Below are 288,358 nucleotides of genomic sequence, written 5' to 3'. Positions count from 1 at the left end.
TGTAACATGCTCGGCGAATGCACTCGAGTGCTTCACGCATTATTTAAAGAGGTAGGTGATATATTTCTGCAGTGAGAATAATTAGGCTTATTTTTTCAAGAATGAAGACCGGTTTTGTTCTGCGTGAGACCAAAGTTCTTGGTTTCGGTTCTTGCGCTCGTTCCATACTAAGACGAAACAATCTTTCAATGGTAGTCTAGCTGAGATCATGCACTGCTGCCAATAGCCAGCTCAGGTATTTTTGTTGAGTTGGGCATGGGATCGGCAACCCCATTCCGTTGAAAATAACCCTGCTAGAAACGCTAGACAGAACAAACAAATTAAGCCATTTAAACTCTCACTCGGGAGTTGAAGGAAGAGTTATGAACGCGGAGATTCATCGAGTGTCACGAGGCTGATGCCTTTTCTCACAACCAGAGCATCAATTAGTTAATCAGCGAAACCATTTGGATCCAAGCTGGACAGCAGGAGTTTGGTGCGAGAGTGCTGCTGCTGTTCACCGTCCACATATTGAAAAGTGCTCCTCACATGAAGATAGGTACTCTAGTGCTGTTCAAAGGAGATGGGATAGGAGTCTCACGGGTCCAGTATCGTCAAAACATCCTTCAAAAGAAAGAAGGGAATCGCGGTGAATGTTACCCAATGTTATACAACCATCAATGATAACAACAACGACAATAAAGATCAGTTCTATGAGAGGCCGCAGTCAATCATAGCGAAGTGCCCAGGAAACAACCTGATCATCTTGACGGGAGACCTAATCGACAAAGTCGGAATGGACAACACCGGGTATGAAGATATTATGAGACGACCTAGACTGACTAGTAGAAATGAACGAGAATGGTAACAGATTTGTACATTTATGTGCATTCGACAAAGTGTCTATAAGCGGCACAGTATTTCCGCACACTTGTATACACAAAGCTACATAGGTCTCACCAGACTACACCACGGAAAACGAGATAGATCATATTTGTACATTTAGAAAATTCGGAAGGACAATAGAAAACGTAAGGACCTGAAGAGGAGTTGATATAGCTTCCGACAACCACATGGTTATGGCTAAGATAAAACTGAAGCTAAAGAAGCACTGAACAACCAGAGAAACAGAGGTACAAAGGTTCAATATAGCCTCCCTGCGATACTGATGGACTCAATAAACTCAAGATAACCCTCAAAAACTAGTTCCAAGCCTCACAGGATCTACCTTTAACTTGTCTAGTTGACCTTTTAATTTTCATATAAAAATGTTTTGACAACTATATATGTTACAGTAATTAAAAGTCATTAAAGGTCATAGAAGTGTGAAATAAATAAGGTGATACGATGATTATTTGTGAATAAAATAATGAAAATATAAAACATAAGTAAAGGGGAATGCAGTAGTAATAATAATAACAATAATAGAATAATAATATTAGTTAAGGCCAAGGTAACAATAACGATAAGACATACTTCTTTTGTACGTATAGTTCTGGTTCGAGCTCATAGATGATGAGAGCTTCGGCTATTTTTAAGAGTTATATACTGAGAAATCTAGATAGATTTGAACGAACCTTATAAACAGACTTTAAATCACACTGTGGATTCGTAGAATGATTACAGTCGATAAGTTGTTCAAGTATAGAACTCCTAAATGCTTTCCTTTCACCCTTATACATATGTGATCAGATTGTTCGAAATGTATTGCGCAAATATGTCACATAATTCTGATGAACTTCGTCTTCTCATTGTATTATCGAAATCCACGATAGCTCTTGATGACAGGTTCCAACCCTTACCAGATCTGCTGAAAGAAGAAACGACTATGGAGGACAACTGGAAAGTGATCAAAGAAGTATTGACTTCAAATTATCAGGAGGTACCGAGCCGCAAGAAGCATCATATTAAATAATGAATCTCCATGGAAACCCTGAAGAGTGTTCAAGAAAGACAGAACAAGAAGACTGTAATTGACAACAGCCGAACAAGACGAAGTATTGGACCAAAGATATGAGATTCGTGTGTCTTAGTAACGTTCTTTGTCCCTTTTGATGTTAGGTAACAAAACTGAAACGTAAAAGTGTACTTTAAAGCGTAGTCCCAGAGATTTAAAGATCATGTGGAAGCTCTTCATCATAACGCTTGTGAGAGCTTATTACATCTTTTAGACCTAACTGAAACTGATCTCACTAGCCATTTTATATGCTTCGTCCTTATCTATTAGTTGTCACTGTTTCGAGAGCGCTGAAGACATTTGTCTCATTAAAACCTTTATATTGTATATCAGTAGTTTTACTGTGTTTTTTGGATGTATCTGTTTTACTCAACTACTGAACTTGCTTGTTTATATCACTATTTTCGGACATTTTGCTTTCTTTTTTTGTCTTTGGTTTGGTATTTGGGAGTTTTTGCTCCGGGAACCTACAAAATTGAGGATTTGTTTTGTAATTGTTATAATTATTGTTAGAACGACATTTGGGTCGATTGTTTGTAAATTGCGAATAAACTTTGGTACCTAAATTGGAGTTTGGTTCTATTGTTAATTTGGGTTTGTAAATTGCAAATAGATCGATATACCATACTTCAATAACGGGGACGAGCAAAAACTTGGACTTAACAGTCATCTGTACGTTTTGTTGTAAATATACATTTTCTATGTACATCTATTTACCCGTTTGTATTTTTTACATTGCTGACGAAAATCAAGTCACACTTTATAATATTGAAATGTTTGTGATGCATTTCTATTTCCCGAATCTCTTACCATCTGCTACCCTAACAGATTTTTGAAATAAATACTATTGAAATGATATTTATTATTCAAATACATAAATACTGATTCGTGGGGTGGCCAAAATATGTATACTTAAAATAATCACAAAATAAGACAGCGAAAAGATGGAGAAGGGAATGTGATCATAACAAAAGAAACGAAGACTGAATCAAAATAGGTGGGTGGGAGTAAAAAATAATGAGGGAACCAACTTTATTTAGAAAAATACAACCAAAATGAATTCGTTTTGTTAGAGAAATTCCTCTCACTTATGTGAAAGCATAAACAAAAATAACAGTAAGACCACCACTGGCTTCTATTCTGAGTTTGTCTGATAAAGTCTCGATCCATTGGGTTGCATTATCTCTAGGATCCATAACAAGGAGATGTGCAGGACATACAGACACCATTACCCGTACAACTTTCTTCCATGCTAAATACTACGACACCAATTAACAAACTAACCACGCTTTTCTGAAATCCAACCAGCCCCAGCATCGGTAGATAGCTCGCGGAGTGGAATTATTCGGAACGACATTCGTCGAATATGTCCAGGCCTCCGAACTCGGTGTTGATGACACTAGTTAAATTGTCACCACAATACGTTAACATACGTCCATGAACTTCGGCATTACACAAATAGTGTTGCGGCTGAATGTCAACCACGGCGATGACTGAACATACTAAGTCGCTCTACATCCACAGCTAGGAGAGACCAAGTTGTGTAAGCTTAGAACAAAGGTGCTCCCATTTGGTGCCTAGTAAATCTAACTCTTTACAGCCTGATTAATATCAGAAAGACGCCCAAGGTGTCCCGAATTGCTACGGACACTCTGGATTTCTCTACATGTAAACTAGTTTCATTTGGTAAGCTACTATCGGCACCCACACAACAACCCAAATGCATAGACTTCTGGACTGCCTCTAGTTGCTGACTACCAAGGTTAGTTAGGAAGACAGGCATTTACCGAACTTATATAAGTACCTTGCACTTAGAGGATGCAAAGCACCTGGCAAACCTAAGAAAACTGACTGCCGACTAGTTAAGTGTGGATCGTACAGCTTGTATATCGCTTCGTAGTAATAAAATATCATTCCCATACTCAGTGTAGAATACTCTTGGGGTAACCTCAACACTGTTGTTATTTGCTTTAATCAAATTCGTTTAGAAAATTTCATACATACTTAGATCAAACCAGAAAAGAGTATTTGACACAACTGTACTTGATCCTCATAATCTACACAATTTTTTTTCCTCCTTAACCGTATATTCTTTTCCGTTTTGTGGGGTACAATTATGCACCCTTGGTTACGTACCTGGTTATAAAAGGCGGTCGTCATAGGCCCAAGGTCATACATTTAATCGGGTTTGACAATGAGTCCAACTTCTAGCAAGTTTACACTTTTACATATATGCATTATAAAAAGGTTTTTTTTGTTTTCATACCTTTTCGTACACAAGATGGCTACACTATGTCTATTTCCTTCCAGAATACCAATCCTTTCTGGAGGCCAATCACCTACGTAGAACCGAACAATTATCAATTATATTTATGTATTTCCATTTTGTATCTTATTATTTTTATGCAGGCAGTGGAGCAGTTCTTCAGGTTTGATTGGTTTTCACCATTACCTTTGAAGTAGATTCTTCTTTACTTTTTACTTGAGGGCGACTCAAGAGGCAGGTGAGTAAACACCTGATAGCCGGTCTGAGCATGGAAAAATCGTACCTCACCAACATGGTGTTGGGTAGCCCGCTCGCGGCACTTCCTCAGATATTCTTATTCCACATTCTCACACTCTTTCTCTTGAAAGCACGCAGCAAACCGTCAGCGATAGTTGTAGAAGAGATGACATGCTACAAAATAAGATGACAAGCTAGTAAATGAAGAGACATCCATGGACTATTGTTGACAGCTGACAGCGTTAGTCGTCACTGATTGTAAGTCAAATAGTGAGGGAGTTGATAATTTTCCCTTGGGATGAGAAATAGAACTAAGGTGTTTTCGATAGATAGGTTAATCGAACCGACGTTCCTATGGAAGTCGATTCTAGGGGGAAGCTAGTGTAACAGCTTAGGTTGGTTGGTTAAGAGTCGACCCCAAACAACCAAGCATATGCCAAAACAGTATTGTTCAAGTATTCATTCACTTCCTTATTTTTTATAAGCGTTAGTCATTTGTACAGATTTATCATCTTTACATTTCGATTCCGTAATGGATTTGTCAGTTAAACGATCTAACAACACGTATGGTGGTTCATGATCTAGATAAGCCGGCTTTAGCCTATCAATACTTACTGTGTCGATGTTTCCATGTTTTTCTGTCACGAAATATTTAGATTTTCTTGAGACGACTTTGAAAGGACCTTCAAATGGAGGACTGAGTGGTGCTTTTATTTTGTCACATCTTATCCAGACGTGCGTGCAATTGCTTAGGTCTTTAGGTACATATACGGCGCGCGATTGTTCGCGAGTATTAATTGGCTTAAGTTTGGACATATGCTTGGTTGTTTGGGGTCGGCTCTTAACCAACCAACCTAAGCTGTTACAGATTCACCACACATCTTGCTAACTGCCTTCAACACTCTCCGCAAAGTCTTTCCTCAAAAGCCCGGGAAAGAATATGGGGAACAGTTAAGAATAATAGGTAATATGCAAGAATTGACAAATTGTAAGAGTAAATGACGAGTAATCCCAAGAGCATGCAATCTCTTTATGTAGTAGGTCAGACAATAAAACAATAAAACGTGGGAAGACCAAGACAGATCAGAGGAAAAGGTGACACCAAGATAATTGACCTTCGACACTGAGTTTATCAAAGAGTCTCCGATGGTACAAACATTATTGGATCTCAAAATAGTGTTTAGATTCCGTTCATGTCTCATGCTAAAGTTAACCGCTTGACATTTAGACGGATTAAGTATGAGACCATTACCAACAGACTAACAATCAATACGAGACAAAAACTCATTCATTTCTATGGAATGTAAAGAGGAAGAGATAGGCATACATACAGTGAGATCGTCCGCATGTTTCACAAAAGTGTTTTCTGTAGAAGATGGCAGGTCATGCAGAAAAAAAAGAGAAAAGAAGAGGTGAAAGAACATCTCCTTGTGGTACACCTTCATGAGACAGTAGAGACTCTGAACACTTTCCTCCAAACACAGTGTACTGTTCCCTTCCAAAGAGGTAGGAACATAGCCAGTTGGTTATCCAGCTGTCAGTGTTGATGCTGATTAACTTGTTAATTAAACGTTGTCTTGGTATAGAATCAAAAGCTGAAGTATAGTCCAGAAAAGCACATCGAACATACTTCTGACCCTTTTCTAAGTTGAACACTATGTTGTGATGCAGAACAGCAACAGCATCTAAAGTGCTTCTTTTGCGTCTGTAAGCAAACTGATATGGATCAATATGGTTTTCTATCGCAGGCTGAAGTGGAAGTATTAATAATTTTTCCATTGTTTTGAGGAGGGGTGAAGTTATTGCAATAGGTCTAAATTTTACATTCTTATCACCAGATGCTTTCTTGGGTACAGGAATTATCTTCATCTTTCTCCACATTTTCGGTATGAGATTAGATGAGACGGATCTGTTAAAGATAGCTGTGAACGGATAACATAGGACGTCAGCACACTTTTTAAAAAGGATGTTTGGGATACCATCAGGTCCCAAACGTCGAGATGAATTAAGCGACTGGAGACATCTTCGTACATCAGTCTCAGTGAAAGTAGGAACACAGCTATTATTTAAACCCGTGGATAGAGGGAGCATCACATCAGATGACTGAAATTATAAAACAAATGGGTCATTGAAGCAATATATTGAATTTGTCAACAACAAGCATTGAAAAGCTTTACTACATAGGAGTAAAGGTCGACCCTAAAAATGCATATCTCGCCTTATCCTAAGGATATTCGTCTCCGGTGGTAAGGTTCCAATAATTACGGAGCTAACACGAAAATTACTCACAAAAAGATCGTGTGTGACCAACCTCAGACAGTCGTACCTTGAGCACTGCGGACACACTCTCAGGTCACTAAGAGTACCCCTAACCCAATTTCCTTTTCAGGCACCTTCAGAAGAACCCTTTCACGGTGTGGGCAACCGGGATTTGATAACTACCTTCATACCTCTGACAGCATTCAAGTTCACTGTATTCATAATCTCTATCATCAGACCTATTGGTTTTTGCTGATGACGTGAAACTTTGGAGAGAGATATGGAACCAAGAGTATAAACTTTCAATTCAGGAGGATCTGATTCCACTTCAAAGTTGGGGAGAGAAAAATGGACTTACCTATTACACTCCATAGTTTTAAGTAGTCCATCTGAGACATTTTGCAGACTACTGATACAACTTAGGCAACTCCTCCCCAGAAGTATCTCAAAATGAAAGAGTATAGAAGTGTTGGTACCCTGCGATTTGAGGTCTTACGCCAAATGCGACAGAAATGCCATTCGAGCAAACCTTACACTGGTAAAATTAGAGCGCATTTCTGGCCAGGTTGACGAAAGAAAGCTCCACATAACCTTCAACAGCTTTATTCATCCCCATTTAGAGTACGGAAACATGGTATTTCCTCCCTCACTTCACAAGGATAAGGACACTCTGGAAAGTATTCAAGGACGAGCCACGAAATCAGTCTTTGGACTCAAACTGAAGCTTTATGAAGAGCGCCTTCAATCACTAGACTTTTACCCATTAGAGTCTAGGCGTCTTAGAGCCGACCTTCTAATAGCTTCCAGCATCTTAAATACTCATGGATATCCTCTTAAACACTTACTTATGTTTAGTTCCGACACAAAACTTAGGGGTAACACTCAAAGACTGGAGATGCAACACAAGAGGACGGACCGTCGACACAACTTCTACTGATTAAAAGTAGCCAAATGCCGGAATTTTCTGTTTAAGCGACTTCATGGGAGTCCTTTAAGCGATAACTTGACATATTCTTAAGGACTAAGGATAGTATGTTACTATGATTTACCAATTTCTTTTTCATCTCTTATCGACAATGTACTTAGGTTCCTGCCTAGAGGTATTGGTGATCCATTGCTACTAGACATGGAAGCTCGTTAAGCGAAAGCTTATCCTATTCCGTTCAAAACCATTTGAAATATCTATTTAAAGAGCAGATACTAATCAGTTTATTCACTATTATTCGAAGGTACCCATTACTTTTTGTAGCTAAAATTGGGTTAAGATATCTTAGATGTGGATTTCAGGAAATACTCTGTTTACTGATTCCCCTTAACGAAGATTGAGAGTTGAAAGTGCTGGCGCCTGTTTGTGTCTTTGAATCTTCAGCGTGACAGTTTATCGTCTGTTAGGTAACAACGTGAGCGCATTATGTCAGACGTGTAAGTCTATGTAGCATCACACTGCTTTAATGTAGTTGATGTTTGTTTCTGTTCTTCGCGGGTAATCACCACAGTAAAACTTGCAAAGTAACATTCTGTTACATAAATCCTATAACAGTTTCTAATTAAGCGTTTCGAATTACCCCAGGAAAATAGTTAAGATACCTAACTACTATCGGATTTTCGAAGTGTTATAGGGTTACACTTTTTATTCAACCATAGGAATTCGAATCATCCCCTACAATCCCTTCCCGTAGTCTTGGGATTAGACTATAAGTGTTTGGGTAGCTGCGTTAGATTGCACTTGTGTCCTGTTACGTAATGGCTACCATTCATAAAAGCTGTCGTCCAAATTAAGGCGAACAGTTTCAGAGTAGTTAGGTGTCAAATTACTGTAAGACTTTCAGGAAGAAAATTATATTTGTCTTAGTGGTTGAATTTGAAGGCCATTTCATTGGAAGAGGTTGAACCAAATTGTCAGGCGACACGTTGGGTCCACATAAAGATTTTTTACAGAATTATTCCCCAGTGTGGTTCTACTAATATTTTCTAGGTCGTTTTTAAGTACAGGGTGATCAGTGACAAGCCTAATTAATAGTTAGTGATTGAAATCATTCCAAATAATATTTCTTCGTTAAATAAGAGGACATAAAATTGAGTTCGGAGAGGCTTGCTCAGGCTTATGTAATGACAACGGTGATCAATCTGACTTCTACGTTTCAGTCAAACAAGCCGTAATGTTGCCTGACACTTAAAACACCACTTGAGTTTCCCTATAAGTCAATTAGTTGTACCGTAATTCTCGTTAACGTCATTTGCCTCTCCAACCTTACAAGCTCTGAAGTCAGTTGTTCGTCCACTGCTATTTACCTAAATCTTAAGTCTTTCCAAAACGCCATTGTCTTCTGTGTTTTAGATTGTAATAGTCTTGGTAGTTTAAGTAGTTATATCAGATTCGACAGACAATAACTATCGACTTGTTTTTCAAAGTTATTGCATACTGACTCATCCGGTTTGTTGCCATCACCATAGACAGTTGTGACCTTTCTTGTGGTTAGTTCATTGTTTTATTACCGTGGTGTCATTCAGTGATGTATAGCTTGTTTTACTTCTGTATTGAAAGCATTATAAGACGGTGTGTGATCAGTACATTTTCAGTTGAAAACGGAATTTCACCTTATCTAATTAATCGTCACTACTTGTGATATTTTGATGTCTGCAAAAGTAATAATCGTTGGCTCTGTAAATAGATTTGCTACTTACACTAACTCCACATTTCTTGTTCGTATTTAGAAAGAAAACTGATGCTCAGTCAGCTACTCCCAAGAGACCTAAGAAGCCAGAAGGTCTCCGCTTGAAGGAAAAGATTAGACGACGGAAATTGATTACAGTGGCTCGCAAAAAGGTGGTACGTCGACAAACTTTTATGCGGTTAAAACGTCTCATGAAGCAGCGGGCGGAGAAATACATGCATGTAAGTTCTGTGTAACATAATGACTGTTTCAGGAGTACCGCAGAATGGCAAAGCGGGAAATCACGTTGCAGCGTAATGCTAAAAAAACGGGGGACTTTTATGTCCCAGCTGAACCAAAACTCGCATTTGTCGTGCGAATCCGGGGTATTAACGGTGTCCACCCACGCCCAAGAAAGACCATGCAGCTGTTTCGCCTTCGGCAAATCAACAACGGGATGTTTGTGCGATTAAATAAGGTAGTTCCTGCTTTTCGCTTATCATTATCGTACAGGCAACTCTTAACATGCTTCGAATAATTGATCCATACGTCGCTTGGGGTTACCCTAGTCTTAAAATTATTCGTCAACTCATTTATAAACGCGGATTTTGTAAGTACCATGGTACACGGCTCCCTTTAACAAATGAGCTAATTGAACACAAACTTGGACATCTTGGTTTAATATGCGTTGAGGACCTTGTACATGAAATATATACAGTTGGACCAAACTTCAAACATGCTGTTGCTCTTCTATGGACATTCAAGTTGAACAATCCTAGTGGTGGTTTTCGCAAGAAAGGAAAGCACTTTGTCGAAGGTGGTGATTTTGGCAACCGAGAAACCTACATAAATCGATTACTTAAAGCTATGATTTAAATAAATAAGTTGCGCTTGGTAATTTTCAAGATCTTTTTTTTCTTTCAACTCTTTATCAATACCGCTTAGGCTCCTTTTACACTACTTGAAAACCATTAATATTAACCTGTCAAATATTGCTAGCAACATTTTCTAGAGCATCAGTTATAACGGAAAGTCCAGCACAAATATGGGTCAGCCCGAGTTACTATATCGCATCGCAACGTCAAGATGAAATCAGCAAGGTATAAGAAGAACCGAGATAATAGTATTGAAGATGATACAACGTAACACCTACGATCAAAGCGTGCAACTTTAAATTACTATTATGAAATGCCACAATAATACAGTAATACGGAGGTCTATTTTGCAGTTCATTCTCTGTTCAGTTAATAGATATCTTAATCCATAGGTAGATTTTTAAAATTAGTGCATAGAATCTCTTAGATACCGTCCCAACATGGTTTCTGGGGTCGTCGATGCAATCGACTACGTCACTACTTGTCATTAGTCTGACGGTTGGCGCGTATCAACCTTAAGGTACAAGTTTACGTTCAGAAGGCAGAAAATACCTTCAACATTTTATTTACTTCGAAGAAGTGGCTTATATTAGGTCTCGAAACGTCAGAGATACAATTTTTCTACTTGGGATATAAAAATATATTTATTACTATCCTTAGCATTGTTACTCGGGTTGTCCATAATGATTGGGTTTTCTTCCATTGGGCCTAATTTAAGCGTCAAATGTGTCTCACTCAAGTTATGTGGGAATCGAAGGTACTCGGATTTCTGTCGAGCTGTTCCTTGAAGTGTTCTGCCCATCGCTCCAAACCCCTGTCATCGTCTTTTTCCAAGTACTTGTTTCTCCGAAAAGTATAAACAGATATGTCGATTGTAGTCGCTAGTTTTTCTATCTGCTTCATTTCCACTACTCCTTAAGGTGGCTCCACATACTTTTTGTCAGTTTCTTGGTGACCTTTTCGTGTTCAAAGCTTCACAGGATGAGTTTCTACCCATCTACTGTTGCTGGTGACATGTATCGGTCTTTCTTGCCCTTCTGGGTCAAGTCACTGGTTGGTGTTATGTCTCTCTTGATATCATCCCATGTTGTGTTGCTATGACTTGTTTCAATGGTCGACTAAATGCTTGTTTCTGAAGTATACTCTTGGATTCTTCATCGAGGAACCATAAGGGGTCATAATGCTGTGGTTATTTTAATTACAATATAACAGGCAAACATGTGTCTGTACTCATGAAAAGAGACCAAACATATGTACCAGAAAAAACGACAACCTGTCCAATCTCTTCAATGGTGTTTAGTGGTGATATCGTCTATTTGTGTCCATCATTGACTGAGCAGGTCGTGTCAGACGTTGATTCGCCTTGTGCTTATAATTGATACTTGCTGGAAAAGACGGTTGTCTAATCATGGTCGGAGCGGACAGTCGTCACAGAATCAATTCAGTGTCTCTCGTTTTGTTATAACCTACCTACTCAGACATTAACATCACCTGCTACAATCACTTTCCGACGGAGGTCAGAAACTTCCCCGTAAACTCATCTTTCTGGATATGAAGGATAAGTCTCACTGGTTCTCTATATTGACTAGATGAGGTCGAATGAATGGCCCCACTTAAACCCCGTTTTGGAGATGCAGCATTTGTCAATGGTACAAGGTTCACGAGTTCTAGTTAATAAAGCCTGTTATCCGATTTCACATAAGGTTAGGACGTTGGGGGATTTGGTATATAGTTTGAATTGCAGTCTTAGCGGAGCAAGAATGATAGTTCGTAAACCCAAATGAAGCGTGAGAAAAAAGTGTTTAGGATCGGAGCCAGCAGTAAAAATAAAACTTTATTGGGGAGCGAAGGAATTTAATTATGGATAAGTTTATATGGGTCGTCATTTATCGAATGTTGCTTATCCTCTTGGCTTTTGTATGTATTTCAAATGGTTAGCAACTATCCACCCTACATTTTTAAGTTGGCTGATATATTTGTTGATGACCAGCGAAGAATTTCTAGTTTCGCATTTGTAAAGAATGTCTACTTACATTGTAGAATCAAAGGTTTATCAACTGTTTTAGCAAGCACTCGCAACTTGGAAGATAAGGTAGTACAAAAAATACTGAAGGGAATTGAGTTCTCTGAAACACTGGATCAATGAGACTGAACGCGCAACCCTTACAATGCGGATTAACAGTATGAACTTCTGACGATGATGGTGGGAAGATGTCTTGGTATCCAATGGCAATACGGTTTCAACTTCCTAGTATGGTCCTATACATTATCTAGTAACCGTTGACTGTGTATATGTATACGCCTTGTTACCTATTTTAGTTGATAAAGTTTATCTACTTACAAACTTAACCAGTCAGTCACCTATTTTAGTTAGAAGCGTTAGTAGGTCACAATTCTATGAAGTTTAGGTATTCTTCCAACGACCAGATAATAGTCTGCTAAATAACGCTAGTTTAGTGGACAAAAAAATCGAAGAGAAAGTAATTCTTTAACAAAATCAAACAGCAAGGATATGTGCAACTTGGTGATAATCGATATTTTCATCGACTGAACATAAAGGAAACTCCATGTATCTTCTAAACAAACCTGTAACTTTTAATGTTTCTGGGTCTTTTATTCGTAGTCTGAAATTTAGGCATTATCACTTCAAAACCTTCCAAATCATGTTTGAAATCTGATATTAAGTTTGATATGGCTGGCTAATTGTTTTTGGGTCTGCGACTAGTTCCGAGTTCATTTACTTGTTTCTATGTGACAGTTAAATCCTTATCGACAAGTCACTGACATGACCTAGTTGTTGATTGATCTTATCTGCCATCACCACTCACAATAATTCAAATATGTGATTTTTTCGACTATGATTGAGAAATGTGAGTGCACACAGAGGTTCATATCAGTCTTGTAGAAATACTCTTCATTTCAAAAGTGTAATGTAGACATTTTCGAACATTAATTGCTAACTGATTGAATGTGGTTTGGTTAGCTCGTTTATTATCACACGATTGAGAAAAGTCGGTCGCTTACCCAAGATAGAAGTATTTTTGCCGACAACAGATGCACATCCACGAACTTTCAGAGCAATTTGCAAAATGTCATCGATAGTAAAACTGAAAAGTAATGCTGAAATCGGGTGACTGATTAGCTCATTCTTGATTGGAACATTGGAAAGATGGCTGTATACCACAATTCTGTCTGATGTGTTTGTGTGTAAAGCCTACACAATGAACTTAACAAACACTATTAGACTTGTGATCTACGAGCTGGGTGGATTGGTTGTGAACCTTTCATTGTTCTGAACAACATAATCGACACGTACTTCAAATAGAGTTATTAGGATCTCTCTAGCATTGACTAACGGCTTGTTCTGTTGACCTGGGATTTGATTGGTTGTTATCCGTAGCTGTACGGTCGTCTATTGTGTTTTTTCGGATGCTTTCTCTCCTGACCCGAATTGTAACTTTGCAGTTGTTAATCCGTTCTCTTATTTCTGATAAATTGGCTAATTTCGATGTCTAGTGCTTTATGCTTGGTTAGGGTCCCAGGCGACTGCTGACCTTCAATAGATGTGAGGGTGTTCCGCCATTCAGTGAACGCTGAGGATGTGATATATGAGAACTTGAGTCCCGAATAGCGACCAATTTTTCCCTTGAGAGTTGGTCCTTCAGAAGTCTAGAATAATAGACGTAGTACGATGACAACTGATATTTCGAAACCAATAAGAAGCAGGCTACTATACAGAAAACTGTTTTGTAAATTACATAATCTGAGATGAGGGCGACGACCGCTTCACTCTACAACCATGAAACACTCCTTTTCTTATACTTTTATAAGCAACCCGGATAAGCCTATGAAATAGGAGCAAAATATATAATGCAGTGATTTTGCCAAATTTGTTAGTTAGCGGATTTTAGACTTGATTTCATAAATTATATATACAAAAACTTTTACGTAGTAGGATCAAACATAAGAAAGTTTAATATAACAAGAGGATTCTTGTTTTTAACTAGAACTTCGTTAGGATTTACTTTAATGGAACAGTATTATCTACATGGATCTATGAAAAATATGAGAACAGGTGACAGCAGTTTATAAAACAAGGATAATGAAATGTTTTAGGGGCTCGGGATCTGACTCCATTTATAATCATATGAGTGATTGTTGCCAAAATATACATCCTGGCTATCCTTGTATATTTGATCGACTTAAATAGCGTTGGTGAATAACGGTAATAAATAAGCCAAATACGCGAATGAATTTTGTACACTCACTGATCTGGACAGGAAATAAGAGTGATGGAGCGAATAGAAGAGAGAGAAGCGAAATGACACGCAGTGGAGAAGGCTGGTAAGCCCAACTCCATTTAATCAAGGGTTAAGCAATATTTATAGTCACATAAAAATAAATTACAGATATGTGATGAATAGGATAAGAAGTGTACACACACACATGCGTTCATATAAAAACAATCAGGGTTAATAACTGAATAATTAACAAGGTGACTCAAGAAGAATAGATAAATTGACCTGTTCAGAAGCTAGAATAAGTTATACGGGCTAAACATAGGAACTGAATCTACACTGTGTTGTATAAATAATTATAATCCATAGAATTATATAACCAATAAAAAGTAAGATAACAAAATCTGTTAAAATACGTGGTAGGTTTCAATTTTGCAAAAACACTTTTCAAATAATATTTAAACTACTTTATTTCTATTTAAGTAACACATTTTCTGACGTTGAATTTTATTGCTTCTTCCTCACTAAATAGTTTCAAGTTACTTAATAGTTCTAATCAAAAGTCCATCGAGAATTGTGAGAATAATTTAGTTAAAATATTCTTATAATGAATCATACCACTTAAATTCACTGTTATTTGTATTCATGGAAGTGTAGGTGAATTCATAATTGAATGATTTATTCACAATACTATAATGCTGTAAATCTTTTATTTAATATTATCAATATAATGATCTTGATGCTTTCATTATTGTGGACAATATTCAAGGAATATATTCAATATAGATAATGATGCATTATCTAAACGAATTCATAATCACATATTGTTTTAAAAAGTAAAATGATCCACATAATTCCAAATCATTAATCGGATTAGAAATTTTGTGCCTGAATATAAACCTCATTCGATTGATAGAATAAACTAGACAAGTAGTGAATACGTGTTTATTGTGATCTGAGGACAGTAATAGTGGAGTGGGAGGTTACCTGTTCAAACACACAAAGCTTTTCAACATTCAATAAAAGAGAATGGAATATTTAATGCTTATAAGAAATAAGGAAGTGAATGAATATTTGAGCTCTATTGTTTTGACATCTACTTAGTTGTTTGAGGTCAACTCTTAACTAATAAACCTAAAATGTTACACGTCGTTTTCTTTCTTTCTTTCTTCCTTCCTTTCTTTCTTTCTTCCTTTCTTTCGTTCTTTCTTTCTTTCCTTCTCTCTCAATAGTTTGTTTTCAGCGCAAATAGATTTGACATGAATTGAGTTACAATTTTAGTTGAATGTTTACTTTACCGTGGATTCTTTACTAAGTAGATGAATAGAGCGTCTTTTTACCTTTGTTATCCTTGATTCATTTCTAGGGAAAAAGAACTCAGAAAATTGAGGCTTTTATACTAATTTCTAATTTGATTATGTATATGTACATATTTACATGTTTGAGTTTGCCAGAAGTTGGACTCCTCACTGAACTCAATCAAACATATGACATTGAGTCTATGGTGACAGCCTTTTATAACCGTGTTCGTTGTAACATTATCGAAAAACATTAAATGTGACATTACTAATGTTAGTCTGTTTTTTTTATTATTGCAGAGCAGCAAAGAGTGAATGTGATGGAAGAAGAGGAACAAGTCCTATGTAACCTGAACCTGAAGAACAATGGATAAAACTATTTTGTAATTATTTTTCATTTTTTGTACCGCAACCACGTCTTTCAATTTCCAAAAATATATATCTGTTTTGCTAGTACGTCACGTTCTTGCTCCAGAGGCATTTACCGGTCCTGACGGTTATGTTGTTGTTTCAGATCTCTCCTGCTTCCAAGTAAACGCTAATAATACGTGCTACATCGTAGCCGCGGTCTAACAACACATATGGTTGTTCATTTTCTAGATAAGCCGGTTTTAGCCTATCAATACTTATAGAGTCGATGTTTCCTTGTTTTCTTTATCACTAAATATTCAGATTTCTCGAGGTAACTTTGAAAGGACCTTTAAATGGAAGGCTAAGCGTTGAATTTATTTTTTCGCACCTTATCCAGACGTGCGTGCAATTTCTGAGATCCTTAGGTACATATGCAACTAGCGATTGTTCACGTGTATTAATTGGTTTGAGTTTGGACATGTGGTCCCCTAGCTGGTCTGCGCAATTTTCTAAATCACGCTTTTACTGTCACTATTAAACTCACTCGGAGTCGTCCCGAAAACTAGTTTCGTTGCTGAACACTGTGAGTCAATCTTGACGTCTGTTCGTATTCTCAACATAACTAATCTCAGGATTTCTGTCCACTGATTGGGGTTTGAGTGTGATATAAGTGTAGCCTTCAGTTGACGGTGGAATCGTTCTACCGTCTCATTAGCCTGAAGGTGATATGCAGCACAAGGTATTCTATTGGAGCCTAAAAGTTTAGCTAAATTGTTAAATAGTTCGATTTCGAGTTGTGCTCCTCTATTCGTCGTTATTGTTATAGGTGTACCAAAAATGGTCACCTAGTTCTGCATGAAAAACCTAACCGATGTTCCGGCTGTGATGTCCGTTATCGGTATGGCTATAGGGAATTTCGTGAGTCCATCTATACATGCAAAACCGTTGGAACGCGGTAAAGGGCCTACTTAGTCGATATGCACATGGGCAAAACGCTCAACTAGTTGTGAGAAAACGCAGATGGGTGAATTTGTTTGACGGTTCACTCTTGACTGTTGCCTTACCGAACACTCTAACCCGTTTGTGTACATCCTTTTGTGAAGTTGGCCATGTTTTGCATTGATTAGTTTAGTCGAATCTTTTGCGCCAGGATGAGACAAAGAGAGTTATTAAATGTTGATCTTCACATACCTTTGGGAACGAAAGGTGGAGGTATAACCAAGGTCGTGTCACAATAAATCAGAATACCATCAATAGGCGATAGTGACTACTTTAGTTTGAAACTACAAATTGTTTGTTGTAATGAGGCGTTGTAAATCTTGATACTCTACATGTTTGTTTCTCAATGTCTCGAAATTTACTGTAGACTATTGATTGACGTTCATTTATGGTCAAGATAATACATCTGCCGCCTGATTATCCTGATCTTTGACATATCAGATATCACTTGTGAACTGTGATTATATAGTGATCCGTAAAAACTATGAGGTGTGAGCCTTCTAACATGTGTCGGAAATACTTAATGTTTAGGTAGATTGCGAGAAGTTCTCGTCAGAAGGTAGGATAAATTGTCTCTGCTGCAGCGAGTCTTTTTGCCAAGAAAGCTATTAGTTTCCAGGAGTTTCTCAACCAGTTATTTAAGGGGACCACATACTGCTTTGTCCGAAGCAACCAACATCAAAGAAAATGGGGAAAGGGGATTCGGGTACATCAACGCAGATACCTGAGCCAGTTTATCCTCTTGCTTTTTAATCTTTTATACATATAAGGCTCAAGTGCGAAAATATACCTACCTGTGAGGTCTATGTTTGTTCATCTAGCATTCCTTAATATTACCTTCTTCATGTCGGATTCCATTTTGTATATCACACCATACTACTTTGTCATCTTCAGCAAATGGCTTCATTTTCAATCATAATCGATCCTATAGCATGTAATCGACTCACATTGTTGTATGGCACATCCAAGCGTTTACATGGACTTCTGAGTTCTAGTTTACTTATTATTTTGGTTGTATCTTCTTAACACTTTTGTGACACTTATTTCCAATTCACGTTTTTCTATCTGTAACGGTTTTATATTTTATGTTTTTGTTTCTCGTTTCCATGGTCGGTTGTCGGCGTGATTTTTCGAAAGCTGTAGCGGTAAATAAATCACTAAAATCAATAGCTCTGTAAGTCTTGTATGCTGACCACATTAATTTTCATGGACCCACCTAGCTGAAGGCTCTCGGTCGTGCATCCGCACCAGATCACAAGTGAGAACGCCTTGCTTAACTTCTCATGAAGCCGCCAGCCAGTTTACATCAGTCGCTTCCCCATATATTTATAACCTATCAGATATATCTTCGAACCTCCCCGCTTCTGACTTTTATTTCACTGGGTGGGCACGATTCAATTATAGAAGGTGTTATTGGACAAAGTGTTGTCAAACCAGAAATACCTGTGGTACCTTCATTGATGAGCCGACGTGATCTGGCACACCAACTTGTAAACCGAGTGTTTGTTTCTTTTTGGAACTTCATATATCATGGTTTTGTTTTAATTGTCATACATTTTGTTATTTTTCGTGGTTTTGAATATTTGTATCCTCTTTCATTCCTGTACTTCATATTTGCCATGAAAGAACAGACTCCTAAGTTCAAGACTATAACATCACTTCCATTTCAACTAATACCATTTTGGCCGACAAAATCGAAGCCTGGTTCTGCTACTCAGAGGCCGACTTCTACGAGCACGGCGTGACTCATAAACGTGCACTACTTCTCGTAGTGGCAAGAGCACTATCGCGCGATTTCAACTGGTACGTCACACCTAGTATGTTTGCTAGTGATATTTCGGGACCTTACGAATCTCCGAAACGGTCTATTCTGAGACGCGGAGATCTAACCGATCAACAAAGGTTAGATCAACTCTTTAATAACATCGACCTGCAACATGATTCTGCGGCAGACATTTTGTTTTGAATGAGAGAGGTAATTGGTCAAAGTACATTCGATGATGAGCTGTTCAGACAACATTTCTTGTCTAAATTTCCTCAACAGTTGCAAGCTGTGCTTGTCTCGTTTCAAAACAACAAGTTGTCTGCATCCGCTGACCGCATTCTAGAGATCACTAGATTTTCTAACGCTGAGGTTTTCTTAGTGAAAGTGACATACTGAAGTATGTCATACACTGACCCCTTGAAGGAGTTCTTTACGGAAACAATCTGTCTCTAGAACACGAGGAACAGAAAATCTCGACTGGTGCTGGTATCATGATCAGTACAGGAAATCTTGAAATTGCAGAGAACCCTGCAATTTTCCAAAATCCAAACAGACCGACATGAACAACGTTTCAGGAAACTTCCCAGCCTGCACACGTCAACGGCAACTGTAGCCGGCAAACACAGCCGTCTGTTATAGGTCACTGATGTGATTACGAAAGTTCGCTACCTCGTAGACACTGGCTCAGAAGTTAGCGTTCTTCCAGTGAACCCTAACTACCGACTTCAGGAACCGGTTTTCAACTTACAGGCGGCAAACGGCAAACCTAACGCCACATATGGTAAAAGGTACGTCTACCTTAACATGGGTCTACGCAAACCTATCCACTGGCTTTTCGTTGTTGCAGATACTTCTATGCCAATCATTGGTGTAGACCTGCTACAACACCATAATTTACTCATCGACACGCGCAAATGGATGTAAGTTGACAGAAACAATGATTTATCTGTTTGTATAAATTATTTTTCCGGTGTAGATTATCTCCAGTCACAGTAAGGTACATGATCGATCCCTACTACAAACAAATACTCAATAAGTACCCTGAGATAAACCAAACGCAACCGAAACTGCCGTGTGTAACCAGCTGTTGATTTGAATTTGGATTTCCTGTTATTTCTTGATGGCCTCAATAGAAGTGTGTGTGAATGTGACAAGATGACATGGGTTGATTGCTTTGTTTAGGACTGTTATTTTAACTGAATGATGGGAAGCCGGCGAACGTAATGTAGAAGATGCGATTGTAGTGAAATTATGAAAATAATGTCTGAACGATCTTATTGTTCTTCGCCACTAATTCACTGGTCATAACAAATACCGATGCGTTGTCGGGCATAGAGTTCTTAATGCCTCATTGTTAATAATTTTGTACACTTTATATGGACGCATATTGGATAGTGTGGTTTGATTATTAGACTGAATGTTCTAGTTGATAATTGATGGTAGATCTTTGTTTCACTATTTACTTCTGTTAAACGTTGTACACTTTAGATTTTTATACGTTCCAAACGCATTATAATTTCAGTGATTAACACACTGATTTGTGCTCTGGGTCGGGTTACTCGATAATCATGCTGTATTAAGTTTTCAGAATTTCTTTATGGGATTATGTTTCGGTGAAGCGGCAGTCATATTCTCGTTTGTAGAAGTTACTTCGGATTCACTATTCAGTTGCTGATCTTATTCACAGTAAAGCAAGTGGTTGACATAACTCTAAAACTCGTAAATACCAGATAATAATATCGATCAGGTTATATGCAATGAATGAAACGAAATACAAGTCACGATGCCAACAATCTCGTTGAAAAAGAGAAAGAAATTTAACTGTTCAGATGAAACTTATTCAAAATTCAACGTCCTAATATACGTTGTTAAGATACAGATGATGAGATAAAATGACAAGTAGAATGGTGGAAGAGCATGTGCCACACATCAGAATTCTCCATCGAACTCAATTCCGAAAAATCCGTTCCAGTTGTTCTCAGTTGCTATTCATTCTTTTGAAATGCGCGTCATTTTCGGCTGCCTAGTACTGGATAACATTCATTGTAATATCCTCCTACTTTGTTTTGAATGATCATTTAATGATTGTGGGTCCATGAGATTCTCATTCTATAAATGCTTTTCGTACTTCCTTGGACAGCATCAGAGCACCTCCTTGTGTGTGAGGTGCACTTTCTTCTTCGTGATCAAAGTACAGCAATGATCAAGTTGGAAATTAATCAATGAAAGCTATGACATGGTCGTGGATCAAAATATGTCATCGGATTGTTACAGTGACTTAATAATATTGATAGACTGTTTTTCATGCAATACACAAGGGATCCACTCATCTTTGGAATGTTATTACGGTTTCGTTTTGCGGAACAAATTATGAAAGCGGTAACACTTATTTAAAGTACAGAATAGAAGGAAGCCGATCCAAATCACGTTTTTATCAAAGATCACGTATGATGAGCGGCTAAAATATTTCTGTAGAGAAATATCAAACCTCTTATTGTTTCTATTCTTATTCTTATTCTTATTATTAATCAAATGAGTGAAAAGGAATGTTAATAATGATTGCAGGGTTAATTAAGTTAATTAACTCTAAAAATAGTATACAAATGAGCATGAAAGAGAACTGACAATATGAATAATATTTTAGACTGAGATCATGAATCGAATGATGTTAGACCACCATTGAAAACCTGAAAGCACTGGACGGCTGTTTCGTCCTATTTTGTGACTCTTCAGCAGTGCGCATTCACAATCTCACTCTCGGGATCTCAATCAAAAAGATAATAATCGTCACAACCTCCTGTTAACAATGTCAACAACAATGTTTTATTTCAGTATTAATCCTTGACGTACTGCAGACGAAAAGTATATCGTTCATGAATAGTTTATTAATTAATTCTGATAATTATTAGTATAGAGGTTGTGGAGATTATTAAGTTTTTGATTGAGATCATTTCGTGGATTGGTTGATGTTAGACACATCATTGGATGCCGGCTCAGTGGTTTAGTAGGTGAAACGTTCACGCGCGAGACTGAAGGCGGTGGGTTCGAATCCCGCGAGCGGGATCGACAATAGGACGAAACGGCCGTCTAGTACCTCGAGATTTCCAACGGTGGTCTAACATCAATCGCTTCATGATCTCAATCAATTAATTCTGATAATTATTAGTATAGAGGTTGTGGAGACTGACAGCCCATGTCCATAAATTCGTTTTACAATATAAAGGATAAATAACCTGTAGAAGACAATAAACAATACACACTTCAAATATGTCATCACTTTGCAATAGAATGATAATCATTAATATTATTGGAAGTGTGACCGGACAAACATCCACTTTCTACGATCATCACAGATGTCTAACATTATTCGACGGACCTAATAATCACTCCATCACTCAAGCTGACGAGAAGAATCGAGCATGTCAACAATTTGATCTAGGTGAGATAACCCAGAAGTAGATCAAACTCTCAATTTCTGCCAGCCGATAGCAGTCACAATCTGGTTCTGAAATCCGTACTCATCTTTACGCACTCATGGAGCAGTCCAAACCCCTAATACTTCACGTTGTGACGGTGGAGTTCCAATTTGTTCTAAATGTAGAACGTGACAAGAAGGTAATTGAAAAGAAAAGTGGTGCACGAACAGTGAATCAATTCGCCCTGAAGGCTGAACATCAACATAATATAAAAGAAGATCCTCGGTTTAGTGGTGGTCGACATGATGGGAAATATGCACATATAAAATTGATAAGTGCAAGAAGTGACGGGATCGATGTCCAATTTCTCAGTAATCGTTTTGTCATTTCGAATTTGAATCAAGGAATTTTGCAGCCCAATATATACTAATTTCATCTTCAATATTCTCACTGATCACTTTAAATACATGTGGAGTGGTTTTGTCACATATGAGAATGTTTCGTTTAAATTAAAATAATCACAACGACTTGGCATGGTGCACGGAATCAGACTAAAATAATACAATGGGTAACGCTCGACGTGCAGAATGTCGTCGCACTTTATTCCTTATGTAAACTCGAAACGTATGACACTAATTAGCTTGAAATCTTTACTATTTTTAGAGGGATAGAATTGCATGCTGACACACTGAAAATACGGAGATGCTAATGAATGTTGCACATCCAATTGTTTTATGCCGATATATTGGTACAGAGATCTTCACATTCATTGCCATTAACTGTACCGCGGAAATAGAAACGCATAATGATTAAGAAGTTTACTTGCACTATGAATGGATTGAGCGTACATCACGTTGAGCCTGAATGAATTTAATCTTGGGACATTTGTTTTCTTACATCAACATAAATTCATTTGTATGAGACTCTCACGCCATCATACTTTTTCAACGCCTTTGAGGATATTTCAGCCGGAAACTGAATAGGCGTATACGCAAGTTGACAGGGAATGTGTGGTCAGGATGGAGTGAAATTAAACGGTGAATGATGGTCTCATTCACATTGGTTTTGACCTTGGTGTAGTCTAGAAAATGTGGCATCGACCAATCGGATAAATTCTATCCTTACACTTGCCAATCACATACGTTTTAATTGTGACTAGAATGACACGTTATCATTGTATTTAAACAGGAATCAGGACGTAAACTGTGTAATTGATTTCAGAAAACTTGGTGAATTACAGTGAGCAAATATGTTTAGATCACAAGTAGCAGTTGTTTGGTTTCTCTTCTTTCTCCTGGTCTGCAATGCAGGTAAGTTTGAAACTTTCTAAATGTGCGTTTCCATCTTTACTTTCATTCATATGACGATGTACTTGACATAAATAATCACTCAGTAATAATGTCGTTAGTCACTATACGGTGATGAACCGTCTTAAATATTTTGATTGACCAGGAAGTCGCCCGTCATTAGTGTGCGTTGACGAGCACTCTTCATATTGTGAAAGATGTTAACACGCATTCGATCTCCATATAGAGCATTGGTTCTCCTACAATCACAATATAATTCACCGTTGAGTATCAATCAGTATGGAATCATACTAAGTTCTGCTTCCTTATGACTAATTCCGAACAACTCACGGGTAGTATAATAAGTCAAATGCCTTGATAGTCTACAGGCTCCAATAAAGCCTTGCCCAAGTCATTGATTGATAAATAAGAATTCATCGTTCGTGCACCGTAAGCATTTTGAAATTTGCTAACATGACGATATTAGAAAGCAATATTGTCCTGACAAAACTGCATGACATTTACCTGTATCACGTGATACAATGTGACTGCAGCATAAGTTGTAATACTTGCCTGTTTGTAATCCTTATCAAAGAACCATAAAGAAAGTATTCGTTCAACACTGTTCTGACTTACTATCAATACGAACGACTGAAGTTTTCAATAGATCTCCATTGGATGATATAAACAGTGGAAGAATGTCCTGATTGAACGCGTAGTGGAAAACTAGAATTTACTTCGTATTTCTCCTTAGTAGAAGTAATGACAGACTTTAAATCTAAACATTTAGTGAAAATTTGAAGTGAAGCTTTCACACAACCGTGATGCTCGAAAACAGATGGTTTCTCGAAAATGATAACTATGAATAATAAACGACGAAATCCTCTGCGAATCGATTATTTATGATTGTTTCTGTCCGTTATAATGAGATGTTTCAAATCCTTAGTTCGAATCATGTGCTGACCCTTGCTAGGCTAACAGTGATGACCAGAGAACACGCAAGAAGTGGTTAGTTCTAGTATGGAAACTCAAAGTAATGAACGACAACTGTTAAACGACAAATTGTACTCGTGAACAGTTCACCAGACTGTGTCGACACCCAGTTTTTCAAATCCTGTACCATAGCCAGTCTACACTGTTATCGCTACGTGGTTTTCAGTGTAACGTGAACAATCTATGTGTACTTCTTGCGCCGATAATAAACTCATGACGAGTTGACGGATGAACCTCCACATAGCGCTGTGAACATATTCGAGTGTCATCAGTCTCGTTGTAGATGAAGTTGTCAGCAGGAGAAATGAATAAATGGCACTCAATGGAAGCATACTGGACCGCACATCACATGAAATAGGATTTGATGTTGTCCAATGCATCATAGGTTTCACAGAAAAACAGACGAGACTCTGTGAATTGTGATAATCACTTGAACTCCTACTTCAATATAAAGGAGTTTGAAGTACAGTAGATCAACAGGATCACCGTAGACGTGTTTAGTCGATTGATCAAGCAAATGTCTATTGATGTGAATATGTGAGTGATGGTATTGCTTTCAAATGAAAGACGAGAATTAGTGATTCCAATAAATTTTGCTCACGATGTCATACGAAATCAAACAGCTCATATTATTCTGAATGATTCTTGATAAACATGCATCTAGTTCGTTCGGTGGTTGGAGTTCATTGTCAGTATTAGCTAAAATCGTTGTTCATGCTGATAGCCACTAGTCAGCAAAGTCTGTCTGAAATTTTGAAGGAAGTGTTGCATTACAGTGTGTTGGACCCCATGTAAAATAGCTCCACAATCTGTGACATCAACAGTGAGCTATTCTTCGACAGCTGGACTCTTGTCTATAGGCGAATTCCTTGTTGACTGAATACTGTTTAGTGGCTAATCCACTCAATGCTAAATGCCGTTAATACCATTATGTAACCGTGGTACTATTCACTACTCACTGACCAATCACTTGTTGTGTCTACTCGTCAGTAAACTGATGAAGCGTTTCTCAATTCATGTGAATGTCTCATCTTCATCATTTCCATTGTTTTTTGTTGACGTCACAGGAGATCAAGAAGTGGCAGCTCAGACTCTTGAGTTTTCAAGTAAAGGTAAGTTATTTGAACGGTAATATCATCTGATGAACTGCGTTTGCATCACGTTTCGTATAAAATGGTAATCGAAAGTCGTTCATTTTTGTGTATATTGAATGAAATATGCAGTACAATTTGGTTTGATGTTCAGACGCGACACATTTTGATAATTAGGAATATTTGAAATATAGCACGAACTAAGAATCCCAGAAATAACGCAATTGGATCAAGTAGTAGTATATAAGCACGAAGGAATGTACTGTATTTCGAATTCGAAATCAAACATTCAACAGTTACAAAGGAATCATTAGTTCATTCAAACACCACACACATATTCTTCTCTTACATCCGAACTACAACAAATATCGTCATGCGCTACGGTTTTCATGGTTTCAGTTTGGAAGAAATTGAAGTGACCATCCTAGTTTTGTATGGTTTGATTTATTGTTGATTATTGCTTTAGCTCATTCACTTAGTAACTCCTAATCAGTAATCGTATATTGGATCACCCTGTATAGACACGTTCAAAATGCTTCATGTACGATTTCCTGCGAGATAGTCGTGCTGCTGTTTTGAATGACTTTCGTGTTTGAATTGTGCCTGCATCTAATATGTTTGAATTCCGGTTTGTTTTAGATATCGTTGTAAATACACTCTCCGTCCGTGTTAAGGAGTGGGATGAAATAATTGAAAATAAGGGAGTAGCACAATCCCTAAAGCTTCTGGATAGATACTGTGCAAATGTAAGTCTAGAAGCTCTCACTCGAGTTCTAAAACACGAAGAGACGTGTATGACAACATTATTCGAGTCATTTTACCTCATATATATATATATATTGACCACATGAATCTCCTAGTGAACCTACTCATTGATCTAGTGGACACGCGGCAATGAATGCTAGATGATGTGTTGCAATTGGACGTGTACATTGATGTGAACATTTGTAAAAAATGAAATTTTGTTGCTAAAGGGTAAATGTTAGATATCACTATGATTCAGTGTTAGGTAATTGTAAGTCTGAGTAACCATTTTTATAATAAAGTAAATAGACATAAATTTTCAGATATGAATAATCATGTGAATATCAATAAAATTTACATTTCGAGTTAGAATGATCACTTTCACAAAAACTTCAACGAAATAATCTGACGGATAGTGTTTTCATGTGATTTCTTAAAGGTTGTGGATGTGGTGAAGGAATTGAAACCAAAGTTGAGTTCTGCTACTCTGTCATGTGATATCGATCACTCACAAAGGCCAAATGATATCCGTGTCGATACTGTTAAGGTTGAACTGGCAGTGTTATCGAGTGAAATGGAAAAAGTATTTTCATCGAAAACGTGGTTCCCATCGTTGAAGAATTCACTTGAATCGGGTAATGTGAATGTGAATAGCGCGTGGATAATTGGTGAGTGAATCACCAATGCATAACAATTTTCTAGTTGATATCCACACTTGATCAATATGTACGGTGTTCAGTTTAGATAACATAGCTTGCAGTTTTCATCATTAAGTAGTAAATATACTGTACTCCATTTCAGATATCGTTTCAGTGAGTGGTAAGTTCACAATAAATTCTGTAGTTTTGTGTATTGTAAAATCTGTTGAAGTCAGTGATACTGAGGAATATTGAACACAATAATCTGTCAATGTGGTGTAGGAATTTAGGAAGTGAATGTTGTGTAATGATTTGTAAATGTGAGTTGTCGAATGAGTGAAAGAGTCAGTTAGTTGTCATCAACCACAAAATAATATTTATTGTGAATTTTAGATCCGACAGCCGTTGGCCGTGGTAAGTTGTCCTATATATGAGGCTGTTGATTTGAATATGGATTTCCTGTTATTTCTTGATGGCCTCAATAGAAGTGTGTGTGAATGTGACAAGATGACATGGGTTGATTGCTTTGTTTGGGACTTTTGTGTGAACTGAATGACGGGTACCAGTCGAAAGTAATATCGGAGATGCAATCGTAGTGAAATTATACAGTTTACTGAATGTGTCCGGGAACGTTCGACTCGTTAAGGCCGTTTTAATTGATCGCCATAATTTGCTCAGTCACACGCTCCTGACTTTGAGATGCTTGAAAATATTCGACACACAAACACACTTGCATTAGATTCACACAGCGGAACCAAGTGATTGATAGGAAATAGTATTCAACTGATATGCTGTGTATCACTCCGCTGCATTTCAGTGATTTTCTCACCATAGACAAGGTCACGTGTTCTTCGGCACGTTGGTTTCGATCTGTTCAGCTCAACAGTGTCCAGATTGCTAATCGTGTTGAGAATTTGATCATAAACTTTGATAACCATTCCTGCACCAGTTTCACCTCCTCGTCACAACGAACGTCACAATGGTTTGGCCGAGTGTGAGATCATCAGTGAATTTAAATAGTCTCTGAACAATCTCACTGTTTTTATCACAGATTCCTCGGTCAACACGAAAATCGATATGTTGTTCAGCTCACAGTACCCACTGAATAGAGTGCTTTGACTAACAAATCGATTAATGAAATATTTTTTTGAGAGTGAATATTCGTTTTACAAACTATATTTAATGAAATTTGTACATTTTAGAATCCTATCTGTTCCAAAAAACCTATTCTACGAGTTTAGTAACTACTGATAAGTGCCGTGAGGTGAGTTTCTATCTGGTCATGCATTATAAAGTTTTCTTGAATCCATTGCATTTCGCGTCGATCGATCAAGTAGCAGTCGCGTGTTGATTTAAAGAGTTTACAGATTTCGGTTGATTGCATTAGTTTTGATATCTTCGTACCGTTAATCCCACAATTTCAACGAGAAGTCCGTCGATATTCGTTTCGATGACATTTGTTGATGAATATATTAATTTCTTGATATTCTGTAGACCTGAATGTCAACCATCAATGTTATGTGACTTTCGTGTCATTTGTTATCTGCTTTCATCAGAATTTATATAAAAACAACTTCATAGAATAATGAGATCAAGTTCCCACAAGGTTCTTATATGACACATACCGACGAGTACACAATACTTAATTGTTTAGAAAAGATATTGTTTCAGTAGATTACAGGATAAATATTTATGCCATAAAACACTGTCTCAATATTTTGATTTCAGCTGAAGATCATTATGTCGAATATATATACTGGATTCGGTGAAACAATGACGAACTGCTCCTTCGATGTGTTGACAGGAGATATAAGCACGACGATGGACTACCGAGAACTTATGAAGAAAGGGTATTGCTGTTCAGAGTATAATGTATATAGAAGAAATTACTGGTCTATTTATGAATTACTATATGAGGGTGAAAGCGGTGAGTAATTCTGCAAAACAGGTGAAGAATACAAAATTATTATCGAAAAATGTTTAAGGAAAGTGTACGCAAGTGTCGCTGAAAAATGTCGCGACAGATTAAAAAATAATGCAGACGAGAGCAAACACACAAGCACACACGCACATAAATGCACTCAAGCATTAGTACACAAGAACATAAGGCGATCAGTGAATGAAATTTCAGACATCAGTACCAGACTGTTTCATTGTCCCATTGAACTTACTCTGTCGGTTTGTTTCTTGATGCATTCCTGTTATTTAGGTGAGAATACGATCAAACCGCCCAAAATAACTCAACCCGAAATAACCATTGACAAGAAAAATACTACTCTCGGTAAGTTTGCTCAACTAACGGTTTCTCTCTCTCTCTCTGGTTTGCAAATTAAGGAGCTTGAGACATATCAACTTTTGTATTTATATGGTTAGTGAATGACTATTCAGTCATCGGTTTTATTCTGTTTCACTGTCTCACTGAACTTACTCTGTTGATTTGTTTCTCGATGTCTACTTGTCATCCAGTTGGGAATTGCCATTTTTGTATACTCATCGTATAAGTCGCAAACAAAGACGCCTATCACTCGACACTCGATAGTGAAACCACGTCGAGCTCAACGAAATTCAATTACACGGTTTAATAAAAATCAGGCACACGATTGACCAGCACATGCAGTCACCTTCACTTGTAGTGTGTATGACTTGTGCTACACATCGATAGAACATAAAATGATACAGAGCAGTGGTGAAATTCCATTGATCTCACATATTCTTGGTACTGGATATACTTCGACCACAGATACCATCAAGTTCCACACAACGAATTATATTGTCACTCGACAAGAACACGAATCTTCTCTTTTATGTTTACTAGTGAAAAAGTCAACCACAGTTCGTGATACGACCTTCATGACTATAAATACTTGTAGAAGTGCCGTTATTCAGGTGAATTTCTGTTGACCTTGAATCTGTCATTGCCTGTTTCCTCCTCTTGATTTCACCTCCTTTTGATCTGATTATTTATTCTATATTTGCTTATGATCTTTCTGATTGATTGGTTGACAGATCGGACCTAGTTCAATATGTTTGTCGACAGCTGATTCACCTGAGTGCTAAGCTTCTAAAAATTCTCTGGTGCTAATAGCAATCCTTCTATCCAAGATCTCAACATTTTTCTAGTCGAATGTGTGACCATAGTTGTCTAAATTCATTGATATAAGCGAGGATATATCATGGCGTCTGACCGCCAATCGATGTTCGTGTAGGTCAAGATGAAGATAGTATCCACTTTGTTCGATGTATCGGTCATTGCAGCTGGAACAACTTATTTTGCAGATGATGTTGGGTTTTACTTCTCTCACGGTTTCGTCCTTTTGTTTGCATAGAATTGATTGAAGTGACTTTGCTGGGTTGTGTGCAAACCAAATCCAAACAGCTTCGACAATCTCGTTGTGATTTACTGTGTGTAGTTCATATGTGTTAGGACGATTCGGTTGTTGGATTCTGTGCTTGATTTTGTTCCTGCCGACACATTTGGTTGCTAGTTTTGATGCAGTTGACCGGATAGCTGCTCTTTTGATGAGAATATTCTTCAGATATTTTCCTTCATCTGTCGCGCCACAAGTGTGTTGCAGTGCGTCCCCACCCTCTTGAATAAAGTTTGTGCGCAGTTGAATTTGTGAGTTCATGGGTTGTTTCTACTGTAATTGGTCTTGGTCGGCTTACGATTTGCTTGAATTTCCAGTTTCACTGAGTCAGTTCTGTTGATCAGAACATTCATGTGTGATCGTTTGTTGTTCGACCCCATTTTCATTATGGTGTGCATGCCATCAAATATGTTGTTGATCAGATTATATGTGTTTTACAACTCGTACTTTTCGACGATGACCAACTTGTCGTTCACATAATAAATCCAAAGCTTTGATTTGTTCGCTGGCAACATTGAGTTTATGCATCACTGCTAATTATGAGTGTACTTAATCTTACCTAGGAGTTGTATAGGACTTTTGATGAAGTGAATGGATGAAACCACTGTATGTTTCACTTCACGTCAAGTGTCGCTGAAAGATGTCGCGACAGATGAAAATAATGTAGACGAGTATAGGCACAAAAGCAAACACGCATACAAATGCACTCAGGCATTAGTACACAAGAACATAAGGCGACCAGTGAATGAAATTTCAGACATCAGTTCTAGACCATTTCATTACTCTGTCGGTTTATTTCTCGATGTCTTCCTGTAATTTAGATGGAAAAACGACCATACAGAGCGAAATATCTCAACCTGGAACAACGACTGATAAAGAAGAAACGTCTCTCGGTATGTTTGATTGACTGATGCTTTCTCTCTCTCCCTTTGATTTGCAAATTGAGGATCTTGAGACATGTCATTTTTTTTGTTCATGTAGTCAGTGAATGACTTTTCAGTCATCAGTTTTAGACTTTTTCATTGTCCCATTGAACTTACTCTGTCGGTTTATTTCTCGATGCCTTCCTGTCATTTAGGTGAGAAGTCGACCATACAGAGCGAAGTATCTCAACCTGAGAAAAAGATTGACAAGGAACAAACGTCTCTCGGTATGTTTGCACAATTGATGATTTCTATCTCTCCCTGATTAGTAAATCAACGGTCTTGAGACATGTCACTTTTGATCTTCATATGCTGGTGATCATTGTCTCCAGCAACATTTTTCCACAATTTTGTTTCACTTTTCTGATTCATTGTGCTTGTTCGTAACACCTGTTCTTTATGCTCCACTTAATCGTTCTACGATATTTTTTCACATTATATAGTCGTGATCTTAAACCGTTCAATTTCCTGCTCTCACCTACTTACAGTTTTCAACGAACTCCTGTATTCTGCTTGATCTCTTTCTTATAATAATCTCTCTATTTACAAATGCCTTCACTCTTCATTTGTACGAATTTGGCAATCAGAAATCTCCTTCATCCGTTCGTTCTATAAACTCATGACTTATCTTGTCTGATTTTAAATTTTTTCCTGCTTATCAAAATGTCACTGAGTTCCTAACATCTCTGTGCAAACTTTCCATCAATGTTTTTTAACACACTGCACTGTTTCATGTACCTGTCCTTCGATTCATCCGCTCTTTGTTGTCGAGTTTTACGATATCACAAAGTCGGTTTACATCATGGTGTAAATTACGTCTTGTTGAATTTTTTCATCAAAATTATTTCCAAGGTTTGCCGTCAATTATACGAATCTCTGAATTAGAAAACTTGAAACTGAACTATACAGGTAACATTAAAAATTGATCATACTGGAATAACTTCTTTGCATTTTATCACGAATATATTCGAGCACATTTTTCTACTTGCGATTTGTCAGTTGTCTGTATCATGATTAAGATTATGTGGATGTAGTGCACACATGTTGCACATATGCAACAACACTAATGTGATCTCAGCAAGACTATCAAAAACGGGATTATTCTTCTCAATGATATCATTTGTACAAATCCGAGGTATTAACGAACCTGACATTATCTGTTTCCTTATTTTGATTGTATCTCGCTTCGACCTAATTCTTGGTTCTATTTTCGCAGATGAATATTTCGATTGATTGAAAGTCTGTAATGATTTCGATGTGTTTGTTAATTGCTGATTTAGTTAGGTGTCAAGCTACGGAAAGATCCTATGGTGTACGTAGTATCCTTTCTATCAAGGATTTCAATATCTTTCCAGTCAAACGAGTATTCACAAATGTTCTTATGCAATGATCCAAACGAAGATTTATCATAACGTTTTACTGTTAATTGACGTTCATGAGGACAAACATCAAGGAGTCATCAACGTTGTTCTATATTGAGATTTTTGTCATTAGAACGGTCTATTTAGTAAATGACTTTTGGTTGTTTGCTACAGTCGTTTCGTACTGTGGTTTCCCAACGATTGCTAATAGTGTAATTGCTGGCACTTCAACTACATCTATCAGCTGTCATACGACGCAGTCGTTAATCCCTATTTCTACCGACCTGTTTGCCATGTTATTTGGGTATGCTTACATAAATGCTGAAGTATGTGATGATAATGTTGTTTGTAGAAACAATGGGAAAAGCGTGATCGAAACAAATCGACTAGTCAAATCAACTCCTGTAAGCTCCTTCAACGAGATGCAAACCACCTACTCCACCTCCAACTTTCTTTTTCCTAAAGTGATAATTTAATTGTACTGCGTATTTGTTTCAGTAGGGACAGGCAAACATAATGATAGCCGTCTATTTTAACTTTGTTTGAAGTTTATTTACGTCAATTTATCACTTCAATTTTTCTAACCACAATTCATTTGCAGTTCTCACTGATGAATATTACTTAATTGTCTTTCAAAATATAGGTCACTGTATCTATGCTTCGTTTCCATCTGGTAAGTTGTGAAATATGTCGCTCAATGCATAAACGTTACCATGGAATTCACATGTTGTACAATGATCACATGGGACTGATGACATTGCCCGTAATCATTTACCGTCATGTAACATTACTCACCATTACTCCTGATTATTCATGACTTTCAGTTTGTTATGGCAAATTATTGTGGTGCCCTATTGCACTGAAATTATCTACGTTATAAGCGAATCATTCATTACAACTTATATTACTGTGGATTCCACAAATATGATTCTCGGTGATTGTTTATCTAGATTGCGTAAATGTTAAGGATACCTGTCAGTATCTGTTGAAAATCGCTTTGCAATTTCAAAGTGGATGCAAGTGAATACGTAATGGATATCGTATTCTCCCTTTCCTCCCTTGATACTAGTAGCCCGATCAAACCGTGAGTCTCTGTGAAAGTATTGTGAGTGAGAAAAACAATCGGAACACAGAACACGACCTATTAGATTTGTATGAAACCGGAACAGCATAAACATAGCAAGCAGTAGAAATGCCTTATCCATGTGATAATGTCTACATCGTGGAACTAGACCACCAACCACAAATACTTTAGCATAACTTGTAAAAATAAAAGAAACCTTCGAATTGGAGTCAGGTTCACTCTCAAGTCGAGGTATACAGACTCTCTTAATTCACAACGACAAGACCATGTGGCGTCGGTTTTCAATATACAGATGGGATAACCTGTTTAGGACGTCAATGAAATAACTTTTCAAACAAATTCTGTTAACAATTTGCAATATTGGTGATTCGCTCTCAATAAACCATCCCCTTTACTGTTGATATTCTCTGAATCACCAAAAACAAACTGACAGTTTGTTATGCCGTTTTCAAGCTGGTCTCACCAACTCACTTTCACATCAAGTGCTGTCAAATCAAGTCGACAATATTGAGACTGTAAACAAAAGTGCTGTATACAGACGTCTGTTATCAATGTAATTCGAATATGTGACGACCGTTACAGGGTCTAACGCAGTTCCGTTCCTTAAGATCACGACTTATATTCATGAAACGCGAATCAATTTGTTGGCTAACGAAATCACGATTTCAACAGCCAATAGACTCATGCAAATATTTATCGGTTGAGGTGGCCTCATCAAACAACAGTACGGCAATAGGGAGTATGCATGTCAACAAAATTGTTACGGTTGTAGTTTCATTTTATGATTTTCACTGTTCACTTGGTTTACAAATTAACAGATCGGTCAGATGAAGAGTGACAAGTGAGTAGTGAATCGTTGTGTTATAGTTGGATCTTAACAAATATCTGTGTTTTTAAACTTATCAGTAGTTTCAAGTTTCGTTGAAAAGTGATGGTAGATAGACAGTTCATTTAAACATGACCATGTAGCATGGTAGTTACTGTTCATAAAATGCTTTCAATTTCGAGTCACAGATTGTGGTTGTTGGATGAATATGGTTCGATCAAAATGTTTTGTAACCATTTGTGAAAATGTGTTCAATTTGGATGTGATCAACATTCAGTTGTCAACATCAATGTTACCCGTGCAAATCGCTAATTGTTCCAGAATCGCTGTATACATGTGCCTTCATTATGTGCATATTCATTCAGATGATTATAGTGAAGCAGAATATTTGTTGTAGTGTTGCACAAATTGTGATAGGACACAATTGTTGTCCACCGATCAAACACAATTGACAAATTAACGTTGAACTAACCGTCATCTAATCCCTCGACTACAATACTCATTACCATTGATTAAATTTACACCCTCCTTTTTGTTATATCATTACACATTGCATGCTCGGTTATCAGTCTCATTCAAAAGCATATTACTACCAAGAATAATCAAAGCTTTCATACACTTTTCTTTTAGATGACCCAATCAAATCAAATTAAATAAACACTGTTTTAGTCTGTAGTAAACTTAACAATATTCTTGAATCACATTCTGTAATTTTAACACACAATACATGGAATATAGTAATTAAATTGTTGACTCTTGTTATCTACATTAGTTTTGAAAAGAAAACGCTGAGTATTTGTTTGCAGTGAATAATATGCATAATCACTATAACATTATAGCGAGCATACGTGAGTAGACAAACACGAATTGGCTTTTAGGATGTCTTGTTTGTGAAAATGATTTACTTCAAAGATATTCCACGTACAATGACTGAGTTTCGTTAGCTTGTTCACCGAAAATCATTAAGTCGGATGTATTCAGTGGTGGTTCACATGTGCAACGAAATGAGGAAGGTTAGTGAAAATTAGCCAATGGCACATCATCCAATAGGTGAACAACATGAATTTCCTACACTTATTCATTCATGTCATGTGTGTTTTAGGAAATATTCTCGGTTAAAATTCATTAAATACCAGTTTGTAATTTCTCGAATTGTGCTTCTCAAATACAGAATCTTTCTCAATTAGCGCAAAATGCTTTGTGGGTGATTGTTGGCCTGACTTTGCTCGTCATTATTTCCTTCAATTTGGATTACATTGTTTGCAATGCTTCTTAATAACCATGCCTGTTCACAAGCGATCATTCGTCTGTCCGTGATCTCGACGATCTTCCCCATTCACGGCGAAACTATCCGTTAACTGACTTGTGCGGACTATTCTGTATCTGATAGTCGATACAGTGAATAATCCCTAATGAATTACAGTGAATGACTGATTCCTCAAAATACACATGCTAAGTCGTGGTCAAGCTCGCTTCAGTTCTCTCTATTTATTCTCTATGCATGCATTGTAGGTTTTCCGTATTTTCTTATGCTACTTGGTGATATTCGGCATCCGATGCAGTTGGGATGATTTCCGTGCGTATGATGTGACGTATGTTGGTTTGTTGGATAAAGTTTTGGTGTGTTAACATCAACTAGAAACATTTAAAAAATGGCTATCAAGTCTGCTTTCATCAAAGCTAGTAACAGTCGTCTCCAGAATTCCTGCATTTTCCAGATCTCTGTTCAAACTTGAAAGTTTCCATTTTTGAGCTCTTTGAGTCTGTGTTTGGACTGATACTGTTACATAAGAAACTCCCCAAGATATAGCATGTTATCAGGAAATTATTTAATAAATGATAATTAAAAGCCTTACTTCAATACGGTCGATCGCAGTAACATTAATGCTTATTAGGTGAAGAGTAATTACGTAACTCATAGTCGGATTTTCTATTTAGGCGGTTCCGACCATCCAGTAGACCTACAAATTACGTTTAAACTCAGCCTCTATCAACGTACTGAAATCTCAACATAACTGAGTCAACATTACTTTCGGACGTCAAGCCAGAATCTGACACGCAAATGAGACGAAAATAGAATTGTTTTCTAAGACAAACGATAGGCCTAATCGCATGTTATTCTGCAGAAACAACATTGCCTAGTGTACAGTTTTCGATTGTGAGAGCGTGATAATCTGACACTTAGCAAATTTTTTAATCTAATAATATTTATCTGTTGCTGGCTCGATCATTCATCAGGTAACCATGGATATATGGAATTCATAAGGTTGGAAGAGCATTATGGGAGTTTGTGTTCTCTTTTTACAGTATGTGTTTTGATGAACCTTTCAGCTGGATATAACACAGACAGGTAAGTTTTAAAACACCTGCCTAGACAATCACGTGTTATTGCTCGAAAAGTGATGGAAATTTTAGTTTCTGATGCGAACAATGAATACAGTGGTGCTGAATGGACGTTTCCAAGCTTACAACATATTTTTGCGCCTCAAAATAATATTTTTGATGAAATCGTCTATGCCTTAGAACAACAAATTTCCAAATGCTGGTTTAGAACAATACAGAGTTCTCCGTTCACGAAGTGGAATCGGGTTGTAGTGTGGCGTCGAATCGCGGTTGACTGTGATCACCACTACAGGAAGACTACGTGCCAGTTAACCGATAAGATCCCTCGTAGGCCAAATATGAGAAGGCAGTTGGTGGCTGTAGTCGAGATGTGTTTGTTGGCGATCTCGTGGTATCGAAAGAATACCGAGATCGTTTCAGGTTATAAGTGGGGTTACTGAGCATAACCGAATTCATGCAAGGTCACAATCAACAGGAGAATGTATGTAATTTGGTACAGTTAAACAAACGAGTACGGTGAAACAATCCCAGGTACAATTGGTTATAATAAAAATTGTTTCCATTACACCAATCGCGTTCTCTTGATAAAAGTAAGTCACTACAGGGCAATTCTGCTTCAAAACGTTTTACGACCTTTAGGAAAAGGAGTTTTGCATTATGAGAGGAGTATGTGTGCTTAAACGCGAATCGAAACACAATCACTACTCGTAGTTCTGTTTTTAAACTGAGTTGGGAATGGTTGTCGAGGTTAGTTCACGCACGTGAGAACAGCTTGACTCTTATGCGTTAAGCTGATCAGGATAGAAGTTACGTATATTCGATTGATATGAGATAATCTCACCGAAATGATTGGTAGAAACGGTCAAAGAGAGGTTCATAATATTGCCAGAATCATCGAAATATGAGGCTATTTAAAGTGCATCATCTGAGAGAGCATCAGGAGTCAAACTTATCACCTATCATGCTAGGTCTTGAATTCTCAACGGAGATTCGAGTATCATCAATAGACAAAAAACAAGATGATTAGCAGAGCAACGTGATATATTAGCGCGATGCATTCCAAATGTTTGATCACACAAAAATCTGTTCGGAACATTACTATATAATAATAAAGGGTAAATTAGATAATGCTAGACAATCAAATTACAAAAATAAAACGGAATAATTTTAATAAGAAACAGTGTGTACAAGGAAAAAACAAACAAAGAAGTTCAAATACTACAGCATATTAAGAATCAAACACGTAAAATATGCTAAAGACGTAAAAACAAAACAGAAATGAATTCAGATGCTGTGATAAATGGAGTGTGAGACAGATATCAGCCCAAGAATATTGAACAAAGTCAGTCAGTCAGCTACAACGTAGGACCAGGCAAATGTATGCATCGGCCCAGGTTGCCATACCTCATTAGCACAGCAAGATGAACACCGGATTCATAGGAGTGGTTAGGTCAAAGGTGGTAATATATAGGAGAAAGATTGCAATAAGGATATAGTATAGGAAGAAAGAATTAGTTCGTAGAAAGAAAGATGTGAAGTGATCTTAATCTCTTAGTTTAAGAGAAGACAGGGAGTGTATACACCGACGCCATTGTGATCGATTCTGAGCCATGTCACCAAGAGTCTCCAACCATTGGTTACGATAGTCACGCGGACCCCAACCAAGTAGTCTGCATCTACCAACATGGCTCAGACTAGAAGTTAGTGACTTCAGGCACTGATGCCACGTTTTGGTTTGGCCAACCCTAACTTTCTTCCAACCATCCCCTACACCGGTTAGCATTGCACGTCGCGGTAATCGGTGTTCAGGCATACGTAACACGTGGCCCAACCATCTCAGTCGATGAAGATTCATAACCTCATCAACTGATTTACCATCATTCCCTAATACCCTGCGTCTAACCTCACTATTACTTACCCGGTGATCCCAGCAGATGCCAGCAATATTTCTAAGGCATCTGTGGTCAAATACTAGTAGCTTACGGGTGTCTTCTACTCTTAAGGGCCATGTTTCGCTGCCGTAAATTAAAACAGAACGAACAGCCGCGCAGTATACTCTCCCTTTTATTGATAGACGGATATCTCGCCTTCGCCATAGGTGACGTAAGTTGGCAAAAGCCAAACGAGCTTTACGAATCCATGCTGAGATTTCGTCAGACACCAACCCATTAGGGCTGATCAGACTTCCAAGATAAGTGAAGTTGTCAACGCGTTCGACTACTTCACTCCCTATCCTTAGTTCAGGTGTTGACGCAGACCAGTCCTGAAGCAACAACTTGCATTTAGAGGGAGAGAAGCGAATCCCAAACATTCTGACATTGTTGCTTAGTGCTACCAGAAGACTCTGCATTTTGTCAGCGTCTTCACCAAACAGGACTATGTCATCTGCATATTCTAAGTCGATAAGTGGACCTCCTGGAAGGAGATCAATACCCGAGAATTCAGTCGACGAGAGTGTTATTTCCATCAATAGGTCTATGATGAAGTTAAACAAAAATGGAGAAAGTGGACAGCCTTGACGGACACCACTTGAGGTTGCAAAAGTAGATGACAGTTCGCCATAAGCTCTGACTCGACTAGTAGTGTTCGAGTAAAGGGCCTTCACAAGGTTTATGTACTTCTGAGGTACGCCTTTCAATGACAGACACTGCCACAGAATCTCGCGGTCTACCGAGTCAAATGCTGCTTTTAAGTCAAGAAAGACCACCATCGTCGGACGCCGATAGGTATGCCTATGTTCTAGAACCTGACGAATGGTGAATATGTGGTCGATGCAGCCACGACCAGGTCTAAAGCCAGCTTGGTTCTCTCGTGTTTGTAGTTCACGAGTCTTAGTTAGGCGTTTGATAATTATCGAAGCTAGTATTTTAGATACTATGTTTGTTAAACTAATCCCTCTGTGGTTGTCACAGGATGATTTTGACCCTTTCTTATATATTGGGACGATAAGTGATTGCGACCAGTCAGATGGAATAACGTCTAATTCCCAGATCTTAGCTAAAATATTAGTCAACCTAATCGCTAAAATTGGACCACCATCCTTAAAGACTTCTGGAGCCAATCCATCTGGACCAGCTGCCCTTCCTCGTTTCAGATTAACTATAGCCTTTTGAACTTCAGCAAGAGTTGGGGGACCTACTTCAATGTTCCATTCACACTGTCTGGGAATGGAGGGTAGTTGTAGAGTAGCTGAAGGCCAGCTGAACTGTTCTATAAAATGTTCCGCCCATCGTTCTAAACGTCTGGACTGGGAGCAGATGAGAGTATCATCTTTTTCCGAAATAATCTCACTTACACTTGACTTATTAGTTCCAGTTTCTTTTATTAGTCTGTAAAGCTGTCTTGTGTTCCCTATAGTCGCCGCCTTTTCCATCTCTTTTGCTTTCGTTGCCCACCACTGCTCACGGTCGTTTCTTAGACTTTTTCTTAACCTAGATCTGATTTGTTGTCGCTCTTCATCATGTTCAGAACCTGATGAGACGAGTTTGCGAGAATCCATTAGTGTGACAGACCTTGAAGAAATCCACTGGTTCTTTGTAACCCTGTGGTTTAAGTCACTAATAGATGTCACTGCTGTTTCCACAGCTGCTTGTATATCTTTCCAAGCAACATCTGGGTCAACCTCGTTTTCAGAACTACCTAAGTGTGACCCCAGTTGTTCCTGGAACCTACTTTTGGTTTTCTCGTTACTCAACTCAGTTCTAACGGGTCTTTTTAATGTGGCTTTTTTGCGTCCAGTGAGGCGCAAACAGATGCGTGCCCGTATTAGGGCGTGGTCGGAGTCCAAGCAGGTACTCCAGAATGAGCGACAATCTTCTACCGACCCTCTTTAACGATGACTGATGGCAATATGGTCTATTTGAGTCCATCGTTGGTTTGGTGTAGGGGGTCGCCATGTTAGACGATGTCTCTCCTTATGCTTAAAATTTGTGTTTGCTAAAAATAAACGATTGTCTGAGCCTAGTTGCAGCAGACGATCATCATTATCTGTCCGCTGTGCCGGTATACTAAAATACCCACCTAAATGCCTTTCTGTTTGGTTTAAACTACCTATCTGAGCATTAAAGTCACCCCCTACGAGTACTATGTCTGAGCGTTTAGCTTTCTGAAGAAGTTCGGGCAGCTTTCTGTAAAATTCATCTTTCACATCATCTGAGCTGCAGTCAGTGGGAGCGTAGGCAGAAACGACGAAAAGGCAACAACGTGTGTCCCTATCTTTCCGAGTTCTTACGGAGCCGTTCAGCCGAACAGCACATAGACGACTGTTGACGGGGATCCACTCTAACAGTGCTTGTTCCGCCCTCATGCTTAGTGCTATCCCTACTCCTGCTAGTCCACGAGAACTGGCCATCGGGTCACCAGATACACGTAGGGTGTATCTCGTTGGCTCTCCGTTTCGCCGAGGTGAGGTCAAGTGAATGACCACACTGGAATCCTGTATGCGTGTTTCGGAGACACAGCATACATCAATGGTGCAAGATTCTAGGGTTTTAGCCAAGGAAGCCTGCTGACCGATTTGACATAGGGTGCGTACATTGAAGGCTCCAATGTGTAGTGTGGAGCGAGGTTTCAGTAGACCTGGGACAGTGTTTTGCGCACTAGAATCGTTGGCTACGGTGACACTTGAGGTGGAAGCCGAGAGAGGAAATATAGAGTTGAAAGTCGATGTAGGAGGAATAATAGGAATTGGAGAGGGAGGTTGATTATGAATACAGTGGTCTTGAGTGCTGTTAGAGGTATGAGGGTGGTTATCACTTCCCGGTTGCCCACACCGTGGAAGGGTTGTTCTGGAGGTACCGGAAAAGGAAATCAGATTAGAAGTGGTCTTAGTGACCTGAGAGCGTGACCGCAGTGCCCAAGGGACAACTGCTTGAGGCCGGCCGCACACGACCTTGTTATGGGTAATTTTTGTGTTAGCTCCGTACTTGTTGAGACCTTACCGCCGGAGACGGATATCCGTGAGATAAGGCGAGGTGTGCATTTTTAGGGTCGACCTTTTCTAACCCCACCCCTCCTTGTGGGAAGGCAGCATCGCTGTCATGCTGGTTGTCTAAAGGAAACACCTTTCTGCTGTCACACCTCTGTACAGCCAGCAGTACGACTTCGCCTTCGGACCTTGGGTTTGTTGCTTTTAGTCTTACCGCTCTTCAACCGACCTGTCTGACATGGTACGACCTTGAGGAACGGTTGTTCCAGCCAGTATAGCTCGGTTGCTTCATCACGATAGGCAAGCCCGACCACCACGTCAAGGTAGCAACAACGGTCGGGATATTGAACAAAACGTTGCACAAAATCATGGATTAATTGAAGTTGGACGTATACGACTTACGATGCATGGTCATTGGTTTAGAAATTGATTGATCGCAAGCAAGTTCGAGATTGCTGGATACCAGTGCTATGTACACGTTCGTGTAATCATACCACTCACAATAATATGCATATACAAATGTTAGATTTAAGTTAATTAGGCTCAATTATTTTCAGTCTCTTCCATTAGAATGTTTTCGTTAATTGACTGTAAACCATTATCAGGTTATCAATTGTCTACTGATATTCTTCCAATTGACCAATGAAAGCAACCGACATGATGAAACTAGTTACAAATGATTTATTTCTTTGAATAATCAGTATCAAATATGGATGTCTTCTACTCGAATTCATCACGTTCTTGAGGTACATTGTGTTTAAACACTGTTGATTGAAAGTAATGTGTTTATTTGTGATATAAAGTTCTGTTTGAATGATTAGTTCAAGTTGAAATAAAAACGGATTCCAACTTGATCTCGTCAACTAATTACAAACAACCACTAGCTAAGTAAACAGTCTGTAACTTGTAAGAGACATTTTGATAAAAGCTGTATCTCCATAGACAAATCAGTGTTGTAATACTAAGAAAACTCACTTGTTGAGGCTTTCAAGGTAGACGATATAGAATGCTTTTGCTGTGTATTCTATGACCAATAATTGAAGGGATCGAAATCTAGATAACTAATGTAACTGTTTGTGATCGGACAAATATTAAGCGGATATAATGAGTTACAGATGGTAACTCCAATTTAAGCTGTGTTGGATGTGGTGTTTGTATGAACTAACGAATCCTTTGTAGTTGAAGACTGTTTGATTTCGTATTCCAAATACAATATGTTCGTTAGTGCTCATCTAATACTTCTTGCTTACATTGCGTTACTTCTGGGATTCTTGGTTTGCACTATAATTCAAATACTCGTAATTATCGAAACTGGCATCGCGATGGAGTCTGTGATGGAACAGTTGGACATTCATTCAACTTATGAAACTTTTGAGGATTATTTGTAAAATTTCGGAATCTGGAGAATGACCAAGAAAGACGTTAAGGGTGATAAAATTTTGCCACATTTCATTACATTTTATCGGAAAAGGAGCCTACAGTTTATTAAGAACGTTGACATGTTCAGAAAACCCTGTCTCACTTCATCATGCAACGCTTAAGGAACTATTATTAAATCATGTAAAGTGTACCAGTTTTGAATGTCGTGAGGGAGAAAATGAGCAAAAAGGTAGTAGATCCATCCTTGAATTGAAAAGACAGGCTGCCAAGTGCAATTTTGGTGATCAACTTCATGTGCAGCTGAAGAATCGACTAATTGCAGGAATTAACATACCGGGTATGTAAAGAGAGCTGGTAAGAATGCCGAACTGTTCCATTCAAGACGCTAGAACTGCATGTACTAACTACGAAGCAGTGAATGAACTTGATATCCAGTCGATGAATATTTCAAATACTTTGCTCATTCGTCATGATGCAACACAATCTCAGGGTCGGACAAACTTGCGTTCGTTTAATAGTGATTCCAATTTTCGTGAAAATATGAAAGGTGATTCAACAAGTAATCGCAAAGCAAGTTTGGTAAATGTTTATCCTGTGGCAAATTTCATCCTCGTAATTCATGTGCATTTCGTAATGCAAAATGTTTTAAATGTGGTAAGATAGGATACATTCAGTCGTATACACAACTACTGTTCATTTTGCTTCAAGCAGCACTAAATCTTGTAATTCAGATCCCAATAGTTCGGCTGTTCCTAACGATCATTTATCTTTATCCACCATTTCGAACAGTAATCCTCATATTCAAAAGTGATTATATGCATCCCTCGGTTCATTTCATCCACTGAATTCACAATATTGGGGATTACTGGACACAGACTGCTCATACGATGATGCTGTGAATTGCTAATATAAGTTGATAATTCTTCATACCTGCCTTCTGAATGTTTAGTTAGCGAAACAGGACTGTCAATACTGGGTTTAAAAACAGAAACGGCTTAAAGTGGAGTTGTTTTTACTAGCTTTTAAAGAAAATTCTGGTGCTTTACTTAAAGATTTGATAGCTACGTGTGCTAAGTGCAGTGAATGTATGACAATTCAGCCTATAAAAGTACGGGGTGATGCAGTCTTTCTTAGAAGACGAATAATTCCTTGTGGTCTTCAACATACAGTACATTAGACATTGAATCGTTTGTTTTTAAACGGTATAATTGAACCAATTCAGTCTCCAGCATGGGGTAGTCTTATTGTTACGCCATTGAAGTCGGATGGCAAGACTCCTAGAATATGTGGTGACTATAGATTAACACTGATCTCCTGTTTGTTGAAGCAAACGTGCACGACAGTAGAGGTTGAAGATATTCTAAATCAACTTCATGGTCCTGAAGTGTTCTCGAAAGTTGACTTAAAATGTGCTTATCTTCAAATCCCTTTGGATCAATCTTCATCTATTTTGACGACAATCAACACTCCTTTTGGTCTGTTCAAACACAACTTCATTCCATTTGGTCTAAGTCGTTCTCCGGCCACATCTCAAGAGGTGATGAATAAGGTTGTCGGTGATTTTGAAGGTGTTGAAGTATATCGAGATGATCTCACTCTACTGGTTCTGATAAGGTAGTTCATGACCAGAGACGTTTTGCTCTATTGCGTCGTTCAATAGAGAAGAATATTACAATGAATCCAAATAGATGTTCAGTTTGCGCATCTAGTTTCTAATGTCATGGATGGCTAGTTGATGGTAATGGCTTTAGACCAGGTATAAAACGACTAGCTTCACTAACAAAAAAAGTAGACCAATTATCTGTGTTTCACGCAAACTTACTGTTACTGAACGGGGTTATTCACAAACCCAGCGAGTAGCATTAGCTGTGTTTTGGGCCGTTGAAAGACTTCATAAATAATTAATCGGAAAGAAATTCACTATTGTTACTGATTATGAAGCTTCAAAGTTTATTTATCATCCTGATTAATCATTAGCACGTTCCCCAGCTGCTATGGTTCAACGACGGAGTATTGCTTTGAATGCCTATGACCAGAGCTCAGCACAGAAGTGCCAAACAAATTCAACACCTTGACTACATTTCTCGACAATCATTACAAGATGGACCTGTTAAAACGTAATTACGTAACTCGTAGTCGGATTTTCTATTTAGGCGGTTCCGACCATCCAGTAGACCTACAAATTACGTTTAAACTCAGCCTCTATCAACGTACTGAAATCTCAACATAACTGAGTCAACATTACTTTCGGACGTCAAGTCAGAATCTGACACGCAAATGAGACGAAAATAGAATTGTTTTCTAAGACAAACGATAGGCCTAATCGCATGTTATTCTGCAGAAACAACATTGCCTAGTGTACAGTTTTCGATTGTGAGAGCGTGATAATCTGACACTTAGCAAATTTTTTAATCTAATAATATTTATCTGTTGCTGGCTCGATCATTCATCAGGTAACCATGGATATATGGAATTCATAAGGTTGGAAGAGCATTATGGGAGTTTGTGTTCTCTTTTTACAGTATGTGTTTTGATGAACCTTTCAGCTGGATATAACACAGACAGGTAAGTTTTAAAACACCTGCCTAGACAATCACGTGTTATTGCTCGAAAAGTGATGGAAATTTTAGTTTCTGATGCGAACAATGAATACAGTGGTGCTGAATGGACGTTTCCAAGCTTACAACATATTTTTGCGCCTCAAAATAATATTTTTGATGAAATCGTCTATGCAAGGTCACAATCAACAGGAGAATGTATGTAATTTGGTACAGTAAAACAAACGAGTACGGTGAAACAATCCCAGGTACAATTAGTTATAATAATAATTGTTTCCATTACGCCTATAGTGACTCACATTTATCACGAGAACACGATTTGTTTAATAAAAACAGATATGATTATAACCAACTGTACCAGTGTTTGTTTTAAGGTGCTTTTGTTTGACTGTGCTAATAAAAGCTATTTTCTGCTTGCATTCATATAAACACACTTCGGTTGTAACTTCGCGCGAATTCGGTTACGTTCTGTAACGAAGCTTCTATCCTGGCACGATCTCGGTATCCTTTCGATGCCTTGAGATTGCCAGCGAATATATCTCGATTTGGTCCATTAATTGCCTTCTGATATTTGGCTTCTCGAGGATTTTATGGATTTATTTGGTTACGTTCAACCTTCGCCTTCGGATTTACTTGACATGTGATTTTGGTAGCGGTGTTCATAGTCAATCTCGACTCGACGCCACGCTACACCCAAGTCGCGTACTCTTGATAAAAATAAGTTACTAAAAGATCATCACAAATAATGGGAAATCCAAATTCAATTCAACAGCCTCATATATAGGACAACTTACCACGGCCAACGGCTGTCGGATGTAAAATTCACAATAAATATTATTTTGCGGTTGATGACAACTGACTGACTCTTTCACTCATTCGACAACTCACATTTACAAATCATTACACAACATTCACTTCCTAAATTCCTACACCACATTGACAGATTATTGTGTTCAATATTCCTCAGTATCACTGACTTCAACAGATTTTACAATACACAAAACTACAGAATTTATTGTGAACTTACCACTCACTGAAACGATATCTGAAATGGAATACAGTATATTTACTACTTAGTGATGAAAACTGCAAGCTATGTTATCTCAACTGAACACCGTACATATTGATCAAGTGTGGATATCAACTAGAAAATTGTTATGCATTGGTGATTCACTCACCAATTATCCACGCGCTATTCACATTCACATTACCCGATTCAAGTGAATTCTTCAACGATGGGAACCACGTTTTCGATGAAAATACTTTTTCCATTTCACTCGATAACACTGCCAGTTCAACCTTAACAGTATCGACACGGACATCTTTTGGCCTTTGTGAGTGATCGATATCACATGACAGAGTAGCAGAACTCAATTTTGGTTCCGATTTCTTCACCACATCCACAACTCATTTGAAATCACGGAATGATCTAAGTGACCAAACCATTTCATTCACAGCACTATGCAGTTAAACGACGGTAGTCCAGTTCATGTTGTTTCAAATGTAACTGAAATTTATCAATTCTTATCGATATACCGTGAAATGATTGTGGGTAAATAGCGAATTTCATTCCCTTCGGTGACTATTGCACTACCTGTAATTATCGAGATACCAAAACTGGACTATCATTAGACAAGTATTTGGAAATATACCATGTGAAAACTAATTAAAATACTTTTAATTTAATAATTTTGTTGCGAGAGTGGCTCATGGGTGAGCTCAATGAAGCTCAAAGAAGCCCAGCTGAGGATCTTCCATCCGATCGTGTTTTGGAAGAATATTCCAAAATCTCTACATGTAGCTTCCGCACTGTACAAATGTTTAAACTACCTGTATGCGGATTGCATGACTATTATGATGATTTCGTTTTACTAAAAAGCCATAAATACCTGATAGATTTGTACCATACATGACACTGTTTGAAATAGAATTCCTTCTCACCAGCGTTTGAATGCTCAAGTCGTATGCAGTATATTAAGAATCCAAGCTCTACATATAACAGTTATCTTCCTCTCTACCTTCAGTCGGTGAATTCTTACGATACATGAATCACTTATATTTTCACAGAAGTCATCGAAAACTCCAAATGATTGACGAAGTGACCTGTCTTTAACTGTCTTATCCCAGCCCTCATTTGAACTTTCAGTATGCTCTCAACAATATTTGAAATTGCTGAGAATTAAAGAATGTGACATGCACATATGTTCCACTATAATAACTGATGAGATGATGAACAATGCAAGGCGACCAAATAAACAATCTCACTGTTTGCGAAGGGAAGTGTTCGTCGGTGAACAAAATCCAACAGTAAAAGTGTGTCATTAGTGTTGTTGGTAAATCGGATCAGCAAACCTGTTGATTTGCGACTGTTATAACAACTCTTTTCTGACTATGTGTTATTGATGGAGAAATACATCGTTTATCTTTCATGATACATGTTGAACGCGACCAAACAGTGTGACCTATCATTCTATAACTAAAGAAATACCAATGGAAATGTGCAGCAGAAAACAAATATGAAGTCATCCTAAATTCTCGTACACATATCTTTCTAAATTATCTCAAACGTAATGTTTAGAGAAAGGACATAACAGCATAATAATATTGTGGAGATAGACTTAATGCACCTATTTTGTAAATAGTTTTTGATATCTTTTGCATTTATCTTCCCAATTCTCACAATATGTACAATTATCATTAATCGATTGCACTTGTTGTTTAAGTATATGACTTTGGATACTCACATCCTTCCTGCCGTTTTTCAATCCAACATAGCATGACATAGTTAACTGCTCATAATTAAATACACTTTTATACATACGTTTCACGTTCTATCATGTTTGTGGATATAATAACGAAACGATCAATTCACTATCATTTATATTTATAGACTGTTGTAACATTCACATTACATTCTACGTTCGCATATACTACTGGAGCCATATCGTCTCATTGCAATTATTATTTACCTATAATTGTGGATTCTGGTACCAAAACCAACAAGACACGCGCCAACCTGCTGATTTAAGTAACATCCCTAAAGTTTTATTTGTGTTATTATCTTATGCGTTGTATATTGCTACATTAACTTTTGGACGTAATAACTTTATTGCTGTTTTTCGGTTAATATACTTTTTGGTCCACCATAATTATTTGGCAAGCCTCGTATTCATATTGCTTATCTTTTTTACCCAACACACTGGTTCATTTTTCATCTAATATCGGCTTCAACCAAATTTATTGATATGGATTCTCCTCCAGTAACCACTTCTAGTTCAGTGTCAAACCCTACTGAAAGCATTTTAAGCCCAGTTAATGCTATCGTTGAATTCAAACTCTCAACATACAGATCTAATAATCCAAGAATCTGGTTTGCCCAAATAGAAGCTTTATTCATGGCCAGAGGCATACGCTTACAAGCAACAAAGTACGCGCATGTTGTAGGTGTACTCCCCACTGAGATTGCTGCTGAGGTTGGGGACTTAATTGACCATGTGCCTCAGTCGGAATCATACGATAAGATAAAAGCAACGGTAATTCAACGCACTTCAGTCTCAGATGAAAAAAGACAAATCCTTAGTTTCTCAGGCAAATCGGTCGCCCTAGATGATTTATCCGACATGACGGACAAAATGATAGAAGTTTATCATGATAGCCTTCACGTAAACTCCGTGCAACCACCTGGAGCAGTGGATACCAGTTGCTCAGCCTCTTTCCAAAGGCAGTTAACACAACTAACGAGTCAACTAGCGTCAGTGCAGACGACAATAGCAACTGTTCAAGCTAGACACCAAAGATCCTCTTCTAGACGGAGATCTTTATCTCGGCAGCGTTCACGTTCTCCTAAACAAACCTCCAAAGTCTGCTGGCATCATAACAAATACAGCGCTAAAGCACGGCATTGTACACGACTATGCACAATTCCTTCAACTGATACGGTGAATCAGGGAAACGGCCCGGCCAGACAGTGATAGCGGCGCCTGTTTCTGGCCACTATCCAAGCCGTCTCTTTCACATCAGGGATCGAATTTCTGGCTCAGATTTTTCAGTCGATACCGGAGCCGAAATCAAAATCTTCCCACCACATCTCTCTCAACGATGGCACTCTGAGTGTTCTAAATTATCTCTCGTCGCGGCCAACAACACTGTCAATAAAACTTATGGAGAACAGTCATTGATCTCGAACCTCGGTCTCCGCAGAAGATTCACATGGGTGTTTATCGTAGCTCAAGTCAAACAACCCATTCTCGGGGCCGACTTCCTCAGTGCTTACAACCTACTAGTAGATATGGGCAACAAGAAATTAATTGACAGGAACACGAATTTACAGGTCATCGGCACAATCACCTCCAACTACGAAATTCATGGAGTTCGAATGATAAAACCTGTGAACAACATCTTCACCGACATTTTGTCGAAATTTGAGTGTATCACCAGGGTGGACGAATGCGCCACACACCATGTACAACATCACATTACTACCACAAGCCCTCCAATACGCGCCAGGCTATGAAGACCGCCGCCACATAAGCTAACAACTGCTCAGCGAGAATTCGAGCACATGATGCAACTAGGCATCATTAGACAGTCTAGAAGCCCATGGGGTTTCCAACTACACATGGTCCTCGAGAAGGATCAAGATTGGCGCCTCCGTGGAGACTACCGCCATTTAAACAACCTGATTACTCCGGATCAACACCCCATTACCCACTTACACGACTTCTCACTGTACCTACATGGAAAACGGATTTTTTTCGAAGTTAGATCTAGTTCAAGCATATTATCAAATACCGATGGCACCAGAGGCTATTAAAAAACAACCATAATCACATTTTTTGGTTTCTTTGAATTATTGAGGATGCCTTTCGGAATAGAAAACGCTGCTCAGACCTTCCAGAGATTCATGGACGAACTAACCAGAGGTTCGGATTTTGTATTTGTCTATGTCGACGATATTTTTATCGCTAGTTCTTCCACTGAAGAATATGTTCAACAGTTATACACACTGTTCGAACGTTTCAAAGGTTATGGTGTGGTAATCAATCCCTTGAAGTGTAAATTCGGCGTCTCAACTCTAGGATTCCTGGGACATCACATTGGTCTCCAAGGAATTAAAGCTCTTTAAGAAAAAGTCGAAGTTATAGTCAACTTTCTTAGCCCAAGTCGATAAAGGCATTACGCCGGTTCTTGAGGATGTGCAATCTTTTTATCGACGTTTTCTCTCTTCCTGCGCGGTTATTTTACAACCTTTGACATATTTACTGAAGATTGATAAAACCGTAGCTCAGACCAAAATGGAGAACACCTTTACGTTAGCGCCCGAGGCCAGAGAGGCTTTCGCTAAAGCGAAACTAATGATATCCAACGCTACTATGTTTCGGCAACTAAACAACGACCACACAACGCACCTCATCCTCTGCACTAACGCCTCCCAGAAAGCAGTAGGAGCAGTACTACAGCAGTGCGTGAACGATACGATTACTCCTATAGCGTTCTTTTCCAAACGATTATCGCCAACTCAAGGGCGTTCTAGCACCTTCAGACGTGAACTTCTGGCTATGTGTTTAGCTGTAAAACATTTCAACTTCCTGCTACAGGGTCGTGATTTCTCTATTATGACTGATCATACACCCCTTTGCTATTCCTTTAGCACGTTGTACAACAAGCATTCCCCATGGGAAGCCAGACAACTGGATTATATTTCTCAATTCACTACGTACATCCAGCTTATCAAAGGCTCCTCCAACATTGTCGCAGACGCTCTATCTAGAAAGGATATGAACATGATGGCACACAACCACAACATCAGCCTCGAAGCTTTAGCTAAACTACAAGTAGACGATGCAGATTTGAAGGCCTGCAAAGAGAAGTCTAACTTGAATCTTAAACCTGTACCCATTCCTTTCTCAGATGCATCTATCATTTGCGACACTTCAACGGGTAATAATCCCTCCTTTGTGCCACAAACTTGTCGACGAAACATATTTCAACAGCTACGTGGACTGTCGCATCCAGGCATCAGAGCTACCACGAAGCTTATCACAGAACGCTATGTTTGGCCAAAAATCAATTCGGATGTTAAACATTAGACCCGTGACTGCTTACCGTGCCAACGCAGCAAAATCCAAAAACACATTATCAGTCCGATCGTGGAATTCCCTATCCCCGACAAACGTTTTCAACATATTCATTTAGACTTAGTTGGGCCCCTGCCACCGTCGAATTCCTTCACTTACATTCTCAATGCGGTGAATAGGTTTGCAAAATGGGTTATAGCATGCCCTATCAAATACACTTCTGCTGAAACAGTGGTATCCGTTTTCCTTGACCGCTGGATATCGAACTATGGAGTACCTTCTATAATCACTTCATATAGTGGTCCCCAATTCCAATCCATTCTATTTCAGGAATTCACTAGACTTCTCAGGGTGAACCGCATCAAAACAACAGCTTATCACCCAGTAGCTAATGGCATGTCTGAAAGATCCCATCGCCAATTGAAAAGCTCACTGATGGCACAAGCTGACTCTTCAAAGTGGAGCGACGCTTTACCTCTCGTACATCTTGGGATTCGTTCCGAATTCACTGCCGCCGAATTAGTTTATGGCACAGCCTTAACGTTACCGGAACAACTGGTTAATGGTGAATCTACAACGTCAGGGTATCCTTCTCGTTTTGTAAGCCGCTTACTGCAAACGATGCAGAACATCAAAGCAATATCCCCGCGAGAAAATAACAATGGAGTTCAGCTTGATAAACATCTTGAAACGTGCAAAATTGTTTTTGTTCGAGTAGACGCTGTGAAAAAGCCACTGAAACCACCATATGAAGGTCCCTTTAAAGTAAGTAAACGCAGTCACAAACATTTCATTATCAACAGAAACGGAAACAAGGAGACGATTTCTATAGACAGAATAAAACCAGATTTCCACGAAATTTCACAAGACAAAGAAGAAAACACTGCGAATAAACAATCCCTCTCATCAATTACTGCGAAACAAGAGGAGGATGAAAAACTTAACACTACACCTTCTTGTTTAACACGTTCTGATAGATTTATAAACAAACCTAAACGTTATGTACATTTTGTAGACTAATAAAATCCAAAAACATTCAATTGATGCATATTACAAGGTTAAATTTACTCAATTTCCCAATAAAAACTATTTCCTTTATTTATAGGTTTATATAATTAATTACATTTCTTCACAATCGCTTGTTTTGTCAAATTTCATTTTTGTTTTTAATAATAAGAAAAATTGTCACAATAATAAACAGGTGAACTGTAGTTAATTATTCATTAACAGTACAGAAAAATAAACAATCCAACTTTTTTTTATTTTATGAGTTTATCAACCGTCTTGTACTGTATTCCTATTAGCTAACCATCCACTGACCATATTTTCATTTCCTTTTTGTTGTGATCGAGTATATCAATGTACATTAACACATTGTATATTTCTGCCATGTACTCCACTTTTGAATTGTTCTTTGTTTTAGTGTTTAACAACCTAGTGTTAACTCCGGACACTCTGGGGGGAGCTATGTGGAGATAGACTTAATGCACCTATTTTGTAAATAGTTTTTGATATCTTTTGCATTTATCTTCCCAATTCTCACAATATGTACAATTATCATTAATCGATTGCACTTGTTGTTTAAGTATATGACTTTGGATACTCACATCCTTCCTGCCGTTTTTCAATCCAACATAGCATGACATAGTTAACTGCTCATAATTAAATACACTTTTATACATACGTTTCACGTTCTATCATGTTTGTGGATATAATAACGAAACGATCAATTCACTATCATTTATATTTATAGACTGTTGTAACATTCACATTACATTCTACGTTCGCATATACTACTGGAGCCATATCGTCTCATTGCAATTATTATTTACCTATAATTGTGGATTCTGGTACCAAAACCAACAAGACACGCGCCAACCTGCTGATTTAAGTAACATCCCTAAAGTTTTATTTGTGTTATTATCTTATGCGTTGTATATTGCTACATTAACTTTTGGACGTAATAACTTTATTGCTGTTTTTCGGTTAATATACTTTTTGGTCCACCACAGTATGGTTGGTGCAAATATAATTAAGTGATGTAGAATCAAAGTGTCTGAAATTTACATACGTGCTAATCTATTTGTAATTTGTGCATAATTGTACGTAATTACCATAAAATTATGAAGTGACGCACTTAGAACTCTGTGCCCGGGATCACATCTGTATCTGTGATAACGTGTGAAGTTGTGGTAAGAAACAATAGGTTTGTTCAGACATTATTCACATCCAATACTCAGTCGATTCTCCGTAAAATTCAATGCGAATCATGCTACGACGAGGAGAGGAAACTAATGCAGGAAATATTGTCACAGCTTATGAAAAAATTCTCATGAGGAAATCTAACAAACAGACTGTTTGTTAAAGAGGATTGAATTCAATTACTTACTAACTTATGCCTGTTACCTGAAATGCATTATAGGCCGCTAACCAGCATTCTCCTACCCAATCTGTCCTGGACCTTCCTTTCTAGTCCTATCCAACTGTTGTTCATTCTTCGCATATCTGTCTCCATTTCTCGGCGTAATATGTTCTTCGGTCTTCCTCTTCTCCTTTGACCTTAAGGAATTTATATGACGGCTTGCCTTGTGACGCAGTTGGGTGCATTCCTCTATGTGTGCCCTATCCATTTCCAGCTCCTCTTCCTGATTTCCTGCCCCACTGGAGAGTACGCAACCTTGTCTGACACCGGTCTTTACATTGAACGAGTCTGTGAGATGTCCTCCATTCACGATTTTGCAGTTTAATGCATTATAAGAATCCCTTATGGTATTCACTATCTTCTCAAACACGCCGTAGTGCCGAAGAGGCCACCAGAGTGTTTTCCCCTCCATGCTATCAACCGCTTTCTTGTAGCCAATGGAGTTAATGTAGAGTGATGAATTACATTTAATTGATTGTTTCACAGTGATCCGTAGTGTTGCGATTCCGTCGGTACATAATTGATCCTTACGGAATCCAGCCTGTTGGTCTCGAAGTTGGGCGTCTACGGAGTCATTCATTCTGTTTTACAACACCCTGTTTAAGACTGTTCCTGGTATTGAGAGTAGATTGGTGCCTCTGTAGTTCTTACACATAATGAGATCGCCTTTCTTTGCCATCTTGGTCAGGTGTCCTTTTTCTCCAGTCTGTTCGTACTTGTTCTTCATCCCAAATCTTACTGAAGAGAATGTGAAGTATCTTTTCAGTTAATGCTACGTCTGTTTTCAGTGCATTTGCTGGAACGTTGTCTGGTCCCATACCGATCTCTTTAAATGTTGGTGAGCCAACATTGATTGGGAGGTCTGTAGGTGTTGCTTTGATGTTCGGTGGGTACAGTGGGGCCAGTCGATTCAAGAGTTCCTTGAAGTGCTCTACACACCTGTTTTGTTGTTCTTCAATGTTGGTGATTAATTTACCTTCCTTGCTTACCACTGGTCGTTCTGGTATGGTAATTTATGATAATTTCCAGCGAGCTTGTTTGTTGTATCATACAATTGTCTCATGTTTCCTTCTCTTGCAGCCTTTTCCACCGTCGTTGCTAGATCTTCCACATATTCATGTTGGTCGGTTCTGATGCTCTTCTTCATTTGCTTCTTTATTTCTGTGTATTCAGCTTGTGCTTTGGCTTTCTCTGCTCTTGTTCGACTGTTATTGATTAGTGCCTTCTCGTTCCTCTTTTCCTGAATCTTATCCAGTGTATCAACAGTGATCCATTCCTTGGAGGGTGCTTCTTGTGACTCAAAACCTCATGACATACTGAAAAAATTGTCTACTTGATCTCCTTCCAGTTGTTCTCCATGGTAGTTCCCTCTTCATTGAGTAGGTCGTCAAAGGTCTGGAATCTATTGCTGAAGGTTAATTTAAATTCGTCAAGTCTGTCGGTATTCCGAAGAAAAGCCGTATTAAACATTTGTGATGTTGTCCTCCCCGTTGTTCAGTGCTTCTTGAGTTTTGATTTCCTCTTGGCGAGCAGCAAATGATAATCTAAGGTTATATCGGCTCCTCTCTTGGTTCCTACATATTCTATCGTCCTTCTGAACCCTTTATTGATGAAGATATATTCGATCTGCTTCAGTGCATTGTGGTCCGGTGAAATACATGTGGCTTTGTTTATGCTGTAGCGTGGCGTCGAGTTGAGATTAACTATGAACACCGCTACCAAGAAACACGTGCCAAATAGATCAGAAGGCGTAAGAAGCTCGTTCCAAATGACTCCATAAAATCCCCGAGAAGCCAAATATCAGAAGGCAATTAATGGACCAAGTCGAGTTATATTTGCTGGCGATCTCGTGGCATCGAAAGGATACCGAGATCGTGCCAGGATACAACCTTGGTTACAGAAGGTAACCGAATTCGCGCGAAGTTACAATCGAAGTGTCAGTACAAGAATGGAAGCACAAAATAGCTGTCATTAGCACAGTCAAACAAAAGCACATTAAAACAAACACTGGTACAGTTGGTTATAATAATAATTGTTTTTATTAAACCAGTCGCGTTCTCGTGATAAATGTGAGTCACTACAATGCCTTTATGTAAGAATATTGTTGAAATTAGTTCGTCAATGGACAAAAGAGCTGATGTAGCGAGAATGATACAAAAAATTTTCACTACAAGTAAAATCAAAGTATTCGTTCAGTGAGTATATCTGTCAACAGAGTTTGATCAAAACTAAACTGAGGAACATGCAACAAAAATGTCAGATCATGCACAGTGAGATCTCATTTGTAAGTTAGGGACTTTAACAGTTAACTATGAGATAAGTATAATACACAAGTCGACTGATACAATTAAATTTGTATTAGGAAGGAGAAAGCAGTAAGCGAAAAACCCTGCAAGATCTAGGTTTCACATCAGTTAACCTTGACCAACATAGTGTGATAGCAATTTAGAGGAATCGGATACTTCTCTTACGAATACAAACCATTCCACATTTGTTTCACAGTCTGAGAAGTTACTCGAGACGCATTAGGGTAACTACTGTTGGACCGAGATGTTTATAATGATTCTTTATTGATTAGTGATCGATGTCTTGTTTAGTTACTCACTCCTTTCTTTTTCTTCTTGTGGTTGACTGACTTCTTTCCATTCTGTACTTTGAATAAAAGTGTTACCGCTTTCATAATTTGTTTCCCAAAATCAAACCACAATGAAATTCCAAGGATGAGTGGATCCCTTGTGTATTATATGAATGACTGTCTGTCAATGTTACCACGTCACTGTAACAATCCGATGACGTACTTTGATCCACGACCATGTCACGGCTTTCACTGAATAGTTACTGAACTGATCACTGCTTTCAACATCACTGGCACGAATTTATCATGACAGCTAATAACAACCTTTAAAGTGATGGTATTACTTCGTGGTCCTCTTCTAGGAAATCAGCTAGCTGTTGCTCTATCTACATTCGCAAAGCAAAGCAGAAGGATATTACAATGAATGTTATCTAGTACTAGGCAGCCGAAAATGAAGCACTTTTCAAAAGAATGAATAGCAACTGAGAACAACTGGAACGGATTTTTCGGGATTGAGTTAGATGGAGAATTCTGGTGTGCAGCACATTTTATTCCACAACGAGTAACAGGCGCAAGTAAGTAGGTGGGAATGACAATCCGAAATCAACTAGCGATGTGTCTTAACATTCACCCACATCTGGAAAGTCTGTTAGGTATCTGTGAACCAGAAATTCCGAAATTCAACCTAGAGTTTGATATTCTAATAACTTTTTATAACCCCATAATATTTTGGAGAATTGTCGTAGCAAGATGATATTTTGGATCCCATGTTTAAATCACGTTGTGTTTAATTAAATCACTGAATGTAAGAGGCCTATGATTACCTGACCCACCGAGGAAATTCACACTCACTAAATAATAACACGAGTGTTGGTAAACCATGTTTATTTCATGCTTCATATCACTGTTGAAGACAAGAACTTCAGAATTATATATAAAAACAAGGATTAATTGTCGATGTTTCAGTGAGGCCACGATTTGTGGTGGTATCCTATGATGATTGACCCGTTGTCACATAAGTATCTGGAGAGCAGAAACCCACCAACTAAACTTCGGAGCTATGATTGCAATCTCAAATCCGTAAAGATATAATGGGAAACAAAAACACGCCTTATTTATATGTGATGTGGCTTGACATGTAGGAGTTACTAATTTGTCTCTATATGTTATCACTCCCATTATCATCCGATACATTTTCTGTTGATCAGAGGACCAAATATCGCTCACCAACAACCATCATGCCAAGATGAATTAGTTGATAGTAAGAGCGATCAACTAATCACATGCTTTCATAGAGTCAAATATAGAACAAGGCGACAAACACCAAAAGTTTCCCATCATATACTTCTTTCTATCAGGAAGGCATTGATATTTTCTAAACTGCATCAAGAGCCTAGTCGCATACTGTACCAGGTAGACAAAATTTGTTAGATCTACGTCATCAGTATCAGAATTATTGTTAGTAATCGATAGATCAGAAAATTTCCGCTGAAGACAGTCCATTTTAAGAGAGAGAGAAAGAAAGAAAGAATAATGGCAAGGCAGAGTGGGAGAGATGTGTAACATCCTAAGTTCATTAGTCAAGAGTTGACCTCAAACAACTAAGTAGATGTCAAAACAATAGAGCTCAAATATTCATTCACTTCCTTATTTCTTATAAGCATTAAATATTCCATTCTCTTTTATTGAATGTTGAAAAGCTTTGTGTGTTTGAACAGGTAACCTCCCACTCCACTATTACTGTCCTCAGATCACAATAAACACGTATTCACTACTTGTCTAGTTTATTCTATCAATCGAATGAGGTTTATATTCAGGCACAAAATTTCTAATCCGATTAATGATTTGGAATTATGTGGATCATTTTACTTTTTAAAACAATATGTGATTATGAATTCGTTTAGATAATGCATCATTATCTATATTGAATATATTCCTTGAATATTGTCCACAATAATGAAAGCATCAAGATCATTATATTGATAATATTAAATAAAAGATTTACAGCATTATAGTATTGTGAATAAATCATTCAATTATGAATTCACCTACATTTCCATGAATACAAATAACAGTGAATTTAAGTGGTATGATTCATTATAAGAATATTTTAACTAAATTATTCTCACAATTCTCGATGGACTTTTGATTAGAACTATTAAGTAACTTGAAACTATTTAGTGAGGAAGAAGCAATAAAATTCAACGTCAGAAAATGTGTTACTTAAATAGAAATAAAGTAGTTTAAATATTATTTGAAAAGTGTTTTTGCAAAATTGAAACCTACCACGTATTTTAACAGATTTTGTTATCTTACTTTTTATTGGTTATATAATTCTATGGATTATAATTATTTATACAACACAGTGTAGATTCAGTTCCTATGTTTAGCCCGTATAACTTATTCTAGCTTCTGAACAGGTCAATTTATCTATTCTTCTTGAGTCACCTTGTTAATTATTCAGTTATTAACCCTGATTGTTTTTATATGAACGCATGTGTGTGTGTACACTTCTTATCCTATTCATCACATATCTGTAATTTATTTTTATGTGACTATAAATATTGCTTAACCCTTGATTAAATGGAGTTGGGCTTACCAGCCTTCTCCACTGCGTGTCATTTCGCTTCTCTCTCTTCTATTCGCTCCATCACTCTTATTTCCTGTCCAGATCAGTGAGTGTACAAAATTCATTCGCGTATTTGGCTTATTTATTACCGTTATTCACCAACGCTATTTAGGTCGATCAAATATACAAGGATAGCCAGGATGTATATTTTGGCAACAATCACTCATATGATTATAAATGGAGTCAGATCCCGAGCCCCTAAAACATTTCATTACCTTGTTTTATAAACTGCTGTCACCTGTTCTCATATTTTTCATAGATCCATGTAGATAATACTGTTCCATTAAAGTAAATCCTAACGAAGTTCTAGTTAAAAACAAGAATCCTCTTGTTATATTAAACTTTCTTATGTTTGATCCTACTACGTAAAAGTTTTTTGTATATATAATTTATGAAATCAAGTCTAAAATCCGCTAACTAACAAATTTGGCAAAATCACTGCATTATATATTTTGCTCCTATTTCATAGGCTTATCCGGGTTGCTTATAAAAGTATAAGAAAAGGAGTGTTTCATGGTTGTAGAGTGAAGCGGTCGTCGCCCTCATCTCAGATTATGTAATTTACAAAACAGTTTTCTGTATAGTAGCCTGCTTCTTATTGGTTTCGAAATATCAGTTGTCATCGTACTACGTCTATTATTCTAGACTTCTGAAGGACCAACTCTCAAGGGAAAAATTGGTCGCTATTCGGGACTCAAGTTCTCATATATCACATCCTCAGCGTTCACTGAATGGCGGAACACCCTCACATCTATTGAAGGTCAGCAGTCGCCTGGGACCCTAACCAAGCATAAAGCACTAGACATCGAAATTAGCCAATTTATCAGAAATAAGAGAACGGATTAACAACTGCAAAGTTACAATTCGGGTCAGGAGAGAAAGCATCCGAAAAAACACAATAGACGACCGTACAGCTAAGCAGAACAACCAATCAAACCCCAGGTCAACAGAACAAGCCGTTAGTCAATGGTAGAGAGATCCCAATAACTCTATTTGAAGTACGTGTCGATTATGTTGTTCAGAACAATGAAAGGTTCACAACCAATCCACCCAGCTCGTAGATCACAAGTCTAATAGTGTTTGTTAAGTTCATTGTGTAGGCTTTACACACAAACACATCAGACAGAATTGTGGTATACAGCCATCTTTCCAATGTTCCAATCAAGAATGAGCTAATCAGTCACCCGATTTCAGCATTACTTTTCAGTTTTACTATCGATGACATTTTGCAAATTGCTCTGAAAGTTCGTGGATGTGCATCTGTTGTCGGCAAAAATACTTCTATCTTGGGTAAGCGACCGACTTTTCTCAATCGTGTGATAATAAACGAGCTAACCAAACCACATTCAATCAGTTAGCAATTAATGTTCGAAAATGTCTACATTACACTTTTGAAATGAAGAGTATTTCTACAAGACTGATATGAACCTCTGTGTGCACTCACATTTCTCAATCATAGTCGAAAAAATCACATATTTGAATTATTGTGAGTGGTGATGGCAGATAAGATCAATCAACAACTAGGTCATGTCAGTGACTTGTCGATAAGGATTTAACTGTCACATAGAAACAAGTAAATGAACTCGGAACTAGTCGCAGACCCAAAAACAATTAGCCAGCCATATCAAACTTAATATCAGATTTCAAACATGATTTGGGAGGTTTTGAAGTGATAATGCCTAAATTTCAGACTACGAATAAAAGACCCAGAAACATTAAAAGTTACAGGTTTGTTTAGAAGATACATGGAGTTTCCTTTATGTTCAGTCGATGAAAATATCGATTATCACCAAGTTGCACATATCCTTGCTGTTTGATTTTGTTAAAGAATTACTTTCTCTTCGATTTTTTGTCCACTAGACTAGCGTTATTGTTATGACCTTGGATGTCTGACTTTTCGATCACACGATCTATCTACCAATCCGAATACGACTTATACGAATCTTCGCACTAGGCCAACCAATGACGTTCAACCGGTGTGGGCAGTTTAGCGTCCTTATTGGTCCTATGTCCTACGAGCCCTTCCACTTGAGTCCAGAACAAGATACCAGCTTCCGAATCAGAGCAGATCGTTTATTTCAGGCATACTTGGTTTATATATCAATCACACAGACCGCAACGTACCATAAAATAGGAAATAATATTTGTACACAAATAAGCCCAAAAAGTGGCTGTGAATGTGGGAGGCAGTAGTTAATAAACTGAACATAACTTAAGAACCGTAAATCGTACAATAATAAATTATAGGTCAAAATAAAGCTTATCATAAAAGGAATATAAATATACATAGTGTAATTGTTGAGTAGTTATACAATAAGAATGTTTATAGAATATTAGTCCATGAATAGTCCTCGGAAGTTACCTGTTATTTAATCTTCACCGGATATAACAGTTATTTAGCAGACTATTATCTGGTCGTTGGAAGAATACCTAAACTTCATAGAATTGTGACCTACTAACGCTTCTAACTAAAATAGGTGACTGACTGGTTAAGTTTGTAAGTAGATAAACTTTATCAACTAAAATAGGTAACAAGGCGTATACATATACACAGTCAACGGTTACTAGATAATGTATAGGACCATACTAGGAAGTTGAAACCGTATTGCCATTGGATACCAAGACATCTTCCCACCATCATCGTCAGAAGTTCATACTGTTAATCCGCATTGTAAGGGTTGCGCGTTCAGTCTCATTGATCCAGTGTTTCAGAGAACTCAATTCCCTTCAGTATTTTTTGTACTACCTTATCTTCCAAGTTGCGAGTGCTTGCTAAAACAGTTGATAAACCTTTGATTCTACAATGTAAGTAGACATTCTTTACAAATGCGAAACTAGAAATTCTTCGCTAGTCATCAACAAATATATCAGCCAACTTAAAAATGTAGGGTGGATAGTTGCTAACCATTTAAAATTAAGTTTGAAATACATACAAAAGCCAAGAGGATAAGCAACATTCGATAAATGACGACCCATATAAACTTATCCATAATTAAATTCCTTCGCTCCCCAATAAAGTTTTATTTTTACTGCTGGCTCCGATCCTAAACACTTTTTTCTCACGCTTCATTTGGGTTTACGAACTATCATTCTTGCTCCGCTAAGACTGCAATTCAAACTATATACCAAATCCCCCAACGTCCTAACCTTATGTGAAATCGGATAACAGGCTTTATTAACTGGAACTCGTGAACCTTGTACCATTGACAAATGCTGCATCTCCAAAACGGGGTTTAAGTGGGGCCATTCATTCGACCTCATCTAGTCAATATAGAGAACCAGTGAGACTTATCCTTCATATCCAGAAAGATGAGTTTACGGGGAAGTTTCTGACCTCCGTCGGAAAGTGATTGTAGCAGGTGATGTTAATGTCTGAGTAGGTAGGTTATATCAAAACGAGAGACACTGAATTGATTCTGTGACGACTGTCCGCTCCGGCCATGATTAGACAACCGTCTTTTCCAGCAAGTATCAATTATAAGCACAAGGCGAAGCAACGTCTGACACGACCTGCTCAGTCAATGATGGACACAAATAGACGATATCACCACTAAACACCATCGAAGAGATTGGACAGGTTGTCGTTTTTTCTGGTACATATGTTTGGTCTCTTTTCATGAGTACAGACACATGTTTGCCTGTTATATTGTAATTAAAATAACCACAGCATTATGACCCCTTATGGTTCCTCGATGAAGAATCCAAGAGTATACTTCAGAAACAAGCATTTAGTCGACCATTGAAACAAGTCATAGCAACACAACATGGGATGATATCAAGAGAGACATAACACCAACCAGTGACTTGACCCAGAAGGGCAAGAAAGACCGATACATGTCACCAGCAACGGTAGATGGGTAGAAACTCATCCTGTGAAGCTTTGAATACGAAAAGGTCACCAAGAAACTGACAAAAAGTATGTGGAGCCACCTTAAGGAGTAATGGAAATGAAGCAGATAGAAAAACTAGCGACTACAATCGACATATCTGTTTATACTTTTCGGAGAAACAAGTACTTGGAAAAAGACGATGACAGGGGTTTGGAGCGATGGGCAGAACACTTCAAGGAACAGCTCGACAGAAATCCGAGTACCTTCGATTCCCACATAACTTGAGTGAGACACATTTGACGCTTAAATTAGGCCCAATGGAAGAAAACCCAATCATTATGGACAACCCGAGTAACAATGCTAAGGATAGTAATAAATATATTTTTATATCCCAAGTAGAAAAATTGTATCTCTGACGTTTCGAGACCTAATATAAGCCACTTCTTCGAAGTAAATAAAATGTTGAAGGTATTTTCTGCCTTCTGAACGTAAACTTGTACCTTAAGGTTGATACGCGCCAACCGTCAGACTAATGACAAGTAGTGACGTAGTCGATTGCATCGACGACCCCAGAAACCATGTTGGGACGGTATCTAAGAGATTCTATGCACTAATTTTAAAAATCTACCTATGGATTAAGATATCTATTAACTGAACAGAGAATGAACTGCAAAATAGACCTCCGTATTACTGTATTATTGTGGCATTTCATAATAGTAATTTAAAGTTGCACGCTTTGATCGTAGGTGTTACGTTGTATCATCTTCAATACTATTATCTCGGTTCTTCTTATACCTTGCTGATTTCATCTTGACGTTGCGATGCGATATAGTAACTCGGGCTGACCCATATTTGTGCTGGACTTTCCGTTATAACTGAGGCTCTAGAAAATGTTGCTAGCAATATTTGACAGGTTAATATTAATGGTTTTCAAGTAGTGTAAAAGGAGCCTAAGCGGTATTGATAAAGAGTTGAAAGAGAAAAAGATCTTGAAAATTACCAAGCGCAACTTATTTATTTAAATCATAGCTTTAAGTAATCGATTTATGTAGGTTTCTCGGTTGCCAAAATCACCACCTTCGACAAAGTGCTTTCCTTTCTTGCGAAAACCACCACTAGGATTGTTCAACTTGAATGTCCATAGAAGAGCAACAGCATGTTTGAAGTTTGGTCCAACTGTATATATTTCATGTACAAGGTCCTCAACGCATATTAAACCAAGATGTCCAAGTTTGTGTTCAATTAGCTCATTTGTTAAAGGGAGCCGTGTACCATGGTACTTACAAAATCCGCGTTTATAAATGAGTTGACGAATAATTTTAAGACTAGGGTAACCCCAAGCGACGTATGGATCAATTATTCGAAGCATGTTAAGAGTTGCCTGTACGATAATGATAAGCGAAAAGCAGGAACTACCTTATTTAATCGCACAAACATCCCGTTGTTGATTTGCCGAAGGCGAAACAGCTGCATGGTCTTTCTTGGGCGTGGGTGGACACCGTTAGTACCCCGGATTCGCACGACAAATGCGAGTTTTGGTTCAGCTGGGACATAAAAGTCTCCCGTTTTTTTAGCATTACGCTGCAACGTGATTTCCCGCTTTGCCATTCTGCGGTACTCCTGAAACAGTCATTATGTTACACAGAACTTACATGCATGTATTTCTCCGCTCGCTGCTTTATGAGACGTTTTAACCGCATAAAAGTTTGTCGACGTACCACCTTTTTGCGAGCCACTGTAATCAATTTCCGTCGTCTAATCTTTTCCTTCAAGCGGAGACCTTCTGGCTTCTTAGGTCTCTTGGGAGTAGCTGACTGAGCATCAGTTTTCTTTCTAAATACGAACAAGAAATGTGGAGTTAGTGTAAGTAGCAAATCTATTTACAGAGCCAACGATTATTACTTTTGCAGACATCAAAATATCACAAGTAGTGACGATTAATTAGATAAGGTGAAATTCCGTTTTCAACTGAAAATGTACTGATCACACACCGTCTTATAATGCTTTCAATACAGAAGTAAAACAAGCTATACATCACTGAATGACACCACGGTAATAAAACAATGAACTAACCACAAGAAAGGTCACAACTGTCTATGGTGATGGCAACAAACCGGATGAGTCAGTATGCAATAACTTTGAAAAACAAGTCGATAGTTATTCTGTCGAATCTGATATAACTACTTAAACTACCAAGACTATTACAATCTAAAACACAGAAGACAATGGTGTTTTGGAAAGACTTAAGATTTAGGTAAATAGCAGTGGACGAACAACTGACTTCAGAGCTTGTAAGGTTGGAGAGGCAAATGACGTTAACGAGAATTACGGTACAACTAATTGACTTATAGGGAAACTCAAGTGGTGTTTTAAGTGTCAGGCAACATTACGGCTTGTTTGACTGAAACGTAGAAGTCAGATTGATCACCGTTGTCATTACATAAGCAAGTCTTTATCTGATGGCGATAGTTGACCGACTGCATCCATCATAAAAATAGTGGGATGATCGATGACGCTAAAGGACAAACACCATACTCACTGGAAAACTTAGTGATTATCATAACTCAAACGCGTAGTTGTTAATGTGATTATATTTCAATTGATAGATAACTGATTTCCAGTCTCATCGTAAACACCCATACGATTGTGGAGGCATAAATGACTAACTAATCTCAAGTATGAGACACATGCCTTCTAGATCCCATTGCTTGCCACAATCCAACTATACTAATCTCATTAATAATGACATAAATACTAGAAAATACAAAGTGTAAACCTATCTAACCGGTGAAAATTAAGGGCCAAACACCATAAGCAGAGACAAATTCACTTAAAAATGGTTAGTGAGCAATATATACATTCTTATTTCAGAAATTCGAAAATGAACTCATATGTGGCATTCATTAGGGTTTGGTTTTATCTAAAGCATTATTAGAAACTAAACACAGATGGTCGGTGTGAAGATACTTGAGCGTTCTCATGCACTATCATGATCATCACTGTAGAAAATTCATCGCAACTACCTCATTACATGCGTGAGTGTCGATTTTTACCAGTTGTGTTTTCCTGTTAAATGCCGAAAATGATGTATCGCTTCACCGACCAAATCGCACAATAATTAAAGCTAAGTAGTGGAAGCGGAAAATTTGATTGCTAGGAGAATCAAGAACTGATTCCGATTGTATGATAATTAGGGGTATTTGAATTATAGTACAAACGAACTGAGAATCCCACAAATAACGCGATTTAGTCAAGAAATATAAGATGAGCACTAACGTACATATTGTATTTGGAATTCGAAAGCAAACAGTCATCAAGTACAAAGCAATCGTAGTTTCATACAAATACCACATCCGTTACAGCATAAATTGTAGTCTAAGTGTCTGTGATCGATTGTTCGTCCCCTCCTTAAGTTCATCTTGTGTCTGTCCGACAGTGTATTAGATAATGACTCTGTATTATCTAGAATGTGCTCATTAGTTTTAGAACTAACAACCAAAATTGGAACAGACTCACTTGGTTCCTCGAATTGTATTTGACCAACATGTCGGTTGTGTGTACTTAACTCATTGATATCTAGAATTCGCGCCATAGATTTCTCGGCATTCTTCACCACAATCCCCGTGGTTGATCGAAGATCATTTCCACGATAATATGTAACTTCCACAGACTCCAAAAGCCTCATATTCGAACGAAGAATTCTTCCTTTTAATAGCTTTCATGGAGTCTCTTTTATAATAATTTATATTCTGAAAAATAATAATTACAGAATTCACGCCAGTTTACAGGCATGATCAATTTGATATAAATAGTAACATTAAATTTAGAGAACAAACGTGTGATAGAAGATAGTTTTAAGTATACTGGTTCAGTAATTGTTTCGGTAGTACATGTATTACAGCGATCCAATGCATCAGCCTAGAATTTTCAATATTTCTTAAATGGACAGCCTGTTGATTTATGAACGGTGTAATTAAGGTCAATTCGTGTGCCAGATCGAAATAATGATAATTATCTACAACTAGAGAAATTAAAACGAAAACAGAGAGCACGGAACAACAGAGCAAAATATATCAATCAGGTCTACCTAAATGCGTGTGCCATGTGACACAGTGATATACTGTTTGTGTTATTCAAATTAGTTAAAGTTGCTAGGGGCGGTGTTGACATATTGACAGCAAGTGGGTGGTTTTACTAAGGGAATTCACTAATAAAGATGGCTAAACATTTAAGGTTCCTAAAATATCACTTGTGGAATGAGATACACTTAAAGGCGCTAGACCATTCAATGCATTTTCAGAAGAACAGTACGCATCGATGCAGCGAGCAAATAATGGGAGTGATTTTATCGTGCGGATAGATTGTGGAAGGTTATTCCAGAGTCTAGAAAATTTACAGGTGAAGTAATTCATATAAAGAGATGATTTACAATGAGTTTGTTTCACTAGTGCCAATGAATTACGGATGTAATAATGAGAGGTTTCTGCATATTGAATCGCGTGATCGTATGTAGACGATAGTTTATGAAGTAGTTTGAAGAAAAAGATAAGACTTAGTTTGAGTCTCCTCCTCCATAAAGGGTCTAGCCCAAGTTTATTACATCTGGAATTATAAGTTAAGGTACAATCAGCTCCAAGAATACGAAGTGTAAATCGTCTCTGTACTGATTCCAGCCTTAATTTATCCTTTATGAACGCACTGCTAAGAATAAACGTGCAATATTCTAGAAGAGGTCGAGCACAAACTTTGTACATTAGAATACGTGACTCAATGTTGTAAAGATTTCGAGTTATGTAACCTATTAGACGTTGAGTCTTAGAGGTCTGTTTTAATATATGCTCTGTAAACGACAAGTCTTGGGAATATCTAAGTCCTAGGTCTACTACTGTATGTAACCTAGATAACACTTCACCATTTATGATAATGTCTAGGTTGAGTGATGTATTGCCGAAGCATATCCATCCACATTTAGCCGTATTAAGCTCCAGTTGCCATTTTAAGCACCACTGTGCCACCTTGTTAAGCTCCATGCTGATGCAATTTTGCATATTTTTCAGGTCATGTGGAGAAAATGAATATACTACTTTAAGATCATCTGCATATAGAAGGGGCTTACGGACACAAAAACTTTCACAAATATTATTGATAAACACTAAAAAGAGCAAAGGACAGAATGTTTAGCATTTCTATACTGCAGTAGAAATGCATCTCCTCCCCTCTCCAGTTCATTAAATGTCGAAGCAGCAATAGAACGAATAGCGGCTTTCAATGTGCTGGCAAAATTTCCTGCCCGACCACCAGAACAAGGGGTCCTGTGAGCAGTAAACATATGTTCGCACCCTATACCATTCAACCAGGTAGTGACAGCATCCTCAGCAAAATGAGAACCATTATTGGTCACTAACACCATGGGAAACCCTTCTCAACTAAACACCCTTCTTAATGCTTAGATTGTGAAGTCAGAATTTCGTGAAGTTATGTATACATCCGAAGTATCTACGAGTTTCCCCAATGAGTTCTGGAAGTCTCACTGGTAAAGGTTGCACTAACAAACAGTTTGAAGTATTAACAGGTCTATCTTGTAATGATTGTCGAGAAATGTAGTCAAGGTGTTGAATTTGTTTGGCACTTCTGTGCTGAGCTCTGGTCATAGGCATTCAAAGCAATACTCCGTCGTTGAACCATAGCAGCTGGGGAACGTGCTAATGATTAATCAGGATGATAAATAAACTTTGAAGCTTCATAATCAGTAACAATAGTGAATTTCTTTCCGATTAATTATTTATGAAGTCTTTCAACGGCCCAAAACACAGCTAATGCTACTCGCTGGGTTTGTGAATAACCCCGTTCAGTAACAGTAAGTTTGCGTGAAACACAGATAATTGGTCTACTTTTTTTGTTAGTGAAGCTAGTCGTTTTATACCTGGTCTAAAGCCATTACCATCAACTAGCCATCCATGACATTAGAAACTAGATGCGCAAACTGAACATCTATTTGGATTCATTGTAATATTCTTCTCTATTGAACGACGCAATAGAGCAAAACGTCTCTGGTCATGAACTACCTTATCAGAACCAGTAGAGTGAGATCATCTCGATATACTTCAACACCTTCAAAATCACCGACAACCTTATTCATCACCTCTTGAGATGTGGCCGGAGAACGACTTAGACCAAATGGAATAAAGTTGTGTTTGAACAGACCAAAAGGAGTGTTGATTGTCGTCAAAATAGATGAAGATTGATCCAAAGGGATTTGAAGATAAGCACATTTTAAGTCAACTTTCGAGAACACTTCAGGACCATGAAGTTGATTTAGAATATCTTCAACCTCTACTGTCGTGCACGTTTGCTTCAACAAACAGGAGATCAGTGTTAATCTATAGTCACCACATATTCTAGGAGTCTTGCCATCCGACTTCAATGGCGTAACAATAAGACTACCCCATGCTGGAGACTGAATTGGTTCAATTATACCGTTTAAAAACAAACGATTCAATGTCTAATGTACTGTATGTTGAAGACCACAAGGAATTATTCGTCTTCTAAGAAAGACTGCATCACCCCGTACTTTTATAGGCTGAATTGTCATACATTCACTGCACTTAGCACACGTAGCTATCAAATCTTTAAGTAAAGCACCAGAATTTTCTTTAAAAGCTAGTAAAAACAACTCCACTTTAAGCCGTTTCTGTTTTTTAAACCCAGTATTGACAGTCCTGTTTCGCTAACTAAACATTCAGAAGGCAGGTATGAAGAATTATCAACTTATATTAGCAATTCACAGCATCATCGTATGAGCAGTCTGTGTCCAGTAATCCCCAATATTGTGAATTCAGTGGATGAAATGAACCGAGGGATGCATATAATCACTTTTGAATATGAGGATTACTGTTCGAAATGGTGGATAAAGATAAATGATCGTTAGGAACAGCCGAACTATTGGGATCTGAATTACAAGATTTAGTGCTGCTTGAAGCAAAATGAACAGTAGTTGTGTATACGACTGAATGTATCCTATCTTACCACATTTAAAACATTTTGCATTACGAAATGCACATGAATTACGAGGATGAAATTTGCCACAGGATAAACATTTACCAAACTTGCTTTGCGATTACTTGTTGAATCACCTTTCATATTTTCACGAAAATTGGAATCACTATTAAACGAACGCAAGTTTGTCCGACCCTGAGATTGTGTTGCATCATGACGAATGAGCAAAGTATTTGAAATATTCATCGACTGGATATCAAGTTCATTCACTGCTTCGTAGTTAGTACATGCAGTTCTAGCGTCTTGAATGGAACAGTTCGGCATTCTTACCAGCTCTCTTTACATACCCGGTATGTTAATTCCTGCAATTAGTCGATTCTTCAGCTGCACATGAAGTTGATCACCAAAATTGCACTTGGCAGCCTGTCTTTTCAATTCAAGGATGGATCTACTACCTTTTTGCTCATTTTCTCCCTCACGACATTCAAAACTGGTACACTTTACATGATTTAATAGTAGTTCCTTAAGCGTTGCATGATGAAGTGAGACAGGGTTTTCTGAACATGTCAACGTTCTTAATAAACTGTAGGCTCCTTTTCCGATAAAATGTAATGAAATGTGGCAAAATTTTATCACCCTTAACGTCTTTCTTGGTCATTCTCCAGATTCCGAAATTTTACAAATAATCCTCAAAAGTTTCATAAGTTGAATGAATGTCCAACTGTTCCATCACAGACTCCATCGCGATGCCAGTTTCGATAATTACGAGTATTTGAATTATAGTGCAAACCAAGAATCCCAGAAGTAACGCAATGTAAGCAAGAAGTATTAGATGAGCACTAACGAACATATTGTATTTGGAATACGAAATCAAACAGTCTTCAACTACAAAGGATTCGTTAGTTCATACAAACACCACATCCAACACAGCTTAAATTGGAGTTACCATCTGTAACTCATTATATCCGCTTAATATTTGTCCGATCACAAACAGTTACATTAGTTATCTAGATTTCGATCCCTTCAATTATTGGTCATAGAATACACAGCAAAAGCATTCTATATCGTCTACCTTGAAAGCCTCAACAAGTGAGTTTTCTTAGTATTACAACACTGGTTTCTCTACGGAAATACAGCTTTTATCAAAATGTCTCTTACAAGTTACAGACTGTTTACTTAGCTAGTGGTTGTTTGTAATTAGTTGACGAGATCAAGTTGGAATCCGTTTTTATTTCAACTTGAACTAATCATTCAAACAGAACTTTATATCACAAATAAACACATTACTTTCAATCAACAGTGTTTAAACACAATGTACCTCAAGAACGTGATGAATTCGAGTAGAAGACATCCATATTTGATACTGATTATTCAAAGAAATAAATCATTTGTAACTAGTTTCATCATGTCGGTTGCTTTCATTGGTCAATTGGAAGAATATCAGTAGACAATTGATAACCTGATAATGGTTTACAGTTAATTAACGAAAACATTCTAATGGAAGAGACTGAAAATAATTGAGCTTAATTAACTTAAATCTAACATTTGTATATGCATATTATTGTGAGTGGTATGATTACACGAACGTGTACATAGCACTGGTATCCAGCAATCTCGAACTTGCTTGCGATCAATCAATTTCTAAACCAATGACCATGCATCGTAAGTCGTATACGTCCAACTTCAATTAATCCATGATTTTGTGCAACGTTTTTTTCAATATTCTTGGGCTGATATCTGTCTCACACTCCATTTATCACAGCATCTGAATTCATTTCTGTTTTGTTTTTACGTCTTTAGCATATTTTACGTGTTTGATTCTTAATATGCTGTAGTATTTGAACTTCTTTGTTTGTTTTTTCCTTGTACACACTGTTTCTTATTAAAATTATTCCGTTTTATTTTTGTAATTTGATTGTCTAGCATTATCTAATTTACCCTTTATTATTATATAGTAATGTTCCGAACAGATTTTTGAGTGATCAAACATTTGGAATGCATCGCGCTAATATATCACGTTGCTCTGCTAATCATCTTGTTTTTTGTCTATTGATGATACTCGAATCTCCGTTGAGAATTCAAGACCTAGCATGATAGGTGATAAGTTTGACTCCTGATGCTCTCTCAGATGATGCACTTTAAATAGCCTCATATTTCGATGATTCTGGCAATATTATGAACCTCTCTTTGACCGTTTCTACCAATCATTTCGGTGAGATTATCTCATATCAATCGAATATACGTAACTTCTATCCTGATCAGCTTAACGCATAAGAGTCAAGCTGTTCTCACGTGCGTGAACTAACCTCGACAACCATTCCCAACTCAGTTTAAAAACAGAACTACGAGTAGTGATTGTGTTTCGATTCGCGTTTAAGCACACATACTCCTCTCATAATGCAAAACTCCTTTTCCTAAAGGTCGTAAAACGTTTTGAAGCAGAATTACCCTGTAGTGACTTACTTTTATCAAGAGAACGCGATTGGTGTAATGGAAACAATCATTATTATAACCAATTGTACCTGAGATTGTTTCACCGCACTCGTTTGCTTAACTGTACCAAAATACATACATTCTCCTGTTGATTGTGACCTTGCATGAATTCGGTTATGCTCAGTAACCCCACTTATAACCTGAAACGATCTCGGTATTCTTTCGATACCACGAGATCGCCAACAAACACATCTCGACTACAGCCACCAACTGCCTTCTCATATTTGGCCTACGAGGGATCTTATCGGTTAACTGGCACGTAGTCTTCCTGTAGTGGTGATCACAGTCAACCGCGATTCGACGCCACACTACAACCCGATTCCACCTCGTGAACGGAGAACTCTGTATTGTTCTAAACCAGCATTTGGAAATTTGTTGTTCTAAGGCATAGACGATTTCATCAAAAATATTATTTTGAGGCACAAAAATATGTTGTAAGCTTGGAAACGTCCATTCAGCATCACTGTATTCATTGTTCGCATCAGAAACTAAAATTTCCATCACTTTTCGAGCAATAACACGTGATTGTCTAGGCAGGTGTTTTAAAACTTACCTGTCTGTGTTATATCCAGCTGAAAGGTTCATCAAAACACATACTGTAAAAAGAGAACACAAACTCCCATAATGCTCTTCCAACCTTATGAATTCCATATATCCATGGTTACCTGATGAATGATCGAGCCAGCAACAGATAAATATTATTAGATTAAAAAATTTGCTAAGTGTCAGATTATCACGCTCCCACAATCGAAAACTGTACACTAGGCAATGTTGTTTCTGCAGAATAACATGCGATTAGGCCTATCGTTTGTCTTAGAAAACAATTCTATTTTCGTCTCATTTGCGTGTCAGATTCTGACTTGACGTTCGAAAGTAATGTTGACTCAGTTATGTTGAGATTTCAGTACGTTGGTAGAGGCTGAGTTTAAACGTAATTTGTAGATCTACTGGATGGTCGGAATCGCCTAAATAGAAAATCCGACTATGAGTTACGTAATTACTCTTCACCTAATAAGCATTAATGTTACTGCGATCGACCGTATTGAAGTAAGGCTTTTAATTATCATTTATTAAATAATTTCCTGATAACATGCTATATCTTGGGGAGTTTCTTATGTAACAGTATCAGTCCAAACACAGACTCAAAGAGCTCAAAAATGGAAACTTTCAAGTTTGAACAGAGATCTGGAAAATGCAGGAATTCTGGAGACGACTGTTACTAGCTTTGATGAAAGCAGACTTGATAGCCATTTTTTAAATGTTTCTAGTTGATGTTAACACACCAAAACTTTATCCAACAAACCAACATACGTCACATCATACGCACGGAAATCATCCCAACTGCATCGGATGCCGAATATCACCAAGTAGCATAAGAAAATACGGAAAACCTACAATGCATGCATAGAGAATAAATAGAGAGAACTGAAGCGAGCTTGACCACGACTTAGCATGTGTATTTTGAGGAATCAGTCATTCACTGTAATTCATTAGGGATTATTCACTGTATCGACTATCAGATACAGAATAGTCCGCACAAGTCAGTTAACGGATAGTTTCGCCGTGAATGGGGAAGATCGTCGAGATCACGGACAGACGAATGATCGCTTGTGAACAGGCATGGTTATTAAGAAGCATTGCAAACAATGTAATCCAAATTGAAGGAAATAATGACGAGCAAAGTCAGGCCAACAATCACCCACAAAGCATTTTGCGCTAATTGAGAAAGATTCTGTATTTGAGAAGCACAATTCGAGAAATTACAAACTGGTATTTAATGAATTTTAACCGAGAATATTTCCTAAAACACACATGACATGAATGAATAAGTGTAGGAAATTCATGTTGTTCACCTATTGGATGATGTGCCATTGGCTAATTTTCACTAACCTTCCTCATTTCGTTGCACATGTGAACCACCACTGAATACATCCGACTTAATGATTTTCGGTGAACAAGCTAACGAAACTCAGTCATTGTACGTGGAATATCTTTGAAGTAAATCATTTTCACAAACAAGACATCCTAAAAGCCAATTCGTGTTTGTCTACTCACGTATGCTCGCTATAATGTTATAGTGATTATGCATATTATTCACTGCAAACAAATACTCAGCGTTTTCTTTTCAAAACTAATGTAGATAACAAGAGTCAACAATTTAATTACTATATTCCATGTATTGTGTGTTAAAATTACAGAATGTGATTCAAGAATATTGTTAAGTTTACTACAGACTAAAACAGTGTTTATTTAATTTGATTTGATTGGGTCATCTAAAAGAAAAGTGTATGAAAGCTTTGATTATTCTTGGTAGTAATATGCTTTTGAATGAGACTGATAACCGAGCATGCAATGTGTAATGATATAACAAAAAGGAGGGTGTAAATTTAATCAATGGTAATGAGTATTGTAGTCGAGGGATTAGATGACGGTTAGTTCAACGTTAATTTGTCAATTGTGTTTGATCGGTGGACAACAATTGTGTCCTATCACAATTTGTGCAACACTACAACAAATATTCTGCTTCACTATAATCATCTGAATGAATATGCACATAATGAAGGCACATGTATACAGCGATTCTGGAACAATTAGCGATTTGCACGGGTAACATTGATGTTGACAACTGAATGTTGATCACATCCAAATTGAACACATTTTCACAAATGGTTACAAAACATTTTGATCGAACCATATTCATCCAACAACCACAATCTGTGACTCGAAATTGAAAGCATTTTATGAACAGTAACTACCATGCTACATGGTCATGTTTAAATGAACTGTCTATCTACCATCACTTTTCAACGAAACTTGAAACTACTGATAAGTTTAAAAACACAGATATTTGTTAAGATCCAACTATAACACAACGATTCACTACTCACTTGTCACTCTTCATCTGACCGATCTGTTAATTTGTAAACCAAGTGAACAGTGAAAATCATAAAATGAAACTACAACCGTAACAATTTTGTTGACATGCATACTCCCTATTGCCGTACTGTTGTTTGATGAGGCCACCTCAACCGATAAATATTTGCATGAGTCTATTGGCTGTTGAAATCGTGATTTCGTTAGCCAACAAATTGATTCGCGTTTCATGAATATAAGTCGTGATCTTAAGGAACGGAACTGCGTTAGACCCTGTAACGGTCGTCACATATTCGAATTACATTGATAACAGACGTCTGTATACAGCACTTTTGTTTACAGTCTCAATATTGTCGACTTGATTTGACAGCACTTGATGTGAAAGTGAGTTGGTGAGACCAGCTTGAAAACGGCATAACAAACTGTCAGTTTGTTTTTGGTGATTCAGAGAATATCAACAGTAAAGGGGATGGTTTATTGAGAGCGAATCACCAATATTGCAAATTGTTAACAGAATTTGTTTGAAAAGTTATTTCATTGACGTCCTAAACAGGTTATCCCATCTGTATATTGAAAACCGACGCCACATGGTCTTGTCGTTGTGAATTAAGAGAGTCTGTATACCTCGACTTGAGAGTGAACCTGACTCCAATTCGAAGGTTTCTTTTATTTTTACAAGTTATGCTAAAGTATTTGTGGTTGGTGGTCTAGTTCCACGATGTAGACATTATCACATGGATAAGGCATTTCTACTGCTTGCTATGTTTATGCTGTTCCGGTTTCATACAAATCTAATAGGTCGTGTTCTGTGTTCCGATTGTTTTTCTCACTCACAATACTTTCACAGAGACTCACGGTTTGATCGGGCTACTAGTATCAAGGGAGGAAAGGGAGAATACGATATCCATTACGTATTCACTTGCATCCACTTTGAAATTGCAAAGCGATTTTCAACAGATACTGACAGGTATCCTTAACATTTACGCAATCTAGATAAACAATCACCGAGAATCATATTTGTGGAATCCACAGTAATATAAGTTGTAATGAATGATTCGCTTATAACGTAGATAATTTCAGTGCAATAGGGCACCACAATAATTTGCCATAACAAACTGAAAGTCATGAATAATCAGGAGTAATGGTGAGTAATGTTACATGACGGTAAATGATTACGGGCAATGTCATCAGTCCCATGTGATCATTGTACAACATGTGAATTCCATGGTAACGTTTATGCATTGAGCGACATATTTCACAACTTACCAGATGGAAACGAAGCATAGATACAGTGACCTATATTTTGAAAGACAATTAAGTAATATTCATCAGTGAGAACTGCAAATGAATTGTGGTTAGAAAAATTGAAGTGATAAATTGACGTAAATAAACTTCAAACAAAGTTAAAATAGACGGCTATCATTATGTTTGCCTGTCCCTACTGAAACAAATACGCAGTACAATTAAATTATCACTTTAGGAAAAAGAAAGTTGGAGGTGGAGTAGGTGGTTTGCATCTCGTTGAAGGAGCTTACAGGAGTTGATTTGACTAGTCGATTTGTTTCGATCACGCTTTTCCCATTGTTTCTACAAACAACATTATCATCACATACTTCAGCATTTATGTAAGCATACCCAAATAACATGGCAAACAGGTCGGTAGAAATAGGGATTAACGACTGCGTCGTATGACAGCTGATAGATGTAGTTGAAGTGCCAGCAATTACACTATTAGCAATCGTTGGGAAACCACAGTACGAAACGACTGTAGCAAACAACCAAAAGTCATTTACTAAATAGACCGTTCTAATGACAAAAATCTCAATATAGAACAACGTTGATGACTCCTTGATGTTTGTCCTCATGAACGTCAATTAACAGTAAAACGTTATGATAAATCTTCGTTTGGATCATTGCATAAGAACATTTGTGAATACTCGTTTGACTGGAAAGATATTGAAATCCTTGATAGAAAGGATACTACGTACACCATAGGATCTTTCCGTAGCTTGACACCTAACTAAATCAGCAATTAACAAACACATCGAAATCATTACAGACTTTCAATCAATCGAAATATTCATCTGCGAAAATAGAACCAAGAATTAGGTCGAAGCGAGATACAATCAAAATAAGGAAACAGATAATGTCAGGTTCGTTAATACCTCGGATTTGTACAAATGATATCATTGAGAAGAATAATCCCGTTTTTGATAGTCTTGCTGAGATCACATTAGTGTTGTTGCATATGTGCAACATGTGTGCACTACATCCACATAATCTTAATCATGATACAGACAACTGACAAATCGCAAGTAGAAAAATGTGCTCGAATATATTCGTGATAAAATGCAAAGAAGTTATTCCAGTATGATCAATTTTTAATGTTACCTGTATAGTTCACTTTCAAGTTTTCTAATTCAGAGATTCGTATGATTGACGGCAAACCTTGGAAATAATTTTGATGAAAAAACTGTAAGTAGGTGAGAGCAGGAAATTGAACGGTTTAAGATCACGACTATATAATGTGAAGAAATATCGTAGAACGATTAAGTGGAGCATAAAGAACAGGTGTTACGAACAAGCACAATGAATCAGAAAAGTGAAACAAAATTGTGGAAAAATGATGCTGGAGACAATGATCACCAGCATATGAAGATCAAAAGTGACCGTTGATTTACTAATCAGGGAGAGATAGAAATCATCAATTGTGCAAACATACCGAGAGACGTTTCTTCTTTATCAGTCGTTGTTCCAGGTTGAGATATTTCGCTCTGTATGGTCGTTTTTCCATCTAAATTACAGGAAGACATCGAGAAATAAACCGACAGAGTAATGAAATGGTCTAGAACAGATGTCTGAAATTTCATTCACTGGTCGCCTTATGTTCTTGTGTACTAATGCCTGAGTGCATTTGTATGCGTGTTTGCTTTTGTGCCTATACTCGTCTACATTATTTTCATCTGTCGCGACATCTTTCAGCGACACTTGACGTGAAGTGAAACATACAGTGGTTTCATCCATTCACTTCATCAAAAGTCCTATACAACTCCTAGGTAAGATTAAGTACACTCATAATTAGCAGTGATGCATAAACTCAATGTTGCCAGCGAACAAATCAAAGCTTTGGATTTATTATGTGAACGACAAGTTGGTCATCGTCGAAAAGTACGAGTTGTAAAACACATATAATCTGATCAACAACATATTTGATGGCATGCACACCATAATGAAAATGGGGTCGAACAACAAACGATCACACATGAATGTTCTGATCAACAGAACTGACTCAGTGAAACTGGAAATTCAAGTAAATCGTAAGCCGACCAAGACCAATTACAGTAGAAACAACCCATGAACTCACAAATTCAACTGCGCACAAACTTTATTCAAGAGGGTGGGGACGCACTGCAACACACTTGTGGCGCGACAGATGAAGGAAAATATCTGAAGAATATTCTCATCAAAAGAGCAGCTGTCCGGTCAACTGCATCAAAACTAGCAACCAAATGTGTCGGCAGAAACAAAATCAAGCACAGAATCCAACAACCGAATCGTCCTAACACATATGAACTACACACAGTAAATCACAACGAGGTTGTCGGAGCCGTTTGGATTTGGTTTGCACACAACCCAGCAAAGTCACTTCAATCAATTCTATGCAAACAAAAGGACGAAACCGTGAGAGAAGTAAAACCCAACATCATCTGCAAAATAAGTTGTTCCAGCTACAATGACCGATACATCGAACAAAGTGGATACTATCTTCATCTTGACCTACACGAACATCGATTGGCGGTCAGACGCCATGATATATCCTCGCTTATATCAATGAATTTAGACAACTATGGTCACACATTCGACTAGAAAAATGTTGAGATCTTGGATAGAGGGATTGCTATTAGCACCAGAGAATTTTTAGAAGCTTAGCACTCAGGTGAATCAGCTATCGACAAACACAGTGAACTAGGTCCGATCTGTCAACCAATCAATCAGAAAGATCATAAGCAAATATAGAATAAATAATCAGATCAAAAGGAGGTGAAATCAAGAGGAGGAAACAGGCAATGACAGATTCAAGGTCAACAGAAATTCACCTGAATAACAGCACTTCTACAAGTATTTATAGTCATGAAGGTCGTATCACGAACTGTGGTTGACTTTTTCACTAGTAAACATAAAAGAGAAGATTCGTGTTCTTGTCGAGTGACAATATAATTCGTTGTGTGGAACTTGATGGTATCTGTGGTCGAAGTATATCCAGTACCAAGAATATGTGAGATCAATGGAATTTCACCACTGCTCTGTATCATTTTATGTTCTATCGATGTGTAGCACAAGTCATACACACTACAAGTGAAGGTGACTGCATGTGCTGGTCAATCGTGTGCCTGATTTTTATTAAACCGTGTAATTGAATTTCGTTGAGCTCGACGTGGTTTCACTATCGAGTGTCGAGTGATAGGCATCTTCGTTTGCGACTTATACGATGAGTATACAAAAATGGCAATTCCCAACTGGATGACAAGTAGACATCGAGAAACAAATCAACAGAGTAAGTTCAGTGAGACAGTGAAACAGAATAAAACCGATGACTGAATAGTCATTCACTAACCATATAAATACAAAAGTTGATATGTCTCAAGCTCCTTAATTTGCAAACCAGAGAGAGAGAGAGAAACCGTTAGTTGAGCAAACTTACCGAAAGTAGTATTTTTCTTGTCAATGGTTATTTCGGGTTGAGTTATTTTGGGCGGTTTGATCGTATTCTCACCTAAATAACAGGAATGCATCAAGAAACAAACCGACAGAGTAAGTTCAATGGGACAATGAAACAGTCTGGTACTGATGTCTGAAATTTCATTCACTGATCGCCTTATGTTCTTGTGTACTAATGCTTGAGTGCATTTATGTGCGTGTGTGCTTGTGTGTTTGCTCTCGTCTGCATTATTTTTTAATCTGTCGCGACATTTTTCAGCGACACTTGCGTACACTTTCCTTAAACATTTTTCGATAATAATTTTGTATTCTTCACCTGTTTTGCAGAATTACTCACCGCTTTCACCCTCATATAGTAATTCATAAATAGACCAGTAAATTCTTCTATATACATTATGCTCTGAACAGCAATACCCTTTCTTCATAAGTTCTCGGTAGTCCATCGTCGTGCTTATATCTCCTGTCAACACATCGAAGGAGCAGTTCGTCATTGTTTCACCGAATCCAGTATATATATTCGACATAATGATCTTCAGCTGAAATCAAAATATTGAGACAGTGTTTTATGGCATAAATATTTATCCTGTAATCTACTGAAACAATATCTTTTCTAAACAATTAAGTATTGTGTACTCGTCGGTATGTGTCATATAAGAACCTTGTGGGAACTTGATCTCATTATTCTATGAAGTTGTTTTTATATAAATTCTGATGAAAGCAGATAACAAATGACACGAAAGTCACATAACATTGATGGTTGACATTCAGGTCTACAGAATATCAAGAAATTAATATATTCATCAACAAATGTCATCGAAACGAATATCGACGGACTTCTCGTTGAAATTGTGGGATTAACGGTACGAAGATATCAAAACTAATGCAATCAACCGAAATCTGTAAACTCTTTAAATCAACACGCGACTGCTACTTGATCGATCGACGCGAAATGCAATGGATTCAAGAAAACTTTATAATGCATGACCAGATAGAAACTCACCTCACGGCACTTATCAGTAGTTACTAAACTCGTAGAATAGGTTTTTTGGAACAGATAGGATTCTAAAATGTACAAATTTCATTAAATATAGTTTGTAAAACGAATATTCACTCTCAAAAAAATATTTCATTAATCGATTTGTTAGTCAAAGCACTCTATTCAGTGGGTACTGTGAGCTGAACAACATATCGATTTTCGTGTTGACCGAGGAATCTGTGATAAAAACAGTGAGATTGTTCAGAGACTATTTAAATTCACTGATGATCTCACACTCGGCCAAACCATTGTGACGTTCGTTGTGACGAGGAGGTGAAACTGGTGCAGGAATGGTTATCAAAGTTTATGATCAAATTCTCAACACGATTAGCAATCTGGACACTGTTGAGCTGAACAGATCGAAACCAACGTGCCGAAGAACACGTGACCTTGTCTATGGTGAGAAAATCACTGAAATGCAGCGGAGTGATACACAGCATATCAGTTGAATACTATTTCCTATCAATCACTTGGTTCCGCTGTGTGAATCTAATGCAAGTGTGTTTGTGTGTCGAATATTTTCAAGCATCTCAAAGTCAGGAGCGTGTGACTGAGCAAATTATGGCGATCAATTAAAACGGCCTTAACGAGTCGAACGTTCCCGGACACATTCAGTAAACTGTATAATTTCACTACGATTGCATCTCCGATATTACTTTCGACTGGTACCCGTCATTCAGTTCACACAAAAGTCCCAAACAAAGCAATCAACCCATGTCATCTTGTCACATTCACACACACTTCTATTGAGGCCATCAAGAAATAACAGGAAATCCATATTCAAATCAACAGCCTCATATATAGGACAACTTACCACGGCCAACGGCTGTCGGATCTAAAATTCACAATAAATATTATTTTGTGGTTGATGACAACTGACTGACTCTTTCACTCATTCGACAACTCACATTTACAAATCATTACACAACATTCACTTCCTAAATTCCTACACCACATTGACAGATTATTGTGTTCAATATTCCTCAGTATCACTGACTTCAACAGATTTTACAATACACAAAACTACAGAATTTATTGTGAACTTACCACTCACTGAAACGATATCTGAAATGGAGTACAGTATATTTACTACTTAATGATGAAAACTGCAAGCTATGTTATCTCAACTGAACACCGTACATATTGATCAAGTGTGGATATCAACTAGAAAATTGTTATGCATTGGTGATTCACTCACCAATTATCCACGCGCTATTCACATTCACATTACCCGATTCAAGTGAATTCTTCAACGATGGGAACCACGTTTTCGATGAAAATACTTCTTCCATTTCACTCGATAACACTGCCAGTTCAACCTTAACAGTGTCGACACGGATATCATTTGGCCTTTGTGAGTGATCGATATCACATGACAGAGTAGCAGAACTCAATTTTGGTTCCAATTCCTTCACCACATCCACAACCTTTAAGAAATCACATGAAAACACTATCCGTCAGATTATTTCGTTGAAGTTTTTGTGAAAGTGATCATTCCAACTCGAGTGAGAGCTTCTAGACTTACATTTGCACAATAACTATCCAAAAACTTTAGTGATACTCCTGCTGAACCTTTTTCAATTTTTTCATCCCACTCCTTAACACGGACAGATAGTGTATTTATAAAGATATCTAAAACAAACCGGAGTTCAAATATATTAGATGCAGGCACAATTCAAACACGAAAGTCATTCAAAATGTCAGCGCGGCTATTGTGGAGGGAATCATACGTCATTCAGAATAATTCGTCAGTGTCACTGTGTGATTTGCATTGTTAATGTACTGGTTAGTGGACGCTGAAAGTTTCGACTACTGTTTTTCCAACTGCCACCATGCTCACAATGGATTGATAGATTTTTCGTAAATCGTACATGAAGCATTTTGAACGTGTCTAGACAGGGTGATCCAATATACGATTACTGATTAGGAGTTACTAAGTGAATGAGCTAAAGCAATAATCAACAATAAATCAAACCATACAAAACTGGGATGGTCACTTCAATTTCTTCCAAACTGAAACCATGAAAACCGTAGCGCATGACGATATTTGTTGTAGTTCGGATGTAAGAGAAGAATATGTGTGTGGTGTTTGAATGAACTAATGATTCCTTTGTAACTGTTGAATGTTTGATTTCGAATTCGAAATACAGTACATTCCTTCGTGCTTATATACTACTACTTGATCCAATTTCGTTATTTCTGGGATTCTTAGTTCGTGCTATATTTCAAATATTCCTAATTATCAAAATGTGTCGCGTCTGAACATCAAACCAAATTGTACTGCATATTTCATTCAATATACACAAAAATGAACGACTTTCGATTACCATTTTATACGAAACGTGATGTAAACGCAGTTCATCAGATGATATTACCGTTCAAATAACTTACCTTTACTTGAAAACTCAAGAGTCTGAGCTGCCACTTCTTGATCTCCTGTGACGTCAACAAAAAACAATGGAAATGATGAAGATGAGACATTCACATGAATTGAGAAACGCTTCATCAGTTTACTGACGAGTAGACACAACAAGTGATTGGTCAGTGAGTAGTGAATAGTACCACGGTTACATAATGGTATTAACGGCATTTAGCATTGAGTGGATTAGCCACTAAACAGTATTCAGTCAACAAGGAATTCGCCTATAGACAAGAGTCCAGCTGTCGAAGAATAGCTCACTGTTGATGTCACAGATTGTGGAGCTATTTTACATGGGGTCCAACACACTGTAATGCAACACTTCCTTCAAAATTTCAGACAGACTTTGCTGACTAGTGGCTATCAGCATGAACAACGATTTTAGCTAATACTGACAATGAACTCCAACCACCGAACGAACTAGATGCATGTTTACCAAGAATCATTCAGAATAATATGAGCTGTTTGATTTCGTATGACATCGTGAGCAAAATTTATTGGAATCACTAATTCTCGTCTTTCATTTGAAAGCAATACCATCACTCACATATTCACATCAATAGACATTTGCTTGATCAATCGACTAAACACGTCTACGGTGATCCTGTTGATCTACTGTACTTCAAACTCCTTTATATTGAAGTAGGAGTTCAAGTGATTATCACAATTCACAGAGTCTCGTCTGTTTTTCTGTGAAACCTATGATGCATTGGACAACATCAAATCCTATTTCATGTGATGTGCGGTCCAGTATGCTTCCATTGAGTGCCATTTATTCATTTCTCCTGCTGACAACTTCATCTACAACGAGACTGATGACACTCGAATATGTTCACAGCGCTATGTGGAGGTTCATCCGTCAACTCGTCATGAGTTTATTATCGGCGCAAGAAGTACACATAGATTGTTCACGTTACACTGAAAACCACGTAGCGATAACAGTGTAGACTGGCTATGGTACAGGATTTGAAAACTGGGTGTCGACACAGTCTGGTGAACTGTTCACGAGTACAATTTGTCGTTTAACAGTTGTCGTTCATTACTTTGAGTTTCCATACTAGAACTAACCACTTCTTGCGTGTTCTCTGGTCATCACTGTTAGCCTAGCAAGGGTCAGCACATGATTCGAACTAAGGATTTGAAACATCTCATTATAACGGACAGAAACAATCATAAATAATCGATTCGCAGAGGATTTCGTCGTTTATTATTCATAGTTATCATTTTCGAGAAACCATCTGTTTTCGAGCATCACGGTTGTGTGAAAGCTTCACTTCAAATTTTCACTAAATGTTTAGATTTAAAGTCTGTCATTACTTCTACTAAGGAGAAATACGAAGTAAATTCTAGTTTTCCACTACGCGTTCAATCAGGACATTCTTCCACTGTTTATATCATCCAATGGAGATCTATTGAAAACTTCAGTCGTTCGTATTGATAGTAAGTCAGAACAGTGTTGAACGAATACTTTCTTTATGGTTCTTTGATAAGGATTACAAACAGGCAAGTATTACAACTTATGCTGCAGTCACATTGTATCACGTGATACAGGTAAATGTCATGCAGTTTTGTCAGGACAATATTGCTTTCTAATATCGTCATGTTAGCAAATTTCAAAATGCTTACGGTGCACGAACGATGAATTCTTATTTATCAATCAATGACTTGGGCAAGGCTTTATTGGAGCCTGTAGACTATCAAGGCATTTGACTTATTATACTACCCGTGAGTTGTTCGGAATTAGTCATAAGGAAGCAGAACTTAGTATGATTCCATACTGATTGATACTCAACGGTGAATTATATTGTGATTGTAGGAGAACCAATGCTCTATATGGAGATCGAATGCGTGTTAACATCTTTCACAATATGAAGAGTGCTCGTCAACGCACACTAATGACGGGCGACTTCCTGGTCAATCAAAATATTTAAGACGGTTCATCACCGTATAGTGACTAACGACATTATTACTGAGTGATTATTTATGTCAAGTACATCGTCATATGAATGAAAGTAAAGATGGAAACGCACATTTAGAAAGTTTCAAACTTACCTGCATTGCAGACCAGGAGAAAGAAGAGAAACCAAACAACTGCTACTTGTGATCTAAACATATTTGCTCACTGTAATTCACCAAGTTTTCTGAAATCAATTACACAGTTTACGTCCTGATTCCTGTTTAAATACAATGATAACGTGTCATTCTAGTCACAATTAAAACGTATGTGATTGGCAAGTGTAAGGATAGAATTTATCCGATTGGTCGATGCCACATTTTCTAGACTACACCAAGGTCAAAACCAATGTGAATGAGACCATCATTCACCGTTTAATTTCACTCCATCCTGACCACACATTCCCTGTCAACTTGCGTATACGCCTATTCAGTTTCCGGCTGAAATATCCTCAAAGGCGTTGAAAAAGTATGATGGCGTGAGAGTCTCATACAAATGAATTTATGTTGATGTAAGAAAACAAATGTTCCAAGATTAAATTCATTCAGGCTCAACGTGATGTACGCTCAGTCCATTCATAGTACAAGTAAACTTCTTAATCATTATGCGTTTCTATTTCCGCGGTACAGTTAATGGCAACGAATGTGAAGATCTCTGTACCAATATATCGGCATAAAACAATTGGATGTGCAACATTCATTAGCATCTCCGTATTCTCAATATGTCAGCATGCAATTCTCTCCCTCTAAAAATAGTAGAGATTTCAAGCTAACTAGTGTCATACGTTTCGAGTTTACATTAAGATTTCGTGCACCATGCCAAGTCGTTGTGATAAATGTAATAATAACGAAACATTCTCATATGTGACAAAACCACTCCACATGTATTTAAAGTGATCAGTGAGAATATTGAAGATGAAATTAGTATATATTGGGCCTTCGTGAGTGATCGATATCACATGACAGAGTAGCAGAACTCAATTTTGGTTCCGATTCCTTCACCACATCCACAACTCATTTGAAATCACAGAATGATCTAATCTAAGTGACCAAACCGTTTCATTCACAGTACTATGCAGTTAAACGACGAGAGTCCAGTTCATGTTGTTTCAAATGTAACTGAAATTTATCAATTCTTATCGATATACCGTGAAATGATTATGGGTAAATAGCGAATTTCATTCTCTTCGGTAACTATCGCACTACATGTAAATATCGAGATACCAAAACTCAAAGCTCAAAGAAGCTCAGCTGAGGATCTTCCATTCAATCATGTTTTGGAAGAATATTCCAAAATCTCTACATGTAGCTTCCGCATTGTACAAATGCTTAAACCACCTGTACGCGGATTGCATGACTATAATGATGATTTCGTTCTACTAAAAAGCCATAAATACCTGATAGATTTGTACCATACTTGACACTGTTTGAAATAGAATTCCTTCTCACCAGCGTTTGAATGCTCAAGTTGTATGCAGTATATTAAGAATCCAAGCTCTACATATAACAGTTATCTTCCTCTCTACCTTCAGTCAGTGAATTCTTACGATACATGAATCACTTATATTTTCACAGAAGTCATCGAAAACTCCAAATGATTGACGAAGTGACCTGTCTTTAACTGTCTTATCCCAGCCCTCATTTGAACTTTCAGTATGCTCTCAACAATATTTGAAATTGCTGAGAATTAAAGAATGTGACATGCACATATGTTCCACTATAATAACTGATGAGATGATGAACAATGCAAGGCGACCAAATAAACAATCTCACTGTTTGCGAAGGGAAGTGTTCGTCGGTGAACAAAATCCAACAGTAAAAGTGTGTCATTAGTGTTGTTGGTAAATCGGATCAGCAAACCTGTTGATTTGCGACTGTTATAACAACTCTTTTCTGACTATGTGTTATTAATGGAGAAATACATCGTTTATCTTTCATGATACATGTTGAACGCGACCAAACAGTGTGACCTATCATTCTATAACTAAAGAAATACCAATGGAAATGTGCTGCAGAAAACAAATATGAAGTCATCCTAAATTCTCGTACACATATCTTTCTAAATTATCTCAAACGTAATGTTTAGAGAAAGGACATAACAGCATACTAAGTCTGGTTAGTGAAGATAAACAATTTGTTTGCCACAAACATAATTAGGTGTTGCACAATTAAAGTATCTGAAATCAACGTACGTGCTAATCTATATGTAATTTGTTGTATGTAATTGCTTCACGGACTTACTTGGTTTTATGGAGTCTGGAGACTGGACTGCAACCACGTTATCTATGGTAATGTAAAGAAATTAGACAAGAAGAAGAATAATTGAAATGAAATAGATAAATAACTTTGTGTATAATACAATTAATTTTTAACAATTATATTCGCATTAACTATGATGATGATATGACCATTGTATGAACTATTCGATATGATACTGCATTTATGACCAGATCTACTTAATCATCAACCATCATATTTCGTCTCAAACAACATGTACTTAACAAACATTCACTGTGAATAAACGCTAACACTACTCTGATCGCTCGATTATTAAAACCTCCATGTCTGAGATGAAGCAAGGAACTCAGTGCACACTTTGGAATCAATTAGACGGCATGAACTTCACAAATGACCTGGCTCTACTATCCCATACACATGAACAAGTGCAGATGAAGACAACTAGTGTAGCAGCAGCCTCTGCACCAGTAGGCCTCAACATATACAAGGTTACATGTGTCTCACCGCATTACAACACGGAGAACCAGATGGGTCATATTTGTACCAATGAAAAATTCAGAAGGACAATAGAAGACGTGAGAACCAGAAGAGGAGATAACATAGCCTCAGATCACCACCAGGTTGTGTGCAAGGCGAAACTGAGGCTAAAGAAACACTGGACATCTGCGGAAGCACCATTACGAAGGTCCAATACAGCCTACCTACGAGATACTGACAAACTCAACCAATTCATGGTATCTCCCAACAACAGGTTTCAAGCCTTGCAATATCTACTCAGAGAAGAGAAACAGACTATGATGGACAACTGGAAAGAGATCAAAAGGCACTAACTTCAACGTGTCAGGAGGTTCTGGGTCGCCAGCTGCATCATCCTAAGGAGTGGATCCCTATGGAATCTCTGGACAAGATTCAAGAAGAGAAGAACAAGCGAACCGTAATTCAGCGACAGTTGAAAAAGAACAGGAAAAGTCAAGGCGCCAGCTGAACACACAGAAGCGAACAAGCAAGTGAAGAAAGGCGTCAGCGCTGATAAGCAGAAATACGTTGAAGAGATTGCAAAGACAGCGGAAAAAGCTATAGGACAAGGAAATATGAGACAGCTATATGACACAACGATGAAACTGATGAGGAAATATGGTGAACCAGAGAGACCGGTCGAGGACAAAGAAGGCAAGACAATCACTGACATTCAAGGACAGTGGAACAGATGGGTAGAGCACTTCGAGGGACTCTTGAATAGACCAGCTCCACTGAACCCACCGGACATCAAAGCAGCACACACAGATCTTCTTATAGACGTCACTCCACCGGCGATGGGAGAAATCATGATGGCCATCGGACAAATCATGTATGGGAAAGCAGCAGGACCTGACAATACATCACCGGAAGCATTAAAGTCAAACATAGAAGCAACTGCAAACATGCTTCACGTTCTCTTCAGGAAGATTAACAAGGAGGAACAAATCTCAACAGACTGGAAAGAAGAATATCTCATCAAGATACCAAAGAAAGGAGACCTGAGCAAATGTGTGAACTATGGAGGAATCATACCATTATCGGTACCAGGAAACATTTTCAACAAAGTGTTGCTGAACTAGATGAAAAACTCAGGAGAGACCCAACTTCAAAATCAACAGGCTGGATTCTTGCATTGTAAATCAAGTGTAGAAAAACAACAGGAATTCTCACTACTCATAATTTAAACATGCTTGTTATTAAGCATTCATCAATTGATTTTATGAATAATGAAACTACATACAATCAGTCCTTTGTTTAATTACCTGCACACAATGATTTAGGTCATATTCGTAAAAGATACAATTAATCTAATTAGCAAATACCATTGTTTTATTTTAAAATATTACAGGTTCATACTCATTATAAATGAGACCATCTCGACGATAAGCCCAATAACAAGTTAGAAAAAGATTATATGTGCCAAAAACAATCACTGTTTACAAATGCACAGAAATGGCTTCCAAATCTTCTTTGCTTAAAACTAAATAACAAGTAATTCAATAGAAATTCACAACTGAATCAACACTGAGGAATGTTAGGTGAAAAATAATTGCCCAACGATAGCACACGTTTTACTATGATCTGACACAATTTAGTAAAACTATCTACTGTACTCTAAATTATTGTTGGAGATGGTCAAAACCAATAATCCGGAATTCCATATTCCAAAGACATTTTCAAACTTAGTTGTATTCTGAAGTACTGTAGAACCCATATAATGTGTACATCTCTGTGAATCGCCAAATAAATAATAAACTTCACGCCTATCGATAGTCACTATCAGCAACAACCTACTATGGGAGAGAACAAATCAGATCCGAACGGGTGAAGAAATCAGGAAGAAACGCTGGAAGTAGATAGGACACACATTGAGGAAAGCACCCAACTGTGTCACAAGGCAAACACTCACATGGAATCCTCAAGGCCAAAATAAAAGAGGAAGACCAAAGAACACATTACGTCGAGAAATGGAGACAGACATGAGAAGAATGAACAACAATTGGATAGAACCGAAAAGGATGGCCCAAGACAGAGTGGGTTGGAGAATGCTGGTTGGAGGACTATGCTCCATTAGAAGTAACACGTGTAAGTAAGTAAGCAAGCAAGTAAATAAATATCGATAGTCAGTGCATCTCGGCTGAAGGAAGTTCATGCACATAAAATAATATGTGAGTGTCTATCATACAAGCTTATTTCATGCTACATGTTATCATCGAAGACCGAAACTCCAAAAGATATACGCATAAACGAAGATCACACGTTTCTAAAGCCAAGTGTAAAATGTATACGCCTCAATCATTGACAGTTGTGGATGTACGATACATTAATAAGCAAGTTGAAGAGCCATTCAAATTTTCAAGAAATTCATGTTCTAAATTATCGAACGTTCTACCACCTCACAATAGTTGCAGATGTGACTTACTTTGGAATATCGTTTGAAATGACGATTTAGTTTGCCATTGTATTTACTCAGAATAGATGTAAACATATACAATAAATGAATACGTTGATGCTGAATATGTAAGTGTTTTGCCCCAACATAGGTTGTCCAAACAAATCACATATAATTATTATCAAATATAAATCAGGTATTAGATTAGGTGTGATTGATTTCAAGAAATAATATTCCCTGATGATTATATGTTGGACATTCTGGATATATGGTACAACTTGCAAAACCCACCTTGTTTGTGATTGATTTCATGTAAACACATGTGTCCAGAATTTTCAGCGCCAACAGTTTCAACACTAACAACTGTATCAGAATTAATTGATTGAGATCATGAAGCGATTGATGTTAGACCACCGTTGGAAACCTCGAATGCCGACTCAGTGGTCTAGTGGATAAGCGCTTGCGCGTGAGACCAAAGTTCTTGGACTCGATTCTTGCGTGCGTTCCATACTAAGACGAAACAATCTTCCAGTGGTAGTCTAACTGAGATCAGTTCATGATTTTAATGAAATTCAGCTGTTTCCACAACCCTGTATCGATAATCTAGATGTATTGAGAACTTGTACTCCTAAAACGAAAAATCAGTTATGTACATACATTTGAATCACTGTCTTTCTTCTGTCCGTTCATAATGAATGTATAATAGCTAATCTCATCAAGTTGATCATTTCCTTTTTTAAAACTGCTATATCATGTAAAGCTGATAACGTCTTATGAAGATCCATATTCCTCAATCTGTCTCAGCGTATTTTATTTTAAAGTTTCACAATATACTGAAGTACTTGTATTTCTTACTTCTCTTATTAGACTGTAAATTTTTGCAATTTACTGTTCATTGATGAGTTCACTTTGCGATCAGTCTGCAGTTCACTTGTAAAGTATGGTGTTAATTATTAGGGGCAATATCTACCAATGAAATTCTTCTTTACTGAGTGCGGTGTTGCCTTACAGTCAAGTGTGCCTTTTTAGTCTTTGTGATTAGTAAATTACGGTTCCATTTTTGAAAAAAATATTCAAGTCCTCATAAATGATCATTTTAAAATCTATTTTCAGTAACAAACACGTTTTTGTTGTCTACAGTAATCTTGCATAGATAGTTGTCTGATCATGACTACTACTCATTTTAACCACAGTGTTCGAGACACTGACATATTGTTACTCTTTAGAGGGTTATTATAAAGATTTGGTCCAATTTTACAGTACATGTATGTTGAGTGGTTTATCGACGCTGAACAATTGAAACCAGTGTATTTTCCAAGTCTCGCTAAGTCTTGAAATACTGACCAACTCTTTATTAGAGAAATTGATTCTTCATGTAACATGGAAACTGTTATCCTGACAATGTGATTATTCACTCGTTAAACTTCCAACCATTAGTTTGGTATGACTACCTGATTGAATTATTGTCCCCCAGTTAATGAGCTTTTAACCTTACAACGAACCATAACGAGAAACAAACATGATATATATGGTTTATTTTACTATCGTATTGTCTCTATGTGTTATGTTTGTAGAATCCATTTACTCCAGCTAAATATTACAGTATTGATCGTGTATTTCGAAATGAAAATCTGGACGCTACTCATTTGGCAGAATTTCATCAAGTTGAAGGTCTAGTCGCTGACTTTGGTCTTAGCTTAGGCCATTTGAAAACTGTAATTCGAACATTCTTTTCAAAGTTAGGACTTACGCAACTGAGATTTAAACCAGCATATAATCCATATACTGAACCGAGTATGGAAATTTTTAGTTATCATCCTGGTAAATAATCAAAAATGCTTTTGTTCGTCATTCTTATTAATTTGCTTATTTATTTGTTCCTTTTTACATTAACCTAGGTTTCCTATTCATTGGTCTAGTGTGGCTTTTTGGTACATTACGGATTAAGTGTTCAATGTTTGTCGGATGGGCTACAGGAAAGCCCGTAGCATTCTTGTTTTAACGGTCTCCTAATCATTAGTGTTTTTAGAAAGTGGTTGCAACCTAAATATAACACGAATTTTTCAGGACTGTGAACATGTTTTAATGACTACTAGCAAGTCCAAAGCCTTGTTTCATATTTACGTCCAACCGGCACCCAACATTGCTACTGTATAAGCTATTATGAATAAAGTATAGTTTCGATCCATGACTCAACTTGAAAAACCACTATCCATTGTTGTGACAAACTACATTTCCTAGTTCGTTTATGGTAGATTTTTGAGCTTTTTTCCACTAATCTGGAGATTTAGTATTCAACTAGTAAGTCACAGTTGAGAACTCCACCCCACTTTACAATAATCTACTTAGTACTACAAACCATCATAATACTTATGGTCTAACGTCTCATATACCGATATTTACATTCTACTGTTTCTCCGAATTTAAATTTCAGGTCTCAAGAAGTGGGTGGAAATAGGTAATTCTGGACTATTTCGTCCGGAAATGCTCAGACCAATGGGGTTACCTGAAGGATTGTCTGTTATAGCTTGGGGATTGTCTCTGGAACGGTGAGCTAGTTTTGAATTTGCTCTTTTGATAACACCTATTTCCAGATCATTTTTTATTTCACTGCTGTATCGTAGGACATGACGTAATAGTAATTTTATTTACCCTGTTAGTGAAGACGTGTTACCTTTGTTTATACAAAATTTAGGGAATAATACAACACACTTGCGCTTATTGTGAGGGTAACTAATATAACCATTCTGTCCAGACGAAATGAACAACGTTCTCTCTAAAGGGTTAAAATTCACAAATAAAGATTATTCTGATAATACAGTCATACACTCAACCACCCATGACCATAGTAACGTAAAAACTTCTGTAAGGGTGAGTTAGATCGCTATAAGCAGCTAGCTTTCTACGTGCGAAATTGATCGTATTTGACAAATCTTTAAAAGCATTTTCACAGCTATCCAAATATGAATCGACGTTTCAGCTATTTGTAGCAACGTCTATCAGTCTCATTGAAGTTCTTAACGCTTTTATGGAGAAGAAAAGTACATTCGTTACTTTCGAACACTGACAGCCACCTAACTGTTGTTTAAGTAATCTATCCTATCGACAAAATGTTCTTCCCTAAGTATCGAAAAATTCACATCACATATTTGTACTTCATATCTTGTTGATGGTAAAATGAAAGAGGAGTTCTGTGACTGACCAACCCTTTCCTACTATTTTATTGGCTTAAAACATGACTTCTTGTAATATAACCACCTTTGTCCTCCAGAAAATTAATAGTTAGTTCTAAATCCAGTTACGCTTAATATTTAATTGGGATACTTGTCTTACTTGCCAGAAATATGCTGTGATCCTAATAGGTGACCTGAATTTCAACCACTAGGCCTCAGGTCCTAGCGTTGTTTTTCTAGTGCGACGACTGCAGTAAGATCAGATCCCTTTCAACCACATTCGAAACGTGGTTTCTCGATGGGCAGATTCAATTTAGTATACGTTTGTCTGAGACACAGCTCATAACAATAACAATATTTCTTAAACATGTTCGGTGTGCACCTAGGTGTCTAGGTACAAGTATTAAGCTTAAACGGCACCTGTACCTTAAATTCAAGTATCAATGTGTCGAATTCTGATACGACTTTCAAAAATCAACAATTTGAGTAAGTTCAAATTTCTCAAAAAACTGAATAAAATTTCAACCATTATACAAGGTAGTTGTTGAGTTACATAAACATTGAAAGTATAAATAAAAAAGATTATGAATGACATAAAAACAAATATATACTTATTATTAAAATGGCACACAAATGTGAAGTGGTATAAAATAGAATTCGCTGTGAACAAAGTAACTCAAGTTTATGAGCTCCAGTCTGTAAGATGAATGATTCATTTTCTTCATTTGTATTTTTATAGTTGATGCAATGCCTATGATATACTGCTGAATACCTAGAGTAAAGTAGGTAATTTTCTTTGATAATATGTCGAACGATTAATCTGGAGGATTTAGTTCATAATACTACGGTAAAGCAATATCAGGAAATGCATTTCCAAGTTTGTTCATTTACACCTTTTCATTCCACTCTTGTTGACACGCCTAGTTTTTATGAGGATAATAAGTATTACTTCCATATAAAATAATATAAATGAATAACTGTATAAGACAGTTTACATATGAAAGGTGGACTCACTTCACTTTCGACCGTGCCAAGGTAATTTGTGAGCGAGAATCGCACTTAAAATAACCCACCGATTATGTCAAAAATGTGAGTATATATTGTGCTGATGAGCACAACTCAAAAATAAACTATTACTTGACATTCAACCGACTGTCTCCAATTAACTGATTAATTTACTTTATATCGTCTTTACTACGTTCATTTTAGTCTTCCATTATCGTTAATTTTGTTTTGTTACAAAATATATCACATTATACCCTCACAAACCTTTTCATGTGGTTCTGTATTGTTTTTTTACCATTCTGTTTTTGTTACTTAGTCCAACTATGATTCGATATGGTTATAAAAATATTCGTGATTTAATTGGTCCAAAAATTGATCTTAATATGATATACAAGGCACCATTGTGTCGAATGTATAAGTGTTAGCTCCTGTTCTCATACTATTTAATATCGGTAAGTTGTTTGTGGAAATGCTAATAAATGATTCAGCCACTCAAAAGATGTCATGAATAACCTTTACCGATTTATATCTAAACGTCTGCAACTCATAAACATAATTATAAGTAACTGATCACTAACTATAATAATACCACAAAATAATTGTTTTGTAATAATATTAGGTAGTTCGTTTGAAACACAACTAAACTTCACATTTTCCTTTACTTATTTCATCCAAACATCAGCAATCTGTGGAGTCAACTGAGTTAAGAGTAAAACCAGGTGTACACCGCTTACACTCGGAGGTGATTACTCCGTCTCTCTAATTAACTAAAGTAGGAAACTGTTACTCAATGAATCCCCAAACCAGGTCAGAAACTGTTCTTTATGTCCAGATTTTAAATGAACTGTAGTGATGAAGTCGATTAATGTTGCGAACTATTTTCGAGCTTATTACGTCTCTATAGAAACTTGATTTAATAATATGATAATTACTAGCTAATATTAAACAAAATTTCGATGAGCATTAATATTAACCAAGTGCACGTTCGCATCATTTTGAAGCACTTAGCGTTTCTCAAAGAGTGCACAAGTGTTTTTGAAGACATGTAATTCGACATGTCTTATTTTATTACAGACGAATTATCAAGTCGTTCATTTCGGTAGCCAGTATTTTTATGTTCAACCTGCTTGTTGTTTCTCATCACTCCAGTGAATGTTTTGGCCATACATTAGAAGCGTACTAATAAATAATCAATAGTAACCTTAGTTCATAGAAATATCAAGACACCAGAAGTTCATAACCGGATGGCCTCTAATATCATTGATATAAGTTTTCTCATAACTTGTCAACCTGATTTACTAGCATGAGAACAGTTTCATATTATATTAATAATTTTCTACTTCTCGTGCTAATCGCGTATTGTGGTCCGTTAATTCCCTTCATAATTTCTGCAAATATGCATCACTGTATGTTGAACATATTTTAGCTAACTTTTACCACTTCAAACCGACCCCACTAAAAACACTGATTTTATCGCATCGAGTCATGAAACTCATGTATATTTGCTTATTGACATGTTTCAACTAGTTACTTTAGTTAAAGGCACGTTTTATCGTAATTGTTAGCGGCCGGCAAACAAATATATAAATCTACAATCCAGTGATTCAGGTTTTCTCTATTTTACCCGTAAAATCTAAGATATCTCAATTTCATGACAATTTAATCCTTAACTTCCACTAGTTTCTTATATAGAGTTGTTTTTAGATTAATACTGACAATGATTTGTCTTGATGTTGCTTAGGTTACTGACTCAGCACAAGTTTAAACTTGCTAATATTTTGCCAGTTAATTAGTACTATTAGCTTGGACACTGTGGTCGCCAATACCAACAAGTCGTCTTTTAACTCAAAGTAATGGTGAATTCTGTCCGGGAGATTTCCTAGAATGACCAGGGAAGACTAGACTCGGTGAACAGCCACTGCATCAGCGAAACCCTTGAAATCGTAGCAAAATACATTATAAAAGTAACAGTCTAACTAGGGTAGCGTCTACAGCTGAGACGAAATTAGAAGACTTGACGTGATGAAATTTGGCGGCAAAACAAGGAAGTTTTGGAAACGTGGCATTTTCTGGTTATTTAAACCGCCTCAGCACTTTTTGCACTATGTATGAAGATTATGCGTAGTGCATAATTTTGTGAAGTTGTGACGTACTGGTATAACTGGTGGACTTCCAACTGGTGTTAAGTGTTTTAATCATGACTGGCCTACAGACACATTGCTTAACTTTATTTATTTATTCATCTTAACGCATAGATATTGGTACACGGAGGCACCAAATACATATGTACCACACAAATCTCATTTGATATATGTGGGGGATGTGATACTGCCAGGGTGCCAAAACTGGAGCAGGTGGTTTTCTTAGGGAGTCACACCGGAGCCTTCGACCTAAAGGTCTGATCCACAAGGCAGTGGAACATCGTAAGGAGATGCAGTCCCATGGTAGCCGGTGACCAAAGATTGGTTCATACACCATTTGTTTCTTCAGGATACTGGAGCCCATATGCACCATTGGTCTGAAACCAGGGTTTCCCAACTCCCCTAGGTGGACTCTCCATGTCCACCAACCCGGTTAGACCGCCGGACGTTCGCCTTTAATACTCTCAATTTCGTAAACAACACTCGTGGTGCGAGAAGACATTGAGTAAGACTTCCTTGGGAATGACTGTATGCATATGGCTTCCCGGCAGAGGCTGTATACGCGTAGCCATGTGAGAGCATTTCGAGAGGGAGAGCGGACTCCCCACTCTCGGCCGTACTAGGGCATTTGGGGGCATTGCACAGCTTTTTTGTTACAAACTTCATCCCCTCATTTGTATTATTATCTCCAAACCTTCCATATTGATCTAAGGGTGGTTTTCTGTACATAATAAAGATGACAACCCAAGAGTGCTTGGTCTTACATGTAGGGGATATCAGACTTACTCGTACTAGGGAACTACACTCGCCTTATACTTTGAGTCGAGGTTTCTTTTAGTAGAAACAGCCTCACTGCCTTTGGTGAGTGATCTCCATGGACAAGTAATCCGTATCCGGTATTAGCAGTATCCGACCGCTCTTTCACAAACTCACAAAGGTCCTTAAGTAAAGGTTCTCTATCCATTTTAAAAATTTGACAGGGCATTTTCACCCATTTTCTTTGTAAGTGTAGTGAGAGTTTCAAAAACATTCTTGATAGTCTTTGTGGAATACATAGTTCATCTATGTGAGTGTTCACAAATCTGCATCTCACGAGACAGTCTTCTTAAATTATATGGAACAGTCTATTTAATTGCAGGGATGTTCGGCATCTTATCAATAAATTAACGGGCTACGATGTGCTTCTGACCGAATGATTCTTTGAGAGACTCTAACGTCTTGGGACAGCCTTCTGGTTCAAGCAAGACACAATGAGCAATAGTAGCCTTGGCTTCATCATCACCATACTGAATCAAATAGTTTAACCTAGATCGGCATCCAACGTTTTCATTGAAGCAATCTTCGAAATTCTGTATGAAACTAAAATAGTCCATGGGATTACCATCAAACCTTATGATCTTTCTTTGGTAGGTCTGAAGTTTTAGATATGATTGTCTTTTCCAGTAGGGAGATTAACTCCACCTGAGGCAGTTGTAGACTCGTACGACATCACCTTGTCAGCTATAGCTTGACTATAATGTTCTCTTCCTCTTTGACGTAACCTATCCAGCTCAATTTCTTTTCTGTCTGAGCTAAGCGTACTTTAGCTAATTCTAACTCTAACGAGGAAGCCATTCGGTAGCCATCTCCTTCAAACTAGTCATCACTGAGTTTTTAGATAGTGGTGAGACAGTTCAGGAATCTGATCAGCCTTATGATTCTTCTCCGTTGACATTTAACAGCATTCAAGGTATGAATTTCTGATGAGATAATGGTCGGAGCTTTGTAGGATTTAATTAGTCTTACAAGTACTCTACCGGTACTGTAAACGTGAAACTAACGATCCAGAGTCTATGTGAAAGCTATAATCAGAACAAAGACAACTTGGCTTTAAACTTGATCTGTTCTAAACGTAAAAGTAACAATTTGATTAATACAATAATCAAAGGAATTATAGTCGTTAAGTGAAACGCTCAAAACTTTCGACGAGTATTGCGTGTCTGATCGAAACGAATAAAAATATGAGTCGCAGTCACACAGATATGATAGAACAATGATATCCTTTAATCGGTAGGTCATATGCAACAGGAATAGTCTACAGGCACACCAGATCAGGTTGACGTGGTAGGTAGCAGCAACTTAATTGGTTCGTTATAGACATAACTAACATCATTGATCCTGTGTTGTTGAAGCATCCAAGTTTAATTTTTACGGATTCTTTTGTTACGAATAATGTAAATAAGAAATTACTTCCAGTTCACTAAAATTTACAAAGTAAACAATTTGTTTCTGTTAAGCAATAAACTATATATAGTAACTCGAGCTAACATTTTATTCCGAACACCTTGTCGCCATTCCTAAATGACTATTCCCCTTGGTTGCACTGTTACTACATCTTCCAGTTAATTGGTTAAGTTGTTCGACTCACTGAACTGTGATGTTAAATAAAATAGGTCTCACATGGATGCAACAGGTAACAATTCCATATATAAAATATCTTGTGAAAACTTTCATTTTTCACTATATTGAAAGTAAATTGGTCAGATATAAGTACTTCTATTGTTTACATCAGTTGTATTGTCTTAATTTTCCCTTATGTTTTCTCTATTTTAGAGTCTTATTCCATTGTGATTTAATTTTTGGCATCTGTTGTTTTTGCAAACTTTTGGAAGATATTTTGCATATGTCTGTAAATGTACTTTGCTGTACGTACTATTGAATATCCTTGATATGATTATAGAAAGCCGATTATTTCTAACTTGAAAGTTTGCTTGTCTGCTTTGTAATTTCAACCGTTATGATGTAACATTTGTATCTTGAGTCAATGACTTACTAGTGTAAACGGTCGATAGGTTCAGACCCAACTCCACCTTACACATTAATCTGAGCACCAAAATATTATCTTTGCAATTCTTAGTACATGAACCATGTAGATAGTTATTTTAGGCTACATGTACGTGCGTTGGCAACCTATTGATGATGTATTTGACCACTACCTAAACTCTTTTTAAGCTCTATCATGATTATCATTATCACAAAGTATCGGTGTCTTCCAGTACTGATAAATTCTATAGGTAGTTAGATTATTAGTTGAGTTTTCTAATCACATGTCGAAACCAAGTGGGTCGTGTTAGGTTCTATCATATTTAAGAAGTCGATTGTATGCGTAAAATGTTTTGAAGGTACTTAGTCAGGAAAACTTTTGATTTTTCTGTCTTACTACATTCTATAATCTCTTACTTTTGTGTCAGTGTTAACTAACATCTGGGATATCCCACTGTATGTTCGTTCAGTCAGGCTAATTGCTTATTATAACCATGCAATAATATATCGATCGTGTTTTTGCTTTCTACTGTACTCTACTCGCCCGATAATATCCTAGTTGTTCGATACCAGATGAATTCGCGTAACCTGGTTTATAGTTTCTAGTGCAGGAAATTGCTGTAGATTGTCAGATCGTCTGAACTATAGTGTTAAAATAACAATAGAATCGGTCATGACCAACTTCGGTCCTGGAATGGGTGTGTAATCTCACAGGTTTGGGAACAACCAAGTTGTTGCGGTGAAATATGGTAGGAGTTAGATGCATCTGGATTATTGTGGCTGGTTTTTAGCTATGTCACACATAGGCTCTAACCACTAGTCATGGTTATCTCGACCCTTTTAGGTAGTGTGCGTCTACCAACAAACCAAATCAATAAAAGTTAAGTACGTCATGGACTCATGCCAAGCATGTTTATCCACCTGTTTTCCCAATTCATACCAGCAAACATTATCTGTCAATGTAGATCACTATTAGGCATGGTAAATAAGTGCTACAAGCCATCCCTGTCAATAAAAATTCACCGAATTGGCATCATTTTCAATAACGAGGTTTTCATTTTAATATTTTTCACTTAGTTGTAAACCACGCCAGAGTAGCAGTTCAAAAACCTGCATGTTTTCGTAAATGGTGTTTCGCAGCATTAGTGTAGACACTTACTGTTATTCACGTCCAAACTTTAGATGCTGCATTGAAGTGGTGGTCGGATTTCCCTTTCACAATGCTTCAAACGTCCTATGTTGACTGGGACGCATGTTCCTTTAAGTTCTACCATACCGGTTAGGTCGGTCGAATAACGGTAAAACTTAGAGAAGCAAGGTACTGTCCGAGTGGGAAGTACTGTCAATTGCGGAGGTTTGTGGTTAATGTATGGTTTTCCCTCGGACAACAGCACAAGCACCGATGCTGCGTTCTCACAATGAAGGAAGGGTTTACAAAACGTCGACGCGAAAAGTGTCAAATCTTGACTTACTCCACAGACTTTCGGCCGTAAAGATTTTGGAAGTGTGGAGTTAACACATTGAAACTTCCCGTAGATAAGCCATCATCAACTGGCCTTAAGCAGTTGTCCGTTGGGTTGTGTGGACAACATCAGGTCACTGAGACCTTCATAACTTCGGTTTATCTTTCAGATCCTCCAAGTAAAAGCGTCTTTACATAGTGTGCGTGTCCTGGGGATGGCATCCACCTTCGTACCTCTAGTAGCATCCGGGATCATCTTGATCACAATCAAATCCATCCTTCACCTCCTAATAATTCTATCCTCAGAGTCGGCTATTCTCGTTTATCTTTATCACCACGCGCCACCAATGCTTATGATTTAAGTTCAAGAAAGGTTATTCTTGGTCTCCTAAAACCACCTCCGGTACTACAGGTTGGAAGAAGGATACGCCGGCAAAATACTAAGGAAAATAGGTCCCTTGACATTGCATTTATTGTTGGACGAATGAAATCAGACCCATAAATCAACTTCGGTCGTCAGAATGTGTTCGATATACTAAGGAGACTTTGCTTCATCGAGACGATGGAGTACCTGAGAAGATAGACACTGCTGTACGGAGCGACTACGAAAAAACTGCGTTGCGAAGTCGTGTGTTGAGGGTCAGCTCACAGATGCGTACTAAGTGAAGACTGGTAGTAAACAAGAGTTTCTGTTGTCACCCTTTCATTTTCTGTGAGCCCCCAATTAGAATATGAGTGTCTCCTCATCTCAGGAAAGGCACAGTGAAAACCTTGAACGCGTTTAGGCGACTTGTACTTTTAGAGTGATTTGTCTGTACGTCATGAGCCCATGCTGAGTATGTTCGTCCGCCTGTTTCGCCAACTATTATACCAGCTAACGTTTTCTGCCGATGTGGGTGATCGTCGAATATATATCATTTGATTGTCTGAGCATATGGTTGAATAATTAGTAGTCCTCTATGTATTTCTGTCAGTCATATGTATCAGGATGCAAACCGTAGGGTTAAGCGTTATTCCATAGACCACGATGTCCTTTGTTTCCACTCGTTGTTTCGTTGCTTTTTACGCCTACATTTCTCGTCATATGTTGCACATTGATAGTTCAAGAAGATCTTTGGTCGGAATTTTTGCAAAAGACGCTCAATGTAATTAAATCTCTGTTCACCCGTATTGTCTATATCCATCTTTTTACTAGTTGTACTATATATTTGTTCAACCCAAGCCTTGGTTTCGTTTGCCCTTAGTTTTACCTGTGAACATTTTCTTTTAATGCTGCATCTGATATTGTGCTTTGTATTTTCTCTCAGTACACCCGGTCATTCAGCGTTTGCTTTAACATTTATTGCTATGAATATTTTGTGACTCGATATATCCGATTTTCGCAGCACACACTCAAGAATTTACAAATTCAACTGATTATAAATCGTGCATCATTTTGATCTGATTAGTTGAAATCCATATAACATAAACAGATTTAGTCGGTTTTCAAAAATCATATATATCTTAATTTCACCCTAATAATTGCTTCAGACAGTTCACATGTCTCATAGCATAAATTTTTAACTTAAAATAATGAAACAGCCATACTCTTAATTTTCATCACAAATGACTGAACTTTGGCTGAGGCGTGCGAGCATTCATTCACCTTGAGTTTGTAATTACGTTACTGGGTCCAAGCTAAGTCGCGAGCTGGGACGGTCAAAAGTACCGTTGGAATTTCAGGTGCCTTTCATTTCTCGTCCTTGCATAACATATACTTGTATTAACTACCTCCTCTATTCTAAACTTATACATGTGTTCTTCCTCAATTTTCTCACGACCTACTAGTTATGTTTCGTTATTGCTTGAATGCGATTACTGATGCGTCTTACTCGAACGAACGAAGGATCAATGATTCAGCGACTCGATAGCCTATTCTGGTCCGTTGTCCCCAACTCTGCTAACTCGATCAAGAAGTCTGGGTAAGGTGTAGAAAGTGTATTCTACAGACAACAGCAGATAACAAGTCAGGCAGGCAGATCAGATCAAGCATACAAGTCAAGCGTATTTATACAAATATTTACAATCGATATTGTCATGGAAGATTTTTGAACATTAATCAACAATTGACTGCTATTTGAACATTTAATCGATAGTTCATCAATTGACCTATTTGTACATTTAATCGATAGTTCATCAATTGACCTATTTGCGCCTTTAATCGATAGTTCATGAATTGACCCCAATAAAAATATCTAGCATTTAATCGATTCGATGATCGATAAGATAAAATTTAAAAATATGAGTTTGGGGATCTATCGTCCCCAACACTCCTCCCCTTTAATAGCGGGCTTTCCTGGGGTCAACCTGCATCCTGACTGTTGCTCGCCGTTCTCGGATAGGCCACCGTCTGTGACGTGTTTCAGCTTGTTGTTGAGGTTTTTCTTTTGGTGGGTTTGCCGGTAAGTTGAGTGTGTCTAGCAGGATGTCAAGAGGAATACTTGATTCTGTTGATGGGCAGTCTGGTGCTAACCGTTTGCGTAACTGATTCCGATGGCGTAGCCACCTGTCGCTGCCTACCTCAACTTCGTACATGACTCGACCAATTCTTCTGACCACTCGCGCTTCTGTCCATGGACTATGGGTCGGTCTGTAATCACGGGCAAACATCGGACATCCCACTTCGTACGTGGATCGCTTTTCAAACTTTGTCCGTACTGGTGTCGGTGCATTACTTGGATGCATCAGGCTGTGGATTGTCTTCAGTCTTCTTCCCATTAGGATCTCTGCTGGGGACTTTCGCTCCGGCAACGTTTCATTTGGTGTTGTTCGATACACGTATAAGAAATTTTGCAACGCGTCTGCTGGCGTCCCCTCCTTTTGTTTTAGCCAAGGCTCTTTTAAACGTATCCACAAACCTTTCTGCTTGCCCATTCGACTGCGGGTGGTATGGTGGCGAGCGTAAGTGCTTTATGGCTAGTCGTTGACAGAATGACTGGAATTGGCTTGAGGTAAACTGTGAACCGTTATCAGATACAATGGCATCTGGTATACCATTTCGGGAGAAAATTTCTGTGAGGATCTGTATTGTTTTAGTTGTCGTTGGCGGTATGATAGGGTTGATTTCAGGCCATTTCGAAAGGGCGTCGACTACAACTAGATACATGGTTCCGTTAATCGGGCCTGCAAAGTCGACGTGTATTCTGGACCAAGGATGATCAGGTTGTGGCCATGAAACTGGTGGAACTTTGGCGTTCATTTTTGCTGCTTGCTGACACCGCATACACTTCCCAACCAATTCTGTTATATGTTGATCCATTAGCGGCCAATACGCATGACTCCTGGCTATGGATTTCATTCGTCTAACCCCGGATGACCAAGGTGGAACTGTTTCAGCACTTTTGCACGAAGGGATTCTGGCACAACCACTCTCTCTCCGAACATCAAGCAGTCGTTCACAATGCATAGAGAATCCCGCCGCTGATACAGCTGTTTTATATCACCATCAAACTTCTTAGTCGGCCAACCGTTGGTGACATAGCTCATAGTCATCCTGATGATGGGGTCGCTCTTAGAAGCATTTTGTATGTCCACTGCAGATACCGGCAAAGTTCGTATTGCGGTCGTCAGATAACATTCGGCGTGGTCTTCCGCTAGCAGAGATGCGATTGCCGTGTTTTCCTCAGCCGCCAACTGGTCACTAATGAGTCGTGATAAGGCATCCGCCTGACCGATATGTTGAGTGCGTCGGTACTGGATCTCGAAATCATACCCCAAGAGTGCTAAAGCCCATCTCTGAAGGCGATTTGCTGAATGAGCTGGAATGCCAGATTTCGACCCGAATATTGCGAGTAAAGGCTTGTGATCTGTGAGAAGCGTGAATCTCCGACCGTACAGGAACTTGTGGAAACGGCGCACAGCAAACACAAGCGCAAGCGCTTTTTTCTATCTGGCTGTATTTTTTTCTGCTGGGGTTAGTGTGCGGGCAGCATGCATAACGGCTTTTTCCGATGCATCCGGGAACTGATGGGAGATAACAGCGCCTAGGCCATAGGCGGAAGCGTCTGCAGCTACGATGGTCGGCATGGCTGGATCGTAGTGTGTCAACAGCAATTCCGAACTAATAATGGACTTCAGTTTACAAAAGGCAGCGTCACACTGTTTAGTCCAGTTCCAAGAGCTGTTCTTCTGCAGTAAGCTATTCAGTGGGGCGCGAATATCATGCATCGATGGAACGAACGCTGAGTAATAGCTGACAAGTCCCAGGAAGGAACGTAGTGACGAGACATTAGTAGGAGTTGGCATCAGTTTGATAGCTCGGATATTCTCAGGATCCGGCCTGCGGCCGTCGGCATCGAAAATGAACCCCAAGTATTTTACCGACTGCAAATAAAACTGGCATTTCTCTAGGCGTAACCGGAAACCGTTGTCACTGATGCGTTGCAGTACCAGTGTCGTGCGTTCTCGTAGCTGTTCTAATGTCGTTGCTACAATTAAAATGTCATCCAAATAAGCCGCGACTCCCGAGATACCTGATAGGATGGTATCCATTAGTTGCTGGAAAATAGATGGTGCAGTTTTGACTCCGAAAGGTAGACGGTTATACTGGAACAAACCACGATGAGTATTGATAGTTAACAGCTCTCTTGATGCTTCATCTACTTCCACTTGCAAATAAGCATCAGCTAGATCCAGCTTAGCGAAAAATCTTCCCCCATTCAGCATGGTAAATAGGTCTGCGGGAACAGGCAGGGGATAATGATGTTGTTCTAGAGCTGCATTGAGACCTGTTGAAAAGTCAGCACATATACGTATCGTGCCGTTGGCCTTCTTAATAACCACAATAGGTGCTGCCCATGCAGAGTAGGAAACGGGAGTGATAACTCCTTGTTGTTGAAGGCGGTTCAACTCTTCATCTACTGTTTGTAATGTTGCATAAGGGACAGGTCTCTTTGGGCGAAAAACAGGCTTAGCCCCAGTTTTCAATCGAAGTGTTGCTTTCATGGCAGAGCAGCGACCCAATCCAGGTTGGAAAATAGTTGAAAACTGCGTCATTAGGTTCCTCGTATAAACTTCCAAGTCGTGTGGTTGTTGTCGTAGTTGGGGTTGTGATACCAGGTTGCATATGGTATTCAACGGGACATCAGCTAAATTTAAGTGGTCGAACCAATCTAACCCGAGTAAATTTAGGTCAGCTGGCGTTATGTAGCATACCCCAACAAATGCCAAATCACGGAAAGTGACTGTACATTCCATTTGTCCTAGCAGGTGAAGGTAGTTACCACACGCAGTACGAGGCTTTTGCGTTGTATGCTGCAAGTTTGGGCTGCCCATTTTGATCCAAGTCTTACGAGAAAGGATAGTGACATCTGATGCTGTATCTATTTGTAATTTAGATGAATGCCCATTAATGTTAACAGTAATAAATTTTCTCTGACTTGGTGATGAGCTTTGACACGAAGATACTAAGCTCAATGAATTGGTGCGGGATCTAGGAAGGGTCTTTTGGTATTTCTGGATTGACTTGGAGTCTTCTTCGTCAGACAAAAACCATCCCTATGACCAATAACCTTACACTTCTTGCATCGATGTTGATTAAATGGGCAGTTTCGAACGTAGTGCCATGCACCACATTGCCAGCAAGGAGCAGGAGGTTTCCCCGCGTGGGTTCGAATCCCATCCCCGTCGCCAATTTGTTATGTTTCATTATTGCTTGAATGCGATTACTGATGCGTCTTACTCGAACGAACGAAGGATCAATGATTCAGCGACTCGATAGCCTATTCTGGTCCGTTGTCCCCAACTCTGCTAACTCGATCAAGAAGTCTGGGTAAGGTGTAGAAAGTGTATTCTACAGACAACAGCAGATAACAAGTCAGGCAGGCAGATCAGATCAAGCATACAAGTCAAGCGTATTTATACAAATATTTACAATCGATATTGTCATGGAAGATTTTTGAACATTAATCAACAATTGACTGCTATTTGAACATTTAATCGATAGTTCATCAATTGACCTATTTGTACATTTAATCGATAGTTCATCAATTGACCTATTTGCGCCTTTAATCGATAGTTCATGAATTGACCCCAATAAAAATATCTAGCATTTAATCGATTCGATGATCGATAAGATAAAATTTAAAAATATGAGTTTGGGGATCTATCGTCCCCAACACTCCTCCCTTTAATAGCGGGCTTTCCTGGGGTCAACCTGCATCCTGACTGTTGCTCGCCGTTCTCGGATAGGCCACCGTCTGTGACGTGTTTCAGCTTGTTGTTGAGGTTTTTCTTTTGGTGGGTTTGCCGGTAAGTTGAGTGTGTCTAGCAGGATGTCAAGAGGAATACTTGATTCTGTTGATGGGCAGTCTGGTGCTAACCGTTTGCGTAACTGATTCCGATGGCGTAGCCACCTGTCGCTGCCTACCTCAACTTCGTACATGACTCGACCAATTCTTCTGACCACTCGCGCTTCTGTCCATGGACTATGGGTCGGTCTGTAATCACGGGCAAACATCGGACATCCCACTTCGTACGTGGATCGCTTTTCAAACTTTGTCCGTACTGGTGTCGGTGCATTACTTGGATGCATCAGGCTGTGGATTGTCTTCAGTCTTCTTCCCATTAGGATCTCTGCTGGGGACTTTCGCTCCGGCAACGTTTCATTTGGTGTTGTTCGATACACGTATAAGAAATTTTGCAACGCGTCTGCTGGCGTCCCCTCCCCTTTTGTTTTAGCCAAGGCTCTTTTAAACGTATCCACAAACCTTTCTGCTTGCCCATTCGACTGCGGGTGGTATGGTGGCGAGCGTAAGTGCTTTATGGCTAGTCGTTGACAGAATGACTGGAATTGGCTTGAGGTAAACTGTGAACCGTTATCAGATACAATGGCATCTGGTATACCATTTCGGGAGAAAATTTCTGTGAGGATCTGTATTGTTTTAGTTGTCGTTGGCGGTATGATAGGGTTGATTTCAGGCCATTTCGAAAGGGCGTCGACTACAACTAGATACATGGTTCCGTTAATCGGGCCTGCAAAGTCGACGTGTATTCTGGACCAAGGATGATCAGGTTGTGGCCATGAAACTGGTGGAACTTTGGCGTTCATTTTTGCTGCTTGCTGACACCGCATACACTTCCCAACCAATTCTGTTATATGTTGATCCATTAGCGGCCAATACGCATGACTCCTGGCTATGGATTTCATTCGTCTAACCCCGGATGACCAAGGTGGAACTGTTTCAGCACTTTTGCACGAAGGGATTCTGGCACAACTACTCTCTCTCCGAACATCAAGCAGTCGTTCACAATGCATAGAGAATCCCGCCGCTGATACAGCTGTTTTATATCACCATCAAACTTCTTAGTCGGCCAACCGTTGGTGACATAGCTCATAGTCATCCTGATGATGGGGTCGCTCTTAGAAGCATTTTGTATGTCCACTGCAGATACCGGCAAAGTTCGTATTGCGGTCGTCAGATAACATTCGGCGTGGTCTTCCGCTAGCAGAGATGCGATTGCCGTGTTTTCCTCAGCCGCCAACTGGTCACTAATGAGTCGTGATAAGGCATCCGCCTGACCGATATGTTGAGTGCGTCGGTACTGGATCTCGAAATCATACCCCAAGAGTGCTAAAGCCCATCTCTGAAGGCGATTTGCTGAATGAGCTGGAATGCCAGATTTCGACCCGAATATTGCGAGTAAAGGCTTGTGATCTGTGAGAAGCGTGAATCTCCGACCGTACAGGAACTTGTGGAAACGGCGCACAGCAAACACAAGCGCAAGCGCTTCTTTTTCTATCTGGCTGTATTTTTTCTGCTGGGGTTAGTGTGCGGGCAGCATGCATAACGGCTTTTTCCGATGCATCCGGGAACTGATGGGAGATAACAGCGCCTAGGCCATAGGCGGAAGCGTCTGCAGCTACGATGATCGGCATGGCTGGATCGTAGTGTGTCAACAGCAATTCCGAACTAATAATGGACTTCAGTTTACAAAAGGCAGCGTCACACTGTTTAGTCCAGTTCCAAGAGCTGTTCTTCTGCAGTAAGCTATTCAGTGGGGCGCGAATATCATGCATCGATGGAACGAACGCTGAGTAATAGCTGACAAGTCCCAGGAAGGAACGTAGTGACGAGACATTAGTAGGAGTTGGCATCAGTTTGATAGCTCGGATATTCTCAGGATCCGGCCTGCGGCCGTCGGCATCGAAAATGAACCCCAAGTATTTTACCGACTGCAAATAAAACTGGCATTTCTCTAGGCGTAACCGGAAACCGTTGTCACTGATGCGTTGCAGTACCAGTGTCGTGCGTTCTCGTAGCTGTTCTAATGTCGTTGCTACAATTAAAATGTCATCCAAATAAGCCGCGACTCCCGAGATACCTGATAGGATGGTATCCATTAGTTGCTGGAAAATAGATGGTGCAGTTTTGACTCCGAAAGGTAGACGGTTATACTGGAACAAACCACGATGAGTATTGATAGTTAACAGCTCTCTTGATGCTTCATCTACTTCCACTTGCAAATAAGCATCAGCTAGATCCAGCTTAGCGAAAATCTTCCCCATTCAGCATGGTAAATAGGTCTGCGGGAACAGGCAGGGGATAATGATGTTGTTCTAGAGCTGCATTGAGTTCAGTGAGAATTCTGGTAACGAGCGGCTGACACATGCCAGAACTCGAGATCCCATAAAAGACCAAACCTTCGCGCCAAATTGCCGGTTTGTAAATTTGAAATACTCCCATACTGTAAATCTTGAACAACATATATAAGCAAACAATATTGTTTTCGAAAACACTATTATTCGCCTATATATTTTTTTTTAAGATTTTTAAATCAGGCTGCAATTACACTCAGTTCGATTTCGTAAACGTGGCGGTCTGCTAAGCGAAGAACCAGAATTAAGCGGAAATTATTTCATCCGCCATCTTTGTTAGCAATGGCTGTCGGCTTTGCTCGTTCTTTGTTTTTCAGCTATTTCTTTTGTGCAGCTACATAATTTAATGTCTCAGTGTGCTAGAATGCGGCAGTTAATGTAATATTCTCAATGTTGTAGCAAGTTTCCTATGATTCAGCATTGTTTTCTGGGTTTTTGCTCGTGCTTCTCAAGTCAGTGTATTTTTTCAGGCAAGCTAACTATTGTTTTGTAAAACGTTAGTCCATTTTGTTTTCAGTTTTCTTCAGATATCGAGAGCCGAAATTAGTTTTTTAGCTAAAATAAGTGTTGCTGCCGCATAGGACTCTAACTATCCGCATATTCGTTCCTAACTGTCATTTATTATGTTATCGGACGGGATGAAAGGAAACAGTTTCCGGTTTGGCATTTTCTCTAGTATTATGGCTACAAAACTTATGCAAAGCATAGTGAAGATGCCACAGGTGTTCGGAGTTTGACAACGCTTTAACCAGTAACACATAATATAAAGCGTACCCACCAAGTGACATCAAAAGACATAAGCGAGGAGGTTCAAAGATATAGTTGGCTATCAATATATTGTGGATTGACTGTTCTAATCTGGCTAGCGATTGAATGGGAAGTTGAGCGCGGCGTTTTCATTCGTGATCTGGTGCGGATGCATGACCGAGTGAGTCCATTAAAACTAATGTGGTTAGCATCCAATATCGAATACATACAGAACTATTTATTTTGGGGATTTATTTACCGCACTCACTGTCCTCAACTCTCAAGACAGTCGTCTATTATATGTTGCAGACAAAAGAACCGGCACACAGTTTTTAGTCGACACCGAGGAAGAGGTTAGTGTAGTACCACCTACTTCACTCGAGAAAAACACACCTGACCCCAAACTAAAACTACAAGCAGCAAACAGGTCTGACATCAAGACGTACGGCAAAAGGCGGTTAAAATTAAATTTCGGTCCTAAATCTAATTTTTCATGGAGTTTCATCATAGCGGACGTCCTCGTTCCTATAATCGGCATTGATTTTCTGCAATTCCACAAAATACTAGTGGACGTCAGAAATAGGAAACTTGTCCTTGCCGAACAGAGTAAGGAAATTAGAGGAATTATATCAAATGAGACTTCCATACATTTATTAGTTAAACCTCATCACGAGAACGACAAATACGTCAATTTACTTAATCAGTTTCCAGACTTATTACGACGGAGTTTCAAACACGACAAACCGACGCATACCGTCGTACATCACCTAAAGACAAAAGGTCCACCAGTGTCCACACGTCCGTTCGTTCGCCATATGCGGTACTCAAAATCTGATCGCCTTCAACGCCCACAGCAGACATCTGGCACCCCTGTAGTAGCAGCGAACCGTGGCATACCTGGCCCTAAAATCTCAGAACAAGTGTACTCTAAGTGACATCACTTAGGCTGCAAACTTGGGTCGCATGACAACTCATGGTCGTTCGGCCCTGGGGAAGCTTAACAAAGTGCCTTACCTGATTCCTATTCCACTCCGTGGGTCAATACCCCAAACTTCTCTTTTATCGCCTTCATTTCTGTCAGCTGTTGGATATCCCCTCTTGATGATATATCCGACGGGACGTTTATCAGCACCAGTGACATCAGGAGTTTCTGATCCTGTTTGCGATCATTCAATTACCCGTCAAACATCACATTCATCATCAGCTGGTGTTTCGAGTGTATCGCAACAACGGTCAACTGATTCATCAGAATCTAACCGTATAAAACCGTCTAAACCTTCAGCAGAGCAAGCACCATTCAAACTACCTGCAATAAACAATAATTCACGTCAAAATTTAGCAGCAGCATAAACTACAACAAGGTCAGGAAGAAGAGTACCCTGGCCAGATAGGGATGTAGCAACCACCATATTTATCTAGACCAAATCCTGAGACTACTCTTATAACACATAAAAATCCTACTTTATTTTGATTACTATTTTTTTATTGGCCCCACGGATCATCATTATGCTCACATTTTAACTTTATACAGTTCATTAATGCTAAATATACACTTGTATATACATGGTATGAAACGTTTCAACACACAAGCTGTTATTACAATTTAACGCCTACTCATCAGATTGGGTTGTACTTTTATTTTAAAAACAATTCCGTTCTTTATCTCTTTGTCGAACATAGATATTAATCCAATTCTTTTTGGTACATAAAAACATCAATGTTCTGGATGGGAGCTTATGTGGCAGGCCCATTTGGCCACTGTACCATTTGTATATTCATTTTAACTCAGACACTTAATTCATCATGTTAATTTCGGTGTGTATGATCGAATGCATGTCTGTACATTAACCCTTAAGCTATCCTCCTATTGGTTGCAATGTGCAGATATACGATAATTTATCCACAGTCAATTAACTCTCAAAAATATATATGGATTTTTAACACACACTCACTTTGTTTCATCGTGTGCTTGCTGACTGTACGCTTGTGGATTTTTATTAATCATTAACAATATATTATCTCTACAACTGGTGTTCAGGCTTCTCAATAATCTCGAGTAAATCCGTAATTCTACTAGGAGATTAAGCCTACCTTAAATACTCAGTTTACGGGATATTATTTATTGGAGTCAGATATTGAGGACGTTAGCCTCAACATATTGGTTAGCCGCTGTTTCAAAAACTGTATTTACAATTCGAAATCAAACATTCAAAGGAATCATTAGTTCATCTTAACATCACACATTTACAGACATATTTCAGTTCACATATATTTGTCTTTTTTCAGTCATTAACCAGTTACAGTCCACTTTCACCAGACATATCAGTTTCCTGCTTGTTGAAACTTGTTATTTAATTGTGTTTTCAACAGATTGAAAAATAAGTGGGTGAGGACAGACTTTTAGTCGATCTAATGATAAAGAACTGAACATTGTTCATTCAAACACCAAAGATTAAATTGGAGTCTAGGTGTCTGTAATTGATTGTACGTCTTCTTCTAAAGTTCATCTTGTTTCTGCCCGACATTGTAATGGATAAAGTCTCCGTGTTATCTAAAATGTGTTCATTAGCATCAGAATTAACAGACCCACCTGATTCCTGGGATTGTGTAATCAGCATGTCGGTTGTGTACTGAAACCTCTGCTACCTAGAATTTGAACCATAGACTTTTAGATTACACTCCCCCATGAAATAATGTTGGATCTTTATATCCCCAAGTTATGAATAATGTGGCTTCATTTAAAACATATTTCTCACATTGGTTAGAGTAAACATTAGAAGTGTTTTTGTGATAAGGATAAACAGCAGTTGATATGAAATCATCCGAATCGTAATCAAAATCGAGCTCATTTAGTACTTGTGCTTCTCATTGAACAAGTTTCCCACAAGGAACAAATGCATTATGAGGACAAATAATATTTTATATGACATCAATATTTGACTCTTCCGAAACATTTTCCTCAAATTTATTAAGAGTGTCATTGCAGAGTAAAGGATCATCAGAAAAATCAGCATCTATCAACAGTACATCAGGTTTTCGGTCATGACTAGGTTTATTCGACATATTTTCCTCAGATTTTCAAGGAATCTCGTCAGAAATAAGTTAGTCATTAGGAAAAAGCCATATCTGGTACAATAACATGATAAATCTGATAAGCTGATTGACTAGAAACCGGTTTGGCATTTCTGAATTTTCCCAGGGATGCCGTGCTCTTGTAGTCATTCGAAGACGAGTTTTAGACGCTGGAGATGAGATTCTCTGTCCGGACACGCGATCAAACAGTTATCAACATACTCATGTACGAAGTTGGAACTTCGAAAAGCGTCAACGAATAAACTCTGGAATGTTTGTACAGCATTTCTTAAACCGAAGGGCATGCGGAAAAACTCGTAGAGACCGAAAGGTGTGATGAAAGCGATTTTAATGAATGTCATCAGCAGCCATGGGACTTTGGCTATATGCTTTAACCAAGTCGATTTTCGAAAGAACAGTTGTACCTTTCAAGGTAGCTGTCGTGAATGTGAGACAACGGGTAACGATCGGGAATAGTTTCGCGTTCAATCGCCGATGGTCACCAGTTCGACGCCAGCAGTTGCTGTCCGTTTTAGAGACCATATTCAAGGGAGATGCCCATGGGCTGTTTGACGACCAAATGTGGCGATCGCTTTCCCAATCACCACCTGCAAGTCGAAAACTGCTTCAAGAAGTGGGTCGTTAGAGTTCTCAGGAAGAACGCTGACTTCTGCGCAAGTAACAACGGGGTAGCAAACTTTCCTCGTCCCATTGTTTACGTATAACAGGCGGCTATTCCGCCGGCTACGGTTGCCGTTAACACGTGCCGGTCGGTTGGGGGTTTTCTGTAACTTCAAAAATTTCCGTGCTAATTATGCTACCGGCACCAATCAGGTTTATCTGTCGCTCGTGATCTAAAGACAGATCGTTTTCGTGAAGTACTCCTTTGGGGAGTTTGGGATTGTCTACCCTCATGACGAGTACTAAAGTAACTTGTCAGAGTGTGACAGAGTTTTCTGACAAAATTGTTTGTTAGTCTGAAGAAACTTCGGCGTCAGAAGTTCTGGTTACCTCCAGGATTCGGTTTACAGATACAACCAGCTCGTCCACAACATTATTTCGAAATGAGACAAGAACTGCCTGCATCTGTTGAGGAAGCTTAGACAAGAAAATTTATATAAACAGGCCATTGTCAAAGGTCGGTTGGCCACTGGCCTCTCTCATTCGTGACACGTCTGATTCTAATCCATGTTGTAGATCGATGTTATTGATGGGTCGGCCTTACTTTTGTCGATCAGCTAGATCTCCGCGTTTGAGAATAGCTCGTTTTAGAGTTTCGTAAGTTTTCAGTATATCACTAGTACACGTACTAGGTGTGACGTACATTTTGAACTCGCGTGGTAGTGCCTTTACTAAGTCGGGGAATCGTGCACGTGGATCGATCACGCTGTGCTCGTACAAGTCAGCTTCTGCGTAGCAGAACCAAACTTCGATGTTATCTGTCAAGAATGGCATTAGTTAGAATGAAAGTGGCGTAAGAGACTTGATCTTATGTAACCTAGGGGTCTGTATGGTCATGATGAATATAGAGCATAGCAGTGAAGAAGAAAATTTTCAAAAATACTAGACAATATATCAAAGTACATAAAAACCAAAGTGAAAATGATATATAAAGTCCCAACAGGGAATAAATTCACAGCTTTCAAATTGATGTACCAGCTCACGTTGGGCTCACTATTAAAAATGATTCAATTATCCGGAGTTCGAAGACACCTTAACCAGTAACACCTCTTATAATCGAAATACGCCAACCCAGTCAAATAAAAATTCGGAAGCGAAGATGTCCGAAGATACATTTGATAAGCTGTCGATATATAGAGAAGTGGTCAATCTAAGCTGGCTGGTGGTCGTAGGAGATGTGTAGTACGGCGTACCTACTCGTGATCTGATGCGGACACATGACCGAGCGCCTTCAGTTAGGTGAGTCCATTAAAACTGATGTGGTCAGCATCAAATGCCGAAGACTTACAGAGTCATTTATTTTGGGGATTTATTTACCGCTAAAGACATATTGCTTTAGTTTACTCATGCATTGATGGCTACATCAGCTTTTTATAAGCATTTTAAAACAATATAAAGTCACTCGTAGCGTGTTTATAATTAAAACTTATATAGATCTTCCATGCACCAGCTTCTTTCTTTCGTATTCTTCCATTGGAATATTGACTTCCCTTGACAAAATAATATTCCATACCAAAAAATCATAAAAGATGCTGTGACTTTATAATACTGATTTGTGATCGAAATTATTTTTCTCCTCTATATTGTTTGCGCACCGAATTGACTTAATCAGTTGCGAGTTGGAAGTTTCGGTTTCGTGGTGTCTGAGGTCTATTTTCGAATGGCAGGTTGCCCTGCACAAGTGCTGCAGATTGAGCCGAAGTGTGAACTGGTATTTGAAGGTAGTTATTATAGTCTGTCATTTAAGATGATTTGCTCTCTGTGAAGTTTTAACGTAGTCCTCGATATCCATATAGTAGGGGATCAGGTGTTGTATGCTAATACATACAATTCGTATTACTTAGTTATCCGATCTCTGTGTAAAGATATCAAAATGGGTCTATTTATTCTTGGTTTCTGGACATTACAAATTGCTCTCAGAAACGTGAGAGAAACAAAACTGAGAGTAGGGTTGGAGTTTTCATGATATTTTTGAAATACCATCATCCAACTTGAAGTTAACACATGAAATGCATAAAATCATATTCCTTCCCCTCAGATGGGACGAAAGGGTCCCTTTATAACTGTACTTAATATCGTTTAAGTCCGTTCTATCATGTTAAATTTATACATAGTATTTCCATTGCTTGTAAATACGTCTTAGTATCAAACGTGACTAATTAGGAGATAAGCAAAACTAAATTGGTTTGGACCACGACTACTACTTAAAAACCATCTTAACTAAGGTATGTGACCGCAAATGGCATCCATCTTACTGACTCCATCCAGGAGTTCTGCCATTGCCTACACAATCCGAATCAGCGCTTAATGATTCCATGGAGTGGCATCTTAATCAGGTCATCTCTCACGTTCTCCCAATTTACCGTGATACAGCACATTGGTAGCTGTTCTTGAGTCACAACTATTTGGGATGATAAGCGTCCATGGCTTCACTGATCGGTTCATACGTGGTATTTTCCGCTTACAGCATCCACTAGACAGTTGCACTGTACACAATCAATCATCTGAAGATATTAGTGTTCAAAGACTAGCCCCACATCGATGCCTGCTACCTTTATAGTATTTTTCACAATTTTAAGTAATGGAAGTAATTGGGAATATTTTCAGTGACGTGGGATTTGACTCCAGTTGGATTGTATGAATATTGTTGAAATACATATGTCGTCTATCCTCGTATATGTGATCAACTTAATCCACGTTATGTGATATTGACATTAATGTGTTAATGAGACTATGATAATTATTTGAATCAGAATGGAACAATCCTCTGGATGGATCAATTAGAGTTGATATGAGGACAAGTTATCGATAAGATAATACGATTTGATTATGTCCATGTCGTGTTGCACAGGCTATGCTGAGTGCGTCGGATTAGAAATTGAGCTGGCTTCGATGAATGGGTAACATTAGAGATTGAGTCATTTGAGTTTCTCGTCGATTAAGTTGGCCACTTAGTTTGTCCACGGGACACTTAGAGTTCTATATGTTCACCGTCTGCGCAGATTTGCAAGGCACGTATAGTTGGAAAACGGGCTCACCACTTTAGTGTCCCTAGACCTGACTCCAGTTAGATCTAGGGTTAGTAAATATTCGTAGCTTTGAAAGAGAACTTTGGTGGTAGTCAAGGTAGTTACCGATGATTTCGAGTGTGAAAGCTGCACTACTGAACTATTCACCTCAGAGGACAACACCAAGTGATGCAATACATTCCGCTTCGTAGTAAATTAGCTCTATGTAGGCTGGCGAACATTTCGTTTGTGGAGCAAGTAGAGTTGGAAAAGTCAAGCGACCTTTTAGTACGAGTCCCATGGTTTTTCCAACTACCATCTTACCTGGGCTAAGACTTCTCATGTAGATGCTGTGATTAATATGCTTCCTACAGTCTAACCAGACTGATATGGACTTATTCTTAATCAACATTTTTAACTTGTAGCGAGTGATTGACATCCTAAAAACTTTTGAAGTGTTATTCAGGTTGTTCATAGTCACTCGTCCATTCTCTGGAACAAATACTCCTAACACGTTTTTGATCAAAAACCCGTAATTTCAACGTACTTATATTCCTGGCTTTCTGATAGCCTTTCTAAATTCTTTTTATCATGTCCCTTCATGCCTTATAGACATATTTGGCTTAATATTGTATGCGGTTACCAGTAGTAATTCCTACTATTGCTTGGATTTCGGTTCGGGTATCCCAGGAATACATGCATCACTTTTCATCGCTGCTTCAGATTCACCAAAAAAGCAAATCTGTACAGACACTTTAAAAAAACTTCGTAGAGTTTTCTAGTATTTTCTAATTCTAATTTAATCAAGCCGTGGTGTTGTGGTTTTAGCTTTTGGGATCAAAAGGTCACTTTAGTTTGGGCGACCGGGTAGTGTCATCAGTGCTCCTCAGAAGTGTGGTCGAAAGCTGAATACGTAAACCTGTTCCTGGCCAATGAGTTGTGTTGAAATTTATATTCATGTTTTTGGTGTCTGAATCCCACAACTCTCCAGTGTCCCAACCAATCTGGCTACAAGGTAAACGTGTCTTTTGTAGCGGTATCCGAAGCCTTAAACGTATTTCCCATTGACTCGGTAGCCAATTTTTGACTCAGAAATCGCTTTGGTCTTTTTCTCATCAACAACTCATTCCAATTATGTGTATTTTTTTCCTGTCGAAATTCTTAATATCATTTATATGGCTTCTGTGTAGGTCCTTTCGTCGATGTAGTAACTTCTTATATCAAATTGACAAATCCTTTGGACCGAGCCGTTGGGTTTAAGATCAAGACAACAGTGCCGAAATGTTATTGTGTAAAACCAAGCAACGGATATATAGAACCTCATCAAACTGTAGAAGTTGCAGGTTTGTTTTGTGCTTGTATCTGGGGTAAATATTTATTTTTTAGTAATGCTCCAGCCGTTCAGTTACAATGCCGCAGAAAAATTTAATCATAAGTTCATGATTCAGTCTATCATTGCTCCTGATGATCCTCGTCCTGCCATGGAGCAGTTGGTATGTAATTAGCCAGAACTTAAGTATTTATTTCCTAAGTGGAAGGATGCACCTCTTAGCAAGCTCATGGATTCACGGCTCTTTTGTCTTTTGCGTTTGCCTGATGAGCTTCATGTTGAACCTAGCCGGGATTTAGTCTTCGAAGGTTATTTTCTTTGTTTTTATGTATTAACTCAGCTAGGTCCTTTTGTGAGACCTGTTACATCTATTGTGAAACTGACCAACCCTTCTTCACAGTTCGTTTGCTTCAAGATTAGCGCATCGTCCCCAGATCACTTTTTTGCCACCCCCAGTACAGGTGTTATGTATCCCCATGAAAATTTGGAGGTCTCAGGTATGATACATTTTTTCGTTACGATATTGTATAGTTGTGTTTCATCCCGATGATTTCGACTTTACAGCAAAAAATCGTGAGAGAATGTTAATTCAATCTGCCGTTTCTGCGGAAGAAGCAGATCCCAAAAAAGATCAAACAGTAGGTTTATTTTAAAAAAATTAAGACAATAGGCTTTGATTAAAGAAGGAAAGGTGACGGATTATTATCTAAAATGTGTGTTCAAAAACACAGGCATTGTAAGTTAGTTTCTGTTCTATTCTAAATATTTAGGTGGAAAGGATAGAAGCTAGCAAACAACAAACTGCGTCTTCTGTAAGTGAAAAACTTACTAACGCACATTTTTAGAAACCTGTACATGATACTGGTGCGACCCAGACGGATATCGAAAAGTTAATGGCTGAAATATCTGCTCTTCGCCAAGAAAATGCTGCACTGAAGGTAATATTATGTCCTGTAGTAAATATAAATCTGAAATTTTTTTGTTTTCCTAAATACGATGTTTGGAAGCAGGCTTAGTAAGTATCACTTTGCAAACAATTTTCATAAACTTCAGAGTAGTCGAATTACCTTACAAACATTCAGTTGTTTAATTCAGCTACCGTTTACCACCATACACCTTGGTATCCCATTGTTATTTAGTTGTGTCAAGGCATAGTTTTTGTGGCGTATTTTTTTAAATTTCGAGACACCAGGCACATCTGATGATTTGGCTGTTCGCTTACGACGAATAAACAGAAAATTCCCTAGGCTTTTACATGTTACGGAATGTTATTTCATCCTAATTACTCCATTTATTTATTTATTTCAACACAAACGTCGGTACAAGAAGACACCAAATATACATGCTCCACACTTCGTCATTTGATTTGCGTGAGAGCTGGACTATTACCCGAGCGCCCAAACCAAGGCAGGTAGTTTTCTTATGGAGCTACTTGTGTTTGCTCTTGTCCTGGTATCATGGCCAACTAATCTAAAATTAAGCTAGGATTAAGGCATAATTTATCCAATCCATCACGAAGTATCACCTAGTATATTGGTTCAAATTGTCATACCTCATTAGCAAAGAGAAATAAAAACGTCATACCAAATCCCAGAATGGTTAAGGTAGTAACAGTACCAGTGGTAATAGGAAAGATTAAATATTAAAGTCACGACTCGAAAGGAAAATATAAATTAATAAAATAAAAACTAAAGGTTACGGAGAATTTAGAATTTGGGGAAAGACAACGAATGGATGCACCTGCGCCATCGCAAACGATTTTGAGCCATATCATTCAAAGTCTTTAAGCACTAGTCACGATAATCACGCTGACCCCAACCAGATAGTCTATACCTGTTGACATTGCGAAGTTCAGTTGTCAATGTACTGATGTTATGTTTTGGTTTGGTGACTTCTAGCTTTTTTCAGCCCACTCCCATATCAAATAAAATTGCTTGTCAAGGTAAGGATTGCGATCGATGAAATCTAATCTAAAAACACTTATGTGTTAAATTGAACAGATCTCTACTTTTTTGTATGACTAAGGCATTTCATCGTTCTTTATCTTGTGGAAAAACCTGGTGGATTTGCACTAATGGATTCTCTTGAACTCATCCCATCAGGCTCTGAACATGATGAAGAGCGAAAGCAAATCAGATCTAGGTTAACCAAAAGTCTAAGGAACGACCGTGAGCAGTGGTGGGCAACGAAAGCAAAAGAGATGGAAAAGGCGGCGGCTATAGGTAACACAAGACAGCTCTTCAGACTAATAAAAGAAACTGGAATTAATAAGTCAAGTGTAAGTCAGACTAGCTTGGAAAAAGATGACACTTATCTGTTCTCAGCCCAGACGTTTAGAACGATGCGCGGAACAGTTTAGATGACCTTCAGGTAATAGACAACTACCCACCATTCCCAGACAGCGTGAATAGATAATTAAAGTAGCTCCCCCGACTCTAGTTGAAGTTCAAAAACCTATAGCTAATCTGGAACGAGGAAGGGCAACTGGTCCAGATGGATTGGCTCAAGAGGTCCTTAAGTATTGTGGTCGAATTTTAGCGATCAGGTTGGTCAATGTTTTAGCTAGAATCTGGGAGTTGGACGTAGTCTCATCTGACTGGTTACAATCGCTTATTGTCCCGATACATAAAAATGGGTCAAAATCATCCTGTGACAAACATAGAGGGATTAGTTCGACTAATATAGCATCTAAAATACTAGCCTCAATAATTATCGGGCACCTAACTAAGACTCATGAACTGCAAACACGTGAAAATTAGGCTGGCTTCAGACCTGGTCGTGGCTGCATTGACCACCTATTCACCATTCGTCAGGTTCTCGAACGCAGGCATGCTTATCGGCATCCGACAATGGTGGTCTTTTTTGACTTAAAAGCAGCATTTGACCGAGAGATTCTGTGGCAGTGTCTGTCATTGAAAAGCATACCTCAGAAGAAGACGCTGACAAAATGCAGAATCTTTTGGTAGCACTAAGCAGCAATGCCAGGATGTTTGGAATGCGCTTCTCTCCCTCTAAATGCAAGTTGTTGCTTCAGGACTGGTCTGCGTTAACACCTGAACTAAGGATAGGGAGTGAAGTAGTCGAACGCGTTGACAACTTCACTTATCTTGGAAGTCTGATCAGCCCTAATGGTTTGGTATCGGACGAAATCTCAGCACGGATTCGAAAAGCTCGTTTGGCTTTTGCCAACTTACGTCACCTTTGGCGAAGGCGAGATATCCGTCTATCAACAAAAGGACGAGTATACTGCGCGGCAGTCCGTTCTGTTTTAATTTACGGCAGCGAAACATGGCCATTAAGAGTAGAAGACACTCGTAAGCTATTAGTATTTGACCACAGATGCCTTAGAAATATTGCTGGTGTCTGCTGGGATCACCGGGTAAGTAATAGTGAGGTTAAACGCAGGGTATTAGGAAATGATGGTAAATCAGTTGATGAGGTTATGAATCTTCATCGACTGAGATGGTTGGGCCACGTGTTACGTATGCCTGAACACCGATTACCACGACGTGTAATGCTATCCGGTATTGGAGATGGTTGGAAGAAAGTTAGGGTTGGCCAAACCAAAACGTGGCATCAGTGCTTGAAGTTACCAACTTCTAGTCATAGTCATGTTGGTAGATGCAGACTACTTGGTTGGGGTCTGCGTGACTATCGTAACCAATGGTTGGAGACTCTTGGTGACATGGCTCAAAATCGATTACAATGGCTCTGTTGTCCCTTAAACGATGATATTAAAAATGCTTCATATCTTTCTTTCTGTACTATATCGTTATATGCAATCTTTCTATTATACATTGCTACCATTAGAGTAACTACTTCTATAAACTAGATGTCCATCCTGTCGTGTTAATGAGTTATGGCTACTTGAACTGATGCATTTATGTACCTGGTTCTACGTTGTAGCCGACTGACGGAACTGGATTTTTCCGTTTGGTCCGAGTGGAAAGTAACTTTTCCACAGTGCTCAACCAATGAGAAATTTCTTTTCTCTATATATCGTAAATCTCTATGCTTCAGACAAATTGTGATAAGAAATTATGAATTGGATGCTGTTACTAGTTAAAAATGCTTTAACGTGTAAAGCCATTAAGTCTCTGAAGAGGTATGGCCTTCACACAATTATCAAATATCAGAAAAATTCTAATATGAATAATTTGCCTAATAATTAATTAAGTTAAAACTCTTGACTCGGTACTTGAGCACTCATCTGTACAATTTATTTAAAACAGTGAAACGATCATCTACCATCTCTTTTCGTGTTACCTTATTCGAGGGCTTTTTAATGAGCTAAATTGAATGGATTGTTACAAACCCCACTACCTAACAATATATATCATAAATAACAAACCCTAAAGATAATTCACGTTTATATCCGATTGGATCAATTTTTCTCCGGTGTTATGGTTTACTTAATTTGATAACATAATATGACTCAGGTAGTAGAAGTAGTTTGTGTTGTAGTAGATTTTAAAAGATGAAACCATTAATCGACGACTGACTGAGTATTTAAATATATGTTAGGAAACTGAAACAATTATTATTCATTTATAAAGTATCCAGTCGAAATACTTAACATACAACAAATGAATGATCAAACTGGAAAATAAAGGTCACAAGACACGAAAAGACAATTGACTCTTGCCCCACTGCAACAATTTTATTCTGATGTTATACTAAAGACAGTTAATCATCAACACTTCTTTTACTAGTTGATCGCTTTGCCTTCAAAAACAGTTTGACAAAGATGTATATCTCAATTACTTTTATATGGAGTCCAGTATTATTGTTATGTTTTCAGCTTGTCACTTCCAAATTATATCCAAACTAATACACAGCAGTTTTCAACTGAAAATAAACAAAGGTATGACTGGAATAACATACATGTCTAGTTTATATTAGGGTTTTTTGTTGTCTTGATTTATTTGCATATTTCATATTTATTGTGTATATATACTCATAGTTACAAATTATCTTGTATGAAATCGTCTGTGTTGACTTCTGTCCGGAGACTATCATCCGGTATCTTGTAGACATAATTTCGTATAGATCTTCATATACTTCAAATGAATAAGTAAATGAAGTTACCAAATTAAGTCTGATTATTGTTTTTACTGACATCCTTAAGTTGATTATCTGGTTAATGATAATAAGTTTAATATAATGTTACACTAGTCCAAATGAATGTAATTATTCTTGATCTGTAAATGTCCTATGGTTTCGTGAAGGCGGGAGACAACATGTGTAGATAAATTAACAGGTAGTTGATTATTTAGTTTTTAACTCATAACTTTGTCTCATGGTGTAGCTTCATAGAAAAGGTATTATAACTTATTTAAATTCATCTTTTGTTACCTGAAACATATAGAGTAGTAGCGTGACAACAAATGTCTTGATTTTTTAAAATCATCTATTATTATTTATTTATTTTCCAATTCATGGTTTGTAACTGTTCATAGGAATCGGATCTCCATTTACGACGTACAGCAGCTATCTCAGATACATGTCGAATGCCTACCGAATCCGGTGCTGGATCAATGCCTACCAGTGGAAGCCGTCATCATAATCAAGCCAGAGCTGATACTTTTAGTAACATCCCACCGATTTTATATTTAATCACAGCTTTAATCATTGGTCTCTTTGTGGGTCGCTTTGTTCTGTAAATGATCTGCAAACTTACAACTATAGTTATGCTGAATCGTTGATAATAGTAATAATTCTTATCATTATCATTGCGTGAAATTTCTTCAAAATCCGTTCATATGCTTTATCAGACATCTCTTTTTTCTCAGTTTGTATGTGCGTTTGTGTTTATCTTTGCTATTATACATTTCTGTATTGACAAAAGATTAATACTATTTGTTCTAGTTAGTTATTTAATATTTTATTTAACACTCTTCATGCTAAAACTATTCCAACAAACTTTCATAAAAGTTTTCAAATGAATTATAATACTCATTGAGACATGTGTAAACTTAAAAAGATGGATACTTGTTTTGATTTGCTCTGAGATAATTACACTTTTTGTTGTTGTTTTTTTTTCTTCTGTGGTTAAATAAAAAACCGAATAATATTATTATGTATTAAAAGTGAAAAACAAAAAGGGTAATTAATCATGTTATTAAAGGGTATGTTTATATCACTAAATTTGTTATATTTATTGTGATGTGTTGTGTATTTGTATGTATCTTGCTTCACTGTTCCAACTAATTAGTTATTAAATCTAAGGTGTAATATCCTGCAAATGCCCGATCTCTTCAAGTGAACCACTTTTTGTGTAAATTTTATTTCTTATTATTCATATGGATCAGGTGACTTGGGGGTGGGCGGCACGACTGCATTTTATTCCTTGAGTTTCAGACCCACATTATGGACCATCATACGTAGGTCATTTGGTTCGAATTTGTTATATCCTAGTGAGGATTAAATTACGAGTAACTTCTGAGACCTAATAATGGACTAATATTATCTATATATTTTTATTCTATAACTATTCAGTAATTAAATTATGTATATCTATATTCCTCTTATTATAAGCTTCGTTTTGACCTATAGATCATTATTGTACGACTTACTGTCCCTATGTTATACTCAGTTTATTAATTACTGTCTCCCACGTACACAGCTACTTTTTGGCTTATTTGTGTATGAATGTTACTTCCTATTTTATGGTACGATGAGACCTGTTCGGCTGGTATATAAACCAAGTATGTTTGAAATAAATGATTCGCATAGTGGGAGCTGTTAATGGTGTTCTGGAGTCAACTGGACGGGCTAAGTGAACAAAATATCAATAAGGACGCTAGGCTGTTTATACCGGTCGAACGTCATTTTGATTGATAAGTATGATTAACGGTTTATTTATTTACGTCTATATTTACTAATTGATATAATCTTGTCACTTCCTGATTGATCCGTTGAGCTTCATTATGGGTTCGAACTTACTTACTTGCGCCTGTTACTCCTCGTGAAGGAACATAGGCCGCTCACCAGCATTCGCCATCCAACCCTGTCCTGGGCAATCCTTTCCAGCTCCTTCCAGCTGTTATTCATCCTTTCCATATCTGCTTTTATTTCCCGACGTAATGTGTTCTTTGGCCTTCCTCTTTTCCGCCTTCCTTCAGGATTCCAAGTTTGGGCTTGTCTCATGGTGCAGTTTGACGATTTGCGTAATGTATGTCCTATCCATTTCCATTGTCTTTTCCTAATTTCCTTTTCATCTGGAAGCTGGTTTGTTCTCTCCCACAAAAGGCTGTTGCTGATGGTATCCGGCCAATGGATGTTGAGTATCTTGCGTAGACAGCTATTTATCAATACTTGTACCTTCTTGATGATGGTTGTTGTAGTTCTGCAAGTTTCTGCTACGTATAGTAGAACTGCCTTGACGTTGGTATTGAAGATTCTCACTTTGATATTGGTTGGAAGTTGTTTTGAGTTCCATATGTTCTTCAACTGTAAGAATGCTCTCCTTGCTTTGCCAGTTGTAATTACTTGATAATAATCAAATGCTCTCACAAATTTTAGAATTCAGTATTCAGTGGTAGTCATTCTTTATTGTTTAGAGCTGTTATATGTCCATTGTTTGATATACTTAATATGTAGAGCAGAAACTAGTTTAATGAAGTAGAATTAATGTTAGTGATGTCGTGCAGCTTGTATGTTTCATCATACTTAAATATGTAATTGGTTTTCCGAGTTTTGCTAATTATAAGAAGCTGTCAAATTTTCAGGTGGGACCCGAAAAAAATAACGGGGTTTAAGATTCAGTATTTTCTCAGTAGGAAGACTGAAATGTCGACATTGGAGGCAAGATATATTGCGTAATGTTTTGGACTTCCAGTCCAGTTACAGATAAGCAACAAATCAACTGTCTGATAACTGATAATTTATTAACTATGACATCATCTGTATAGTAATATTGTATAGGAATTTTCATGCTATTTGCATATAATTTGCGATCGCGTAAAAAGTGTAAGTAATCACATTGTCCAGTTGTTCTCGGGATTATGCTCCTTGGCTTTGCTTTAAACTGTCATAAAGCTGAGTTTAAATTTTTAAAAGCTTTCGGGTGGTAAGAAGTCCTGAACTGTAGTTTGTATCACATAATAAAATTAACAGTAATGTTGAATGCTTACAGAATATTATTTCGTGGAGACTTTACTATTACTAACTGGAAAGCGTTAATGGTATTTACCACTTTATCGACTTAGTCAACCTTATAAAAATAAAACGGAAGATGGCCCCCGGGTGAATGGGAATAATCAAAGTTCATATAAACACACTTCTATGTCGATGGTCTAGGTAACACGAGCGTTTGTACAAACTTCTTTTAGATGTAAAGATTAGGTTTGTGAAAGTGGATTCCGATGGCTTTAGTAATATACGAAAGATGAGCTCGTGAACCGTGTTGTAACTTTAATAGAAAATGGCGGATAACCTAAAAACTTCACTCAGATCAACTTGACATTTTTTTGTCCATTAGTTGGATAAGAATAGAACACTAAAACTCTTGACTTCCCTCTACGCAACCAAGACGAATACCATTCCGCTATGCGATGATGGACTTTCCGAACTGTCTCCACAGGAGCAATCGAATTGATAGATACACTTGGTTGTGGCGGATTCAGACTATATGTTTTTATTGGTGGCTTTCACCAAACGATCGGAGAAAACTGGACTCAGTTTAGCATTAGTAAATATTTCCTGCGCTGCATTTCCTAACCTTTGAGTTATTATTCACTCTGTAGTTCCATTTAAGATAGGTGGTTCCAAGAACAGTACTGTATGCACAACGGTTATCAACATCGGTCTTTTTTTGTTTCCTACATGTGTTTGTTGATAAACTTCTCTGGATAACCATTCTTACTAAGCGGGTTGCGAACATTACCCAATTCATTTTCAAAAGCATCAAAATAAATCATTTTCGGACGGTTTAGGATTCTGTTGTGACTCTAAGCCCCGCTAGTTATCACGTGATTTATTACGGCTTATTCAATCTTAGTACTGTGCTAAACCAATGACTTTCGACCGGTATGAGCATCCTAGCGTCCTTATCGGTCTTTTGTTCGCCTAGCCCGCCCACAACAATAACAGGTCCCACTATAGAAATCATCTATTTCAAACATACTTGGTCTATATACCAGCCAAATAGACCTCATCACACCATAAAGTAGGAAATAACATTTATACAAGGTCAAGCCAAAAAGTGTTTGTGAACGTGGAAGACTAATCAATAATCTGAATATAACTTAAGAACAGTAAATCATATAACAATAATAATCTATGGGTCAAAATGAAGCTTATAATGAGAGGAATATGCATATACATAACGTAGTTACTGAACAGTTATACAATAGGAAAATATATGTATAATATCAATCCATTAAGTTCAATAGGATATAAGAGATTCCCACTAAATTTCTTTAATATTTGGTCGGTACAGTACTATATACATGAGTAGATTGTCCAATTGCAGATTTTCTACGTATCTCAAAACTGTTTTATTGCAGGTATAAGAGTTAGAGTTTATTTATGACTCTCTATCAGTTCACTGCAAATAAAATACACAGTTTCCAGTATGGTAATGTTAGTAAGTAAACGCGATACATCTGATGATATCAAAGTTATTTTTGACCAACAGATTTTCTACTACCAATAAATTCAAAGGAATCCTTGACACTATGCTTAACAATTTCTTTGTGCAACGCTTTGAGGATCTTTACTAACTATTTTTCCTAAGTATGATAAACTGAATTATTTATATCTAAAATAGGTTGAATGGTTAAACCAGTGTTGTGTATTTTTAGCAGACAACATAGCCTTGATGTTATCGTCGCCGTAGATCTCAACATTCCGAACACTTCAAATAAAACGTTTAATGTTTCACTGAGTCAGTAAGTCGTTTGTAAATCGTATCTGCGAAATCATTCTTCACTACTCTACGACTAATCCTCCTCATTTATCTTTATCACCACACACCACCTATGATAATGATTTGAGTTCACAAAATGCTACTCCTGAAACCACGCTTTTAATGTTCGAACCTTGTGTCAGATAGGATGACAGACTTTTTTAGCTAGGATTCTAGAATCTTGAGCCATCAATGCAAGCTGCGTCTCCAAAACGCGCGGGATTTGAGTACGGTCATTTATTTGACCTCTCGTTGTCACTATGTTGATGCAGATCGTTTACCTTATGTGTATCTGGAGATCGCACTGCGATCTCCCTTGGCCTCGTTAGTGTAGGTATAGCATTAAGTTCTAAAATAGAACACGTTTTCTTAGGCTGGATTTCAATAGGCAGTCGCTTGTGCGCTGTCTGACTGGACGAGACAGTAAGAACTCGAAAAGACGCCTTTGCCTCTTCGTTGTTTCAGTGTACGCTCCCACTATTCGCGACTCAGGTGAACCTAACGATGGAATTTATGTGAAGCTTCCCAACCTTCTACAAGAAGTTAAACGCTCCAATGTAGGAGAAGTGGCAGGTGATTTTAATGCTTATTAGGCAAACTTGACCAAAGTGAAAGACATTTAGGTGGGTCTTACGATGTCGCAGCTCGGTGGACAGATAATGGCGACCGTCTGCTGCAACTGTGCTCAGATAGTAGTCTAATTCTAGCGAACACCAACACAAGGAGAAACATAGTCTGACGTAGCGACCCCCACAATCAACCTAATGATGGATCTAAAAAGATCGCATTGCCATCAGCCGATGTTCGAGGCTCAATAGAAGACTGTTGCTCATTCCTGAGCATATGTCTAGACTCAGATCATAGTCTAGTTCGAGTACGTGTTTGCCTGCGTCTTGCTGGAGGCCACAGACAGATAACCCCTTAGACTTCAACCTAATGATGATTTATTCCTTGACCTTAAGGCGGTGTTAGACCCTGATGATCGTGAGGTTCTGTGGAAGTCTTTCATTGGAAGGTATACCAAAGCAGTACATTGGCCTTGTACAGAATCTCTTCTCGAACACTACTGGTCCAGTCAGAGCTTATGGCGAACTGTCATCGGAATAAGTCCGCTTCCCTGATTTTATTTAACTTTGTCATGGACATACTTCTAGATAATAACACTTTCATCTTGTGACTTTTCACGGATCGATTTCTACCAGGTGATTCATAATTTGACGTGGAATATGTAGTTGATATAATCCTATTTTTTGCAGACGTTGACGAAATGCTGAGTGTTCTGATCATATTAAGCAACAATACCAGCATGTTTAGGATATGATCCTCTCCCTCCAGTTACTAAATGTTGCTTTATGATTGGCTTGGATCAGTGCCTGAAGCAATGGTAGGGAGCGAAGAAGTTAAAGGCATCATTTATCTTAGGAGCCTCATTAGTACTGATGGTCTGGCGTCTCACGAAATCTCGGCACGGATTTAGAAGGCTTCTGTCGATTGCGTCACCTGTGGCGTAAGTGAGACACCCGTCTACGAATCAAAAGACGGATTTACTATGCAGTAATTCACTTCGTTCTACCTTATAGATTTGATCATGGTCATTAAGGATATTTGTAGGTTACTAGTATTCGATTATAAGTATCTTCGAAGCATTGCCTGTGTACTTTGGGATCACTGATTAAACAATGCCCGGGTTAAGAATATAATATTCATTAAGAACGCCAAATTGATAGAAGAGATGGTAAATCTTGATTAACTGAAGCCGCTGGGACATGTGTTATGTATACTCATCTATTACCTACCTCGACGAGTGACGTATTCTGATGCAGAAGTGGGCTGGAAGAAAGCTAGAAGTCACCAAACCAAAACATAACATCAGTACATTGACAACTGAACTTCGCAATGTCAACAGGTATAGACTATCTGGTTGGGGTCAGCGTGATTATCGTGACTAGTGCTTAAAGACTTTGAATGATATGGCTCAAAATCGTTTGCGATGGCGCAGGTGCATCCATTCGTTGTCTTTCCCCAAATTCTAAATTCTCCGTAACCTTTAGTTTTTATTTTATTAATTTATATTTTCCTTTCGAGTCGTGACTTTAATATTTAATCTTTCCTATTACCACTGGTACTGTTACTACCTTAACCATTCTGGGATTTGGTATGACGTTTTTATTTCTCTTTGCTAATGAGGTATGACAATTTGAATCAATGTCCATACGTAGCGGATTCTTCGTTGAGACTGACAGACAAAATGCTCTGAATGATGAACTGAATCACCGAGATATCGGAATTTTTGGTTTCAATTTAAACATTAGAAACAATTTATTGTTCAACTGACAATATTACTGAATTTACAAGAAATATCTGCCTGGTTTATTTGGTATATCAATTAAGATGTATTTATTTTTCTCAACGAAGAATCCCAAAATTAATAATTACAAAGAAAATTAGAAACGAAACTACCTTGGAAAGCTCACCGACGAAACATAAGCCGCACCACAAGAAGTGTGCACAAATACAACAGTGAAAGTTTACAGATTAAGAGTAATAAATATTGAATAAAAATGAAACTAGAGAGAAGGAAATGTAAATGAATAAATGACAAAATAAGGAAAATTAGTTACACAGTAGCAATACCAATAGTTTTGTAGAATCACACATGATATATATATATATATATGCAAATATAATCAGAGTTACGATTACACCGTAAACGTGTTCATCACCAACAATGAAAACTAACGTGGTAAACTAAGACGAATAGAAAAACAAAAGGTTCAAGGTAATTGCACATGGATACATATAGTACAAACGCGCAGGTATTCCACTTTCCATTCATTTATTTCATTAAACCTTTCATCTATTTGTATCAAAATTTCACAAGTGAGAATATAGAAGAAGTGCGAAAAATCAATAAAAAATAAATATATATAAAGCATTTGAGCATTAATTTAAATGTACACACTAGATGCATCTATGCTTAAGGCTAACTGAAATGTAGACAATCAAACAAATAGATAGACAAATCATAAGACAGATAAACATCAATTCGAGTAGAATTAAATCATCATTATGCTTTATTGACGATAACAGTGTTAAATATGAAACAACTATTACTTTATCATCTATTGTATACATTGAATCTCAACAAAAATGAAAAGAGGCACGTTGTTAAGGATTGTGTTTACATGGCAGACGGTGATTGATTACATGGACACAATGGTTTTTTTTTGTTTAATTATTCTACAATAACCAAAGATAACATATTATGATTTTTAACAAGAAATATTGGAAATATATTTTGATCAATTAACAAAGGTTTATTTGTTGTGTTTAGATTGGAATGTGAATTACATAGTAATAATGGAGCTGCTTTTATACTAAATGTGCATAAGTTATAAATTCCAAGTTGTGGTGCTAGACCTTTTAGTGTTAAGCATTTGACTTGATACGGTTGTAGATGAAATTCTTGTTTAGTTAAACCAATCCATATAAGAGATGGAATAAAGGATATATTACGAGAAATTGATTCCAATTGCGACAATGATGATGAGTTATACACTTGAAACGGATTAATATGTTGTGATTGATTTGTTTCAAGTGTTGATGATAAGACCTCTTCTGATATTGGTTCACGTCTAATAAACAAAAGAGTATTTGAGAAGAATACTATGAACTAACAATATAATGTCATAGAATCAGTCAGTTAGCTACAACATAGGACCAGGTACATACGTGAATCGGTCCAAGTTGTCATACTTCATTTGCACAACAAGATGAACACCGAATTCATAGAAGTAGTTAATTCACTGGTGATAATATATAAAAGAAAGATTGTATATAAGAATATAGTACAGGTAGAAATAAATAGTTAGTAGGAAGAAAGATATGAAGCGATTTTAATCCCATAGTTTAAAGGAAGACAGAGACTATACACACTTACGCCATTGTGATCAATTCTGAGCCATATCACACACAGTCTCCAACCATTGGTTACGACAGTCACGCGGACCCCAACCAAGTAGTCTGCATCTACAACGTGGCTCAGACCCGAAGTTAGTGACCGGTCTGAGCCATAGAATATGATCATTTAAAGCTTAATATAGATTTATTTCAAAATCCACAACCTTGTACAACAAACGTGATATAATACAGAAAGTTCTATTTCACATATGATTGTTGTATTTTCATTAAATAGATCATTTAAACACTGAAATAATCTAAATGATAAGAGTGAACAGTTTGAGACTACTCATGCAATTAAGTGGTAGTAAATAATTGTACACGTCATGATAGAGTCAAGTATTTTGAACTTCATGATTATGTATTATTTACAATCAGAATTATAAAATTAACACTGAATAAAATGTCTGTAATATCCATTATCTATTATGATCAGATTAGAAATGCAAAAAAATTCGGTGAGAATATCATTTATGAGCGATGCTAGACTAATCTTGAGAGTGTTCATCTAATAATAAGGACTAAGTAATTAGAATTATGATTTACAGTTGATGATTAAAAGCCTCCAAATGCTCTCACATGGCCACGCGTATATAGCCTCTGTCAGGGAAGTCTTACTCACTACCTTCTCGTGGCATTACTGTTGTTTACGAAATTGAGTGGACGAAAAGCGAATGACCGGCACTTTAACCACGTTGGTGGACATGGAGAGTCCAACTTGGGGAGTTGGAAAATAACCCTGATTCCAAACCAATGGTGTACATGGGCTCCATTATCCTGAAGGAATAAATGGCGTATGAACCAATCGTTGGTCACCGGTTACCATGGGACTGCATCTCCTTACGATGCTTCACTGCCTTGTGGATCAGACCTTTAGGTCGAAGGTTCCGTGTGTGGCCCCGTAAGAAAACCAGCTGCTTCGGTTTGGGCACCCGGTCAGTATCACAGCCCTCACACATATCAAATGAGATTTGCGTGGCGAATATGTATCTGGTGCCTCCTTGTACCAGTATTTATGTGTTCAAATAAATAAATAAATAATGATGATTAGGGTTAGGGATTAGATTTAGAATTTTAATCACGAACTGATATCAGTTATAATGCGAAAAATTTATTTAGCCAAATGAATAAATGAATTTCGCGCCAAAATCCGATATCTGTTATCTTATATACGTGATTAGTTCGTTTATAAAAATTATTGTCTCGTCAAAAATTCACTTGGATTATTTAAATTTTCATCGAAATACGTGATTCTAAGCAGAAATATTAAGTTTAAGAAAAATGATAATACAAAGTGGAAATCAATAAATTATAATTCCATAAAGAGCATTAAACTATAACAGAATTCTAATAATGAATGAAAATGTATATTTATTATTTATATAAACATCACTATTTATATTGCTTGACATAAAAAAAAAATCCTTCTGTCATATTTGTCAGTTAGTTAGTATAATTGAGTTGTGAATGGTATTTGGGGCTAAATCGTTCAGTGTAAGTTTATCATTCATCATCATTATTATTAATAATGTGAGTGATGAGGCAAGTAAATGAGCGTTTTTTTCCCCCTTTTTACAAAGAAACAATTATCAGTGATAATGAATATATATGACAATCATTATTAGATTAAACTATAAGTGCCCATCAGAAAAATATTTTCAATGAGTCAAACTTTACTTGTCGTTATGGTTCAATTGCTTTGTGAATGAAATACATATAGGAAGCTAATAAAAAAATACATGAAATTAAATTACAATTCGGAATCTTAAGCGTAATTTATCATACTATCCGAATAAATTTTAAACATATTCACATGACCAGTTAGTATCTATTGAAAGTAATGGGAATGTGTCTTAGGGATATATATAATTGATTGATTGATTGATCAATGGGTAATGAGTAATGTCATGTGTGTTAGGTTTTTTAATGCAAATCGATTATTATCGACCAGATCACTATGTGACAACTACTCTAGGTGTCTCGATATCGCGTGCACAATTTCGATAGGTGAGATGGTGGTTGGAAGTAGTCAATCGGAAACACTGAAGATAGGTTTGGAGCTATTTGGCACTCGTCAATGAGGTGCACATCTCAGCCTTATAGGAAGTTAGAGTCGCGACCCAGATAGCTCAGTGGTGACGTCTACGTGTGTGAAGGAGGGTGACATGGGATTGAATCCGCCAGGGAACATAAGTCTCCTCAAGATTAAAAATATATCTTGCCGACCACTGCCAAACAGCACAAAATCTACATTCAGGATATCCTGTCGACTACATTCAACCGCCGTGCATGGAGGACAGCTGACAGATGCATTCCAAGTAAGGACCAGAGTCAGACAAGGTTGTCTACTCTCTCCCTTCCTCTTTCTTCTGGTGGTCGACTGGATTATGAAGACCTCAACATCTGAAGGAAAACACGGAATACAATGGACAGCTCAGAATTAATTAGACGATTTGGACTTCGCAGATGACCTAGCCCTCCTATCGCATACATATGAACAAATGCAGATAAAGACAGCCTATGTAGCTGCAGTCTCTGCATCAGTAGGCCTCAGCATACATAAGGGGAAAATCAAAGTCCTTAAATTCAAAGCGGAGAACAACAATCCAATCACTCTTGATGAAGAAACTCTGGAAGATGTAGAATCTTTAACATACCTGGGAAGCATCATCGATGAACAAGGAGGTTCAGATGCAGACGTAAATGTGAGGATTGGCAGAGCAAGGAGAGCATTCTTACAGTTGAAGAACATATGGAACTCAAAACAACTTTTAACCAATATCAAAGTGAGAATCTTCAATACGAATGTCAAGGCAGTTCTACTGTATGGAGCTGAAACTTGCAGAACTACAACAACCATCATCAAGAAGGTGCAAGTATTGATAAATAGCTGTCTACGCAAGATACTCAACATCCATTGGCCGGATACCATCAGCAACAGCCTTTTGTGGGAGAGAACAAACCAGCTTCCAGATGAAAAGGAAATTAGGAAAAGACAATGGAAATGGATAGGACATACATTACGCAAATCATCAAACTGCATCACGAGGCAAGTTCTAACTTGGGATCCTGAAGGGAAGCGGCAAAGAGGAAGGCCAAAGAACACATTACGTCGGGAAATAAAAGCAGATATGGAAAGGATGAATAACAGCTGGAAGGAGCTGGAAAGGATTGCCCAGGACAGGGTTGGATGGCGAATGCTGGTGAGCGGCCTATGTTCCTTCACGAGGAGTAACAGGCGCAAGTAAGTAAGTAACATTCAACCGCCGTCTTAAATCTTAAAAGGACTGACATATATTACATACTTTAATGAGGTGTTGTAGGTAAGTGATGAGCGAATATGTGAGGACCATAGTAAACGAAATATACATCAAATAGGAATGAGTAAAATAGTTATATCAAGGACTCATGGTCTGCATTTTTAATGCGAGTTTCATGCTTTCGAGATTATTCAAACTGGTTTATTCCTTTCAATGAGAGTCACCAGCATAGAGCGAATGCACACTTTTTATTTTATCACAACCCGATACTTTATTATTCTTGTTATTGTGAAAATTTGTCCACATAGATACTCAGAACAACTGAATTCAGACATGTTAACCGAGAAAGATAGAGCGATCAGATAATGATATCGACTTTAAAGTTATTATTTACGATATCTATTAGTCAATAAGAGATCATTAATAAAGAGTAATAATAACTTGATAAGGATTTCTTAGAAGATAAAGAATGAACTAATGAATAGATTTTCTACAAACATTTCAAGTCATCTATGTGGACTCTATCAATACCGAGTCTTGTGAAAACACTATCAATTAATGTATGCAAAAACTAGACTATTTCAAATGAACAATATCGGCTACAACACTGAATATAAAACTGTTTGATAATCTAATTTCAAATTGTTTTTTTTCCTGTTTTCTAATCTGGAAATCTAATGTACAATACCTATTCTCATTGAATAATATGATTTATTCAGTTATTCAATGTAAAAAATATTTAATAATTGAATTCATGAGTTAATTGAAGCTAGACCACCATGGAAAACCTGGAAGCACTGAAAGGTTGTTTCACCATAGTATAGGACTCAGTAGTGTGCATCCATGATCCTGCTCCAAGAGACTCGAACCTAGGGCCTATCAGTTAAACATTAACACCGTTGTAGGTATCATTGCCAAGGTTTGATTTGATAATTTCGAATAAATTGAGCATTGGGTTGATTGTTACAAATATATTATTTTTATTTATTAACACCGTTGGATGCCGGCTCAGTGGTCTAATGGTTAGGCGCTCGCACGCGAGACTGATAGGTCCTGGGTTCGAATCTCGACAGGGGCGGTATCGTGAATGCACACTGCTGTGGAATCCTACAGTAGGATCAAACGGCCATCCAGTGCTTCCAGGTTTTCCATGGTGGTCTAGTTTCAATTGACCCATGAATTCAATTATCAAATTATTAAAATCTCTACAAAACCCCTGTCTGATTGTAAAAAAATTATCATAGGGAATATACATAACATAATCTACAAACACAAATGTAATAATAATCAAACAACTTACTGAAATTCATTCTTATCATTCATATCTAATTGAACAATAATAGGCCATTTTGAACTATTGTATATTTTGGCTTGTACAGAGATTGGAACAAAACTTGATGTGAATACATTTTCACAGGATAAAAAATTAACATGAAATGAATGAGTAGAAATTTATTAAAACGATTATGTTATACAAATAATTAATTAATAAAGATTATTATCAACTTGATATTATATAGATGATAATCATATAGGACATAATATTCTAGAAAGAAAATACACCTTTACATATGGGCATTTTTTCTTTTTTAATATACATTTTAAACACATTGAATGGAAGTGAAATTGTAGAATTCTCAAATTGAAACAAACAAATAATGTGATCTAAATAGTTGAAATCATGAGTCAATTGACGCTAGACCACCATGTAAAACTTGAAAGCACTGGACGACTGTTTCGTCTAGCTTCAATTCTTTCATGATTCCAACTATTGAAATTACTAAAATCTTCACAAAACCCCTTCTGAAAATAATGTGATCATTAGGTTCTACCATAATCACTTCTAATAAGTAATTCAAAGCAAATACATTTTATAAAATTGCAATTGAAAATGAGAATAAATGGACATAATTTAGTGTAGAAATCTGATGAGTACTACTACTACTACTATTTCTGATGACTGCAGACCTGAAACTGTTATTTGCTAATGTATAATGGAAGAAATAATACAGAACTGAAGATAAAGATTTACTTACGCACCTATCAAAAATCAATAACTGTTAAAAATGAAATTGAATTATATGGTGAGATGATATTGCCATCTAATTCATCTGGAAAATAACTAACTTGAATACATCAAACTAATGTAATAGTTGATAATCAACTAATTATCGAAGTTGAGACTTGTCGAGATTGTAGTAATTTAATCATTAAAATCACTCTAGTGAGAAGCCATAATCAGTGGAGTTCAAATCAATGTCGGGTAGAGACAGGTACCTACCTCAGATAATCGATAAAGGGTTGTACAAGATCATGGATCGATTGAAGTTGAAGATAAACACTATTGGATGCTGGCTCAGTGGTCTACAGGTTAAGCGTATGACTAAGGCATTTCATCGTTCTTTATCTTGTGAAAAAACGAACTGGATTTTTCAGTTTGGTTTGGGTGGAAAGTTACTTTTCTACAGTGCTTAACCAATGAAACATTTCTTGTTTTCTTTCTACACCGTAAATCTCTATGCTTCAGGAAAATTGTTGTTACTAGTTAAAAATGTTTTAACGTGTAAAGCCATTAAATCTCTGAAGGGGTATAGCCTTCACACAACTATCAAATATCAGAAGAATTCTAATATGAATAGTTTTCCTAATAATTAATTAAGTTAAAACTTTTATTTATTTAAACGCATAAATATTGATACAAAGAGGCACCGAATACATATGCACCACATAAATCATTCGATTTGTATGAGAACTAGGATACTGATCGGGTGCCAGACTGAAGCAGGTGGTTTTCTTAGGGAGCCGCACACGGAGCCTTTGACCTGAAGGTCTGATCCACAAGGCAGTGGAGCATCGTGAGGAGATGCAGTCCCATGGTAGCCGGTGACCAACGATTGGTTCATACGCTTTTCGTCCACTCAGTTTGGTAAACAACATTAGTGTCACGAGAAGGTAGCGAGTAGGACTTTCCTGGTAGTGGTTATATGCACATGGCCATGTGAGAGTATTTGGAGGGGGACAGCTAACTCTCCCCACTTTCGGTCGTAGCAGGGCTTGGTACCCAAGTAGTAAACTGTACAATTTATATAAAATAGTGAAATGTTTTATATTTTTGTAATTTGGATTATATAAATCATGACATAATTAACAATAATTCTTAGAATGACAAATATGTACTTACAATTTTTTCAATTGTTCACATATTAATCGATTATTATTAAGAAGATTGAATGGTGAATTATAAAAATGTTTAAAGAAATCTTCAAATGAACAAGTAGTATAATTTATATTCTGATTATGATTGTGTTGATTTTGATCATCAGAAATATTATTGTTCTTCTGGGAATAATAATTTACAAGTTTTGGATAATTTAATTGAAATCTCATTAAATTGGATAAATCAAATTCGTTGAAATCAACTATTTTTGTAGAATTTGTCTTATTTATGAATTTATGTTTACGCTTTTTAAATCTTCTTCTAGATGATTGTAAATCCAATGTATTCTGTAAAGTAATCATTTAAAGAATAATAATAATAATAATAAACAATTGATCACAGAATATATTTTATAATGAATGAACATCATTAGATTAATTTAAAAACTTAACATTAACACTATCGGATGCCGGCCGGCTCAGTGGTCTAGATGTTAAGCGTTGGTGCGCGAGACCGACAGGTCCTAGGTTGGAATCTAGAGAGACGGGATCGTGGATGCGCATTGCTGAGCAGTCCCATACTAGAACAAAACGGCCGTTTAGTGCTTCCAGGTTTGCTATGGTGATCTAGCTTCAATTGATTCATGATCTCAATTATTAAAAATTACATATCCAATTGTTTGAATTTTACTAGTAAGAATCAAATGGTTTACAGTTATATTTGATATAATTTCAATATAATTGATACTACTAATGGTATTCATTACAATATTATTAGTTATCGATAGAATGACAAACTATTTTTGTCGAGAATTACTATGAACATAATAATGCTCCAAAGGTTATCGAGACTAATCATTATTCCTATACCTATTTTAGTTTAAAAAAATTATCTAATTAGGTTAGTGGTTTAGTTATCTACAATCATCTGATTATAACTTTATTATTCTGCTATTCAAACTAAATTAGATAAAGTGAAATTGAAAATAATCAATTGATCTTCTAAATCCTTATTACAATTGCTTAACTACGACTTCAAGATAATAAACGTAAAATATTTAATGTACTCTACAGTGTATTCGTATATTTCACGGTTGAACAAGACTTATTTAACACTTATGATTGTTAAGTTTCATCGAAATTGTTATAACGGTTGGGTTTTTCACGTTTACACATATGGGACGTTAATTTACCTTAGACGATTATCTACACTAGATTCCTTCCCGGTGTCTATTCTACAGGACTTCAACACAACTCAGATCAAGAACACGTGATTAGCCTGACTAGAACGTAAATATATTTCCACACCAAAAACCCGACACAGTCCAACAACAATGATTAATCAATAATAACTATTATAATAATAGGGGAATATAGTAATTCGTACTAATGATATATTTAGCTAAGCACCTTGGATTTAGTTTCTTGAAACTGTCAAAATTATAAAAACACAAACCTACGAGTTTACAATGAACAACCGAAATATTACATGATACCTTAAAAAGACCGTCTAGCATAGCAATCTGAACAAAAAAATGTTAGAACAGTCATTAAGTGTTTGGATACGAATGATGTGAATGTATATAGTTCAGATAAATCTGGCTAACGTTTTAAGTTCAAGGCACACTTCAACTGTTAAAGTGCACGATTTTAGGTGGTAATATAATATTTGAAGCTGAATGTTGAGTGCATATACATTTAAGTGCCCAATATCATAAAGAAACTGATAGAGTGAAATATCAAACAATCTCTAACTGCTTGAGAAAGGAATCATTGGTTTAAAAACAATAAAAATTATGTAACAACAAATAAATGTGCAGAAACCGTACACCCTCATACATATAATATCAACTGTTGTAATTATAACGTCTCTTTTACTACAGATTATTAACATAAACATCAGGAAGAAATTTTCAAGAATATTGACCCATAACAAACAAAAGTAACATTATTGAGAACGAAATCTTACATAATTATTGTCATAGTTATATGGCATTCGTACTGGATAATTTAGATGATTAATTCCTAAATGACTTTGCCCCCAAATAGATTGTTGAAGATTAGTTAGTGTAGTTTCTGTTGAACCCTACACAAGAATACAGAATAAAAACAAACAGTTTTAAGAAAACAGAAATTTTTGAGAAATATGGTCAATGTTCTCAATGAATAGTATTCGAAATTACAAACTAATACCTCTACCTAGACAACAAATTAATATAAACACATACACACACACCAGAAATCCCGATATTGCAAATAATAACATATAATCGGACATTGTTTTCGATTAGATCATCATCAGGCTCTACTCTAATATACAGCGATATATATATATATATATATATATATATATATATCTTCTAAGTAGTAAGAATAATAGTGGCAGTAAAAAAATATTATTAACCATTCTGTATACCTTCCATGTTATAAGAAGATTAATATCCAAGGATAAACTGTCGTCAGAAGATTTAATTGAATCATCATTCTGAAAACAAAACAATCAAAATACTTCATTGTAATGACTCGTACATAAGATAAATAACAAAAGACATGATAGTCACGTTTAAATTATTAACATAATTGGAATATAGATTAGCGACCATTCATCTCCAAGCACCTCTTTCGTTTGTTTGTCTTAGTAGCAAGAGCAACTCAATGAGAAGATAAAAGGCAGCTTCATGAGTCAGTATTTCTACAATTCTATATCCGTTACTGAGCTGAACGACGGAATTTCTAAAAAAAAAACTTAATGATAAACTTCATATATTTGAAGATTTTCAGTTTACAATTATCCGAATGCAACCAGTTTGTTTCTCGATAAAACACTGAAATCTATTCATTTTGATTTAGTATGACAATGATCTTTCTCCCTGATATTAAAACAATATAACTAGAAATATGAAAAACTTCGAGGTTTCTAAGAGCTTTATAATTCTATTAGTTTAATGATTGTTTAGAAATAATATTTACAAATAAAAAACAGCATTAACATCAATTAGTTTATAATCATAACTTTAAACTATTTGATTGGTAGAAACCAATTATCATCATTTTATTTTTATAGTCTGATAATAAAATCAGTACTTTATATCATCTGAATTAAGCATATGATATGTTTCTTTTTGTTGTTGTTGTTGTTGTTGTTGTTGAAAATATTACATTATTCAGTATAAACTACAAGTACATCTGAGTTTTGTACTACAACGAAACCTTATTTACTCCTGAAATTGTCATTAGGATTCATAATGGCTTTTTTTTTGTTGTTGACAAAATGTTTTGTTTTTATACACTTACAGAACTACAAGTATTCGAGAATTTATTTTGTCCACATTCAATATATTTCGTAATACACACAGTTTAATGTCAGAGTCAATCCATGAATTGCAAATCTCAAGCCGATCAAATTGTTGTTAGGTTAAATCTTAGAAATTATGTAAATTTAAAAACACTTCAAAATACCATGTTTTAGAAGTGAGTTAGTTAAACTAACTAGATCTATGTAACATACTGACTTAATTCTTATTTATCCTTGATTATTAATGAACATAAAGAACCACAACAATTACAGACAATAAATATCTTGTGATAAACACAATAATAACTATCATCAGAGTTAATGTACATTATAATTCGATTAAATATACAACGGGCAATGTATCTAGTTTAGAAAACTGAATTTTTTGGAAAAACAAGTGAATGAAGAGTCGTCAGGTTGGTAACAGCATAAAATCTTCGCTGGGAACGCATTCAAGGTAAGTTTATTCAGGTCTAAAACAACTGATTAACAAGTGGTCACGTTAGAATCTCTATGAATGTGGCTCATAAATACTGACAATACTAAGTCAAACAAATTTAAAAACAGTCAACTAGGATCGAATAAAAATAAAGTTATTAAAGAATACCATTTACATCCATGTAAACTACTGAATGCCGATTGATTATGATCCGGACAGTATCTACGAGTGAATTATATGGAGTGAGTTTTAAAGTACTTAAAAACCATCAGTTGAGGATGTATCTGCATTCTGTCGTTAAAATTGACTGTGAGACTCAAACCCGGTACTGGTCGTTTAAAACGATACAATGTTATCCTCGACATGTGACATTATTCCAAAAAGCTGACTGAATGGAACACATGCCTGGACGAATGTTTTTTTTTTTTTTTTTTTTTAAGAACAGCCCTTCGCGACATCTAATGTGGTCATTATATTTTAGTCAGTAACATTTTTCGTCGGAGATGATCAACAAATAAACCATAATTGTAGTAATTATCTCAGTAACATAATTTGGGTGAATATTCTACAATTTTTACTAAATACATTAAGAAAACAGGAAAAAATTTCAAAATACAACCACTTTATTATTTTACATTGATGTTACTTAAAATTAAATATAGAAATTAAAAAGGTTATAAATACTTACAGAGTGATGATGCCAATTTATTCCAGATCGACAAAAAAATTCTAAATGAGTTGACGATAACCTCATCATGTCATCATCGTTACATATGTTGATCAATGATTGTGGTAAATCTGAATTTTGTATAATATTTCTCATATCTGATACAACTGAATGATTACTATCAGTATTATCAGTATTATTTGATTGACAATAATGATGATGACTGAAATGAATTACAGAAAGAAATTTCTTCCCCTTCTTTAAAGTGGCATTAGTCTTTTCAGTTTGTTGTTTTTGGTTTTGTCCTATTTCTGGATTGTTTTTGGTTGGAATAGCTTTGAAATAAAGGGTGATAATTTCTCCTACATTTATACTAGGAACAGTATCTAAGTTGAAGAAATGAAGAGTTATCATGAAAAAAAACAAACATTTAAGTTGATCAAAAATAAAATAACATGAGAGATACATGTGATTTGATATTATTTCTCTTTTTGTTGTTCTTGTTTAATTCAATAAATTCATGATTGAATTCGTATAAAATTGTGACGACGGACCACCAGTGAACTCGAGGAAGCTGTAAGAGGCTCAGAAGGAGACGAAGACGTTCCATCCAGTCACCTTTCGGAAGAATATTCTAGAATTCCTACATGTAGCTTCCCGGTCGGATAATGCTAATAACCCCCTGTATGCGGATTGGAGGACTGTAATGATGATTTCGTTCTTACTAAAAACTATAAATAGCTGACAATTTTGTGCTATAATTGACACTGTTTGGAATAATATTCATCTCATTAGTCTTCTGTCTTCTTATGGCGACTTGGAAGGGTTTCGGTGTTCTAGTGCTCTGTTATACGCGGTATATCAAGAAATCAACATCCAAGATATAACAAAAATACTTAAAGTGTAACTATAAAAATGTAGAGTGAAGAGATGGTAAAACGTGCATTTGTTTTTATTGATTTCATCTTTTCATAATGTCATAGGTCAACTTTATGTGAATAAGAAATTGAGTGAAACAAAAGCCATTAGGTTTAAATCAATAAATGTAAATATTTTAAGGAAAAAAAAGTACACAACCAACTAGTAAAAACAAAGAAACAACAATTTCTGAGTAGATGATGATCTATACATAAGACTATCGATACTGTAACTCGTATTTGTGATTGTGTAGTGAACTTAAAAAAGCAAACAAACAACAACAACAAGGTAAAAATGATTGAAAGTCTTATCAAGTTCAACGCTTTTATTCAATTTAAAATCAGTTGTATGATTAAATAGAACAATGTTAATATCTCCGTTAGGCAAACGAATTTATATGGACAGTTAAATGGTAAAAATTGAATAACATGTTTAATTGTAATTGTCTTTTGTTTGAGCGGTAAATTAAATAAAACTGGAAATCACATTAACGAAGGATCAGAAAATAGAGATACTTTTTTTTTTCAAAGATAGATAGATAGATAGAGCAAAACATCTAGATCTGATGGAAGAGTGATTGCATTAAATTAAATGGCATTATCTAATATTACCCAATGACCAGTTACGCTTTTTGTTAAACAAACTTGAAAGGATTAGAAGTTGGTTTATGACTTCATGAACCAGTGATATTTTAGTGGCCCGGGATCTGACTCCAGGTAGGTAGTATGAATGGTTGTTATTGAAATATATATGTCGCCTATCCTGGTATATAATCATCGACATTAGTGGCGTTGATCAATAACGGAATTAAATAAGTCAAATAACGAGAATGGACTTTTGAATACATATATTTTGTATATGCAGCGAATAGAATAGAGAGAAGCGAAACGACACACAGTAGAGATGGTGGGTAAGCCAACTCTATTTGGTCGAGCGTTAATCAATATTTAGTCACACAAAAATAAGTTACAGACATGTGATGAATAGAGTAAGAAATGTACACACATCTAAGCGCTCATATAAAAACAGTCAAGATGGGTAAGCGAATAAATAACAAGGTTGGAATGTGACTCAACTAGAATGAATAGATTGACTTATCTGAAAACGAGAATAAGATATATGGGCTTAACATGTCAACCGACACTACAATATATTACTAAGTCAGCAAATTGATTTTTAGATGGTGTACCGATTAGTAAACTCAGTAAATAAGCTAAAACTCCAAGGTAGTTTATGTTTTAAATCGCTCAACAAAGTTTTTTATAATTAAAACTGATTAGAAGTCTATCAAAACTACAACCAATTTACCGCATTTTTAATAAACTACATGTACACACAATAGACATATGACATTTTAGAAGGATCGACCATTTCTATATAAGTAAATGTCTAATTTTCAGAAAGATTATTAAATATGACTTGTAAGAATGAAAGTTAGATTACAGATGATCAAAAACTAAAGAAGAAAAAAAAACAAACTATCAACTTGAAAAGATTATTTCAATTATTCAACTATAGTATTTGTAAAATACTAAAGAGTGAATAGTGTCAAAATAATAAATGTTAAAAATAAACTATATTACACTCACCAATATTACAAGTTGATTGAATAGGTTTTATGCTCCAATAACGACTAATACAAGCAATCTGCATAATTTGAAAATTTATAGGAACCTAATAAATAAAATAAAAATTCTTATCAAATAGGATCATACAATTTCACAGTACACGGGTGCCAAGTTGATGTGACACATTAAAGAGGATGAATGGAGTTGTATAAAATGTTAACAAATAAATTTGAAGTAAATTCAATGTTTCTTATCTGACAATCTGGTTCAAGCTTTTTTTCAAGGAAATATCATCAAACATTAAAATTATCGAATATAAATAGATACATGATTCTCTAGTTAACTGTACACTTGAATAGGTCATCCAATCAATGTTAACAATGTTTAAAGTAGGTATAAGAGACATGTGGTATGTAGTCATAAGTAGTGTGAGAAGAAATTTCATCAACTATATATTATCTCTGATCGGTGAAAACATTACAATTTTCATATATGATATGAATCAAGTATATGTTAGAGCATGTATAAAATAAAGATAAATAAACAAAATAAAAATGAAGGAATGAATGTTTGTGTTCTAGTTAATTGTTTAATATATTCAGATAAGACAATTGATTAAGTACCGTTCAATGTAACTGCTGTTATTCAAATAATAAGTGATAGATAAAATGGAATAAGGAGTTCAGGTTTATTAAATTGTTTTGATATTGAAAATTGAATGATTTATCCCACTATTTAGTTTTATCAGAAGGCGTTTCGTGGAGATTTTAGTAGTTTCAATAGTTGAAATCATGAGTCAATTGAGACGAGACCGGTGGAGTTCAACCAGGTCTGTTGTGAGATAACTCACTGATGAAAATGGTGGATGTGTCGCTCAATTTCTTGGATTAGTTGAAGTTCGACACCGTTGAATGCCTGCCGGCTCAGTGGTCTAGGGGTTAAGCGTTCGCGTGCGAGACCGATAGGTCCTGGCTTCGGATTTCACTAGGCAGGATCGTGGATGCACATTGTTAAGGAGTCTCACAGCAAGGCGAAACGGTCTTCCAGTGCTTCCAGGTTTTCCATAGTGGTCTAGCTTCAGTTGACTCATGATCTTAACTATTAAAAAATTACCATAATATCCACAAAACCCCTTCTGAAATTAATTAGAGTTTGCACAGATGAGCATATTATACACTGAGATGTATTCACATCTACTACATATATCCTAAACTAAAGTCGAAATGAAACATTGTACTCATAAAGAGAATAATAATATTAGCATCCAATTATGATAAGCTATTCATTCGTCTTTTTTAATTACAATAATTGATAAAAATAAAACTAACTTACTGTTGAATTAACAACATTTTTAATTTGTACACTAATCAGCAAATCATTGATACCGGTTATATTTAAACAATTTGCAACAGCTTCAAAATGCAATGATGGTTTCAGTTCAAGTTCAGAACGATGGCGAACATAACGACAACTTGACAAAAAGTGTAGAAATGTGCAATATAATGAGAATCTATGTGAACACATAATAAACTAGTGCTTGTAAGTCTATATATATATATATATATATATATATATATATATATATATATATATATATATATATATATATATATGTGAATATGTTTTTCAGTCAATTATAACTACACCGAATTATACAGTTCTAGAAATGAAAAATATTTCATACATGAAGTTGATCAACACATGGACATGAATTGTTATTTATTCCCTTTGAAGAAGTGGCTTGTATTAAGTTACGAAACATCAGAAATATAGTTTTTTCTATTCATTGGGATATAGCAAAAATAAATTTATTATGAACTTTCTATCCACTAGTCAATTGATCGGAAACTATCAAATCCAAATTTAGTATCGATACCTACAATCACAGACATTATTGATTTACACAACGTTTCATTAACATCCAGTATACCACTTAGAAATCCATCGAAAAGAAACTAGATATTCAACTTCTTTTCAATTTTCATCATAAACATGTTCAATCATTTTTAAACAATTAACAAGCGAAGGATGTTTTCAGGTTGAAGTACATTGAACTTCTAAAAAAAAAAAACTAAACACAACAAACTGATAGAAGTGGGAAATTTACTGAAAATTGAAAGTTTTATCATTAAATTGTTATGATACCTTAAAACTATAAATTTAAACTTTATCCCACTGTCTATGAGATTAATAGTACATCTGGAACTCTAAATAAATCTTCATTATGCTCTGTAGTGTACAAGAATTGTGTTTTGAAAAAAAATGGAACTTTAGTGATGTCATCTTAAACTTAAAAACTTAGCAACACTGTTCACTTTCAAGCTTTTACATAATTTTCCAAATTTACAATTAAATTTTCTTTTTTTTACTTTGAGTTATCAGTGAAAATTTCATGCTGTTTAAACAGATCACAATATGAAGTAATGACAAGATTTCTGTTTAACATTTTATCTATAATAAATCTCAAATAGGAACACTGTTAATTAAAAAGTAAATAAGACAATGTGATATCATTCAAATGAATAGAAATTTACCCAGAAAATGGTTTTTGCCTTTGGTCACTTCTTAAAGTGTTCGTAGATTCATATTGAAAAACAATATGTACAGTTTTTTGCTGTATATGATGTAAAAGACCAGTATTGGTGTTTATAGTAGAAGTTACAGGAACTGTAGTAGTAACGGTAGGAGGACCACCATAAGTTACAACACCGGAAGTGTTACTACCATAGCTACTTTGATTAGATAATGATGATGATGATGGTAAAGCTGAAATGAGCTGAGGATAACGATGTGAATTCGGGTTATGATGCATTCTACGAGAATATGGATATGTTAAATATGGACCACGTAACCATAATTTCTGTGTAATAGTTGTACCTGGCATTAGTATAGAAGGTTGTTTACCAGTACAGTAACTGTTGTTTAAAGAAGACTGACTAAAAGGAACATCAATCCATGGCTCTAATGGCTAAAAAGTTTTTTTTTAAAAAAAAAAAAGAAGATGCGGTTTTGTAAATTCCTGCTCAAACAAAATCATTCTTGTCTAAACATGATTTCATAAAAACGGTAATATTTTTCTTTCAAATAGTAAATTTGAGTCACCACTGCACAAACCTGTAAATGCTGAAAGCAATACCTTGTTATTAACTGTTATTGCTATTATTATGACTGCTTCCCTGGTTTACTCATAGACAAACGAATGCATTAACGTTATTAAATATGATACACTATCAAATAGTCTTGAATTCGGTGCATCAAATTTCAATAAAAGTGACTAACTATTTGGGTAAGCTACTACAGTTTCACTGTTACAGTTTTCAAAAGAAAGAGCTTATCGAACTTTGAGAGAACTAAGACTTTTGAGTGAAACCAGTAAATTCAATTATATTTCAACAAATAGTTTATTGGACTGAAAGTTAGGAATGAGGGTTTATCGATACAATCTTGAATTATATTATAATGTGTTTCTATTTTCCGGTTAATAGTCTTGTCTTCATTACCCATTCAATCGAGTAAGGGGGGTGAGTTGTGATTGTGTCAATAGTTCAATATCATGAGAAGCTATCATTGCATTCATCTATCACTCAAAATTAAACTTAATCACCTTAACAGTATTATTCAACGAATCATAACTTACAATAGTTATACATTGAATTCTGTGATACAAAAGTTCAGAACGAAGATATTTGTCCACTGAGATTCGTACCTAGTATCCAACCTTCGGAAATATCAAGTACAGTGTGGACTAAAGAATAAAATGAAGTCTGGAATTGCGCTTTACAAAAACCCACTACTATAAGCTAGAGATAGCTTATTATTGGGATCATGAACCAAAGTTAGATCGGTTTGTGATCTCGATAACATTTAACAATCTCTAAAATAATTTAACTCATAAAGTATTATATTTTCAAATACTGTTTCAATAAATCTGCAATTATCTGGATTATTTGATCAATAATCATTTCGGCGAGACTACAACTTATGGACAAACCAATCAGGTATAAAATAACATGTCCATGATTTTGGCGCGATACTCACTCATCCATTTGAATAAATAGAGTTTTGGCATTACAGCTGATGTCAGTTCGTGATGAAAACCCTAAATCAAATTCCTAACCTTAATCATCAACTGTAAAACATAATTCTAATTCCTCATATAGGTTTATAACCCTCATCTCGTCCCAGTTATTAGATGGGCACTCTCAAGGTCGGTTTAGTCTCGCTCAAAGGTCGTCCATAAATTAGTCTCACCATCACTTCAGATCTTTTCGAAAATCACCATGCCTTTTCGACTAGCCTTAGCAGTTTCTTGTTGAACAGCACTTATGACTTTATGCAACTGTTTGGATGTTCACCAAAAATCAAAGATTGGTCCACTTGTTTGTTCTCAGACAACCCACACGAGCATAATCATTTTAAAGGTGAATATGGATTTCAGGATCAACAAGCAAAAATTGTGATTTGTGTGAACAGGAACATATCAGTATAATTAAAATATCCATCATGCTGATCACCACGTCAGTAATTCAAAATACTGCTAGAATATCCACCAACAAGAACACAGAAAGTTTTGAGTGTTGTGTGTATAATATATACACAATAAAAGTAAATAAACGTTCGTAAATACCAGAACCTACCTGAATTGAAAGATATTGAATATGTTTATTTGGTGACAGATCATATGGAATTGAACCAAACGCAAATAAACCTGGACAATTTGATGCGATACGCAAATTAGTCAGTGGTATTAACCCACTATTAGTTAGTGAAATTTGAACTGAACATATCTGACCTTCATAGAGTTGGCTTGGGAATGAGCTGAAAAATACCTATAAATATGTCGTCCATAACAAAAGAACAGGATGAAAATACAGAAACCAACTAATTCAATCAAAGAAAAATACGAATCAATGATATATTGGAAAACATTTTTATTTGTTAAAATCTTGCAGTAATAAAATTTAAAAGAAATCGTGATCTATGCATTTGGTTCTATTGTACAATTAACCGGATAACCAGTTTAAGATGACATTCTAGTATATTTCGAAATAAGCCAATAAACACTCCACAGCGAACGTTACGAACAAAAGATTCAAGATAAAAACACTCAATGAATTCTTCTTTCATCTTAACTCATAAAATAAACACAAGGAAAACAATATTCGAAACACCAACAACGATGTCTCTAAGATAGTTAACAAATTTATCAGCCATATGAAAATATAAATAACATGTGACATAGCAGATTGTGAAGTAAACGAAATAATTTGAAACCTTGACTCTTGTTAATTATTCAATACGACCTGAAGTTCGATACAAATAGTTATTAACCTACGATCTATTCCCCTAAAGAAAAGTAGCTAACGGAACTTGGATGTATCTACGAGTAACCAAATAACTCAAATAGTATTAATGTAGAGCTATTTTATTAAAGTAAAGTGATAGATGGAAAAATGAGTCAACAGAAAATAGCAGTAAATTGTAAGTAGCACAGGAAATACGAAAATATGGTTATTTTTCAAAAACAGAAAGAAATTACTTCACGACTATATTCGGTGTTAACTGTTACTCAGTACAGGTTGGACAGCAATTAAAAGGATTTATCAGAGGTGAGATAAACGAACGTCTTATCGATGCTTATCAGTTTCCATATGTTTTAGAACCCTGTGAGTCTACCAATGTCAAGCTCCAGAACGTTTTTTACTCGCTTAGAACGAATTACCTGAAAACGTGATTGCCTTCTAACAACATTAGTACGAAGACCTAATAAAAACACAACATTTGCCAGAAGCAAGGTAAACTATGACAAGCACGATAGGTTACATTTCGTATAAATAAATCGACCTGCAATCATAAACCAATCACAACTCACTTTCAGCGGACATATTGAAATTTATGTACACGGTGGAAACTGATTTATGAATCACAAACAGTGGGAAAGATCTTTTGCAGAAATGGGGTTCTAGCCACATCTTTTACAGTTTGAGATCAAACAAGAATCATGAATTAATGATCACAAATAAGAGCTAAGAATAGCTTAAACATAAAGAAGGATAGCTAAGTGGGTATGAAATGTCAACTAGCGAACTTTAAAACTCGATGAAGTAAGATAAGGCATTAGTTTGTAATTTTTTAAAATGCTAAGCTTATTCCCAATGAAATCGATTCTTGAGGTATTCACAAATGAAAACAAATTGAAAGCTTGTCTAATTAAATAACGTTATTTGACCTTCTAAAAGTCGCGTAATGATTGACACAGTGCTTTGGATTTGAACGTTGTGACAGTTTTAGCTTCAGAGTTTATGATGTTAAATGGAGAGTAAGACAACAACAGAAAGAAAGATACGATAACCGAAATTCGTTGACGATATATATATAGATTACTGAGAAGCATAACTTGTTAAAAGAATCCCTACTTACTCTTAAAGAAGGAACTGGATGCGTAATTGACCAATCCAACGGTAACCGTATCATGGAATTATCATTTACACTGTTATACGTTTTATGATTGAATAGAATTTTGCCTTTTACAGAATTACGTTCACTAATAGAAGTTGGAACACTGTCACTATTAGTAGTAATATGAGGTGGGAGATTAGTACACATTGAATCCGTAACTGATGGATTTTTACCATCAATATACAGATTGCTGTTGAATGATTTTGATGTTGTGGTAGATAAAAATAAGTTTGGCGCAGATTCAATAATAGATGGTGAATTAATAACATAATGATTAGTGTTAATGTGATTTTCAACACTATTTTGATGAGGTGATAGATAGCTCCATTCAAATCCTAGGCCAGTTATAGTTATCTGACCCAATTGTTTAGCGATTATACTAAGTTGAAGCTAGAAATTATGGAAGAAAATAGTTGAGAAAGGAGAATAACGAAACATGAATAACACTGATATAAAATGTAAATAATGATTTATAATGTCATTGAGTTATTCTGAAAGTGAACTACTAACATGAAAATTTCTTCACGAATTATATTGCTAATATTCGTGACATATCGACTTAATCTCTTTAAAAGAGTTATACATAGTCCATCAAAAGAAGAAAATAAACTACCATGAATTATTGCTGAGTACTAGACCTATAATGACTCTATAATAAATTCTTACCTATTGTATCTAACTCATCTTAACACTCAGTGAGTCAGTCAGTAAACTACGCATTTAAACATCAAAAATTGTTCACAGTCCTAGACATGAAACTTTGACGATATCTTCATAAATACCGAATAACCAGCCAATGACACGCAATGACTGAGATTTCCTGATGGTTGATAACTTAGGAATCTTGAGAAAATTGATCACAAAAAAGACTTACACAACATAACCATTAGTGTAAATGTATTGCTGAATAATTACACGTGTAATTGGTCGTTTAATGGATTGTTGATCCATAAGATACAATCAATGATAAGGGGTTAAAACAATATTGATAACTGATTAAAATTAAGAAATGAACATGATATATTAAAACTTATGACAGAGAATATAATGAAATTTACATTTTTTCGTTCTCCCGGTAACATAATAAATTCACTTATAGTTTCACCAGAAACAAATTGATTGATCATTTCATGTTGTCTTTCTTGTTGATGATGAGGATAAGAATAGTTGGAATGAGTTGTAATTTCATTTGTTATATTAATTACTTGATCATTATTGACATTATTACATAAATGATAGTGAGAAGATGAATTATTTATTATATTTGGATCAGTTGTATTCACTGTACAAGATGATGACTCTGTGATGGAATTTGTCAACTTAAATATCCATAATAAATGAACATTAGTGAAAACTAATGGAATACGCATAGGATTAATGAGTGTTATTCGTACAGTTAAATGTTCTGAAATTAAGGTAAACGAACAAGAAAATAAATATGTATGTTGTTTATTTGACAGCATAAAATCAACATGATTAACAAAAAAGGTAACTATTAAATGTGGTTCATACTTATGAATGATAAACAGATACATGTAACCATATAAAAGAAAAAAAAAAAGGGAATTTCATTCATGTCATCAATAACAAATACTAATGATTCAATATGAAGGCAAACTAAAAAAGAAATGGTAGATAAAAGAACAGAATAGAAAAGAATGATCTTTACATTTCGAACCTTAGAAGTACTCAAATTGAAAACTGTAAATCTTTCCAGTACAGAACTTGATTGTGAATAACCCATAAATTACAAGTGGATAATGCTGATCAAGTTATTCAAACTTTGTAAATCGACGATGTACAGATTAATATTCTAGTGAAAATAAATTACACAATGCACCCTATATTGGTAAGCATATTAATTGAGTAGAATACCATGAACAAGGTTTCAACTTGACGCATGAGTTTCATCCAATGTAGTCATAAAGTAATTTGTCAGTCTAAAATTTACATGTCTGATTATAAAAAAAACGAACCCAGAGAAAAAATTTCTTTTCAATTAGTTTCTCAAAAGTTGAAATCGTGAATCAATTAAAACCAGACCACCATAAAAAACCTGGAAGCATTGGACGGCCATTTCATCCTAGTATGAGACTGATAGGTCCCGGGTTCGAATCTCGCAGGGGCGGGATCGTGGATGCACAATGCTGAGGAGTTCCCCAATAATACGAAACGGCAGCTTAGTGCTTCCAGTTTTTCCATGGTGGTCTAGATTCAATTAACTCATGATTTCAACTATTGAAATTTCTAAAATCTCCACTAACCCCTTCTGATAATTAGGTTTTCATCATGGCTCTAGACCAACATATGCATATATACCTATATGTATGATTTACAACATTGAAACAATACTCATCAGGTAGTTAATTTACGTAATAATTATACAATGACGCATTAATTACAAAATAATATTGAGTAATTGGGAGAAAGAGACTAATTGTAATCAAATTATATATTCGAAAAATCAATTAGTTGCTATGTTGAACATGTAAAAAGAACTAATAATCAAGAAAGAAATGATGAGAATACGTAAAATACAAAAGTAGGAGAAATAATAAATGGGAAAATAAATCATTCATAGAATATTTTTGTTAAAGTACTGGTTCCATGACTATATGATGTAATAAAATGATTATAATACTAGATTACATCATTCGAATAAGAATAACAAAAGATTCAGTGTGTGCAAATAGAAAGCTTTGTAAAATTAATAAATTAGCAACGGATTATAACGTGAATGAAGTAAGATGATTTCAATGTTTTTGAAAAGAGCAAGAACAAAGATTTAAGCAGAATATCATGAATTCATATTATTTCGTAGGTTCTCGTCAGCTGCTTACAACCTGTGATATTTAAAAATCATAGTTACATAATGGGTTTAAATTGCTTACAGAATATTGTAAATATATACCTAATGTGAAAGAATATTCTACAACATTCATTGTGACAACAGTTCAAAAGTGGGTTAGAAACAATCGATTACATAATGAATAACATTGAAGGAATTTAGTGAGTAGAGTTCAGTTGAAAGATTATTAATTTGAAAGATAGTTGAAAAAATAAAATAGAGTCAATGATGTAATAAATGCAAAAAAAAGAAAAAAATTTTTTTATAAGGTGCAGTGAAGTAATATTTGTCACCAGGGCAAGGAAAGATTAACCACCGTCTCCTTTTGAATACACAGGACAGGTTTTTGACGCCTGATGGCAATGGCTTCAGCAAACTTCAGAACACTGGAGTTTGGCTGATTACTAATCACCCTAAAGGATTATAAGGTATCTACCTGATGTCCTGTATCAAGGAGATGTTTGGTGATTGCACTGTTCAGAGTCTTTCTTTCCCTTGTTCTAAGACTTTTTGTAACATGTTCAAAGAATCTAAGATATGCTCTCCTTTCAGTTCAAAATGATAAAGGGAACTATGTGTATGAAATTTTTCAATGTTTTGGTTACAATAATTAGAAGTTAATAAAGGGGTGAAAATGAAATGAAGGAATATCAGAAACACTTCGTTAACTTGATCTTAATCTATTATTATTATTATTACATCTCATATATGCAAATATCCCCCTCTCTTTACATATGTCTCATATCCTTATGATTTTATTCATAATTGTTCCTCATATCATGTCCTTTCATTTTACATCTCTATTATCTTTAATTATTATCTGGAAAACATCTTAACCATTTAATTTATTTACATTATAATCCGTTGCTAACTTTCTAATTTTACAAGGCTTTCTGTTTGCACACGCTCAATCTTTTGTTATTATTAATATTCCAGTATTATAATCTTTCTATTACATCATCATATTTATTTCCTGTTCATAGAATATTTGTCATTCAGTATTTTTTTTACGGAAAATGTTTGTAAGCTGTTGTCAACAGATGTAGACTTTGACTAAAGATGGCAAATTAATACTTAAGAGTAATGAGTTATTAGACCGGACGGCCGTATTTGATGTCTGTTACATCCTAGTGAGGATTAAATTACGAGTAACTTCTGAGACCTAATAATGGACTAATATTATCTATATATTTTTATTCTATAACTATTCAGTAATTAGATTATATATATCTATATTCCTCTTATTATAAGCTTCGTTTTGACCTATAGATTATTATTGTACGATTTACTGTCCCTATGTTATACTCAGTTTATTAATTACTGTCTCCCACGTACACAGCTACTTTTTGGCTTATTTGTGTATGAATGTTACTTCCTAATTTATGGTGCGATGAGATCTGTTCAGCTGGTAAATAAACCAAGTATGTTTGCAATAGATGATTCGCATAGTGGGAGCTGTTAATGGTGTTCTGGAGTCAACTGGACGGGCTTAGCGAACAAAACATCAATAAGGACGCTAGGCTGCTTATACCGGTTGAACGTCATGGGTTTAATACTGTACAAGGGCGAATAAGTCGTATTTTGATTGGCGAATAAATTACGTGATAACTAGAGTATCATAAAAAATGACAATGTCTACCTCATCAAGTTCTACAATTCTAAATTAAAAATCATGATTACTGTGGAAATTCATACAAACTGATACCTTGATAAAATTTAAATAAAATGAGAACGAATATTACAGAATAAATATGAATTCAATGTATTTTAAGGCTTCTTATCATTTTTAAATGGCTGATGAAAAATAAATTAATATATTTGTAGATATCTCAATAATTGGAAGAAAAATTAGGTTTTCTGATGTTTCGTGACTTAGTCACTTCTTCAGAGAATAAATTACCAAATCAAATTTAATCCAAGTTTCAATAGTACAAAGCGAAGAACGCAAGAATATTATGTGCGATCAATCAAAAAACATGTCTGAACAAGTCAATCACACCTTTTTTTGATTGATCGCACATAATATTCTTGTGTTGTTCGCTTTGTACTATTAATTTTGATTTGGTTATTTATTCGCAGAAGAAGTTTAATTTTATTTATAACAATCTACCCAATGCTCAATTTATTAAAAATTATCAGGTCAAACCTTGATAATGATACTTACGGCTGATGAAAAAAGTTTTTTATTCTATACCATAATAAATCAATTTCGGTTGGAAACAAAATACTTAGCACAATAGTTCATAGATGCACACTGCTGAGGAGTCGCATACTAGAACAAAACAACCGTTCAGTGCTACTAGGTTTGCAATAGTGGTCTAGTTTAAAAATCGACTAATGAATTCAATAATAATTAAGTTTGATTAGTATTTCATAAATTGAAGATGAAATCAATTATGAAAGTGAAGAGAAATGATGATGAAATTGTAATTAATAACAAAAGAAACAAAGAATAAAAGACAGATTTTTAACAAACGAACGATAAACAAGGAAGTTTGTTGACAAAAAAAGATACTTTAGATTATAAGGTATAATAAAGAGGCAATGTAATTGACAAACATTGAAATAATATAACTATCTTACAATGCAAATGAATGAGGGTTATCATATTTTCTTTCAGTATATAAATATCAGGTCGAAGGTGTTTAATAGTAAAGGCCTCTATGAAACAGTATAAGTAATGTCAGTTGCTTGTAAATTATTTTGAAAAATTTCTTGATATCAACGTTATATCAATTACTCATTAAAAGTCTAGTGATTTCTTTTAGACACAACTAACGAGGAATATGTTCGGAAAACATTGCACATACGATTCTTTACTTGCTTTTACAAGTACACGTAAATTCGTAAATACATTTGAAGGTAGCCTCAGAAGAGCATTAATGCACTTTTGATTGACTTAAGGGACATTTGGTTTTATACATCGAAAACAAATGCTTTACTTGAAGCTTCTCTTTAGCGCTACTTAAATCATATTAGCGATTTTCAAGCCCAACTTTTCAGATGGCCACCAGATTTTACGCTCAGTTCACACTATAAGCAACATTCTGCGGCGAGTAAGCAATCATATTATTTGAGCATTATTTCGTTAGAATGTGTCAGACGGTACCTTTTCAAATGTTTTTGAAAGTAATGTATACCAGAACTGTTGAACTAATACAAAAACGTAATGCATCATAACTATCAGGCTGAAATTTAAACACTGCGAAGGATTTGTTTATTTGATAGTTTCAGTCTACTATGTATACACTAAAGGTTAAATCAACAATATTAGTGAAATGATTTTGATAGTGAGTATACAGAAAATCTGAAAACAGTAGGTATAATCGACCAGGAATTACTATGATACACTCACTAACTTACCACCAAGAGGAAATGTAGGCATTCGTTTATACTTTGAACGAGGTGTGTAAATAATTTTATCACGTTTGAAGTAATGCGAATTCTTCGACTCATCGGTTGGTAATGTTGTTTGCAAAAGAATATACTCTAGTCGTTGACAAATCATACTTTGAGATGATATACTTTTTTTATGAGTAACACAATAACTAGATTCATCATTACTGTCATTCATATGATGAGGATAACAATCACCGTTTCTGTAACGAGTATCAACATGATGACCGTCTACCAAACCTTCTTCACTGCTGCTACTGCTAACGTCTGTGGCCTCCATCCAATTATGATAGTGTTTAGTGAGTTTTTGAAATTCTACATTATTGAATGGATCGATATTCTCACACTCGATGACTTGTGACAATGATGAAGGTGTTAATTCGTCACCAATATCTTCATTCACTATTTCATCATCTTCAGTATCCGAAAACTGTACACCTCGAGCTTCAACGAATAGATCTTTAACAATAAGATGGAAACGAAGTAATAATATTTTCATAAAAATAGGAATATATATTAGTGAAGTTCTATGGCATTGGAATATTATGTAAAAACTTCACTCACTAGCCACTCAAATAGCTATGAAGAAATAGATGAAAGATAGTTAGAATGTTTATTTATACGTTTTTTGGAATGAAGGTTTATATGTTCTCAACTGTCAAAATAATCTATGACAAGAAGATTATACTGATCAGGCTTTTAATCGTTAATAATTTATGACCACAAAATAGTTATTAAGAAAGATTAAAAGATTATTTATTAATTTAAGGCATGTCACCTTCTACCAGTTAGTTGTACAATAATAAATGAAGTGTAACTAGGTTGATTTTAAAATAAATCAGCAATGACTAGGACTCATCAATAGAAAATAAAATTGTTGATCATTAGTCAGTGTTGATTAGGAAGATATAGATTACTATACTGTAGAAGTACGAATAATGGGAAATAATGCTTGGCTGAAAATACATAGTATGACTTACAATGAATGACAATATAAACGATGTACTCACTGTACTCGTTGCTTCATTATTGATTTATGTCAGTACTAGTCATATTTATTTTTACTTACAAACATACGCTACAATGAGCAACTGAATACATCGTTTAATAATCCCCACTGTATATTAAATGACAAATTTTCATTTAGGAGATTTGAAGAAGTATCAGAAAACCATATAATTTCGTGTAGAGCAGAAATTGCGACTGGCTAAAATTATTGTTCCGATAGGACAGGAATATAATGGACCAAGTATTGCCAAAGTATAACTTTAGAAACTATCATAGAAAGTATTCTTATTTATTTTTACTGTACTATTAATATATGCTCAGATTTGTTTTTATATTCTCATACTGCTGAGCTATTATTTGATCTATAAATCACTGTCATATGTCTTATTATTCCAGATTTATTATTAGTTAACTACTTCCCTAATACTCTGGTATTGCATTATTAATAATCAACAAGTTATGTAAATATTACAATTTCTTAAATATGTAATCAGATATTTCAAGTATATTATTGCATGAGTCTTAAGTCGTAGTTGAACAGAGTACAATCGAGAACTGATCAGCATCCTGCTTTCTTCTACTGATTGATCCGATAAAACAAAACTCAACACAATTCCATCCAAGAAAAAAATCTGTTGTTCTCCTCCAACAATCCAGTCATTTTACAAACTAAAGCTTCTCTAGTATCTTTGTCTTTTGTTCATGAGGTGTTGAGCCAATTAATAAATTATTACTTGAAGTGAATAAAAAAACTAAGACTAAATGAAATCTTCATTCAATACAGTGAAATTTTGAAAACAGTAGTTATACACTACAATAATTATATGTCCAGGCGGGAAAACTTACACGGTGTAACATGTTGCATATAAAGTAAAAATTAGTGGAGCATACATTTTTATATAAAACGACATAGAATATGTCGTACATAAATCACAACAAAATCAAATCAAATCAATGATAAAGATTTGAGCGGATCAATCAGACAGAAATCATAAGATTGATCGGTATATTTTAATCAAATTGTATCCCGTTAAAGTAATGCAAGAAATCACTATTGATCTGAGCGCACTGATAATGATTTTTGTGAAATAGTAATTGAAACGTTTATCAAGCAATAATACAATGTAATGACTCTGTTAGTATTAAAAAAAATATTCTCAGAATTAAAACCGACAAAACAAACAAATGGAATTTCTGAAGTGTTCACACAAATCCCGTGCAAACAAAAAAACCAAACAAAACATAATACACATTTGGTCTTTAGGAGTGAAGCATAAGTGCATTGTGAATAAATTCAGTTGAGTATTAAACGAAATGGGGTAAAAACACAAAAACACAAAAAAGCTAGATATCTTACCGGAATGTAAATTTGCTTGATTACAATTATCTATAATAGTCAAAGATTATTATTGTTAATATACTTGTATTTTTATCATTATAATTAGTGTATCATACCTAGTGAATGAAGGTTATAACTACAAATTGAAGGGGTAATATGTTAAAAATTTTGTTCCAGGTAAATCTAAGAAATTAATTTCAGATAATTGTGAATAATTTGATATTAGATACTGATTTAAAGAACTTTTCATGACTTTACTGACAACAATCAGGTCTCGATTTGTGAAATATGCCATGAGCTATCAATTTAGGTTGGAGATTAGTTAAATTACTTATATTAACTGTACAAATTTCTTTTAAATGAATCAAGGCTGGGATACGACCCATTGATTGACAATAAACTACCTGAAATTATCATTGACAATATTCGATTTTGCATCGTTAGATATTCAAGAAATAACCGATCGAAATTGTCAAAAGACACTTAACCACTAAGTTAATCTGAGCAACTTTACTTACGAACACACAGAGCTGATATAATCAAATTCTGCAAATAGCGAATATCATCGATAAAAAACCAAACAAGATGCAGTAAAACTAGATCTGAGAGAACTTGCAGATGACATATAGCTTTTGAAGGATAAAACGGAACAGAAATTTGACATTATCAAATCCCATATACAGATTCCAAATAAACCATAGCACACTAATCATGAATGAGCTATTATCACATTAAACAGACATGAAACAAAACCTTTAGATAAAATGAAATAGATTTAATAGTTTCTATAGATAACTAAAAAGAGATTTGGGCATGTAATGAATTCATTTAAAGAACAGGACAAATCCTGAAAAATATGAAGGTATATAAAATTGTTTAGAGAAATAGAGTCAATAATCTAGTATTTAAAAAAATAATAATAATCGAAATCTTCTATAGACCGACAGACAAATAGATGAAAGCACATTCTAGTTCAAACAAACACTTCAAATTTCTTTTAATACAAAGAAACTCAAACTTTCAATTGTTGAAGAATTCAAAAACGAAATGTTCAATGACAATAGTGTAAGGATTATTTCTAATTTCGTAACAGTTTCAATACGAAACAATACTGTACTAAACACAAAATTAAAGTGTATGTGTTCTTTATCAAAGTTTCTGAACATTAAGTTACAAAAGTATTGATTAAATTTCCAATACTTTCGAAGATTGAAATTAGAAGAACAAAAGAATAAGAGAATTCTCTATGGAGACTGGACAAATAATATCTAAGAGAACAGAACAATTAACATCATGATAGTAAATGTAATCTTGAAAAGATTCAAGAACACAGAGTTATCGAAAACGACTAAAATGAACTACAATTAGTACTAAATTCAAATATAAACCATAAGATTGGTCAATTGAATGTTAATAATATTAAATATACAAACAAACAGTTATTTTATTTACCAGCTGGTTGTTGATATTGTTGCGATGGTTTACCAATGATGATTTTAAAATTATGAAGATCAATAATTGGTAAAGGGAATTCTGGTAAAGTTTGGTCTTTATCACATCTAGTAGATAATAAATTCTGAAAAGAAATAATAAATTTTTTCAACAAAAACAAAACAAACAAATAGAATAAGTAATTCTGATATAATTACGGTAAAAAATATAAACTGATAAGCAGTACATTGAAAGCACAAATAATCATTTCATTTTATTATTTTATTTGAACACATAGATACTGGTACAAGGAGGCACCAAATACATATGCGCTACACAAATCTCATTTGATATATGTGAGAGCTGTGATATTGACCGGGTGCCCAAACCGAAGCAGCTGGTTTTCTTACGGGGCCACACCCCGAGCCTTCGACCTGAAGGTCTGATCCACAAGGCAGTGGAGCATCGTCAGGAGATGCAGTCCCATCGTAGACGGTGACCAACAATCGGTTCATACTCCACTCGTTCCTTCAGGATAATGGAGCCCATGTACACCATTGGTTTGGAATCCGGTTAAAGCGCCGGACATTCGCTTTTCATCCTCTCATTTTCGTAAACAACTAATGCCACGAGAAGGTAGTGAGAAGGACTTCCCTGACAGAGGCTATATACACGTGGTCGTGTGAGAGCATTTCGAGAGGGAGGGCTGGCCCTCCCACTCTCGGCCATACCAGGGCATTTGAGGTGATAGAACATCAATATTGATATCCAATAAAGTAAACACTTCGAATTGATCTTTAGTCACTACGATACGGAGAGATGATTTAATAAATCAATGATTTATAAACACGAAGTTCAACGAAGGGATTTCTTCCCAACGAATTTATCATCAACCTGTACAATCGTATATAAATGAAAATTTTTATTAAAGTACTAATCTAGTATTATAATTTTCTGTTATGTCACCTTGGTTACGCGTCTTCATATTGGTACTTTAACAAAAAAATTTCATATATATACAATTGTACAGCTTGATAATAAATTCATTGAAAAGGGATTCCTTCGCTGAACTTCGTGTTTTTAATTTTAAATGTTTAAATGGGAATTATCTGTCAAATCATTGATTTCCCTTATATTTCTAGTGACTATGTTATCTCCTGTTGAATTTTAACAATCATGGGGTTATCAAAAGAAAGCACCCAGATGCCCTGGTACGGCCAAGAGTGGGAGGGCCAGCCCTCCCTCTCGAAATGCTCTCACACGACCACGTGTATATAGCCTCTGTCAGGGAAGTCCTTCTCACTACCTTCTCGTGGCATTAGTTGTTTACGAAAATGAGAGGATGAAAAGCGAATGTCCGGCGCTTTAACCGGATTCCAAACCAATGGTGTACATGGGCTCCATTATCCTGAAGGAACGAGTGGAGTATGAACCGATTGTTGGTCACCGTCTACGATGGGACTGCATCTCCTGACGATGCTCCACTGCCTTGTGGATCAGACCTTCAGGTCGAAGGCTCGGGGTGTGGCCCCGTAAGAAAACCAGCTGCTTCGGTTTGGGCACCCGGTCAATATCACAGCTCTCACACATATCAAATGAGATTTGTGTGACGCAAAGATACTTTGTGCCCCTTGTATCAATATCTATGTGTTCAAATAAATAAATAAATAAATCTCAAAAGAAAACAAAAATAGTGGTAAATGTCCAGTCAATTACAGAAGAGTAGAGAAGATGAGAACTACTGAATAATTTTATGTTTCAAAATATTTCTTATGTAACAAATGCTTACACATTGACTAAACATTAATCATGTCAAGTTTATTGAATCTGGATATTGTTTCGCCTAATTAAGAACTTGAACAATGTAGCAGTGAATAATTCAATGTGTGTTTCTCAGACCTAATGCAAAGTGAAACAGTTTAATAACCTGAATAACACTGGAGAAAATGAATTGCCCATAATCTAATGAAGACATTTCATAATTCACGTATTAAATTTCCAACATTTCATTGTTTTTATACGTTCATATTTTTTTCCATATTTAGACTGGAAACACCAAATAATGGAAACAGCTAAAACTGTTTTTAACATCAACAACAAATACTCACAAAGAACAGAATCTTTCATATAAACCTTCAAAATATTGTCTGTTAGACAATCAAATCATTCATAAAGTGATGATTTGTTTGATTTACAAACGAATACATTTGAGTATATCCTTAAAGTTGTACATATCAGCTGACAAAAAATCTTATTCAATAATTCATTGTATTGCAATGATATTATTATTCTCAGTACGTGTTAATGGAAGATGTCAGTCAGTCAGTTACAACGTAGAACTTCGTACGTACGTACATCAGTTCGAGTTGCTATACCATATTAGCACCGAGATGAAGTTTTCGATTCAAATCCCGTAGTGGTAAAGGTAATAAGAGTATAAGCAGTAATTGAAAACATTAGGGTTTGAAGATGTTATTCAAGGAGTATAATGGAAGATGATATTTGTTAAAAACCATTCACGAAAGATTTATATATGAAGTAAATTAAGTATACTTTCTCGATTCCGTATTTAAAAAGCATCGACTAATGATAACACCAACATGTGTTCTAAAGATGAAATGATGCATATAGAAAACGATTGTTTTATATCTATTATAATGGAGAGGATTAAAGAGAAGTTCTTAGTGACTATATATACTATTCCCACATTAGTCAACTTACTGATCAATCATATCCCTGTCAAAAGAATCATTTACAATGTAGTGAACGAGAACACGAATTGGGGCAATCGAATGTATTTAAACGTGAAATTACAGAACATCTTACTGAAATCTGAGAACCATACCTAAGTCAACTCAATGTATACTGATAAGATGAACAAGGTTAATATTAACTCATTCATAGGAAATACAGATTAACACAGTACAATACTGTTTGTGTTTTATCAAAATAGAATAAAATGAATAGAATGTTTTCAACTGTTTGCTGTGAACATTTTAACAAAATGTACTTGATAATGAATTGTAAATAAATTTGTATCCAATATTCAAAAGAGTAAAATGAAATTGAAAAAAAGTACAACATAATCTACTTACTGTTAATGTTGATAAATATTCTTTAACAAATATCAATTGACGTTCCGCAGACTGTCTACTAGATGAATTTAATGTTTCTGCTAAAGCCTTACAAGATGTATTTAAATCTCCAATAAGATAAGCTTGTTTACCGACATTGAAATTTATATGATCCTGATAAAAGGGGTTGGTATAAATAAAAACAAATAAGATAGATTAAACACGGAGATCATCACAACTAGCTAATGGCGAGACTATACATAGATGATCAATATTATTGTTCTGTCGTCAGTATGTAAATCAATTGCTCAGACGTCTTGATATGATTGTTTTATCTTATTTCAATGATGATTAACAGTGGGTCAGTGAATTATTCTTAGACTGACAGAATTGATAAAATTGACGGTAATTATAATTTGCCTTTTAATCGAAATAGTTAATCCAGTTTCAAGTAAAGAGATAGTAACGCCTTGAATCACTGAATTAGAGCAAGTTTACACAATTTTGAATATTACAATGATGTTAATAACAGCATGGCAAACATGAAGGATTGTAATGATTACTAGTCGTCAATTAAAACCTCTTGTGTTGGAATTTATATATGTATACTGAGCAACACGTTTGAAAAGAGATGTAAATTGACAGTGAAGAATCATCTATAAAGATAATTAACTTGTTCCTGCTCATGAAAAAAGATGACTGAAAGTTATGAAAATAAGTTTCCTGAAGGTGCCTGTGTTTCCTCTAAGCTGGATGATCATGATTAAACTATCCAGCTTACATAATATGATAAATCGAGAATCTTCATCCTCTATCATCGGAAAATAATTTTACCAGTTTTAAAAGATAAGACAAAATACAGGACATAAATAAAAGCATATACTATAAATGTACCTCTAATAAACTCCATCCATGACCCATAACAATTGGCATAGCTGATTTGTAACTTCGTATTGCCAAAAGCGGCTAAATAATTCAAAATTTCGGTGTGGGGGAAAGTTGGAGAAAAACAATTTTTGAAATATCAATAGATTACTATGATAAGTTTCATATATTTAACAACGTGATTACTTACTTGAATTATTTGTTCTGGTTAGCGTTTTTTAGCGTGTTAGTTTTCTACGAGATGGGGTTGCCAACCCCATGCCCAACCCTCCTCCTTTATCCGGGGGTTAGGACCGGCGGTAGCCACAGAGGGGCTTCAGACAAAGTAGCTTACATGAATTTCTACTTAGTAGTGATTTGGACAACTCGTCCTTTAGATTTTCAAGGGTTGCTGCCGGTTCCAAACCCGGGTAAAGGAGGAGGATTATGCATTGGATCAGCAACCCAATCTCGTAGAGAACAACCTTGCTAAAAAAAGCTAACCAGAATAAACAAATCAAACCATTTAAACTCTGTCATGGGAGTCGAATAATATTCATTCAGAACAATGATGACTCCTCGTGATGAAAGCTGAGATTCTTCGGAAGTCACGAGGCCGATGCCCCTTCTAACAATCAGAGCAACAATTTTTAAAGTTACATCGAATGTCCCCATAATGTGGGAGACCGGGACGACCAATCAAATAATTACGGAAATGAGGAGATACAACATGTCGGTGTTCGGAATAAGTGAAATCCATTGGACTTATGCTGGACAGCAAAGGATCTATTCAGAAGATATACGTAGAAGACCTAGCAACGATAGTGGAAGAAGCTTCAAGAGAAAGAATTATGAAACAAATATATGACACAACGAAGAAACTGGCAGGGAAATATAGTAAACCAGAGGGACCGGTCAAGGATAAAGAAGGCAAAACAACCACTGAAATTCAAGAACAGAGGAACAGATGGGTAGAGTACTTTGAAGAACTCTTGAATAGACCAGCTCCATTTAATCCACTGGACATCGAAGCAGCATACACAGACCTTTCTATAGCTGTCACTCCACCAAAGTTCGAAGAAATCAGGATGGCCATCAGACAAATCAAGAGTGGGAAGGCAGCAGGACCTAACAATATACCAGCACTGGTCACACATAAAAGCAACTGCAAAGATGCCCCATGTTCCGTTCACAAAGATTTAGGAGGAAGAACAAGTGAGACGGACTGGAAAGAAGGATAACTCATCAAGATACCAAAGGAAGGAAATCTGAGAAAATGTGAAAACTATAGGGGCATCGCACTACTATCGGTACCAGGAAAGGTTTTCAAAAAAGTGTTGTTGAACCGGATGAAAGATTCAGTAGACGATCAGCTTCGATATCAACAGGCCAGATGCCGTAATGATCTGTTGTGCACAGATCGAATAGCGACACTACGCATTATTGTCGAGCAACCAACTGAATGGAATTCGTCAGTATGCATCAACTCCCTTGATCATGAGAAAGTGTCTGATAGTGTGGATAGGATGACATTACGGGACCTTTATAGAAACTATGGAATGAGTGGCTGAGAAAATCATTAACATTCGGAATTCATATGACGGAATACAGTACAGCGTCCAGCATGGACGAGAACTGACAGACGCATTCCTAGTGCGGACCGGTTGCTTACTCTCTCCTTTTAGCTTTCTGGGGGTTGACTGGATTATAAATACCTCTAAAATTCAGAGGAAGCAAGGAATACAATGGATAGCTTGGATGCAACTGAACGATTTGGACTTCGCACATGACCTTCCACTTCTATCTCATACACACGAACAAATGAAGACGAAGACAACTAGTGTAGCAGCAGCCTCTGCATCAGTAGGTCTCAACATACACAAGGGGAAAACAAAGATCCTCAAACGCAACACGAAGAACACCAACTCCATCACACTTCATGGGGTAGCTCAGAAACAGGTGGAAATCTCCACGTACCTGGACAGGGTCATCGATGGACAAGGAGGATCTGATGTAGACGAAAATGCGAGGATTGGCAAAGCAAGGACAATATTCCTACAGTTGAAGAATATATGGAACTCAAAAAAACTGTCAACCAATGTCAAAGCGAGAATCTTCAATACGAACATCAAGACAGTTCTACTGTACGGAGCTGAAACTTAAAGAACTACCACAACCATCACCAAAAAAGTACAAATATTTAAAAGTAATTGTAAACGCAAGATACTCAGTGTCCGTTGACTAGACATCATTAACAACAGCCTACTGTGGGTGGTCTATACTGCTTCACGAGAGGTAACAGGAGTAATGTATTTGGACAGTCAATGAACTTATACATACCAAATCCGCCTATACGAAATGTAGTAAGCTAAGTGTTGATCAAACTAGTGACAAAATGACGAACAATTAAAAGTAAATAAAAACTAGTGAACTAAATATTCGCATTGGTTAGCTTCATACTTACTGTAAAGTGCCGTAAAGAGAATAATATTTCTGGTAACGATGATGATTATTGGAATGGGAAAATGAATGTAAGTCATAACTGAATAAAACATGGAATAATTAACCTTTTAGCAAAATCGATAGTGTTCTATGATATTTTTTCAGTTATGTAGTCTAAATGAAAAGAAAGATTTCAACTCCTCACTGTAGCTGGCAACCAAATACGGAATGTCACGTGTTAGTCATAAGATTTAACCAGTTAATCAGAAGTTACGGAGACCACGTAATATAAGAAAAAAATTAATTTGTACAATACCATCATAACAGAAATATCATATATAACCTGTTTGGCCCGAGCATATCGATGTGCTGCTAATGCCATACGAAATGCAAACTTTCTTAACATTGGGCGTTTCAGTGATAGAACGCAATGAGCTATTTGTTCTATGAGGAGACCGCTGATAAGATCATCTTCCTAAATAAAATAGAATTACAACATCAAAGCAATACTGAGAGCGCTGACAATTAAAAAAAGGATGAATGTTCAATAAAGAAAGCCAACTAACCATACAACGGTACAACTTAGTAATACAGAGCGTCAATAACAACAACTCAGACAATGGTTGCTGTTTTTCAGTGATTTAATATGCACGTGAGCATAGAAACGTAAAATATTTACCTATGACCATACAGTTAAACCATTACGATCCTAACTTATTGTAAGCTGGGAGAGAGTACTGATTTAAACAAAAGAATGGTACTTTTAGCAAACCACTTAATTTACTAAGTCTTTCTAATTAATCTTGAAAGACCATTATAAACGTAAAAAGAGATAGATATATCAAGACACAATCTTACATTCTATTTCACAACATACAGAAAACAATATTGTCAGATAATTTATAAAGCTATATTGTTTGTCTTTAGATAGGAAACTAATCCCTCAATAGTTAGGCGAATAGAAAATAAGAGGACAATGATACTACAAGTACACGTGAAAACTACCACATTCGGAGTAAACTATGAAAAATGAGAGATGCTATAATCCGTTACATTTAGTTATTATATGTATGCACAAAAAGCAAAGGAAAAATTCTGCAAACACGAACTCTTTGGTGCTTACCCTTTAATGGGTAAACAACAGATACAATCAACAATACATATCTTCAAACTTCTCCCTATGAGCAAATTTACCTCAGTCAGTCATTTTCGATGTAGATGGTGAAGCGAATTCGCGCTAGATCAAGTTGTTGTACTCATCAGCACAACAAGATGAATAGCGAAGAAACTGAAATGACGTAGTAGCAATGACAATGAGAAAGAATAAAGATTGAGAATGTAGTTAGAGTGAACAAAAATAAATGAATTAAGGAACGCTAAAATTCAAGATCTAAACGAAGAAAAGGATTGAATGTACTGACGCCATTGTGATTGACTCGCGATTACGTCAAACACGTTATACCAGAGGAGTCATGCTCACCTCCTTCACGCAGTTTCAGTGTTGTTTCGAAAACTAAAGCATGGAAAGCAAATGTCTGGCACTTAAACTGAGGTTAAGGATACAGAAGGATAGATTTGGAGGATCTAGAAAACGAGCACCATATGAACCTATTCTGATAATCGGATAAAATAGGACTGAATCCTCTGATTTCCTTAATTGCCTCGTGAACAGATATTTCGGTTAGAAGCTAGGACGATGACCCTCTAAGAAAGTGAAAAGCTTCAGTTTGGGTGCCCCGGGAGTATTCCAGACCACCAAAAAATATGACAATACATAAATTATAAAGAACCTGTTACATTCTCTCCGCCAAATTACTACCTTAAACATAAGTTCCAGTCACCTTATAAAAAATGAAATTATTTTGCTTTTTCAGTTTAGGGATTGTGAAGATTGTTAAGTTCTTGATTGAGATCATGAACCGATTGATGTTAGACCACCATTGAAAACCTGGAAGCACTGACTTATCATTCATATTTTCCCGTCATCTCCATTCATCATAATACAATAATACAGATGAAACTCAGAGAAATAACATGTGCTTGCTCTGAATTCAGTTCACGTGTGGTAGTTTAGTCAATGAATTTCGATCGTATACGTAATACGACCGTTTCACTATTCGCTGCAGGAAACCAAGAGTCCCATTTGTATACCCGGACAAAATTTTAATTAATTTATCAATCAATTATAACGAAATTCCACTGAAAAAATACAACGAAACCACATAAATTTATGATGGGATAGTCAGTTAGTTTTAATTGGTAGAAATCCCTTGCCTACAAGACGCAGTTGTTGTGGGGATGTCTTGTTATTTACATTTTAGTAGATACGATATATTTAAAAAAAAGACATACACAGTAGAAGCGATTTGTAAGAACGCCTGAACATCAGATTGTTATTTGATGCTCACTAGTTACAGACATAAGAACTCATCTCACTTCAATAGGGATGAATGGTGACATTGTTATCAGACGATGAATTTCATATATCACCTTTGTCGACCCCGCTTAAGAATCAGATTAGCATAGATCGGACTTGGGTAGATGTATGTCAAAACCTTCGATCATCAGAAATGTTTCACAGTAGAACTTTCATATCATAATTACTGAATGGAAAATGTTGACGTTTGATATTTTTTATAAAGTAAATCGATTTGTAAATTAAAGTCAACATTATATTAGATGGTTAAGATAACTAACTGATGATATTCACGCACCAAAAGGCACTAATATTCAACAGTAAATCAATACTTTTAGTATTTTTCACTTCTCTAAATGCTTATATTTTAACAACTCGATCCTTCGTACAATAAGATACACAGAATTTAACAGCATTTCAACACCTAAGAGTATTTCATGGAAAAGTTTACTGGAAAAACATTGTTTATTCATGAAAGTTTGGTGTTTTTGGATCAAGCACAGACCGGAAAAATACAGATGGATTATTTATGAAATAATTATTTACACAATTTCTAATTTATTGCCACTTACGTCTGAAGTTAGTCGAATCAACGCCACAGAAGCTTCATTGTAGAGACCACGACTACATAATGCTTCAAAATTTAACAGAGTTGATCGTAAAGCAAGTTCTGGTGATCTGAATATACATACATATAACAAAATTATATATATATGTATATATATATGTATATATATATATATATATATATATATATATATATATATATACGAAATACCTAAAAGAAATATACTTCTCGTGAAATATTCGAACATTGATAATATGATAGCCAGATTTTTAGCATGGGATAACATGGTCATTCACTCAATATGTGATGAATGAACTAACTTGGAATTAATTCATTTATATCAGTTGCTTTAAATCTCTCTATTGAGCTATAGTATTGCAATTGATAAGTCTCTTTCGGAACATTCGCATCCTGTGCTGATTGCCTTGAGTCCTAAATAGGGCGAAACACACCGTTTATACATCATATGGATGTCCACTTGAAAAGAACTAATTAACAAGCCAAACCTCTTGCTTCTATTGAAAGCGCTTTTAACTTTGCCGAGAGTTGAAGTGGCAATATCAATATCCTACTAAGTTTGTGCCTTTCTCCAAATAATACTGACCAAATCAGTAACATAAAATCCAAAGGACAGCTTAGCCGATTAAATTGAAACCACGAAGCCAAATGGTTGTGATAAGCAAAAACTAGTAAACTATTGGTAAACTGTAAAATCCACATAATCATTATTACCATCCATTATTTTTCTGACTAATCATATTTATTGTGGTAAAATAATTCCTGCTGCGAGCCATATAGTCACAACCACTAAGGTAAAAATCTTTGGAGTAATAAGATTTGCTACCGAATACAAATGGTTTGAAACTACGTACACCAATCTTCCCACTTTCAGTGATTCTAAATCTTAAACTAATCTACGACATAAAATTATTTTAAGTATATAACATGGTCTAGATTTCTCTGTGATACACCTATGTCTTATAGGAAAAAATTCCAATACTCAACTTCCAACCATTGAGTTTCAATAGTTTCTTTATATTTTCACAAAAACAAAATGAATTTTCAATATTCACATAATGAGTAGTTTAAAATCTCTGTAAAATGAAAGATACTTAGCATATTGATTTGCTGTTATGAAATTACGATAGAAATACATCAAAATATTTGAGGAAGTCAATCAAAACTTACAAATGAGATTGAAGGTAAGTAGTTACAGCTGAATCCATGAGATGATATGGATACTGACGTTGGCTTGTCGCACCTTGAAGGTAAACAGATAAGGCAGACATTTCCTAGAAGGTTAAACAGACAGAAATAAACAAACTATGAAAGATCGAAAACCGTATTCACTTATTTAAAAGTATGAAAACAGGTAGCGGATATCGTCAGAGCACCAAGGGAATGTCATAGCAGTACTAGACGAGTAATGACGCAGTTGCATAAGTTAATGACTTAATTTGATTTCTAAACTGTCACGAGCGAGAATGTATATGACAATGTTTTACAAGTTCATAGTTCACACACTCAAAAGTGGCACGTTGGTTGAAGTAAGAGTTTGTTAGGTGAAAATTTGAATATCAGTACATGATTTCAAACTAAGCAACTATTTATGAAAATAAACTATTTCATTAGAATCCACGAAACGATCAGACTTTGTGACAAAAGACTCATAGAGTTCCGCTTCAAGGTTTGTCACAGTGGCTCAGATGTATCCGATCGTCAATTTTTTATACACTACAAACATCCTAGCACTAACTAAGCTTCCAGTTTTTATAATGTTGTGTTAAACGCAAAAGTTCTATTAACCTAATTAAGTGAAAATTCTTTATGTACGGTACTACCGTGGAAGAATAATGAAACATAACGAATTTATTCACAAACGACGGGAGAACGTTGTGGGATCGAAAACTCAAAATTCCCAGTAAAAGGGAATAATAAAAAAATCACAGAATTATTTTTCGTGAATATGAGCGCTTACAAAAATGACTTAAGTTCTACGTTTGAAAAGAAAAAGTATTCTAAATATACAAAGTTTTCAAAGAAGTATCTTTGAGAGATAGGAGAAATACAATTACAGGTTAACAAAGCCAGCTAAACGATCTGAAATAAGGTGAATAAACGTAACTTTATTCAGCAAAATATATATTTCAAAAAAAGGTCAGAAATAACCCACACTACTTATTATAATTGAGCAGTATAGCTCAATGAGTATTATAATTCAGGGGAAGTCATGGTTACTCGAAAAGGTAAGTATCACCTCTGGGTTTTCTCGAGTCATTTTCAAAGTCCTATAATCACTCCAAGAACCCAGTGTTGGACGATAATTTACGTCCACTTATAACAACGTTTAATACGATTAACAACATAACATCCTGTCGAAGCTTGTGATTACCTCAATTCGCATAGGAGTGAAAGCTAGTACACAGAATTATGGGGTAAATAGCGATGGTAAAGTTTTAGTATTCTATCAGATTAAATATTTGGTCGAAGATTATTCTTTATCAAATTAGGCAGTCGATTTGTTATTATTGTCTTTATAAATAAGCGATTACTACAGAGATACGTCAAACATATTGTTGATTTGTCTTATTCAAAAGTTTCGGACAAGGGATAAATGATACACTATGTAGAACTTTGATGATACTTAGCTAAAAGGGATTTGGATAGAATATACTTCAAATTACACAACGCTGAGATTTATCGAGTTTATTAATTTAGCTTTAACATAAAAAGGATAAAAAGACGAAAAAATAATTAACACAAATCACCTGAGCTCCAGCATAATGTAACCAAGCTGAATCATTTTGAAAATCACGTTTTAATACATTATACGTCTGATAGGCTACTTCATATTGCTGAAACAGAAATGCTAAATCAGCTAGACGACGCATTTGAGATTCAGGTGAATCTTGGCTATACACAATTGTAGAGTGATTGGCTGGGGCTGCATATGAAACACTTTGAGGAGTCAATATACTATTGGAAGATGATTCTCCCTTCGAATCATTTACAATAGTAGGATTTATTGGGCTACACGGATTACTTATATAGTTCGCTGACGTTTCAATAGGCGATGGATTAGGATATGTTCTTGAAGTTAAGTTATTTGTAGTACTAACTGTAGTGTTGTTGCTGCCACCACCACCAACAGCTTGAGTAAAAAATTTCTTAGTGGCATTAAAGAAAGAACGCGAAAGACGCATTCGATGCGCAATCTACAAATGGAATTGATATACAAAGTATAAACTTATATTATATTGGCATTTTAGTACGGAGCTGTTTTGTGGTTAATGATTTGTTTTCGCCATGTTTTTTGAAGATGAACGCTAAACTAGAATTCTAGTCACTTTTTTCAGTGAAATTTTATAACGAGTGGCAGTTTTATGCTCCTCACGATTATTGAGATGCTTCATGCTACATAGCAAAAATCTTATCATTCAACTGAAGAAACATTTGTATTGTTTTAGAATCTGAACAACAAACTTACAAACGCTACTTTTCTAACGTTGAGTAACTGATTACGTTTTTATGATATTGATTTACTCAACTGTTTATTCACTGATTTAGAATGTCGATCCGCATCAATCAAAGCCTCATTTCTTTCCATTATTTTCGAATAACTTTTGTAAGCATGAAGATATCAAATTGATTGTGTTAAGAATTTTTTCCCATGAAAATGACTCAAATTTTGTACTGCATCTCTAAAACCTAAATACAAGATCCAAGTATAATCATTCACCTTATCTCACCTAGTCAAAATATTGAACTAGCACGATTTACCCCTTATGTATCTAAAAACTTGACTGAAACTTTTCGTTATCTTGTATTTGAAGATGTAGTGCTAATTTTTAGGGTACTCTCGAATTGAATTGTAACAAACAATAGGTTGTGTGGCTTTGGATTTAACAAGACAGTACAAAATCAAGAAAGATAAATACATGATGGACACAAATAAATCATATCACTTTTAGGTTAGATAAAAGACTCCTGGTTTTCCGAAAGTACATATTTGGACTCTGTCAAAGCTCTAGTAATAAGATATGTTTGTTTGTGCTTTAACGGATGAAGAGAAATCACAATAGGAAGATCTTTTGAAGTTCTACTTTGGGATGAAAAAGAAAAATCACATTTCAGAAACAACTACATAAGCACATAGCAAATCGTGAGAATTCACTTATAATTAGTTTATGACATCCAGCACTGATATTTCCCTCGTAACTCAGACCAAAAGTTCAAATAAAGACTAGATCTCAGAAGCTCCCGGAACACTGTGAGAACAGAAGACAACATAGAAATAAACTGATAAATCGTCTACTCGATGATCATGAATGGTGATGATGGTGAATATAAAAGAGATGGAAAAATATAGATGAATACTACGAGACGGCCTTGTGGGTTATAACAGAAACAGATAATAAATGTATTTGAAATAAACGAAACGACCGTGATGATAGACATAACAGACAAAGTGACATCTGCACCTGTTAAGCTTGGCTATGTAGACTTTGTGGTTGATGTACTCACGATAAATACGATCAATAACTCTTAAACTAAGATGAAAGTAACAATAATCTAGGCAGAACAATATGGATTTATTTTATATCTTAGATATTCTTTAGCTATTTAAAACCCTGAAACAATAGTAATGATCATTAAAGATAAACAAATAATAGAAAGACAATTGTACAAGAATTAAATTATTTTTAATAAAGTTGTCCCTTTATATGTTAGCAGTATGAATATCCTAAAAAAGAAAATTGGCTTCGGTAAAACTTAGCATAATTGAAGTCATTTGGTTACTAATTATTCTGTAAAGTTCTGAGAAATCAATATTTTCCCCATTATTAAGTAAATAGCGAGCGATTGCACTTTCTAAAACCTGTCTCAACTTAATAAAATGTACTAAATGTGAAAAAGAAATCTGCTTTCTATTCTTGTAATATACTGTGCTTTTGGAACGTACATGTAAATGAGTAGACAAGTTTATAGTAGTAAATAAAACTATTGCTATAAAAAATTGAAAATAGCATGAACTGGTGATTCATCTATAATTGACCATGTTAACAAGCGAATCATTTTGTATAGGAAGGCTTATAAAAAAATTCTTTGGACAGTACCTAACTACGTATCGTTATCCTGGTTAGTTTTTTTCAAAAGTGTGCATCAATGCAATTTACAACTATCATCTAAAAATCAACATGGGCAGGAGAATCTTAAAACCGATCGCCTCAAAAGATGTAACCAAAAGGAGAATGTTGTTAATCTTGCATTGCCTTTGTAGTCATAACTTCGTGAATTGATTTTGTAACATCATTTTTCTTAAAACCCCAATTTTAATTTCTTTCTTTTCCAAGCTTTATACAGTTTGTTAACTTTCTCGTATTTTGTATTGCATAACTTACGACATTACCCTCTATTTGTAGAATTTACCTTCATACTCTTCTTAGTCCACACTTCTAGAGGATTAAGATAGCTAACCGATAACAATCAACCTTAAGAATAATTCTGATCACGCTATATTCATCGAATTTTTATTAGGCTATATCTACATGTCAATCGCAACCTTAGTCAAGATTATACTGATATAAAGTTGAAAATCTAATTCATACACACTGATTGTTTAAATCTTCCCACTGATGTATAGGACTGCAAACAATTAGTCTATTTTTTCATATTTACATTCTATGAAGATTTCCTCGATATTGCCATTAAGTCACATGCATTTTAAGCCGAGATGGACGGTGGCTACCAGTGGAATCCAAGAAGCGTGTTTCACCCTATTTAGGCCTTGTCAGCTGGACGTACCTACATCCCGGAGATGATGTTCACTCCGGTACACGAACCTAGTACTAGAGTGAACATCAACTGTAGAATCCAGGTACATCTAGCCGACGAGTCCTAAATAGGACAAACGTGCACCCCGAATTCCACCACCAATCTCTGGTTATATTGAATATTTATATTTTTAATACATAATACTATTGTTTCTGGGCCGTAACAGCTCAAAAGTATTCAAGAAATAGATAAATTCATATTATTATTCTCTTTAATTCATAAATGATAAGAACTATGTGAAATAAGGTGAATTACTTCAAAATAGGTCGTATTATACTAGAAGTATTTACTACTTATTTTGACTTAAATTTTAAGTTTCAGTAATACTTCATACTTCGAATTCGTTATTGGATTGCCTCTTTCTAAACCATGTTTTTTATGTTCAGTTATAGCATCATAACATTATTATACAACTGAATTCTTTGACATCCATCTTATCGAATTCATCTCGCTGTGCTGATATAGTGTGGTAGCTTGGTATGACGCATCTGTGTTAAGTCCTAAGATTGGACACATTGTAAATACCTATACATCATTTAAAGTTTATATATATTATGAAAGTCAATTCAATAATGACAACTAATAAATCGATGAAACATCAACAAACAGCAATTTAGGAGAGACTCCAATTTATGGACGAGCCAATCAGGAGCGTTTTAGAGACTTCAAGGTCACGGCGCCAAACTTCAGTGCTTAATGCTAACGTACAATCGGTTCACAGGGAATTTTGCACAAAACGTGATAATTGAGTGGTTATAACAAATAAAACGGCAAGACTATAATTTGTGGACGAATCAATCAAGTATAAGATAATAGATCTCGGATTTTAACGCGAAAGCCTTTCATCCATTCGGCTAAATAAATTTCAGGCATTATAGCTGATGTCAGTTCGTGATAAAAACCCCATATATAATTCCTAACTAAGGCAAATTATGACAATTATTGCAAAGTGGATAATAAAAGCACCAGTAACACAGGCTCCAGCTAGGTACTACAATATATACGATGTTTGGAGAGCATACACACTCCTACATAGGCTTGGTTATGTGCATCGGGTTGTTATCCACAAGTGGCATTTTGTGTACTCAACAACCGGAGTGCATATAAACAATATTGAAGCTATGTGGTCGAGTCTGAAAGAGTATTTGAGACTTTATCATGGCTCCAGAGGCCGACTATTCTGTAGCAATATGGATGATTTTCTCTACTGCAAGCATTACGGTTTTAGAACCTCTGAACCTATTTCTAACCTTGACAAGTTTTTGAACCACGTATAAGAAGTGTATTCACTTTATTTCCTTGATTCTGTATAATATATTTTTACTCTATACTGTTTGTTGATCGGCTAATATTTCTCAAGGTCCCTTAAGATTCGTTCAAAGGTCGTCCATAAATTAGAGTCTCGCCGCAATTTAAACATAATAAGTGGTCGAATCTACTTCAAAGCACTGTCAGAATTGATTCGAAAAAATTCCCTGTTGTGCTAACAGGATATAAAACTGCTTTACCTTGACTTTAACTGTAAAAAACCAATCATGCTTAAGAAAACTCAGCTGCCCCATAGAAATATATCATTTTTAACGAAACTTCATATAAAAACTATTTTTCAGTTGTCTTCGAATTTGTAGTTTTCTGATGAATCGTCCTACGAAAGCAAACTGAAAATATACAAGCGATTCCCATAGTTTGACTACAATAAACCATTATGATGGATAAATAAGGTCCGTTACTGTAAGGTACTAATGTACTAAAATACTAATATATGACCAGAAATGTAATAATGAGTAAATTTACTCAATTTCCAGATATTTCCTTATGTCTAAAAGTATAACAATCCGGTTTTAATATTTACCTTGGGATGGATAATGTCAATCAAGTTGTTTACGTCGTGTCAAAAATTCACAGAAACTGTTAATCATGTATTGCGGAATTTTCGTAAGAATGGAGTAAACTGTATCACGAGGCTTAAAAGACTTGGGTTTAATCCTGTACTACTTTATGTGAGAAGACAAAGACTCAATGGTCTCTAATTTCTAATTATGGCGCCAAGACACATTTCCTTACAAAACCAAGCCCTTAGGACTAAATATCTTTTATGCGAATCGGTTAAATAATATGTTTATGAATATATATAAATATGTAGAAGATACGAACAAAATCACCTGATCGTTTAGACTACGCATTGTTTTCTCAACCCAAGGGAGAAGAGCCCGTACACTGAAATCATAAACAAACATGTGTATACGATCCCGATCAGCTTGTGTTAAATGTTGTCCATGTGGTTGGTTATAACGACTGGGTAAAAATGTATACGAGGACTGGGAGCTAATGCTTGAAGCAGATAAACAAGATGTATCAAGAGATGATGTTTTACCAAGATCTAAAAACAGGAAATAAACACCAAGTGAATCAGAACAAATAACAGTCATCAATTTATCAAACGAATATAAACACTTGACTGAAATAAATGAGAGACTAGTCGACTCAAACTTTAATAAGAACCGACATCCATTGTTATATTTGCGATCGCCTAGTATTCTTTGGACACATTACTTCACTCGCCTTGTCGTAAAGCAAAACAAAAATTGGGAGGAAACAAAAACATTCCAAAAGTGACAAGTAAAAGTTGGTGTAGTGAAAATCTCAGGGTTTATATAAGGTTTAGACAGAAGGATTTCAGTAAATTTCCAATTCATCCCACCCGTTATTTTTTCTTGATTACAGCAGAATACAGTGTACAACTATCGGTACTCGAACATGTAGAACCTAAATAGTCGCAAATCAAAAGACGTAAGGAAGTGATTATTGGGGAAGGATCGAAAACGTACAGAAAAACAGGGGAATTTATAGTTTTTAGTATGGGCTATAACATCATTACAATCCAGCCAATCTGCAAGTAGGAAAGTTATGTAGTTACCCAATCATGCCATGCCACGTTGATTGGATGGTACATATTTGGCTCATTTAGAGCCTCTGAAGGCTTTGTGCTTCACGAAGCCATCCCAAAACAATCACTATCCTTAAACTTAATGTTGTCTTAAGATAGCTTTATCCCGATAAAAATGGTAGAATATAGCACAGTCATCACAATTTAGTAGTCTAATGAATGACAATATGGGTTATCAAGTAGTGTGCTCACGTCACAATGAGGAATAAAAGAACTGACAAATAAGGTAGATCCACATGATAAGTCCAAAAAAAGAAACAAACAAATTGCATTCCACAACCAAAAACAACCAACAAATGCAATTTTAATTAAAAAGTATTCACAAAGTATGAAGACCCTGTAAATGACAATCAAAACCACAATTGCTAATTCCTGCAAAGCACAATTCAAGCAAATTTATTTGGTTGGTTTTCACTACGTTTTTAATTCCAATTCCAACAATTTATTGAGAAAATTGGAGCTGTTATGCTTCAATAATTACAGATAAGTAATTAAAAGAAAATTTTAACTAAACTGTAACTCCTTATACACTATTCTTGTTTGTTTGTTTTTACTTATTTATCTTTGATCATGCTCTTCTCTCCCTCATTGTCTATCTTTTCATAATTTCATTTCTTTAACTGTGTGCTACATACTTATTCTCACCTGTCCTCATATGTTCATAAAATAAATAAGTAAAGAAAACCTAGGTTCAGGGTTTCGTGTCGACCAACCAATAAACAATCGTGATTGTCACACCAGTAACTAATTCTCTGCTTAGTATCATAAAGTTAGTGCAGTTCATTGGCTCGTTAGGTTAGGGATAGAAGCAAGTAGCGAACCTGATGTTTTCTTTTGCAGTCTACATAAATAGGAAGGTAAACTCTCCTAACTCAAAGGTCATCTCAGTTGTATTGAGAATTGAACAGTAACTTCTATTACACAACAATTTTTGAACATTTATTTTCTGTCCTCTCTTCGATTGTACAAACTTTATCATCATTTTTTCACATTATCTCTTTATTTTGTACAATGTATTCTACATATGGCGCCTAGTTATACCAGATTCTAAGTGCATTACACAGAATATGTTCAATGTCTCGAACCATTAGTCCATGCTACTGCACAGACCCCAAGTAGGTAGTCTGAACCTGCCAACGTGGAACAGACCAACAGTCAATTACTTCATGGACTGATGTGTCTCAACTTTCTTCTAACTTACTCTATCACTGATATGGAAAACCGCTGGTTCCATATGATTTACGAATCTGAGAAGTTAGGGTGCTCCAAAACCATGGGAGAAATGTAAACTGAAACATAGGACCTAGAAAAACTATGTAATAATTCACGTTGCCATACTTTATAGTGCAATGTACAAAAGAGGAAAGCAACATGCGAAGGATTAAAACTCGTACATGTGAGAAATCAAATACAAGAAACGTAGAAATCAGATGGATGAAAGTATCAAGAGAAAAATGACAAATGAAGCACCAGTAAGAAATCATAGACACTTCGACCAAGGACTTCGATAGCAAAATTCGAAAATCTATGGGGAAATTACGGTTCTCATACAAAAATTGCAGTTTCCTTACCAAATATTTGACCACACGCTTCCCTAGAGTCCTCAACTGTCAAGGGATCGTTGTTTCCATTTATTATTTGATTATTACATGACTTTATCGGTGCATCTCTGGGTGGAAATAATTTATGATCCAACTGGGGTTTATAGCCATGTGGTAGCAAATGATGCAGCCAAGGATCGGAATGTGGTTCATTTTCTGATGCATGGACGATAGTAGATGGTGTGTTCGGTTGATTGATTATTCCATTAGCTTGATAATGGTTGTTAAATAATAAGTGATTTGGTGCGCAACTGTTATTACTTAAAATTTCACTTCCAGATGATGAAGTGAAGATGGTTAACAAATGACAATTGAGAGCGCCAAACGTAGTTTTCACTTGGCTGAATATTTCGTCAACACTGAACAAGTTGTTTTCATTGTTTTGTTTTACAGAAAAAAATGATGTCACAACATTAATTAGAGTATACTAACAATTTAGAACAACTAAATACTTACGACAGTTAAATATTACCACCTATAAGTAGTTATTGAATAATGGATTTCATTATCCAGATACTAGTAGTTTCTTCACACCAAATAGATAATGTAATTCATTGAACGCTCTTATTATTTTGTAAAGCACATGGGCTTGTTGACGAACGATCCAACCAAATACTCAATGCTAAAGTTAGCTTGACCAATAAGGTATGTGGATACTCTTATTGATATTCTTGGTACTAAGAATGGTTGCTTCGTAGTAAATTTCATTTTATTTTAGTACTGTAATGGAAGCGAAAATAACTTATTCCCATGAGACAAACCCTAATAAATTCTATTGCAGCTGTGCTTCCGTAACCGAGTGAAGATAAGCTACACTCCTGTTCGCAATTTTGACCTTTCACCTGGCAGCCAAATAAAATGAAACAAAAAATTCACATTTACACTATCGTAACCCATGATGGAGAGGAGTGTTTCGTTCTCTGTAGTTTCTGCTAGTTTACATGAGGAATGTAGTTTTCTACAACGAAAATACCACGTCATCATGTTGCGGACATGTCAAGTGCAGCGCAGTCAGTCATGATGACTGAATTCCCGGGCATTGGTCTCCTTCTAGGAGGTCCAATTATCGACTTGGAATACGCGGATAACATAGTCTTGTTTGGTGAAGACGCTGATAAAATACAGAATCTTTCGGTAGCACTGAACAACAATGCCAAAATGTTTGGGATGCGTTTCTCTCCATCTAAATGCAAATTGTTGCTTCAGGACTGTCTTGTGTCAACACCTGAACTAAGGATAGGGGATGAAGTAGTCGAAAGCGTCGACAACTTCACTTATCTTGGAAGTCTGATCAACCTTAATGGGTCGGTGTCTGACGAAATCTCTGCACCTGTTCAGAAAACTTGTTTGGCTTTTGCCAACATAAGTAACGCATGGTGAAGGCGAGATATCCGTCTATCAATTAAGGGACGAGTATACTGCGCAGCAGTTCGTTCTGTTCTACTGTACGACTGCAAAATGTTCCCATTAAGAGTAGAAGATAGTCGTAAGCTACTAGTATTTGACCACAGATGCCTTAAAAATATTTCTGGCGTCTGCTGGGATCACCGGGTAAGTAATAGTTAGGTTAGACTTAAGGTATTAGGGGATGATGGTAAATCAGTTGATGAGGTTGTGAATCTTCATCAACTGAGAGGGTTGGGCCACGTGTTACGTATGCCTGAACACCGATTACCACGACGTGCAATGCTAACCAGTGTTCGAGATGGTTGGAAGAAAGTTAGGGGCAGCCAAACCAAAACGTGGCATCAGTGCTTGAAGTAACTAACTTCTGGTCTGAGCCATGCTAGTAGATGCAGACTACTTGGCTGGGGTCCGCGTGACTATCGTAACCAATGGTTGGAGACTCTTGGTGACATGGCTCAGAATCGATCACAATGGCGTCGGTGTGTACACTCTTTGTCTTCTCTTAAACTAAGAGATTAAAATTGCTTCATATCTTCCTTTCTACGAACTAATTCTTTGTTCCTGTACTACATCCTTATATGCAATTCTTTCTTTTATATATTACCACCATTGAACTAACTACTTTTATGATCCGGTGTTCATCTTCTTGTGTTAATGATGTATGGCAACTTGGACCGATGCATATATGTGCCTGGTCCTACGTTGTAGCTGACTGACTGATTGAGTCAGTCATGATGGAAGAAAAATTACAACAGTAAACGTTATACCTCCAATTAATTATATAACAGAAATTATTTCAAAATATCTACAACTAAGTGACCAAACAAACGAAGACATAAGCATAATTACTGACTACGATATACTTAGATGAGTTGAAAACGTGGAGTTTATCTCCATACTCATAACCTCGACTATATGATCCGTCACTTGACATGTTCGTAGTAGTTTGGCTCTGAGTTGGTCACTGAGCGTAGATAAACAGGTATACAGCTTATTGACTATCAAATATGTGGTTTCCTTTCCTCTTATTGATTTTTACTACAAATTCACTGACAGTGACTGGTTATAATGGTGTGGAATAATGTATTGTCTAGTTTTGGTTGTAAATCGGGTATCTGATGTAACATGGTCTGGTCTCTGCATAGTGTATCATTCGAGTATCCAATCTGGCGACAGTATAAATTCGGCCACCCAGTCTAGACTTATTACCGTATTATCACAGAAGCGTTTGGTATACCACAGAGAGGGAAATATTTTAATTCATTTGCTATATCAGTATTACTATTAATAGTTGAAAAACGATTGGCAAGTACAAAAAAAGTAGATACAAGTATGACACTACTTTTATCATGATTGTTACATTCCCTAGGCAACAACACTGGCCTTGCAACTTACCAAAGGTAGAGTAAAATGGATCTAAACAGTAGTACACCTATGTACACGAGCGACAAAACGATCAAAGTTACACATACTGATCTAAAAACAAAAAGTTGCTTCAAGATTGAACATACTCTTCAAAGTTCTACCTATATTAATCATATTACGGTTGTTGGATTGTGCTTGGGACAATTTTTATCTAATCTATGGGGGCTAACCACAAGTAGGAAAACAGGTACACAGTAATTCATATCACTCGTTCTTACGCATCATAAGAACTACTGACTCAATTCAACAAATAATTCCCAAATGAAAAATTGACAATCGCTAAATTCTGTTCTTATTAGTTACAATTAATACGTGAGTGAACGGAAGGCCTGAATTTCTTCAACGAATTTAAATTAAAAACTTCGTTTGATAGAATTAAACTGCATGACCTATTCCACCAGTTGACTTTGTGAACGATCGTTAATACTCACAGAATATTTATACGTATGTACATACGAATGGATTTTTCATGTCACTAACGACATCGGTCACAGAAATACTTCTTGAAATAACTACGAAGCCAATGTAATGGTAAAAACTAAAAGTTTAGTAGTCAAGTCTACCAAATTCTTTAATACTTTGAGGCCCCTTAGTACGGTATAAGTGCTCCGATTTGTTAATGCTTGGCGACACAAATTAAGTATTAAGGTACTGACTAACCAGCTTTGTTTGATATTCGACGAACCATCATGTAATAATACATAAAATTTAAGCACATTTTCTGTAAACCAAAACGGACGACTTCCTGGAAGATGATGTTGTTGATTGGACTGGCTCTGAGTTAGTTCAGTAAAACCCCGAATCGGATCAGGATGTGCAGTTGTCAAAACAAATATACAGGCTAGATTGTGAGTGATAAATTCATGTTCAAATGGCTGTAAATTAGTTATGAACAGATAACGCCATGCTTCAAACCATGGAAGAGATGCTAAAAAATAAATTGTGTAAAAAAAATTGCCAATATGTTTACGAAATGAATGATTTAAAGAAAGTTATATTTTGGTGGCGAAAATTAAAAATATGAAATTCAACTGTGATATTATAGAAAGTAACATCCTTTTAAGAATCAGTGAAAATGTCGAGTATTAGATAACTGTTTTGTCTGACGAATATGCACATATTGCCTTCCGCTTGAAGACTAAAAAAAATTATACATTACATTTCTAGGGTTACTCCTGCTCTGAAGCACCGATAAATGAGTATTGAGCATGGGGGTTAGTAACTCTGTCTCTTAGAGAAATCTTGCAAAAACCACTAACCATAGAAAAATCATTTTAACCATCTAAATTGTGCCCTGAATTTAAGGATCTTTATTTGGAAGAGTTGTGATGCCTCATGGTGAAAGCCAAGGTTCCTCAGAAGTCATGAGGCCTATCAGAGCATCCTACAAAACAAAGCATTACAATGAATGTGATCTAGTACTATGCTCTCAGCGAGATGCAGCAGTGGGAACAATAAAAATCAGTTTTATGAGAGGTTTTAGTCGATCGTAGCGAAATCCTCAGGTAAGGATCTGTCCATACTAAGAGCAGAACTAAACGTCAAGTTTGGAATAGACAACACGGGGTACGAAGATAACACGGAACAACATGAACTTGGGGAAAGAAACAAAGATAGTGGGATATTTGTAAATCACTGTCCTTTCAACGTGGTTAAAGATGGCATCATATTCCCTCACAAACGCATACACAAAGCTATACAGGTTTCGCTAGACCACATAACAGAGAACCAGACTGATTATACTGGCATCAGTAAAATGTTCATAAGGTGCATGGAAGACTTCAGACAAATTATAAATGACAAAGCAACCCGACCAAACAGCATACAAAGAGAAGCATTGAAGTCAGATATATAAGTAACTGAAAAGATGCTCCACGTCCTACTCAGGAAGAATTGGAAGAACAAGTGCCGACAGACTGGAAAGGATACCTCATCAAGAAACTGAAGAAGGATTTTAGCAAATGTGAGAACTACAGAGGCATCAAAATACCACCCATAACCGGCAAAGTCTTCCAAGGTGTTACAGAACAGAATGGAGGATTAGGTAGACAGCCAACACTGAGTTCAACCAATCGACTTTCTTAAAGACCGATCATGTACGGACGAAATCGCAGCACAACGAGTCATTGTTGAACAATCAAGTGGATGGATATCATCACAATACATCAACTTCCTTGACCATCAGAAAGCGTTTGACAGTGTGGATAGTTGAGCCTCGTAGAACCGTCTTCGACACTATGGTGTACATGAAAATTTTGTCGCGTACATATGTAATTCTTACGACAGACTACACGGCAAAGCCGTGTATAAAGGGAAGCTCACAGATAGATTTTAAGTTAGGATCGGTGTCAGACAAGGTTGCTTACTTTGGCCTTTCTCTTTCTTCATGAGGTTAACTGGGTTATTAGAACCACATATTAGCGGAAGCACCGAGTACGATGGGGAGCTTCGATGAAGCTGGAAGATTTGGACTTCGCACATGGTCTTGCTCCATCATCCCATACACAATAACAAATGCAGATGAAGACAACTAGTGTGGCAGAAGCCTCTGTATCAGTAGGTCTCAACATACACAATGGAAAAACCAAGATCCTCAAATACAACAAAGAGAACAACAACCCAATCACACTTCATGGAGCTCTAGAAGAGGTCGGAACTTTCGCGTAGCTGGGCAACATCAATGAACGAAGACGATCGGATGAAGATGTAAAGGTGAGGATTGCCAAAGCAAACGGCGTATTCCAGAAGTCAGAATTTCCAACACAAACGTCAGCATAATTCCACTGTACGGAACTGAGACTTGGAGAACCACTAAAATGATCATCAAAAAGACAAAGATATTTATAAACAGCCGTCCACACAAGATATATCAGATCCGTTAACCAGACAGCGTCAGCAATAACCTACTGTGGCAGAGAAAACCAGATTTCAGATGAAGAGGGAATTGGGAAAATAAGTTGGAGATAGATAGGGTATACGCTGTACAAATCATCAAACTTTATCATAAGCCCTTACTTGGAATTCTCAAGGTAGAAAGAAAAGAGGCAGACCAAGAACACAATATGCCGGCAATCAGAGGTAAATATCAAGAGTATGAAAAGCACTGGATAACAACTAGAACGGATAAAACGGAACAGAGCAAGGTGAAAATTTCTGGTCAGCGACCTGTCCTCCATAAAGGGTAAGAGGCGTACGTTATTCCTTTTCAAAAATGATCTAGACCGCAATAAATATCAATTTCTATCGAAATCGGTCAGTAAAACAACAAGTTTCTTGTACTATTGTTACTTTCTCTGTTGTCTAATATTCTCTGACTAGATTACATTACCTGAATCTTCTAAAAATAGAACATGGACTGGGAGGATACACAATAATCTCCAATAAACCTGGATAGTAAGGACACATTTGTACAAAAACGTAGCAACTCAATGAACGGAAAATATCTGCGTGAAACCACGACTATATATATATATATATATATATATATATATATATATATATATATATATATTCCAAAAACAATCAGTCCTTAATCGTTTCCCGATCTTAAAAAAGAACTAGTATCGGTTATTTCGGCACGAAGGTTCTACAGTATCTTAAAGTCTTAAAATTCCTACAGACTCTCAACAAAAATTAAGTTTAAGACTATCAAAACAGTGAACTGATTAAACCCTTTTATGAAACATTCACTTAGTAGGTTCCAAGTGTCTTTGAAAAGACGGCAACGGATGAATATTTTCTTGTTTTAGTGAGATTATGTTGCTGACTGATAGTTTTGAAGGAAATAAGAAGCCCCACAAAATGGCTCAAATGCCCTGGTACGGTTGAGGGTGTGTAGAGTTTCCCCTCTCTCTTGAAACACTCACATGACCACGCGTATACAGCCACTCACAGGGAAGTCCTGATCACTGCCTTCCTGTGACGGTTTGATTTAGGAAATGAGTGGACGAAAAGCGAATATCCGGCACTAACCGGATTGGTGGGTACAGAGCATCCACTTGGGGAAGTTAGAAAAGCCTGATTCCAAACCAACGGTGCACATGGGCTCCAAGATCCTGAGGGAACAAATGGCGTATAAACCTATGGTTGGTCAACAGCTACAATGGGACTGCATCTCTTAATGTCGCTCCATCGCCTTGTGAATTAGACTTCTGGGTCATAAGCGTGAGGAGTGGTTTGGGCACCCGGGAAGTATCTCAGCCCTCACACAAATCATTGGATGTGTGTGACGCATATGTATTTGGTGCCTTATTGTCCCAATGTTTGTGTTTATAAAAGTAATAGACTTAAATGACGAAATCTAAATCATACAAATATTTCGATAGGCCTACGTAGGAAAAAAACGAATCTGGTTTTAATCGACGCAAATTTATAAGTACTGGTTTTGATATGTAAGGGTTTAAGTATTTAAAATTTAAAATTAACACTAGATAGCACAGAAGAGATTAACTAGTAATTTGTAATAGAGCAGTATCAACCACACATACTCTACTCCTAGGAGGTTAGTGACAGATAGGCTATCGGCTTTCGTCAAATTACATCTGCGATGTTAGCATCAATGAAATACTCTCGCTTACAAAACTGTAAGATAAAAAGCTTTACTTTAACCCAAATAAATGGTCACATCCTCTCACTTGACGCATGTTTACGGCACAACTCTTCAGAGTCCCAAGTTGCGGTCATTCAACGCCATGGAAAATATGCAACGTTTATTACTCCATTGGTATCAAGACCTAAACGACAATTCCACGGAGAATTGTTCATTCATGTCAGCAATAATGTAGTTGAGATTGTCTTGCAGTGACATATTAAATACTTTTAATCATCATGATTTAAAGTTTTGAAGACAATGTGATAGTTTTTCAAAATGATGATAGATTACATGACTTAATTGGAGACGAGTTCCTAAAATAATTCAAGACTGCTTTATTTTATGCATTCAAAAATAGGTTTAGACAAGTCTTATCAAAAAGAGATCAGCAATGCATCATATCACAACAAAAACACCCCGATTTTTCGTGAGCAGCAGATTCACTTATCGTAAGCTGTCTCACAAACTTGTCACCCCATGAATGCTGCTTAGTTTCAGGTGGGCCAATGGAAATTAAACTGAAAACGTATAGAGGGACAAGAGAATCCAAAAAGAGAAATATTTGATTCACTATAGTAGGAATAGGCAAATCAAACAGATCAAATGAACTGTAATATGAACAGCTTAGATGTCAAACAAGTGACTAGGTGTGCTTATTGCACTTCTAAGCAAACACTACGACCATACAGAGAAATTTAGTTAAAGTATTGTGAATAAAAAGACATACTTGGAACGACTACAGACCGACTCCCATCACAAAACTTCTGAGACCTGACAGTATTATCTGTAGAGCAAATGTTAACAAAGTATCGCACCCAAGACTGAGTTATGTGTTTGGGCGAAAGACAGGAATTGACATCAAAAAATTTTAGCTGTAAATTTTTCACAGAATGGATGACGTTGTTGTTGTCTCTAAACGTTACTAAAAATAATAATGAGGAAAAATTAGGAACGAACCATCTTTAGACAGTTGGCTAAATGGCCTTAATAATTCCTCAAAAGTCAGATTATCTCGCAAGCATAGTTCATTAACATCAGGACTAACAAGCAACCCGATGCAAGGGCTGAACACAAAGTTAATGAATTTTTCTCCTGAAATACTGCACTTTGCCATATTAGCATAGAACTACCAGCAACAGTTGAAAAACAACCCACCAAGAAAAGGTAACGCACATCTCTAATTACTGCTCTTTATTTCGTTATTCCAGTGCAACGTACATGTCTTATCCAATATCCAATATATTTATAACGCGTTCGTTTAATTCGATTAGTATATTTGCTTTCATTTCATTTCATCCTGCTACGGTTACGAATGTTTGTCTATGTTCAGTAGGTGGCATTCTAGCAGTTCATCTGTATTAGATTTCGTCAGTTCAGTAATGATACCTGGATATGTCTATTATTTTCTACCCAATTATAAGTTCGATTCATATCAGTCCAAATTCCTGAATTATAAAGCTGGTAGGAACCGCAGTCTTTTCATCACCCCGAAAATCGAAGCTGTTGTAGAGGAGCACCAGTTGATGAGACAAATCACCATGTCAGTTTGTTTCGAAAGGACAATAGGCTAGGTGCCTTAATTCGATGAGAAAGTCGACAGTCAGCTAAGAAGTAGGTTTTCATGGGTTTGTGGACTACTTTTGAGTGTCCTCCTAAATTCACTGTCTTAGAAGACAAGAAAAATGAGGGCATATAAATGCAAATTTATCACTAAGTAATTTAAAAATATGATCAAACCACCTCTGGTTACTCCATATGACAGCAGAAATGGGTTTAGTTAGGCTAATTCATCATCGTATGGGAGCTTCACTACTCTGGGAACCAGATTACTTGCGGTTCTTTGAACCCTTTACAATAGCTTACTGTGTCTTTGAAGTTAAGGGCCAGCCACTTGTATGCAGTATTCGAGTTCAGAACGAACGAACTCTCTATATAAATTCGAAACGGTTATATCATCAACCTGGAAAAAACTCAACATATTAACCATAAGGTTCTAAAACCCTCGTCAGATATCACACGACACTGCAGTAGTTCTTAAGTCTCAGATAGCGAAGACTCTCAATGCATCATGATGTTTCGGAAGCATTTGTCGGCAACTGCCGAATTCCAAACCATTCGGATAATTTCACCGGGTTACTTCAAATCTCTAAACTTTCACCTTCAGTTCAAATCACTCTTTATATCTTATTATAATAGTATATATCTGGTGGTGATAAGAGTCTGGTAATATCATTCACATACGTGAGGAACAACATTGACTCCCAAATTGTGCCTCGAAGCACCCAGCTAAGCACAGTTTTCTAGTTACGTAACCTCGAGTTTATCCGTACTCATTGTTGGCGTCCAACTAGAAAGTCGTCTATCCACATTAATAGTTCTCCTCCAACCCCGACATTTCTTAACTTATATAACAGCCGATTGTGAGGACCTTTGTCAAAAGCTTTCCTGAAATTAATGTAGGTTAGGTCTATATTTAACTTTTGGTCTTTAAGAGAACACCACGTTTCGCAAGCTACTAATAAGTAAGTGAGACAGGAATAATCTATTTTAAACCAAGCTGCTTTTCAAAAATAATCAGGTTTTTGTCAAGATACCTAAACAGCTCCTCTCGAACAATGGTTTCTGAAATTTTACAAACGACGCTGATAAGCCCAACAGGTCGGTCGTTCTCAGATTTATATTCCGTTCCTGTTGTGAAGATGAGACTTACTGTGGCGTTTTTGTATTCGACCATGGGTTACGGAACAAATGTTTAAGGGTTCGCAACGAAATGTGGTAATTCTTTTAGTAACCTAGGCTGTTTCACCGGATCTTGTAGTTTTCCTATATCAAGCTTATTTAGCAGGCCAGAGGCATCGAGTTATTTATGGTCACAGTGTTCACTGTATGGGTGGTGTTTAAGTTCACAGGGTGTCTCTACGGAATAAGCACTACTTAAGTTGTTTGAGAATACTTGAACTTAACCACGGTCGTCCTCTATAATGATGAGGCATTAATATCTTTTCATAGTGCTGGAATATTTCCTCTTTCTTTAGTCCCTTGGTTTATACACGAATACAAGCGAGTCGGGCACCCTATAGATTCCTTAGCATTTTTTCCATCGGACAACCTACACTTACTGAGGGTCGAGGTAATATAAGATCCAGTAAGAATGATTCATAGCCCGGCTCGTGCCTAGTTGCTTCAATCACATGTTTCACTAGGGCACGTGTCACAACCACATCAACTAGTTCCTGTTTGAAGAAATTTTCAGACAATCCAGTTCTCAGATCTTTCCAGCCCACCGTAGATGCATTAAAGCCTCCTAAGATTATACATCGACTACTTTTTAACCGAGTATTGAGACTGTATGTCAAGTCCTCAGTTGCCTCATAGCTTGGACTGCGGCAGACCAAATCTATCATCAGCGCTTTACCTTTGCATTCAGATCGGCATCCAATTCGTTCACAAGTCCCACTCTCATGCGATACGTTATAAATAACGATAAACGGAATAGTTATTCTCATTAATAAAGCCAATCCTTTTTGACGCTTCTGGGTTCTATTGACTCTTACTAGCATGAAATCTTCAGAATCAACTTCCATACTGTATATAGACTGCGCCGACTACGTTTCTATGACTACGACTACATCTGGCTTGAAAGAGTCAATCTGTACACCCATCTCCGATCGTCTGCCGAGCAAGCTTCGGGCATTCGTATGACAGACCTGTCTGTATATCAACGTTATAGGACTAAAATATAATTAAGAAAGTTCAGAAATATGTTTTCAATTGAATCTGAAGAACATAATTTGAGCTGAAACCTGGCACTTCTCCGAAAACGCCGATGAGAAAGTAAGCATTCAGGGATGGAATTTAGTGGTACTACTAATACATATGAATGTTTATTAAAAGTTCTTGATAATTGTATGCATTCTGTACAGATAGCTAAAAGTCATTTGTTATTCATGAGTGTATTTGTTATGGCTCTAAAACCGGTCGATTTTTACCCCGTGCCAATTTTTGTGACTTCAAACTTGGGTCAATTTTTACCCCTTGCCAATCGTTGCGTCCTTGACTGAAAGATTAAAGAGTAGTGTATTATAGATCGATCCGGTGACACGTAAACACGTACGAACGACCTAGGGCTCTGATTGGTCCCGCTTCCCTGTCTAGCCCAGTCAATTGAGTCCGGAACACGAGACACAACCTCTGAGATATGAATCGTTATATTTCAAACATGCTCTGTTTATATACCAATCAAGCATACCACATCGTACCATAAAATTGAAAACAACATTTTGTACAATATTTAACGAACGAACAAATATCGACCAATAGGAAATGTCCATTTAAAATCCAAGGACATCATTAGAATTAACATGATAATGATTGGTATATTCCTCTGCATCCCTAACAGTATTCTTGAGACATGCTCTAGATTCAATGTTATTTACATTCATACCTACCGGCCGACGTTGCATACAAGTTGGTTGCAAGCATAAGGTAGAAGACGACTTATATGAAATGTAGTTATTGAAAATTATTGAAATGAACAAAGCACATGTGCAATAAACATTGGTGATGTGGTGTTGCACAATGCTCCCGGCTAAATAAATAATAATAATATTAGTGGCAGTAGTAGTAATGCAACTAATTCCAAGGCGCTTGAAGCCGTGGACCACTTTTCATTTGTTTGATTCAGTAAAAATCCCAAAGTCCAGACTATTATGTAGTTGTCGCTGCATGAACCATCTAAAATGAGATCAAGTTTGTAAAAACTGGCAGTTTATACTCTTGGTTTCATTCTTCTCTCCAGTTTAAGATCCTCGGTGAAAAGCGGTAAATACGACGACCCCCGCTGTGGAAGATTGTTTATATGAATCAAGAAAGCAAGAGATCCCATTACTGAGCACTGGAAGACCTTGCTGAAAAACTCCATAGTATGAGAGAAAGTGAAGTCAACCCTGACCTCATAATATCAACTTTTTAAATACTAAGTGAACCAATCGATTAGAGGTAATTTGATACCTGATGATCAGAGTATATTGATAAGACATATATAGTTGACTCTGTAGTGTGACGTCGAGTCTCGGTTGACTATGATCACTACTACAGGAAGACTACGTGCCAGTTAACCGATAAGATCACCCGTAGGCCAAATATCAGAAGGCAGTTGATGGCTGTAGTCGAGATGTGTTTGTTGGCGATCTCGTGGTACAGAAAGAATGCGGAGATCGTTTCAGGTTATAAGTGGGGTTACTGAGCATAACCGAATTCATGCAAGGTCACAATCAACAAGAGAATGCATGTATTTTGGTACAGTTAAACAAACAACTACGGTAAAACAATCCCTGGTACAACTGGTTATAATAATAATTGTTTGCATCACACCAATCGCGTTCCCTTAATGAAAGTAGGTCACCACAACCCTATCAGTAGTTTTTGAGAAGTCAGGGTATATGACGTCAACCTTCCCCTTGAGAACAAGTTTGATTGTCCATTTTTCTGCTACGGTCAACAGGTTAGTTATACATGAGTGGCCTTCTTTGAAACCCTGCTGTTGGGGTCAAAAGAAGTTTATGGATGGTAAGTAGTCGTGTAGACTGTCGTACACAAGGGACACCATACGTTTTGAGGGTATGAAGAGAAGAGCCACCAGTTGGTGTCTTGAAAATTCTTCGCGTCGAAATCCCTTGAAAATTTGTTTGATGTGAGCCGGCATCCAATTTTCTGTTAGTGTGCTTCAGCTTAGTGAATTTGAGATGACGCCAAGCGGTATTGCCAAGATTAAAGCTGCTTCCCTCAGCATAGCAGACTTAACTATATTCGGGCCAGGAAAAGTGTCTTTACACGTGCTGTAGTTTCCGCTACACCAAGTAAACGCTAGGGTTCACTTCCGAATGCCCTGTGAGGTTGCAGGTGAAGCGCTCATCGATATAGTCGTAGGGGTCGTTTCAAATGTCCGAGTGAACTGTTTTGTCAGAAGTTCGACGACACCACCTACGTTTTTGATTAGGCTATTTGGACCAAATTGTTGGGAAATCCTGGTTTTTGTCCTGTCGAAGAGAGGCTGCTCGACGAAATAAAGTTTTCGGATTGGAGGCAAACTGGAAATGAATCGTACCAACAATACGTAGGCACAGAGATATCAACTGACTAAAATAAGATTATCACAGAGATTTCGGATAGTGAATTTTTGAACTGGGCATATGTACGCAAATATTGAATGCTAGAAGATTGAGCGCTTTATTTCGTTTGTCGTTACGTTTTCACCGTAGGATGTGTGGTATGTAAGAAGTAGCATATTCTGGGATTTTATGTTCGAAGAAAAACCTATTTGAATGTTACCTGTGCTTTTTATTATTATCTGAACTCTAGTTTCTCTCCTTTATGTTGATAATCGAGTGGTAAATGCAGTATCACGTGGAAATGTAACTCCCAAGATACAATATCTTTGTTATGAGCGTTTATAAGTCGACTGGTTTCTTCGCACTCGCTTGTTGTTGTCTCTGTACGGTTTAGGGTATTTGGTTATGTTCAATGTGTAGTGGTTTAGTCACTCGACTGCAGTCAGTTTTGATGTTATTTGTGAATTTGTATACTTTGTAATGATTGAGTTTGTTTCAGGGCAGTAAGGTTTCTGGATACCAGAAGCTATCACATTACCAGGCAGGAGTTTGTCGACATGAGCTCAAAGTCTTACATATAAATGCATTTTGGAGTAGTTTTAGGGGATCGCTAGGTTTCGTAGATGCGTTCGTCACCCTACCAACTGAAGTAACTTAGGAAGTCCTTATGCACATAGTGACACAATTATTAATAGATGACCTGGAATAGTACTCTATCATCATACTTTTCTAGTGTCTATGTTACTCGCGTGATGTACAGTTGTACTATCATAATTTCGTACATCATCTCCATGAGTTGTAGGTCAAAATGTAATGGAAATTTACTTATTCGTGAAAATTGACGCATCTTATGCTAGGCAAGAGCTTTGTATCGTCCGTAAATTAAGCTAAGTTTAGTTGTAGAACTAAATTTTTATTGGTTGGTTTAATTCACTACTTGGATGGTTAAAAACAACTAGGCTCGTAGGTCCTGACATTGTATATAGGTTATGTATGTCCTAATCAGTTGCTTTCTTGTGATTTTCAATCCCGCAATTACCAACAGACCTAACAACTTTTTTCTCTTGGTTTAGGAATATTTGCGTACCTAAATTATCAAGTTCCGGTTACACGTCAAGTCATCGTAAACACTTTGCTCAATGGCTTACATCGATTAGAATATCGTGGTTATGATTCTGCAGGACTAGCAGTCGACGCCGTTTGCTCAGAACAGAATGACTTATTTAATAATGATGGGTCTCACAAAACGTTTACTCGAGTTGTTCGTTGTAAAGGAAAAGTAGCATCACTGGGACAAGCTGTTAAAGGTGTGTTTCACTGTCTCTTATTATACACCTGCACATTATTAAGTCTATTTGTTACTAAACATTTCTATATGTACATAAATTATTTCAGTACCCGAATTTTTAGTTAATTATCGTGAATATACCACAGGACTGACTTTATATAATCCCAAAACCAAGCGATTTCCGGAAGATTAAATGGTAATTGGATCTGCTCGGCATGAGTAGAAGTAAATTATCTAATAATGTATGGAAAAGTTGAATCGAGAAGATCTCATGGGTGTCAGTTCGATCATGCAGTCAACGATCCCTTCAGGAAAGAATTAGCTTGTCGACCACAGATAAAGTTTCGGAAGAAATCCGGAAAGATGTCCTAGCAGCTGAAGGTACAAAAACGATATCAATCGACTACTTATATCAGAAAGTTAGGAAAAACCAGTGGATTTCAGTGTCGTCCACTAGATTGACAGAGTTTGAGGAACTATGAAAAGCGACAACTCAAATATAAACTAACGAGACGTTTATTCAATGATCGTGGCCTGTGGTAGTTAACGAAAGCAAAAACATAGAAAAGGCATTAACAATAAATGACTCTGAGCCACACTACCGATCGATTAGGAAAACGTGTTAAAAAGGCACATGTCAGTAATAATATTTGAGAAAAGGATGTAATTATTATACACTATCAATTCTAGGGATTAAACAGATAGTCAGATCAGATAACCATAAAATATCCAAAGACTAACACAGTAATTGACCAATTCCTAGTACGTGAAACAATATTCAAAACTGTGATGATAAGATTGTAAGCATACTGAATAACTCATTGAGCCAAAAGTCAATCAAGATTAGAAATTGGTTGACACAAAAAGGAAATACATACTCGCGAATGAGATCGCATATTTATTTAATATTTACGATAAATTGAGGGGCAAGGCATTAGTTGATAAAGTTTAATCCAACTGTCAATGACTGCACGGACTGATAGCATGTCTTCTTTTGGTTACCTGTACCTTTCACTCTAGTGCCTAATCGTTAACAATACTATAAACAAATAATTAACCGTGATATTTTTGTTTTGTAGCTAACATGTACACCAACGTGCCTGCGCACCTTGAGTAACAATTTAGGCACATTTGGATAATATTTATCTCCCTCCAAATGTAAAATGTTGCTTCAGAACTGGTCCGCGTCGACGCTTGAACTAGTGATAGGAAGTGAAGTAGTTGAATGAGTTAACCAACTCACTTATCTCGAAGACCTGACCGGGTCTAGTGGGTTGGTGTCTGACAAAATCTTGTCACTGGTTCAAAGAACCCAGTGGTGTTTGCTAAATTGAGTCGTTCGTGGTGTAGATGAGATGTCCGTCCGCCAATCACAGGACATGTATATCACGTAGTAGTCCTTTCTGTCATATCTGATACCTGTGAAACAGTCCATGGAATTGGAGACATGAGTAGGCTGGAGGTTTTAATCATAAGTATTTCTGACCTATCGCAAACCGACCAAGTGAGTGTTTTTGAGGTTAGGGACAGGATATCTAGTGAAGATGTCAAACTAGTCGATGGGGTAGTGAACCTTCATCGACTGAGATGTTTAAGACATGTGTTTCGTACGTCTAACCACTGCCTACCTCGACGAGCGACGCTTGATAGTACGAAGATAGGTTGTAATAACGCTATAGGGGGCCGAACCTGAACAGCTTTAGTCTTTCTTCTTTTCTTTGCTACTACATCGCTATCTCTTTCGTTATAATTATCTCAGTTATTGGGAATTGAACCATCTCAGATATGCTAGACTATATATTGATGGAATATGACTGTCTGTTGTAATATTAGGTCGGTTGAATTATTTGCCAAGCTGTATTTTAGCTAATTAGTAATTAAAGCCATAGATGTCTTTGATTATCACTGCGGTCCACCCGGACATGAAATGTCGGGACGAAGGGAGTGGTTATAGTTTTTGTCCATTCAAGTTGTTTAGTAAACTCTACTCGTCATTATCGTACTAATTCAATTATATTAATTATCGTTAGGTTATCATTGAGATTATCTTGCAGTCATTAGTTCTAGGGAGATTGTCAACTGAGAGTAGTAGTAACACTATCACTTAGCTAAGTGATATGTTGAATTACAATTCATTGTGGGAAAACAGAAAGTGTGAGACATCTCATATTTATGAGTAGTTATCATCAAGATACCTAAGAATGTTAAGCGACTTATATCCATTTTGGGATCATATTATGGTTATATTAGGGAACACTTCACTTTGTTATGGTTAATATGGAATTATTTTGTGGGATCTACGCATAACTTATTCTGTATACGTCAAGAGTTTAATTTAAGAATAATGTATCGTTTATTTAGAGTTTCTAACCGATCATGACTTTCCAAATGAACTAATCACAACACATGTTGGCATAGCGCATACTCGATGGGCAACTCATGGGGAGCCAAATGAAGTAAATGCTCATCCCCAACGTTCTGGTCCTGACAACGGGTTCGTTGTAGTGCACAATGGTATTATAACCAACCACGTAGATCTTAGGGCATTACTGGTAAGTTAAATTTTTAGTCTAAATATAGATCCTAATAAAATAAGTGGTGTTAATAAAAGTGGAACAGCAATACATGTCACTGGTAAACACATTCTGGAGTTAAACCTGGCATCTTTCAGTTTCTTGGCGAGGACTTCATTTGTTAGACAATGAAATCTTATATTTATTATGATATGTGAAGTCGAAGTTGTGGTGAACTGTTCAGAAGTAATCAGGTGATGACTGGAATTATATCTGGACGAGACTTGTTTAGAAATGTTACGTTTTCTGCGAAACCTATTTATATATACCAGTTGCCTTGCTTTGTTCGTAACATTTCCTCGTGTTATATTTACTTCATCTCATTCAAATGTATTGGTTACAAAGAGCATCTCAGACAGATTAGTAGGTTTTAGAGTTCACAAAGTAAACCATTTTTTACACGTCATACATGTTTTTTTCCAATGAATTATCCGAGGTATTCCGGATGAAATTTATATATTGAAATAAAATACTATCTCGCTTAAGAATAATGATCGATTGGGCCTACTAAGCATCACTCCCATATTCTCAATCTGTATTATCTCTATTCCGAAATGTTGATTCAACTAAGTCATAGTTCATTCACTGTACTTATTGGTTGTGTTAAGGAATATTTGACTGGTCGGATTCAACTATACTAGGAGCTAGTTAGCTACAACATAGTCCAGTGTTTAAAGATCGATTGATGTATATACATTCAAATTATATTACTGATTCTCGGTTTTCGGATAATAATGAGTACCGTTTGGTTTTTAAATGTGAAACCAAGGCAATAAAACTGTAATTCTTAGTGTCTAACCGACTTATTTATGACTCGAAAAGCACAATAATAAGGGTTTCGACGATGAATTCGGGGGATCTGACCTCAGGAAAGACGAGTTTTTAGTGTATAATTTTTACATATATATTACAACGGAATTGAAAGTTTGGTCGACAGCCTGAAATTACTCATCATAGAATAAAATGTTTCCATCCATTAATCTATTTGATGGATGAAGTCGCTCATGCCCAGTAATAGATTTGCCTTTTATGGGCATTAACATCTGTCAGTGTTATTATCATTGTCTTTTTTATTCAATTTCCGATGCATAATGTATTTTCTTAACCCTTTTTATGGTCTCTTACCACTCATAGAGTCGTCGCGGTTATATATTTGAATCTGAAACAGATACAGAAGTGATTCCAAAATTTATGCAAATGATTTATGATTCACATAAAGAAAATCCTATTACCTTTTTAGAAGTTGTTGAATTGGTTGCTCAGCAACTGGTAAGTCTGCTAATATATATATATATATATATATATATATATATATATATATATATATATATATGGTTTTCACTAAAAATAGCTTGTGGATAGGAAATGAAGTGTTTGTGGGTGTATGCGACTTATTGAAAATATTGCATCATCCCTGAGAAGTCAGAGTTACCGACGATATCTCAGCGAAAATATGAGCCCGTTTCACAATTACCAACCTTTTATCAACTTAAGAGTGAATATACTGCAAAAGATGCCCGTTATGTGCTACTTTATGTCTCTCAGTGATAGGAGTTATAGGTACATAACTTAAGTAGATTACGATACTGGATAATATAAGCTTATGTTGGATAAAAGCTAAGACTGGTCATTCGCTAATACGTACCCAGCTCATGATTTCACTGATTTTTCTGTGAATTATGTGAAGAGCTGCAAATTATTTCGATGAATTCATTGAGGTTATGGAAATAAGTTATTAGAGACCCTAAATGGTGTGGCTCGATGAGGTTTCAAAAAAAAACAGACGCATTCTTTTTACTTTCTAACTCTTCAAAATGTTATTACTTGTTATTTTTTTCTTCTCAACCCATAACCTTTGTTATCTACATATTTTCTTTCTTTTGAACATTCTTCGTTGTTACATGTGATAGCTTAAATTTAAGAGCCTGTGTTCAAAGTTTCACGTTGAATCTGTTTGTGTTCATATTCCATTACGAACTAGTTGATTAATGTAATGAACTTAAATTGACGTATTAGAAATCTATTATACGAAATTTTTTAATATATCCATGTGTATGAATCCTGCATATTATAGACAATGTGTTGATTGTTACTGAACTATTGTGTTCTATTTTGCCCCTTATGTTTTAGGAAGGATCGTTTGCATTGGCATCCAAAAGTTGTTACTACCCTGGTGAATGTGTTGTGGCAAGGTCAGTAAGTGTTTCTGTTACTTTCTCGGTATATTTCATTAAATTCTCTCATTTAGCATCAGATATTAAAGTGTTGGAAAATTTAGCTCATTTAATTTTCCGATTCAGCAGTACAAGTTTTTACCATAAAGTTTTAAGAATATATGTGGACCGACTAAACACCATATGTCTCGGTGGAGTAGATGTCTTCTAACATTACTCATAGTTTTATTTAAGATAATTTATCTCTACAACTAATTCTTTCTCATTATTTCATAACGATTACATTACCATTAAATAATCGGTTGAAAACTCATTGGCTAGCATTTTATAAATGCATATAATTCTTTCTATACAGTGAGTTTTGGAATTTGGTCCATTGTAATTCCAAAAAACCCAAATGACTTTTATAACGTTAGAAAATGAACGTCCACCACGTAATGGCGAATACAACAATGCTTAGCTGCCGGGCTCCATCTCTTTGGGTTGAGTCTTATGTTCACCTTAAGCAACAATGCAAGCATGTTCGGTATGCTACTCTCTACATTGAAATGCAGAAAGTTACTTTGAAGCTGTCCTACATCAGTTCTTGAATTAATAGTAGAGAGTCATGTAGTTGAGCGTATCGACCGTTTTACTTATCTTGGGAGTCTCATCAGTCTTAATAGTCTGGTATCTGATGAAATCTCGATACGGATTCAGAAAGCTCGGTTGGTTTTTGCCAAATCGCGTTATTTATGGAGTAGGTGAGAGGTCCGTCTGTCAACCACAGGACGAATTTACTTCACGGCAGTTCTCTCCGTTCTACCGTATGACTGTAGAACATTGTTTTATGATGGGTGGCGTCCGTAATCCGACATTGATACACGATGTGCTAGACGCTAACTCTCCACCTAACTACTTGAGCGCGAACACAAGAGTGGACGAAAAAGTATATTGGGCTACTGAATAAAATGCACAAATACTCATATATATCTACAACTTTACCCCTTAGAAAAGCAGTCCATTTCCTAGCCGATGAAACGTACTTGTCCTTCAGATAATTTCTAATTGCCATTGATTGACCTCATTTAGTTACTTCTGACTGGCTCTCCACATCACATAATCATTAAGAATGGAAAATACTCGTGGGTTACTAGTGTTTAATTATATGCGTATCGGAAGCATATGTTAGGTTTTATGTTCCATAAGACTGGTTGGCTGACTGAATCTTATAGATGTTTTACCTTTTAAGTTTAACACAAATACTAATTTATCATTGGGATATTACAAACAGTAATTATTCGGTAAAGTATTCTATATATAGTTTATTGAAACTAAATCTTAATTTTGGAATAATATAATGGGAATAACTTTTCTTTATTTTAAATGTTTCTATCATTTTTCCTAGGCGGGGTTCACCAATGTTGGTTGGAATTAAAAGTCCGCATGAATTGACAATGAATCATATACCAGTGTTTTATAAACCGAATAGTAGGTTATTGCAATGTGTATATTTCTTTATACATTAATTTCCTTAATACCAATTCTGTCAGTTAGTCCGTCTAATGAGTTTATGTAATGCAATAAAAACACGAAGTTTATCTAAACTTTGTCACATACATTTCAAACAAGGTGATAACACATTAACTTATTGAGACACTTACGGGTTTAGGAGATTACAGTCAAACCTGATAGATTGAGAGATGAGAAATGCAGTATGAATCATGAAATTATGGTTAATAAATCAACATTATCCACGGTAGTTTCAACAAACATTTTTTGGACATAGGGGGAGGTTAATCTACGTACAGTCAGGGGTTTTGTTTCTTGATCTTATGTTTTTTTTGTAACTATCTTGTTACATGTTCAACCACTTTGACTTGCAAAGCACTACTACTCCTTCCTATGTTTGTTAGACCACAGACTCTTGTTGATTTGTAAAATGGTGGGATGTGACGCAATTGTTTATTTGCTGCTTAGGATTTTGCTGAATCACAGGAATAGTTATTTTTCAATAATGAGGACCTTAGCTGCACACGGTGTTCTACAGATAACCGATTTAGACAAAAATATGCAAAGATATCCAACTCACTTCCGAATGGTCGGATAATATATGCAGGTTTTTTAATCGAAAGGGGCATATTACATTTCAACATGAATAAATGCATACTGGGATTAAGGATAGAGAAGATAAAGAGGTGAGTGCATCTGAACAATGGTGAACAATTCTGAGTCATGTTATCCAACTTCTCCAACCACTAATCACAATTATCCCACCGACCCCAGTAGTCTGCATCTACCAACATGGCTCAGATAACAGATGGCGAGTTCACGGACTAATGGGATGTTCTGATTCGGCCCCCTATAGCGTTATTACAACCTATCTTCGTACTATCAAGCGTCGCTCGTCGAGGTAGGCAGTGGTTAGACGTACGAAACACATGTCTTAAACATCTCAGTCGATGAAGGTTCACTACCCCATCGACTAGTTTGACATCTTCACTAGATATCCTGTCCCTAACCTCAAAAACACTCACTTGGTCGGTTTGCGATAGGTCAGAAATACTTATGATTAAAACCTCCAGCCTACTCATGTCTCCAATTCCATGGACTGTTTCACAGGTATCAGATATGACAGAAAGGACTACTACGTGATATACATGTCCTGTGATTGGCGGACGGACATCTCATCTACACCACGAACGACTCAATTTAGCAAACACCACTGGGTTCTTTGAACCAGTGACAAGATTTTGTCAGACACCAACCCACTAGACCCGGTCAGGTCTTCGAGATAAGTGAGTTGGTTAACTCATTCAACTACTTCACTTCCTATCACTAGTTCAAGCGTCGACGCGGACCAGTTCTGAAGCAACATTTTACATTTGGAGGGAGATAAATATTATCCAAATGTGCCTAAATTGTTACTCAAGGTGCGCAGGCACGTTGGTGTACATGTTAGCTACAAAACAAAAATATCACGGTTAATTATTTGTTTATAGTATTGTTAACGATTAGGCACTAGAGTGAAAGGTACAGGTAACCAAAAGAAGACATGCTATCAGTCCGTGCAGTCATTGACAGTTGGATTAAACTTTATCAACTAATGCCTTGCCCCTCAATTTATCGTAAATATTAAATAAATATGCGATCTCATTCGCGAGTATGTATTTCCTTTTTGTGTCAACCAATTTCTAATCTTGATTGACTTTTGGCTCAATGAGTTATTCAGTATGCTTACAATCTTATCATCACAGTTTTGAATATTGTTTCACGTACTAGGAATTGGTCAATTACTGTGTTAGTCTTTGGATATTTTATGGTTATCTGATAACCAGGAGACTCTGTTTTCGAAAATGCTTGACGAATAAAAAATTGTCGGATAATGTCCCATGTAATTGGATAAATCGGTTTGTACTTCTTAAGTTAGATATTATTCATATCTTAGTTTCTGTGTGCCCCAATTTTATTTCACTATTAATGTTAACTGGCGGATCCGTTGTGTCAATCAAGTGTCTGTGATCGAAGACGTTTTCCGTTCCTCTGTTAACCTTATTGCTTACGTTATTATTCTTTTTTGTTGATTTAATAATCATTTTAAAGGTTCTAACACTAAATATAATATTCGACCGTTATCCAATGATGGGCACGTTGATTTAGGAGATTCATCAATGGAACAGGTGACACATTTTTTGAGTGGCGCGGATGGTCATCGAGAAATCGAGTTTTTCTTTGCAAGTTGTGCAAGGTAAGTGAAAGTAACAAAAAATAGTCATCTCTGTATCACTGGATTCGTGTGTAAATTTTTCAAATACATTCCATCTGAATTTACCAAAATAATTGTTTTGGCATTCGAATTTCAACTAGTTGAATTAGTAGTTAAGATTCAGAAAATTTATTGTGATCTGATTTCGATATTTGTTTTGTTAATTTCATATCACTGTGTTGATATGGTTTATTAACTTGGACTAACGCATATTTGGTGCAGGCTCTGTGTTGACTATGACTCAGTGATTTGATCTTTTGGAGGGGACAATTTCTAGCGTGTAGTCGTTAGCTTTACTACAAAGAATATGAGTTTAGTCGAATAATCCAATGAGATGTATCTGCCATAACTCCTAACGGTACTGATTAACTACTCGAATGTTAAGTTATGAACGATTTTAATATATTGAACCGTATATTTTAAAGTTAACTGCTTGAATTAGTAGTACTAGCAGCGAAATGTATCTGCATAGACCAATTTGGATTCCTTGGTAATTCAACTGTCAAGTAGTGAACTGTAACGTTTCAAACTTTATTTTTCGATAGACTGTAATATGTTGTCATTGACCCTTACCTATAAATAATTGAGACTGTACTTAATTTCTGTATTGTTTTTAGTGAGTTTTCCTGTGTTGTAAACTCTTAGATCCTAATATATTTGCATAATAAATCTTTACTATTTCTATTATTAACAACTCAACTTGTACAGCAAGTCGTTTAAACTGTCATTAGAAAAATTGCCATATCTCAGTCATACGCAACATAGAACCTCGTACATGAGTTCGTCAGTTCAAGTTGTCATACGTCTTTAGGACAATGAGACAAAATTATTTCATGTTAAATCCCAGCGCAGTAAAAGTAACAATAATGTATACAATTGATTGTATTATTATTTATTATTTGAGCACATAAATATTGTTAAATATTGGGTACTTAATACATATGAACCAATTATTGGTCACTGGCTACTATGAGAGTGCATCTCCTGACGTTGCTGTAATGCCTTGTTGACTAGACCTCTAGGTCAAAGGCGTGGGGAGTGGCTCCTTAAGAAAACCACCTGCCTCAGTCCTGTACACAACCACGCCAGCGGTAGCTGATTGCGATGTGACCAATCCGAGTCCAGGCTTGAGATGCAGAGGGAGGATGCCAGGTGGCACATCGGCGATGACTGTGCCGAAAGTTAGTGCTAGCCAGAAAGAGGTTGTGGTCAGTGCACAGTTGTAGTAGACGGTCCCCCTTATCTGTCCTGCGACCAATAAGTCCCCATCGGCCACCTAAACGACTCTCTTCTGTGCCTAGACGCTTGACCTGAGAATTCAAATCTCTGGCTAGTACTGCAATATGTTGAACGCACTTTCTGTAGAAGGGATAGTCAATTGGTGGCAAAGCTCATCCTTGATCGCATCTGGGCTGCAATCCGTCGGTGCATAGGCGGAAATGTCGAAAAGATATCGTTTCTCAAACCAACTGTCTAACTATCTGAATATGCATAATGTAACTTCGTACAGCCATGTATTAGTTACAAAATGCCTTATTTCTTCAAATGTACTAATTGTGGAAGAACAGAAAGAAAATGATGAAAATGAAGATGATCAATGAGACATTTAAGAACAAACATCAAAATACCTTAAAGAAATGTATATGAATGAATGAATAAAAGATTGAATATACATTTGACAACACTTAACTATTTCGTTTTTAATTAACTATTTTCTTTCTGTTTTATCTGTCTTGAAGATCCACATCATCTTAGTTATAACACTTCTTTTATAATTTGCAATGTAATGACCCTGATAATAATTTATTTGTTGTATTGAATCTTAACTTTTTCTTTCTCACATTTTCTGTTTATATTGGCGTATATTTTAGATATTATTCGTAATTTTTAATTTATTATTTATTAAAATTAATGAATATTTAATATCCCTTAAATTCTTTTAATTTTTCCTATACCCACTATTACTTTTAGTGCATTAATTGAACATACTGACAAAGTTATTTTTCTAGAAGATGATGATGTAGCGGCTGTTCGTAATGGTCAACTGACAATTCATCGTTTATCAAGAAGTGCATCAGCGACACGTGAAGTTGTTACCTTACAAATGGAATTGCAACAGATTATGAAAGGTAAACTAAATTAAAATCATTTTGTTTGATAATGTGATCCGAATTTTTCTTTGTAAATTAAAGTTTAATCATTATCTCTATATGACACAAATCAGTGCCAGCTTCCAATCAAATATATTGTATTATAACTAATGATTGATGAGAATTTGATAAACAGTCAGCTTTGAGTTTATGACTTCTGATATTTAATTTGATGCTACATCATTTGAATAGTAAAACTCTTTCATTAGATGATGTCAATTTAATTTAATCTTCTACTTCCCTTTGATGTTTAACAAGCATTTTGAATTTTTCGTTTCGTTCTTGTTTTAAAGTCATGCAGAAGAAATTTTTATAAATACAAAACCTTGTACAAGCTTTACTGTTGTTAGTTGTGAATGAATGAATAAACGAATAGCTTAATCTGCTTAAAATGATCAAACATTTTAATGTTAATGAAAAAACGAATAACTACTATTTCAATGGCTCTATACAATCGTTATTAGAACGATTTGTTTAAATTCATGATTTATGTGTTTATACTGTAGTTTATTCAATCAGGCGTTATTTTGTGCGATAATTTCATTTCCAACTAACAGTCATCAGTAGTAAATTGTAGAACTCTGAAAGTTTTCATTTCTCAATTCAGTTGTTTTAGGTAGACAGTTTCTTTGAATACTTTCTTAGATATTTCAAGTGTTTTTTTTCTCTAAATCTAATTATCAAACATTACACTGTTCACATACAAATGGTATAATCCACAAACGGTTAGTGATCATACGATTTTGTTATGAATATAAAATGCCATTATGCACCTCGTCATGAAATTGTTTTTTCAACAACACATCAATCAACAAAAGAATTGTTTGAAACTTGATATTTAGCTTATCTGATTTACGAATTAGGACATTTCAGGAAACTCAGTCTTAAATATCATTTTGAAAAGAACGCTTGTACAGGAATCCAGTTAATCATTAAATCTTTACCTAATGAAGCTGAGCAGTATTAAACTATGATCAATGAACCTTTAGAAGTTATTGCTACGAATCCGAGTCACAAATCCTTGAAACATGTAACATTAAAAAGAATTTAACAGTTGTTTATTCAACAAACTCGTTACATGAAATCAAAATACTACACGAACACAGTGCAAATGATAATCTTAGTAAATAAAAGAATTTGACCAATTCAATCCAATTAGGAATCAAAAGACGAAAACTGACAGAACGAGGCGGTTCACATTTTCACATTCCATTTTTAATAGACGTAATAACAGTTAACTGGATAATATCATATTATGTTCACCAGCTAAAAGAAAAAGTCTCGGGAAAATATCTAATGGCATACATGCTTTCTACTAACAAACGTATTAGCAAAAACAATGTGACCAACCTCTTTTTCTATCTATTTAATTTCTTTGATAACACAAACGCTGTCATGGGACACTCGTCAAAAGTGGATGCATAGAAATAAATAAAACTACAAATGTTTTCATGACAGTGATGCGATAACTCACTTAGTTTTCACTACTCAATTTTAATTTACTTAATTGCCGTTTTCAATGTAAAATGATCAAATTCGTTATCTGATTGGAATAATTGTCAGTAACTTCCCTTGTTTATATTCCCAGGCAATTATGATTATTTTATGCAAAAAGAAATTTTTGAACAACCAGAATCGGTGTTGAATACAATGAGAGGTCGAATAAAATTCGATATGAATACTGTGAAATTAGGTGGTCTCGCTGAACATCTAAGTGCAATACGTCGTTGTCGTCGACTCATATTCATTGGCTGTGGAACTAGTTATCATAGCGCAGTTGCAGTAAGTACTTTATCCTCTACAGACATTATTTTTGTTCTGTCTACAAATATATCATTTAATCTCTGATATTTTTTTAGCTGAGTGGTGGTGTGTGTGTGTTGTGACACTACATGCCTTCCGTACTGAATAAATGAATGATAATTTCATTGAGTATTACTTTCAATAAGCAGATAAGATATCGTAAAATTAATTATAGAATTGATTAATACGGAGAAATCTTTTGAATAGGCTTTCACAAATTGTCTTAAAATGACATTTGTCACAAGAATTGGAATACTGTGAGACAGAAGTTTGGAACCAGTATTTTCGTATTAGGTGGATTGGTATGTCACTTTTGAGGATAAGTACTGTATGCAAAAGCTATTTTCAGTGCTGCTGCAAGATAATTATAACCATCTACTAATTGAGGGAAGAAAATGAAAAACAATGAGCACGGAACAATAGCAGCAAAAGTTACTGTGACATCTCTGTCGTTATACTTTGTGTTAGCTCCTTTTATGGCTTACTAATTTGAGTAGATATTATTTAAATTGGTCACATTAATCAGATACGATGTAATCGTAAAATATTTGTAAGAACGAAATTTCAATAAATATGCCTAAGTAATAACAATGATCAAATATCTAATATTCCTATAATTTCACTAGTAAAGTGAGATCTAGCTAGTGGTTTAAGTATCGGTAGTGAGTTAATCATCGATGTATCGAACAAACGATGATAGTGATTTAGTTTCACGGATAGATTGTAGCAGATTTATTCCATAGTCTCACAAAGTAATCTATATCGATAGTAAACTTAGAATAAGACAATTTCATTTTTGATGGAGTTACATATATTATATTTCAATGATTCTGTATGCTGGATTGCACCAATTTATGTAAATGAAAGTTTGTTTAGTATTTTGAATGTTTGAAGATTAAATTTAGTTCAAGTCGATCAATTTATTTAACTCATTGTTTTATCTATCATTTTTGTATATGGAACACTTGAAGATAGGCCATAGTTTTAATAGTAATTGATAAGATGTAAGTCCCACAACAGGACGAAACGGCTGTCCAGTGCTTCCAGGTTTTCCATGGTAGTCTAGCTTCAATTTGACTCCTGATCTCAACTATTGAAATTAAAATTTTACCGTTCGATGAATTAATCTACTTTATGTTATAAAAATTGGTTTTAACATTAACGTGTTCAGGATCAAGATGTTTAACAAAACTCACTACAGTCAAACACTGTCAATTTTTATTCAATATAAATTCATAAGATCATATGAAGTATATCATATTTATGTAAATAACTAATAATTAATACAACATGATAACGTTGTATTTTGCTTAGCTAATGTGTATAACTTCTTTTCTTATTTTATGTGCATCGAACAGTAAGTTTGAAAAGGTATCAAAACAACAACCACACTGTCGAAAGACTTCGTGTGGAACAGTTTGTGATGTCAACATTTTTTGATGCCACTGCTTGCTAGTCACACATACATATATCAGTGAATATAATTACTTTATTTTAAGTTGTCATATAAGTATTCGGTTAATGAATATATTAATATCCTATCCAGTTACCTATAAACGTATCAATCCGGAATGCTGGATATCAGCGACTTTTGCTATACAATGTGCTATAGAATTCTTTTTCGTATGCTAAGCATATTATATTTATTGCTTTTTAAACTTTATGTATTTTATCATCTCTCTTGCTCAGACTCGTGCACTCATTGAAGAAATGTCTGAACTACCAGTTATGGTTGAATTAGCTAGTGATTTGTTAGATCGTAAAACCCCAATATTTCGTGATGATGTTTGTGTATTTATAAGTCAGTCAGGTGAAACAGCAGACACTTTGTTAGCTATGCGTTATTGTATCAAACGTGGAGCACTTGCTCTTGGTATCACAAACACTGTCGGTTCATCAATATCACGCGAATCACATTGTGGAGTACATATCAATGCTGGACCTGAAATTGGAGTGGCTAGTACTAAGGTAACTTTTTCAAAATTATGTCAATGCATACGTAATTACTTCATTTAATTAAAAAAATGTTATATATTCCCTGGAAAAACAATTTTCATTGAGTCGTGAAATGTCAGAAATCTAGTTTAATACATTTTGGAATATTATATAAATAATATGATCAATTATATACTCAAATATCTAGATTCGGACAAAATTAGTGTTGGATGAAAACCGATTTGTTGATCATCCTTAGTTCACGGAGGTTACGTTTCAGAAGTCTAGAGCTCACAGTAAAACTTTGTTAATCCCGAACGTTTGTAGTTCAACCAATGTCCTGACAGGGCCGAAGGTAGTCCACATAGATATACCACATAGGCTTTCCCTATGAGTGTGTTTGCGGACACATCTACAAATGCTGAGAAGATCAATTCATTTCTCAATTAGTAAATAAGTATTCTTCACCATTTCAAAGAAGTTCAAAATGGTACATCATTTCTTCTATGTGCATTCTTTATGTATCTTGGACCTTTGTGTTTCGTGGCTTAGACTGTCTGAAAGCCTCGGTTGGTAGACGCTGTAGCTGATGCAGAATTGAATGTTTAAGTTTAAAAATACTGGGTTTAAACCCTCGTTCTCCTGTTTACTGGTTCTATCAACTGGACGGTAAAACTGAACTATTAAGCAATATATTGCTTACTTTAAGCTTTCACAATGGTCAAGCAAAGTTGAGACTTAGTGAACAAGGAATCAGTCCCAATCATTCAGTCACTCTGATCTTTCTACTTCAGTCATTATACATATTTGCTATTTTAATTTCTGTACTGTTAGAAGTCTAGTTATTCGGTACATATTTATAGGTTCATGTATTTTTAATGTTACAAAACGTGTTTGTTAATCATCAGGTTGCCTCCATAGTTGCAACTTAAACAATCCGCACATATAAGTTCTAATTTCGTCTAATTTTCTCAGATCTACTGACTATTATTAGTTTGTTTAATTTAATCCCCGTTTTTTTGTTTTTACCTCATTTTATTTTCAATGACATTAGGCCTATACAAGTCAATTAATTGCCCTGGTAATGTTTGCTTTAGTCTTATCTGAAGATCGCATCTCTATTCAACCAAAGCGTATTGCAATTATTGAAGCACTATCTAAGTTGTCTGGTGAGTGAGTTCTAAATTCAATTAGGAGGTGTAGTAGTAGTGTATTTTCATTTCTAAGAAATGTTTTGCCCCACACTTGGTTCGAATTTGGTTGTGAATATATATGCAGTTTGTTTATTTGCTTCGTATTATGTTGAAAATCAAATGATCGATGTGCTGTTCAATTACTTTTACAGTAGTCTTTTGTTTCATTCAGTAATTATGAAATCATTCATTTTATCTTTTGAAGTGCAGATAATTTGGTCTTTTTCACTTAAGAGAATTATATTCTATTTTGCTCAACGTGAGATATAATGTGCCAAGTGTTCTGAATCTACCAGCTAACTTGTCAATATCTTATGACATCCCAGACCTATATGTTAAATCAATGCGAGCGGGAACGTAAGAGTACACCAAAAGATAAATAGAGTGTTTATTCACTGAGCTAAGAGGTTGGCACCAATACCAATGCTGTTTTAGCGTCTCCTAATTCCCATCTAATTTACACTTACTCCACCGAACTATACATTTTGTAGTAGGCGATGTTTGGGCATGCACAATCCATCTCCTGATCACATTGATTGATGAGGATTCGTCGGTGGATACTCCAGCCTTATTTTTTCACATTAGATCTAACCTCACAAATGCTCACTCAATCAAGCAGCAAACAATCTACGGAGTGCAGAAAAAAAGTTGAAACATGATATCGAGGTGACAGAACGATAGAATGTTTATAGTTAACTGGATGATAAATGTTAAGCAATCTTTTCATATTCTTATTTACATGTTATGACTGATTGTTGATTTACTGTTTACGTTCTTCTTTAAAAAATTACCAGATCAGATACGTTCCATATTAAAGTTAGATTCGTCATTACAAGAATTGGCTAAAACAATTTATATGAAAAAGAGCATTTTGGTCATGGGTCGTGGTTATAACTATGCTACTTGCCTGGAAGGCGCATTGGTAAGTAAGCAATTGCACTGTCTTTCTTTTGTTGTTTTTTGTTGCCTGTTATCAATAATTTTACAATCTCGTGCATGTATCAAATTCTAAAGCTTATCCTAAATGGAAATGAGTTGAATGAGTGTTAGTATCAGTAAAGTTACAGGTAAAATAACAATGTTTGTATTGAAGTGGATTGTTTTCAGGTTAATAAAAATAAGTTTCATCAATGAAGTATTTAAAAAATGCCTTGATTAAATGGTGATTAAGGACAATAATAACTGCTGAAATATAATTACTTAACATTAACATATAGTATCTGCTTTGTAATTCGGTGATAGCTTCGTATCACCTATGCTTGATCAAATTAGAATATGACAGGAAATCGTTAATTTTCAAATGATGAATGTTTTTATGCGATAAATTCAATGCTAAAGTTTTTCGGAACCATCATGAGATATAAGACTATGTTGAATTATTTCGTAAACTGGTCAAATTTAGAGAAAAACTATATCATTGAATTTTGACATGTCTGTGTCAAATTAACGTGCTCGTTTTAATTTTTCACCTTCCTGAATTTAATTGCTGACAGATTGATTCTGTGATATGCCTGGAAATTGAAAAGTCATAGTATACATAAATTATTTTAAATTCTATGAATTTTACATGGTTATAGGTTAATCAGTTAATTCGAGTATAATAAAACCCATAAAGTTGATTAACAACTAATATTAACTAAAATCACGAAGTAACAAACCATTTCATGGTATATATTATGAAGAACTTGATTCACCGTATTCATTTCTGTCTTTTACTTCATGACGAATAGGAAGTAGTTGGGCAATTTTGACTAAACACGTTGTATCAATAATTTTTAGCTCAATTTTAGATTAAATCTTTTTCTTTTAAAAATATTTAAACAATTTCTTTCACTTAAGCGAAGATGGATGGTGGCTAGCAGTGGAATCCAGGACGCGCGTTTCGTCCTACTTGGGACTCGTCAGCTAAATGCACCTGCATCCCAGAGTCGATGTCCACTCCGGGACTCGAACCCAGTATTGTTTGCTTCAAACGCCATTGTATCATCCACTTAGCTACTGAGTCCTGATATTCACTTTCACTTTTGTGGTTTTACAGATTTTCAGCATTAGTCAGTTTTGTTTTAATCTAGTTATTCATATTTTTCTTTTGTTTTTCTTTCCGTAGAAATTAAAAGAATTAACTTATATGCATGCAGAAGGTATTATGTCTGGTGAATTGAAACATGGTCCATTAGCAATGATTGATAGTGAAAGCACTATTATAATGATTATAACACGTGATCGTTTATATAAAGTAAGTTGATTGTTTCATTATGCTGACAATTTGTTTATAGTAAATTAAGTACATATATAGATATTATTCCCATTTTGCATTACAATCAACTATGTAAATTGGAACTTAGAATTACTAGTTTATCATCATATGCAGATAAGTAGAGGCAGGTGTACGAAAGTTTAACTGCTGTGATTCGAAAAAAAAAACTACAGCGAAAATGATAAGAGATAATAGAATATTTAACTATCCTAGAGGAAAAAAATGGATGGAATGTGTTGATCTATTATGTTGACCAAAGAAATAGGATGTTGATAGATCTGAGTACAGAATGCTGGCTTCCTTTTTCATCTCTTAACTTTCATCAAGCTATAATTCCTGGACTTAAAACAATTCAATCAAAATCAAATTATGTCTCGAGGTTAATTTTCGCACGGAAATTCAGTTTATAATTAACTGATCAGTGACCAATGTTATGTTTGTTTAGTTTATAAGTTTCCATCGAATTATATCGGTCAGTTTACTTTAACGTGATTGGCACGTTCAAATCGACCAGGTAACATCACTTTCTTCAAGAATACAGAGGTACACGTTGGTAGCGAGTGCCAAATAGCAGGAAACCTAGATTCAATATTTTCAGTTGGTTATCCCATGTCATCTAACCAAACAAGTTGTATATTTGTTTGAGGAAGATCTTATAGTTCTAGAGCGTTGCCCTAGTTAGTAGCCCTTTTAAATTTGACCGGTCAGACTAGGAAGGAGAAAAAATATTGAGCCCTAAAGTTAACCTAACAGGTTTATTACTTGAAAGTATTTCAGGCATATTTGACTTATGTACGGTTTACTTAGATATTTTTTCACTGACAAATTACTCGGTCTGTAGTGTTCTGAGAAAGAATATCTTTGAATTTCGACAGTCTTTCCATGGACTTACACCTAGTAAATAAAGCTACTTTTCTCATAATCTGGGAAGAATTTGGTCAAGTAGTCGCCGTGCAATATAACCAACAATTTGTCCAAACGTTAACTATATCGTTTATTAACACGTTGACATTTAAAATGTGTATTACTTTGGTTCAATTTGAACAGTATTTATTTATCAATTTGATTTTCTATATTCTCTATCGTGAATCATGTTTTGTTTGTTTGAGTAATATTATTCTTGTCTTTTTGTTTTATTTATTATTTAGAAAACATTGAATGCATTGTCAGAAATCAGAGCACGTAAGGTAAATAACAATATTTGTTTGTGAATGTTCAATCAGATCAAATCTATATATTGTGTTAATCCAATCATATAATGGATGTTGTACTTTAGTAAATAGGATAACAACATGAGTTAGTTAAATGTGATTCATGTGAAAAGTTCACGATGTGGAAATAAATGACTGAAACGAATTATGTGTGTGTGTGTGTGTGGGTTTGTGTGCGTTTATGTATGTGTTAATATGTTTTATATGAAGGAATAAATAAATAAAATAAAATAAAAGTACAAGTTAAAGGTTGAAAAATTGTTTCTCAGTCATCGATATGCAAATAAAAATGAGAATCATAAATTACATAATTGTATTGCTGAAAATAACTCATTAAAGAGGATGAATGGAGTTGTATAAAATGTTAACGAATAAATTTGAAGTAAATTCAATGTTTCTTATCTGACAATCTGGTTCAAGCTTTTTTTTTCAATGAAATATCATCAAACATCAAAATGATCGAATATAAATAAATACATGATTCTCTAGTTAACTGTACACTTGAATAAGTCCTCCAATCAATGTTAACAATGTTTAAAGTAGGTATCTGCTTTACTGTGTAAGAGACATGTGGTATGAAATTAAAAGTGTGTTTAGATAATAGATTGTATTTAATTCTAAGTATTGTGAGAAGAAATTTCACCAACTATATATTGTGCACATCCGCCGTCCCGTACCCAGGACCCATCAGTCTCGCGCCCAGCGCTTAACCAACTAGACCACTGAGCTGGCATCCAATGCTGTTAATGTCTAACTTCAACCAGTCCACGAAGTTGGTTAAGCGCTTGGCGCGAGACTGCTAGTCTCTGGGTTCGAATCTCGCGGGGTGTGGGATTGTGGATGCGCACTTTTGAGGAGTCCCTTACTAGGACGAAACGGCCGTCCAGTGCTTCTCGGTTTTCCATGGTGGTCTAGCTTCAATTGACTCATGATTTCAATCTGTGAAAATTCTAAAATCTCCACAAACCCCTTCTGATAACAATATATTGTCTCTGATCGGTGAATTTGTGAAGAAATCATACAACTTTTATAGATTATATGAATCAAAAATGTCATTGCATGCATTAAATGAAGATAAATAAACAAGATAAAAGAATGAATTCAAAGAGGAAGAATGTTTTTATAATTGAAAGTTTGTGTTATTTTAATGTCCCAGTCAATTGTTCAACATATTCAAATAAGATAACTGATTAGAACCGTTGAATTTAATTTCCGTCAATATGACGATGCATATAAAATAAACAGGTTGGATAGAGAAAGAGTCCAATTACTTGTTAACGAATATTTGCCAAGTAGTTGCTTTCTGAATACTATCCTTTTGGTTCAGGCTATTCTTGTTCGCTCATATATACAATGGTTGTGCTGTCAATTTTTCTTTGCGAATGTTAAAACCTTTCTGAAGTATTTTGGTCCCTTCAAAAATAATCTTGTATCCTGTTTCTAACTCATGTGACGCTATCGTCGACTTATTCTCAAGTTTCTTTTAGTCATCCGAGGATTTGGGAAAAATTTTCAAACACTTTTTATTGTCGTTCAACCTCACATTCAATTGTCTGAACGTTTCTTCCACAAAAGCTGCATTACATTCATGACAGTTGATCTCATAGACAATATTTTGTTTTTCTTCTTTTGGGAACCTATCCTTAACTTTCACTAATGCCGATCTTGTAGTGCATGAATAAATTCGCTACAATCGGAGAAACCGGTGAATCCATTTACATACCTTGTTTCTGTCTGTTAAGGTCTCTTCGAAATGTGAATGAGGTGGATCGTAAACATAGTTCCAAGCATTTGATAACTTCAGATGAATCTAATAGGCATCATAAATTCAAATCTGAGTCAGATCATAAATAATATCCAATGCTCTATTAACAGCTAAATTAGTAAATAAGGAAGATACATCAAACTTGCCATCATTTCATCCTCTTCTATATGGATAGTATCGATAACATCCTTGAATTCCATAGTTTTTAATTTCATGATTAATCAATTTGTCATACGGCTTAAGTATCCTAGCTAAGTATTTCGCTAGCTTGTACGTGGGTGAATATGTAAAATCAACTACTGGTCCTAGTGGAATATTATTCTTGTGAATCTTTGGAAGTCCATAAAGTCTACAAGGGTTACAACTTTTTGGATATAACATGGACCATAATGACGATCCTAGTTTAACCTTTAACGACTGTAAGCTTTTACTAGTTTCAACCTTAAGTTTATTAGGCGTTGTTCTACTTTTCGTTTCTTTAATTAGTTCATACGGGGACCCTCTTGTAAATGTTCCCTGTCTTTTTTCTCGTAATCCAATATGTTCATAATAACAGTCTTGTTCCATTTATCATACATTATTGATAATTTATGTTAGTACAATCTGTTTAATAAGAATGTAATATAAATGAATTGTACTTTTTCAAATATAGTCTTGGTTAATTTCATCTATAGATGATAAAAACATTTATGTAAACTACTATATAAACTAATCTCCCTACTATTTTATGATTCCAGTAAACTTTTCAAATTTTCAGATCACAAAATAATGTCAAATCATAATACGATTCAATAGTAATTTGTCACAGTATTATTCTATTACTGGTTATCAGAATTCATAATTAAGTTTCATGAACCAGTCTACATTGTACTTGAAAGAGCTAACAAGTTTTTCACGTATTGTTAATCAATCCACGAGTCAGTTTAACATTTTATACCTTGAACATTGAATTATGGGCTATTGAAGACCTTTAATTCATGTTGTGATTTAGTCAACATTGTTGTATCGTTTAGATTTCAAATCTTTTAAAAGTATTCTTGTTAATCTTCATAATTATATGTTTCATGCTGAATAGAGAATTGAATAAAAGTGGTTCACATAGAAAAGAGACTAATTATAAAGTTGATGGAATAACACACACATTTTACTCTTTCAAATCAATTAGATAATCTGTGATATATATATATATATATGCAATTTTAGAAGTATTGCAATCCTATTACGTAAACCTTGACCTAATATGTTATAAATGTTAAATCAATGAACTTGTTGTTGTTGCTGTTGTTCAAAGTGATCATATTCATTAACAAAATATATTTCATGGTGAATGTGTGTGATTTTTAAATAAAGACGTGCAAATACCAATTGATAAAACTGATAGATTTTCCTGTGTCAAGCATGTATATAAATTTCTATATTCTTAAAATATAAGCATTATATTGTTGACCCAGTAAATCATATACATGTAATGTAATTCAGAGCAATGCTTAGTTTCTAACGTATTTGTTGCTTTTCCAAATTAAACTGCTTTGATTATTGTGATTGAATTACACTTTTTTTTCAGGGTCATCCGATTGTTATTTGTAATGAAGGTGATTCACAAGTTATGGCAGATGCATCATATGCTATTCAAATACCTGAAACAGTTGATTGTTTACAAAGTGTACTAGCAGTTATTCCATTGCAGTTGATTTCATTTCATATTGCAGTACAACGTGGATTAGATGTAGGTTTCGAATGGTTATCCTTTTCTTCCTATTTTCATTTTAATTGTTTCTGTTTAATAATAACTATATTTTTAGTATCCTAATGAATAGAAAAATAGTATTTCTAATGTTTCGTGGCATAATGTAAGTCACTCTAAAGAATTGGCTTACATGAAATGACAAAACATCAAAAATATAATTTTTCTATTCATTAGGATATGACAAAGAAACGTATTTAATATTAGCTTTCTACCCAGTACTCAATTTATTTGAAACTATCAAGTCCAACTTTGGCATTGATACCTATAAACTCAATTGATTAATATAGGCAAAGATGGATGGTGGCTAGCAGTGGGAACCAGGATGTGCGTCTCGTCCTATTTGGGACTCGTCACCTGGCTGTATTTGCATCCCAGAGTTGATGTTCACTCTAGGAATCGAACCCACTACCTTTCGCCTCAAACGCCATTCCGTTATCCACTTAGCTACTGAGTCCTGATACCCATCTGCTTGTGCAATGCACTGCTATCCACTATCCATCTTTGTTTAAAAATCTTTTGACTTAAGGTTATATCGAGACAATCTCCACAGCATGCAGATATGTCAACAAGAGGACTGATCAATTGCAGTCCTAATCATCAATAGAAAGATTCAAGTAAACAATACCAATTGAATTTCAATTCATAATTGTTTCTGTTCACTTTTTAATTTTTCTAAATTTACTATTCTACGGTGTCGTATTTTTTTTTATAAATCTTTATTTATTTTAACCATAGAAATTAATACACATCAAGTTTTAGCTTGAGAATATGAGAATATACATTTTTATTGTAAACCATTCTGTTAGTTCAAAATAACTTTTACTCCCTTCTCACTATTTCATAATACTCACTATTACTGCATTGACTCAATTAGAAATGTGTATATGAATAATTTTAAGTTATAGCTTCATTTGTTTGAGGTTACTAACTGTTGATTTAAGTTAATTAAAGAATTGTAAAGATTTTGATCAAGATTTACAATGCAATTTAAATCACTAGTTTTAAACTTTTGATATCACACTGAAAAAATCACCTATACCAATCAGATACAGATGTAACGTTATGTAATCATCACATTTAAATTTTTATATTCTTTATTTGGTTTATGATATTTTTTCTCTCTACTTTCAATTTTTATTTATTTAAACACGTGAATATTGATAAAAACGGGTACCGAATACATATGCGCCACTCAATTCACTTGATTTATGTGAGGGCTGAGATATTGGCCGGGTGCCCAAACAGAAGCAGGTGGTTTTTTTTAGGGAGCCACACCCGGAGCCTTCGACCTTAAGGTATGATCCACAAGGCAATGGAGTAACGTATAGAGATGCAGTTGCATGGTTGCCGGTGACCAACAATAGGTTCATACACCATTTGTTCCCTTAGGATACTAGAGCCCATGTACGCCATTGGTTTGCAATCAAGGTTTTCCAACTCCCCTAGGTAGACTATCCATGTCCACCAACCCGGTTAAAGTGCCGGACATTCGCCTTTTGTCCTCTCAATTTCATAAACGACAGTAATCCCACGAGAAGGCAGTAAGTAGGATTTCCCTGGCAGTGGCTGTATAAACGTGGCCATATGAGATCATTTAATTTAAACTTTATTTGAACGGTTACATTTTCAAATGAAGGTTTTTTTTGTGTTCCACATCATTTTTTGTAAATTCAACTTAAATGATAAATATGATTTTTAAACAGAGTAGCCTTTTCATGAATGCCCAGTTATAATGTTGCTCATGAAGAATATTAAAAGACAATGCTTCTTCAAATTGTCAGCTTTTTCTCAACAAAACTTTATCCTAATTTTATGCAAAACAATAAAATAAAATTAAATATCAAGCGATTTAGATACACTTTAATTAAATTGTCCAATAGGTAGATTATACCTTATTCACCACCCTTTTAATGTTACTTTTTTACTAGACTATTAAATTCATTCTATCTTACTATGTGAAGTGACTACTTATTGTATCAAATGATTCAAGTTTCATAATAGATCGACGTACAGCTTTGGATAAACTGTACAATCAACCAACTGTTTGACCATCCAAGGCGAAATTATTGATGTTCTGAAGCTAGCAGATTATTTTAATAGAGCATCGATAAATAAATATGTCGGTGTAAAATTACGGATAATCTTATGTAGCTTATTCACTGTAGCACGTTTTGGGATTTGTAACCTGAGATTCATCAAGAATTTAAAGATAACATTCTCATCAAAATCCCATAATCTGTGAAGCTAACCAAAATAGTAGTCATAAAGGATATTATCTATCAACCATATATAAACATAATTAAATTGTATGTTAAACGAAATAAGACAATTATGAAGTCTTCTGATAAGTCTTGCGGATTGAACGCTATATCCGTCTCTTAAGCTATTCTGTAATTCCCAAGCTAGAACTATACAGCGACCTGAACACGAGAGAGAAGACGCAAAGTATGCGAGTAGTTTACTAAAAAGTTCATTTTAATACAGAAAATACAGGGTTTTTATGATATTTTAAATGTCATTGGGTTGTTAGAAGATTCTGGAACGCTACTAAACATAGTAGCAGTGTAGCAGCCAACCAATCAAAGCCTCTGCATGTGACTTTTCGCTTCCTTGATATTTTTAGCTGACTTCAAATGAATCCTGATGCTTGATTGTCTTGTGCAAGTAATTTTCTGGATCATCCCAACATCTTCATTATTATATTAGTCTTTTAATATGACGGGAAACTTCTATTTAGCTTTAATAACTTTCAATGTATTGAATATTAAAATTATTTTTTTTTCTTTTACTACTTTGTAAATAGGTTGATTGCCCTCGAAATTTGGCGAAATCTGTAACAGTTGAATAATTGATTATTCGTTTGCATATCAAATCATCTCATTGAACTTTTATTACCTTATAAACAGCAATTTGATAATTTATTAACTAGGTCTATAATTATTCTTTAATACAATGTCAAATTTTGTCGTCACATGGACACATTCTCATTTTATGCTCTTAATATAATTATATTTTCAATGTTTTATAAATTGTCTTTCGACTTTCCTCTACTATGAATTTTATTTCAGTTACACTAATTGATGGATATTTATGAAATGTTAAACACCATAAATTAGTTGCTTATTTTTTTTAAAATTTTATTGGTTAACGTATTGATTCTAGTATACACACACAAAAAAATGGGCTTTCGTATTTTAAAACTTTGTTATATTCAAGTTCTTCATTTTCATTATATTTTCTTGTTGTTGTCAAGGTTTTTTTTGTTTGTTTGTTATCACTAAGGTATATCGCTATTTGTTTTTAAATTAAAAAAAAACAAGCGTTGTGATCGGTTTCTTCATGAATTTTTATTATTAATACTGATGTATGTTCGTGATTTCTTCACACACATAAATTGCAGTGACAATCTATTCAAGTCCCAAACCCATTTTTATCATTAATGTTTACTAGTTATACTGAACTCCACATAAGTTTGCTTCCTAGTCTTGTGCTTTAGGGTTTTGGATTTAAGGTGATTTATGCACACAACCTACAAATTATTAAATATATTCGCCGTTGCCGTTAACATTATCTATATTTTAGGGTCGAAACTAGAAATAGGCAATCACGATGTCCATGTCTGAAACAGCAATTAAGTCTGCAAGCGAGTTTTATGATTCAAACTATCTGTCAAAGATAAGCAATAACCTGCGTCTCTAATCTTCAGTTGGTTTTTCCCTATGTTATCAACTGATTCTACTGAGATATGGTCTCGTCAACTACTTATTTCGATTTTTTGAAAACATTTTAGTTTATAGTGTGTTTATGCTTGTTATCACCAATGAAATCAAGCATCTTATTTGCGTTAGATGTATTGCTATCTAATTCAGGCAATATATTCATTTGACAATTGTAAGTCTGCCGATTTTGATAAATCCCGGAACCCTTATTTATTGGAACATGATTAGTAATCGATTTATCATCGGTCTTTATTTTATTCATACTTTATCTTACAGTAAATTTTGTAGTTCAGCATTCTGTTACGTCTTGTCGTAAAACATATATTTCAATCTTCAGTCTTTTTCGCTTTCATAAATATTTAAATTTGTACTGACTTTAATTACCCTGTTTTTGATGTTCCTTACTGCGTCTTGATGGGTCTCGGTTGGTATATGTGCGGATCACCCAAGTGTAATCATCTGTTACACACGCTTATAGAATAGCTGGAGTATATAGCTAGCAGTGGAATCCAGGGCTAACGTTTCGTTCTATTTGAGACTCAGTTGGCAACCAAATTACATAACGGGTATGAAAGAACATACACCAAGACTGATCAAAGCTCCCTCAAGATGAACCAAGTGATAATTCAAGTCATCACAAATTGAATTTTAAGCTAGTGGCTGGCGTTACCAGTTTGAATAGGAAGATACTGGGTTATAGTCCGGGGTGGACTTCATCACCACCTGGTGAAACCATAACGGTTTGTCCTTCATTCCACTACTAGCCATTTTTCAGCTATCTGATACCATAAAGGATATCATTATTTCAACTTGTCTTCATAATTGCATTCTGTTGTGCTGATTTGGCTTATCATCTTAGAGATAACATATATATGTTTTGTACTTCCTATTATATCAGAGCGAAGATTAAATTATGGGTAACTTCCGAGGACTACTAATGGACTAATATTCTATAAATAGTCTTATTGTATAACTATTCAATAATAATTATCCAATAATTGACTACTGCCTCCCATGTTCACAGCCACATTTGGCCAAATATTATACAAGTGTTATTTCCTATTTTATGGTACGTTGTGATCTGTCTGATTGATATATAAACCGAGTATGTCTGAAATTAACGATTCGATTCATTTTGCAGAAGCTGGTATTGAATTCTGGACTCAAGCCGACGGGCTAGGAGGACATAAGACCATAAGGACGCTAGACTGCTCATACCGGCTGAACGTCATTGGTTTGACATAGTGCTAAGATTGTATAAGTCGTATTTTGATTGGTGGATAAATCACGTGATAAGAAGCCGGACATAAAATCATAACACTTTTGGTGCTTGAGTTTTTGATTGTCAACTTTAGGATATATCTGCATAAATCATTTCCATGTAAGCTGTCTTTTCCATTTGTTGTTGTGTATGCGGTACCAGGGCATATTCGTTCAAACGCATCCGTAGTGTTCACTATATTCCTAGCCTTTCTTGAGACGTGGATGTCTTAATAATCCAATCAACTTCTGACAGAAAAGAATGGGGGACAGTAAGCAGCCGTTTGGTACAAGTCTTCACATAGTATGTTATCTTCTACATGGAGTAAACGTTTATGGATCACAATAAGAGCTTCGCCTATGTCATCTTGAAGAAAAAAGCCACTCAGCATTGTAATTAGGAACTCAACTGTATGATGGTTAGATCAAAACGTAAGAGAAAAAGCAACGGTGACCACGTTACTTGCATTAAAACGCTACTTCAGTACAGAAAAGAAAAATCAGCAACTATAACAGTACGAGACCGATGGAGGTAATCAGTCGTTACCAATCGAAGACCGAGATGCCCGTCTGCAATTAGGAATACGATTTTTTTCTATGTTGTATCTCCGAATTACTAGAGATATATTGTCTGGATTTGACAGCGTGTGAACTATTTGTATTTGTGCTGGTAAACCTATCTTCTGGCCTTTATTTGGTTTTTTAGTTATTCACTATAGTGCTCTAATTATCTAGTGTGCTTAGTCGCATTATCTAGTATTATGTTAACGAATGATGAAACACACTTCTTTAACATTATTTTAAAAAAACGGTGATGAGAAAAATTTAGATGGAATGGGTGAATTTCATGGAACAATGTGACGTTTAGCGTTTGGAGAAAGACACTACAATGTATATGCTGAAATAGATTACTTCTATCTCAAGAGAGAGATAGGTTTTTGTAGTTGGTTTTGAAGCACACTGGTGCTCATCTTAGTCATCTATTGATTCATGTGTTATTTTACATTAATACCAATTGGGAATCAGCAATGAGTCGGATAATGATACAGAAGACTCATTTTCGCTTGCCAACCAATCAGGTCATAGAAAAGTTCTCGTCCCTTTAGCTAAAGCCGTTAATCGCTATTCGAACTCACCCATTTCTAGCTTCAAGATTAAACCAGATGGTATATCATGTCAAGGCCTTAATCCAGATCGAGACAATTTCCCTCCTGTATATTATTGGGTAGACAGATCAAGGACGTAACAGAAATTGAAGCTAGTAACAAGCGATACAGTAACTAAGATTAACAAGAGTCATTAAGGTTGCAAACTGTAATTTTGGAGGTTGATAGTCGGAGTCAGATTAGAAATGATTGGTATTGATTATTATCAAGAGAAAGTAATTCCCTTTCGTTATATTATGTAATCGCTATGACTGAAGAAAGTATCTCAACGATGTTTAGTTAATGATAGTTAAATATAAAAAAGAATCGATACAGAAAAGCATTATAAATATAAAAAATTTCGGTTATTCAGAAATATATATATTACACATGCATAAGCATCAATTGTTTATTTTATCACTTTCACTTCCTCATCCTCATCGTTCTGTAAATCACTGTCACCATCTTGAGGCGATGACGTAACTGATTCTTCTTCACTCAGACTACTGATGCTACTGACCTCATCTTTATTATCACTTTGAAAACTATTCACATCCTCAGGATCTGATTTTGATTCAAAGTATTTAATTGATAAATCAAACAGTTGAATAGGATCTTTGTTCATATGATCAATTTTATCAGCAGTTATCAAAGGATTACAATCATCTTGTCTGATAATCTGATTCTTATCTGGAGGAAAGTGGTCAGTTGTATGGTTAATATATTTCAAGAAACTAGCAGTACCAGGACCAGCATAGACTAAAGTCAAAGAATTATCTGACGGTGTAACAGTTAGAAGCTAAAGAAAAAAAAAGTTAAAATCAAATTTAGGATTATTGTTATTGCAAAAACAACAGATTAAGAAAGTGTGAAGTTGAAAAACAATCTAGGATTAATATGAACCGATGGTTATTACTCTACAAAGTCTATATATGCATATGAACTATATACGTAAAAGAAGGAATCATCACATGAATAAAACTAAGATTTACAGCGACAGCTTCACTCATTAACTCAATATACCAAGAATTTTAAGAATTTCATACTCTCAACTTTAAAAAAAATAGATTCAAGTTTTCTCTTTATTTACAATGGTGTCAAAGTAAATTTTAAATCTCCAGGTTCAATAATTTCGGTTCATGAATGATCTTCTCTTTTCAGTAATCAATACAAATGTTAACAAAAATAGGAGATATTTCTGTATGTAAACATGAAGTTTTACTAAAGTTAAATTATGAATTAACTACTATACGACATTATTGGTAACTTATATTAAAAGTACACTAAAGAATGAAATCATTTCAGTTAATGAACTGCAATCCAAATGTTGCATAAGATTAGAGATTTTATCATTCTTGAAATACAAATGGTGGCTCTTATGTAACAACTGTCCTCGTCAAATCTACATTCTCATAAAGAATACATTAAACTGCCCGGCTATTGTGATATATTTGTGTATAGGAATAACTAGGGCTTTAAGTTATTCACTTGGTGTTGTTTTACTTGTATCAACAACACCAAGTAATAACAATCGTTCCAGAGTTCACTTGATACGCCTACAATAGAATGTCTTGCTGGATGTGAAAAACTATATAAGCGATGAGACCTGAAGCCCTTTTGTTTGGTCTTGGTTAGAATTGTGAGTGAGCACTGGTGAGAAGTCGCAAACCAAGATGAAACAATTATTCAGTGTTTTCTAGTTTCTATAGATGCTTAACAAGATACTCAACAGCCATTGGCCGGATATTATCAGCAACAGTCTAATATGGGAAAGAAACCGGCTGAAGAGAAAATTAGGAAAAGACGGTGGACGTGGATAGGAAATATATTACGGAAATCACCAAACTGCACCATGAGTCAAGCCTAGACTTGGAATCCTGAAGGGAAGCGGAAAACAGGCCAAAGAACAAATTACGTTGGGAAATAGAAGCAAATATGAAAAGGATGAATAAGAACTGGAAAGGATCACCCAGGACAGCGTTGGATAGAGAGTGCTCGTGGTCGGCCTATGCTCCTCCACGAGGAGTAACAGGCGTAAGTAAGTAAGTATCGATGCTTAATCCCTGACGGATACCACCAAAATATTTATCATAGTAGTTAGGAAACTAACTATTTGCACTAATAATCACTTATCATAATATTAGTTGTGTATTCTATTAAGTGAACATGTTAAAGACTGGTGAACACTAAGTAAACGATGTCAGATATACCATGCCTCTTAGTAAAGAGCGTTGAGAATGTGTGCATTTTGGGTAATAATTAATCATAATTGTAGTGACAGCATAATGGCTAAGATCAGAAAGTAAACTGGTTACCACAAACCCTCTGCAATAATCACCGTATAATTTATTTAGTAATTCATTTCTTGCTCCGAATCATTATCATGTATGAAAAATCGTAATAAGCTCAGAAGAATCTGATAATTCTTTAGGATATATCATTTACTTACATACAATACATCTTATGAGTTAACTAGATTATAATTGATAAATGATAATTAAGAAAAAAAATCGCTAATTTTTTTCTAAGATCCCCGGTAAAAAGGTAGCATAGAACAAACGAACACAGGTAGTTCGTTAAACCGTACATTTGCATTGGCGTAACATTTAATTTTCAGGCATTAGGGGTCACACATTTGAATTTCACATTTATTATGGTTTGAATAAAGAACTGTTACCGCCTATTGCTAGAGCTCATATACAATAATGCATCGCCAGAAGACAAACCTGCACTTGACTAGGGCGAAGATTAGTAACATTTGAATTTGGCTTTATTATCCTTGAAGAGTTTCGTTACTATGTTGTTGATGGAGTACACCTTGTTCATTTTGGAGTTCGAATCGATATTTCTTAGCTGATCTATGACATTAAAATATCACTCAACAGAATTATAATGAAGACTTGATACATATTTTGAAAAATAAAGAAGCTTATACAAGGTTGTGGTTTATGATTCTAAGCGCTCAATTTTCGAACCGTTGAGTTGTAAGTCTTCATACAATAGGTATGGCTTGTATTTCAATACATAAACCTATTTATGTTCAGTAAGTTACATTCATGGATTATTTGTGCGAGTTTTTTTACGCATGATACTCAAACTGACATACCTCATCTTCTTCACCATCAGCAACATAAACTGTCTGTACACCCCATGATGAATTTGACTGAGAATTTGTGTCATGAAGTTGGGTTTTATTATTGTTATTATTATTATTATTACTATGGTATTTTAAACCATACCCATGGATGTGTAGTAGACACTCTAGTCTCCAACTTTGATCAGTCATATCAGCATCTGAGAGCAGAGTATAGCTGCCTGGTTGAAGTTTACGTAGGCAAGGTTCAGTTAAATATGGTAGACAGTTTGGATCAGTATCGCTTGTGGAGATGGCATCAACTGTATCTTCAGTTCTCATGCGCTTAGATTGAGATACATCTTCATCAGTCTAAAAAAGAGCATCCAACACAAAGATGTATAAATTTGGACATATATGACAGTGAGTAACAGTTTGATACACAAAAGCCCTGAACTAAATACAACTTATCATACGACCAAACTTATTAGGTCGATTTTCACTCATAAGGAATTATTCTGTACATTTCACCATAAATGTATATCGATTGACGAGCTAATGAAGAGTAAAAATACTAGACACCAATCGTACTAGTTTGTAAACTTGTACAACAATAATACCAAACAACTGTTTAAACTAATCAAAGAAAAACTCCTCTATGCGGATTCTCCATATCCACCAACCCGGTTAGAGTATGAGGCTTTACTTCTATAATAATCGAGCTAATCATCAAAATATATCATTAGCAGTCATTAAAAAAACGCAACTCACAATATTATTATCATTGACAACAGCAGTATTGTGAATACCATTGATTATACTACATGGATGTAATTGAATACCAGTGATATCACTTAATATGACTAACATAGCTTCTGATTTAAACAAACGAATAATTTGTTCACATAAATCAGGTATAGCGTTTAAATCTGTGTTAAATAAGCAATGATAATTCCTATGTAAAATACAGAAAAAAGAAAGTTATTTATATAACACAACAACAGATTATTAACAGCATTTAAGTTGTCCCAAGGACCCCCCCTCGCATACTTGAATGAATCTCTGTGTTTTAAATTTATTTGACCGGGATAATAATGAATGTTAACTGTGAGTATTTACACCCCCCCCATCATACCATAAAAGGCTTATTGAGAAACTCAAACTGAAACACAGGAATTATAGTCAGTCAGTCAGCTACTACGTAGGACCAGGCACATATATGCATTGGTCCAAGTTGCCATACATCATTAACACAAGAAGATGAACACCGGATCATAAAAGTAGTTAGTTCAATGGTGGTAATATATAAAAGAAAGAATTGCATATAAGGATGTAGTACATGAAGAAAGAATTAGTTCGTAGAAAGAAATATATGAAGTGGTTTTAATCTCATAGTTTAAGAGAAGACAGAGAGTGTATACACCGACGCCATTGTGACCGATTCTGAGCCGTGTCACCAAGAGTCTCCAACCATTGGTTACGATAGTCACGCGGACCCCAACCAAGTAGTCTGTATCTACCAACATGGCTCAGACTAGAAGTTAGTGACTTCAAGCACTGATGCCACGTTTTAGTTTGGCCGCCCCTAACTTTCTTCCAACCATCCCCAACACCGGTTAGCATTGCGCGTTGTGGTAATCGGTGTTCAGGATTATGGAACACGTGTCCCAACCATCTCAGTCGATGAAGATTCACAACCTCATCAACTGATTTACCATCATTACCTAATACTCTGCGTATAACCTCAGGGATGGAATAAGAAAACGAGCGTATATATTTCAATTCAGTGTGATGTTTTTTTAGTATAAATTAGCCGTTTTTATTGTATTAATTCTATGTCAAATTGATGATGGTGATATCCATTGATCAATTATTGAATTCAAGTAAAATCTATCAATAAATGTGTGTTTATTTGTAATGTTGGTTATTATTTATTTGGCAATTGAATAAGACAAAAAAAGAACATCCTGTCAGTAGTTTCTACCTCCATTTTGCCTTAGACAGATCTCAGTTGAAATTGATCACCGTTTCAAATCTACTTTCACAGTTTTATATCACTCACTTATTTGTTATAATTCATTAATTAATGGAGTAAATAATAACAAGAGATGAAATGATGTAAAACTTTCGTAAATGAAGATCGGTGACAAATGCTGAATACTGAAAGACATACATAAAATACATTTAAACTTCAACGAATGTTAAACAAAAGTTCGTTGCAATAATGGACAATTTATGGTGAGAATTTCTTACAGTAACAAAAATGATACTGAGGAATAAAGAAGTTCTTATGATTATTGTTTTTTTCAAAACACAGATTCCTGAGTAAATTTTCTTTGTATTAATTCAAGTGCAATCATAAAGAAACCAATCACGTTTACTTTAAGTGATATGAAGGTGTAGTGGTTGGAGATAGTCAACAGGTTTTGTGTTACTTGACACTCGTCAGCAACGTATACCTGTAACCTTGAAGAAACTGATGCACGCCTATGGATTCGATCCCGTATCATCCAGGGTTTCCTGCTGACTACCTCCAACCACCATCTTATCTAAATATAGTTTACTCAATGTCGAGTCACCTAGACTGGTAGTCACATTGCAACTTGATCAATAGGATTTGATATACACTGAGAAGGACCTGACATACATAACGTTTGAACACTACCCAGTGACCAATCAATTGTATAAAATGTACTTTATAAGATTATTAAATAAATAAAAGTGATTGAACGAATGGAACTTTTAAAAATCCTAAATGTGAATAAACAGTCTTTAACTGTAGATGGACATAAGTAATTGACATATTTACATGACTTTACACAATGCCATGACAAAGTTATATATCAATAGTTGAGACCATGTGTCACTTGAAACTAGACAACCATGGAAAACCTGGAAGCACTGAACGGTCGTTTCGTCCTATTGTGGGACTGCTCAGCAGTGTGCAACCACGCCCCCGCCCCGCGGGATTCGAACTCAGGAGCTATCAGTTATATATTGCATTAATATTAATTGGGCTGCAGAACTACTAGACTAAACATTTGACCCACAAAACATTGACGTTAAAAAATTTCAACCCAACTCCCAATAATCTCGATTATTCAAACTAAAGGTTAAAGAGAAATGAAGTACACAAAACTGTATTTCATTACTAAATTCCCTATGGAAAAAACAATTTTTTTTAATATTACACATAGACGAATGGTGTCGAACTTGAATCAATAATGTGTTTGTAAGAAAAAAAAATCGAAAATCAAGCATTAATGAAACATGTAATTTTGTGGTATGGGTTAATTAAACCCAAATAAGTAGTATATAACAGTGGTCAGATATCGAATGTATTTCAGTAGATGATCGATAAGGAAAGAACAGGAACGGAACGCAATTGATATGAAAATGTATGAACAATGAAGTCTGAGACAATGGACTGATATTTGCAAAAAAGATTCAGTCAAATTTAAGACGATGGATTGATATTTTGCAAATTAACTAGTTCCTATATGGTTCTTAGATTTTAGTGAGATGCTCTGTAATTACATATCAAATACATTCGATTGTTCCCATTCGTTTTCTTGTTCACTACAATATGACAAAGTTATAGAGCAGTAACATTTAAACTAAAATTCCTACTAGTAACTATTTTTTTTTCATTTTGATTCAACATAATCAAACATTAAATCGATATTTGTTCTAGATAATTGTTACAATGTCATCATTATCATCATCATCATCATCACCATATATGCCATATGATAATATAGATGTGATTTATTTCTTCTTTTTTTTTTAATATTAATCAAGAGATTATATAACTAAATGACAAATAACCTTTTATATTAAAATAAATATCTATTTTAATTCATATAACTATTTATCATTGTAAGTTAGATGAATAAAATGAATAATAATAAATAATTGGATTAAAATGATCCAAGAATATTCAAGATGGATTCCATGAAATTAGAAATGAGGATTATAGGATTATGATTTATAAATCAATTGATAGGTAACTAGGATCCAAATTAAAGGTATTGGATGATATCCTAGAATGGTGTGAGTCGTATGAATCGCCTAAACAATGCCAGTGGGGACAGTCGAATGTATTGACAGAAACTTACAGGACTTGTTAATAAAATCTAACAATCCTATAGTAAATGTCTAATTTGTAAAATGACCATCAATTGTCTTAAAATGACTCAAACTTCATTTTTCTTGCATTCTCTTTCCATTCTTAAATGTTCGATCCTCTCGTCTCTCTGCTGCCAGACATTCTACTCCTGACTAACGTTATATACACACCACATAAAAACTAGACTAAAACAGCTATTTAGTGTTCTCTAGCTTACAATGATATCACTTTATTGATGAAAAGGACCCAAACACTTATTTGATCACATCTAAAAGAAATACTATGTCATGATCATAGAAAATAATATAAATAGTTAGAAATGATTATAATTCGCACTCTTGGTAAAGAATTCCATTATACAGTATTATGATATAGATTTCAGTTAGAAAGTTTCAGCTTACAAAATACAGATGAAACCAATAATCAGTTTAATAATCACCTTCTGTTGGGAGGGCCACAATGTAACCAATTATGTGTAGATATGCCTTTTAAACATTGAATAAGTTCTATCCATTTATCTGTCTAAATTAAATATATGAAAAAAAGACATAAAACATTCTATAATGCATACTGCTATTAAGATATTGTTATAACGTGAAAAATAATAATGCTGATTAAGGGGTAGGTAGCAAATTATTGATCGGACCAAAGACGCACAAACACATAGAACGGCCTAGGGTTCTGATTGGTCCCGCTCCCCTATCTAACCCAGCCAGTTGAGTCCAGAACACAAGTCACAGCCTCGGAGATATGAATCGTTATATTTCAAACATACTTTGTTTATATACCAGTCAAGCAGACCACAACGTCCCATAAAATAGAAAATAACATTGTACAATAATGGCCAGTAGGAAAATGACACGTTAAACAAGTATTGACCAATAAGATGATACCATTTCATGTCCAAGGATAGCATTAGGCTTAACAGGATAATTTTTGGGATATTTTCCTGAATATCCCAACAGATATGCAGCTAATTAGTCGAAGAAATAAACCAACAGTGAAATGTATTAAAAAAACTACAGTAAGAAGAAAAGTTAAAGACCAGGATAAATGATGGATCTTTGTAGACACTTTGAGCAATATTGAAGAAAGGATAAACAGGAAAACAGCAATCAACAAGACCTATATACAGAAGCAAATAAATGAATGAACAAGAGCACTGGAAAACCTAAAAACTACAACAGAACAAGTCTCAAGAGAATGAAATACGAGAACTATATACTACAACCAACAGGCTTGTGGAGAAATGTAGTATAGTAAAGTGACCAGTCACGAATAAAGAACGAGAGTCAACCATCGACTTTCGAGAATAGTGGAATAGCTAGGTAGAGCACTTGAATAAACCAGCCACACTTGAACCACCGGGTATCAAAGCAGCAGACACAGACCACTTTATATACGATTCAAGTATTATATTGGTGGAGCTCGTTGAAGTGATCTAATAATCATTATTGAAAATATTATTCCCTTTTAAATGATTTCAATATATTTTAGAGACTGATTTCTCCTAACCTATTATGAATAATACAACTGAGTATATTAGCAAAATTAATAGAGAGTAGTTATACTCGACAGTTTCTCTAATATTCATACTCACAAATCAAGTCATATCTTGTCCCATCCTACAAAGAGCACGTTTCATATATCTTAGTAGAACTTACTTTTATAAAGTTAGTTAACTGAATCTCTGATGACCGACAAAATTTTCGTCGAATCTTGCTTAGTTGTTCCGTATCAAAATAGACTGGATTAATCCATTGATAAACTAGTTCTTCCTGAAATCAGCAAAACAATGAGATATTAATTAATGGAACTTGAAGTTGAACACAACAATCAATGAAAATAATTTAACTGCAACACGGTTTCTAATCCCTTGCATGTCTTAAACCATTAATTCCAAAGATTTCGACATAAATTTCAACAACTTAATATGAGAGGTTAATTTTTCAACTTCGAAGTGCCTTCTTAGAAAAAAATATCCAACACAGCTTACATTGAACCATCATAGTAAATATTCAAATGAGAAGTTAAGCACAAAAGTGTTTTGTGACCAATTTCTGATACGAACCGGAAATGAAGAACAATTGTACAATGAAGTGTTATCGTAAAAGTAGAGATCATGTGATTAAAACCTATATTTGACTAAGCAGCAACTGGATTTCTTTTTCACTTGTTTGAAAGTTAAAATTGTCGGACGACAGATGTCGATTAGGCGAAAAGCTGACAATAGATGTGTGTATGTGAGGGAGTAGGATGACTACAATGCTATGCTCTATATGTAGGATGCACGAACGATAAGAATAATAGAAAATGAAGACGGAGGTTGATTATGAATATAGTGGTCTTGAGTGATGTTAGAGGTATGAGGGTGGTTATCACTTCCCGGATGCCCACACCGGTGTCCATCTTGTTGTGTTAATGAGGTATGGCAACTTGGACCGATGCATATATGTGCCTGGTCCTACGTTGTAGCTGACTGACTAACAAACGATAGGAAACTTATTTAAGCAATTGTAGCCTTTTCGGGATAATAATCCAAGCAAAACTTTAGGGCACAGTAAGTGAAGATTTGTATTTTCCCGTTCTTGATATTAGAGGGCTGCATTTGATTACTCTTTGTTGATATATAAGCATATTCAATAGATAAATTGATCAAACGTTCTGATTAAAAGTCTTGGTATACTGGAATTGCAGACAGTAGTGTAATCTAGGGTAGGTGCTTTGTCCTATTCTTTAAGACTACTGTTTGCTTGATCTTGAAATATAAGTATCCGATGTTCCATATCAGCTACTATACAAAATACAATAAGGATTCAAAATAATAATCAGTTATTCTTCTTTTGATTTTTATTGCCCAGTAGTAGTGAACGACTTACACAAATGTCAGCTACAAAGCATCAGTTTGAATTCAACAATCCATCAAACAAACAATTAGCTTCTAAACAGAGGCGGACTTTCTGTAAAGTGGTCTCTCATTTATGCTAAAGGTTAAGGCTTGATATGTCAATCAAAAGCGATAGTTTAGCACGCGTATAATCAGTTTCTATAACCATCACATTTGGACAGTACCATTATCGATCTATAGTTTAGAAGTTCTTTTATATTCTATCTTGGCATGTTAGTACGATGCACCATTGTTAGGTAAAGAGAAATAGCCTAAATGTATTGGCAATATGTTAAGGTTGATCTAACTTAAATACTATTGTGACATTTTGGGGTTGCCAAAACAACACTTGTTATGATCTTCCACGTCTCAGTAATTTTTCGACCCTTGCAATGTGGAAATGTCACACAAATCACAACTACTTCTAGTGGTTACTATATTTAGTAAAAAAGCTATGAGTAATGTGATGTCTACTTATATAATTTTCTCAGATTAAAATACCAAATCTTTCTTTAAAATAGTATTTCTTATTTTTTTTACTAGCGTGCAGTTTTCATCTCTGAAGTGCCGTGGCGTATAAGTCCCCCCCCGTCTATATAATCGCGTTAGATCCACCTTCGTGGCAGTTGAATACTGACAAGGGAACGAACTTGAGTCTCAGTGACTCATCTAATAAGGTTAAGGAATCTTTAGCTGACACACAACGAGTTGTGCGTCAAATACGATTAGAGAAAATATCTTTTCAATAACTTACCTCTATGTGTATAGGAGAAATTTTCTCAACGGATGGCATTATATTATTATCTACAGTCCATAGACTTGGCCCATGAAACCATCCATGTAATGATAAACGCTTAGAATGACCAAATACTTCTGCAACCTAAACGACGGGAAATAAAATGATGAACACTAAATTACCATAACCAATATTACAACTTAATTAAAAGGTGTTCTCAGAAGAATTTGTAACAAATTTCAAAATACAACGTTCGTTTTTACTTCGATAAACAACAAAATACAGATTTACAATGTTTTTAAAAAATTTCCTACCGTTGTTATCAGGAATTCATAAAGGAATTATAAAAATAATGAAGGGATTTGGTCGTAGACAACCTGACTTCAAGTGTTACTAAATATTCGAGGATGGTTATCACTTCACAGTTGCCCACATATTGCAGAAGGATATTTCTCCTTGAAGTAGATGAAAATGAAACTGAATAAGTAGTGGTCTCATCGGTCTGAAATCGTGACCAAAATCCAAGGAACAACTGCGTGAAGCTGGTCATACATGGCCTTTTCGTGAGTAGCTCTTGATGAGTTGAGTTAGCTCCATATCCGAAAGGCCTGACTACTGGCAACGGAAATCTTTAGCAAACAACGAGATGTGTTACTTTTAGAGGGGATTATCTGAAACCTCTTTCTTCCGTTGTGTGAAGACAATATCGCTACGGATGCTGGTTATCTGATGGCAACATATTGACTTCGAAACTAAGATTGTTGCTTTTATTATTACCTTTTTCCGATCGACATAAAGCAATATGTTTTAACCAATGAAAAGCCCTATTAGATCATCACAATAAGCAAACCTGACCACTACCTCAAGGTATCCGCTACTGCCGAATGCATACTTTTGGAGATGTAAAATCCGAAAATAAAACTTATGGGGAAAATATCAATCCTGATTTAATGTTAACTTTCAACATATTTTCGTTGCTTCATACGCTTTCAGTTTATGTTGACTAAGATTTGTGTTCAGTGATAAGTGCTCAGTTCAAAAATTATGATCAGTGGAAACGATATAAAACTAGTTAAGTTCAACGTGGTTTTATTCTTCCGCAGTTCTTAACCAGCAAGGCTTCCATACAAAACAGGAAGGGAAGAAAAGGATGGAAGTAATCTCGTTCATCATATTAAATTCGGAGTTGTTAAACAAGAAAGTGCTAAAAAGTGTTTTTTTAAATCCCCCATTCTCCCATACTTCATTAATTTTCCGTTTTCGGCCGTAGGGTTTAAAAAGTATAGAACTGACGCAACATAAACCACTCACAAAGTCAAAAACGATTTTAAGCACAAAATGAAGTATTGTCTGACTTGACCACAGACACTGCCTCAACGATAGGCACAGAAATACCATATCGCTGTCAGACATAATTGTGAGGTGTTATATTCAATGCTTTTCAGGGCTAACTACTTTCCTGATTCTCCTAAATTCTGTCTCGGCTGTGCTTTTAGGGATAATCTTCTCGTCTGTTTTATAGGGAATGATCTAAATAAAAGATTCGTTTGTTATCTTAGAATGTGAAGACGAATTTTTTCTGGTTAAGACACTAACAAAATACAGTCTTCTAAATGCCTTGAGTAACAACAAAAATTTAGATGTATTTCTCTTTCTTTAGATTGAAATCTTTGCTTCAGGATTGATCTGAATTAATGCCTAGTTTAAAATAAGAATTCCATTAAGCATGGTGTAAACGGTCATCAACTAATGTGGTTGGGACATGCATAATACATGTCTGACCACCCTTTGACTGGATGTGAAATGCTAACTGACATGCTAATAGCTAGGGTTTTCTATAGACTTCCTCCAACCAACAAATTAAATCTCAAGATAGTTCACGCGATGTCGAGTCACTTGGATAAGTGGCCATAGTGCAACTTGGTCAAGAGAATTCGATCAGCGCTAATAAAAATTTGATATACACGGAATTGGCCAGTGATTAATCAATTGTAAATAAGGGCGAGTGAAAAAACCCTAACATGAATAGGATTGAGTTGTAAAAGAGAGATTTAACAATACAGTTAAATAATGAGTTAACAACAATAAGGGCGACCATCAGAAAGGATCACCTTACTAAATGTAAGTTTTGAAATAAGAAAAAAATTTCAAAGATTGTGAATAGTGTTCAACTGACTGACTGTTTATCCCTACATCTCAGCAACCAATTAAGAACGTAGTTTTTCAAACGTCTGATGAAGAGTCTACTCTCAACTAATACGGTAATTTTTTGGATTTAGTTACAGTTCATTATTCGTGTAACCCCAGCCATGTTACTTTGTACGTCTATTTTGAACAGCTACAGCATAATCTATTTAATGGGATGTTTGGTAAATTTCACGTTTAATGAGTTTTAAATGTTAAAAACATGCCTTGATTTCAAAATTAAGGTCATTATGAATGCCATGTATTCCCGAAATTATTGACGTCCGTAATAATAAAAGTCAAATGACTAGATTTTATTTATTATGAGTCAAATGGACAGGTGGAACTTATTAGGCAGATTTGATGCTATTACTATTAAGTAACATACGATTATCAAGTATTTATATAAGAGTATCTTTCATTCCAGTTACAACAACAATGTTTAACGCTTGATAAGCGGAAACATTTAAACAGTATCTAAATTAGTTAGCTTAAATTAAAAATCCTACTAACTACATTACTACAATGTCTTATAGATAAGTTCGCAGGAGATTCTTTAGTGGCTCATCGTTTTCAAACCTGAGCTATGCGAGCAAAAGCTTCACATGTAAGCTCTCAAGATAACATAACTCTAAAACGTTATTTTTCATAAACTTAAGTAGTTATCAATACTTTGAGATGCACGTACATCCAGATAACGAGTCTGAAATAGGAAGAAACGCGCATCTTGAATTCCGCTTCCAACCAACACCTTTCTGTGATTAAAATGCTTATGAATTTATGACACTAAAGAAACCATTTCCACAGGATAAACGTATCCAAAAAGAGACTGGTCAATTCCAGACCTAAACACTAATGGGGAGATCCAAACAACCAATATATATGGATCTTCATTAGAAGTCTGAAAAACTACGTTCTCAATTGGTTGCTGAGATGGAAGGACAAACAGTCAGTAAATTGAACACAATCTTTGGATTTTTTTTCCTATTTCAAACCTTACTTTTAGTAATATGAACCTTTCTGATAGTCGCCCTTATTGATCTGAACTCTTTTTCACTCATTTTGATAGTCACCCACGTACTCACACCCTTATGATCAGATAACAAAATTATATCAGTGATATATTAGGTGACTATATGTCATAAATCAAGAGCGACCGTCAAAAGGATGATTCACTAACGTTATACAGATGCGAATGTTACTTTTATGTCCAAATTTTCATAACACGGTTTTAATATGTCTAAATATACTGATTCAAAGTGTACGGTACCCCGTGTAATACTCCATCCAGTATTGTTCCGTTTCTGTAATTGTCTACGGTCATTTTAATAAGCGCTGTTGCCTACTTATAATTCCTTTTCAAGTGCTGTTGCTTGGTCCCTAAAACTCTCTGATTTTAAGTTCAGTTAAATTGAATTTGTTCTTAGAGCCTCAAGGAATTTCCAAATGTCTCGATAAGCAGCCCTAATGAGTTGGTAAAAACCACTATGTTACTTGTCTATCGCACTGTTTGTTTGGAGGAAATCTTCCACAACATAAGTATGAACGTTCCATAAAATTTAAAAACCTGGATCGCTACAACTTTAGCGCCCTGTTGACATTCCAATCCATGTCTTCAAAATAGTTTGTTAACTGTTTTATTTCTTAATTCGCCAAGTAGTATAGAGGGTCCATTATACTGTCAAATGCAACTATGATATCTACGAACAGTAGAAATAATGAAGCTGCCAACTGATGAATCTGTAAAGTGTTTATCTGTTGTTGAAAGTTAGCTAATTGTTGTAGTCTTGCCACATACATTTCCTCAGATAGAACAAGTTACCTCGTTTCAATACATGATAGGTTATTAATTTAAAGTTGAATTTTACAGTTAAAGTCTTTAAAAATTTTCACATTGAACGGTTGACAATAGTCAATAAATTCTTGCGTAATTCATCTTATTTATAAGTTGCTCTTGAATAGATGATAGAGCCATGAGGTTGATGCTAATCTCTAATGATATTTATTAGAACTTTCATTAAACCCAACAGTTCGGAAATGTTTTATGTATTCCTCCAAGTCGAACATTGTGTGCCAACTGTAATATTGTCTAGAGAACGTATATAGTCACATTGCGATATAAATTCCTGGAATATGGAACAGCTACCTTGAATTATTGGTTTTACAATTACCTGGGCAACCAGACAGTATAAGAAAATATCGCATCAAACGTTTTACTTAATAATGACCAAGTGAACACGTCGTAGTTTACTGGGTTTCATTTTTTAATTTAATTATGATAGATCTACCCAAAATAGTCATAAGCAATTTGTACCATACAGTTACCTGGTGAAATGATCGAGGTGATACTTCAAAAAACATGAACATATTGCGTTTAGGAGGTATCGTTGTGGAAATTTTAGTTGGAAAAAAATTTTCGTCATTACCGTCATCGGTGATTGGCTGACTTTCAAACAACTGTAGTTCGCCTCCATCTATTTGACTGTCCCAACTATCCGGAACTAGATACCAAATAAACGCCACTCGACGACCGTCCAGTTTATCATCATGGCAGAGAAGATAATCTAGGTCAAAATATTAAAACAAGGATCAAAAATAGAGATTACGTAGGAGGAATCTTATGAACCAATTTATGCTCGATTTTAATACTGTCAGGAAACACTTTAACGCTTCACTTTTGTGACTTTCAGTTACATTTCAGATTAAAAAGATCTATAGGATGTAAATATAGAGCCATCGAAGTCTAAAAATACCTTTATTGCAATGCATCTTAAATGTTTATAGCACCCTGGACTTATGATGTACAGCCTGGATGCTTCCTTTACGAACAAGTCAAGCTGGCATGTATTAGTCAGCTCACTAATCTGTAGTTGGGTAACTTCAGAGAGAAGAACCAGGTTCACATCTTGTGATACTAAATATGCAATACATGCGAAAGTGAATACTTAATAACCAAACTTTATTATTTAAAGGCCAGCACTTCTTTAAAAGTGGAACTCAAACCGTTGAACTAGCGCAAATACGAAAATAATTAATTCTGACTGTAAGACGTAGATTTGAATGATTTAAAAATTCATGAATGATTAGACAAGAGATTTACTTAAGCGCCAATTTCCTGAGTTGACTAGAATGTTATTTTTGTAATTTTGTGGTGAATGAAGACTTGATAGAAAAAACCAATTTACTGTTTTATGCAAAATTACATAGCGCCTTTGTAAAATGCACACGTTAAATACATCATTTGCTTATTTTTGCTTTAGTTTTTCCTTACATACCATATCATTCTTCTAATTCTGTTGTTAATCTGAATGTTATTTGTTTTCCTTCCTGAACTCTTCATTTCAATCTTTTGATGGCAATTATTCTACTTCCTATTCCTGCTACATACTACTTAAATCTGTCCACATAGGAAGCGCACATTGCAATTTGACTTTTAAAAGCTATCGAGTTTTCTGCATGCGTCCCATAGTCTCTCTGAGCATCTATATGCCACGTTTCTGCGAAGCACGCTCCATTTCCTATCACTGAAGATTTCTCATAAAGTGTATGTTTTGGTCTGCTTTATGAAGTGAAGGCGATTAATTTTACCAATAAACAGGTAACTAACCTCGACAACTTAACGAATCCATGAATCAGACACAAGAACGCCTACAGAATTCATTTGAGATGCCTATTTCTACAGAATTCCTAAATAACATCAGCTTGGGCTATCCGCAAATGATCTTTTCCTTCATTTCTAGCGACTTTTCTTACACCAAGATACCATTTAATATATTCTTAGATTTCAACTGATTTTCTGACTTAGAACTGCTATCATAACTTACAGTTTTTTCACCGAAAAGACAAAAATAATGTCAAGCAGCATTCTGCATTTATAAAATAATACGTTGTTCACATGTTTTGTAGTACGCCTTGTAGGCGTGATGTAGTTTTTGTTCTGATGGTTTCTATTGAATATATGGTGCTTGTCGACTAATAAGACGAATATATTTTGTGCATCTGTTGCAAATTCTACATTTTCATTACTTTGTCAAGCAAATAACTACTAATTATTAGTGTGTTTACATCACGAACTGATCTTAGCTAGACCAACATCGAAAACGTGGATTTACTGGACAAGGGTTTCGTTCTAGGGAGAGATTAATCAGCAATGCCCACTCACAATCCCGGACGCAAGAATACAAACAATAATGTTTGATCTCGCGCGCGAACATTTAACAACCAAACTGCTGACTCAGCATCTAACGGTGTTAATGTCGAAATTCAATCAGTTCAGGATCTTGTGCAACCTTTATGCACCACCTGTGGTAGATAACTGCCCGAAACCCGACAAGGATTGGACTCTACCATTCATGGCTTCTCACTAGGACTCCAAGAGTTGCATTTTGAGTTAGCCAGTAGTGAGTATATGCGCGTCAGACTAAAGGTCCTGGGTTCGATTACTGATAGCGGGATCATAGCTGTCTACTGCTGAGAAGTCGCGTACTAGAACAAAACGGCCGTTCAGTGATTCCAGGTCTTTAGTGTTAGTATAGCAAAGACTGAAAATTTTACAATCACTACGAAACCTCTATGGGGCGGAAACCTGGAGAACTACGAAAGACATCATCCACAAAATACAGGTGTTTATTAACAGTTGTCTACGTAAAATACTTCGGATCCGTTGGCCGGACACTATTAGCAACAACCAACTGTGGGAAAGAACAAACCAGATCCCAGCGGAGGAAGAAATTAGGAAGAAGCGCTGGAAGTGGATAGGACACACATTCAGGAAAGCAACCAACTGCGTCACAAGACAAGCCCTCACATGGAATCCTTAAGGTTAAAGTAAAAGAGGAAGACCAAAGAACACATTACGTCGAGACAGACACTAGAAAAATGGACAAGAATTGGATGGAATTATAAAAGGCCTAGGACACAGTGGGTTGGAGACTGCTGGTCGGCGGACTGTGCTACATTAGGAGTATCAGGCGTAAGTAAGTAAGTAAGTAAGTAAGTAAGTAAGTAAGTAAGTAAGTACGAAACCTCTAGCATCACATATACACTAATTTTTTTAATCGTAAAGCATTATCAGTGCCAGACTATACTACTTATCAATATTCAGTAACTCAAGTTATTTTGACTATTTTTATTAACCAAATGTGGTGTGCCATTTACGGAATTCAAAATTTTAAGGGTGTGAAATTGTGTTTTGCTCAATCATGTCATCCGTTCCCTTTAGATCAAACAAAAATGTCGGTTCAAATGTCTATTGGCGAGAGCACACCCTAACCAATAAAAATCATTTTTATATTACTCCAGTCTATTACGAACAACAGGGTTGAGAATCCGAATGTGGGACATTGTATTGTTGACGAGAGTAACCCATAGTTCCGAAATTTGATCCAAGAACATTTCGCCGAATGCATTGCCTCTAAACTGTAAGAGTATATATAGAGACCTTTTGCTCACTCTCGTTTCTTTGGATATCCATTTTCTTTCAGGTTAGTATATAATGCTTTTGTTTATTCTTCAAGAACACCTAATGAGTACATTGTCTTGATTCTATAATGAAGTGTCTTAATCAAGTGCCCTTTATATTATAGAGGAAAAAAACTAATAAAATTGGTATATTAGCCTTCTTGTTTTACTTTCTTCTTAGTGACCCATCTATTCGTTTTGTAAGTAGAACACCCAGAAAAGTATCTAGATTTGACAATCCTGATGTTGCATGATTGTTCCATACAAACTATTAACAAGCGTGTAGACACATATATAGCTCTTTAGACAGTAATCGCTAAATATATACCTTTATAATGTTTCATCTATACCATTAAAAAACAGATCCAGTTGATCTCTTTTATAATTCATATAAAATTTGCCCTTAGTAAAGTTTACACTATCTATCTAATAATTTATGATTAGTAATGTTAGTACACAAGTTGATCTATTTCAAATTTAGATAAGGAATATCATTAATATAATTCCACTTTATATTTAATATCAATTTGCTAAGATACTTACAACTTATTTAAGTAGTTGAAATAAATTTCTCACAAATTAAGAAGTATTTAACAGCATAAACCATTCGAATTACAATCATTGTCAATCTGACATGAATTCCACAATTTTATTATTTATCTCATTAAGAATGTAACAAGAGTGATGGGTCATTTTGAAAATATTTTTTTTAATACAAGCTATATGATAAAAAATCATAAAATATAATTACGAAACAGTCGTCAAGTAGTTTCAGGTTTTTTAATGGTGGTCTAACATCAATCGATTCATGATCAAAATCAAAATATCATTACAATTGAGTGATTATTAAATGTGACCGTCACAATTCATAATTAATAAAAATAACACTATTAAGGTGAATCAGAGATAAAAGGAAATGTGATTTTTCATATGAAGAATGTGTAGGACTATTTGGAACATATTTAGATGCTAAATTAAACGTTTGTTTTTTTTTGTATATTCATTTGCATGAACGGTGGTATTAGAAATAAGATCTGTAATAGAAATGAGTCATTTAACTTGTAGGCTTTTCACTAAGGAATGGAATTCTTCAACAAGCAACCGCTCATATGATTTTGAAATGGTGGTAAAGATTTACAATTCAGGTGGGTGGTTTTGGCGAATAAACTAACCAGCTCAGCGAAACCCTACACTTTAAAGGAACTTTACTAGCATTCAGAATACATATATAAATGTATACTTCCTTTAAGAAAAATGTTTAAGTTATAGTAAATTTCAATTGTACTGACAGATAGGTGGCAATTATTCAAGAATAAATAATAGGCTATCAGTTATAGCTTCAGAATAAATCACCTTCATTTTAAAAACTTCGAACTAGTCTTATCAACAACATCCATTTGTACATGTTGTTGATATAGTCTGAAGCATGTATATAACATTCACTTCTTTTTTCATCATCAATCCTATAATTGACCTAATGACACGACTTTTATTTGAAGTACATAATGGAAATCATGTTAAAGTAGTGAAACGGATGATTTAAAAGTTCCCGATCATCGATATTAATTCAGTTTGAAAATATTAGCTGTTATGTCCCGATAAGCATAATGAATGGTAACTTTTGGGATCAATTTATGGATCAATACTATGCGTATATTTTTATCATATAGTTGTTAAATAACTAAACTATTCATATCCGTGTTCCTCTTATCATAAGCTTTATTTTGACCTATGAACTATTATTATACGCTTCACCATTCTTGAATTATGCCCTGTCTATTTATTACTACCTCCCACATTCACAGCTACATCTGGCTAATTCTTGTACAAATGTTGTTTCCTATTTGATGGTACGATGTGATCTGTTTGGTTTGTATATAAACCCAGTATGTTTGAAACAAATGATTCATATCTCAGAGGCTGAGATTGGTGTTCTGGACTTAACTGGCTGGGCTAGGGGGGAAGCAGGACCGATAAGTACTCTAGACTGCTAGCACGGGTTTTAGGCGTCATTGGTCCGATCGATAATTCACTGCTCTCTCTATCATTACGTTATACATTACCAGAGCACATAGGCCCAAGTAGTGTATAGCGTTAAAGATATACACAACAGAATCTCAAGTGGATTAACCAACGATTCATCAGCGTGAAATCTGCGATTACATTCTGATAATGTAGGTTGATGCATGAATATTTAGAAATATGCGAAAATTATGAAACCTTTAGAAGTCCTGAATCATGATTATTAAACAAATTTAATAATAAAGAAAATACAATTTCCATATTAAACAGTTAATTCACCAACCTCCATGTTTGTAAAGTGAAGAAGTTAAATCAACTTTATTTTCATAAAGTGGAATACCAGTTATGTCTTTCAACCAAGGAAGAACACAGTTCAGCAAAAATGTTCTAAATAAAGAATATATATATTGACAACAACAACAACAAGAAAATACTGAGTGATCTTTTTTAATTTTGGAATTCCGAGGAACTCGTTAACATCAATAACATAGTGTCAACAGTGGATATACATCATTGACCAACACAGAATTCATTCACATAGGGACTAATAACTAATATATCACGTTTTTTTAGAAAAATGATAGACCACTTGAAGCACATTTAAAGCACTAAACCGTATTTGAATTATAACGTCAAGTTCGAAATCATAATTAGTTAATAACTAGATATAATCACATGGCAAAAGATAAAAAATGAAAGGGTAAATTAGAAATTATTTAGATAGGTTAAATAGGGAGAACATATAAAACTTTTTTGTGGATCTAAAGATTAGATCTACTCAAGTGTATCTTTATTTATTGAGATGTGTTTAAGAGGAAATACTTAGAGCAGTAGAGTAAGTTGGATGGGATTAGATTGAATATCATATCCATACTGATATGATAGCCCATATCGACTCAGCATGTAAGGAGGGAGTTTCTTATAATTCTTTATCCTTTGCAAAGGATGGTTTTACGTCCAATGTAACGGGCTCTCTACAAGCATTTGAATGGGTAAACACACATCAGAGTGACAGAATCCGACGACTTATCCTGATTTTGTGAAATCAATATTCAATAGTTAGAAAGCGAAGAAACTAATCTTGTAACATTGAATATTATTCTCCAAGTTTTTAGACGACGTGCCAAGATTTTACTGTAATATATGGTCTAAGATTTCAAGAAGGAAACTTTTTTCGGCGTTGTTGGCAATTTCATTATAGTTTTACTTAAGATATGTTTGGGTAGAATTTTCGATGGATATCGAAGTTACGGATAGCTCTTCCATAACGCGGTCATCGAATCAGATGGATAGTGGCTAGCGGTGGAATCCAGGACGCGCGTTTCGTCCTGTTTGCTAAAAATGCTTGTAAATTAAAGCAATATCGAGGCATACGCACAGTATGCACATATGCCAATAAGAGACTGATCAATTTCAGTCCTAAAACATCAATGGGAAGAATCAAGTAAAACAATATCAAGCGAATTAAACTTTACCCCACTGAACAAGCAAGTGGCTATCAGGACTCAGTAGCTAAGTGGATAACACAATGGCGTTTGAAGCGAACGGTACTGAGTTCGAGTCCCAGAGTGAACATCAACTCTGAGATGCAGGTACATCCAGCTGACGAGTCCATATAATGACTGTCAGAGTATAAAACAGATACCTACTGCAAACAAAATTTTGTTTATTATAATACTCCAGAGATTGAGCTAAAAGCATGAAAGACTGACTGAGAACGAAATAGCCAATCTTTGTCGTTTTTTCCTATAAGGGTTTTAAGTAATTCATTGGATAGGACTGTTCTCTCTGCCAGTAAATGGATTACCTCAAGTTATGGGAGGATACACCACTTTATTTTTATAATTCGGTTGGGTTAGACAGGGCTACTTAATCCCGACATCATAGAAATATGTATGGAGAAAGAAATCGGTGTGGATCTAATACCTGGAGAGACGTGCGTTTTGAAAATCCAGGTGACAATTTTTCGCAATGTGTTACAAAATATTAAGATAAATGGGGAAAGTGGAGTGGTGGCCAGTTTATGACATGCCGATCACCTGCAGGTTACTAAGTTAAGGTTTCTGAATATACTCTACTTACTTCGAATAAGAGCAAAGAGGTAGTAGCATCACCTCGTGTTAGCAGAGTATAGATTAGATTAAAGCATGTTCCGTGTAGGATTGAGTTGGGGCATATCGAATTGATACTTCACAACCAATCAGTGCTACCGGATATTTGGAGAAGACTCAAGAATCTTCTTATGTAAAAATTATAAAAAAACTAACGTTTTTCATATTGTGATTCCCGCTTCCATCCACCCATGTTATTCGGAATATAATTACGTCCCAGTTCAACCGTGTTCTGATTTTGTGACTTTTCGAGTTCAAGAATACGAAGCAATAAGAGTAGCTCGGTTGTAGTAAGGGAAATCATAACAGCTCAAGACCGATCATCTAGTTATGACAATGCTGTAGAATGGAACGTAGTTGTACATGAATCTTGTCTCGTTGGGTGTTCTGAAAAACAATGCAACCAAAGCTGTGAACGTTGAGACGTGGCTCAGAATGGAAGCCAGTCGAGATTTCGTTGTGGCTTTCTATTACACTCTTTATGGAAGTAAAATTTATCTTTATACCTATATGGATCTACGTTGATCATTATCCGATTTGCAGCATGTCTTTCAATAAATATTACTTATGTGGATTGATTCGTTTAATGCATGGGCTTTGTTCTTGACATTCTCTGATGTACCGAATTTCAGGGTTATGAACAACAATACACAAAAAATGTTTGGTGAATATAAAACATTTGATGTACTTACCTGAAGCTTACAAGTAAAGGAAACTTGGAAGTATTAGAAGAATTCTCGTTTGGACACAAATTTATAACATCACAACTTTGAGAGAACGCAAAAAGATCGTTTCCTCTTCGTGCAAAAGGTAGCTGTTCAACTTCCTCCTCTACTAATTGAATCAACTGTTTCGTGTCCATAGTTTCTATAAGTTCAAATTTCAAGAAACAAAAGACTAATATACCTGCCACCTCCTGTCTAAACTGCACGAAGTTGTTGAACTTTGCAAAGGTAAAAGGGATATGTCTCAGTAAACTTTCATCTGAAAAAAATTATCGAAATATAGCAGAGACATTAAGACGAGAAAAAATATTTTAATTGCTTCGCATTGATAAAATGTAGCACAAAGACGACTATATACAACAACCAACTTAATGATCCATAGCCTTCAAATGAACCAACATCAGAAAATAGAGAAAGTCACTAACAGTACAATACTGGACAAAATAACTATCAAAAATAAACAAATGGCATTCTTTGTAAGTCATCTAACAATTAACGAACTTAAGTTTTATTTGCTGTCTGCAGTTTGAAATAATATGAACAGACATCTCATATAATAGGTTTGAGAATGAAGTCAGCACTGCTATACGGGGTCGATTGGCAATATGATTTATAAATATTAACTCAAGGAGTAATCTAAGCCGTTCACCATAAAACAGCAAATCTTTTACTTAATTACCGTGAAATACTACTGGATCTACTCTATTCCTCTGAAACTAGTCCTACCTGACGGTGAAGGATTACAAGCAAATGCAATTGAGTTGTTTACAACGGCCGTATAAGTACTGGAAACCAAAAAAACTCAGTCATTTGAATCTATACCATAATGTCTATTAGATCACCTCTGATATGGAATGAAATATACATGTGGCAGATGAACAAAGCAGTTTTCCAGAAAACACAAGTATCTGAGTCAATATTAAGAGCGGCAGCCTAAAATGAAAGGCTTTTGGCTTTCACTCAAGGCTCGAAATCAGCTACACCTGACTCAGTTTGATCGAACGGATAGTGTTATTAGCCCTCAGACAATATGGCCCATACTCAATCACCTAGTGAACGAGATAGTTAAACTTCAATACTGAGAGTACATGTCATAAAGCCTTTAACATTTAGTAAGGTTGAAAGCAAACTGAAAGAGCAACACCAGTATATGTAACCTTTTCCAACATTTTAGTGACTTTATGAAGTGACACCAAGTCTTTACTTAACAAACCCTAGCTTCCTTCCAGCTTACTTCTACACCAAACAACATCGCTTGAAGACATAGGTAGTGACTTAGCATATGTGATACTTTACGACCCCATCAATCCATTTGCAATCTCTACCCAGCATTAAGCCTTAGAAATATTGCTCGCATCTGCTAGGAACACCGGGTAAGTAATAGTGAGGTTAGACGCAGAGTATAAAGGGATGATTGTAAATCGGTTGATGAGGTTGTGAATCTTCATCGACTGAGATGGTTGGGCTACGTGTTGCTTAAGCCTGAAAACCGATTACCACGACGCGCAATGCTAACCGGTGTTGGAGATGGTTGGAAAACGTGGTATCAGTGCTTGAAGTCACTAACTTCTAGTCTGAGCCATGTTGGTAGATGCAGACTACTTGGTTGAGGTCCGCGTGGTTGGAGACTCTTGGTGACACGGCTCAGAATCGGTCACAATGGCGTCGGTGTATACACTCTCTGTCTTCTCTTAAACTATGAGATTGAAATCACTTCATATATTTCTTTCTACGAACTAATTCCTTCTTCATGTACTATGTCCTTATATGCAATCTTTCTTTTATATATTGCCACCACTGAATTAACTACTTCTATGAATCCGGTGTACATCTTGTTGTGCTAATGAGGTATGACAACTTGGACCGATGCGCATATGTGCCTGGTCCTACGTTGTAGCTGACTGACTGACAGTATATTGCAAATAACATTAACTGCAGTTAGATCGACTGGTAAGGAATCTAAATAAATGTAAAACGGACACCTTTAGCAAAAATATTTGGCTATTTGTCGTCAGAGTGAAAAGGAAGCACAAGAAATCTGTTTGTTCAATTTGTTCCTTTTTTGAGGACTTGCCCAGCTTCACTTATTATGTTATTGGCTTATCGTAGAAGCTACATTCATACACGTAATTTGTAAGCAGTAATTGAAACTCTCAGTACCAACTAAAGAGTTTATACACTAATAATTTAACTACATCTTTGAATAAGCGACCTACGTATATTTACAGATAGGGGCCAAATAACTACGTCGCTTGATGTTATGAGTAAAAATAGATGTCCCATACCCAGACACAAAGAAATTAAATAAAAGCCAAACCATTATGCAGGATAAAAGTACAATACACTGACAACCTCGAGTTAACCAATCAGAACTACGATGGTGCCTCGCGTATTTTGCGCGAAATTTTACGTACAGTGACAACTTTTATGTTATTACTAAGGAAGCGAATGTTGAAATTTGATATAAAGAATGCCTTAAATCAACTAAAATAAGTATTGTACAACAAGAAAGTGAATTCAAAGTGATTCCTGGACTAGATTACAAAACAATAGCTCCTAAAGCAGTGTGTGGTAAAGTACTTGATGTGATCCAGTACAAAGTCAAGAATACTTTATCAGGCTAAATGGTATTCTCTCTTTCTAATCCTCAACTTTACTTCCGATCCAAGGTCTCATAAATCTGTGAATAGAAGTTACAAAAACACTAGGAAGTCGCTTGAATGAAGATCAAAACCTATTATTTCACTTTTAAAAATGTACATTTTGCTGCGAGTCCTTTTGTAACAGTGTATTTTTGTCTAATTCACTGATAGATCGCTCAGAGTGAACAGTATACAAAACTTTAACTTTATGCAGAAAGATAAATAATTAAAACATATCCGCTGGGCGACTTATTTGTCTCGTAACACTTACTTGTGACGAATTCTTGAGCGTACTTCTCACAGTAACAATCGCGAAAGGCAGTCTTAAAAGATTCAGATACGAAGTCAGAATTAATCTGGAAAAGCATGTCACACAGTAGCGCAGCGCATATAAAAGGCGGGAGAAAGAGTATGTTCATTCCTAAGTCTTTTGTAATAAGTGTATGCGTAAGATCTATCGTTGAATACTGTTTGCTCTTGTCTTCAAAATTATGCCTATCCGATATACTGGAAGGAATACAAATGGATTTTACCTGCAAAACGCTTAAAACCTATTCACTCATTGACTATAGTTCCCGACGACATATTCTAGGGATTGAACCCTCTGGAACTAATACCCCTTTGTAAAAGGAGATTTATGTCTCATTTGATTCCCCACTTCAAACTCCCTAAAATCTTACCATACATATATTATAGTTCTTGCTAAAGATTCACATGAATACGGCCGTCGAGACAAAGTATGTATGGTAAAAGTTGAAAAATACAGGTCAAGGACTCGGGACACACTTCTTTTCCACCAAGTACGCATTTATATGGGACGGTCTCTCCTCTGAAATACGCGTGGCAGATGAATTCGAAACGTTTGTAAGACTTATTGATCAAGCCCTCGCTTGCACTTATCCAGCACGACCAAACACATCTGAGTCGCCTTTTCTGACCTCCGAGTGTCACATGCTAAATGTGAATTTTCTCAGTATTTATATGCTCGACTTCAAATCCAACAGCAATTCAGACTACAGATCACCTCGTTTATAGGCCATTTCCTAGTCATGAATATGTAAAGATATTTTAGGTAGTCTTGCATTTTGGCTGCCAGCTTGACCTGAAAACATCTATTCAATCAGACCATAGCGTTGCATCACTTAATCAATGCCATGTATAAACTACGATCCGTATCCTTTTGGAAAGCCTTTTAACTCGAGCCGAGCACTCATTTTTTCCTGTAAGATACGTTCCGTGTCCCGTTTCATCCAGGAGATTCGTTTCTTAGCTGCTTGCTTTGACTCAGGTTATTTGAGTTTAATAGCATTTCGGGTGATGTCACTAACATTCTCCTAGTGGTCAGCTACTGTTAGCCCACACCACTTTCTTGACCGTGAGAGGTGTTTGGGATGCTCTCTCATTATCGTGTACTCTGTTATGGTATATCCAACGTGGAGAACAATCTCCTCCTTCAAAGTACCTCATTCTTGATATTGTTCAACACCACTTTTAGGATAGACGATCCATTGAGAAATATTTAAAAGTTCCATGTTCACAGCAAACATTCCTAAGGCTCCTGACTAGATTTATGGGAATTGAGTTTAGTTTCATTTTCGCAGTAATCACTCACATGATACCGAGATGTACTGAAAAATTCATGTAAATCTAGCGACTTCAAGCCATGTGTAATGACTAACATAATTATTTACACAATAAAATCTGATTCAGAGCAGCTTGTGTATAACAAAGTAATAAATTCAGACGTCATATATGTGTATCGCCTAATTTGAATTTGTTCGAATTGAGGACACGAGTGTTAGCAGGCACAGAACGGTGGTTGGTCGTTTACTTCAAGTTCCCACATCTGAGAAGTACGAACACCTTATCATTGAACTATTCAGCCACTTGATCAAACCTCAATGGTTCGAACTACCCAGTTTCAATCAATTCGCAGTACAATGACTATCAAGTCGGGCTCACCAGTTTCCTGCCTCTAGGTAACCCTCGTGCTATTGATAGAAGAAACCAGACAAGTAGTTAATAAGTCTTTATTTCGATCTTTTCACAGTCACAGTGGAGTGTGGCTTACTTATTTAGACAAACGAAGCCTCCCAACAATAAGATGATAGGAGACATAACGCTTGTACAAAATAAGGAAGTGAATAAATACTTGAACTATACTGTTTTGGCATATGTTTAGTTGTTTGAGGTCAACTCCTAACCAACCAACCTAAGCTGTTACAACTACACCATCAAATGCAGTCTATTGACGTCTGACTTCACTAACAACTCGGTTTACTCCGAAAGTCACATATTAACATCAGAACTCCAGGAGTTCCATCTAGACATCATTCAACATTAGGAATATGTTCACCAAGGTGGTTTGTGAGTAAGTATTTACTTCTGGCATACTTATTTACAGACTGACGTCAGATGACTAGTGCTTCATGATTCGCCACTTGACTTTTTAATTGATTCTAATAACAAACGCATCTCAATTAGTCAGTTTTTCACAAAATACAGCAATATGTTATAACAAAGTTAGTTAAAACAAACTTCTCGTTTATTGAGTAAACTACATTTATAATAAGTCCTCTTCTTAAGAATCTACTTGATCATTGAAAATAAATGTAAAATAGTGTAGAGAGTTTGAAGTTATTCGAGGAATCTAAGTCATACAATAAGATGATCACATTTATTCACATCATAAGTGATCCTGGAAAACAAGAATAGTAAAAACAAAAGAGTATAGTCTCTGCACGTCAAATATATTAAAAATCCAACTAAAAAAATTATGTAAGGTTGATTTTACTTATAACATTGTTAATTTATCAAATCATAAGCAAAATGAAGTCAAATGCTCCCTCAAATATAGATGCCATACATTTTCTCTTCAGTTAGTTAATCAGCCTGCCATATGTAACTTAAAAGCTGATACATATGTGCACTGTTTCAAACAGATGGGTTGATAATACTTATCTGTTTTGAAGATCCAGAATATTTCTCAAAAAATCCCGAATGGGCTCTGGAAATACCAAGGAACATTTTACCCAATCAGCATTGAATAGAAGTGTCTCAGAAACACTTAGGAAGTCAAGAGTCACGTGGCACGTTTCTGATTGGATGATTGCCTACCCTGCTACTATGTTTAGTAGAGTTCCAGAACGTTCCAGGAGCCCAAGGTCATACGAAAAGCTAAAACTGCTCTCATTGTTTTGTGCATAAACTAACCTTGAAGTTAAGAATTCTTTTCAAATTTCCTGCCTCATCTTTCGTGTTCAATTTGTCCGGTAGTTTCAGTCTGGGGTTATTTGAGGAATTTAGGAAACCGATTCAAGCGTTCAGTCAGAAGATTTGTCAATGTTCAACTAATAAAAACTACTTTAAAACACTGCATCTTTCAGTGAGCACGCAATTGATATCAATCTCTGCAAACATTCACACATAATAATGAATTATTTTATTGAAATTGTTTAATATACAGTCAACTATTTCGACTAAGAAAATAAAAATGTCACAGAACATGATGAACATGTTTAAGCAGTCAGTCGACACAGCATCATGTGTATAGAAATAATTTTTCATATCTGAATGATATAAATATCATATTAATGTTCGTTATGCCATCAACTAAGCACGAACTATGAAAATGTTTGTTGTTTCAAATACTACTGATTAGTAAACACCCAAATATGGACTGAGTATAATTTTCGCTTGCGCAATGAATCTATGAGCACTTTACAAAACAGTTTGTCATAACTTAAACACAAATAGTAATTTTTTTATAACTAGTAAACACCTTTAAATGATGGACAAAGAAAAACAACAACAAAAGAAACAGATCTATTTACAATACTGACCAATTGCCAATCAATGATTTTTTTCATAGTTGACATCATAAGTCAATTGAAGCTAGAGCACCCATGAAAACATAGAAGCACTGCACGGCAGTTTCGTCCTAGTATGGGACTCCTCAGCAGTGCACATCCAAATATCTATTATTTGGTGATTTTGTGCATATAATCATATATTTATCCAAGTGTTCATTTATAATTACAAATTTCTCTTCATACTAAAGTGAGGTACAACTCTGTAAAGCAAACTCTACAATCGTACATATTTGTAAAAAAAGTACCTGAGCTAGAAAACAGATTTTAATTTTGTTTATTCACTGAGAATCTACTAATCTACTAGTTCAATACGTCCAGTTCATCATGAATATTTAGGTTACGTAATGGATATTTCTTGTCATAACTGAATATTAACAGATTTAGTTGATTCAGTTAATTAATAAATACCCAGACATAAATATAAATATTATAAGGAAAGATGGAATTAAGGCAATATCGAGGCAATCTGCACAGTATGCATATATGCCAATACGAAGATTCAAGTAAGCAATACAAAGTAAATATGAACATAAATATTTCAGAAACAGAACTTTCAGTGACAAACTAATTAGTTTATTTAACTCTAATTTAAATTTCCAAACTGAACATCAAACTATAGTTTTTTTCATGGATTAGGTAGTGGTTGGAGGTAGTCGACAAGAAACCTTAGACCCGGGTTTCGTGCTACTTGGCACTCGTCAGCAAAGTGTACCTGTAATCTTGAGGGAACTGAGGCTCGCTGATGGATTCGATCCTGTGTCACCCAGCTTCACTGCTGGACTATCCGGGACGCTAGGCTGCTCATACCAGTCGGACGTCATTTGTCATAATTCGATTGGTGAACAAATCATGTGATAAATTAACCGGGTTAGCAGGTCACAACATTTCCCTTGTCTCTATGAGCATAGTTGAGTAAATATTGTATTGAGACATTGGATTCTATTGTTATTACATTGAAAAAATATTCGTAGTAATAAATAAACCATATAGTAAAGTTATGATTATTATTAATCATTAATTTAATAATGTGTTCTTTAGTTCCACTGACCTTTACATGTGCTCATTGTCATTACTGTTCATCATAGTAACATCAAATGGTTCATTTTCACCATTTAATACTTGGTTTTCTTGATTTATTCCCTAAAACATTTTTATAACACACTCTGTTTATTCTTCAGTATTAGACAATTAAATATAAGAAAAGGTTGTGAACACCTTTGTTTAACAGTATTGAAAGTAAATGAAGATTAAAATAAAATACATATGGGATTTGATGATTTGTAAACTAAAAAACAACAAACTAAATTTTTAAATTCACTTGGTACTTATCAGTATAGGGGTTGTGGAGATTATTAAGTTTTTCATTGAGATCACGAACCCATTGATGTTAGAACATCAATGATAATCTGAAGGCACTGGATGGCCGTTTCGTCCTACCATCCCGCACGCGGGATTCTGACCCGGAGCCGTGACCAGTGGAGGTAATCCGTGTCGGGTAGAGATAGGTATCTACCTAAGTACAGTGGAAGATGGTCGCGCAATTTCGTGAATCGGTTGAGGTTAGACAATAACGCCATTGGATGCCGGCTCAGTGGTCCAGTAGGTTAAGAGTTCGAGCGCGAGACTGAAGGCCCTGGGCTAGAATCCCGCGGGCTCATCGTGGATGCGTGCTGCTGAGGAGTCCCACAATAGGACGAAACAGCCGTTCAGTGCTTCCAGGTTATCAGTGGTGGTCTAACATCAATTGGTTCATGATCTCGATCACTTGTTATTGTTTACTTGAATCTTCCTATTGATGTTTAAGACTGCAACTGATTAGAACACAGTAGCTAAGTCAAAAACGCAATGGTGTTTGAAGCGAAAGGTACTGGGTTCGAGTATCAGAGTGAATGTCAACTCTGAGATGCAGATACATCCAGCTGACGTGTCCTGAGTAGGACGAGACGCGCGTACTGGATACCACTGTTAGTCACTATCCATCTTTGCTTATAAACCGAATTTTTATTGTGAGATAGTCAGTAACCATTAATATGGTAGTATTGACTAAATTCGATGTATTTATCTAGAATACAAACTCCACCATTCACCACACTGTTGAAAGGAGTGATTTAGCATTGATTCATAGGACTTCATTATTCAATCATTAAATTTTAAATGCAAAGACTGAAATTCTCTCGGTTCCATGACGATTTAATATAGAACCTAACTGTGAGAACATTTTTGTTCTTATTAACAATTTGGAAGCCTTCATTTAAAACTTTTGACATATGATTGTGATTTTCAAAGATATCAACTGCTTGATATTTTTGTGATTTAAATTCATACACAGCATATTGTAGTCAAAATCAGCTTCTAAATGAAGACGAAATTAGGAAAAGATGTTAAAAGTGGATAGGACGTACATTAAGAAAATCGCCAAATTGCATCACAAGGCAAACCCTAACTTGGAATCCTGAAGGAAAGCGGTAAAGAGGAAGGCTGAAGAACACACCACGTCGGGAAGTTGGAGCGGATATGAAAAGGATGAATAGTAACTGGAAAGGATTGTCCAGGTCAGGGTTGAATGGAGAGTGCTGGTGGATGGTCTATGCTCCTCCTCGAGGAGTAACAGGCGTAAGTAAGTAATATTGTAGACACTAAATTCTTTATAATGCATTCTTTCTTCTATGCTGATTATGGATATTTACAATTAGTGGAGTATTCGTAATTTTGAAATCAGATTCAATTTCGCTATGATTCAACTAACATGTCCAATCATGTAATAAGTCCTAATAAAAATGTCGATACTGCTATATTGATATGACTATTTGTTATGATTTTGCGGAAAACCTACTATTTTCCGCATGTTCAACGAAACAGTACTAATATAGTTTGAACCTCTAAAGTTAAGGATTTCAGTCAGTCAGTCAGCTACAACTTAGGATCAGGCACATATGCGCATCGGTAAAGGTTGCCTTACCTCATTAGCACAACAAGATGTACACCAGATTCATAGAAGTAGTTAATTCAGTGGTGGCAATATATAAAAGAAAGATTGCATATAAGGACATAGTACAGGAAGAAGGAATTAGTTCGTAGAAAGAAATATATGAAGTGGTTTTAATCTCATAGTTTAAGAGAAGACAGAGAGTGTATACACCGGCGCCATTGTGATCGATTCTGAGCCGTGTCACCAAGAGTCTCCAACCATTGGTTACGATAGTCACGCGGACCCCAACCAAGTAGTCTGCATCTAACCAACATGGCTCAGACCAGAAGTTAGTGACTTCAAGCACTGATGCCATGTTTTAGTTTGGCCGCCCCTAACTTTCTTCCAACCATCCCCAACACCGGTTAGCATTGCGCGTTGTGGTAATCGGTGTTCAGGATTATGGAACACGTGGCCCAACCATCTCAGTCGATGAAGATTCACAACTATTCACAGTGGCATTCAAAATTATGTGTACATCCTTTTAACTATTTGTTCAGTGGATAAATTCGAATGTATTGAAGAGGGAGTATTTCAACATAATTATTCAATAATTTAATGCAATTATACAATTTACAAAATCAATATATTAACTGTTTTACAACTAACAAGTGTAACTACACTACCAAGTTACATGTTTTGCTCTTAATACAGTTTTTGTCAAACTTCACCCAGTTTAAGTATTATGAACTCAATGTTAAAAAGTTTTACACATCAATGGTGATAAATTCAAATACCGTTCTTAGACCAGAACTTATAATAAATTTTCATCTGGATGAGATTTCGTACTCTTAACTGAATAGTTTAATCATGAAGTTTTCATTGTTCTTCTGAACAACATCATCAGTACAAACATAAGTTTGTATTATTAGAGGATTTGATATTCTCAGTGAAATTTTCCTATCTTCATTATTTAGCAGTAAGTTAACTGAAAGTATTATCGAATGAACAATTTCTAATAGTTCAGCATTCACTGACATCACTGAATAATATATAGTCGACAGATCATAGATTAAATATAGTGTTTAGTTATTTTGGTATGTTTTATATCAGCATTTCAGTAACTAGTAGGATCAAAACGATGAAGTACTCTTATTCTAATTGTTTAGTTAATTTTTAGCTCAATTAACGAAATTCAATTAGTTTGATTGATACATTCAATCATTCTTCATAGACGACAGTATTTTTGATAACCTACAATTCTGTTTTCTCCCTCAAAGAAACGGATTCTCTGTTAGTTGTTATTATTAAGAGAAGTATGGAAACAGTAGTATTTTAGCGTTTTTTTTATCGAGTTATTTTTCTACGGGATGGAGTCGCTAACCCCATGCCCAACCCTCATCCTTTACCCGGGCTTGGGACCGGCAGTAACTCTAGAAGAGCTACAGGATGAATAACAACTGGAAAGAGCTGGAAAGGTTTGCACAGGACAGAGTTGGATGGAGAATGCTGGTGAGTGGCCTATGCTCCTTCATGAGGAGTAACAGGCGTAAATGTGTTAGTGACGGAAACAGCAAAAGTGCAAAAATATAAAATTCTACTGGAATTGTAACTTCATTTCAGTCAGGTATCACGATTTTTACTTATGAACCATTTTTCACTAGTAGTAAAAAAATGAGGATGATGGTTATTTGTTCCTGATTTGGTGAATAAGTGGTTTAAAGATTAATCTGAATTTGAGGGTAATATTCAACACAGATCAAATGCGTTTGAGAGAAATTTCGAAATCTAAAGAGGACTGAAGAATTATCTCGCTTTACTACAGGAATTCTCAATAATGAGTACCCACGGAGCAGCCAGATATCGAACCCAGGATATTTAGGTTTCACATCGACTTACTAGACTTCTGATTTGGCATCCAGAGGTATACATTTCCAACTACAATCAATTTGTGACAAAGTGCGATGATCATTCAATGATATTAGTAGCTGTTGACTGACTCTTGAACTGTTGAGACTCCATCGTTCATGATTGTTGCCAAGAACTTCGGGAACCCACCTCAAAGTGAGTTACTGTTGAACATAATGATAGATTTTGTAAAGATTAGTCTTACTTTAAAAAAGTATTCATCACGGATTCATCCAATTTACCCGTAGATCTGTTCTAAAAATGTAGCTTGATTCGCCTTAATTCTCCGAATCATGTCATTCTATGATAATATATATCTCCAACAGTTTCCACCAACCTCATGAACTGATGAAAATCATATGCTGACTAGGAGTTATCCACGAATTTCTAACGAGAAGCTGTGACCAGTTGAGCTGAATCATTTTTGATTTGAGGCAGTTACCCATCGACAGCAACAAATGATGGTCGGGCAATATCACGAATAGATTGAAGTTCGACATTTAAATCTCTAGTTGGCGGCTTAGTGGCGTTATGGCAAAAAGCTTGCAACGAAACCTGAAAATCCTGGGTTCGAAGGGTCCCGTGATAGAACGAAACAGTTGTCCTGTGTTTACTGGTTTTGATTATATGGCTAATTAAGGTCAGTCCATGATGTAAAATATATGAAAAATATAGACCCTCTACATTTACATCAATACCAAAGTGTTATAATTTCTCTTATTACGACACAACTACTCATATTACAAAATAATCTTGGACACTACTTCATTCAAAAAGTCTCCAAATCAGAACACGGTTGAACAGGAATGTAGGAATCGCAATAGGAAAGATGTTAGTATATTTATAATCTTAACATAGAAAGACTCTCAAGTTTTCTCCAAGTGTCTGCTAACGCTGATTGGTTAGGAAATAACCAATCGGTATGCCTCATCACAATCCTTCACGGAACATGTTTTAATTCAATCTATTTTCTGATAATCAGATTAAATTATCTCATATTCACCTTCTGCTTAAATGTTTAAAAATGATTAGTTTATCGGAAAATTGGATTACACTAAGTTTATGAAGAAATTTCATTAGTTCACCTTCAGACTCATGAAATACCAAATGTGTATCAGTTGTCTAACATATTGAGATTATTGAGATCACGAGTCAATTTAAAGACGAAACGGCCTTCCAGCGCTTCCAGTTTTTTCATGGTGGTCTAGCTTCAACTGACTCATGATCTCAACTATTTAAATTACTACAATCTCCAGAAAACCCCTTCAGATACTATTCAAGATATGCCCACTAGTGACTGGCTTCAAGATGTATATCCTGGAGTTCTAGTGAGAAGAAGTGACCAGTGGAGTTCAACCGGGTCAGTTGTGACATAGTAACTCACTGATGACAGTGATGGATGTATTGCTCAATTTCGTGGATTAGTTGAAGTTAGATATTAACACTGATTCCGGCTCGGTGGTCTTGTGGTTAAGCGCTCTCGTGCTAGACTGATAGGTCCTGTCTTCGAATCTCGCATGGCGCCATCGTGGATGCCCACTGCTGAGAAGTTCCACAATAGGACGAAAAGATCGTTCAGTTTTTCCAGGTCGTCCATGATTGTTTAGCTTCAATTGACTCATGATCTCAACTATTGAAATTACTAATAACATCCACAAACTCCCTTCTAGTATTGAGATTAGTTGATTGGATATATTGTAGTTATTTGAAAACTTATTTAATATAAGTTCTTAAATTCCTAGGTGAAAAGTCCTTAAAAAGTTTATATATCATATGGAATCATTCAAATTATTGATTAATTAACAATGATTCAATATAAACTAACATGTAGATCTTGTTCATTTAATATTGAATTTTGATCATTCAATAAATGATATTCATGAAGTAAGTTCTTCAATGAACTTGCTATGAATTGATCAGAAGTTGTATCAATTAATTCATTCTAATAAAATGAAAATAGAATATCATTTTTGAAGAAATTATTATTTTATACAAGTGAAAAGAATAAAAGATGATACATATACCTGAACGACTTTATTTTCTACACCTTGAAAATGACTGTACTTGATCGAGAAGGTTGTTGAAATTAGCAAATATGATTTGATTATCTGATGTCACATGGCGGTTCAGTAATAGATAATTAACGAAGAACACAAATCCATGTATTCTGGTTGGGAAGACTCTATAGTAACATATATCTACAATACTAAATACTTTAGTTATTCTAAACACATTATTTTTTGTAGGTGTCATTAACAAAATATCACTTGATGATTTCAAATAAAAAGAGTATTGGGTAGATTGTTATAAATAAAATAATACATTTGTAGGGCCAGTAAAATGTCACCGAACCCTGGCCATATTATCCGGCATTTGGGTCACTAGATGTCGATCAGTTCATTGATCCCTGTCAAGGTCAAGGACAATCGATGCGCATCAATTAGTTGCACACCATGAACTGGTCCAGGTGGTGGTGTTTGCAACTTCTCCCGTATATCTACTTTTGTTAATACATTTCTCTAATAACGTCCTTCGTTATACCGTCTTCAAAGCTGCCATAGAATCTTCATACCACGAAAGGGTAATCCACGCTAGGTGCTGACCGCGATGTGTGACTTATTGGTCACATTATTCTCGTCTAACTCAAATAGACCCCCAATCATTCGACATAGACAATCTACGTTGGTGATTTACACAATAAAGATTTAAATAAAAATAATGTATTTGTAATATCCCAATAAGTTTTTAAATTTTCTGACGTTTCGTGACTTAGTGTAAGCCACTTCTTCAGAGAATAAATAATAAATTAATCCAGGTTTAAATAATACAAATGAACAAAACAAGAATATTAGGTGCGAAAAACCAAAAAACAGGTCTGAACAAGTCATTTCGGTCAAGATTATTTATACGTGACATGCATGTAAATTTGTGTGTGTGTATTTGTGCAGGGTCAGGGATGAATGAATGTGACCTTTGTGGTGAGAAAGGATAGAGTTTAACCTTTATGTACGATAGTAGTGTGAAATGTGAATAGAATCAGAAATGGTTGCTTGGATAGGTAGTCCATGAGTGAGGGAAAGTGAGGCCTTCTTTTCTATTTATGACTGTAAGATTAAGCAATATATGAAAAGCTTCAGCTAATCGCATTTCTTTGTATTTGGAATACTCTTTTTCTATTATTTCGATGTTAATATCGATTCAATGGTTGCTGAAAATGGCATGAACTGCTATTAACGATTTAATTTGGAGTCTTTCCAGTTCTACGGGATTATTAGGTGGTTTCTTCGTGTACCTAAGATATTCTTTGGCCCGAGTCAAGATTTCACGAAATGATTCTTCGATGTAGAAGGCATCACATTATTTCATCCTTTAGTATATATACACATACAAATAAACAAACGTCTCAAATAAATCACTTTAACCGGAATGATATGACATTGACGTGGTTAGACCTGTTTTTTGATTGGTCGCACCTAATATTCTTGTTTTGTCCCTTTGTATTATTTAAACTTGGATTAATTTTTTTTGGTTATTTATCCTCTGAAGAAGTGACTTGCACTAAGTCACGAAACGTCAGAAAATTTAAAAACTTATTGGGATATTACAAATACATTATTTTTATTTACATCTTTATTGTGTTTAGATATGCTGTAGATAAGCTGATCAGATGTAGCTTTTCTGACTGTAATTTTAAGTTTTTTAACATTTCAATCACAAGGGAAACTTTGGTTTTATCTGAAATCCCTTAAGATAAACAGTGTTATATTTCAAGCGCCTTAATCACTAATTTCAGCTGTAACATTAAATGAAGTTCTTTGATGAATACTTAAAAGTGTCTAATCAGTTTGTTCTGTCACTTCACTCGTGATTTTGAACGCTTTATTCAAGTTGATCGTCGTACTCTGTTGACCTCTGATCAAGTTATCGATCAATTTTTTCCGAATCAGTTGACAGGTCAGATTTATCTAGATATGTCTTCCGATTATAGATAAATCTGTGTGTCATGAATTTAAAAATTCTCTGATAGTCTCAGAATTCCCTTGACTCAGAATTTTAGCAGTTTCTCAGTTTAATTGACAGCTTTTACAACTTATCCTGTAACTGACGTTGCATTTGTTTTCATCCACTGTTTTGTCTTTTCATCTGTAAAAGGGGAGTGATTTATAAGCGACAGTGATTTAAAAGGGTTTTAAAATGCTTGTAGTGATTGCCCAGATACTTTCATATATGCTGAGACTATCCACTTCCTTGTTTTGAGGTTGATTTTTAGTTACTTCCCTAGGGACGATAAGAGCTCGGCAATCACATCATCTATCCCAGATTAATTAACGACACCAAAAACAGTGAAGTAGTGATAACAATTCTTAAACTACACATAATAATTACATACCCTCCGTTCATTTGTATAAACGACATACCAAAAAATTCGCGATAGCAACTAATCGAGTCTTAAGTGATCATGATACAGTATCTCTGTGTTAATATAGAATAAGTATTTGAATATTAAATGGAGTAATGTTTTCTAGATATTGTACACAATTTACTAATGATAACTATTAAATATAAAACGAATTTCTAGGGTTACTTATGTCTTACCGCCTCATTTGAATCAATGCTGATATCGTTTTGGCTAACTGGTTGGACGTTCTCTGTTGTATCTTCGATCAATACGATGTCATCACAGTCCTAATTTATACAACGTGAAAAACTCATATAATAATTTGATCAAATCCGTAGATCATTAACAGATTATCATTGATGAATGAATTATATTTTATCTGTATAATTAACTTTGTAATTAGTGAAGTACATTAAAACTGTCTATTTAAATTGGAATCGGTTTTAATGTCAAAATATTACACCTAATAGATTTTTCTTGTAATTGTCTAATATATTTTGGTAAAATGAATTTAACTTTAAGATTCCACCCCATAAAAGGCTGATTATCTAATAAATCATTTTTATGGTAAGCTTGTTGTGTGAGCTACTTATATCCTCATAAGTAGTATATAATGGTAGTCGGGAATAAAATGTATTTCAGTAGAAGATCGAGAAGGCAAAAACGGAAACGGGAAGCAATTAGTATGAAAATGCAAAAAAAAGTGAAATCTGAGATGATTAACTGGTATTTGTGAAAGGAACAGTCAAGTTTGAGACAATCAATTGCTATTTTGCAAATTCTGTAAGTTTATCTTCGGATACATTCGATCGTACCCATTCCAGTTCTTGTTCACTATAAGCTATAATAAATAATGACGTGAAGTACTAAAAAGGTCTGAATGTATATATATGAACTGATTACTATCACTGTTGTTGCTCATAGCATCAGTCAATTAGTTTGCTAACCTTGTCAATTACTGTTTCTGCTTCTACATTCTCATCATACACCTTCGGTAGGACTGTTTCTGTACTTCTTTGCGGTAGCTTCATATATTCACATGTTATCCAGTCTTGTTCATATTCTATGTCAAAATACTTTAAACAAACAAACGTTCAGTAGGATACATTTATTTAAATAAGAATTTACGAATAAGAGGAAGTAATCAAATATATCTTATACTCAGAAGGGTTCTGTGGAGATTGTAGTAATCTAATAACTGAATTCATGAGTCATTTGAAGTTAGACAACCATGAAAAACCTGGAAGAACTGAACGACCTTTTTGTCCTATTGTGGAGCTTCTCAACAGTGGGCATCCACGATCCCGCCATGCGAGATTCGAAGACAGGACCTATCAGTCTTGCACGAGAGCGCTTAACCACAAGACCACCGAGCCGGAATCAGTGTTAATATCTAACTTCAACTAATCCACGAAATTGGGCAACGCATTCAACATTCTTATCAGTGAGTTACTATCTCACAATTGACTCATGAATTCAATTATTAAATTATTAGTCTCCGCAAAACCCGGATAAAGGAGGAGGGTTGGGCATGGGGTTAGCGTCCCCATCCCGTAGAAAACCAACTCGCTAAAAAAAAGCTAACCAGAAAAAATTATTCAAACCTTTTAAACTCTGCCCTGGGAGTCAGAAGGTCTTCATTTAGAAGAATTATGACGCCTCATGATGAAAGCCGAATTCCTTTGGAAGTTACGAGGCCGATGCCCCTTCTGACAACCAGAGCAACCATTTATTTAAGTGCATGGAATGTTCGTACAATGTGGGACACCGGGAGAGCCTTCCAAATTGCTGCAGAAATGAGAAGATACAACCTAGAGGTACTTGGGATCAGTGAAACACATTGGACACAAGTTGGACAACAACGACTAACTACAGGAGAGCTCCTGTTATACTCCGGCCATGAAGATGAAAATGCACCACATACACAAGGAGTTGCATTGATGCTGTCCAAACAAGCGCAAAATGCGCTTATAGGGTGGGAATCTCATGGACCAAGGATCATCAAAGCCTCGTTCAAAACAAAGAAAGAGGGTATTTCAATGAACATCATCCAATGCTATGCGCCTACCAACGACTACAATGAAGACGCTAAAGATCAATTCTACAATAGGCTGCAGTCAATCGCCGAGAAGTGCCCAACAAAGGACCTGACTATTCTGATGGGAGATTCCAACGCCAAGGTTGGAACGGACAACACTGGATATGAAGACATCATGGGACGACACGGACTGGGAGAAAGAAACGAAAATGGTGAGAGATTTGCAAATCTATGTGCCTTCAATAAGCTGGTCATAGGCGGCACCATATTCCCACATAAACGCATACACAAAACCACATGGACTTCACCGGATCACACCACGAAAACCAAATCGACCATATTTGCATCAACAAAACGTTCAAGAGGACTATAGAGGACGTGAGAACCAAGAGAGGAGCTGATATAGCATCAGATCATCACTTACTGGTCGCCAAGATGAAATTGAAACTCAAGAAGCACTGGACAACGGGGCGGACAATATCACAAAAGTTCAATACGGCCTTTCTTCAGGATACTAACAAACTCAACAAATTCAAGATAGTCCTCAGCAACAAGTTCCAGGCCTTTCATGATCTACTCAATGGAGAAGGAACTACTGTGGAGAGCAACTGGAAGGGGATCAAAGAGGCAATCACTTCAACATGTCATGAGGTCCTGGGTCACAAGAAGCACCACCACAAGGAATGGATCACTGTTGATACACTGGATAAGATTCAAGAAAGGAGGAACAAGAAGGCAGCAATCAATACCAGTCGAACAAGAGCAGAAAAAGCCAAGGCACAAGCTGAATACACAGAAGTAAACAAACAAGTGAAGCGGAGCATCAGAACCGACAAACGTAAATATGTGGAAGATTTAGCAACGACGACGGAAAAGGCTGCAAGAGAAGGAAACATGAGACAACTGTATGACACGACAAAGAAACTCTCTGGAAATCGCCGCAAACCAGAACGACCAGTGAAAAGCAAGGAAGGCGAGGTAATCACCAACATTGAAGAGCAACAAAACAGGTGGGTAGAACACTTCAAAGAACTCTTGAATCGACCAGCTCCACTGAACCCACCCAACATCGAAGCAGCACCCACGGACCTCCCAATCAGTGTTGACCCACCAACGATTGAAGAAATCAGCATGACCATAAGACAAATCAAGAGTGGAAAAGCAGCAGAACCGGACAACATCCCAGCAGAGGCACTAAAAGCAGACGTAGCGGCAACTGCAAGGATACTCCACATTCTCTTCAATAAGATTTGGGATGAGGAACAAGTACCAAAAGACTGGAAAGAAGGACTTCTGGTCAAAATACCGAAGAAAGGCGATCTCAGCAACTGTGATAACCAAAGGGGCATCACTCTTCTCTCAATACCGGGAAAAGTCTTCAACAGGGTATCGTTAAACAGGATGAAGGACTGCATAGACGCCCAACTTCGTGACCAACAGGCAGGATTCCGTATGGATAGATCGTGTACAGACCAAATCGCAACTCTACGGATCATTGTGGAACAATAAATTGAATGGAATTCATCACTCTACATCAACTTCATTGACTACGAAAAGGCATTTGATAGCGTGGACAGAACAACACTATGGAAACTTCTTCGACACTACGGCGTGCCTCAGAAGATAGTCAATATCATACGGAATTCCTATGATGGATTAAACTGCAAAATTGTGCATGGAGAACAGTTGACAAAGTCGTTCGATGTTAGGCAAGGTTGCTTACTCTCACCCTTTCTCTTTCTCCTGGTGATCGACTGGATCATGAAGACGTCAACGTCTGAAGGGAAGCACGGGATACAATGAACATCTAGGATGCAGTTGGACGATCTGGACTTCGCAGATGATCTGGCCCTTCTATCCCAAACGCAACAACAGATGCAGGAGAAGACGAACAGTGTGGCAGCAGCCTCAGCAGCAGTAGGTCTCAATATACACAAAGGGAAATGCAGGATTCTCCGATACAACACAGAATGCACCAATCCAATCACAATTGACGGAGAAGATTTGGAAGATGTAAAAACCTTTACGTATTTGGGCAGCATCATTGATGAACAGGGTGGATCTGATGCAGATGTGAAGGCGCGGATCTGCAAAGCGAGAGCAGCATATTTACAACTGAGGAACATCTGGAACTCAAAGCAACTGTCAACCAACACCAAGGTCAGGATTTTCAATACAAATGTCAAGACAATCCTACTGTATGGGGCAGAAACCTGGAGAACTACACAAGCCATCATCCAGAACATACAAGTGTTTATTAACAGTTGTCTACGTAAAATACTTCGGATCCGTTGGCCGGACACCATTAGCAACAACCAACTGTGGGAAAGAACAAACCAGATCCCAGCGGAGAAAGAAATCAGGAAGAAGCGCTGGAAGTGGATAGGACGCACATTGAGGAAAGCACCCAACTGCGTCACAAGACAAGCCCTCACATGGAATCCTCAAGGCTCAGCAAAGGAGGAGAGGAAGAGCGAAGAACACATTACTCCGGGAAATGGAGATAGACATGAGAAAAATGAACAAGAATTGGATGGAACTAGAAAAGAAGGCCCAGGACAGAGTGGGTTGGAGAATGCTGGTCAGCGGCCTATGCTCCATTGGGAGTAACAGGCGTAAGTAAGTAAGTAAGTAAGTAAGTAAGTAAGTAAGTAAGTAAGTAAGTAAGTAAGTAAGTAAGTAAGTAAGTAAGTAAGTAAGTAAGTAAGTAAGTAAGTAAGTAAGTAAGTAAGTAGGTAAGAGTAGTGAGTAAGTAAGTAAGTAAGTAAGTAAGTAAGTAAGTAAGTAAGTAAGTATTAAGAGTAAGTAAGTAAGTAGAAGTAAGTAAGTAAGTAAGTAAGTAAGTAAGTAAGTAAGTAAATAGTAAGTAAGTAAAAGTAGTAAGTAAGTAAGTAAAGTAAGTAAGTAAGTAGTGAGTAGTAAGTAAGTGAAGGTAGAGTAAGTAGTAGTAAGTAAGTAGTAAGTAAGTGAAGTAAGTAAGTGGTAAAGTAAGTAAGTAAGTAAAGTAAGTAAGTAAGTAAGTAAGTAAGAGTAAGTAAGATAAGTAAGTAGAGTAAGTAGTAAAAGTATAGTAGTAAGTAAGTAATAAGTAAGTGGTAGTAAGTAGTAGTAAGTAAGTAAGTAAAGTAGTAAGTAAGTGAAGTAAGTAAGTAAGTGAGTGAAGTAGTAAGTGAGTAAGTGTAAGTGAAGTAAGTGAGTAGTAAGAGTAAGTAAGTAGGAGTAAGTAGTGAGTAAGTAGTGAGATAGTAGTAGTGTAGTGAAGTAAGTAAGTAAGTAGTAAGTAAGTGAGTGAGTGAAATGAGTAGTGTAGTGTAGTAAGTAGTAGTGAGTAATGTAAAGTAAGTGAAGTGAGTAAGTGAGTAGTAAGTAGTAAGTAAGTGAGTAAGTAAGTAAGTGTGTGAGTGAAGTGGTGGTAAGTAGTGAAGTGTAGTAGAGTAAGTGTAAGTGAGGTAAGTAAGTAAGTAAGTAAGTAATGAGTGGTAAGTAAGTAAGGAGTAGTGAGTAAGTAAGTAAGTAAGTAAGTAAGTAAGAGTAAAGTAAGTAAGTAAGTAGTAAGTAAGTAAGTGAGTAAGTAAGTAAGTAAGTAAAGTAGTAGTAGTAAGTAAGTAAGTGAGTAAAGTAAGTAGTAGTAAGTAGAAGTAAGTAAGTAAGTAAGTAAGTAGTAAGTAAGTAAGTAAGTAGTAAGTAAGTAGTAGTGAAGTAAGAGTAAGTAAAAGTAAGTAAGTAAGTAGTAAGTAGTAAGTAAGTAAGTAAGTAAGTAGTAAGTAGTAAGTAAGTAAGTAGTAGTAAGTAAGTAAAGTAAGTAAGTAAGTAGTAAGTAGTAAGTAGTAAGTAGTAAGTAAGTAAGTAAGTAAGTAAGTAAGTAGTAGTAAGTAAGTAAGTAAGTAGTAGTAAGTAGTAAGTAAGTAAGTAAGTAAAGTAAGTAAGTAAGTAAGTAAGTAAGTAAGTAAGTAAGTAAGTAAGTAAGTAAGTAAGTAAGTAAGTAAGTAAGTAAGTAAGTAAGTAAGTAAGTAAGTAAGTACAAAACCCCTCTGTTTATAATCATCATATGCTCACTAGTGACTGTCTCCAAGAGTTATTTCCTGGAGTTATAGTGAGAAGCCGTGACCAGTTGAGTTCAACCGGGTCAGTTGTGAGAAAGTAACTTACTGAAGACAATGTTGGACAGTAGTTTAATTCCGCGGATTGATTGAAGTTAGAGATTAACATCACTGTTTGCCGGCTCAGTAGTCTAGATTTTAAGAGTTCGCACGGGAGACCGATAGGTTTTGGATTCGAATCCGCGGGGCGAGATCTTAGATGCACACTGCTGAGGAGTCCCACGATAGGATGAAACGGTCGTTCAGTGGTTACAGGTTTTCTATGGTTATCTAGCTTTAACTGGCTCATGAATTCAAATATCTTATACTTTAAAGCATTACTTTATTCTCATGTATATATTGTGATTCATTTAAATGCACGTGGTTGTATAGCTGGTAATTAACAACTTAGAATAATATTATTCTTTCACATAACACTGCCTGAATGTAAGACATATAATTAAACTTCAAAAGCCTGCGAGTCGTCATTAGTAGTTCTTAGTTTTATCACCTAGATTTTACTTCACTTTTAACTGTAAATGAAACTAATCAACAAAACATTTCATCATGGTACATATTATAGAGAATCAATCTACGAAACGAAGTTATTTAAATCAGGAATACATACTTTTTCTGAACGCTGTTTGTTAAAATGTTCTAGTTTCTCCTGTACTGAATCTAAATGTTTTTCATTTTCATCTAACATGATAAACCATGGATGATTCAACAAATGTGGTGTAATGATTCTTAATTTTGGATCTACCAATAAAAGACGTTTAACAACATCTTGAGCATCCAAACTAATTGATTTCCATGAAGGAGATTCAAACTCAATATCACAGTGAAGTATAGCACGGTATAAATCACTACCAGATTTAGATTTATAAGGATCATCTCCACATAACCTTTAAAAAAAAGCATACCAGAAACCGAAATTAAAGTTTTAAACTGCTCATAAGTAGTGAAAAAAAAATCATCTAATTAACAAAACATTTCTAATGTTGGAACGTATTTAGTGACTACACGTTTAGGCATCAGTCAGTCAGCTACAACGTAGGACTAGGTAAATATATGCATCGATCCAAGTTGCCATACCTCATTAGCACGGGTAAACCTAGAATTATACAGAATTTTCTGATCTATTCACTTTGAAAAATGCAAAATCATTCAAATGACTCATTCTAACTAGTTATAGTGGTATCTACAGCCACAGTAGATAAGGATGTTAAGAAGAGATCTTTAATTTTCTCATGATTATATGTATATATTACAGATGAGTATTGATTTAGGTAGATTAATTATGACTTTTCCGAATATTCTATAATATATATGGATCAATTAAATTATCCGAAATTGATAACATTAACCCAGATACATCCGATTGGTAAGTAGTGTGATCCCTGGATTCCACACTTGTCGAATAAATTTACTTTAGAAAGATAGGTAGGTGATGTCCCTATTATTTCTTTTGAACCCAAGAGCGGATGAATGTAGGAAGATTTCTTAACTAAAATGAGTGACCTAGAGAAGTCTGTAGTATTTTCCTATCGATAAGTATGAATATTTATCAAAGTTCATACAGTCACTGGATTTATTCTTAGAATCAAACAATGTATATTTAAGAAATTACTTAACAATCGTTATATGTATTTAGTGAATAAGTATCCAAGTCCAAGGAAGATTTGTTTTCTTGTTGTAAAAGAAACTTAGGTACGAAATTGGGGGAATTTGAATGAATTGTGCATCGCACTCAGAAAGGATTTAAAAATGTAGAACATCGCTCAAAATGCATCCAATAGGTCAGATTGCTGTATTACGCCTAACGTCTCAAACCAATGATCATTGATTATTCTAGAATTGGATTTGTTCTTTTACCGATTTTTTCTCAAGAATCTAACAAACTGTATTATCAGTCCGACCACTCCCATATTTCTTTCAACTTAGTCTAAAATAGACCCCAAATATTTCATACCGCACAGTTCCATCACAGGTAACCACTGTTTTCAAGACACCTATAATTAATTAGTGAATATCGTTGTCATGGTTTACGTCTTCTTAACTATATCTTAAGACAGAAAAGAAGAACAGAATGAACTGGTACGTCATATGCTCATCAGGTTAAATAAACCCGAAAGTTTCAAACATTTTTGTATCCACAACTTGATTCCATTCAGACTACCTGAAGGGGGCTGGTGCAGCTTCAGAAATAACTCAACAATCAACACACTACAACAATTTATCTCCCGCTACTAAATCATGAAACAGTGAAAAGTAGACGTAAAATTCTATTTTACAGGTGGAGAGCTAGAAAAGCATTCCCAAGAAGTATTGCTCTTTATTTCACTATTTGTCTGATTATCATGTCGTAAGTTAGTTTGATATTTTTCTAAAAGTTATTAAAAATCTAGGCTCATAATTTCTTACCGGATAAGTTCGACCTCCTAACATCTACTCACTATTCGATATTGAATGTCTGAGCGTCTCCAAGACGTTGTTGTGTCTGTGTAGATTTACTCTTATAGTTCATACCAAATGTTTTGAACTGTTAGACAGGTATCATGGCCTGATTGATACATTTTTCGGTCTTTACTCAATTAAACTAACAGATAATTTTCTAAATTGTCCCATAATTCTTTTGTTCCATAAATCTATATTTTTTTCTTGAATTGTAACTTTTATACCAAGCTTTTCCTACTATCACAAATATTGATACTACCTTAACTGCTCCGGCATCTCTCTGTGCTGATATGATGTGGCAACTTCAATCAATGCATAAGTGTGCTAGCTTCTACGTTACATATGACTAATTGATTGGTTGAAATGAACAGATTCATAACAGTAGTGTTTCGTCCTCCTACTTAAAACCTCAGATGAAACATTCGATTGTCCTGTGGAATAGACACTAGCAAGGAATCTAGTGTAGATATTCGTCTAAGGTAAATTAACGTCCCATACGTATAAATGTGAAAACTCAACCGTTATAACATTAAACGAAGTAAAACCGAGAGTAATAACAGTAACCCATAGGAGAATGTTACTCATTTAAAATATTTATGTACAGAAAGTATAATGTAAATTAGCTAAGTGAATTTCTTCTAATTTATGAAATACATACACTTTGAGAACTACTGATCTTGACTGTTATTGATTTTCACCGAATTTCATAAGAATAATAGTTAGTGAAACGAAAATTCCGATAGGGATAATTATCATTGAATCTAAATGTAAAGCTGTAAAAACTGATTAATAAAGTTGAACAATAGTTCATATCATATATAAACTTGAAAGAACTGCCTACGAGTTAAATAATGTGGTTTTGTACCAGAAAGATTCGATGTAGGCAGTTGGTTGAGGTTAGACATTAATACCGTTGGATGCCGGCTCAGTGGTCTGGAGGTTAAGCGTTCGGGTGAGACCAAAGGCCCTGGGTCCGAATCCCGCGAGCGGGATCATTGATGTGCACTGCTGAGAAGTACCACGATAGGACGAAACGGCCTTCTAGTGCTTTTAGGTTTTCAGTGGTGGTCTAACACCAATCGGTTCGTTATCTAAATTAATAGGGAGTAAATTTAGCATCTAAGCTTACATTTGCTAGTTGTGCCTCTTTTCAATTACTGACAGCATGATCCCCATTGTTACAACTACTTACAATTAATTCAGAAGTAATCCACTTGATTCTAGTCAGAATAAGGGATTTTTTTCTGACTTCATCAACTGAAGGGGATATATGCACCTGGTAATCCAATATCATCTTAACTGTGTAATTAATACTAAACAATTGTACATAGAATTTATTTATAAACATTACTCACATTATATACAATAGTATACCTAGTGCCCATAGATCAATAGCTTTATCATAACATCTACTTAATAATAATTCAGGTGCACAAAATGTTGTCGTCAAGCATACCATTTCTAAATCTAAATCTGAAGTTGTAAATAATTGAGGAGAGTAATCAGCTAAAAGGAGAAAAACAGAAACAAATAGATTGATCAAAATAAGGGGATGAAAATGCATTGGACAATGAACAATCTAATTCTTATGAACAGTTATTTTACTTAAAAAGCATTTGTTATAAATACATTTGTTACTTTTGTTGTGATCATTAGCTAAGCTCTTAAATAATTCTGACTCTATGCATAAAAGTGAACTAATTAGCCTCAGCAACTATATGATATGATTGAACGGATAACCTAATAGTGCTGAAATTGACAAATGAACTATGTTTTCTAAAAGCGATCAGTAATGGAAAATGAAAAGTATGTCTATTTTGTTATTGAATAAATCTATAAATATTAGGTATTCGAAGGTAACTCTGGCTGACCGACTAAATTTTTTATCAAAGGTGATGATTTAAAACCTACGTTGAAGCGCGAATAATATTACTTTGTTGAGTCAAATTACCTGACATGAATGAGTAAACTAAAATAATCAACTTCTTGATTTCTATTCAGTGGGGTTCTATGTTGATTACCTAGATGCCGAATATTTGAACTGTGCAACAATCATGGCTTCCGTTCAACTTCAAACATCGTCTCTCTATATAAAGTCTAGATATTTCAATTAGTTTACTACTAGAAGTAATAAATCTTACTCTTTTCGTTTACATGATTTCACTTGATGTGTCCGTTTGATTTCTCAAGAAACACTAGTAAATATTACAACCGTATTTTTGATCTACTGTTGTATGTTGTGAAAAACTGATTAATTGAGATGCGTTTGTTATTGGAATCAATGAAAAATCAAGTGGCGAATCATGAAGCACTAGTCATCTGACGTCAGTCTGTAAATAAGTATGCCAGAATTAAGTGCTTACTCACAAACCACCTTGGTGAACATATTCCTAATGTTGAATGATGTCTAGATGGAACTCCTGGAGTTCTGATGTTAATATGTGACTTTCGGAGTAAATCGAGTTGTTAGTGAAGTCAGACGTCAATAGATTGCATTTGATGGTGTAATCATTGTACTGTGAATTGATTGAAACTGGACAATTCGAACCATTGAGGTTTGATCAAGTGGCTGAATAGTTCAATGATAAGGTGTTCGTACTTCTCAGATGTGGGAACTTGAAGTAAACGACCAACCACCGTTCTGTGCCTGCTAACACTCGTGTCCTCAATTCGAACAAATTCAAATTAGGCGATACACATATATGACGTCTGAATTTATTACTTTGTTATACACAAGCTGCTCTGAATCAGATTTTATTGTGTAAATAATTATGTTAGTCATTACACATGGCTTGAAGTCGCTAGATTTACATGAATTTTTCAGTACATCTCGGTATCATGTGAGTGATTACTGCGAAAATGAAACTAAACTCAATTCCCATAAATCTAGTCAGGAGCCTTAGGAATGTTTGCTGTGAACATGGAACTTTTAAATATATCTCAATGAGTTATCAATTCTAAAAGTTTGAAATAAGAAATCATTACTTTTGGCTGTAATATAAACATCTGGACGAGTCATTCACTTTTATTTAAATAGACACGACAAGATGAAACTATTCCAGTACGATATCTCTAAACTGATTGTAGAAAAGGGTGTGAAACACGGATGATATCCATAGAACTTGCTTCAATCGAAATAGCTGCACACGGTGAGTGGAAATACTAGAACATCGACTGAATGCCACTTCGCAGTCTACAGTAAAATGTGTGTAACTTCAAACTAACTAACTATTTGTCCGCATTCATGTTAGTGCTTATTCCTCGATAAACGGACGCACATCTGGGCCTGGACTGCGTGCCTACACTATTAAGTTAAGTAAACAACGTTTTTACTAGAAAGAGTTTCGACGTCTTGTTAAGACTTTCCAAAATTTATCAAGTCAAACAAACTTGCCGATTGGATTTGGAAAATAGCATGCACTGGTGATTGCAGAGAGAATGACCGAAATATTAATGTCAATTTCTACATATATTCCATACTTACTGATTTTTACAATCGCATCACTGTCTCTGGTGTTGAGCAGTATGTTTTCAGGCTAAAATAATTGGAAAAATAAACAGTCTCGTTTGAGGACTAAATATTTCTTGCACAAACAATACAATATCACAACTCTTACGTTAATTAGACACAAGATTCCTTAGGCTATCAAATCCAAAGCTCTAGACCCGATAGTGATTATCTCCAGTAGTAATTCCGATTTGGTTAGTTTAAATATCATGATTGGCGTTTGATTGCATATTATACATTCCCATCATTTGTAGAATTTTGAAGTGCAAACAAACAGCTACAAGATACTATTTTAGTTTAACACATAGTCACAGTATATTTATCTATGCTGTATTAAAGGTTCTTTAAACCTAAGAATTTATGTGAATTATTTAATGTGTTGAGCTTCTGTGTGAAATCAGATATGAATGCTCGCTAGCGTAATAACTTTGACATTAAACAAAACCGTTCCGAATATTGAATCAGACAAAACAAGTTATGCAAGTGACTGATACTACATAATTTACGAATATTTTCTCGAAGTATCCTCTATGACACTTTCTTGTGGTCAGAAAGGGTTTTGTGGAGATTTTAGTAATTTCAATAGTTTAAACCATGAGTCAATTGAAGCTCGACTTTCTTATAGATTAATTTAGTCGACATATTCGTAGGTGAATCAGTGAAAATTCTCAATAAACTCGGAAATTGTTTGAAAGTTTGATTACAAAGATACTCGTTGGCTAATTCAGTCAGTAACAACGTTGAACTTCGTACGTACGTACATCATTTCGAGTTTCCATACCACATTAGCATAGAGATGCAATTGTCCATTCAAATTTCCTACTGGTAGAGGTAGTAAAAGTCTAAACAGTAATCGGAAACATTAGGGTTTGAAGATGTTATTCAAGGTGTATAATCCGGCGAAATAAATTTAGAAAGAGAAAAAAGAAAGGTACATGAAGAATTCAGAAGATTAGAATTTGGAAGAACACAAAGAGCGGATGCACTTGCTTACACCATTGCAAACGATTTTGAGCCATGTCGTTCAAGGTCTCTAACCATCGGTTACTATCGTCTTGAGGATCCTAACCAGGTAGTCAACACCTACCGACATGGCTCAGTCCACTTGTCAGTGACTTCATGGATTTGTGCTATGTTTTGGCCTGACTGCCCCTAGCTTACTTCCATCCTACTCCGACACCATAGAACATGGCTCGTTGGGGCAGTCGGTAGTTGGGCATACGTAACACGTAACATGCATCCCAATGTCACTTTAAGAGCATATCAAGTCGACACGTGAATATTTGTAAATTCATAGAATATTTTATGAAATATTCGTATAATTCATACATCTAGAATTTTCAATAGCTTTGGCAATTCTTACCAGTGAAATTCGGAGATGGTACCAGTTATCGGTTAGTTTGATTTGAAAATATTTAGCGAAAGTCGATTGTTTTTTCGATGTTGGATATCGACATTTAAAACTGTTTACCAAAAAGGCAGTGGTTTAATAAACATCTTTATCTGTTTTCCCAACAATTTTATCTTGTGAGAACAATCGGCAGTAATTACTCAACCATTTATCCAATGTAAGTTAAACTAGCTACAAATTTACACAGAGTTGTATGTCAGATAAATAATAATTTGTCGTAGCTAAATGTAAGGCGTTAACTTTTATTTTTAGGGCTACTAATTGATACCCGAAATACTGTGGAAGAAAACCAACTTACCTTTCGATCTGAAAGTTATCAATTCAACCTGTTCTTATTATAAAACCAACCCACTTGGAACTATCTACTGGAGATGGTAGGAATGTTGTCCTACAGCATCAGTCGCCGCGAATGGTCTTTAACCTGTTTTGTAACTTCAGCAGACCTCAACAAAGCAACTGGACTGAAGTTTAAGAGACCTTGAGATAGATGTTGTCTATTTACTCCATACTAGCATCTCAATCAGATCAATTCAAAAATAATGCACATCCTATCGTTAAATGAAGCAATAATCGGTATTCAATCATATATTTGATTCATAGTCTAACAGAGGTGAAGAAACTTCTTGTGTCAGATCTCCAAGTAATGATAACACAGTTAAAGTTTGACTAGTACGAACATGTTTAGCATATATGAAATTGAAAAATACCTCGATTTCGTTCACTCAATGAATTTTCGTGGTTTCACACTTAATGACAGTAAATATTTTGTCCTCAGTTTCAAGTTAAAAATAATCCCCGATTAAGATGAGTTATAAGTGCTCTTATTCGTTAAAATCCCCGCTTGATGAATTTACAAAATATGCTAGTATGGTCGATTGGAGTATGAAACATTGATGCTAATTTCAACGATAGGTGACCAGTCTAAATGTCTGTAATATAGAAACAGTTCAAGGGATTTATCGTACTCATTATCTACTTGCATTGGCTATTTCCACCCATTTACTATAACACGAACTCGTCTGGTCAAATCGTGCACAAATCAAATCCAGTACTTTCAAATCTTCCGTTGATCATCAATTCATTTTGTGTCGCTCTGAATGTATGGCGGCAAAACTCTAAGTAGCCTAGAAAACAATCATACATACTTTTACATTTTTGTGAATAATTCCATATTCATGTAAGTATCTGATACCATCAACCACTTGTCTGAAATAATAACCAACCGTTTTTTCGTTGTACACAGGCATTTTAGTTAGTCTAAATAGAAGGAATAAGAAGAGAGTTGACAATTGGTTAAAATCAACCAAGATTCCCAAGCGTGAAATAACATGAGTTTGAATACTAAAGTTTTTGAGTGAACAAGATCCGTTATAAACATTGATGAGATTTTAATCTCTTCAATATTAATAGAGTTGACCCCCAATTTATTCTATTCGGGACTAGTCAGTCACGTGTAACTATATCTACGTGTTATTATTCGCATTGGGATTCAAACGCATTACCTACTACCTGAATAGTCAATGCGGCATACACAAACATACTGAGTCCAGGCAGCCACTTGTTTAGCAGACATGGAGTTACTTACAAGATTTTGCGTTTTGTTGATGTTGATAATGAGGACTGTAATTGACCAACCTTCGTTGGTCTACACGCATCCTGAGTGAATAGCGAATCTGGTTGTTGACTGATTCACTAGGATACAAGTAAAATCGAATGATAAATCTCAAGTAGGATCGAATGTACGTCCTTACTTACACTCCTGACCATGGTCCAAACATACTAAATACTTATAATCGAGAGATATTCTCAAGACGATCCATCCAGAATGCACATATGCTAATAGAGACAGGTCAGATGTAGTTCCTAATACAGACAATGAAAAAAATACAAACCCGTATGTAGAGTTCGTAACTGCTTTTATTAGGTTTGGTCGAAAATGAGCTGTTTTCGACAGTAGTGACAAACTATTCTGAAAATTTTGGGTTGTTAATTATTTTACGTCTTTCATATCATACACATTGCTGCCTATATTTAATAAACTTACTGGTATACTATTTATTTTGAAGTTTGCCATAGATTTACTCTTTCACTATCATCCACCTACTTTTTTCGCAGTCGTTCTTAGTTTTAAGCTGTCTTCAGCCGATGAAAAAATAAAAAAGTAGTGCCGACTTATCGATTTCATTGTCTTTTCCTGTAAAACACAAGTTACTGTTACCAAGCAACTGAATAACATCATCTGGATGTTACTAGACAACACGATTGACATAGTTGTGAGCTCTCGAGCATATTGAGCGACGTCATACGCCAAAGTATTCGGAATTTCTGCAAAGAGTACCTGAAAATGTTTTAACCGCAACGTTTTTGCAATTTCGGCAGTCAGCTGCTGGTCTTCCCTCAGGAATATACACAAATTGTGAGGACTAAAGATAAAGAACTCAAATGAAAAATTGTTCCACCTTTTTTGTGATCTAATAGATATATTGTGTACTTCAAACTCCTATGTTTAAATTACACTTTTTATCAAAATTTAACTAGTTGCATCTTAAATATATCTAAAACATCCACAGTAACTTTCTCTTAAAACAAAGTATCGAAATAAAATAATGAATATCAATAGAGCCCTGCGATGAGACGAATAGTGTTGCACACAGTTACTAACCAGGTTGAATCAATTTGAAAATTGGACAGTTGACCTCTTTAGCTTGTCCCACTATGGACAATGTAATTATCTGGTTTAGATGTACAGAACGCTAGTAAATGATTTCGAACCTAACATACTTCTTAGTTTTTTTTCCTCTAAACCAGAATAATTGACGGGATATTGCAGGAGCGTCTAAAACCAAAGACCAGTAAAATATCAGTTTCATAAGGGTTTTTAGACCAAGTCGTCAACTCTTGAAATGTTCCACCCAAAGAAGCAGTGCTCTCACCTTCAATTGATATGCTTAAGAAAGGGCTAAATAACCACGGAAGCTCATTGGAAAGCGACTGAAACAGACTGTCGGTCTTCCGATCCAATACATATATCTAATATTGGAACTTAATCTGCAACCGTTTTGGCGGACAGGTATTACAGATGACTACTATAGACCAGGTTAGCTTTGTAGCATAACGACTCAAAATCCACAAATATATAAATCACTATGGTAAAAAGTGGTTTGTGACAGGTTGATATCATTAGCTACAATATCTACCAAAAATACTGTTTTATCCAGGCTTAGGAAGCCATGCAACATACTCTGCTAATTCAGTCACAATTGTGACTTAAGTTTAAACTTAAGTTTAAAGCAATATAAATATAATTGCGCCAATGCTGATGTTTCTTTTTCTGACGATAGTTTAGAGTTTTAATGATCATATTCTGAAACTCATTATATAAAGTATATGAGATAAATGATAACGGGCAGATATTTGTATTAAATTCATTTGTAATCCAATAAGGAGCTCCACAAAAGAGAAATATCGGGATTTAACAGAGCTCCTTGAAAAATAAAATACCTCCGGAAGAGTTCTTCACCATTTGCGAATTCAACAACTATATGCAATGAGAAAGATGTTTCAAATACTTCTTTCAACTTCGCCTAAAACCTTACTTAAAATTCATTAAAGACACCTACCACATTTTGATGATCAAGCTTCAACAAATGGCCTATATTTTTTTTCTCAGGAGAAGTCAACTGTTTAATGTTAAGACAATCGAGTTTTGTAACCTTCTTTTGTATCACTTTAACAGCATAAAACATTTTTGTCCTGCGTTCCATGCATAACGCAACAAAAGTACCATTAAATCTGTAGAAAGTTTCATTATTTTAAAAAGAGTGTAGAAAAGCAAATTATCTAAGACTAAACAGCATACTGTGGCTGAATAGGTTTTCTATAAATGTTTAAACGTTAATTTAGATTAGCTTGTACCTTCCCAAACCTTCGACCAACCAATAATAGTCTTCGAACTTTGTCATTGCATAGTCTTCAGAAGTCATTGAACAGCCCAGCTTTAATTAGGCAGCAGTAACGTATCTTGGATACCAGTTTCGAATTTAAGGTTACGAAGACCAAAAGCTGTAATTGTTTGTAAAACCTTGATAAAAATTTATCTTTACTGGTTTCCGTGATATTGTGTTAGTAAATACACCATTCTTCTTAGTATATTGTTTAAATTCATCGACTCTGCAATTCATATTTTTAGATTTCTTAGATAACTTTCGTTGTGATTGCTGAGTGCTAAATACATCGTGTTTTTTGTGCCTTAGTCTTCTGCGAAATCTAGACTAGGTCTTGATTTTATATTGACTTCGGACCACCGTACACTTCGAAAGATTATTCATCTTTCATTATATGACTCATCATGTCGTGTAGACAGTCTCATACCAGAACACCATAATTTTTGAATACATAGAGGAAAGTGCTACCGGTCGGTAGCTTGGGTGTTTTTACGTCAGACTCTCGTGAAAACTGGTGTGATGTGAGCCAGCTCCCAATTGTCTATTAATGTGCCTTGGCTTAGCGAATTTGAGAACATCACTCCAAACAGTTTTGCTAAGATTGAATCTACTTCCCTCAGTACAACAGAATGGACGATTACCCGGCCAGGAGTAGTATCTTTTCAAGTGCTGCATTTTGCGGTACACCAAGTCAAAGCTCATTTTCACTTCTGAAAGTCCTGTGTAGTTGTAGGTGAAGCTTTCATCAATATAGTTGCATGGGTCAGGCGAAGTGTCCGAGTGTACTGTTTTGCCAGAAGATAGACGACATCATCCTCGTTGTTGGTTTTAAATGAGAAACTCCGGTTCTAGTTCGTCGAAGAGAGGCTGCATGACGAATTAAACTTTTCGGATTGAAGATAAATTTATCGATAAGATTTATCTGGTAATGAAGCCTACCGTTTTGCATATGTTCCTTACATATTTTAACTGCCTGTATGCGCTGTTGCTACCAGTTCATCTGCATTCCGCCCTGTAGCCCCTTTCGCGGCTTAGCAAACTAAGAGCGCGATGTTTGATAACTGTAGGTTACTTGTAGATTTCGGGGACGGTTTGCAGAACAGACTACTTTGTAGCAAATAAGATCGTTTGCAGTAGGAAATCCCACTAGGCATTCACACCAAGCTGATGGTGAGCTTACCGGTCCACCTGCTGCAGATTGTCCTGTAGAGCTGTCACATGCAACTGACACATCCAGTGCCTGCTTTAGGTAAGATATCCTAGCTCAGTTTTGCTGATATAACTGAAGGATATTTCGATGTGATCGCTTTTCACCAGAAGAGCCAGGATTTAGGGGTTGTGAATTGGGAATTTTCCGTTTGTAAACATGTTGTCTAAGAGCTATGGCGTCTGAGTGCTTCTTCAACAGGTTGCTAACTTGACATCTTAGAGTAATCCTAATTCTTCAGTGGGGTTGAAGCACCGAGATCCAGTAGAGTTTTCACCTCCAATGTACGTAGGTTCCGCGAATCTGACTTTATGGGGATTGAAGTCTTTTAGAATCAGGATATGCGTGGACAAGAGACGAGTAGGGCTGGAAAATCCGTCCGTTATACGATTGTCGTGCCAAATGTCAGCAATGTGCTTCCTCTGGATGATTACAATTAGACACCTAGGGGTGGTAGACAATCCCACAGATCACCATATGGAATCATCAAGACTCTTGGTTGTGCACTTGATGTACCTCCAAGTAAGATCATAGGTACAAGGCCACTCTGCCCTCCATTTCACTTTTCCTGTCGTTGCGAAACAAAGTCATCCCGAGTATTACCAGCTCCTGTTCCGTTAACTGAGAAGATACACATGTTTCAGATATTCCTATCAGATGAGTATTATTATCATTACTGAGTTCAAGCGGTCATCCATTTTACTGGGTAAACTCGCTGTGTTCATATATAAGTAAATTATGTTTTTAGTTTTGAAACGCGTGAGCTTCATTGCCTTTTTAACTGTATGGGCCTTGTGTAAATAAACAGGTATCTTATGGCTTTAAAAATAGCGTGTACCTGCCCTTGCAGAAATGTATTATTATATTATCGCTGGATTAGAGCGATATGTTTATTATGAAAAGAAAACATAAGTTACATAAGAATGACCACGCCTGAAAGGCTGGGCCATGTCATCCTATTGAATGGATCCATTGTTCCCACCTTCTCCATTGTTGACCTCTCCGTGTTCGAATATGAATTTTCACATTGATTAGCTTTGAAGATTGTGTGGTTAGGACCAATGTAACTACAAATTTTTTCAAATTATAATGTTCGTCACAACATTCCGCATCCATTTTTTACCTATCTTAACTCACCATTTCATTATGTCGTTTGTTTTCGCTATTGGAACTCAAACTACTGGCTCCAGCTACTTAGTAAGGGACATTTACAGTTTATGCTAGTGCTCCATCATTGTAGAAAAGTCAAGATATTTGTGGAGTTATAAAAACTTCAGGCTTAATGACTTCCATTTTAAAAACATCGTTTCGCAGTCGTGTCATCGTCCGGCTTATTTCAAAAGAAGGGGGCTTGGAGACAACGGAATAACAGTGATTCGTGACCATATAAACCTTCATGTCGAATGTGCGCTGTCTAGATAGGGATGATTATAGGAATGAGGAAATTCGGTCACCCATGAAGGATGGGTATCTTTTGAAGATCCAAAGTTTAAGAACCAGTAACGACGCTAAACATTTTATTGATTCGAGCAAAACTATTAGCTCATATATTCCATACAAGAGCATAAAAGTCACTCCAGACCTAATTCCCTGTCAACGTCGTATGGCGATACGTGAAGCGATAGAATTGCATGATAGTGTTACAGCAAATAACCAACTGCAAACAGTTTGCAACACATTAAATGGTTTAGAGCTCATGAACAATAAGCATGATGTCACTTCATATACGGCAGGTCAGTTTGTAGATCCAGGTAAGTCCTCAGATCAGAAATCGTTGAATAAGATACGGATTCCAACTGCCACTAAAAAAAGTAAAGCATTTCCGATCCCGGATATTTGCGTAGTAAAGCACTTACATTTGAGCCTTTTGACGGCACACACCCACTAAACCTCTTCACCTGAAAACTTTTCCTCCCGAAGGTAGTACACAAGATGACTCTAATGAACCTGAATTCATTTCACGGAGACAAAGAAACTTTCTAGCCCTGCAAAAGGGGTGGGGCAACAAAATCCACGATGCCAACTATGGAAGTACCTAAGATTCAACCCAATCGTTCTCTGGGTATTGCAACTACAGTGAACAGGTTCTCCTCGTTGATACCATATAAATCGCCGTCAACACTTCTAAGTAGCGAAACTGATGGTAGACTAGAGCGCAACAACGCTTTTTACGCATAGACTAACAAAACTATCAGAGTACTGATCACTCCACTCACTCCTCAAACTCTAAAATCACTAAAAGGTATGGTAAAAATAGGTTTCGCAGAACATATGTAGAACTGTAGAACTATGGTCTACTATGATATTAGTACTGCTCTAATAATAGACCTAATCCTAAAATTGTAGATTTGTCATGATATAACTGCCTAATCTATAAGATCTTACGTGGAAGTCACATCATCGACTACAACAACTCACTGTATCGTATCAATTACCAATACATGATGTAGAACAAGGTTAGGCTAGAGAAGGAACAATATATTTAATATGAATAGAAGATATAAGGTAATATTCAGATGGACCACGCCTGCATGGCCAGGCCATGCCATCCGATCAACTCCAGTCCATTCAATTCATTGTTCCCGCCTTCTCCATTGTTAGGTATTTATCCGCGTTAAATATTGAATATCTATTTTTTGAGTAGTCTCGTGTTTAGCTTTGTGGATCGTGCGGTTATTGTTCAATGCCACTACACTACTCTCCCACCAGAATCAACGTGATGTTGGTTCGATACCGAATTGGATGGGATCGTCGTGCGCCGAAGGTTACCAAGACTAGGAGGAATCCCCCGGGGTACTGATAAGCTGAAAGGTAAATCAAAAAGAATGCAGCAGCATCTGGTCGGGAAATACATGTAATAATTTTTAAAATATCTGCCTTCATGCTTAACACGCTTAAAATGAAAATGTGGGTGAAGATTATTTGAGCTATAAAAAATGGGATTACAATAATAATAATAACGTGATGCGTGTTAATAGCCGTTGGTTAGTAACTTGACGTATAGGTAGTAAGTATTTTGTGTTTCGAAATATTAAAAGCAATTAATATTGTAGAAATGTTGATATTGGTATTAGTTTCGGTTTAAATTATAAGATCAAATAACGTTCATGCTAATAAGTTGTCCATGAGTTGATTTTCAATTGCATTTGTATTAGTAGGCTAACTGAAAGAACAAAAGTATTACCGTGGAGAAGAATTCCAACTAGTGTTCCAGTTAGTTTGATACGGTTTATTTAGTTACGGGGAGATTTTCTCAACCTCATTTTTATTTGACCGTGATAGAATTTAGTAATACTACTAATACACATGAATGGTTATCAAAATAAAATTTAAATACGTAAGTGATAATTATGAGTTTAGGACAGATAGCTAAGAACAAGTCGCTAAACATGAGTGTATTCGTAAGAGACATACTCTAGACTCAATGTTCTGAGTTGCCATAGTCTATTTATACATATTTATACCTGACGGCTGATGACGCATACAAGTTAGTTGCAAGTATGCAGTTTATCATAAGGCGGAATACGATTTAATTGAGATATAGTGGTTATAAGTTATTGAAATCAGCTTATGTGTCACATTACTAGGTGATGTGGTGCTGCAAGATGTATTTGGCTAAATAAGTTTTTACAAGATGATTAATAGTGAGTGATGCTCATGTGATTATCAGGGAGAACATAAGTTGTAACCAAGGGGAGTACACTCCCAACTCATGTCTATGATAATGGCTTGAACCTTAGTCAGTGTTGGGGTAAATTCGACATTGATGTTTTCAGTTTGCAGGAGATTTGCTCGACTGCTTATACTGAATATTTGCATGCATGATTGTGTCGCTAAACCATCAATTAGACTGACAAGGTTTTGAGATATTTACTGAATGAGCAACTGATAGAGAAACATACTGTAATCATCTGTAGTGAATGAAGATAATTGAAAAACAACACTAGCGATAATTATAAGTCAATTTGCTGACCGATTTTGTTAATAGTTTCATCAATATTATCAATCACATTACGTGATTGTCAAGTTATGACAATGCTTTATGATGATATCCTGAAACTATTAAATTTAACTAGTTATAGTGTTGATTGAGGATTAGTCAGTGGAAAAATAGGTATTGTTGCTTTAGGTGATTCGAAATCATCAGAAATTTATAACGTTAAAGAATCCGAGACGCCTAATTTAATTATAAATGTCAATCCAGAAATATTCGTTTAGTGTTAATTCTAGTAGGCTACGGAGTTTTGATTTTAAACGTTTATTTAGCCAACAGCTACCTGGGGATTTAGTTATTTTACTAGTGCAGTTGATAGTACCTAAATTTTTAATCTTATTATTTAAACTATGTTCGCATTTTAGGCTGCTAATATGATAAACTAATCCATAAATCCAAATACGATTAGCAACAACGACTATGATGGGTTTATTGATAAATGTTAAAGGCGATCCAGATGATTTCTAAATTTAGAAGACATGGAGATATAGTGTAACGTATGTATGGGCCAGGTTAACATGCAGGTTGTTGACGTATATGACGATTTAAAAATAATGAACATGACCAGAAAATAATTTTAAAGTTTAGACTGCTTGTGAAACTTCAGGCAGGAATATGAAGAATTATAAATTTTCCAAAAGTTAGTGCATTTAACCTAGGGACAATTACAAATATGTGGCAGAAGTAACTGGAAAATATATACATGTTAAGTGAAAAAATC

General features: G+C 35.9%; 10 protein-coding genes across 15 annotated transcripts; 5 read left to right on the top strand and 5 right to left on the bottom strand.

Annotated features, from left to right (window-relative positions):
- The first annotated feature begins 8,008 nt into the window (after nt 1-8,008).
- Nucleotides 8,009-16,270, top strand: RPL7_2 (60S ribosomal protein L7). The gene is made up of 5 exons (XM_051217635.1): nt 8,009-8,120; nt 9,414-9,594; nt 9,627-9,830; nt 9,866-10,246; nt 16,064-16,270. Exons 1-4 carry the CDS (start codon nt 8,110-8,112, stop codon nt 10,226-10,228), a joined length of 759 nt encoding a protein of 252 aa, XP_051065052.1. The 5' UTR covers nt 8,009-8,109; the 3' UTR covers nt 10,229-10,246; nt 16,064-16,270.
- Nucleotides 16,271-23,489: 7,219 nt separating this feature from the next.
- On the top strand, nt 23,490-29,903 carry MS3_00009279 (uncharacterized protein). The gene is made up of 8 exons (XM_051217634.1): nt 23,490-23,604; nt 25,641-25,685; nt 26,304-26,410; nt 26,848-27,076; nt 27,210-27,227; nt 27,440-27,460; nt 28,249-28,310; nt 28,775-29,903. The coding sequence occupies exons 1-8, from the start codon at nt 23,544-23,546 to the stop codon at nt 28,979-28,981; spliced, it is 750 nt and encodes a 249-aa protein (XP_051065051.1). The 5' UTR covers nt 23,490-23,543; the 3' UTR covers nt 28,982-29,903.
- A 28,611-nt stretch (nt 29,904-58,514) lies between these two features.
- Nucleotides 58,515-68,781, bottom strand: RPL7_1 (60S ribosomal protein L7). 2 transcript variants are annotated; one of them, XM_051217633.1, is made up of 5 exons: nt 66,866-67,005; nt 66,630-66,811; nt 65,002-65,182; nt 64,766-64,969; nt 58,515-64,730 (listed from the first exon to the last, which is right to left on the bottom strand). In XM_051217633.1, exons 3-5 carry the CDS (start codon nt 65,047-65,049, stop codon nt 64,368-64,370), a joined length of 615 nt encoding a protein of 204 aa, XP_051065050.1. In that variant the 5' UTR covers nt 65,050-65,182; nt 66,630-66,811; nt 66,866-67,005; the 3' UTR covers nt 58,515-64,367. The 2 variants fall into 2 exon arrangements, with proteins under 2 accessions (XP_051065050.1, XP_051065049.1); XM_051217632.1 differs by having other exon boundaries at nt 65,002-68,781.
- A 6,227-nt stretch (nt 68,782-75,008) lies between these two features.
- MS3_00000712 (uncharacterized protein) lies at nt 75,009-90,145 on the bottom strand. Its single transcript, XM_051208375.1, has 15 exons — nt 88,081-90,145; nt 85,939-86,060; nt 83,859-83,903; nt 82,993-83,099; nt 82,666-82,894; nt 82,515-82,532; nt 82,282-82,302; nt 81,432-81,493; nt 80,769-80,967; nt 80,415-80,486; nt 78,435-78,506; nt 78,104-78,160; nt 76,979-77,008; nt 75,727-75,749; nt 75,009-75,111 (listed from the first exon to the last, which is right to left on the bottom strand). The coding sequence occupies exons 2-14, from the start codon at nt 85,997-85,999 to the stop codon at nt 75,730-75,732; spliced, it is 993 nt and encodes a 330-aa protein (XP_051065048.1). The 5' UTR covers nt 86,000-86,060; nt 88,081-90,145; the 3' UTR covers nt 75,009-75,111; nt 75,727-75,729.
- MS3_00011144 (uncharacterized protein) lies at nt 86,913-100,051 on the top strand (the record flags this gene model as incomplete). The annotated part of the gene is made up of 5 exons (XM_051219557.1): nt 86,913-87,003; nt 92,579-92,809; nt 93,423-93,537; nt 95,483-95,618; nt 99,900-100,051. 4 exons carry the CDS (start codon nt 86,913-86,915, stop codon nt 95,589-95,591), a joined length of 546 nt encoding a protein of 181 aa, XP_051065047.1. The 3' UTR covers nt 95,592-95,618; nt 99,900-100,051.
- Nucleotides 100,052-116,185: 16,134 nt separating this feature from the next.
- On the top strand, nt 116,186-126,149 carry MS3_00009276 (uncharacterized protein). 3 transcript variants are annotated; one of them, XM_035734381.2, is made up of 10 exons: nt 116,186-116,427; nt 118,905-119,057; nt 119,101-119,207; nt 119,247-119,352; nt 119,389-119,541; nt 119,576-119,682; nt 119,715-119,780; nt 119,815-119,856; nt 119,890-119,982; nt 124,504-126,149. In XM_035734381.2, exons 1-10 carry the CDS (start codon nt 116,367-116,369, stop codon nt 124,705-124,707), a joined length of 1,092 nt encoding a protein of 363 aa, XP_035587717.2. In that variant the 5' UTR covers nt 116,186-116,366; the 3' UTR covers nt 124,708-126,149. The 3 variants fall into 3 exon arrangements, with proteins under 3 accessions (XP_035587717.2, XP_051065045.1, XP_051065046.1); XM_051217630.1 differs by adding an exon at nt 123,846-123,908 and having other exon boundaries at nt 119,247-119,541; nt 124,504-125,782; XM_051217631.1 differs by having other exon boundaries at nt 119,101-119,541; nt 124,504-125,248.
- Nucleotides 126,150-130,751: 4,602 nt separating this feature from the next.
- On the bottom strand, nt 130,752-191,068 carry TRAPPC8_1 (Trafficking protein particle complex 8). Of its 3 annotated transcripts, XM_051217627.1 has the most exons (26): nt 190,826-191,068; nt 190,596-190,790; nt 185,938-186,205; nt 182,416-182,804; nt 180,060-180,277; nt 174,831-175,277; nt 173,251-173,354; nt 172,067-172,172; nt 169,422-169,553; nt 166,667-166,738; nt 165,794-165,946; nt 162,720-162,843; nt 161,286-161,315; nt 158,888-159,379; nt 153,735-154,081; nt 152,638-153,066; nt 150,855-151,046; nt 148,752-149,185; nt 147,550-147,688; nt 146,239-146,323; nt 143,753-144,117; nt 141,747-141,815; nt 141,300-141,416; nt 139,356-139,678; nt 137,475-137,567; nt 130,752-132,589 (listed from the first exon to the last, which is right to left on the bottom strand). In XM_051217627.1, the coding sequence occupies exons 1-26, from the start codon at nt 190,980-190,982 to the stop codon at nt 132,190-132,192; spliced, it is 5,880 nt and encodes a 1,959-aa protein (XP_051065042.1). In that variant the 5' UTR covers nt 190,983-191,068; the 3' UTR covers nt 130,752-132,189. The 3 variants fall into 3 exon arrangements, with proteins under 3 accessions (XP_051065042.1, XP_051065044.1, XP_051065043.1); XM_051217629.1 differs by lacking the exon at nt 161,286-161,315 and having other exon boundaries at nt 180,060-180,663; XM_051217628.1 differs by lacking the exon at nt 161,286-161,315.
- A 5,025-nt stretch (nt 191,069-196,093) lies between these two features.
- Nucleotides 196,094-223,155, top strand: GFPT2 (Glutamine--fructose-6-phosphate aminotransferase [isomerizing] 2). The gene is made up of 16 exons (XM_051219556.1): nt 196,094-196,136; nt 197,052-197,285; nt 199,628-199,818; nt 200,974-201,108; nt 201,970-202,031; nt 203,401-203,483; nt 205,596-205,740; nt 207,730-207,887; nt 209,497-209,690; nt 211,401-211,679; nt 212,701-212,815; nt 213,634-213,761; nt 214,947-215,075; nt 216,245-216,283; nt 219,637-219,798; nt 222,623-223,155. Exons 1-16 carry the CDS (start codon nt 196,130-196,132, stop codon nt 222,665-222,667), a joined length of 2,106 nt encoding a protein of 701 aa, XP_051065041.1. The 5' UTR covers nt 196,094-196,129; the 3' UTR covers nt 222,668-223,155.
- A 10,873-nt stretch (nt 223,156-234,028) lies between these two features.
- On the bottom strand, nt 234,029-252,314 carry OGFOD1_1 (Prolyl 3-hydroxylase ogfod1). Its single transcript, XM_051217625.1, has 7 exons — nt 252,184-252,314; nt 249,452-249,529; nt 249,052-249,412; nt 246,718-249,012; nt 241,278-241,516; nt 236,787-236,912; nt 234,029-234,923 (listed from the first exon to the last, which is right to left on the bottom strand). The coding sequence occupies exons 5-7, from the start codon at nt 241,317-241,319 to the stop codon at nt 234,771-234,773; spliced, it is 321 nt and encodes a 106-aa protein (XP_051065040.1). The 5' UTR covers nt 241,320-241,516; nt 246,718-249,012; nt 249,052-249,412; nt 249,452-249,529; nt 252,184-252,314; the 3' UTR covers nt 234,029-234,770.
- A 2,125-nt stretch (nt 252,315-254,439) lies between these two features.
- On the bottom strand, nt 254,440-282,539 carry OGFOD1_2 (Prolyl 3-hydroxylase ogfod1). Its single transcript, XM_051219555.1, has 12 exons — nt 282,408-282,539; nt 282,113-282,369; nt 281,994-282,076; nt 279,638-279,749; nt 277,058-277,109; nt 274,929-275,079; nt 271,745-272,021; nt 265,947-266,075; nt 265,197-265,286; nt 262,426-262,542; nt 256,833-256,924; nt 254,440-254,610 (listed from the first exon to the last, which is right to left on the bottom strand). Exons 2-11 carry the CDS (start codon nt 282,254-282,256, stop codon nt 256,835-256,837), a joined length of 1,245 nt encoding a protein of 414 aa, XP_051065039.1. The 5' UTR covers nt 282,257-282,369; nt 282,408-282,539; the 3' UTR covers nt 254,440-254,610; nt 256,833-256,834.
- Between the last annotated feature and the right edge of the window lie 5,819 nt (nt 282,540-288,358).

This window comes from Schistosoma haematobium, chromosome 5, assembly GCF_000699445.3.
Source record: "Schistosoma haematobium chromosome 5, whole genome shotgun sequence".
Classification (NCBI taxonomy): domain Eukaryota; kingdom Metazoa; phylum Platyhelminthes; class Trematoda; order Strigeidida; family Schistosomatidae; genus Schistosoma; species Schistosoma haematobium.
The sequence above is the reverse complement of the archived record's forward strand: the minus strand, read 5'-3'. Positions and strand labels throughout refer to the sequence as shown.

What these genes read in the sequence shown, in the direction of transcription:
- RPL7_2 (XM_051217635.1), top strand. An exon ending in GGGCGGAGAAATACATGCAT is followed by an intron (nt 9,595 to 9,626) that starts GTAAGTTCTGTG and finishes TGACTGTTTCAG; the next exon opens with GAGTACCGCAGAATGGCAAA. An exon ending in TGTTTGTGCGATTAAATAAG is followed by an intron (nt 9,831 to 9,865) that starts GTAGTTCCTGCT and finishes ATTATCGTACAG; the next exon opens with GCAACTCTTAACATGCTTCG.
- MS3_00009279 (XM_051217634.1), top strand. Translation starts at nt 23,544, where the DNA reads ATGTTTAGATCACAAGTAGCAGTTGTTTGGTTTCTCTTCTTTCTCCTG. An exon ending in TCTTGAGTTTTCAAGTAAAG is followed by an intron (nt 25,686 to 26,303) that starts GTAAGTTATTTG and finishes GGTTTGTTTTAG; the next exon opens with ATATCGTTGTAAATACACTC. An exon ending in TCCGACAGCCGTTGGCCGTG is followed by an intron (nt 27,461 to 28,248) that starts GTAAGTTGTCCT and finishes TGTACATTTTAG; the next exon opens with AATCCTATCTGTTCCAAAAA.
- RPL7_1 (XM_051217632.1), bottom strand. Translation starts at nt 68,397, where the DNA reads ATGCAAAATTGCATCAGCATGGAGCTTAACAAGGTGGCACAGTGGTGC.
- MS3_00000712 (XM_051208375.1), bottom strand. Translation starts at nt 85,999, where the DNA reads ATGTTTAGATCACAAGTAGCAGTTGTTTGGTTTCTCTTCTTTCTCCTG. An exon ending in TCTTGAGTTTTCAAGTAAAG is followed by an intron (nt 83,100 to 83,858) that starts GTAAGTTATTTG and finishes GGTTTGTTTTAG; the next exon opens with ATATCTTTATAAATACACTA. An exon ending in TAAAGAAGAAACGTCTCTCG is followed by an intron (nt 78,161 to 78,434) that starts GTATGTTTGCAC and finishes ATTATTTCCAAG; the next exon opens with GTTTGCCGTCAATCATACGA.
- MS3_00009276 (XM_035734381.2), top strand. Translation starts at nt 116,367, where the DNA reads ATGGCAGGTTGCCCTGCACAAGTGCTGCAGATTGAGCCGAAGTGTGAA. An exon ending in TGAAAATTTGGAGGTCTCAG is followed by an intron (nt 119,542 to 119,575) that starts GTATGATACATT and finishes GATATTGTATAG; the next exon opens with TTGTGTTTCATCCCGATGAT. An exon ending in AAGAAAATGCTGCACTGAAG is followed by an intron (nt 119,983 to 124,503) that starts GTAATATTATGT and finishes AACTGTTCATAG; the next exon opens with GAATCGGATCTCCATTTACG.
- TRAPPC8_1 (XM_051217627.1), bottom strand. Translation starts at nt 190,982, where the DNA reads ATGGCAAAGTGCAGTATTTCAGGAGAAAAATTCATTAACTTTGTGTTC. An exon ending in AGCGTGTGGTCAAATATTTG is followed by an intron (nt 180,278 to 182,415) that starts GTAAGGAAACTG and finishes TCCTGTTTTTAG; the next exon opens with ATCTTGGTAAAACATCATCT. An exon ending in ATGGATGGAGTTTATTAGAG is followed by an intron (nt 165,947 to 166,666) that starts GTACATTTATAG and finishes CCCTTTTATCAG; the next exon opens with GATCATATAAATTTCAATGT.
- GFPT2 (XM_051219556.1), top strand. An exon ending in AATTGGTTGCTCAGCAACTG is followed by an intron (nt 201,109 to 201,969) that starts GTAAGTCTGCTA and finishes CTTATGTTTTAG; the next exon opens with GAAGGATCGTTTGCATTGGC. An exon ending in CAGTACAACGTGGATTAGAT is followed by an intron (nt 219,799 to 222,622) that starts GTAGGTTTCGAA and finishes CTTTGTAAATAG; the next exon opens with GTTGATTGCCCTCGAAATTT.
- OGFOD1_1 (XM_051217625.1), bottom strand. Translation starts at nt 241,319, where the DNA reads ATGTTCATGTTTTTTGAAGTATCACCTCGATCATTTCACCAG. An exon ending in CACCTCGATCATTTCACCAG is followed by an intron (nt 236,913 to 241,277) that starts GTAACTGTATGG and finishes CCCGTCGTTTAG; the next exon opens with GTTGCAGAAGTATTTGGTCA. An exon ending in TTTCTCCTATACACATAGAG is followed by an intron (nt 234,924 to 236,786) that starts GTAAGTTATTGA and finishes TGCTGATTTCAG; the next exon opens with GAAGAACTAGTTTATCAATG.
- OGFOD1_2 (XM_051219555.1), bottom strand. Translation starts at nt 282,256, where the DNA reads ATGGAACGCAGGACAAAAATGTTTTATGCTGTTAAAGTGATACAAAAG. An exon ending in ACAAACAGCGTTCAGAAAAA is followed by an intron (nt 266,076 to 271,744) that starts GTATGTATTCCT and finishes GTTTGTTTAAAG; the next exon opens with TATTTTGACATAGAATATGA. An exon ending in TAAATGAACAAGATCTACAT is followed by an intron (nt 256,925 to 262,425) that starts GTTAGTTTATAT and finishes AAAATGTTTTAG; the next exon opens with GGAATAAATCAAGAAAACCA.